At 46.4% G+C, this 258,300-nt stretch overlaps 1 protein-coding gene across 1 annotated transcript; it reads left to right on the top strand.

The window, feature by feature from the left end:
• Positions 1–59,538: 59,538 nt before the first annotated feature.
• CIMIP7 (ciliary microtubule inner protein 7) lies at positions 59,539–254,854 on the top strand. Its single transcript, XM_078659320.1, has 4 exons — positions 59,539–59,670; positions 147,154–147,267; positions 231,645–231,722; positions 253,960–254,854. The coding sequence occupies exons 1-4, from the start codon at positions 59,644–59,646 to the stop codon at positions 254,704–254,706; spliced, it is 966 nt and encodes a 321-aa protein (XP_078515446.1). The 5' UTR covers positions 59,539–59,643; the 3' UTR covers positions 254,707–254,854.
• Positions 254,855–258,300: the final 3,446 nt, after the last annotated feature.

The raw sequence follows: 258,300 nt of genomic DNA, 5'->3' as shown, positions 1-258,300 counted from the left end.
TTACCTACTAATATTTTAAATCTTTACCTTTTAAAACTGGGTATTTTTGACAGACTGTGCTGCCTGTTTTACACTGTGGCAGTCAGGCTACACAGGTTAGGCCTGTAACCATGTTTGCATGCCTACAGTAGTGGATAGCACAATAGGGACTGCAGTGTACAAATGGCATTTAACTTCCAGGCGATGGGTGCACTTTATACACCACATACCAGGGACTTACAAGTAAGTTAAAGGGGCCAGTCGAGAATATGCCAATGTAACCATGTTTGAAGAGGGGGCACAGGCCCTTTACTCCAGGGTAGTAGGGGTAAAATACACAGAGTTGTAAAGCCAGCACAAATAGTGCCCAGAAAAAGGTGAAAAATATGGCGTGACCGTGCAGAAGATGCAGATTTCTACAGTGCGGAATAACCACGTCCAGCACCAATCACTCATAATATGGGCCGGAGTGTTTTTGTTGACAAGTTTCTGAAAATTCGACAGGTAGTTCAGTGCAAATTCCAAAAGTATTCCTGGAATTTTGCGGAATTTTTCCACAAAAATCCTTAGAAATATTTCCATAGAAAAGAGAAACATTGGCAAACTGCTGTGTGGTAGTAAATACTCTCTATGACTAGTTTGTTCCTCACTGTAAGATGTGGAGAAATCAGCTCCAGGCTGACCAATGCGACCATTTGTGACAACTGTTTGATAAAGGTCTTCCAATGTTTCTTTAAGACAATAATAAAAGAGTTAAAATAGCTGAACGTTGAAATATCAAAAATTAAATTTGCAAACACGTCGAAATATCTTCAATTAATGTTGCAAAAATATGGTCTAGCCTAAATGCTCTTCTCTGATGCGGATTTTATTTAATTTATAACCAAGCGCGCGCATGCCTACCTCATTTGATATTGAAATTAAGAATGCACACTGATCATTTTGACGTTCTGTAAATATTCAAGTGGCTAATTGCAGTCACAACCCATGGCTCAGTTTGTCTGCTCATCACCATTCTTCATAATCGAAGCTCTTAAGGTTAATTGTTATGTCTGGCGTTTCAGATTACCCTAAAATCAATTAATGCAGCTGCCTTCTCGTGTCAAGGAGAGGCATGCTCAAATGTACTTGGCGTGGGATTAATTACACCGTTTGTGTTATCATGATAGCGGTGGATATCTCTCGCGCCTCTAAATGAAAACCCTTGCACAAATCTTATTCGAAGGAAGATAAATGACCTTGCTGTGATGCTTAGACGGGCCGTTTCCAAGCAAGATAAATAAAATATTCCCTTTTAAACTGTTTTTATGTGTGTTTTTTAGGTGACAGAGTATGGAAAGAGTTGTAAAGCACAACTTAGAAAGGTCATACACTTGAAATTTCTCTTTTAGATATGGCAGAATCCCCCCGTTTACACTTGAAGAGGGATGCACGTTTTTACCACGCGATGTATTCCATCGCGGTACTTTACAACGCGTCTTTTACAACCACGACTTGCGCTGTAGGAGTGCTGGACTTAGGAATAGTTAAATTTACTATTCCAACACCAGCCTACGTACAGTAGGGAAGGTGTTGGAATAGTAAATCTACTATTCCTTAGCCTAGAGCGCCCTCCAGCGCAAGTCGTGGTTACGACTTGCGTTGTAAAAGACGCGTCGTAACTGCACTGCGGGGTAACATCCGCGTTATAAAGGATGTTCCCCTTGAAGAGTTGCCCGTTACATATTATTAAGGATGCTTTACAAACATTTCACACCATGGAGAAGTTGAGGCTGGAGGAGGGGAGCTCGCCTGGCTCGTAGATGTTTTATGCAGCTGATTGGTTTGGGCACATAAAAAAGAAGAATATAAAGTCAGGTTCTGTATGATTTCGGGGTCTCTAAATGATTCATTTAACGATTGATTCCGTTACTTTCTTCAGTTTCTTTCCGGGAAAATCAATACCACACAATACACTTTTTACCCAGGACGTAATTTCTAGGCGTGCTCGGGTGGAAATATCTCGCGAACACGCATTTGAGAACGCGAACAAGCAAAAAATTGCACGAAGTCGCGGATCGCAGAATTTTGGGCAATTTCGCGATCTCCGCGGAACACGAAATTACCCAAATTCCTGAGTTTTCTTGCTCGGAATGAGACATATAACCGGTGGAGTTAGTACTGAATACCACAGGTTTTCTTTCTTTCCGGCTGCTTTTCCCGGTGTGAATGACAGTTATCGTGTTTTTCGAAGCCAAAATCTGCACAAGGTACATTTTCAGAAACGCATGATTTTAGGACATCATGACATGTTTATTCAGTGCATAACCATTTTTGCTCACCCCTCGGAATGTGATCATGCAGTAGCCTCATGTGGGAATGTAAGAAGGTCAAGGGAATGCCTGTCCAGCACACGCCTTGTGGTTTTTGAGAGCATGGAGTGTGCACTTGCCCACTAGCTTCATGCAGAAGGGGAAGAGGTGGACCTTGGCAGCCCATCCCCAGGAAGCAATGCCATGTGCGGAAGCATGCATTATATCATTAAGGAAATTTTTCTTTAAATTCATTAAATCATTCATTTATTAGACGTTTATGCTAGGTCAAAAAATAGCCCATATCTAAGTAGTTATGATGGAATACAATCAATCAATCAATCAATCATAGCATTTGTAAGCGCACTACACACCCGTGAGGGTCTCAAGGCGCTGGTGGTGGGGGAAAGGAGGAGGGAATGCTGCTACTGTTCGAAAAGCCAGGTCTTGAGGAGTCTTCTGAAGGTCAGTAGGTCTTGGGTCTGCCGTAGGTGGATGGGGAGGTGTTCCATGTCTTGGTGGCGAGGTAGGAGAATGATCTGCCGCCGGCGGTCATTCTTCGGATGCGGGAGACAGTGGTGAGTGCGTGGTCTGTGGAGCAGAGCTGGCGGGTGGGGGTGTAGAAGCTGCGACGGCTGAGACGAAGGAATTGAGGTTTTCTAGAAAGAAGCTGTTAGATTCAGAGACAACAAAACATCAACAAAGACACCCCAACAGTATGATAATGTTATACAATACAGCATCATGTTAGATCTATTTAGACGTTTGGGGCGGTGTGCGTCATTAATTGTTGTAGTGTACTAGTCTCATAAGATGCCGTAGCAAGGTCATTTTTAACTCATTGAAATTTGAAAATGAGGAATAATTGAATCTCAGAGCACAGAGTCCAAAGATAGGACCTACAAAGGTGGGAACATCGGTCTCTGGATGCAGCAAAGGTGGTTTGGCTGCCAGCAGCAAGTTCTGGTTGTTCTGTGAATTACTGGCGGATGTGTACAAGGTCAGTTTGTTGCACGATAGTCAATGATCCACTTTGTTAATCATTGTCAGCAGTTTGTAGAAGACCCTCTTTTTGCCGTGAGACAACCAGCTATTTGGCAGAATGGGCTGGCGTGGCTTTGCCTGGGCAGGTAAAATATGGTTGTGGTGGAAATTTGAGGACCTTGTCCAAAGGCGAGATGGGAATTTAGAGGAGGTGATATGCCTTTCCTGTACTCAAGGCCACAGTCTCACACTGCTCCTCCCCCGCGTAGAGGAAGTTTGAGCTGTTTGCTGGCCTACTTAAGGTGTAGAAATGAGCGAACCGACTAACTAACAGGGAGAGCCGAGCCGATCCAAATGTCTGACTTGGCTCAAAGAGTCCATGCACAAGAGGAGCCCTTAAAATAGATCAACAAATGCTAAGTCAAAATGTGATTTGGGGCCATATGTATCAAGGAACCATTTTGCGATTCTGTAATAGCGATTTTTAAGGAATCGCTATTTCAGAATAGCAAAATGGTATGTATCAAGAAAAATGCAACTTATTAGCGATTTCTTGATATTCCTTAATTGCGAATTCGCAAATTGCGAATTTGCAATTAAGGAATACTTTCCCATTCATTTCTATTGGCCTCCTGGCCCATAGGAAGGAATGGGAATTCATTCACAATTTGCGATTCGCAATTTGCTAATCGCAAATTGAGAATAATTTCAAGGGTGCAGGGGTGTCCAAAGGACACCCTGTTGCACCCCTGAAATAAGTATGGGTGCACATGTGGTGCACATACATGCCCTAAAGGCATGTATGTGCGTCACATGGCACTTTGAAAAATGCTGAAATGTGCTTTTTTCAAGGAAATCGCAACTTACCACCAACTAGAAGTTGGTGGTAATTTGCGATTCCTTAAGGGCATTTTGGAATTTTTTTTGCTTAATACATTGCATTTAAGGAATCACAAAATTTGCGATTTCCTAAATGCAATTGCAAAATAAGGAATGGCAAATTTTGCGATTCCTTATTTTGCACCCAAATTCTTTCATACATACCATTTTGCGAAAATGAGTTCGCAAACGCCGAAATTCTGCGAATTTCGGCGTTTGCGAACCCATTTGGCCTTGATACATATGGCCCTAAGTCTCTTTAAAATGTAAAAAGTGTATTTTTTTAACACGGGGAATTGTTTCACGTTAGTACCTCAGATCATATCACTGCATTGAAATATGAACTTAGACACGTTCCTGTCCCACACCTGGCCCCGGTGACATTGACATTAGTGAACGAAGAGAAACTGGGCTATCTTCTGCACCATATTTAGGACATGGATTCTGATTGTACATAGAGCAGCATTAAACTCTTTTAAATCAAACACAAGACCTGTTTGTACAGCCCACATCCCTAACTCACATATTTGAAGGAGCTCTAACATGTGACAACAAAAAAAGGAATCTTTTATTTGCCTTCGGTCACACAATTTGGTCAAGCAGGTCCCTTGTTTTCTGGTTTCACATTATAGAATCCTGCCAATAGATGGCTATTCCTTTCTATCCTTTTTAAGATCAAAGGGGCAGATTTGCAAGCCCAGTGCGCCGCCGGTGCATCACGTTGCGTGACGCACCGGTGGTTCAGCCTACTAAGGGATATTTACAAGCACAGGTAAAGTCACCCTGTGTGACTTAACCTGTGCGTGTAAATATCGCCGCCGTTCACGCAGTACTTTGCCTGTTAGGGGCGGGACATGGGTGTTGCTGTGGTTGTTGCCACGCAACACCCATGTCCACTGATGCATTTCCAGATTTACGAGAAATCGTAAACCTGGGAATGCGTTAGTTTGCTGCGCCACCACAGGGGTGGCGTAGCCAAGCGAAACGAGGAGAAATGTTTTCATTTCTCCTCGTTTTTTCCTCTTTCAATGCGTGCTGCATTCTACAGCACGCATTGAAAGAGGAAAATGCCTGCAGTGATTGCTTTTGTGCAGGATGGTGCCCCTTCCTGCACAGAAGCAATCTCCCCATGGCGCAGGATTCCTTGCACCATGGTGCAAGGGTGCCTGCGCCGGCGCATGGAAGCTGTTTCTGCGCCAGCGCTGGGGAGAGCACAGGAATGCGACATATCATTGTAAATATGTCACATTCCTGTGCTCTGAAAGTGCCGCAGCGTGGCGCAGCCAAAGGGCTTGCGGTGCCGCGCTGCAGCACTTTCTTGTAGATCAGCCCCAACGTTTTTTGCTTTGTTTGAACTCTTGGCACATGAGGTTAGAACATTATGGGAGGCGAACTCCACATGAAAGCACAGCCGCTTTTGAACTTGGGTGTCCAAGAGGATCTCAAGCTGAGCCCGAGCCAGGCATCTGACTCGAGACTGGCTTGAGCCCACGGTGCATCGCGTACGTCTGTTAAATTGACTGTGGTCTTTCTTTATGAGATGATGCCATCTGGTCCTGGTGAACCAGATGTGGAATGATCCTTAGGAAGCAGTCTGCTAATGCTTTACTATAGCCTTATAGCCCGCCGTAGAAGGCTATACCGGCTATTAAAGGCCCTCTCCAGAGTTAAAGGCCCCGAGCCGAAGGCGAGGACCTTTAACAAGGGAGAGGGACTTTAATAGCGGTATAGCCCATCTACGAAGGGCTATAAGGCTATTAGAACATTCTGTCACTAGAGGACAGAATGTTCTAACAAAAAGAACAAAGCCTTTTGGAAGCGTGAGGGGATTGGAATCCCCTCAGGCTCCCTGAAGCCTTTGTTCACAGCTAGAGCTGTGAACAAAGAAACATTGGAATGTTGGATCTCCAGGCTTATACCAGCCATTATAAGCCCGGAGCACTCCATTGCTTTCAATGGAGCTCCCAACATTCCAATGTTCTAATGAGTGTTTTTTCATCCATAGTTAGCACTGAGCGAGGGTAATATGAAGCACATCCTATGGGGTCCTTTTAGAGTTTTGGGAATACTTACTACCTGTAACACATCTCTCATTTACTCTAAGCCAGAGGTCTTCAAACTTTTGTAGGTTGAGCCCCCCCCAGCTGATTTTTTTAAGTGTTGGGCCCCCCACCACCTGACGGAAATTTCTGGAATTTGGTACCCTACTCAATTGCCGGCCACCTGCATATCCCGGGACATATCCGGCAAAGAATTTTCAAAGCAATAGAGTTTAGTTAACTGTAGGTTTGTGAGTGGGTGTGGTTAAATGACAGAGGCTTATTGCACAGCTCAAAACAAAATTTTTCAAGATAAAATGTGTGCAATTACTAGGATGCTTTGTTTTACACATGACAGATTGATAATTACACCACCAACATTAATGTGACAGGTGACTGCAGGGTGAGTGAGGTGACTGTATGAATTTCGGTGCGGATGTAAGTGCAGAGTGGGACAATTTAATGTATGGTTAGTGATCGGCTTGTTGGAGCGATATTGCAGAGTGAGCAGTGAGGGGGACAGGTGAGTGAAGTGTCACATGAGTACAGGGTGAACAGCGCAAGTGCATTGTGAGTGCAGAGTGATCACTGTGAGTGCAGGGTGAGCGGGTGAATGGTGTGAGCGCATGGGGAACAGTGTGAGGGCATTGTGATAGCTCTGAGTGCAGGGTGAGCATGAAAGTGAAGGGCAAAAATGAGTTTGTTGTCTGAATGTAGGGTGCATTCCCAGACACTTGAAGTATGTCAGCATGTTATTGTTATGTTATGTTATCGGGAGTTTTATTGAGCGCCCAGCTACTCAGACAAGAGTGTCCCGGCGCTATCAGACCTAACACAGCATAACCCCAGCGGCAGAGGAGGAGTGAGAGACAGAAAAGCCACATTTTAAGCTCTTTCCTGAAAGAGCCTAAATTCTCGCTCTTTCTCATTGACTGCGCGTAGGATTTCAGACATAAGTTAAACTATTGCTGTTATGGTATTAACCAGGGATTGAGGGTGGAGGAAATAAATAATGTGCTGATCCTGCAAAAAACTTCCAGTTTTATGATTAGGGTTGCCAGCTCCTTATTTTGATGTCCCAGGTGGTACAAAAATAAGCAGTCACCTAGAGCTGTATTTTCAGCACTTATCTGGGCATACTTCAAACAGCAAATATAAATAGAAAGCACTTTAGATTGTGTTCTAGGGCTGCCTGAAAGATCCATGACTAAAAGGGAACAGAGACAGAAAAGTCACTTTACAAATTAATACATTCTTCTTTATTTATAACCCATATTTAGTGCCAAGACAAGCAATGTACAGGGTGTTTATACAACACATGGCTGGTATTTTTCTTTTGGCAACTTGAAGCCCTTTTAGCCCTTGTGGGTGTTGCTGCTCGCCTGTATAATTCTGAAAGAAACTACGTATTTTCCAGCTTGGCTGCTGTGCTCTTCTAAATGTAGCCCAAGTGGAACATTCCAGACAATTGCCTGGGAGGCCTATGTAATTGTTGAACTCCAGTACGGAAATATTTTAGAGAAAGTTAAACATTCCCCAAATATTTACAAACAGGTTTTAAATGGTATAATTCAGCTACTCTATGCAGACCCAGGGGCTGCTGCCCTAAAGGTACCTCTGAAGACATCCCCCTGGGATGGTGGCGCCCCCCCCCGATTGAAGAACTCTCCCTTAACCCCTCCCATGCTGGTGACGGAACCGCTCCATCACCAGCCACGGACGCGCTGTGCTGATGACGGAGCGGTTCCGTCACGGCCCGCTTGGCGCGCCTGCGCACCGCGGATTCCGCGCCGGCACTGGACGTTCTGTTGAGCGGGCGGGGCCGTGACGTAACCGCTCCGTCATCAGCACAGCGCACCCGAGGCTCGTGACGGAGCGTTTCCGTCACGAGCATGGGAGCGCCGCTCGGCCCCCTAGCGCTGCGGCGGAATTACCGCCGCAGCGAAGGTGTTAAGTGTATCCTAACACCTCATTCCACATTGTAAACGTCACACCATTGCCCTCAAATCTCTTGGTATTTCCATGTGTGGAACTCTTAAAGTTCCCACTTTTCACTAATTCTCATGGTTATTCTGTATCTAGTTAGCATTTCCACTGTGAGACTAACATTAATTTACTATTAAAATGAAACTCTCAATCAGCTCTGGTTTTCAGGAAGCATTGGATTTACGGGATTTTCTTTAAAGTTTTATCCCATACTTGCCATGTTAAAATTGAAATTACGAGTCCAAGAATGCAAAACTGGCTTGATTAAAATGGCAGGAATGGTCAATATAGCTATTCAAAAAAAACATTTTCACCTCTGCTCAAATGGGCATGTAAAACTGCTTTGAAAATTGTGTGCAACAGCTGATAATCCCCAATGGTTGCTAATAGAAAGCCAAAACCAACATCATTGCCAGCTCCACACCATCCCTTTGCAAACCGTGCAATAGTGATTGATATACGACTGGAACAGTGCAGCCCAGCAATGAAATCCGACAGCCCAGAAGGGTTCCAGAGTGGGTGAATAATCACCACGTTGCAGGACGGCCCTGTAGAATCCAGGACATAAGTACGAGCCCCCGTCCTTCTCCACCTGCCCTGCGGAGCCACGTCTTGAGGCACTTACATTTTGAGGGCGAACTATTCCCCGATCCGTCTTGCCATGTAAATATCCTCCATAACTTCCCAATTTTCTCTACCACGCAGTCCATTCTTCCGTGAGCGAGCACTCGGTCCAGTTCTTACTCGTCGTTCTCGTGCTTGTTCGGAAAGAGAAAGTGAAACTTCTCATGGCAATGCAACAGGAAGCGCCACTAATGAAGGCCACGCCAGCCAGAATAAAAGCATGTGGAAAACCTTACACAGGTCCGTAAGCGGGTGGATTTTTTGCATTTGGTGTGATTGCCATATGTATTGTGTGGTATAAATACCAACGAGGTCACCTGCAGACAGGCTAGATTGCTTACCGGCAGTGCAGCAATGCGCAGAGAAAGCCCTCTTACCTGTGAAGATTTAAGCAGTCCTTCACAGCGAGTCGGCGGGAGACGTAGGCAAGCCTTCACAGGAAACCAGGAAGAAAAGGTAGCAAAAGTGGAATGCAGGAGCTTTCTTCCCGCAAATTTTGCAGCACTTCCTGCAATCTCAGCTGCTGTCCCCCTCATTGGTGGAACTTCACTGGTGGCGTTCCTGTGTGCTGATTGGAGAAAGCGGGAGCAGCAGCCAATCAAAAATCGTCCTTTGAAATGGGCGATAACTTGCAAAGTGGGACAGAGGAAAAACAAGACAACAATGGTAGATTTTTTGGTGGAGTGCGCGCCCCCCTGGGATGGTTGCCCCACAGATTGAAGAACACTGCTCTAAGCGCTTCTTTTTTCATATGCTTGTTTGCATACTACATGCAGTTTTTAATTAATGTGACTGATACTATTTTGAATAGTTCTACAGGATCTCCACCATGCCCTGGTGTTTTTACCCTTGGCATCATCCCTTTTGGGGCATCTATTATATGTAAGTTTTCTAGTGGGACCACAAGTTCTTCTCTCATCTCTGGAGTAAGTGTGGTAAAGGTTTTTATTTTCTAAGTAATTTCTGGGTGGTTGTCTCTATGAGTAAAGTTCTTTTACGTTGGGAATACCATACTGATTCCTGCTTGCATCTGCTTTGTACGCTCGTAGTCATCTTATCTATAGTCTTACGTCTTGTTCTCTTTCTCGCTTTATTAAACATGTGAATAGGTTCGCTGATTTGTCCCTTTCTCTGAGAAGGATTTATGGGAGTACTTACCACTTGCAATTTTTGGATTTTCTTTTGATATAAACATGTAGGTCCCGATTCACAAAAGAAAACTGATATGAAAGTCTAACTTTACAACTTTTAGTATTCACAAAGGCCATTTACTACTTGTAAATGCCCTTTGTGACTACTAAAAGTTGAACTTTACAGGCCCGATTCACAAAGGTAAACTGAGATGAAAGTCTAACTTTACAATTTTGGGTATTCACAAAGGGCATTTATGAGTAGTATTACACTTTTGGCATTTTTCAAAGAAGTAGTCCATTATTCCTATTTTGTATGCACTCAACATACTTCCCGTTTGTGGTGGAAACCAGTGTGAAACCCATGTGTGATCCAGAAAAGCTATACATTTCTGAAAAGTAGACGAAATTCCAAATTCAGCAAGGGGTCATATGTGTAGATCTCTCAAGGTTTTCCCACATAAACAAATTGTTGAAATAAAGAAACACTGAAAATGAGTATGAAACAAGCATTTGCAATGCAATAGGTCTCGCAGTTACGCAAGTTTGAGCTATTGGCATTGTAAATGGCTATGCCTTTTATTTTGTTTTTGTTTTTTAAAACATAAATAAAAGATATTGTACTTTACAATGGCAATAGCTTAAACTTGAGTAAATGCGAGACCTATTGCATTGCAAATGCTTGTTTCATTTTATTTAATGAAAGTAGGTGTCTTGCAAGTCCAAGCCATGGCGGACAGAGTCTGGACATATCCAAATTGTGGTTCAATAGGAAGGCATTCAGAAGGGGGCTGGTCACGACTTCTTTGAACGGCAATAAGGGCTCAGAAGATGCATGTGCAAGCTGTATAACTTTTGTTAGGAAGTTAGTTTTAACTTCCTTCATGGATAGCTGTAAATCCAGTACCTCAGCATCACATTTCATGACCACAGCAGGAGAAGTACTCTCTTTCATTGATGGTCGAGGGGGGAGAACTCAATGCCATAACATGGGAAATATGCATCTCGTAAATCCACAAATAGACTGTCATCATCACAGAGAGGGAGGCAAACCATCACCCTTATCTCCGTTTGATCAGTGATGTAGCATTTAGAATGTGCTGATGTAAACTGGTCATCCCTAGAATCCCTTGACCACCTACATCAGCACATTCTAAATGCTACATCATTGATCAAGGGATGGACAAAGGAACCACGAGACACCACAACTGCATTTCCATAATATATGTCTAACTGATATTTGAATGACAACTCTCGCTAAATTAGAGACATTTTTCGCACGAAAAACAGAGACGACAGCAACGAGACACGCAAAGACGGAAAACAAACACGGAGACGACATGAGATGGGGTAGACGTACAAAGTGAAAAGAAAATTATAACAAAATGCTGCTTACCTGATCGCAAATAGAAAGTACTTCCAGGCAACTTAATTCTCGCAGCCCACTCCTGCAAAAGACACTTTCAAAAAGACCGAAACATGCCGAAAAAAAACCGAAAAAAAAACCAACCGCCCACTGCCGCATGACGTTCTAAAAGGGGCGGAGCTAGGAAAAATCATCGGAACGCCCACGAATCTGCTCCAACATTTACTGTCGCATCTCTCTTCCAATGGCTAGCCTCCATTTATGGAGCTAGCCAATGGAAGACAGAGGCGGGTTAAAGCCCCGTACTAAAGTTGTATCTACGGCTTTGGGGGTGCCTTCTTGAGTGGCTGTGGTCACCCCACAATGCAAGAGGCAGTCTTGGCAACAAGGCACAGAATATTGTCCAAGTTCACTTACATTCTGCATGCCATTGGGCAGGCTCCGTGCAAAAAGTGTTCAAAATGATTCAAAGGGAGAAATCGAACAAAAAATCCGCTGACGGCCGTAGAATGGCTGCTAACGACCAACACACAGCGAGCAGTCTCTTCTTTCGTTTTGAGGGTTCTCAAGAATAAACAGCAGCTTAAAATACAGACAGTTTTTCTTTCCTTTTTACAAACCTGAAAAACTGCACTTTTTTTAAAGGAGCATGTGCCTTGAGAACTCAAAACTGGGGAGTGAGATTTCAGAACCTCTTTGAGAACTAGTCCTATTTTTTTATCGCCGGGCACTCAACTGTGTCCAAGAGAGATCAAATATGTCAATGAATACAATAAACAAAGTGATATCAGAGGTGACTTAATCCACAATTTACAGAGAAGACCTTTCACACTGAAATATGAGGGACAGGCAGCAGGCCAAAGACCTCTTCTCCACTACCAGGAAATTTATTGTGGAGACAGAGGAAATCAGCTGATACCTGTGATTGGCAGAGTATATGATGATAGCAAATCAGCTACAATTCAAACTCCGACCCTGAAACATATAGGTAGTCAATAGGTTTAGAGTTAGCACTTCAGTTTACATATGCAGGCTCCCATAATTAACACTGGGTGAAGTACTCATATGAGCAACATTGATTAGATTTGACAGTTGGAAAAACTGAATCTCTGGGAAGTTTATTAACAGGACAACATTCAAAATACAAACAATAAGTCTATTCATTAAAATATATATATTTGCTTCACAAAGCCTCTATCGTTGTATTTTGCAAAAACAGACACATACACACACCAATTTACATCTAAGACATACCTCTGTCTATTACCAGGATTTACAGCCCAACAGTAACTCCACTGTAAACTGCTTCACTAGCACATACATCCCAAACACCCTTCTAGCCTACTCCGCGTACCTCACTTATCACTTTAATTGTGCTTTTGCATTTTTACCTATGGCTTACACTCCCACCCACATTTGTAACATTTTGAGCTTTTACATTAACATGCACTTAGTAATTCCTTTTTCATTTCTACCTCAAAAAAATAAGACAGAACGATTGTATGTTGTGAAAGATGCCCATTCCATGTTTTTTATTCAGTCTTAGGAGTAATGCACCCTCATAAACGGCCTCAGACTTTAGAGATGTATTATTGACATGTATGTATTTGATAGGTTGATGTTGGTATTGAGTGTCAGATGAGTGCAAAGGGTGTAAAATGTATGTAAAAGGCAGGAGACACATACCAAACCCTTAACAACTATCAACCAGAGGACAAAGGCATGGGGATGCAAAGACTGGAGCTATTTATACAGTGCTTCACGGGTGTGACTCGAGGGACATGCTCTGCACAGAACACTGTATGTGTATGTCCATGGAAGTTGAGTCCTTAATTTCGGCAGCGGACATTTTCAGGCAGTATTCAGAAGCTTGCTTAAGTGCTTTCAGAATGCTGACAAGTTATGCAAAATGTATCTCTCTAGTATCATCATATTACAGATTTAAAAATTACTTCAAATTCACCCGATTTACCCATTTAAAAAAAATATTAGTATTGTGCACTCTACAACTTCACTTAGCACCTATATTGTGCTTACCTATTCCATTACTCCCTGGTGTTCATCGGGGTGATCAGGACATTTTGGGTGTCTGACCAAGAATGCTTTACGCATGTTTTTGATAGAGATAAAGGCTCTGGAGAAATCTTATTTGAGTGATTGGGCAACGCGGGTGTTATGTGGAGAAGCACATGTCCCAGGCTCATACTTTCGCATGGTGTGGTGAGCTTTTCGGTCTGGCAACCTGGAGTGATTTGATGCGGTGAAGAGGTGAACTCTTTTCAATAGGTAGGCCATGCTAAAGCTGCCTAGGAATCCAAAGGTGAAACAAAGGCTCTGATTCTCAGTCACGCAGTTAAGTGCTCACTTGATGATTTTTTTCTGGAGAGAGTCACCCCAATCAACCCCTACAGTTTTTGATGGAGCAAGATTATGAATGACCTAATGTCGCAGCATAACTGGTGGTGACAGATTTAGAAAACAAGAGCACACCGCGTCAAGAGCAAGGGCTGGAGGCGCTGGGATTCGCGTGCATGATAGGGAGACATCCATCGCTCCGGGGTCCTGAGTAAAGGGAGGGGCGGTGCACAGGGCTGTGGCAGAGGGCAACGAGCCCGGACCACCCCACGGGCCCGCCGTCCACCAGACAACAGGATCACCGGCCTGTCTGAGACCACGCAGTGCGCCAAGAGGCGCAGACGAGGCGCTATACACAACCCATGTAACAAAATGAACGAAACCCCCTGGCGATGGCCATCAGTGTACACCAGTCCTTGCAGAGGAAGAGGAGCACAGACACCCCTTCCTTCTCACCACCAGACCACCCCTGTACCCCCCCCAAAAAACAGCTGCGCCCCAGTAGTGACGCGCAGTGGGTGGGATGTATTCACGACCTCTGAAGGCGCGGCCGCGGCCTCTGGGTATGAAAGACTTTCTTCCCAGCGCTGCTAGTATGTCCGTATGTCTGTCGACTTGTCCATCTACATAGGTGTCTGCCAATCTGTTTATTTATGTCTCTGTCTCTTTGACTATAGGCATGTCTAGCCATCTGTCTGCCTCTCCCTTTATATGTCTATTTCTCTGTGTCTGTCTCTCTAGCTATATGTCTGCCTAGCTGTATGTCTGTCTGTCCGTCCATCTGTCTGCCTATCCATGTCTGTCAACCCCTGTCTCGTGGTACCATGAGAATACTGAACTTCCGGGGTCTCCGCACCCCTGTTCTTCGTTTTCATCCTCTGTCTCTGCCCCTCCACCTGGGCGGGCTATGATGGCCGATGGCGGGGGTGGTCCTCACGTCTGCGGCGCGGGGTTACCCTGGCAACGTTTATGGGGCCCCCGCAGGGTCGAGAGGGGGCATTAATCCGCTGTGTTTGCTCACTTGTACCAAAGCCCCCCGCTCGCGCCCTCCTTGTAACCCCTTCAGAAAAGGGGGTGGTGATGAACAGAGTGTCTGAATTAAGCAGACCACTCTTACCCAGTCCAAAGATCAGGGCTTGATCCATCACCGTTATTTATCTCACTGCCCCATCCCAGCTCAGAACCTGGCTATATGCAAATTAGTCTGTCCCTGGCCCAGTGCATCATGGGAACAGGGCAGACCAAACTACCAAGCCAATTCTTCACCAGAAAGGAGACAAGCTACCGGGGACCGGTTTCTGGCATTTCAGCCTCTTCGGCCCGGCTTGCTTGAATCCTGATGGAGCAGTGAGAAAGGGACTCATGTCTGAGTATACCCTGCCACACCTATAGTGGCCAAAAACGATTCAGAAAAGGGGGTGGTGATGAACAGAGTGTCTGAATTAAGCAGACCACTCTTACCCAGTCCAAAGATCAGGGCTTGATCCATCACCGTTATTTATCTCACTGCCCCATCCCAGCTCAGAACCTGGCTATATGCAAATTAGTCTGTCCCTGGCCCAGTGCATCATGGGAACAGGGCAGACCAAACTACCAAGCCAATTCTTCACCAGAAAGGAGACAAGCTACCGGGGACCGGTTTCTGGCATTTCAGCCTCTTCGGCCCGGCTTGCTTGAATCCTGATGGAGCAGTGAGAAAGGGACTCATGTCTGAGTATACCCTGCCACACCTATAGTGGCCAAAAACGATTCAGAAAAGGGGGTGGTGATGAACAGAGTGTCTGAATTAAGCAGACCACTCTTACCCAGTCCAAAGATCAGGGCTTGATCCATCACCGTTATTTATCTCACTGCCCCATCCCAGCTCAGAACCTGGCTATATGCAAATTAGTCTGTCCCTGGCCCAGTGCATCATGGGAACAGGGCAGACCAAACTACCAAGCCAATTCTTCACCAGAAAGGAGACAAGCTACCGGGGACCGGTTTCTGGCATTTCAGCCTCTTCGGCCCGGCTTGCTTGAATCCTGATGGAGCAGTGAGAAAGGGACTCATGTCTGAGTATACCCTGCCACACCTATAGTGGCCAAAAACCATTCAGAAAAGGGGGTGGTGATGAACAGAGTGTCAGAATTAAGCAGACCACTCTTACCCAGTCCAAAGATCAGGGCTTGATCCATCACCCTTATTTATCTCACTGCCCCATCCCAGCTCAGAACCTGGCTATATGCAAATTAGTCTGTCCCTGGCCCAGTGCATCATGGGAACAGGGCAGACCAAACTACCAAGCCAATTCTTCACCAGAAAGGAGACAAGCTACCGGGGACCGGTTTCTGGCATTTCAGCCTCTTCGGCCCGGCTTGCTTGAATCCTGATGGAGCAGTGAGAAAGGGACTCATGTCTGAGTATACCCTGCCACACCTATAGTGGCCAAAAACGATTCAGAAAAGGGGGTGGTGATGAACAGAGTGTCTGAATTAAGCAGACCACTCTTACCCAGTCCAAAGACCAGGGCTTGATCCATCACCGTTATTTATCTCACTGCCCCATCCCAGCTCAGAACCTGGCTATATGCAAATTAGTCTGTCCCTGGCCCAGTGCATCATGGGAACAGGGCAGACCAAACTACCAAGCCAATTCTTCACCAGAAAGGAGACAAGCTACCGGGGACCGGTTTCTGGCATTTCAGCCTCTTCGGCCCGGCTTGCTTGAATCCTGATGGAGCAGTGAGAAAGGGACTCATGTCTGAGTATACCCTGCCACACCTATAGTGGCCAAAAACGATTCAGAAAAGGGGGTGGTGATGAACAGAGTGTCTGAATTAAGCAGACCACTCTTACCCAGTCCAAAGATCAGGGCTTGATCCATCACCGTTATTTATCTCACTGCCCCATCCCAGCTCAGAACCTGGCTATATGCAAATTAGTCTGTCCCTGGCCCAGTGCATCATGGGAACAGGGCAGACTAAACTACCAAGCCAATTCTTCACCAGAAAGGAGACAAGCTACCGGGGACCGGTTTCTGGCATTTCAGCCTCTTCGGCCCGGCTTGCTTGAATCCTGATGGAGCAGTGAGAAAGGGACTCATGTCTGAGTATACCCTGCCACACCTATAGTGGCCAAAAACGATTCAGAAAAGGGGGTGGTGATGAACAGAGTGTCTGAATTAAGCAGACCACTCTTACCCAGTCCAAAGATCAGGGCTTGATCCATCACCGTTATTTATCTCACTGCCCCATCCCAGCTCAGAACCTGGCTATATGCAAATTAGTCTGTCCCTGGCCCAGTGCATCATGGGAACAGGGCAGACCAAATTACCAAGCCAATTCTTCACCAGAAAGGAGACAAGCTACCGGGGACCGGTTTCTGGCATTTCAGCCTCTACGGCCCGGCTTGCTTGAATCCTGATGGAGCAGTGAGAAAGGGACTCATGTCTGAGTATACCCTGCCACACCTATAGTGGCCAAAAACGATTCAGAAAAGGGGGTGGTGATGAACAGAGTGTCTGAATTAAGCAGACCACTCTTACCCAGTCCAAAGATCAGGGCTTGATCCATCACCGTTATTTATCTCACTGCCCCATCCCAGCTCAGAACCTGGCTATATGCAAATTAGTCTGTCCCTGGCCCAGTGCATCATGGGAACAGGGCAGACCAAACTACCAAGCCAATTCTTCACCAGAAAGGAGACAAGCTACCGGGGACCGGTTTCTGGCATTTCAGCCTCTTTGGCCTGGCTTGCTTGAATCCTGATGGAGCAGTGAGAAAGGGACTCATGTCTGAGTATACCCTGCCACACCTATAGTGGCCAAAAACAATTCAGAAAAGGGGGTGGTGATGAACAGAGTGTCTGAATTAAGCAGACCACTCTTACCCAGTCCAAAGATCAGGGCTTGATCCATCACCGTTATTTATCTCACTGCCCCATCCCAGCTCAGAACCTGGCTATATGCAAATTAGTCTGTCCCTGGCCCAGTGCATCATGGGTACAGGGCAGACCAAACTACCAAGCCAATTCTTCACCAGAAAGGAGACAAGCTACCGGGGACCGGTTTCTGGCATTTCAACCTCTTCGGCCCGGCTTGCTTGAATCCTGATGGAGCAGTGAGAAAGGGACTCATGTCTGAGTATACCCTGCCACACCTATAGTGGCCAAAAACGATTCAGAAAAGGGGGTGGTGATGAACAGAGTGTCTGAATTAAGCAGACCACTCTTACCCAGTCCAAAGATCAGGGCTTGATCCATCACCGTTATTTATCTCACTGCCCCATCCCAGCTCAGAACCTGGCTATATGCAAATTAGTCTGTCCCTGGCCCAGTGCATCATGGGAACAGGGCAGACCAAACTACCAAGCCAATTCTTCACCAGAAAGGAGACAAGCTACCGGGGACCGGTTTCTGGCATTTCAGCCTCTTCGGCCGGGCTTGCTTGAATCCTGATGGAGCAGTGAGAAAGGGACTCATGTCTGAGTATACCCTGCCACACCTATAGTGGCCAAAAACGATTCAGAAAAGGGGGTGGTGATGAACAGAGTGTCTGAATTAAGCAGACCACTCTTACCCAGTCCAAAGATCAGGGCTTGATCCATCACCGTTATTTATCTCACTGCCCCATCCCAGCTCAGAACCTGGCTATATGCAAATTAGTCTGTCCCTGGCCCAGTGCATCATGGGAACAGGGCAGACCAAACTACCAAGCCAATTCTTCACCAGAAAGGAGACAAGCTACCGGGGACCGGTTTCTGGCATTTCAGCCTCTTCGGCCCGGCTTGCTTGAATCCTGATGGAGCAGTGAGAAAGGGACTCATGTCTGAGTATACCCTGCCACACCTATAGTGGCCAAAAACCATTCAGAAAAGGGGGTGGTGATGAACAGAGTGTCAGAATTAAGCAGACCACTCTTACCCAGTCCAAAGATCAGGGCTTGATCCATCACCGTTATTTATCTCACTGCCCCATCCCAGAACCTGGCTATATGCAAATTAGTCTGTCCCTGGCCCAGTGCATCATGGGAACAGGGCAGACCAAACTACCAAGCCAATTCTTCACCAGAAAGCAGACAAGCTACCAGGGACCGGTTTCTGGCATTTCAGCCTCTTCGGCCCGGCTTGCTTGAATCTTGATGGATCAGTGAGAAAGGGACTCATGTCTGAGTATACCCTGTCACACCTATAGTGGCCAAAAACGATTCAGAAAAGGGGGTGGTGATGAACAGAGTGTCTGAATTAAGCAGACCACTCTTACCCAGTCCAAAGACCAGGGCTTGATCCATCACCGTTATTTATCTCACTGCCCCATCCCAGCTCAGAACCTGGCTATATGCAAATTAGTCTGTCCCTGGCCCAGTGCATCATGGGAACAGGGCAGACCAAACTACCAAGCCAATTCTTCAGCAGAAAGGAGACAAGCTACCGGGGACCGGTTTCTGGCATTTCAGCCTCTTCGGCCCGGCTTGCTTGAATCCTGATGGAGCAGTGAGAAAGGGACTCATGTCTGAGTATACCCTGCCACACCTATAGTGGCCAAAAACGATTCAGAAAAGGGGGTGGTGATGAACAGAGTGTCTGAATTAAGCAGACCACTCTTACCCAGTCCAAAGATCAGGGCTTGATCCATCACCGTTATTTATCTCACTGCCCCATCCCAGCTCAGAACCTGGCTATATGCAAATTAGTCTGTCCCTGGCCCAGTGCATCATGGGAACAGGGCAGACTAAACTACCAAGCCAATTCTTCACCAGAAAGGAGACAAGCTACCGGGGACCGGTTTCTGGCATTTCAGCCTCTTCGGCCCGGCTTGCTTGAATCCTGATGGAGCAGTGAGAAAGGGACTCATGTCTGAGTATACCCTGCCACACCTATAGTGGCCAAAAACGATTCAGAAAAGGGGGTGGTGATGAACAGAGTGTCTGAATTAAGCAGACCACTCTTACCCAGTCCAAAGATCAGGGCTTGATCCATCACCGTTATTTATCTCATTGCCCCATCCCAGCTCAGAACCTGGCTATATGCAAATTAGTCTGTCCCTGGCCCAGTGCATCATGGGAACAGGGCAGACCAAATTACCAAGCCAATTCTTCACCAGAAAGGAGACAAGCTACCGGGGACCGGTTTCTGGCATTTCAGCCTCTACGGCCCGGCTTGCTTGAATCCTGATGGAGCAGTGAGAAAGGGACTCATGTCTGAGTATACCCTGCCACACCTATAGTGGCCAAAAACGATTCAGAAAAGGGGGTGGTGATGAACAGAGTGTCTGAATTAAGCAGACCACTCTTACCCAGTCCAAAGATCAGGGCTTGATCCATCACCGTTATTTATCTCACTGCCCCATCCCAGCTCAGAACCTGGCTATATGCAAATTAGTCTGTCCCTGGCCCAGTGCATCATGGGAACAGGGCAGACCAAACTACCAAGCCAATTCTTCACCAGAAAGGAGACAAGCTACCGGGGACCGGTTTCTGTCATTTCAGCCTCCTCGGCCTGGCTTGCTTGAATCCTGATGGAGCAGTGAGAAAGGGACTCATGTCTGAGTATACCCTGCCACACCTATAGTGGCCAAAAACGATTCAGAAAAGGGGGTGGTGATGAACAGAGTGTCTGAATTAAGCAGACCACTCTTACCCAGTCCAAAGATCAGGGCTTGATCCATCACCGTTATTTATCTCACTGCCCCATCCCAGCTCAGAACCTGGCTATATGCAAATTAGTCTGTCCCTGGCCCAGTGCATCATGGGTACAGGGCAGACCAAACTACCAAGCCAATTCTTCACCAGAAAGGAGACAAGCTACCGGGGACCGGTTTCTGGCATTTCAGCCTCTTCGGCCCGGCTTGCTTGAATCCTGATGGAGCAGTGAGAAAGGGACTCATGTCTGAGTATACCCTGCCACACCTATAGTGGCCAAAAACGATTCAGAAAAGGGGGTGGTGATGAACAGAGTGTCTGAATTAAGCAGACCACTCTTACCCAGTCCAAAGATCAGGGCTTGATCCATCACCGTTATTTATCTCACTGCCCCATCCCAGCTCAGAACCTGGCTATATGCAAATTAGTCTGTCCCTGGCCCAGTGCATCATGGGAACAGGGCAGACCAAACTACCAAGCCAATTCTTCACCAGAAAGGAGACAAGCTACCGGGGACCGGTTTCTGGCATTTCAGCCTCTTCGGCCGGGCTTGCTTGAATCCTGATGGAGCAGTGAGAAAGGGACTCATGTCTGAGTATACCCTGCCACACCTATAGTGGCCAAAAACGATTCAGAAAAGGGGGTGGTGATGAACAGAGTGTCTGAATTAAGCAGACCACTCTTACCCAGTCCAAAGATGAGGGCTTGATCCATCACCGTTATTTATCTCACTGCCCCATCCCAGCTCAGAACCTGGCTATATGCAAATTAGTCTGTCCCTGGCCCAGTGCATCATGGGAACAGGGCAGACCAAACTACCAAGCCAATTCTTCACCAGAAAGGAGACAAGCTACCGGGGACCGGTTTCTGGCATTTCAGCCTCTTCGGCCCGCTTGCTTGAATCCTGATGGAGCAGTGAGAAAGGGACTCATGTCTGAGTATACCCTGCCACACCTATAGTGGCCAAAAACGATTCAGAAAAGGGGGTGGTGATGAACAGAGTGTCTGAATTAAGCAGACCACTCTTACCCAGTCCAAAGATCAGGGCTTGATCCATCACCGTTATTTATCTCACTGCCCCATCCCAGCTCAGAACCTGGCTATATGCAAATTAGTCTGTCCCTGGCCCAGTGCATCATGGGTACAGGGCAGACCAAACTACCAAGCCAATTCTTCACCAGAAAGGAGACAAGCTACCGGGGACCGGTTTCTGGCATTTCAGCCTCTTCGGCCGGGCTTGCTTGAATCCTGATGGAGCAGTGAGAAAGGGACTCATGTCTGAGTATACCCTGCCACACCTATAGTGGCCAAAAACGATTCAGAAAAGGGGGTGGTGATGAACAGAGTGTCTGAATTAAGCAGACCACTCTTACCCAGTCCAAAGATCAGGGCTTGATCCATCACCGTTATTTATCTCACTGCCCCATCCCAGCTCAGAACCTGGCTATATGCAAATTAGTCTGTCCCTGGCCCAGTGCATCATGGGTACAGGGCAGACCAAACTACCAAGCCAATTCTTCACCAGAAAGGAGACAAGCTACCGGGGACCGGTTTCTGGCATTTCAACCTCTTCGGCCCGGCTTGCTTGAATCCTGATGGAGCAGTGAGAAAGGGACTCATGTCTGAGTATACCCTGCCACACCTATAGTGGCCAAAAACGATTCAGAAAAGGGGGTGGTGATGAACAGAGTGTCTGAATTAAGCAGACCACTCTTACCCAGTCCAAAGATCAGGGCTTGATCCATCACCGTTATTTATCTCACTGCCCCATCCCAGCTCAGAACCTGGCTATATGCAAATTAGTCTGTCCCTGGCCCAGTGCATCATGGGAACAGGGCAGACCAAACTACCAAGCCAATTCTTCACCAGAAAGGAGACAAGCTACCGGGGACCGGTTTCTGGCATTTCAGCCTCTTCGGCCGGGCTTGCTTGAATCCTGATGGAGCAGTGAGAAAGGGACTCATGTCTGAGTATACCCTGCCACACCTATAGTGGCCAAAAACGATTCAGAAAAGGGGGTGGTGATGAACAGAGTGTCTGAATTAAGCAGACCACTCTTACCCAGTCCAAAGATCAGGGCTTGATCCATCACCGTTATTTATCTCACTGCCCCATCCCAGCTCAGAACCTGGCTATATGCAAATTAGTCTGTCCCTGGCCCAGTGCATCATGGGAACAGGGCAGACCAAACTACCAAGCCAATTCTTCACCAGAAAGGAGACAAGCTACCGGGGACCGGTTTCTGGCATTTCAGCCTCTTCGGCCCGGCTTGCTTGAATCCTGATGGAGCAGTGAGAAAGGGACTCATGTCTGAGTATACCCTGCCACACCTATAGTGGCCAAAAACCATTCAGAAAAGGGGGTGGTGATGAACAGAGTGTCAGAATTAAGCAGACCACTCTTACCCAGTCCAAAGATCAGGGCTTGATCCATCACCGTTATTTATCTCACTGCCCCATCCCAGCTCAGAACCTGGCTATATGCAAATTAGTCTGTCCCTGGCCCAGTGCATCATGGGAACAGGGCAGACCAAACTACCAAGCCAATTCTTCACCAGAAAGCAGACAAGCTACCGGGGACCGGTTTCTGGCATTTCAGCCTCTTCGGCCCGGCTTGCTTGAATCCTGATGGATCAGTGAGAAAGGGACTCATGTCTGAGTATACCCTGTCACACCTATAGTGGCCAAAAACGATTCAGAAAAGGGGGTGGTGATGAACAGAGTGTCTGAATTAAGCAGACCACTCTTACCCAGTCCAAAGACCAGGGCTTGATCCATCACCGTTATTTATCTCACTGCCCCATCCCAGCTCAGAACCTGGCTATATGCAAATTAGTCTGTCCCTGGCCCAGTGCATCATGGGAACAGGGCAGACCAAACTACCAAGCCAATTCTTCAGCAGAAAGGAGACAAGCTACCGGGGACCGGTTTCTGGCATTTCAGCCTCTTCGGCCCGGCTTGCTTGAATCCTGATGGAGCAGTGAGAAAGGGACTCATGTCTGAGTATACCCTGCCACACCTATAGTGGCCAAAAACGATTCAGAAAAGGGGGTGGTGATGAACAGAGTGTCTGAATTAAGCAGACCACTCTTACCCAGTCCAAAGATCAGGGCTTGATCCATCACCGTTATTTATCTCACTGCCCCATCCCAGCTCAGAACCTGGCTATATGCAAATTAGTCTGTCCCTGGCCCAGTGCATCATGGGAACAGGGCAGACTAAACTACCAAGCCAATTCTTCACCAGAAAGGAGACAAGCTACCGGGGACCGGTTTCTGGCATTTCAGCCTCTTCGGCCCGGCTTGCTTGAATCCTGATGGAGCAGTGAGAAAGGGACTCATGTCTGAGTATACCCTGCCACACCTATAGTGGCCAAAAACGATTCAGAAAAGGGGGTGGTGATGAACAGAGTGTCTGAATTAAGCAGACCACTCTTACCCAGTCCAAAGATCAGGGCTTGATCCATCACCGTTATTTATCTCATTGCCCCATCCCAGCTCAGAACCTGGCTATATGCAAATTAGTCTGTCCCTGGCCCAGTGCATCATGGGAACAGGGCAGACCAAATTACCAAGCCAATTCTTCACCAGAAAGGAGACAAGCTACCGGGGACCGGTTTCTGGCATTTCAGCCTCTACGGCCCGGCTTGCTTGAATCCTGATGGAGCAGTGAGAAAGGGACTCATGTCTGAGTATACCCTGCCACACCTATAGTGGCCAAAAACGATTCAGAAAAGGGGGTGGTGATGAACAGAGTGTCTGAATTAAGCAGACCACTCTTACCCAGTCCAAAGATCAGGGCTTGATCCATCACCGTTATTTATCTCACTGCCCCATCCCAGCTCAGAACCTGGCTATATGCAAATTAGTCTGTCCCTGGCCCAGTGCATCATGGGAACAGGGCAGACCAAACTACCAAGCCAATTCTTCACCAGAAAGGAGACAAGCTACCGGGGACCGGTTTCTGGCATTTCAGCCTCTTCGGCCCGGCTTGCTTGAATCCTGATGGAGCAGTGAGAAAGGGACTCATGTCTGAGTATACCCTGCCACACCTATAGTGGCCAAAAACGATTCAGAAAAGGGGGTGGTGATGAACAGAGTGTCTGAATTAAGCAGACCACTCTTACCCAGTCCAAAGATCAGGGCTTGATCCATCACCGTTATTTATCTCACTGCCCCATCCCAGCTCAGAACCTGGCTATATGCAAATTAGTCTGTCCCTGGCCCAGTGCATCATGGGAACAGGGCAGACCAAACTACCAAGCCAATTCTTCACCAGAAAGGAGACAAGCTACCGGGGACCGGTTTCTGGCATTTCAGCCTCTTCGGCCTGGCTTGCTTGAATCCTGATGGAGCAGTGAGAAAGGGACTCATGTCTGAGTATACCCTGCCACACCTATAGTGGCCAAAAACGATTCAGAAAAGGGGGTGGTGATGAACAGAGTGTCTGAATTAAGCAGACCACTCTTACCCAGTCCAAAGATGAGGGCTTGATCCATCACCGTTATTTATCTCACTGCCCCATCCCAGCTCAGAACCTGGCTATATGCAAATTAGTCTGTCCCTGGCCCAGTGCATCATGGGTACAGGGCAGACCAAACTACCAAGCCAATTCTTCACCAGAAAGGAGACAAGCTACCGGGGACCGGTTTCTGGCATTTCAGCCTCTTCGGCCGGGCTTGCTTGAATCCTGATGGAGCAGTGAGAAAGGGACTCATGTCTGAGTATACCCTGCCACACCTATAGTGGCCAAAAACGATTCAGAAAAGGGGGTGGTGATGAACAGAGTGTCTGAATTAAGCAGACCACTCTTACCCAGTCCAAAGATCAGGGCTTGATCCATCACCGTTATTTATCTCACTACCCCATCCCAGCTCAGAACCTGGCTATATGCAAATTAGTCTGTCCCTGGCCCAGTGCATCATGGGAACAGGGCAGACCAAACTACCAAGCCAATTCTTCACCAGAAAGGAGACAAGCTACCGGGGACCGGTTTCTGGCATTTCAGCCTCTTCAGCCCGGCTTGCTTGAATCCTGATGGAGCAGTGAGAAAGGGACTCATGTCTGAGTATACCCTGCCACACCTATAGTGGCCAAAAACGATTCAGAAAAGGGGGTGGTGATGAACAGAGTGTCTGAATTAAGCAGACCACTCTTACCCAGTCCAAAGATCAGGGCTTGATCCATCACCGTTATTTATCTCACTGCCGCATCCCAGCTCAGAACCTGGCTATATGCAAATTAGTCTGTCCCTGGCCCAGTGCATCATGGGTACAGGGCAGACCAAACTACCAAGCCAATTCTTCACCAGAAAGGAGACAAGCTACCGGGGACCGGTTTCTGGCATTTCAGCCTCTTCGGCCCGGCTTGCTTGAATCCTGATGGAGCAGTGAGAAAGGGACTCATGTCTGAGTATACCCTGCCACACCTATAGTGGCCAAAAACGATTCAGAAAAGGGGGTGGTGATGAACAGAGTGTCTGAATTAAGCAGACCACTCTTACCCAGTCCAAAGATCAGGGCTTGATCCATCACCGTTATTTATCTCACTGCCCCATCCCAGCTCAGAACCTGGCTATATGCAAATTAGTCTGTCCCTGGCCCAGTGCATCATGGGAACAGGGCAGACCAAACTACCAAGCCAATTCTTCACCAGAAAGGAGACAAGCTACCGGGGACCGGTTTCTGGCATTTCAGCCTCTTCGGCCGGGCTTGCTTGAATCCTGATGGAGCAGTGAGAAAGGCACTCATGTCTGAGTATACCCTGCCACACCTATAGTGGCCAAAAACGATTCAGAAAAGGGGGTGGTGATGAACAGAGTGTCTGAATTAAGCAGACCACTCTTACCCAGTCCAAAGATCAGGGCTTGATCCATCACCGTTATTTATCTCACTGCCCCATCCCAGCTCAGAACCTGGCTATATGCAAATTAGTCTGTCCCTGGCCCAGTGCATCATGGGAACAGGGCAGACCAAACTACCAAGCCAATTCTTCACCAGAAAGGAGACAAGCTACCGTGGACCGGTTTCTGGCATTTCAGCCTCTTCGGCCCGGCTTGCTTGAATCCTGATGGAGCAGTGAGAAAGGAACTCATGTCTGAGTATACCCTGCCACACCTATAGTGGCCAAAAACGATTCAGAAAAGGGGGTGGTGATGAACAGAGTGTCTGAATTAAGCAGACCACTCTTACCCAGTCCAAAGATCAGGGCTTGATCCATCACCGTTATTTATCTCACTGCCCCATCCCAGCTCAGAACCTGGCTATATGCAAATTAGTCTGTCCCTGGCCCAGTGCATCATGGGAACAGGGCAGACCAAACTACCAAGCCAATTCTTCACCAGAAAGGAGACAAGCTACCGGGGACCGGTTTCTGGCATTTCAGCCTCTTCGGCCCGGCTTGCTTGAATCCTGATGGAGCAGTGAGAAAGGGACTCATGTCTGAGTATACCCTGCCACACCTATAGTGGCCAAAAACGATTCAGAAAAGGGGGTGGTGATGAACAGAGTGTCTGAATTAAGCAGACCACTCTTACCCAGTCCAAAGATCAGGGCTTGATCCATCACCGTTATTTATCTCACTGCCCCATCCCAGCTCAGAACCTGGCTATATGCAAATTAGTCTGTCCCTGGCCCAGTGCATCATGGGAACAGGGCAGACCAAACTACCAAGCCAATTCTTCACCAGAAAGGAGACAAGCTACCGTGGACCGGTTTCTGGCATTTCAGCCTCTTCGGCCCGGCTTGCTTGAATCCTGATGGAGCAGTGAGAAAGGGACTCATGTCTGAGTATACCCTGCCACACCTATAGTGGCCAAAAACGATTCAGAAAAGGGGGTGGTGATGAACAGAGTGTCTGAATTAAGCAGACCACTCTTACCCAGTCCAAAGATCAGGGCTTGATCCATCACCGTTATTTATCTCACTGCCCCATCCCAGCTCAGAACCTGGCTATATGCAAATTAGTCTGTCCCTGGCCCAGTGCATCATGGGAACAGGGCAGACCAAACTACCAAGCCAATTCTTCACCAGAAAGGAGACAAGCTACCGGGGACCGGTTTCTGGCATTTCAGCCTCTTCGGCCCGGCTTGCTTGAATCCTGATGGAGCAGTGAGAAAGGGACTCATGTCTGAGTATACCCTGCCACACCTATAGTGGCCAAAAACGATTCAGAAAAGGGGGTGGTGATGAACAGAGTGTCTGAATTAAGCAGACCACTCTTACCCAGTCCAAAGATCAGGGCTTGATCCATCACCGTTATTTATCTCACTGCCCCATCCCAGCTCAGAACCTGGCTATATGCAAATTAGTCTGTCCCTGGCCCAGTGCATCATGGGAACAGGGCAGACCAAACTACCAAGCCAATTCTTCACCAGAAAGGAGACAAGCTACCGGGGACCGGTTTCTGGCATTTCAGCCTCTTCGGCCCGGCTTGCTTGAATCCTGATGGAGCAGTGAGAAAGGGACTCATGTCTGAGTATACCCTGCCACACCTATAGTGGCCAAAAACGATTCAGAAAAGGGGGTGGTGATGAACAGAGTGTCTGAATTAAGCAGACCACTCTTACCCAGTCCAAAGATCAGGGCTTGATCCATCACCGTTATTTATCTCACTGCCCCATCCCAGCTCAGAACCTGGCTATATGCAAATTAGTCTGTCCCTGGCCCAGTGCATCATGGGAACAGGGCAGACCAAACTACCAAGCCAATTCTTCACCAGAAAGGAGACAAGCTACCGGGGACCGGTTTCTGGCATTTCAGCCTCTTCGGCCCGGCTTGCTTGAATCCTGATGGAGCAGTGAGAAAGGGACTCATGTCTGAGTATACCCTGCCACACCTATAGTGGCCAAAAACGATTCAGAAAAGGGGGTGGTGATGAACAGAGTGTCTGAATTAAGCAGATCACTCTTACCCAGTCCAAAGATCAGGGCTTGATCCATCACCGTTATTTATCTCACTGCCCCATCCCAGCTCAGAACCTGGCTATATGCAAATTAGTCTGTCCCTGGCCCAGTGCATCATGGGAACAGGGCAGACCAAACTACCAAGCCAATTCTTCACCAGAAAGGAGACAAGCTACCGGGGACCGGTTTCTGGCATGTCAGCCTCTTCGGCCCGGCTTGCTTGAATCCTGATGGAGCAGTGAGAAAGGGACTCATGTCTGAGTATACCCTGCCACACCTATAGTGGCCAAAAACGATTCAGAAAAGGGGGTGGTGATGAACAGAGTGTCTGAATTAAGCAGACCACTCTTACCCAGTCCACAGATCAGGGCTTGATCCATCACCGTTATTTATCTCACTGCCCCATCCCAGCTCAGAACCTGGCTATATGCAAATTAGTCTGTCCCTGGCCCAGTGCATCATGGGAACAGGGCAGACCAAACTACCAAGCCAATTCTTCACCAGAAAGGAGACAAGCTACCGGGGACCGGTTTCTGGCATTTCAGCCTCTATGGCCCGGCTTGCTTGAATCCTGATGGAGCAGTGAGAAAGGGACTCATGTCTGAGTATACCCTGCCACACCTATAGTGGCCAAAAACGATTCAGAAAAGGGGGTGGTGATAAACAGAGTGTCTGAATTAAGCAGACCACTCTTACCCAGTCCAAAGATCAGGGCTTGATCCATCACCGTTATTTATCTCACTGCCCCATCCCAGCTCAGAACCTGGCTATATGCAAATTAGTCTGTCCCTGGCCCAGTGCATCATGGGAACAGGGCAGACCAAACTACCAAGCCAATTCTTCACCAGAAAGGAGACAAGCTACCGGGGACCGGTTTCTGGCATTTCAGCCTCTTCGGCCCGGCTTGCTTGAATCCTGATGGAGCAGTGAGAAAGGGACTCATGTCTGAGTATACCCTGCCACACCTATAGTGGCCAAAAACGATTCAGAAAAGGGGGTGGTGATGAACAGAGTGTCTGAATTAAGCAGACCACTCTTACCCAGTCCAAAGATCAGGGCTTGATCCATCACCGTTATTTATCTCACTGCCCCATCCCAGCTCAGAACCTGGCTATATGCAAATTAGTCTGTCCCTGGCCCAGTGCATCATGGGAACAGGGCAGACCAAACTACCAAGCCAATTCTTCACCAGAAAGGAGACAAGCTACCGGGACCGGTTTCTGGCATTTCAGCCTCTTCGGCCCGGCTTGCTTGAATCCTGATGGAGCAGTGAGAAAGGGACTCATGTCTGAGTATACCCTGCCACACCTATAGTGGCCAAAAACGATTCAGAAAAGGGGGTGGTGATGAACAGAGTGTCTGAATTAAGCAGACCACTCTTACCCAGTCCAAAGATCAGGGCTTGATCCATCACCGTTATTTATCTCACTGCCCCATCCCAGCTCAGAACCTGGCTATATGCAAATTAGTCTGTCCCTGGCCCAGTGCATCATGGGAACAGGGCAGACCAAACTACCAAGCCAATTCTTCACCAGAAAGGAGACAAGCTACCGGGGACCGGTTTCTGGCATTTCAGCCTCTTCGGCCCGGCTTGCTTGAATCCTGATGGAGCAGTGAGAAAGGGACTCATGTCTGAGTATACCCTGCCACACCTATAGTGGCCAAAAACGATTCAGAAAAGGGGGTGGTGATGAACAGAGTGTCTGAATTAAGCAGACCACTCTTACCCAGTCCACAGATCAGGGCTTGATCCATCACCGTTTTTTATCTCACTGCCCCATCCCAGCTCAGAACCTGGCTATATGCAAATTAGTCTGTCCCTGGCCCAGTGCATCATGGGAACAGGGCAGACCAAACTACCAAGCCAATTCTTCACCAGAAAGGAGACAAGCTACCGGGGACCGGTTTCTGGCAGTTCAGCCTCTTCGGCCCGGCTTGCTTGAATCCTGATGGAGCAGTGAGAAAGGGACTCATGTTTGAGTATACCCTGCCACACCTATAGTGTCCAAAAACGATTCAGAAAAGGGGGTGGTGATGAACAGAGTGTCTGAATTAAGCAGACCACTCTTACCCAGTCCAAAGATCAGGGCTTGATCCATCACCGTTATTTATCTCACTGCCCCATCCCAGCTCAGAACCTGGCTATATGCAAATTAGTCTGTCCCTGGCCCAGTGCATCATGGGAATAGGGCAGACCAAACTACCAAGCCAATTCTTCACCAGAAAGGAGACAAGCTACCGGGGACCGGTTTCTGGCATTTCAGCCTCTTCGGCCCGGCTTGCTTGAATCCTGATGGAGCAGTGAGAAAGGGACTCATGTCTGAGTATACCCTGCCACACCTATAGTGGCCAAAAACGATTCAGAAAAGGGGGTGGTGATGAACAGAGTGTCTGAATTAAGCAGACCACTCTTACCCAGTCCAAAGATCAGGGCTTGATCCATCACCGTTATTTATCTCACTGCCCCATCCCAGCTCAGAACCTGGCTATATGCAAATTAGTCTGTCCCTGGCCCAGTGCATCATGGGAACAGGGCAGACCAAACTACCAAGCCAATTCTTCACCAGAAAGGAGACAAGCTACCGGGGACCGGTTTCTGGCATTTCAGCCTCTTCGGCCCGGCTTGCTTGAATCCTGATGGAGCAGTGAGAAAGGGACTCATGTCTGAGTATACCCTGCCACACCTATAGTGGCCAAAAACGATTCAGAAAAGGGGGTGGTGATGAACAGAGTGTCTGAATTAAGCAGACCACTCTTACCCAGTCCAAAGATCAGGGCTTGATCCATCACCGTTATTTATCTCACTGCCCCATCCCAGCTCAGAACCTGGCTATATGCAAATTAGTCTGTCCCTGGCCCAGTGCATCATGGGAACAGGGCAGACCAAACTACCAAGCCAATTCTTCACCAGAAAGGAGACAAGCTACCGGGGACCGGTTTCTGGCATTTCAGCCTCTTCGGCCCAGCTTGCTTGAATCCTGATGGAGCAGTGAGAAAGGGACTCATGTCTGAGTATACCCTGCCACACCTATAGTGGCCAAAAACGATTCAGAAAAGGGGGTGGTGATGAACAGAGTGTCTGAATTAAGCAGACCACTCTTACCCAGTCCAAAGATCAGGGCTTGATCCATCACCGTTATTTATCTCACTGCCCCATCCCAGCTCAGAACCTGGCTCTATGCAAATTAGTCTGTCCCTGGCCCAGTGCATCATGGGAACAGGGCAGACCAAACTACCAAGCCAATTCTTCACCAGAAAGGAGACAAGCTACCGGGGGACCGGTTTCTGGCATTTCAGCCTCTTCGGCCCGGCTTGCTTGAATCCTGATGGAGCAGTGAGAAAGGGACTCATGTCTGAGTATACCCTGCCACACCTATAGTGGCCAAAAACGATTCAGAAAAGGGGGTGGTGATGAACAGAGTGTCTGAATTAAGCAGACCACTCTTACCCAGTCCAAAGATCAGGGATTGATCCATCACCGTTATTTATCTCACTGCCCCATCCCAGCTCAGAACCTGGCTATATGCAAATTAGTCTGTCCCTGGCCCAGTGCATCATGGGAACAGGGCAGACCAAACTACCAAGCCAATTCTTCACCAGAAAGGAGACAAGCTACCGGGGACCGGTTTCTGGCATTTCAGCCTCTTCGGCCCGGCTTGCTTGAATCCTGATGGAGCAGTGAGAAAGGGACTCATGTCTGAGTATACCCTGCCACACCTATAGTGGCCAAAAACGATTCAGAAAAGGGGGTGGTGATGAACAGAGTGTTGGATCTAGCCCTGATCTCTTGACTGGGTGAGAGTACTCTGCTTAATTCAGAGACTCTGTCCATCACCACCCCTTGTTGTAAATAATTGTGTCCACCCTAAGCGTGGAAGGGTATACTCAGATGTGAGTCCCTTGCTCATTGCACCATCAGGATTCAAGCAAGCCGGGCCGAAGACGCCTGAAATGGCAGAAACCGGTCCCCGGAAGCTTGTTTCCTTCCCAGTGTAAGAATTGGCTTTTGTAGTCTGGTCTGCCCTGTTCCCATGACGCACTGGGCCAGGGACAGACTAATTTGCATACAGCCAGGTTCTGAAACTGGGATGGTGCAATGAGCTAAAAAACGGTGTTGGATCTAGCCCTGATCTCTTGACTGGGTGAGAGTACTCTGCTTAATTCAGAGACTCTGTCCATCACCACCCCTTGTTGTAAATAATTTTGTCCACCCTAAGCGTGGAAGGGTATACTCAGATGTGAGTCCCTTGCTCATTGCACCATCAGGATTCAAGCAAGCCGGGCCGAAGACGCCTGAAATGGCAGAAACCGGTCCCCGGAAGCTTGTTTCCTTCCCAGTGTAAGAATTGGCTTTTGTAGTCTGGTCTGCCCTGTTCCCATGATGCACTGGGCCAGGGACAGACTAATTTGCATACAGCCAGGTTCTGAAACTGGGATGGTGCAATGAGCTAAAAAACGGTGTTGGATCTAGCCCTGATCTCTTGACTGGGTGAGAGTACTCTGCTTAATTCAGAGACTCTGTCCATCACCACCCCTTGTTGTAAATAATTTTGTCCACCCTAAGCGTGGAAGGGTATACTCAGATGTGAGTCCCTTGCTCATTGCACTATCAGGATTCAAGCAAGCCGGGCCGAAGACGCCTGAAATGGCAGAAACCGGTCCCCGGAAGCTTGTTTCCTTCCCAGTGTAAGAATTGGCTTTTGTAGTCTGGTCTGCCCTGTTCCCATGATGCACTGGGCCAGCTACAGACTAATTTGCATACAGCCAGGTTCTGAAACTGGGATGGTGCAATGAGCCAAAAAACGGTGTTGGATCTAGCCCTGATCTCTTGACTGGGTGAGAGTACTCTGCTTAATTCAGAGACTCTGTCCATCACCACCCCTTGTTGTAAATAATTTTGTCCACCCTAAGCGTGGAAGGGTATACTCAGATGTGAGTCCCTTGCTCATTGCACCATCAGGATTCAAGCAAGCCGGGCCGAAGACGCCTGAAATGGCAGAAACCGGTCCCCGGAAGCTTGTTTCCTTCCCAGTGTAAGAATTGGCTTTTGTAGTCTGGTCTGCCCTGTTCCCATGATGCACTGGGCCAGGGACAGACTAATTTGCATACAGCCAGGTTCTGAAACTGGGATGGTGCAATGAGCCAAAAAACGGTGTTGGATCTAGCCCTGATCTCTTGACTGGGTGAGAGTACTCTGCTTAATTCAGAGACTCTGTCCATCACCACCCCTTGTTGTAAATAATTTTGTCCACCCTAAGCGTGGAAGGGTATACTCAGATGTGAGTCCCTTGCTCATTGCACCATCAGGATTCAAGCAAGCCGGGCCGAAGACGCCTGAAATGGCAGAAACCGGTCCCCGGAAGCTTGTTTCCTTCCCAGTGTAAGAATTGGCTTTTGTAGTCTGGTCTGCCCTGTTCCCATGATGCACTGGGCCAGGGACAGACTAATTTGCATACAGCCAGGTTCTGAAACTGGGATGGTGCAATGAGCTAAAAAACGGTGTTGGATCTAGCCCTGATCTCTTGACTGGGTGAGAGTACTCTGCTTAATTCAGAGACTCTGTCCATCACCACCCCTTGTTGTAAATAATTTTGTCCACCCTAAGCGTGGAAGGGTATACTCAGATGTGAGTCCCTTGCTCATTGCACCATCAGGATTCAAGCAAGCCGGGCCGAAGACGCCTGAAATGGCAGAAACCGGTCCCCGGAAGCTTGTTTCCTTCCCAGTGTAAGAATTGGCTTTTGTAGTCTGGTCTGCCCTGTTCCCATGATGCACTGGGCCAGGGACAGACTAATTTGCATACAGCCAGGTTCTGAAACTGGGATGGTGCAATGAGCTAAAAAACGGTGTTGGATCTAGCCCTGATCTCTTGACTGGGTGAGAGTACTCTGCTTAATTCAGAGACTCTGTCCATCACCACCCCTTGTTGTAAATAATTTTGTCCACCCTAAGCGTGGAAGGGTATACTCAGATGTGAGTCCCTTGCTCATTGCACCATCAGGATTCAAGCAAGCCGGGCCGAAGACGCCTGAAATGGCAGAAACCGGTCCCCGGAAGCTTGTTTCCTTCCCAGTGTAAGAATTGGCTTTTGTAGTCTGGTCTGCCCTGTTCCCATGATGCACTGGGCCAGGGACAGACTAATTTGCATACAGCCAGGTTCTGAAACTGGGATGGTGCAATGAGCTAAAAAACGGTGTTGGATCTAGCCCTGATCTCTTGACTGGGTGAGAGTACTCTGCTTAATTCAGAGACTCTGTCCATCACCACCCCTTGTTGTAAATAATTTTGTCCACCCTAAGCGTGGAAGGGTATACTCAGATGTGAGTCCCTTGCTCATTGCACCATCAGGATTCAAGCAAGCCGGGCCGAAGACGCCTGAAATGGCAGAAACCGGTCCCCGGAAGCTTGTTTCCTTCCCAGTGTAAGAATTGGCTTTTGTAGTCTGGTCTGCCCTGTTCCCATGATGCACTGGACCAGGGACAGACTAATTTGCATACAGCCAGGTTCTGAAACTGGGATGGTGCAATGAGCTAAAAAACGGTGTTGGATCTAGCCCTGATCTCTTGACTGGGTGAGAGTACTCTGCTTAATTCAGAGACTCTGTCCATCACCACCCCTTGTAAATAATTTTGTCCACCCTAAGCGTGGAAGGGTATACTCAGATGTGAGTCCCTTGCTCATTGCACCATCAGGATTCAAGCAAGCCGGGCCGAAGATGCCTGAAATGGCAGAAACCGGTCCCCGGAAGCTTGTTTCCTTCCCAGTGTAAGAATTGGCTTTTGTAGTCTGGTCTGCCCTGTTCCCATGATGCACTGGGCCAGGGACAGACTAATTTGCATACAGCCAGGTTCTGAAACTGGGATGGTGCAATGAGCTAAAAAACGGTGTTGGATCTAGCCCTGATCTCTTGACTGGGTGAGAGTACTCTGCTTAATTCAGAGACTCTGTCCATCACCACCCCTTGTTGTAAATAATTTTGTCCACCCTAAGCGTGGAAGGGTATACTCAGATGTGAGTCCCTTGCTCATTGCACCATCAGGATTCAAGCAAGCCGGGCCGAAGACGCCTGAAATGGCAGAAACCGGTCCCCGGAAGCTTGTTTCCTTCCCAGTGTAAGAATTGGCTTTTGTAGTCTGGTCTGCCCTGTTCCCATGATGCACTGGGCCAGGGACAGACTAATTTGCATACAGCCAGGTTCTGAAACTGGGTTGGTGCAATGAGCTAAAAAACGGTGTTGGATCTAGCCCTGATCTCTTGACTGGGTGAGAGTACTCTGCTTAATTCAGAGACTCTGTCCATCACCACCCCTTGTTGTAAATAATATTGTCCACCCTAAGCGTGGAAGGGTATACTCAGATGTGAGTCCCTTGCTCATTGCACCATCAGGATTCAAGCAAGCTGGGCCGAAGACGCCTGAAATGGCAGAAACCGGTCCCCGGAAGCTTGTTTCCTTCCCAGTGTAAGAATTGGCTTTTGTAGTCTGGTCTGCCCTGTTCCCATGATGCACTGGGCCAGGGACAGACTAATTTGCATACAGCCAGGTTCTGAAACTGGGATGGTGCAATGAGCTAAAAAACGGTGTTGGATCTAGCCCTGATCTCTTGACTGGGTGAGAGTACTCTGCTTAATTCAGAGACTCTGTTCATCACCACCCCTTGTTGTAAATAATCTCCTTGTAACCCCCCCGGGCGCCCTGCCCTCTTGTCACGCGTTAATGGGATCGCATGTTTTTAAAGAACAAGTTATGAGCACGAGGGGCAAATATGAGTGTATCCAGACCATTTAATCATTGGCCTCTCTTTAGAAACACTACCCCCCCCCTTCTTTGGGCAGGCAAGTCGCGCCATTTCCACGGAATTCCAAGGTTAGGAGACAGAGACGACCGTGTCAGCCCCTACACCTCACCTCTTTTTACCTCACTTGATTGTGCCCGCATAAGCCTTATCTGTTTGTCAGTTGCTGGGCCTCAACTTTCCACACTACCCGATGTCCCTCACTGCCCCCCATGCCTACATGTTGGTTGTCCCTGGCCCTTCAGATTGTGGAAAGCCCTCTGCCCACACTCCTACCTACTCTCACGTGACCACCACTCCAGTACCCCGTTTGTCCGCCCAGATTTCTAGTCGCGTAACAAGGCTGTCACAACTATAGCTTAAGTTAAGAGCAATGGTGCCCAACTCACTAGACAGCAACATTTTGAGGAGTTTTATATAGCGCGAACCGACCCGAAGGTATCAGAGCGCTTTACCAACTGTGTTACAGACGGACACACTCATTTTGTTATTTGCCCAGAATCACAGGATGTTGAGCATCCCTCCCGAGGCTTGAAGCCTGTTACTCAGCTTCGAAGTCGACTGCTGTAGTCGTTAGGCCACATCCTTGAATCCATGCATGGTAGGGGCATGAAACCAGTGATACCTATGCCTCATTTGTATCAAGTTTTTGCCCCATACCATACTTGAACCCTCAGCAGAGAGCACTGTGGTGCCCGCAATTCCGACCTGCCCCCGGGTACACCCCCTGATTGGACACTGGCAGGCTGATGAAGAGAGCGGACTTGCATGTATATGATCCTGTGCGAGCTGATCTCCGTTTGTCCCTTACTTTTCCGCATTGCAATGGTGTGTGCCCATTAAAAAGGAAAACCTACCGTAGGACAAAATGCCGTAAAAAGCTAGCAGTGTCCAGTCAGTGTAATAACATCGCGGGACGGCGAAAAGCTCCGCAGTATCCAAGAGCACCAAAATAGTACAAAAAACATACAACTGTGTGTGTGCTTCTTAAAAAACATACTGATAAACAAAGCGCTGTGAAATGCTCCACAGTGCCCAGCGACACGTAAACAGTATAAAAAGCATATGCTCGCGTGTGTGCGCATCTTTAAAAACCTACGAAAAACAAAGCACTGTGAAAAGATGAGCAGTGTAAAAAACATATGCTTGTGATAGCGCATTTAAAAGGGTAAACCTACTGGAAAAGAAAGCGCGGTCGCTGGAGACGCCTGTACGAGCCGGACGAGCCAGTTCCTTTGGGCGGGACTTCCGTCTTCGGAAGTCCCGCGCACGCGCCCACGGAGTGCCTGAGAGCGGGGCTCCCATGCCTGAGGGAGAGCCCCGGCTACAGAAGTCCCGAATGGCGGTAAGTGGGGCTTAATTCTAGGGGGGAGGCGCTTGTGTGTGTGTGTGTATGTGTGCAATGGCGGCGGCGGCGGCGGGGGGAGGGGGGTCTTTGTATGTGTGCGTGCGTGTGTGTAGGTGCGCTGGTGTGTGTGTAGGGGGGTCTCTGTGTGTGCGTGTAGGTGCGCTAGTGTGTGTGTAGGTGCGGCGGCGACGGGGGGTGTGTGTGTGTGCCTGTGTATGCGTGTGGCTGTGTATGCATGTGGCTGTGTATATGCGCATGCGTGAGTGTGGGTGCGCGTGCACGCAGTCAAATCCAGCTCCAGAGAAGCGTGTGGCACCCTCTTGTCCCTCATTCCCCCGAGACCGGCAGCTATAAGTCTCCAGCCTGGACGCATCCTTCGGATGCTAATTCCAGGCGAGACCTAAAAATGGCCAATTGTGACAACATTTTCATCTGTACGTTTTTGTCTCAATGGTAGAGTTACAAAGGCAATACACCAGTACGCAGGGTGAAATATGTATAGTGAAAAATGGGTGTCAAGGAAACCTATGTATTTCTGAAATGGGCACAAGATGTGGAGTTTAGGAGCAGTGGTTATTTGTACATCTCTGAATTTGTCGGTACCCGTACTAGATTACGAATTAGAGGTTATTTTTCAAAACGTCTTCTTTCTTACACACAGGCTTACATTTGAAAGACACAATTGCATTTGGTAATTGCAATTTTTCCACTATTCTATGCTCCCACATGTTTTCCAATAAAAGTGGTACCTCACTGGCGTGGGTAGGCTTGGTGCCCGTGATAAGAAACAGTCCAAAAAGCAAAATAATAATAATAATACAGAATTTTGTAGAGCGCATTCAGTTACCTCAACCAGAGGCGTCCAGGCGCTGAGTGAGCAGCGGAAAGGCAGCGAAAATTTCGATATGTTGTCACAGAGGGATACTGAGAGGACAACCTCCTTCTCAATGCATTTAGGTTTAAAAAATGACTGTACTATCTTAAAAACTTCTTTACTTGAGTGATCTGCTTGCTGAATGGAGGCGGCAAAAAAAAGTTTCTTAGCCTGTTTCAGTGATTTGTGAAACTTGCGGATGGCAGTTCGATAATGGGCTCTTGCTAAGTCCTCATAATTCGCCCTCCACAGACGCTCTAGCTTTTTGCAGACTGATTTTCCTGCTCGCAGATCGTCCGAAAACCAGGGGGCCGAGGGGGATTCCCTCTGAGACCTAGTTCGTTTGACCGGGGCGATGGCCGCCACCATGTCACTTATCCAATGATTCAGAGCCTTGGCGTCCACGTTGGTATTGGAAGTTAGGGCTAAGGGATTCAGAGCTAGGGCTGGACCGATGACTTCTGGTCGCAGATTTTCCACTGTCTCTGAAGGACGGAACGTTTGTCCCCCTCTCTCCCCACCCCCAATAATGTAACAGAAAAAGCGATTAGGGCATGGTCTGTCCACAGTAGCGGCCGTGGTGGACCTGATGTTGGAGAATATCAGGTCAAGCAAGTGACCCACTATGTGCGTGGGCCCAGTGGAGAACAATGACAAATTCGCAGCATTTAGAGTAGAAATCAGCTGCGCCACTAGAGGGCAATCAGCACTGTCAGCGTGCACATTAAAGTCTCCCAAAACTATAAAGTGCGGATGAAGTAGAGAGCATTGGACAATAATGTCCATGAGTGCCGTTGAATTAACCCCTGAACAATCCGGGGGTCGGTAGATAACTAAGCCCGCCAGAGATTGTTGAGGGTTAATTTGGAGGCAAAAGTGCAATCCTTCCACCCCTGCGATCGCCATCTGCGTCGAGGACGTGAGCATGTACCACTCCCCCCCCTCTTCTATCGACATCTCCATTGGAAAAACACATTTTGAAGCCTTGTGGTACTGCTAGGGCAATGGTAGTCATGTTATGATCATTTAGCCATGTTTCAGTCAGAAACAGGGCATCCCAACCGCACTTTCCAGCAATAGCCAGATGTCCTCAGCATGCTTGGCCAGAGATCTACAGTTCAGCAGGCCCGCTCTAAAGCTGCAGCTCCGGGAGTCTATAGAGGTTAGGGGCTTAGGTAAACCAAAGGACTTCCCACACTGCAAACAAACCCGTGGTAAAGAAACATTCAGTAGATCAGCTCTAGCTGCTGTGCAAGGCAGCGCTGGGTTCAGTGCAAGTAGGTCCTCCCTAGTCCAGGTGAACCTTCTATTGTCCCCCCTCAGTCAGACAGCGTTGCTGGCCGGGGTCGCGGTCCGGTCGCGGACGGGCGCAGACAGGCTTGCCTTTGGCGAGCCTTCGGCGCGCCGCCGTCGCGCCCGCTGCGCCCGTCCACTGCGCGGCTGAATGCCCATCTCCCTTTATGGTAGGGGTCCCGGAGGTGAAGCAACACGATGGGGGAGGAGTCGCATCCCTCCGTTCAAGCGGCACAACTGCCGTGACGGAACGGGGACCGACTAGGTAGGTGCAGGAGGGGCCAATGTGCAACTACCACTGTGTATGAGTTCTGGCAATCGACTTCACACACGCAATTTTAAAACATAAGAGGCTCCGAGTGAGACCCAACAAATTAACAAAATGTTAAAAGGTAGCGGTTTTTAAGTCAACCCGACTGTTGTCGGCTCACAAAAATGAATCACCTCTCACTCCCAGCGCCAAGCTCGCGCTACTCACCAGTTAATCAGTTTTTTCCACTCAAAACTGACCATTTTTTCGCAATGTGCCGAGCTGTGGATTTTGGGCCCTAGGTAATTTTACACAGAATTACTTACAAACCTCAACCTTTGACTAAAATAAAAAAAATCCTCAAATTTCTCAGATGGAATGTTTCGAATCTGTGGGGACTACATATTTCCTACCACTGTGAGTTCCCCATTGTCCCACATTAAGAACTGTACCCCACTTGTGTTGGAGGTGGGCACAAGACTATGACACAAAAAGACCCTAAAGCACTACAATGAAAGATAAGTAATCGGGGTAGCTGCGGTATTTGTGGCCATGAAGTGATGCCACCAGTGCAAGCATACGAACTACAGACATTTTTGAAAACTTGAGGATTCCACGGTGATGTGATTTGTATGGTCATGGCCTTGCCCATGAAGGGCAGTCCCAACCGCTATGTATATATATTTTTAATTAATCCCTGTGGTCCAGGGGGCTTTCGCCCCCCCCCCTGCCCCTGAGGGGAAGATTGGAGACTATCACCTCCAATAATCCCCCGGGGAGAAGCAAGACCCAGCATATTTTATGGGGGTTGGGGCATGGCCATACTCATAGTGGGCAGCCCACAGCCCCTATATATATTTTTATATGTCCTTGGTGTCTAGTGGGCTTTCTGCCCTTCCCTGTGGGGCAGATTTGGGGTAATCACCCCCATCTGCCACCGAAGGAGAGGTGGGCAGAAAGACTGCCAGCATAGTTTTTTTGGGAGGTGGTGGTATGGCCGTGCCCGTGATGGGCAGCCCCCACTCCCCTATGGTTCATTGTGATGTTGTAGATTCATTGTGAGTCCTGTGCCAGATTTAATAAACTTGACGGACAAAAGCAGCATAAATGCGGAAGGATCCTGGTGGTATACCATAATTCTCCATCAAATCCTCACAGGGACAAAGCATCGTATCAGTGATGAGATTCCCCCATGTATAGAGGCTCGCATCCACCTATTTGCCCACATTTTACGCTGAGCGAAGAGTTGCACAACAAGGTAATGCACGGTTAGAATTCAGGCGTGTAGAGGACCTGTCTGTTGCTTAAGATTGCGTTGGTACCCCAGAATGCCTTAGGAACCCTCATGAGAATCTTTCCTTCTCCCTTTCGTAACCCCGTGCTGGACCCCAGCAGCCGCCCCAGAAAATCTGTCGGAGGGGATCCCGCAAACCAGTGACCTAATTCCAGCATACCTTCCCCGCTTAACCATTGCTCCCAAGCCTCCCTCCATGAGTGGCACGTAAAATGTATTGATTACCACTCTGCATATCCCGAACTCCCATATCAGTGCTGTCAGTAATGTGTGAAGCCCTTTGAAAAGCTCTTTAGATAGTATGACTGGAATGGTAGAAAGGAAGTATAGTAGCTGTGGAAGTATGAGCATCTAAGAGAAAGCCCCATAAGTGAGAGTGGCAGGCCCGTCCAAAATGAGAGAGAAGTTAAGATCTTTTTCAATGTGATACACACGGGCCCCTGAATATTTGATGGTGTCATAACTCCAAGGAAGGGGAGTGTGGAACAGAGACGACCTGTGCATGCTGGACAACGCTGTCAAAGGGTATAAGCAGGACTTATTCTAATTCACTCTAAGGCCTGAGGCCCTAGAAATTGTTGGAGGATTTCCATCAAACATTGTATATTACTTTCCCCCTCTCTGAAGTACATCAAGGTGTTGGCGTTGGCGGTGAAGAGGGAGGTTATATGTCATCAGACCATCTACAAGTATCCACAATCTGGGCCCTTAGCGTGCAGGCCGCAAGCCAGATGTTCCATGGTGAGGGCAAACATTATTGGTGATAAGGGGCAACCCTCCCTCATGACTGTTTCTATTTGTATCGGGTCAGATATGGTCCAGCCCGTTTACACCCTGGCGGTTGGACTATTATATAATAGTGATATAAAGGAGAGGAGCCTTGGTCCGATCCCCAGGCTGCTGAGGACTTCCTTGAGGTACGCCCTCCCCAAGGTGCCAAAGGCTTTTTCTATATCCAATGACACCACCCAGAGTTAGTGACAGATGTCCATGCCCCGTCCATTTCCATGAGCAAGCGGCGCAGATTAACAGAAGGTCTTTCTCTCAGGAATTAGGCCATTCTGATCCAGGTCAATTAGCCGTTGCACGATTGGTACCAGTCAATTAGCCAAGACCTTCCAGAGAATCTTCTTTTCAGTATTTAGCTACGATAGTGGGTAATATGAACCTATCAGTAGAGGATCCCTGTCAGTACGGCCTCTCTCATGAATTGGGGGAGTATCCCTTGGGTGTGGGCAAGCTCATAGATTTGCAGTAGTCATGAGATTAACTATGGGGCATATGTTGCATTAAATTCCACTGGCCAACAATCCGTTCCAGGGGTTTTGCCTCACGCCATTTGTTGAAGGGCCAGGGATATCTCATCCTAGGTTAGCGGGGCCTCTAGTTCATCACGGTGGGCTGTTTGTATTCTTTGAAGGTATAAATTGTCCAGAAATGCCTGTATTGCACAAGTATCTGTGGCTCCCTGAACGACATACGCCACACCATTTTAGGACCTGAACGTGTGGTTGATAGCCTCATGAATGTTAACCATGTCTTCACTTGGGGTGCGTATTGCTGAGATGAGGTTACTGGGAAAGTCCGTCTGAATAAACCAGGTGAGGAGTCGCTCCACCTGGACAATTCATATCACTCCTTCTACTGTCCTGGGGTGAGTTCTGCCCCCCCACCCCCAGCAAAATGTCTGCTAATGTGAGGTCAGTATCTGAGAGGCCCCACTCCCTGCCCTCTGACTCACCAGGAGAGGGGAGTGAGCATTATGCTGCTCCACTTCAGCAACCACATGCACCCTTTTCTTGGTAACCTGCTTCTTCGTTGGACGTGTCCTCCTATTCTTGCTGCGGGGGTGCCCTCTTTTGCTCACTGGAAACCTGCCTGTATTACTTTGGTACCGGCAGGTGGATTTAAATACTTTGCCCTCTAGTCAGGCCCAGACCTCCTCAGGAGAAGTGCAGTAGATGGCTTTACCATTGAGCATGATTTTAAGTGTAGCTGGGTAATGCTGGGCGTATTTCAACTCCGGGCCCCCCAAATGTCTTAACTTCCGAAAAGGAGGCCTTCTTTTTCAGCACTTCAGCATTGTTGTCAAGAAGCCCAGGACACTTAGGCAGCGTTATGGTCCCTGTCACAGTGATTAAGGAGGTGGGCAACCACCCGTCTAGGGAGGGCGTTTGGCAGAGGGTTCCTTGGCTTGTGGAGAACTGTAACACTCAACTGAGAAGAAAGTTGAGTCTACGCCAACACAGCATTAGACAGCCATTCCCCCATATATAGCTCCATGCTGGGGCCTTCAATACACTCTGGGAGACCCACAATACTAATATTGTTACAGCCTGAACGGCCCTCTGCATCGTCCAGGTAATGTAACTGGAGAAGCCTGATACAGGAGTTAACTTCCACAATTAAGGGTTTAAGGGCAGCCACTGTAGATTCCGCTCTGTCCACACGGTCCCTCAGCTTTCTATGATCATCGTCAAGCAGTCCCATGTCAATCCCCAGGGCATTTGTCTTGAAGTCTAGTGCAGATTTGATGTCCATTATAGCCTTCAGGATTTTGTCAAATTTCCTGGGGTGTTCTGATAGTTTGTGTTCCAGCCCTGTGTCAAGGTGCCGAGAGAGCCGCCTATCCGCTCTACCAGCCCTCGGTTCGGCCACCTTGACTGTGGACCAGTCATGCCTGGGGTGCACCATGGGGAAGAGTATGTACTAATAGAGTACCACCTTAGAGAATCATTTGGCGACCACCAGATAGCGGAGGTCCCATGTTAGATTTATCGTTCAATACACTTGCCCCCGCTGTTCAAAGGGTACCTCACCATCACAGAACGTTACGGGCAGTAAGCTGATTCCAGGCAATCCCTCGTGGTGCCTCCCTGCAAGCAGCAGGCCCAGATTACAAGCTCATGGGGGCACAACTCCTCCACCCCGCAGAAGCTGCTGCAGACACAACACCACACTCCGGACAGGGAGAGGTCAATGAGGGGTTGCCCCACGTGTGGAAAAGTAAATTTTGCCATGTTATATGTGCCTACGTGTTCCCCATGTTACGTTATATGTGCATGATCGATATGCATGTATTCCCTTCTGATCGATTAAAGACGCAATTACAGTTGTGTCCATCTCTAGTATGCCAGTTTCCAGTTATCGTGAATACAACGAATATCAGGCCTATGTAAAGCTACGTTGCCACGTTTTTCAGTGTGCACGTTAATTCATTGAATTGTCCTCGTTTCTAGGCCTCAAAAGGGCCCGGACTCAGATTCAGCTCCTGTCTCCTGAACCCTCTCCGAGGAGCGATACAGCCCCCACCTGTATCCCTGACCCTTCACTTACTTCATGCCTCGCAGTGCCCGGCTCGGCCTGGCTCTGCCTCCCAGTCTGCCAAGAGTATGTTATGATTCTAGTTATCAGTCCAGCCCTCCTTCTCTGCATTCCTAAAGCTACTGAATCACATCAATAGTTTCCGTCATGGTCTAGCCTTTATGTCTCCATGTAAGAGAAATACTGTATTAATATTCATAGAATATTCCTCGCACACACACTACATGTAGAATAATGCATGCCCCAGTCTTAGTGTCTGTTAGCCTTTACCCTGATAACTTTTGGATTCTATCAACATGTTCTCTAAACACGAGATACTAGATAGGCTTTAGGTACATGTCGCTCTGACACTCCAGACTTTCGTCTCCTCTTCTAGCACAGAAGTCATAGCCCCCAGTTCTCCCTAGTAACACGTCATTGTCAGTTTGCGCGCACCACTAGGTTAGAGGTCCCAGCTGCTCAGGTAGCCCCCTCCATGTTTCCGCCCCTTTTATGACATATTCTGTTACGTTTGCATCACATGTCTATGTATACGCCCTGTACACGCCTTCTTGTTACATCATTTCTGCCCTTATCTTTCGCGACTGCTACAAACTCCGCCTACTGCTACGCCTACTGTATTGAATACAATGTATTTGTTTAACTATAAATATTGTGCACTGTTATTAAAGTTTGCTAGCCATTCCCAGATCCTGCCCCGGCAGCTGCCGGGCCCTGCCATCCTATTCCCATGCAGGCTGTCCCGTTCCAGTCCTTTTATGCCTGATTAAAGCCTGTACACTCTAGCTACCTCGTATCTTGACTCTTATTTATTGAGCTAACCGTTTATTGATTATAGTCAAAAATAGATCAGGTAATTAATTATTTATTTACCACATAATGGCGCCCGAATAGGGACTTGCCCTTTCCCCACGCGCCGGAGAAGCCACGCAGGCCCCCTGATCCTCTGCAGCCGTGACGGAACCATACCGGCCACGTGCAGATATTTCTGCTTCAAGTATCCCTCAGGCCCACGGAGGAGACGGAGGTTGCGGTCCAGCGTCCAGACGAGGCGGTGGAGGAACGCGGCGAGTCCCGACCAGAGCCCAAGCCGAGAGTCCAAGGTCCGAGGTATCCGGAGGCCCACCTGTAACTGAAGTCCGAAGTTCGTCTGTCCGTCGTCGTAGCAGTCCAGTCCAGTCCGAGGCCTTCCGTTCTTGCTGCCCGGTGAGTACCGTTGCTGGGGTAGTATCTAGACAGGGTCAATTAATTTGTCTCTGGTCCGTGGGTTTGGGTACACAGATCCAACACGAAGTGTCCACCTAGGTGGATGCGGGTCCTGACGTGTCTCTTTATGAGACCGGTAAGTTTCGTACTGTTTTAGCAGTACATCTAGCCATTCTAGTAAGTTCTGTTCTCGAGAAATTCATGTGTTCTGTTTTCAGTATTTCAGGTAGTATTCTGTTCGAACTGTTATTTTAAATGTTATTCCATGTGTTTTCAATGTCGTGGTATGAATGATTCGTTTTTCAGTTATTATTGTGTTTTATCGTGTATTGTATTTGTGTCCAGACTCCAGCCTTAGTTATGCCTCTGTTCACGAAGTTACGTCAGTTAAGAACTAGAAAAGGTCTGCTCGAGGAAGCAGTTCCTGTCCCGCCTAGGGACAGTCCAGGTCATTTTATGTATCACAAGCATGGCATAAGTGCCATATTATATCTAGACTTATGGGTAGAGTACACCAAGGAATTAGAAGAGAAATATAGATGGCCTGTATCAGGCACATGGGATGCCGAGTGCATCATGCGAGTAGAAGAAGCATTGTGGAAAAAGAAAGCCAGACAGTCACAGAAAGATGCCATCGAGTTATGGCGCAAAGAATCTCATAAAAGAACCGAAAAAGAAATCAGAAAGTCAGAATTAAGTAGAGAATCCTCAGAAAGAGCCCAAGAAAGGGAATTAATCGAAGTAGGTGAACGAGTTAAAGCCGAACAGTCAGACAGACAGAGAAATGCCCTTATTAAGGGTATGTATCCTCTTCTTGCCGAGGGCTTGCTAAAAGCAACCCCGGAAGCACCATGTAATTTTCCGCCGACATTGGTTCCGATTAAGCTACGTCACAAACCGACCGCAGCTGATATTTTTCTCTCGTCCTATTTGGATGACACAGTCCCAGAATATGCAAATCCTGTTCCGCCAGCTCCTGTAAATAATGTAATTCCTATTCTTCCAGCCACCGGGGCACCTGTTACAGCACCTGTTACGGTACCCCCGGTCCAGCCCATAGTACAAATTCCCGCTACATCGGTCGCTCTGCCAGCACGAAGAGTATCAGTCGACGATTCTAGTTTAGGGGCCGCGGGGGGAGGTCCTCCTGGTACCCCGCCGCCACACAAACGTGTAACATTAGTCGAGTTACATGAACGTGCGTTACAGCGTACGCCCAAATATCAGTCCGTTGCAGATATCAGACGAGCTCTTACCGAATGCCGTTATGATCCAGTCCCAGGCGATGATAATATGGTTATATATTCATTGCGTGTAAGGCGGGTGACCGAGTATTTGGACACCCTACCGAATATGAAAGAAGATCTAGACAGAATATATCGTTTCATCCGTACAGGAGAAGACCCAGAAAGTATTGGCGAAATCATGTCTCTAAGGAAAGCTGAGACCCAGCTCATGCTATTAAAATTTTTAATTAATTGTTTAGTAAGGGAACAAGATTGTCCGATTAAAGATCCGACCGAAATGAAAGTCCTGACAAGGTGGAGTGATAATATAGCCGAGGGTAGACACAAGACACTCAGTAGTATAGAGAGTATGTACAAGAAAATTCGTAAGGAAATAATAAGGTTACACGAGAAACGCAAAGCAGCACAAGTAAGCGAGAAAGAAAACGACTCTTCTACTGAAGAGGTAGACGACGAGAATACCGCCAGAATAGCGTATGCAGGTAAATCTAGACTTCTAGACCGACATTCACGCCTAGAACACAAGAAAGTTTTTCACCTTCCAGCACTAGAACAAGAGAATCTTGAACAAGTATTTCAAGCTACCGATCACATTCTGAAATCACGAATCGGTTATAGTGAACTTAGTACCATGCATGAACAAGAACTAGCCCGATCAGCAGTTCGATGGACTACTGATTCTACCACTTTTCCAGATGAAATAGTGGCACAGATGTTTCTGAAACTGCCCCCAGCCGAACAGCGACTGGTGGGTATGTATATGATCCAGCACCTCATTACACTGTATGAGGGACAACATTCTGATCCAGGTCCGTTACATGATGTTCTGAACGAGTTACTCCAGTATAGATGGAAAGGTTTAGGTACCGATTTAATTAGTATCATTCTAGAACAGCGCCACAAATATAGAACGTTTCTGAACCCGCATTTTGTTCACGTCTCACCTCCAGAAAGTAAACCATTCTACATAGATAGACAGCATCCGTTACGAGAAGTACACCCAGTTAGGACACCGGATGGTGAAATGCAACGAGTATTTGTTTACACCCCTATCACAAAGATGGAACTCTTAGAGATGAAGAAGTTAATTCCCTGTCACGACAAAGATCCAGCAGGGTTCCATCGAGAATTAAAAGACATGCTCCGTATGGGAGAATACACGTATCCAGATATCATTAAAATGTTAAAGGTCCTGTTGCCCGCAGGGGTATATGAGAAACTCAAGGAAAAAGAATGGGAGGTGGGAGAGAAAAAGATTGATTGGACAGCTCTAGAAGCTGAAGATAAAAAACGTTATCAGAATAAAGATAAAGATAAAATACGAGTACCAGGTACCGGTCTTGGGGACAAATGTAAAGAATTGCCCGAGTTATTGATTCAGGTTTTGCCAAGATTATTAGCCACGAAAAAGGAAGATTGGGATGCAATCTCAGCATGCAAACAGAAACAGGATGAAGATACTAGTGATTTTTATTCTAGATTCGAAAAATGTTTCATTATCAACAGTGGTTTAAAGACAGGTAGCGAGTCATACCCTCATCTTTTTGTTACTAAACTAGTCGAGAATTGAAGTCCACAAGTTAAAAATCGAGTTTTGAAAGTCGAAAGTACCTGGCAAGCTAGTACCCCGTCACAAATGCTTCAGATGCTCCAGTATCACCAGAATAGAATCAGGGAAGAACAAGAACATGAAAGGAGACGTATGAAAGACACGAAAATGAAGGTACTAGTTCCACAATCTGTTCCACAAGACAGTCAGAAGAGGGGTCCGAATCAAGCCAGTCATCCTGCAGCTCCCGTTAAAGGGACATGCAATTATTGTAAACAGCCAGGTCATTTTATAAACGAGTGTGCAGTTCTGAAACACAACATAGCTACTGGTAAAACTAAAGAAAGACCACGTCCGCCTAGACAAGAGCAAGTTTCACCGACTTCTCAGCCACTACAGAATGCACAACAGACAGTTCCAGCACCGCAGCCTATTGCTGCAACACAGCATGTTACACAGCAGATGTACCAGTATGCCCAGACAGAGTATCCAGAGTATCAACAGTATTCATGAAACAGCCTAGAGAGGGAGGTAGGCTTGCCTCTCATCGAGATACCTGTAGATCAAGAGGGTCCCTATGTACACAGTCAAGTATTAGGGAAAGACAGAAAGTTTTTGATTGATACAGGGGCAAGTAGGACTACTATCAGTCATGACGAGGTTCCAGGGGCTCCGCTCTCAGGCTCTAGAAATGTTTCCCTTGGATTTTCAGGAAAGCCTATTGTAAACGAGATTTCAAAGCCAGTTACTCTAGAAGTTGGTCCATTGTCCCGAACTACTGATTTATTACTTACGAAATCATGTCCAGAAAATTTGTTAGGCATTAAAACATTGAAAAAATTAGGTGCAGTAATTTGCTGTTCCCCAGAAGGAATCCGATTGTTCTTAAGGGACTTTAAAGGTCACTATGTATTACGCGATTTTGATCCAAGATTATCAAATGTACCACAGCATTTATGGGCGCAAGGTCCAACTGATGTAGGTTTTATGCAAATCACACCCCATCGTGTGACTCTCAAGCAAGGTATAGTCCTGCCACGGATCAGACAGTACAGATTGCCACCTGAGGCTGTAGCAGCCTTATCCAAAATTATTGACGAACTCATTGCTCAAGGAGTGGTTGTAGAAACTGACTCCAATGTATGTAATTCTCCTATCATTCCAGTCATGAAACGTACTGATCCAAATGCACCTCCAGTATATCGATTAGTGATTGACCTTCGAGAACTTAATAAATGTATCATACCCCAGTATCCAGTAGTCCCAGATATTTCATCCTTATTAACAGCTATTGATTCCGAAGCTACATTTTTTACTGTAATAGACCTCAAGAATGCATTTTTCAGTGTTCCCATTCATCCAGACAGCCAGTACCTTTTCGGTTTTTGTTTAAATGGAAGGAGCTATAAATTCACACGAGCTCCTCAAGGTTTCACAGAAAGTCCTAGTATTTACAGTCAAGCACTTAAAAGACAACTAGACAATATTCACATGCCAGCTGACACTGCCCTGCTCCAGTATGTCGATGATCTACTGATCACAGCCCGTTCTGAACGTGACTGCGAGCGAGCGTCACTTACAGTTCTGTATTTCCTAGCCGAGATGGGGCACAAGGTGTCCCCTTCGAAGCTCCAGTTCTGTGTCCAGCAAGTGATCTACTTAGGCCACTTACTGTCCAAGTGGGGTAGGCAGTTGACACCAGACCGTATCCAGTTAATAGCGAGTCTTCCACAGCCCAAGACACAGAAGGAGGTACGTGCTTTTATTGGCCTTACTTCTTATTGCAGACAATGGATTCCTCAGTATGCATTTCTAGCAAAGCCACTGATACAGTTAACGACACAGGAGGCAGCCGTATCGACTGTTCTCCCTTGGACATCTGAACATACACTTAGTTTTAATGAATTAAAGAAAGCCTTATGCCAAGCACCTGTTCTAGCTACACCGAACTACAGTAAGCCTTTTACACTTTTTGTCACAGAACGTAATGGTACTGCATTATCTGTTCTCACACAAGATCAAGCAGGACAATACAAGCCTTGTGCTTATTTTTCGAGCACATTAGATCCAGTAGCCCAGGCTCTGCCTGCGTGCCTCAAGTCAGTTGCAGCCACAGCTCTAGCAATCAGACAAAGTGATTCCATAGTGTTAGGACACTCCCTGACAGTACAAGTTCCACATTCCGTGGAAGTTCTTTTAAACCGAACACAGACTCAGCACTTGACCATTGCACGTTTAACAGGTTATGAACTGACACTGTTCCAGCCACACATAGAAATCAGACGCTGCAACGTTTTAAATCCTGCTACACTGTTACCGTCTGTTACTTTAAATCCTGCCACACATGACTGTGTGGAAGTTGTTAACACTATGACCAAGCCAAGACAAGACCTGACAGACATTGCATTACCTAATCCCGACCTGACACTTTATGTGGACGGTTCATGTATGAGAACTAGTACAGGAGAACTAGTAGCCGCGTATGCAGTGACTACTGATACAGAAGTTATTGAAACACACCGTATTGACACCCTGTCTGCTCAAGCAGCAGAGCTAGTTGCTCTGACCCAAGCCTGCATACGTGCCAAGAACCTGAAAGTGAACATATATACAGATTCACGTTACGCATTCGGAGTTGTACACGACTTCGGAGTACTCTGGCAGGAGAGAGGTTTCATGACTTCTCATGGAACCAAGATTCAGCATGGTCTCCTCATTCAAGCTCTGTTAGATGCAATACATTTACCGACAGCTATCGCTATCATGAAGTGCAAGGCACATACGAAAGTTACTGACATCATTTCCCAAGGTAATGATCTAGCAGATCGAACAGCCAAGCTTACAGCTCAGACTCCAGACATTCCAGTTAACACGACACAGACACTCACTCTAGATCCGACTACTTGTATGACAGTTAAGGACCCTACACAAGATATCATAGACATACAGTTACATGCTACTCATGAAGAAATCAAGAAATGGTCCGAACAAGGAGGGGTCCAGACAGATCAAGGATGGTTGACGAAGGGAAAAGCCACATGGTTTCTCCCCGACTCTATGGTTCAAGTCATTATCAATACCGCACATAGTCCAGCACATCTAGGAGAAAAAGCCATGTTAGACAGTATACAGAACCTTTGGTTCAACAAGCACTTACGAGCTGCAGCCAAGCAGAAAGTCCGTACCTGTATGATATGTTGCCAGTTCAATCCAGGTAAAAGTGTCCCGGTGGAACAAGGTGGATTCCAACCTCCTGACCACCCTTTTGAAGTCCTCCAGATGGATTATATTCAGATGGAGCGATGTCGAGGTTTCAAGTATGTCCTTGTAGTTGTATGCGCTTTGTCCAGGTGGACAGAAGCATATCCAGTTCCAGATTACACAGCCGCGACCACTGCCAAGCAGTTGGTTCGTGAATTCTTCCCCCGTTATGGACTCCCTAGGGTCGTGTATTCTGATAACGGCCAGCCATTCTCATCTTAGTTAATGAAGCATGTTTCCCTTTTGTTAGGGTACCAGTGGAAGTTCCATTGTGTGCGCCATCCAGAAGCAGCCGGTCTCGTAGAGAGACATAATCAAACCTTGAAAATCCGTATTGCTAAGACATGTAAAGAGAAAGGTGTAGACTGGCTAGTTGCCCTGCCAGTTGCTTTATTCTTCATGCGGATGGTTGCACATTCCAGATCAGGTCTGTCCCCTTATGAGGTCGTATTCGGCCGCCCCCCAAATATGTGGGGTACACCTAGACCCCGCAGTATTACAGATGTATCCAGTAATATGTTGACAGATTACCTAGCTTCCTTGATGTCTGCCCTACACTCTTGTCGTTCACAGGTTGCCGCCGCATTTCCAGACAATACTGAAGTGAAACCGCATGAGGTCATTCCAGGTGACCTAGTACTGGTCAGGAACTTTGATCGTTCAAGTCCGCTGGAGCCTCGCTGGAAGGAGCCGAGACTAGTCCTTCTGACCACCCGCACGGCCGTGAAGTTGGAAGGCCGCAAGGGATGGGTCCATCTGTCCCATATCAAGAAATTTCATGGAGTCCGATCAAAGACATTTTTAAAGGACATTTCTAAAGACTGTTCCATTTTTAAAGACTGCCTGAAACCAGACTCTAAACCAGACATTAATCTAAATCCCGAACTGAAAGTTCCTCTGTTAGAGAAAACTCCGCAGCAGGAGTATAAGTTAAAACTCCGGTCTAGTAAAATAAGTCAGCCAATTTAATTGTCTAAGTCCCTCTCGGGTGAAACGGTTAGACAGGTATCTGACATGTATGAGATAGACCCCCATAGTGAGAGAGTTAGTCAAAACTCTATAAGATGTATCATTTTTCTAAGTTTTCTATTGTTTCTAAGTTTGATGGTTACCTGCACAAGTTATGCATTGCATTTATGTTTTCCAATTTCTCATGTAAATAAGTTTTCTAATGCTACAGTAGAGCACACGTTTAGTGATCTGCCTCCTCACGAGCTATCCTATCGTCTTGCTATGAGAAATAATACATTTATAAGAATGTTACACTATTCACACCAGACCAGCAATGCCACTAATTGTTGGGTGTGTGGTCGACTCCCCCCTTTCCAGACACCGAAGGGAGTTCTGCCACTCTTTCCTTATCCGTTTTCACATAATGGTTCGTGTGGAGCATGGTCCATGTTAACGTCATCTTCAAATGATATGTCCCTTCTGAATAGAACATGTTTCCCAGACAAGCAAGGTCTCTCCCATAGAACAGGGTTAAATCTAGAAAATGAGGTTTATAATTTAGGTAATTATTCTTCGAATTTTATGGTCCTGAATGTTCAGTCTGATACTACTCCAGACTTACCTGCTATTTCAGTACTACCAGTCAAAGGCGAATTATGTGTCAGAAAGAATGGTTCCGCACATGTAGGACATAGTGATTGTACTACTACTGTCGAGTATAGTGACAGTGGGAAATCTATTTTCAAAGCCTCACGTCATTCTTATTTTGTTTGTGGTCAGACCGCATATGTTCGTCTGCCCCTCGATTGGGATGGAACATGTTACATTGCCTTCCTACTGCCACCAGTTTTTCTAGCCCCATCTGATTATCACAGAAACACACATCTAGTACACGTCAGACCTAGAAGGGAGGTCGAGTCCCCAATTGTCGATCAAACTGAAACTGCTCTAGAACAATATACAGATTTCAATAAAGGTTTCTTCTTCTTTATAGGACCTGTCCAGAATAGTAAGTTAATACGTAGGTTAACCAGAACCCTTGAAGCAGTAGTGAATGAGACTACTTCTGCTCTAGGTAACTTAACCGAAGAGCAATCTGCTATGAGATTTGTTGTGCTCCAAAATCGTCTCGTTCTTGACGTCATACTGGCCGATAGAGGAGGAGCATGTAGAGTCATCGGATCTAGTTGCTGCATTTTCATTCCTAATAACGCGCCGTCTGTTTATTCAGCTATAACCAGACTTCATAAAATTGCCCATCAGTTACACCAGAATCCAGGCACCTGGACATGGTCCGGTTGGCTCTGGAGTATTATATCTGCCTGGGGACGGAAAGTATTGTCATTCCTAGGTATTGCAGTAATGATCATTTTCAGTTGCTGCCTCTGTATACAATGTGGCCCTGCGATTTGCTGCATTTGTGCTACCTCTTGTATTCCCAGTCCTAAAACCCGTTCCAAGACAATTCGAGACGAGCAAATGATGCTATATGAAATGATAGATGGTATCATGAATATTGATGTTTCCTGATGGAAACGTAGGGCACAAGGAGGGAATGTGGAAAAGTAAATTTTGCCATGTTATATGTGCCTACGTGTTCCCCATGTTACGTTATATGTGCATGATCGATATGCATGTATTCCCTTCTGATCGATTAAAGACGCAATTACAGTTGTGTCCATCTCTAGTATGCCAGTTTCCAGTTATCGTGAATACAACGAATATCAGGCCTATGTAAAGCTACGTTGCCACGTTTTTCAGTGTGCACGTTAATTCATTGAATTGTCCCCGTTTCTAGGCCTCAAAAGGGCCCGGACTCAGATTCAGCTCCTGTCTCCTGAACCCTCTCCGAGGAGCGATACAGCCCCCACCTGTATCCCTGACCCTTCACTTACTTCATGCCTCGCAGTGCCCGGCTCGGCCTGGCTCTGCCTCCCAGTCTGCCAAGAGTATGTTATGATTCTAGTTATCAGTCCAGCCCTCCTTCTCTGCATTCCTAAAGCTACTGAATCACATCAATAGTTTCCGTCATGGTCTAGCCTTTATGTCTCCATGTAAGATAAATACTGTATTAATATTCATAGAATATTCCTCGCACACACACTACATGTAGAATAATGCATGCCCCAGTCTTAGTGTCTGTTAGCCTTTACCCTGATAACTTTTGGATTCTATCAACATGTTCTCTAAACACGAGATACTAGATAGGCTTTAGGTACATGTCGCTCTGACACTCCAGACTTTCGTCTCCTCTTCTAGCACAGAAGTCATAGCCCCCAGTTCTCCCTAGTAACACGTCATTGTCAGTTTGCGCGCACCACTAGGTTAGAGGTCCCAGCTGCTCAGGTAGCCCCCTCCATGTTTCCGCCCCTTTCTGTTACGTTTGCATCACATGTCTATGTATACGCCCTGTACGCGCCTTCTTGTTACATCATTTCTGCCCTTATCTTTCGCGACTGCTACAAACTCCGCCTACTGCTACGCCTACTGTATTGAATACAATGTATTTGTTTAACTATAAATATTGTGCACTGTTATTAAAGTTTGCTAGACATTCCCAGATCCTGCCCCGGCAGCTGCCGGGCCCTGCCATCCTATTCCCATGCAGGCTGTCCCGTTCCAGTCCTTTCATGCCTGATTAAAGCCTGTACACTCTAGCTACCTCGTATCTTGACTCTTATTTATTGAGCTAACCGTTTATTGATTATAGTCAAAAATAGATCAGGTAATTAATTATTTATTTACCACACACGGGGTAGTCAGCAAACAAGGCCGTGGCTCAGCCATCCACACTAGGCCTTGATGCAGCACAGCAAAAAAAAATTCCCCTCACATCCAGGCACTCCTCCGACTCCTGGCGCTGCTGTGCCCCAGACATCCCCAAGGAGAGGGGGGAGGACCACTCCACTGAAGATGCCGCGTCGCACACACCACCTGAGGCAGTGAAGGCCATGGCTCGGCCAACCTCACCAGGTTGCGCCGCTGATTGGGGCCCGAGCGAGCAGCAGGTGCCCCCAGAGCCCTAATCTATTAGGCTACAGCCAGTAGGCAAGGGCACCGCACTTGTGATGCTGCAGCAATTTATAAAAGTCTGGTCAGGATGTTGTAGAGGATGTTGTACGCTATGCTGTGATAGTGGAGCTCAGTTCAATGTAACCATCCTGGTTGCCATCTTGGCTATGTCCCTCCTGCGCAACCCACTTTCACAGTAGCATGTTGATGGATCCCAGAAGCTATTTTGCTGAGTGGTAGTAAGGAAAACTCTCCACCAATAGGTGGAGTAGCGCTGGCACAAGGAGTCCGTGAAATGACAGAAAGAAAGTTTTGTTCTAAATACGAGCGCAGTATAGAAGTACAGGAACAACTGGACAAGCTGCGGTGGCAGACACAGCTAAGCGTGGTGGGGCGTGGCAGGGCGCGGCGGGGGTATGTCAACAGATGACAGAATAGGTATTATTCATTCATTTAATTATTCTTATTCTGTCGTCTGTCGATTTCGCCAACCCCTCCCACCTCACAAACCCCCCCCTAACAACCCACTGCGTTTACCTGTGCCGTCCGCCGCTGTCAAGGCTTCTGGAACCAACTAGCAAAATTCTAAAATTGGTGCATGTGAATAGGGCTAAGGACGGTGCACAGACATAATATCGACTCCACAATATCGAATGGACAAAATATCGAGTTTTAAATATCGTTTGGAGAAAATATCGACAGGACAGAATATCGACAGCCAAAATATCGTTTTTAAGGTAAGTGAAGTAATATCGACTGTAAATAATATCGAAAGTAAAAAATATCTTTTTTTATATAATATGTAATTATTTATAGTGTTTTTATGTTATAATATGTGTGAAAAGTGTCATTTTATGTTATAATTATTTTTAATTAATGATTTTTTTAAAATTATTGTGTAATTTTATTCTGTAGCGGGTTGTGGGTTTATAGGGGAATAGGGTGGGAAGTAATTTATTATAATTAATTAAATATGTAAATTTATTAATTGGTAGTAATAATTAATTAATTGGTAATTAAATATTATATGTTAATTATTTAAAATTTAATTGGTAATTAATTTATTTAATTGATTAATTGCTAATTATGTAAATTAAAATAATGTATTTCCTGTAGCGGGTTGTGGGTTTATAGGGGAATAGGGTGGGAAGTAATTTAATTATTATTTATTAAATATGTAAATGTATTAATTGGTAGTAATATTTAATTAATTGGTAATTAAATAATAGTTGTTAATTAATTACAATGTAATTGGTAATTAATTTAATTTAATTGATTAATTGCTAATTATGTTAAATTAAAGGGGTATTTTTAGGGTTCAGGGTCAGTTTTTAGTTTTTGGGTAAAGGGGTATTTTTAGGGTTCAGGGTCAGTTTTTAGTTTTTGGGTAAAGGGGTATTTTTAGGGTTCAGGGTCAGTTTTTAGTTTTTGGGTAAAGGGGTATTTTAAGGGTTCAGGGTCAGTTTTTAGTTTTTGGGTAAAGGGGTATTTTTAGGGTTCAGGGTCAGTTTTTAGTTTTTGGGTAAAGGGGTATTTTAAGGGTTCAGGGTCAGTTTTTAGTTTTTGGGTAAAGGGGTATTTTTAGGGTTCAGGGTCAGTTTTTAGTTTTTGGGTAAAGGGGTATTTTTAGGGTTCAGGGTCAGTTTTTAGTTTTTGGGTAAAGGGGTATTTTAAGGGTTCAGGGTCAGTTTTTAGTTTTTGGGTAAAGGGTTATTTTTAGGGTTCAGGGTCAGTTTTTAGTTTTGGGTAAAGGGTATTTTTAGGGTTCAGGGTCAGTTTTGGGTTTTTGGGTAAAGGGTTTTTTTAGGGTTCAGGGTCAGTTTTGGGTTTTTGGGTAAAGGGTTTTTTTAGGGTTCAGGGTCAGTTTTGGGGTACAGGGGTACAGGGGTACAGTGTAAAAATAAAGTAAAATTAAATTTACATTAATTTAATTTTATGAAATTAAATTAAATTATATTTAAATAATTTTAAATAATTTAAATTAAAAAAAATTATTATATACTTACCAATACTTACGTTGTAATGGTAGTGCGTTGTAAAAGTTGCGTTGTAACGTCATATATCCACTGTTGCACTCTTTGCAGTGGGAATAGTAATTTTTACTCTTTTGTATTTGTACGTTAATAATATTGGCTATTATTTAATTAAATTTTGTTACTATATATATATGTTTTAAGAAATATGATTAACAAAATATTATTTTTTTACTTTCATAAATTATTTAATTATTAAAAGTTATTTTAAGTATTGTTAATTATATTTTAGTAATTAATTTTTTATATTAATGTAATTAAACATTGTTTTTATTAAAGTCGATATTTTTTACAACTATATTTTTGTACACGATATTTTGTACTCGATATTTTTGTACTTACCTGTTTGTACATACAAACTCGATATTTTGGTTGTAGATATTTTCTCGTCGATATTTTGGGTAGTCGATATTTTGGTAGTCGATATTATTTCAGTGATCCGCTAAGGACATAATGAATATAATAGTAAAAAGCACAAAGGTCACAAATACCACAGTCAGGAAGTCATTTAGCTTCATGTGCTAAATTGAATGGTAAAACACTGATGCTAGTTTTTTTTAGCGTAGGGTGTTACCTTGACATTCTCAGTTTTGCAATGGAAAATGACCAATAATGGGTCTCTCCTGTGACATGGTTATATTTAGGGGTGGGCAATAAATTTCTCTCCTCTGGCGGAGTTTTGCCCACTCTGTATTACACTTGTAATACAGAGTTCTGGCAAAACTCCACCCCTGCCGCATGGGAGGGTTTTTTCTTGTGCGCTGCTTGCCAGTGTTAAGTTGGCAAGTGAGAATTGGCATTCCCTAGAGCGATTTTCAGGTGCTAGGATGGCACCCAGTGAGATTTTCTCAATGCAGGTGGTTGTGGGTCGCTCGAGTAGAAAATCTACTCGAGTGGCAGCAAAGAAGCAGCGCCGTATGGTGAAGTTTGCGCTAATTTTGCATCGGCGAACAAGCTCCAGATGCTAAAAAATCAATGTGACGTGTCGATTCCACCTGCCGCGGAACGCCACGGAATCTCGCTAAATTCTTTTGTAACTCTGCAGAATTCCACATAGTGAACCTCCACGAGTTCTGCCCACCCCTAGTCTTTTTGCCTCGTCACAGTAAACAGTGAGCAGTTTGACCTCGGAACTCAAAATCTATGCATACATTAAAATGTGTGAAAAAGAAGTTTCGGTATATATTTTAGGGGTCAAGCCAGATGATTTTGTCAATTTCATGAAGTGCAAATCTGGTAAAAAATAGACAAATTACAAAAAAGAAAAAAAGAAAAGGGGGCATGCAAAACTACAGGAATGCTCGTGCTCTGGGATGTGAGCACCCTGCTCTGCCGCCGATTTCCATCTCAAAGACCCCATGAATGCCATTCCCAGAGGTTAGAAATCTCTGAGTAGGACGGCCACAGGAAAGGCGTTTCCTCGGTGCTAAGATCAGCCCTGCCTTACAAAGGGAGTAACAATTCCCAACAGCCTAAAGTCTTGGCCGTCCTGAAAGATTTGTCTGGTTGAGGGAACACGGGTCTGGCGAGGCTCTTTCTTTCTCCCCTTGAAGTTGGGAAACTGTTCTTAACAAAAAGTGAAGTTGTGTAATTTCTCGCACGTTCCACCAATAATTCTTTAGTATTTTGCACAAAGGTGCACATGAGCCCCCAAGCAGAGCAGAGCAGCACAGCGGCAGGTACATGGGCCAGCTGGAACAGTCATATCGACACCAAGAATCAATATATCCAGGTAATCTTTGCTTGGCATGCAGTTACACAATGCTATTGATTAGGGTGTTTTTTAACAAACACAAAAAGCTCTTCCAGCCGCTGCCAGCCTGCCAAGTAACAAGTCAAAAGCAAATGGAGGAAACAGGACGAAAAATGTCACTCTGTACTTATTGAGGTATGTAAGCAAACAATGTATACAAACAGGCCTGTGTTCTGTTACTTAGCAACGTGAAGGCAGCACTGTGACAACAATGCACCGGTGGAACTCGGCTCCCTTCGCAGAGTTCTGGTCAGTCGCGAGACAGGGGCCTGAAGAGACATCCCCCTCTGGGGTTTCAAGTCCATGGAGAGCTCCATCGCTGGATCCTGGGTAAGAAAGGCCTCTCCAGAACCTCTGCTCACAGCTGGGCCCATTGCTGTGTCCACCTGGTGACTCTCTTTGAATGTGTCTGTTGGTTACAGTGAGGTCTTTGACAACTATCTGTCTTTGAAACTCCTGAGAGTGCACCTCAACAACTAACCAGTAGTTCTATAATGCACCAGTTTGTCTCAATTTTTTTTCGGGGGAAAGCTAGAGTGGCAGGGACTATCAGACAGATTTGTTTCTCCACCAGCAGGATAGGAAAATCATAAAATACCCATAGGATTACCCTCTTTGAGAAAACATATCAGCCCTTGCAGCAGCCAAACATGAGAGGGTCCGACTCACAGAACTAATCTGAGATAAAATCCTAAACTTACTACTTTTGGTATTCACAGAAGGCATTTAGTAGTAGCAAAGTTAGGACCCCAAACTTTACTACTACTAAATGCCTTTTGTGAATGCCGAAAGTCATAAAGTTAGGATTTTGTCTCAGTTTAGTAGTAATAAAGTTGGGAGTCCTAACTTTACTACTCCTAAATGCCTTCTGTGAATACCGAAAGTCGTAAAGTTAGGTTATTGTCTCAGTTTAGTAGTAGTAAAGTTAGGAGTCCTAACTTTACTACTACTAAATGCCTTCTGTGAATACCAAAAGTAGTAGGTTTAGGATTTTATCTCAGATTAGTTCTGTGAATCGGCCCCATAGTGAATAATTTATGGGGTATTAAAGGATAATGTAATACCTCGTTTCCTGATCCATTAACGCACTTTTACTCTTTTGCCTACAATTGAACACACAGGCACGAGGTTTGACATGCAGTGTGAAGTGCAATCATGTCCTACTTTTTAAAAAGTTTAATCCTAGCGCCTAACACTCTGTGTGCCTTGTCACATCCATAATGAGACAGCGGAGCCCACATACACACTCTGAAACCCTGTTTGCTGGGGTGTTGGAAAACATCGACCCTACTTTAGAACTGGATTGTTACCTAATGGGTTCAGATGATGAATGAGGATGACTTCGAGTGTCATCAGGAAATCACCTTTACAGTTCTGGCCTTTTTTTCTACTACAGTTAATTGTATTGTAATTGCATTTGTATAGCGCTTACTACCCCTGACGAGGCGTTGAAACTCTTTTCTGGCGGGTAGCACGCTACTCCGGAAGCCATAAAGGATTAGTGTTGAATTAGTGTAGTGAAATATTAAAGTAATTTGAGTGGTGGATATTAGTCAGTTATTAGGATTGAGAAGAATAGTGGAGGGATAGAAGAGGTTAAAAGGTTTGCATTTATATAGCGCTTATAGCCATTATACCCTAATGGGGTGTTCACGCTCTTTTTTGGCGAGTAGCACGCTACTCCGGAACCCATAAAGGTTTTGTGGTGAATTACCATAGTGAAATATGAAAGTAATTTGAGTGGTGGATATGTTATCACTTATTTGGATAGGGAAGGGTAGAGGAGGAATAGAAGAGGGAAACAGATTTTAATGCTATCAAATGTATTGGTTCAACGTAAACAAACTAATTCTAGAACTCCCAGAACACATTACATTATGAAATTAAAGCAGAGAGTACTATGTACTGTGACAACGTTTAGTGAGCTGCTAACCCTAGACTAAGGGGCTGATTAGGGTGGCGGTCGTAGGCACATCTGCAGCACTGGGAGTGGCAGAAAATGTCCTTTTCCGCACTCATTCGGCGGTCCTTGCGTCCGCCATATTATGAGGCGCAAAGATAGCCCATTTCCCATCCGCTGTGGAGTTTCGGGATCAGCCAGAAATTTCCTTCCGCAACGGTTGCGGATGGAGCCAATGGAGAGGGACCGCTTGCGGAATGCGGTAACGACTGCCGGACAAATCACGATGCCTCAAACAGCCCATCACACCCCAGAGGAGAATCCAGCCATTCGGGGACGGCGGAAGCACTACTGTGGATAGTAAAAATCAAATCCCAGACACCTCCACGCGTTCCTGACCGCTGGGCAAACAGCGTTTTTGGGTCTTTCCGCAGCAATTCTAACCGCCGCGGACGGATGTTCAGCTTTTCCAGACAATCTCGGCAGTGTTTCGTAGAATCCGACTGCTGTGGTAGAATGTTTCACGCAGTGCATCCTAATCTGACCGCCGGTTTTGTCTCAGTACCTGCAGACGGTAATTTTCCGCTACCTCTGCAGTCGGAATGCTTTTCCGACTGACATCGTAACCGACCCCTAAGTTTCAGAGATATTAGCAAGTGAGTGCTATGAACTTATCAACCTTGTGTAATTGAGTTTCTAGCTCATTGGGTGTGAGGTGAGAGAAGAGGCAAACCACATAATTGAAAATATGAAACTATATTTCTGTGTGGATGGGGTATTTTATATCACTCTATCCAATTAGATTTAATTAATAACACAATGGTCCTATATGGATCGTAAGGAGGGGAAAATTTTAAAAAGGATAATGAAAGTCTCTGACTCTACACCAGTCCAAGCATTACGTATAGAATTTTCGATCACGAGCTCCTATGCCACGGCGGTAGCAAATGTAATTAGGTGGAGCTACAATCTTCTCCATGCACAAGAGGGCACATTAAGATATCTGCTGAGTCAAGAAATGTTTGAGGGTGCATTTAAAAATCAAACGTTTTTAAAAAATATGAAAAATATTTTTCAAATGGCAGAGATCACCCTGGAAATGCTAAAAGGCTGGACATATGCCCAAATGAAACTTTTCTTAAAATGCTTCACTCCGAAGCTAAGCTACGAACTAGACTACCAACATTGTAAAAAATTGTCAACATACAAATCTTTTGTAGACTCCCTGGAATATAAACAAAAACAACCATATATTGGGTTTTCATTGACACATGGTCCAAGGAGGACAATTACCTTGCTAAGACTGGGCACCTTACCCATACTAACTTACACAGTAAAATGGCAGCCAGGGGGATCCTCGATTTGTCCCCTGTGTGAGGGGGGAGACCAAACCTTAGAGCACCTGTTGTACGTGTGCCCCAATTTGAGGGTAACTACTGCACGGAAAAGATTCCTCGCTCCGATTTATCGATCTTGTAGAATTACCCGAGTGAACAAACTAATGGATTTATGTAAACAGCCTCCAAATGAATTTGTTTGCTATAATTTTTATAAATTTCTTAAATCTTTTTTAACATTGTATTGATTAAAATGTGCAATTACTTCTTAAAATTGTTCTTTTTTCCTTTTGTTGTAAATGTAAATTTGTGGTCCTCTGTTGAGTACCTATACAAATAAAAACTTTTTGACTTTGACTTTGAATATAATAATGTGTGGTATAGGTAGCTCTCACTCCTGAGTGCTACACAGAGCAAAATCATTCATCCTCAACACACAGAAAAACAAATGCGATAATACTGCACACAATAGCCTGGTCAACATTATTAAAATTTACAGAGAAGGCTTAATGAATGAGATGGGATTCTCGGAAAGCTCAAAAGATGTTCAGGGAAGGTGTGATGGTAAGAATTAGGGTCCAAGGAGAGAAGAGGATTAAAATCTGGAAGGGCATGAAAAGGAAGTGAGAGACCAGACAAAACTGGTAAATGGAATGCAGACAATATGAGGGAATGTAAAACTGCAGGAGGGATGAGAGATGCAAGAAAGGCAAGTTGTGAACAGCATTTAAAGACTGTACATAAGTATTGAAATTAGAAGCAGAAAGAAAATGAAAGCCAATGGAGAGAAAAGACCTAATCGAGGAAACAAAGTGGTGGAGTTTGGAAAGAAGGCAGAGAGCAGAGCTGAAAATAGATTTGATGAGACAAGTCCGTAGTCTGGCAGAGCAATGAGTAAAATACTTATTTTGAAATGGAATAGAATGCACCTCACTTCTTTCAGCTGCACCCCTTTCATTATAGACTCAGCCAAATCTCTCGGAATCACCCTGGACAAGCACCTCAACATGAAGAATCATATCAGCAACGTGTGCAAGGGAACTAATCACTTGATGAGGACACTTAGAAATATCAAACCATTCCTTCCACAAACTGATTTCAAGCAGGTGGTCCAAGCACTTGTTTTACTGAGGCTAGACTAAGGCAGCGCTACGCTCTGTGGCCTTCCCAAATACACCCTGGCTCCACTAAGGGCATCACTGAGCATGGCAGCTAGACTGGTTACAGGTACCAAACGAAATGCGCACATCTCTTAAATGGTTGCCCTACGAAGCTCGAATTCAGTTAAAGATTGCCGTTCTGGCGCACAAAGCCCTCCATTTCAAAACTCCCAGGTACCTAGCGCAAAAGCTTGAACTATCCTGTGGCGGTAGAGCCTCAAGAGGCGCTAACACTTTCCTCTTGAAACCTCTCATCCGTAGCAAAAAAGAGAACTTGACCCGAGCCTTCTCTGGTGCTGCCCCGAAGATATGGAACTCTCTTCCACCGGAAGTACGCAGAATCTCCTCAACGATTGCTTTCAATCTCGAAGCCAAAAGATTCCCAATGAACAAATTCTTACCTTAATTGGGCTAGGTTCATCTGCTCGAAGTCATTGATCCTACAACCATCGGACCATCAGTGGATGCTGCTCTTCATTACCTCATAGTGGGCCCCCCTCGTAGCCCGCCAAGTACCTGTTTATTGAATTACTCTCCTTTGACCCATCTGTCTTGTAATTATGTGATTATTCTTGGTTTTTATTCTTACTTTTGATGTCGATATTGCATTTATTACCTCACTTCCATCCCTCTGTAAAGCGCTCTGATATCCTTCGGGATCTCGTTCGCGCTATATAAAACTTTATAAATAAAAAAATAAAAATAAATAAAAGGAGGAGCATTTTGCTTTCCTGGAATGTCACAAGTGGGTTTATCCTATGAAATTTATGGATTTGAAAATGGCAAGAGGTGGTGAAGGTGTTCTGAGCTGAAGGAAGGAGAGAAAGATGGGTGGGAAGTGAAGGGTGGACTTTATTGAATTAGCGACCTATTTCAAATCCAGTTCCTCAAGGCTGAAATATGCAAGAGACCAGCCTTTTTTATACTCACATGTAGACAGGGTGAACTTGTTTGCTTAAAGATAATGGGGCATATGTATAAAAAAAGAGTATTGCGATTCTCAAATTGCGATTTTTAGAGAATCGCAATTAGAGAATCGCAAAATGCAATGTATGTAGGATTTTCTAAAAAGTTTGCGAACCCTACATATATTCCTTATTTGCGAATCGCAAATGGAGTTTTGCAAATAAGGAATACCTTCCCATTCATTCCTGGGGCTAGGAGGCCCATAGGAATGAATGGGAAGACTTTCTCAATTTGCGATTACCAATTAGAGAATCGCAAATTGAGAATGCAATTTCAAGGGTGTCATAAGGACACCCTGTTGCACCCCTGAAATGAACATGTGTGCACATACATGCGGTGCACATACATGCTCAAAGGGCATGTATATGCGCCACATGGCACTTTGAAAAAAGCCAAAAAGTGAATTTTTCTAAGAAATCGCAAATTACCACCAACTTGAAGTTGGTGGTAATTAGTGATTTCATAAGGAGAAATCGCACAACTTGGGTGCTTTCTACATCACATTTAAGGAATCGCAATTTGCAATTACGTAAATGCATTTGAAAAATAGGGAATTGCAAATTTTGCGATTCCCTATTTTGCGAGGGCCTTTTGGGATAATACATCCCAAAAGGCTTTTTCCCGTTCACAAACGGGAAATGGGCTTCATGCATATGCCCCTTTCTTTCTTGTAGGAAGAAGTGACCGCAGATACCTGTCTTGTTTTTGTTTTGATAGATGTCTTGTTTTTTTCTCCTTTTACTGTGTTATGTTATGGTGAAGTAGTTCTCCTTACCTAAAGCGCCGGGATACTCTTTTTGAGTCACCGTTGCGCTATACAAAAGAATAAATAACATAACATAACATAACATAACATAACCTCTCTCTGGAGCAATTTCTGGATAAGTGAGGATTGTGGAAAAATACTAATGCTTATAGTTGCAAGGGGATGCAAGAGGACTGGTAAAAGTGGCAAAATCAGTTGAGCATGCAGAGTTTCTAGTAGATTGTTTAAAGGGCTGAACAACTGGTTTTAGATTCTCTTTAACATTTGAAGATTCCCCCCTGGGCTGCTTGAATTCAGGCATCTTAAGCTTTTCTATAGCCTCCAGTACCTGATTGTTTTCGTTTCTGAGAACAGCTACTCCACACAGACTGTTTAATTGTATTCACATATTTAATTGTCTGGATAGTCTCCAAATTGCCTGACTTACTTTTCTCTTGCTAAACCTAAAATCGATAGGCTTTTCTCAGCTGGCCCAAGCCGCAGCTGCGAGGGAAATCAATTATTAATTGGGTCTTTTCTACGAATCTTTCCATCTCTATGGTCCTCCCACCAGCCTTAATATTGAAAAGCATGAATAGACCTCAAGGCAGTTCTGTAAACATTTATACTCATTGTTTCACTGTTCCAGTCAAAGATTGTTTTCTGAGCAACACTTTGACAAATCTGCTGGGAGCTGGGGATGAGTGAAGGGCACTCTTTGTTCAACTTTCCCCTTTATCTTCAATCGCACCTTGAACTAAGGACAACAATACATTCTTTGAACGAATAGTTACACTGAGTTCTTGTAAAAATCACACAAGTGAAATCTTTCAACGTATATTGAAAGATGAACTCCCTTAACGTATATTGAAAGACTACCAAGTGAAATGGATCACCCATTCATTAGCCACTTTTTAAAAACAAACTTGAACTCAGTAGCCACAGTTCAAGAAATTTTGTTGACATTAGGATAAACTCAGAGATCTGGTGTGGCACGCGTTGGATGCGGTGTTGCTGCAGTGTGAGGCTTAAGAGGTGTGAACAGGTTATTTTTCACTCCAATTCACCTCAATAGGATACATAACACAAATCCTAACACATGTTGGACATGTTCCCAAAGTGAAGCTGACCTTAAACACATGCTATTCACATGCACACATGTCTTTAAATTCTGGGAACAGGTCTGGCACCAAATTAACACTATCTTTCATACCACCGCGCCCTTATCCCTTACCACTATTTTCCTAGGTAGCTTAGCACCGGAATGGGGGAAAAGTCATTCTCAGCTAAGACTCATTAATCTGTTACTGGCTGTAGCGTTTCAACAGATTTCAAAACATTGGAAAGACTCTTCCAAATTGTCCTATCTAGCATGGTGGTATGCGGTATGCCATAATCACCGCTTAGATACAGCTCTAGTCCACCCTATCTCTCTAGCTACGAAAAGACTACACCTCTGGTCCCCCCTCACACACTTTTTAAATACAGCAGCAAAAAATGCTTCCTCCCCAGAGCCCTCTATACAAGAAGTTACCAAGCCTCCCTGACTTCCTACTGTTTACTTGTATATAATTCTGATTATTTTGTCAAACCCTATTGCACTCCTTTAATGATGTATTGTGGACATGTACTGCTATTTGCAATATTTATGAACCTATGAAGCTTTTCATCTCATCTTCTACGTTACACTTTTATTGCCTTGATGGTTTTTTGTATATTAATAGCATTCTTAAGTATTCTTTCATGCCTTTATGCATTGTTAAATAACTGTTTGTACGAAGTATTGTTTTCACAACAATTTTAATTCTTCAATAAACCTTCACTTGAACTTAAAAGGTGTGAACATAGAGAAAGGTCTAATGACCAAAGGTGGCCATGTTGCGAGGAGTATACGTTGACTACACAGTGCCAGAGAATTGGAAAATAGTATGTAGGTGTAGCCAGAGGCGTGTTCAGGCATGGGCAAAGTGGGCTCTGGCCCAGGGCCCCAGTTTTTTACGTGCCCATCTCCCCCACTAGAGTCTTTGAAACTATTCGCCTGAGATAGCAGTCTTATTTTAACAGTGATAACCTGGAATGCTGCTTATGCACAAATCTAAATTTCTTTTAATTTATGTTTGTGGAAAGGGGAGACTGGGTGATGTGGGAGTTTGTTACATAAATGTAACAGAGAAATGTTTTTCTCTGGAAACAACCTGTACAACGCAAACATTACATCGCACCACACTTACAACGCAGTCATTACATCGCAACATCCTTTTCAAAGCATGTCACTACAACGCAGGCATTACAACGCATACCATTACAATGCATGACACTACATCACATGTCACTACAATGCAGGCATTACAACGCATACCATTACAACGCATACCATTACAATGCATAGTACCCCTACACTATCCAACACTTACCCTACTGTTGCACCCCCTGGAGTTAAAATGGTCATTTTTTACCCCTACACTATCCAACACTTACCCTACTGTTGCACCCCCTGGAGTTAGAATAGGAATTTTACCCCTAAACTATCCAATACTTACCTGAAATGCAATGTAATGGTATGTGTTGTAATGGTATGTGATGTAATGGTATGCGTTGTAAAGGTATAATGTGATGTTTTGGAATGCCTTGTAAAGGTAGTTTCTAAAAATGCGATATAGTGTCATGTGATGCAATGGAATGCGTTGTAAGTGATGTTGCGATGTAAAAACTGTATTGTAAAGGCATGAGTTGTAAATGTATGCTTTGTGACGTCATACATTAGTTTCTCGCCCCATGTAACATCCATGAAAAGTTGTATTCAGAGCTAAACAATGTCCAGCTCACGAGAAATGGGAGGGGACCACAGATACTATTTTTAATAGCACTAGAAAGAGGCTGTTGTACCACAATATTGAAATCTCAAATGGTGCTGTTTAGAGCGATGGTGCATGTATTCAAGCATCAGGGCTCAGATTTACTAACATTTAGCACTTGTTTGGCCTTACTTTCATAACGCAAACACAGAGCGAAGCGTTATGGTGATATTAACTTTCAACTCAAGTCAAGCTTTACATTGGAAAGTTGGAGCCAAAGTAATGCAAAGTAGTGCTATGAGCTACTTAGCTCTACTTTGTGTCAAGGGGGCATACTACCATGGGTGGTGCATTGGCGTTCCCATGCAGCCACCCAGGGGTTTTGGTGGAAATCTTTATCTGCTAACAATTGTTGGCAGTGATATGCGCTAAAACCTTCCACCTCCTCAAGGCAGGAGTAATGTTGGGGATTTTTTTAAATTTCTTCATACTTTTCAAACGTTGTATATCTGCTGCTTTGTACAGTACTCATAAAGATGGAAAACTATATTAAAACATTGTTTTTGTACTTGGAGGGCTCCCTACCAGTACAAAACATATGCTTGACAAAATGCACACATGCTTGCTCTATGGTGCAAGGGTGTGTGATTTGGTGCTTGACAGCCTAAAATGCCAGCACTGAGGTTGTGAAAAACAACACCATATATTCGTCGATATGAATAGTGCTCTTTTTCACTCTCCTTTTGGTGCAGTGCAGCAACCCTGGTTGCTTTTCTGCATTGCATCACACTTTAATACATTTGCCCATAAATGTAAACACATTTGAAACATGGAGTGCTGTTTGGCACATATTGGTATTTGTTTGCTACTTCTCATATACTTCATGTTTCAACACAATTATAAAGGCGTGTGATGACCTCCATCACCAGAGCTTCTTGAGAAAAAGTCACTTCTGAGACCAGATTTTCCACAAGGAAAGTATAACACATCCAGTCCTAGATAATAAGATCGACGGCCTCAGTACTCGAACGGCGGTACTTGAAGAGACAGTTGCTGGCCTCTCACTGCACTTAGAACAGGCCAGGGGGGATATTATTAAGCTTAAGAGTGAAGACCTCATGTTGTCCGAGAGGATGGAGGCATTGGAAAATAATGCAAGGCATAGCAACATTCGCATCCTAAACGTCCCAGAGGGAAGCGAGGGGACAGACATTAAACAATATATGATTACTCTATTGAGGGAATCATTGACTTTGGTGGAGTCCCCTGAGGAATTGGCCAAGGTTATTCAACGTATTCATAGGGACCCTTTCAGGAAAAATCCTCAGAGATCAAAGCCCAGAAAGATCCTTGTAAACTTTCACACCTATACACTCAAGGAGTCCATTCTTAATTCTGCCTTGAAGCAGAAATCACTGGCCGGGAAAGGGTTCAATTACCAAATTAGATCTGATCTATTAAGGGTCACCCTCGAGAAGCAGTGGGAGCTTGGGAGACGTTTAGAGGCATTTAGAAGTTTGGGTGCAACAGCACAACTTAAGTTCCCTGCCGCATTGAAGATAATGTATAACAATAAGATGTTTAATATAAGGTCAGTGCAGGCAGCAGATGAGCTATTGCTCGCCTTGGGGAGTAATAAGGGCCCCTCTGGCTAAATACAAAGATTGCACCACGTTTCTTCTTTAGTACTCTTTAGCACTGTAGTATTTGCTTTTTATACTTTCGCCTATGATAGATGGCGGGGTAGGAGCAGGGGTAGTATGGGTGAAAGATAAGGAAAAGGGAAAAAGAGAAAAAGGGGTGGAAAAAAATTAATAACATAATAAACGTTTATCCTTTTCCTTGATTTTGCAATGAGAAAGAGGATTAATTATAAAGTCTTATCACCTGTCGGGCACAGACATCACAATTAGAGTCATGCATAAGCTTATCAACTTAGCTTTGCATAAGTCTATTTAGCTTTTGTCATTTTTATTTTTTTCTCTCTTTAAAATAGCACAGTGTGAGTATTGGGTGTGGGGTACTATCTTCTGGACTTGTTCCGGATAGATAGGGCAAGGGTTTCCTGGGGGGGTTGGGGGTGTAGTTTAGGGCACAGGGGGAAAGGGGGGTTGGGGTGGAGGTCAGGGATACAATTCAAAAAATTCCTCATTTTTTGCTTTACGCATAATTATGCTTGGGTTAAGGTCTATGTTAGCAATAAAGTAATATCACTATCATGGCAGGGCATTGTTAATTTGGTTTTTAAGAGAGGTTTGGGGGGGGGGGGGTTGATTTGGGTTCCTATAAGTAATCTGAAAATTCTCTCCTGGAATGTGAATGGTCTCCGCACCAGACCCAGGGTGGATAAAATTATGCAGTATTTGAAAGATTCTGATGCGCAGGTTATCATTCTCCAGGAGACGCACTTAATTGAGAATGAAATACTCTCTTTAGTTAAGAAAAATAGGTGGATCGACTTTTCCATATCAACCTCGCAACTCACTAATATTAGAGGTGTGACAATCTTTAAAAAAAAAAAAACACTTAAAGCTAGGTTAGTCTCAAAATTGGTAGACCCAGGGGGCAGATGGGTCATCGCCACGGTAGTAATAGCCGGCGCACAAGCTACGATATTGGGTTATTATGGACCCAACGTAGATGATCCATCGGTACTGCAATCCATATTTTCGCATTTACTCTCTTTTCCGGAACCGACTATCCTGGCGGGGGACTTTAACATAGTATTGGACCCTGTCCTTGATAAAACCCCTAATAGTCGGCCCTAAGTTCTGTCTCGGACTAGGGTCTTCTTGCTAAGTTGTATGAAGCAATATGGGTATACGGACATATGGAGGGATAGGTCAGGCCAGAAGCATGGTGTTTCTTTTCATAACCACAAATACCAACAGTCGAGAATTGATTTCATGTTAATCAGGCATAGATTGACGGATTTGGTTAAAAATATTAGCTACCTTCCATCTCACCTATCTGACCACTCGGCTGTATTTATGGAATTAACTGGGTTCCCCAAAGCCTCCCTTAGATCCTGGACTTTCGATCGTTCATTGTTAGCAGTAGCAGATGATATTTCTTTTCTTATATCTGATGCCCAGTATTTTATGCAAAATAATCTGGGTTCGACCACTTCAGGGATTGTGTGGGACTCGTTTAAGGCCTTTTTAAGAGGTCTTATTACCAGTAAGGTCGCATACCGGAGGAAACAATATAAGGAAGAAGTAGCCTCCATAGAAGCTGAGATGCTGGAAACTCAAGCTCAGATCGATATCGCTAGAGCTTCAACCGGTATTGGCACACACGCGCTTTGTAATAAGCTAATTTCCTTAAAAGGTCAACTGAGCTCCGTTTTAAATCTGCGACTTCTTGAGAAGTGGGAAGCTAGTAAAATAGCCCATTTTCAATTTGGTGAAGGAGCGGGGAAACTCTTGGCCTGGAAGGCTAAAACCGACCAGGTCCGTAATAACATCGAGTCCATAACATCTAACAACGTGTCTTTTACCTCAGATGGCGACATCAGAAGAATTTTTAGAGAATTTTTTCAAATCATTTATCAGGAAGATTAAAAACTGGATCAGGATCATATTGATAATTGGTTGGGAAAGGTGCCTCTCCCTTCTCTATCCTTGGAGCAATGCCTCTCCCTGGATAGTATCATCACGGAAGAGGAGGTCAGGGCCGCTATCCACAATAGTAAGAAAGGGAAGGCTGCCGGACCAGAGGCCTCCCGGCTGAGAACTATAGGGCCCTGGAACATGCAATTGTACCTTTCCTAACTATGTTATTTAACCAAATATTGCAAGAAGGTCTATCTCCTCCTGTTTCCTGGGATAGTTCTTCAATTATCTTAATTTTAAAACCAGGGAAGTCAGTGTCGTGCTGTGGGTCATATAGGCCTATCTCCATACTGAATGTGGACTATAAGATCTTTTCCACAGTTTTGGCAAAAAGGCTGAGTATGGTTGCGCCGGAAATTCTACACCAGGATCAGAAGGGGTTTGTAAAGGGCCGCCAATTATTTGAATTGACCTATGACCTGATAGTGGCCATTAATATGGCAACAGCTGACTCCCTCCCATTGGCAGTACTGACGTTGGATGCTACCAAGGCCTTCGACAGGGTGAATTGGGCATACCTGTCGGGGGTCTTGGCTAAGTTCAATATCGGCGATAGTTTTCGCCGAGCTGTCAGACTTTTAACTCGAACCCATCAGATAGTGTACTGGTGAATTGTGAATTATCTGATCCTTTTCCCATCACAAGGGGAACGCTGCAGGGCTGCCCCCTTTCCCCTTTACTATTCGATTTATACATAGAACCCTTCGCCCAGCTTTTGCGAGGAGGAGGAGTCTATTAAGTCATTTGTATATCGGGGTTGGGAAAGGAAGGTGGCTCTGTACGCCGATGACATTTTGATATTTTCCTCGGACATATGTACAGCTTGCCCAGCAGCTATTAAGTTGGCTCTAGAGTTTGGGGAAATATCTGGTTACGAGGTAAATGCCTCAAAGATCGAGGTCATGGTTTGGAATGATGGAGGGGGCGATACAGAGATACAGCCTGCTTCAAGCTTGCGTTATTTGGGAATTACTATTGTGAAAGATATTAATAAAATAGCTATAACCAATTTTGCTGCTGTCGCAAAGGATTGCCGCAGACTTATGCAATCATGGTCGCAACTCCCTTTATCTTTGTTAGGGAGAGTTAATTTAGTTAAGATGACTATTTTGCCTAAAGTCTCGTTTCTATTCAATACCATCCCTCTTTTTTTTTTACCCGTTAGCCATATCTAAGTTGCAGGGTGATATCACTTCTTTCATCTGTAATAAACATATTCCAAGGATTGCTTGGAAGAAACTCAGGTGTTGCAGGGAGAAGGGTGGGCTGGCAGCTCCAGATTTGCAAATCTACGCGTCGGCATTCCGACTCTCCCATGTTTGCATGTTGCTAAAGATGCCCACAGATTTTGGGGTTGGAAGCATGTTCTCAGCTCTGCTTAAAGGTGAAGGAGTAGCCCAGTCAGGCTTTTTGTTTAAATTCGGGGACCAGAAGTTTAAAAAAAAATGTAAACTAAAGGTTTTACAGGGGATGACAAAAACATGGGTTAAGGTGAGGAGTTCAATAAAGCTTGGATATCTCTCTAGTAGAGCCCCGTTGTGGGGATCCCCTGGGAATCCTGGTTGGTTGGAAGACAGTAAGCATGGGCGTAAAATCCGTTCCGCTCGTGGATTTTGCGGATTTTCGGTAAATTCGCAATCCGCGAACTCTCGCGAATTTGACGAAAATCCGTCAATTCGCACGCAGCGGATTTTTTTGCTTGGTGATACAATATTGCGGCGCGCGGCGTGGCGCACGGCGTTCACTTTCCGTCATTCAGCGTTTGCCGAATTGTTTTTCTCGATATTTTGCGAGTGCTGCGCCATTTTGGATCTTGCTGCGAGATCCCGTGGGAGTTGGCGCCCGCGAATACGTAATCGCGGCTTGCCACCTTACCTTGCACAGCACGCATCGCGAGAGTTCGCAATTGCGAACACGTAGGTGCGGCGGGCAGGAACAATCTCGCACTCGCGAAATAGCGATTTTGCAATTCTGCACAAGAAATCCACCAGCAAACAGCGTAAACCTTCAGAAAATGATGATTTTTATCAGAATCACTCCTCAGGTTGACATTTGCATGCACTTTTTTTTGCAAGGAGTACATTTTTTTGGGGGGGGTTGGAGACTGCACAGTCTCCAACTTCCTGTTCCTGTCCAGCAGGCTCCTCCCAGTGCTTTCTTCATGTGCTGGTCACTTTCATTTGGACCTTGACCTGGAAGGATTACTTTTTGTGGGTGCTGCTGGATATTTGGATTTGAGGCCTTTTTGACTTTCTTTGGATCACTTTTGGATTAGAAATCAACTTTCACAAGTAAGTTTGTTTGGGGCATTACAGTTGCTGCAACTACAATTTTGGAACTTTTTCAGAAAATTAAATAAAATATATTGTGGGTAGCCACAGTATCCAGTAGGACCAGGGTTGGATATGGGTGCATGATACAACTGTTTTGTTGAATTTAAACATCATTGAGGCCATGGATGGGCTGGGATTGTGCTGAATTTTGTGTTTTTTGTCGATTTTTTGGGGCTGCTGTTGGGGCCTTTTGCCCAGGGGTAGTGAGTGGTGCATGGACTGAGTCTGCCTGTGGGGTCTTTTTAATGTAAACATCCTGGATGGCATTGGATTGTGGTGATTTTTGTGTGTTTTTCATTTATTTTCTTTGGGGTGTACTGTTGATTTGGACTGGCCATGTGGGTGGTGGTGGCCATCTTGAGTGCTGGTACAGGCAAAATGTGCTTGGGGTGCAAGGGGCCATTTTGAAGAGAAGCAGTGTCTGAGGCCTGCACTTATTTTGCCTAGCTTTCATCCATTATGCCCAGGGGTAGTGAGTGGTGCATGGGCCTAGTGTTTCTGTGGGGTGTCTTCTTGAATTTAAACACCATTGAGGCCATGGATGGGCTGGGATTGTGCTGAATTTTGTGTTTTTGGTCGTTTTTTTGGGGCTGCTGGTGGGGCCCTTTGCCCAGGGGTGGTGAGTGTTGCATGGGCCTAGTCTTTGTGTGGGGTGTCTTTTTGAATTTAAACACCATTCAGGCCATGGATGGGCTGGGATTGTGCTGAATTTTGTGTTTTTTGTCGTTTTTTTGGGGCTGCTGGTGGGGCCTTTTGCCCAGGGGTAGTGAGTGGTGCATGGGCCTAGTCTTTCTGTGGGGTGTCTTCTTGGATTTAAACACCATTGAGGCCATGGATGGGCTGGGATTGTGCTGAATTTTGTGGTTTTTGTCGATTTTTTTGGGGCTGCTGTTGGGGCCTTTTGCCCAGGGGTAGTGAGTGGTGCATGGACTGAGTCTGCCTGTGGGGTCTCACTCTCTTTAATGTAAACATCCTGGATGGCATTGGATTGTGGTGATTTTTGTGTGTTTTTCGTTTTTTTTGGGGTGTACTGTTGATTTGGACTGGCCATGTGGGTGGTGGTGGTGGCCATCTTGAGTGCTGGTACAGGCAACATGTGCTTGGGGTGCAAGGGGCCATTTTGAAGAGAGGCAGTGTCTGAGGCCTGCACTTATTTTGCCTACTTTTCATCCATTATGCCCAGGGGTAGTGAGTGTTGCATGGGCCTAGTCTTTCTGTGGGGTGTCTTCTTGAATTTAAACACCATTCAGGCCATGGATGGTCTGGGATTGTGCTGAATTTTGTGTTTTTTGTCGTTTTGTTGGGGCTGCTGGTGGGGCCCCTTGCCCAGGGGTGGTGGCGCATGGACTGAGTCTGCTTGTGGGGTCTCACTCTCTTTAATGTAAACATCCTAGATGGCATTGGATTGTGGTGATTTTTGTGTGCTTTTCGTTTTTTTTGGGGTGTACTGTTGATTTGGACTGGCCATGTGGGTGGTGGTGGCCATCTTGAGTGCTGGTACAGGTAACATGTGCTTGGGGTGCAATAAATAGCTACTACTACTCACCAAGCCCGGGGATCTCTACGCCAAGCACGTCCAGCAAGTCGCGTTCCTGGTCCATGACATCCGTCCAGTGGTGGGTGGCCTGGTTTTAAGTGCGCCGGACCCCGGAGAGTTTAAACATGGCCCGGCACACCTTCTCCCACCGCTTCCGGCGCTCCCGGATGCCGTAGCCGGTTGCGATCTTGCCGCCTCCCATGATGGTCTTGGGGAGGCGGCGCTGGACGTGAAATATTAGTGCGGCCACCTCCTCCGCACTAAAAATCTCCCGAGCTGTCACTGTCTCCCCCCTCAAACGCCCGCACGGGAGCCGGGCACGGGGTGCGGGACCCTTCCCCTTTGCGGGCTTCTTCCCGGCTCCCTTTACCATGGTCTGGGCAGAAAGGAAGCAAAATAAGAAAGAAGAAATAGAACAGGGAAGAAGAAAATAAAAGCGTTTAAAAAAGTAGTTCAAAATTAACAAAAAGTAGCAGAAAACACAAAAATATAGAGCTAGAAAAATAGAGGGATAGATAATAAGTAAAATAGATTTAAAAAAAACTTCAAAAAAGCAAAGGATGGCAGAGATTAAGAAAGGATACAGAGAGCATGCCCAGAACCATAGCAATGAATGAGAAACAAGATGGCCGACCGCGTGGGTAAGTTCGCGCAAGATTTTCCTCGCGATCACGCGCAAAATTGTACTAGCGAGCTGCACACTTTGCGAGATTACACATAGCGGCCGGAAACGGAATTACGTCACGCAAACAAGATGGCCGCGCCCATGTACGACCGCTAGGGTAACTTCGCAAACGTAGCGCTACAAGCGCCTTGCGAACACGCACAAACTCACGCGAACATACACGCCGCAAAAAAAACAAATCGTGTATTCGCATGAATTCGCGGCTTCCGAAATCGATCTCGCACGGATTCGCGCCCCGCAAATCGCGCGAAATTGCAGAAAAACGATTTTTGCAGAACTGAAAGCAATCAGCAGGTGCAAAAGTTCAATCTTAACATTAGTAACCATTCACTCTAGTGCTTTCTGAGGGGCCCCTCCAGAGTTCAGTTGCCTATTTGCAACTATTCTATGACCCTGCTCTGACCCAAACAGCAGGCTCATAGAATAGCTACAAGTAGGCCATAAAGGTCCTGTGAAAAAAAAATTGCACTGCAACAGAAAGCAAATTACAGATAAGGAAGGAAGCAGGTGCCAGCCAGACTGGAAGTTTCAAAATCACTGACACATTAATCAACCCCAAATTAATTCATGGCAGTTGAAGCAGGGCAGGTGTGCTTGCTTTTTTTCACCCCCATAATTTACCGTGATAAAACCAACCAGAGGGTGGCAGTGAGGGTGTACCAGAGGGTGGCATGGGTGTACCAGAGGGTGGCATGGGTGTACCAGAGGGTGGCAGTGGTGAAACAGAGGGTGCTGTGAACCTGTGATGATGAACCAGACATAGAAACAACATAGTCGCGGCCGTTGCGAGCCGACAAGTAAGTTCGCAATTGAGAACTGGTACACAAATCCTCGCGAACCCTTGCGAACACAAAAAACAAAAAAATCCGCAAATTCGCGAGAGTTCGTGGATCTTGCGGATTGCGAATCCGTAAATACGCAAGTTCGCATACGCCAGATTCGCTAAATCCGCCCATGCTTAGAAGACAGTCTGGCAGCTCCCTTTCGGGATGCAGGGCTGGAGGTATGGGGTGACTTATTTGTGGAGGGGTGCTTGTTGCCAAGGAAAGTTCTAAAAGAAAAGATAGGACCAAACTTTTCTAAATTTAAATATATCCAGATTACTAGTTGGGCACACTCTTATGTTTCACAAGCCTCATCTCGGAATAAAGCTCCAGTAGGGGGTGGCAACCAGCTGGAGTCTCTCCTTCTAGATAAACCACCTGGCAAAAAAGAGATATCTATATGGTATAACTTGATGCAAGACGAATCTGAAGGAGAATTTCATCAACCGGATCTGTTGTGGGGTCCTTCCCTTGCTTGTCATAACCTTCAGGATCTGTGGTTTACATCATTTAAGGTTTTGTGGGATATTGTAAAACCCGCATGGTTGCGAAGGAACCATCTTTTTACTCTCCATACAGCATATTATTCCCCACAGAGATTGGCAAAATTGTCCAGGAATCCATGGTAGCGTGTGCCAGGTGTGGGTTAATAGCTGCCTCTGATGCCCACATATTCTTTGAATGTCCTCTTGTAACAGCCTTTTGGGACTCAATCGGTAACCTACTTACGTCATCTTTGGGTCTTCAAATTTCGATCGATCTCCCTCTTGTAATCTTTGGTGTAATGGGCGGAGCTCGGAGCCCGGCTAAAAACCTTCTCTTTTACTCCATCTTATTGGCTAGAAGGGAGATCTGTAAAAGATGGAAGGACCAACTACCACCTTCATTTATTGACTATCGAGCTTCGGTTTTACAAGTGTCAAAGCTCGACCTTGCACGGTCTGGGTACCGAAACAAAAGATCTTTCTGGCACTTGTTGAAATGGAACTAATAGACTGGTTTTTTTATTTTTTATTATGCTGCTGTGGTTTAATTTTCCCTGTTTCGCCTATACTTCGGCTCGATTCCTTAGTATGATGGCAGTTCTATTCACTTTCTATTTGGTTTCTATGTGTGGGCCTCGGAAGAATGCGTTTTCTTGCTGATGGGAGACGGATCAGTAAAACCTATAACCCCTGCCAGTTATATACTGAATCGATGGTGGAAAATGAGGACCAAAAAAAACCAAAAAACACATCCAGTCCTATTTCGCATGAAACGGTGGTACATGACTGGTCTTTACAAAACTCGAATTACAATTTTTGAGGGAGATTTGTGACCAAATGCCGATTTGCCTTTTGGAAGGGGCAAGTTTAAAGACATCCATTCTAAATAGGAGGAGGAGTTTGAGGTGGGGCTAGGTTTCATAAGCGGCTGCAGGGCGGAAAGCGGGCAATTGTTTGTATGTTGCCACGCGTTTGACTGCTAGCTCTGTTCTTAAAATATTTTCACTCAATCTGAGCTGTTTTAAAAATCTGTGTATAGAATTCTGATTTTTGAGAAAACTTCACAAAATACTCACCGCTTAGTCGGCACTCCCCTTGCACTCCCCTTGCCTGCTTTCCTCTCCCGAGGCCTCAGCCTATCGGCTGCAAGGAGGAGGAGTTTGAGGCGGGGCTAGGTTTCATAAGCGGCTGCAGGGCGGGAAGCGGGCAATTGTTTGTATGTTGCCGCGCGTTTGACTGCTAGCGCTGTTCTTAAAATATTGTCACTCAATCTGAGCTGTTTTAAAAATCTGTGTATAGAATTCTGATTTTTGAGAAAACTTCACAAAATACTCACCGCTTAGTCGGCACTCCCCTTGCACTCCCCTTGCCTGATCTCCTCTCCCGAGGCTTCAGCCTATCGGCCGCAAGGAGGAGGAGTTTGAGGCGGGGCTAGGTTTCATAAGCGGCTGCAGGACGGGAAGCTTGAGAAAACTTCGCAAAATACTCACAGCTTAGTCGGCACTCCCCTTGCACTCCCCTTGCCTGCTCTCCTCTCCCGAGGCCTCAGCCTTTCGGCCGCAAGGAGGAGAAGTTTGAGGTGGGGCTAGGTTTCATAAGCGGCTGCAGGGTGGTAAGCGGGCAATTGTTTGTATGTTGCCGCGCGTTTGACTGCTAGCGCTGTTCTTAAAATATTGTCACTCAATCTGAGCTGTTTTAAAAATCTGTGTATAGAATTCTGATTTTTGAGAAAACTTCGCAAAATACTCACCGCTTAGTCAGCACTCCCCTTGCCTGCTCTCCTCTCCCAAGGCCTCAGCCTATCGGCCGCAAGGAGGAGGAGTTTGAGGCGGGGCTAGGTTTACTATGCCGGGTTTATCGCAGGAGCGCAGCGGACGCGCGGAGCAGGCGTGCCAAAGGCAAGCCCGTCTGCGCCCGTCCACGCCCGTCCGCGCCCGCCTGGGCCCAGGGGCCATGCACTATAGCCAATTTGCCAACTCCAAAAATGGATTTGCAATTGAATATGGATGTTTGTAAGGGGTGTGTTTTGGGCATCCCTTCCAAATACCACAAGTTGTATCCTTCTGTGTCAATGGTTTGCGACTGTAATTCCAGTTACAAACCATTGAAAAGTTACCAAACCATACGATGGAGAATAGTTTTTTTAATATATAAATATTTTTTAAGCAGCCAGGTTGCTTTTATGGGAATAGGGCTGCTTTATCAAAAAAGTTCTTTGTTTAAATCCAACCACAGACATAGTGGTCTGCTGAACCTTACAGGCCACCGGCCATCCCTCCATCCCTGTGCTTGTATCCAATCAAAGTGAGCCGCAATTCATGACCCACTATGACTCTGAATTTTATGAACTGATGCAATAGTAAGCTGCAGCCAGTTCTTGCAACAAGTATAGTAATAGAGGAAAAAGGAACATTCAATGTCTTACATCCCATACTACATGCACCAGTTCACACATGCGGAGAATAGGGTCACGCGGCACACTACAAGAACATTTTGTTAGGTAGGTGTTCACCTACAGCTTTAATCTAAACAAAGGAAAAGGGGTTTGCACACTATTGACCCATACAATTCCATAGGCCGTCTATGTACTTCCAGAAAACAACCAGAGAGAGTGTGGGAGAGTCATCCTTTTTGCCTGGTAAACTCTCGGTGCCCGCTACGGCCAGTCCGGCCCTGAGTATATTGGAGAATTCACTGACACTGAATGATGGTTGCACTGGCAGTGAATAGGAAATGCACAGAGGGTGCACAAGAAATACCCGGAGAGTGGGTCAGGACATATACTGAAGCTGGACTGGTTGTACACTAATGATGGACAGCAGGACATTCACACAGGGATGCAGGGAACCTACACTGGGACAGAAAACCTGAGAGGACAGGGGATGCTTTCTATCTATTTTTTCCTTTGGCCAGGGAAAAGTATATTAGGAGAGGGAGACGGGTAGTTTTTATTTTTTGATTCATGAAGTCTTATATAGCGCTAACAAGACCATTTCTGGTGTCAGAGCACTTTACAATGAAAAATAGCAGAGAATGGACACAGGGCAATACAAGGAATCATAGGATGATAGCAAAACGCTGTACAATGGGAAATAGCATGGAATGTACACAAACTAACACATAGAGCCATAGGGTGATATCAAGAAGCACGGTTATCACACGCAGCAGGGCTTTGTAATGCATTTACCCATGAGTTGTGGTGAGCGGGAGAACGGCAGTAACACAATTGACACTCACATTGGACGCTCTCTGAATCATTGCAATTGGAGGAAAGGCATACAGCAACACTTCCTGCCAAGCAAAGGACATCGCATCCACCTTCCAAACCCTGCTCGAAGGACTCAGAGAGCAAAACCTGTCCCTTGAAGCGTTCCCTGGTGAAGCGAACAGGTCCACTTCGGGCATTCCAGATTTCCTCATGGGGACCCCAAACACCCCCCTGGGCAACTCATCTTGGAAAGGGAAGGAAACATCCTGCTCAACAGATGAGCCTCTGTGCTCAACAGCCCAGGAAGATGAGCTGCCCTCAGCGACAACAAATTCAGTTCTGCCCACCGGCAAATCTGATGAGCTAACGTATTCAGAAAAGCCACTTGCACACTCCCCTAGTGGTTCACATAGCACACAACTACTGTGTTGTCTGTCCTCAACAGAAAATCCTGAAGTACCAGCAAAGGCAGAAAATGAATCAGGTCTAGCCGGACAGCCCTCAACTCCCTTCAGCTGACATCTGAGCTTCCGGGACTGACCAGATCCCCTGAACCGAATCCTGAGAAAGCACCACTCCCCACCCCAGTTCGCTGGCATCCGTCATCAAAACCACACTGTCCTAGTGCACAAATGGAGAACGATTCATGAGATTCTCCACATCCAACCACCAAGCCAATTCCTGTGATATGCCGGGACCCCCCGGAATCAACTGCTTGTAATCCTGTGACCCCGGACACCAGAGGCGAAGGATGTGATTCACCAAGGGGTGCAAATGCAACCGGGCCCAAGGAATAATCATGACAGTCGCATACATCAATCTCTGCTCCCTTAACCACTGCCTCGTCGTGAAAGCGGGAGAGTCAAGATCGCCCTCACTTACTTCACAAGAGTGCTCCTGCGGGGTTTGGAGAGGAATACCTTCCCACTCTCTTGTTGAAGACCCCTCCAATGAACAACAGTTCCTGCAAGGGATACAAATGTGACTTCACCAGGTTCAGTAACCATCGAACCTCTGTAGAATACTGCACCATCCCGAATCTAGGACTGAGCCTTAGGGAAAGAAGAAGAAAACATCAACCAGTCATCCAAATATGGGAACACCTGGATCCCCTGCGCATGCAACAACCTCACCAAAGTAGCCAACACCTTAGTAAACATCCTAGGTGTAGCGGATAGACCAGACGGCAATACCTGAAACTGGAAATGCTCGCCATCCACACAGAACCTCAGAAACCTCTGCGAGGCCTGGTGTACCGGCACATGAACATAAGCATCCTTCAGATCCAGGGATGTTAGAAAATCCCCCACTGACAGGAAGGGAAGAATCAATTGCAGAGTCGTCATCTTGAATGACCTGTGAGGAATGTTTAAATTCACAGCCTTTAAATCTAACAATGGCTAGTAATCGCCATTCGCTTTCCTGATCAGAAAAAAGGATAGAGTAAGGCCAGTTACCCTGTTGCTCCACCAGGACCGTTACAATGGCCCCCTTGTCCAACTGATCCTGAACCCCTTTCAATAGGGGCGGACGTTTCACAGGCGATCCCAGAACAGGGGTAGAATGGAAATCTTCCATGAAAAGGCACACACTCTATAAATTCCCCTGTCTAATAACTTGCAGGACCCACTGATCCCCGACAAACTCCTCCAGACAGGCAAAATATTCCTGAGGCGACCACCCACTGCTCCCGTCCCCCCTCCAAGAAACAAAGGATAGTCATGATTTTGCCTGACTGGCGGCATCGGAGGCTGCCTGCTGGCCCCGGGACTTATGAAAGGAAGAGACTCCCCGGCCACATCCCCTACCACGAAAGGGCTGACTGTCCATTTTGGTTTGAAAAGCCTGCCCAAAAGTGCTTTTATGACCAGCAAAGTTCCCCTTCATTGGTGGATGGACAGGGTCCAGCCGCTTCTTGTCCTCCACAGTTTTCTTGACCATAGCCTCAAAGGGATAGCCAAACAGTTTGGAGCCCATTAAGGGGTTCTTAATGAGAGCACTCCTCTGTGCCGCCTCTGCCTTCCAAGTCTTGAGCCACAACTGTCGCCTAGCCGCCACAGAGGCCCCTGCAGCCGAAGCACCAAGGGAATCAAAGGATCAAATCAAGACCCCCTTTAGTATATTGAACGTGATATGCTTAGACGGTGGTGGCTCCACAGAGTCCTCTATCAGTTTGGGAGATTAAGGCTTAATATAATGAAGAATCAAAGTCTAAGGGGTATTATGATTCCTCAAACAGGATGTAAGTATCAGAGGCCAGGGCTGGAGAACAGAGTAAGGGTCAGACGGCTTAAACATATTCTAAAAGGGATGCTCGATTCTTGCTGGTCACCATTATAGTTTGGGTTTCTAGAAGATTTAAGACGATTGAGTAAAGCAAAGATTGGAAAGTGGACAGTGGTCTTTGAGAGTGAGTTGAGCCATGGTGTAGATGCACCGCGGAGTTTTGTCAATGTTGGGTGATAATGGAGTAAGTGAGGGTGGGATTGGAAATCAGTGTACATGATCTGAAAATAAGGGGACTTTCTGTGATGCACAAAATCCGGTGAATAATTCTAGTTCAAAACATCATTTGTTGGCTCTGGAGCAGTCATCATCTTGTCAGAGTTTAGATCCCAAAATTGAGTCAAGAATTGAGACCCCAGATTGCAGCCAGTTGGTCCAAACTAATTTGGATTCCAAAACACATGGATGATTACATTTTGTACAAGTAGAAGTTATTTACTGCAAGGAAGGATGAACGTTGTGGCCCAGTTGAGTTACTGCAGGTATTAATGTAATACTGTCATTAAGAGTGATGCCAGGGAACATTTAGCCTTTGCGCTTTCTCAGTACTTGAATAGTGCCTGGAAGCAAAGGAAGAAAGCCTTAGACTAGTGCAAATTATGATAGCCAAACTCTCAGAGAAAACTTCAGCAGGCTATTTGACGTCCCCTTTTTATCTTTTCATTTTTATTTTTTGGTCATTGATTGAAACAAATGATTTTTAATTGTTTTTATACATATTTATATGAATCTTTTTAGATTGCTATTGCATATGTCTTTTTGTGTAATTGCATGAATTTTTCTTAGATTGCTATTTGCACTAGAGGACATATGCCCTTTATATGCATGATCGCGCTAGGACTTAGCAGCTACTAAACAGCAGTTTGGCTAATAAGGAAAGTAGTTGGTATTTTACTTTAGGATGTTATAGTAAATTACTAAATAGTACCTTAACTGACTGCCACGCTTGGCCGAAAATTCTATGTATATATTTTAACGTTTCAAGATCTTCCTTTTATTATGTTTTATATTGAGGTAATCTGAACAATTTATAAATGCATTCATGAGTCTTTTTGTTATTTTATCCCTTGATGTGTTGTATGGGCCGTGCCCGGAATAAACAGTTAAACATTTCATACTGCTGTGTTGCTATTTCTGCATGTCTTATTTATATGATGCCTTGTGAAGTTCTGATTCAGAGCTTCCCGCCTGATGGACAGATGTTTCGGGCGAGTGCCAGATGCCAGTGGTAGCTCTGAAGGTGTGGTTGTGAGAAGCCTCTTTTTGTATCTGCTTCTATTTTTTCCAATAAGCCACTTTCTTGAAAGGTTCCAATGTGCACTTGCTTCATTCTGTGGTCCCTTCCATATGCCTCATTTTATGCGCAGGTATTTACCAAACACAAATTGAGCCAAAAAGCCGTACAACAGTGGAATAGAACAGCACGCGCAATTACAGTATTGCATTACTGACGGGCTTGACTTACACAGGACTGACTGTCACAGGCTCATTCAGCACTCAAAGGAACCTTTGTGTAAGGAAATCTTATTTACTTGTAGGGCTGGTTTCTGATTACTCAAAGCTTCCACTAGGTATATTTATATTTGTATTCTTTTTATAAAATACTGTTAACTGCTGGTGAGGTTCCATGCTGCACTATTTTCAGTAATACAGCTTATAGAGTGCATGATACATGTAGCTCACACTGTGAAATTGTAGGTTTATTTATTTAATTTGTTATTTGTAAAGCATGGTTGGTATCAACACGTCGCTTCATGTCACTAATGTTTCAGTAATCCTAATTCAGGACACTGCAGTCTAATATTCTCCATGTTACTGCAAACTATGGGGCATATTATCAATGCTTCTAATTGTGAAGGAGAAACCCTTTGTGAAAAGGGAAGGGGTTAAAGAATTAGACAAACAAAATACAAATTCCCTTTTCATGTAGTCTAGAGAAAGAGACTTTTGTCTCTGGGGAGTTTTAGAAAGGTGCTTCAGGTGAGCCAACCACTGTAGCAAGGTTATAGAGGGATCAACAAATTTACAACCACATCAATATGCATCAGTCCACAGCTTTTTTGTCAATATAGAGTTAAAAAGTTTATAAACACTCTAATGTGAATTGTGTAAAAAGTTTTTTATTATTTTTATATTCAACTCTGTTCGAACCCACAGCTACATACAGTTTATTCATAAAAAATATGTTAAAAACAATTGATATAACATTTTACAACGTCAAAATACAGTTTAAAAAATTATTTTGCAAACAACAAAATTTATCACACAAACAAATTGTCGACACGGCGTTTCGGTGATTTTTATGTCGTCACCTTCTTCAGGACAGTGTGTAAGTTAAAATCACTATAAAATTAAAAAACACAGAAAAATCATATGTTAACATTTCATGTATTGACTTAGTGGCAGAACAGAGTTAGACTATGACCTTCCTAAATTCGGGCGCTGTATATTCTTCGTCCTAGGTTTCTTTCATAAGATCTAAACAGTCCAATCATTAACACCTTGTATCTTATCGATATTTAAACAAAATCTTTACAAAACTCTTTTTTAAAAAAACTCTATGATTGTATAGTTACTTCTATTTGGAAAACACGCCTATACAGTATTTGTGAATCCCTCAACCTTCGTTTGGTCTCACCCTTACACTTGCAACCTTTCAAGCTTGTTATTATGAAGCAAATGTTTTGGGGATACCTGTCTAACTTAAGGTATCTCCTAGTAGCATCTTCATATGGATGTTACAGCTCTTGCTTTAATTTATAGTAGGTTGACTTAATCCATACCTCCAATTGGGTAGTTACTGGGTCTGACGCTTTTTTAGGACATTGGCGATCTGTGACCTTTTCTGGATTCTCTCAGTTTCTGTGAAATGATTAATGAATATAGGCCGGGTCATTAGATCCCCGCAAGGTACTATATCTGGTTAATCTCTATATCCCTTCTTAGTTATTTCTTTACCTTTTTGTAATGAGATTGTTCATGAGTGGAGTGGATCAGTAGTGGTATTCTTCCGCCCCTCCGTTGATGTATGAAGTCTGGGTGCCTGTCAAGGACACCAGGTATCAATCATTATGCTTGCCTTTAAATGGGCCCTGGCTCACCATCCTCCCTTTGGCGCTTTTCCCATTCCTTTCCTTGCATTATTGGGTATAAAGAGTAAATACCTGTAATTCTTTGCAGCCAGGTCTTATGTAGAGGACGGTCTTTCTTATCTACGCCCGGTAGTTCCAAAGGGATTTTGATTTCCGGTCTTTAGAACAAAACCAAGAAACAAAGTTGGAAAGTTTTACTCTAACTGTTATGCGGGGCTTTTTACCTATTGATTCCCTGTTCAGAGGTCAATTGGTCTTACCTGAAGTTGTATCTTTTTAAAGCCAAGGAAACTCGCTCTTGTTCTGTGGCGAAGTTTCTCTTTGGGGCGCAGGAGAGATTCTTTTTTCTATGAAAAAAACGGAGGGAAAGCGATTTTGGTAGTTTCTGCGGGTCAGTTAGGTTTGTTCCCTAACGGAACACTGTTTGGGGCTTAGTGATTCTCTCGGGGGTTCGTGGCAGCCGCTTACTTACTTGAATTAGTTTTCCTCCGCGCTTTCCGGGCGTCCACCGTGACCGTCTTGCCGAAAGTGTTGGTTCTGCACTGGCCGGTCTCGTACTTATATACGCTTCTCACTGGGTCAATTTAGATCAAACTAGTGAGAAATGGAACTCGCACAGCCCAAACAATAATCCTCGATATAGTGTGAGTTCAATTCTGTTGCGTGCTTCAGAGAACAACGCTGCCTGGCCTGACAGCGTGAATTCACAAGAACTAATACGATGCCCGCCCCCTGGCTCGGGGGGAGCGTCTCCGAGCACAACGTCTGTAGACCAAAGGGTCTAATTCACTAAGTCAGTTTAATCCACACATTTGTATGATTCTTTAAAGCTTATTTATTCCTTAAACGCATTCAATTTTCATGGTTTCGTGAATCAACATAAAGTCTCTGTTTAAAGAAATTGATGGCATAGTTATAACCAATCCCAATGCATTTCGGGCTCCGCCCTTCTTCAGGGGATGGCTCTACAAACGGAAAATGAAAGCATCATGGTGTCGGTATATGTACAGAATGGCAATGTAAATTGACAAATGCTCGTTGATATACATGATAATAAAAAAACATTAAACGTGTGATGAAATGGTGAATATGTACACAAACGACATCCCAGTAACAAAAGAAGAAAGTGTGCTTAAACTCATTCTTGCCCAACTGCAACGTCAGAAAAAGACTGCGGATATTTCACAAGCATTACCGCAAACTTGTGCGCGGGTGAGAGATCAAAGTGACAGTGCGCCTGAAAAGCCACAAGCGGGTCCTATCGACCAATCGTAAACACCGGGATTGTGCCCATAACTTATAACGGTGTCAGAGTCAACATCATGCCGGCAGGGTACTCACGTTCAGACAACTATGCAGTGTCTCCGAGGAGTTCCAAAGCGTAAGGGTGAAACACACGCCGGGAGTGTTCACGGGCTCATTATGGAGTGTAAAAGTGAACATAGAAAAGGGTGTGGGAGACTAGCAAGATTAATGTTTTTTTATTATCATGTATATCAACCAGCATTTGTCAATTTACATTGCCATTCTGTACATATATATATTAATCATTTCACAGAAACTGAGAGAATCCAGAAAAGGTCACAGATCGCCAATGTCCTAAAAAAGCGTCAGACCCAGTAACTACCCAATTGGAGGTATGGATTAAGTCAACCTACTATAAATTAAAGCAAGAGCTGTAACATCCATATGAAGATGCTACTAGGAGATACCTTAAGTTAGACAGGTATCCCCAAAACATTTGCTTCATAATAACAAGCTTGAAAGGTTGCAAGTGTAAGGGTGAGACCAAACGAAGGTTGAGGGATTCACAAATACTGTATAGGCGTGTTTTCCAAATAGAAGTAACTATACAATCATAGAGTTTTTTTAAAAAAGAGTTTTGTAAAGATTTTGTTTAAATATCGATAAGATACAAGGTGTTAATGATTGGACTGTTTAGATCTTATGAAAGAAACCTAGGACGAAGAATATACAGCGCCCGAATTTAGGAAGGTCATAGTCTAACTCTGTTCTGCCACTAAGTCAATACATGAAATGTTAACATATGATTTTTCTGTGTTTTTTAATTTTATAGTGATTTTAACTTACACACTGTCCTGAAGAAGGTGACGACATAAAAATCACCGAAACGCCGCGTCGACAATTTGTTTGTGTGATAAATTTTGTTGTTTGCAAAATAATTTTTTAAACTGTATTTTGACGTTGTAAAATGTTATATCAATTGTTTTTAACATATTTTTTATGAATAAACTGTATGTAGCTGTGGGTTCGAACAGAGTTGAATATAAAAATAATAAAAAACTTTTTACACAATTCACATTAGAGTGTTTATAAACTTTTTAACTCTATATTGACAAAAAAGCTGTGGACTGATGCATATTGATGTGGTTGTAAATTTGTTGATCCCTCTATAACCTTGCTACAGTGGTTGGCTCACCCGAAGCATATTATCAATGGCCAGCGATAATTATCGCTGGCCGTGCTTAGCGATAATATTATCGCAGGCTTTCTCTCGAATTTATCGCGTTATTAACTACATGTTTCTCCAGGGCGAAAAAAATTCCAGAGATAGCGAGTTTATCGCCCTTTTGCAGGGAACAGCGCTGGTTTTCCAGCGATGTTCCCTGCAAAACGATGATAACCTTGCTGATATGACCCACAGGGTCGTATCAGCATAATCCACCCCCTATGTCAAGCATAGGTAAGTCAGGATTTTAGCAGACGTTAGATTTGGGCGAAAAAGTCAGGTTTCGCCCAAATCTAACATCTGTTAAAATCATGTGGGCTGCCTTGTAAATATTGCAATGTAAACATCAGCGATATTTGCAAGGTAGTCCATCCGGGGTACGCCCAGTAACGCCCACTTTGCATCTCATTGGAGATGCAAAGGGAGGTGTTGGGGAAAAGGGCGCTAACATGTGATTATGCATGTTAGCACCCTCTTGTAAATAGGGCGCTGGTTTTAGCCCTTGTAAATGTGCCCCTATGTCCCTGTCTTGTGTGCTCACCAAGCATGCGCAGTTGGATGGAAAAGCTCCTAAAACTGACTGACAAGGAAAAAGTGAAGGAAGGCATGTCTCTCATCCTGCGGCAGCTGTTCCTAATGCCCACGTACTAACAGACTATCCATGAAAGACTCAGAATGCCAGTCTCACATGAGATTTGGTGCAGCCTGTGGGACTTGGCCCCTAACTCGCAATACTCAGCACATGTTCCCTATTGTAAATTAATTAAACGAAACCCAGAGGTTCCTGATGGGGATGGGTCGCTGGAAACAAACCCTAAGGTGAATCTGCCTTTCCTGGTATTTGCTTCTGCTTGTGCTTAGTGAAGAAAGCAGGCACTGCGCTGACGGTGGCAGTCCGTGCCACATCCGCTCTCATTAGCTGCCGCGTCAGGGCTGCATTTCAGCCTATTGTTTTGCACCCACTACACCACTCCCGCCATACGAAACTCAGCCCTTTTTACTTCAGTAGGAACAGTCAAGCCTGAACTGCAAGGACTTGACCCTTCTGAATAGTAGCAGATGCAACCACACACCTGTTTCAGCCTCTCCATACCTCCTCGGTGAGGTGCAGATTGAGTCCAGTGACCCAATGGGCTCAGAATTCATACGCATCTGGGTGTGCCTGTTGCACTTTGGTCACCGCTCTAAGGAAAACACAACAATGATGGGTGGAATGCTTACAAAAGTCTAAACCACCGACAATCACTCAGGGTCGCATTCTAGTTCATCGTTTTTCCTCACTATGCCTCTTCAGAGGAAGAGCAGCCATGTTGCTATTGGCATGGGTCCTGCCCCAAAGAGAACAGTCTAGTTGAATTTCCAAGCCTGGTCTCCTCTTAGAAGGAACCCATTGAACCTTTGATAATTTGGGGATACTCAGGTCTTATCAGCGAGGTATACCTTCATTCGTATGTGCAGCAAGCACAATATGCACATCTGGGTTTATCTGTGGCACTAGGCATTGCATTGAGAAAAGCAAAATGGTGGTGTGTGGAAAGCGTGCACAAATGACAGCTACTGGCAATGCCTTGAAGTCACATTCCTCTCCATTGTTTTTCACCCACTATGTCACTTCAGAAAGAGACCATCCATGTGCAGATCAGCCTTAATTCTGCTCCAATAGGAGCAGTCCACCCTGTACTGCCCAGGGCAGGTCACCCCTGAACGGGAACACAAGCAACCACAGGTTGTTTTTGGCACATTTCGGCCTCATCAGTGAGGTATAGCTTGAGTTTTTGGCACGTTGAGCATGGATGTGTTTTGCATGTAAGGCACCTTACTGAAAAAAATGCAAAGGCAAGGAAAAGTCTCATCCACTGGCAATTGCTGGGGCTGTGCGGTAAATTCGGTTCCACTCGTGGAATTTGGGTAATTTACCGTTCTGCGGAGAACGCGAAATTGTCCAAAATTCTGTGTTCCGCAACTTCGCGAAATGTTTGCTTGTTCGCGTTCTCAGAATGCGTGTTCGCGAGATATTTTCCCCTAAGCGCGCAAACAGCGATTGCGAACAGTAAAAAAGCATCACGAACAAGAAATTCTGCATGTTTGCGGAATTTCTGCGTGTTCGCTGAGATTTGTTACTGTTTCGCGGAGATTTGCGGAACGCGATTACGCAAATTCCGCCCACCCCTAGTATTCAGTCCTCAAGACGTTTGTCAAATGGAAAATTGGAACCGCAGAAACCCATTGCCTGGTTCCTGCACCTAATGGAGAGCTTGATGGCTAAGACTGCAGTGTTCATTGGGTCCCTGCAGGTGAATTGTTGAGCTGGGGCTGGTGGTAGTTTGACCTGGGGGGGGAACGTTGTGTCCAATGGTGGAGTCAGGAAAGAATCAGAGCATTGCACAGCCATGGAATGACTCTAGTGTGGAAAGATGGATGCAGCTGCTCTACTCAGCTACTTACCATGTTTATGGTTATTAGAAGAGTGTGTTGTTGGTCGCGTCTGTATAGTCAGGAGGTCACTGCCGCCCATGGTTGTCCTAAACAACACATGCATCTTCCAAATAATTCCAGATTCACCCAGTTGTGCTGTGGACTTATGGAAGAATTCCCAGTAGTGTTTTGTGCTGAGTGACAAAGGCCTGGCAGTCCCACCTCCTCTGGCTGAATCGCTAGTTCTTTGGAGTCTGTCATTTGGATCTATTTGTGTCAGGAACCTGAGGTGTTATATGTTCTTGGAGAAAATTTTTGGGGGAACTGACAAGATGTTGTTGTTTTTCTGAATTGTATGTGGTTGCTGATTGTCCTAATTTTATAACGGAATTGGTAGCGAGAGGAAGCCATCACTAATTCTTCTGAAAACAGGTGATTACTATTGGTGGTCGTCTATTCATTTAGCATATGTATTTGCTTTCAGCAGTGATTTTCTGGTGCTAGCCGGCCGGGTATTTAACCACAGATTTCTATTCTTGCGCTGAGTCCCTTACAAGCACGAAAGAGCTCGCCACCTCTGCTCTGCCTTGCCTAGCTCTCTCTGCTGCCTTGCACTTCCTCCCATCACCGGTGGGGGCAGGCTTGGCCAGCTTGTGGCTGGGAGGATGCTGAGACACAATCAGCTGTACAGCGGTAATCACCGGTTCCAGCCTTCACGCCGCTTTGTGACACTTGAGCGAGTTGTTTGAACGATGCAGGTATCAGTAGGGCTGCCTCTATTTAGAGTCAGGTGACAGACAGTGCATTTAAAATAGACAGAGGAGCGTAGAAGCATAAAAGGCACAAGGGTGATATATCAAGCTTTGCAGAAAAGACTGAGCCAGGGGAATGCAAAGAGACACTAGTTCCTGGCGGGGTTCGGAAAGAGGTGGGAAGGTAGATGAGTTAATTGTCCGTTTTGTCAGAACACAACAGGCCTGATTCACAGAACTAACTTAAGACAAAATCCTAAACTTACTCATTTTGGTATTCACAGAAGACACTTACTGATCAACGAGTAAGTGCCTTCTGTGAATACCAAAATGAGTAAGTGCCTTCTGTGAATACCAAAATGGTAGTAAGTTTAGGATTTTGTCTTAAGTTAGTTCTGTGAATCAGGCCCGACATGAGGACTGGTGGGACGAGGAAAGATTGAAGGAAGCTTTATGATGGGGAGACCGAATCTACAATCCCCTGAACCAAAAGTCAGAAAATCACTGCCACGATTGGAGCAATTCGCAACTTTCATGGGGTTCACGAATGTTCACCAGGGTATGCAGGTACATCGATGACATCCTTGAGCACCTAAGTGCAGCTGAGATGGGCAAAAGGGAGCGGGTGTGGCGTTACGGCCACATCTGCCGACTGTGTCATTCGGGAACCAGGTTCGAGTCTCAGCGTCGGCTCAAAATCTTGTGATTCTGGGTAGCTTCGTGGAGTTCTGAGTTGTGACTAAAAAACTCTGTAGCTCTACGCGGAGTTCTGCAAGTGGCAGAGTGCATTAGGTAATGCCGTTTGCGCTGATTTTTAGCATCGTTTTCTTGCATGAATGGCTGCTTCTTTCTGCTGCTGGAGTAAAACTTCTACTCGAGCGGCAGCAACCTCAACGCAAACGGAAGGTTTCTCAACGCGAGTGGTAGCGGCCATCCGCAACCACCTGCATTGAGAGATCTTGTGCGGAGGTGGTCTGGAGTAAGATTTTCCTCACTCAGCAACTTAACTTTGGCGAGCGCAAGCAAGGAAAAAACTCTGCTACGCGGAGCAGAGGTTTCTGAAACACTGCTGCGCTATGTGGAATTTTTCAGAACTCTGTAAAAGCCACGAGCGGAGCAGAATTTCACACCCAGGCCTAATTCTGGGCAAGTCACTTAATCTCCCTGTGCCTAAAAATACATGACTATAACTGGTGCTCATGTAAAGTGCTATGGGTCGAGTCTGCGCTATATAAAACTGCATAATATTAATAAAAATGATTTGTGACTTACGTTCCAGAATTAGGAATTAAGGAGCAAAAGGTCACGAAAAACCCAATGTAGGTGTGCAAAATACTTTTTGAAGCAGGCCTTTCCCTGAAGTAATCTGTTTATTGTGTGCAGGCCTTCACCCATCCCTTTCACCTCTCCTGAATATTCCAGGCCCCTCCTTCACGGATTCTGATTGTGAATACCTCTGTGTGCACGGAGAAGTGTATTCTCAGTTGTATCACTTAGAATATATACCTTTACATTGTGGATTTTACATCGCAATACATTCAGAAGCGGTCGTTACAACGAACGCCTTGTTACAACGCAGTGCCATTACAACGCAAGTCGTTACAACGACTTGCGCTAGATGGCGCACTGGACTTAGGAATAGTATGATTTACTATTCCAACTCCAGTGTGTGCAACACTAGGGAAGGTGCTGGAATAGTAAATCAAACTATTCCTTAGTCTAGAGCGCCATTTAGCGCAAGTCGTTGTAATGGCACTGCGTTGTAACAATGCGGTTGTTATAAGGACCGCGTTGTGAATATATCGCAATGTAAAATCCACAATGTAAAGGTTGTAAGCCATCACTTATGTCCTTTATGTACGTGAGTGTGATTTTCCAAAATAGTTTTCGCACAGGGGCCCATCCGGTCCATGAACGCAGTGCCAAGATAGAATACTCTAGCTATGTTTTCAGTCCACACCAGACTTTTTCTTTCCTCGTCTCTTCGTGTGGGGCACACATACTGGCAACTCTTGTTATTGTGGGGGACTGCACAGGGACCCCTCCAAGCCCTTGAGTTCAAGATGCTGCAGATCTCCTGTTCCCTCCATGCTTTCTCAACTGTATAATGATGTCGCTAGAAGAATTCTGGGGCATATTGTCGTGTATTTCTATAGGTTCTGAATCGATCCCCCTATTCCTGACCCTATTCTGGTTAAACTACCTAGCTAGTTAACTAACAGTCAGCCCATGAGGCAAGAAATTCCCCATGATGCAGATACCGTTATCTGACGCAGTCACACTACGGCACAGGAACGTGTTATCTGATTAGGTCATAACGCTTGAGATCTAATTAGACAAGCGATATTCCTCCAGCCCCTGATAAGGCATACGACGTTCTCATAACAAATCAAACCTATGACAACCTGGATAATCCGTGCGGCCATTGTTTTGATTTCACAGAGAACTTTAGTAAAGAATGTGCTAACGAGCAAGTCGTATGACATCTTTATTGACGTACCTATGTCCATCCTTACGTCAATCCCGGCACCTTTAAGGTATAAATATTGCCGATCTTGCCCTATGCAAAACACACGCGTGGTGACAAGACGGAGCAGCCACACTTGCCGAAGCCGAGAGCAGAAGCAGACCCCGCTGGCAGCAGCCCCGCCTTCCTGACGCGCTGAGAGACGCGCTGCTATCTCAAGCCGAGAGACCCAGCACCGGCGCTTCCGGGTAGCCCTCGCAGGCAGCCTGGAATATCGAGAGCAGAGAAAGAGATACCATTCCTCATTCATCCTAAATTCCAGGTACAGAACTGAATAACCCCTCCTAGAGAATTCTTTAGTTATTCACTTGGCAAAAACAAACTTAACTTAAACTGTAACTTTCTATTCCCGCCCACGCATTAGACTTAGGTCAGGTACACGGGGTAGGCGTATTTAGAAACACCAGTTGAGTACGTTTAGTCAAATGTATATGTGTATGTAAATATATTTTAATCATTTTAAACATCATATGGCTCAGAAACCATATCAATGTTTTTACAGTATTATTTTATACTATTGCTTCTAATGTATGCACTTTACTTAACTATAAGTATCGCAATAATATCGATCCATTTCTCTTGTACGAGAAAAGAGACTGATCAATAAATAACATCTTTTTATTGAACACGCCCGTCTCTTCCTTTTCTCTACATTCTGATGAGACTAAGAATGCACGTACTGACTGAGTAAAATAATTGCCTTGTGCTCACACGACTCTTGAGATTGACTCTTGATTAGGGGAGAGCAAAGTTGTCATGTTCTATGGTTGTCAGAAACTAAATCCCTTCTTGTCTAATCAGGGGAGTTAATCCTTCCTTGAACATTCGAGAAAGTTTCTAGCGAACTCTGAGCTTAGCTGGCAAACCCAAAAATTAAGTCTAGTATCGACAGTAGTGGACCTAGTTAACGTCTGGCCTAGGCCTTTACTGCTGTAGGTACTATTCCAATGCGCAGAGCCTATTGGGAAAATAGGAACTACACTACATGGCGCCCAACGCGTTTGGAAAGGGCGATAAAACTAACGTAAGACATTTAGAGTAACTCAGTCGTGCTTTCTCACTCAGACCCCTTTTCCCAAATACTCCAAAGACGTCTGGAGTGGGTGAAAGGTTATAATATCCTCCAAAACCTCGCAGGAGGGAACTCCTATGTATGGTTCTTGGTATAGTCAACGTTGAAGGATAAAACAGTTCCAAAATATTGTGCACCTAATCTCTGTTTCCATAAAGAAACCAGATCTGCAAATAAACATAATACCATCCTGTCTGTAAAATGGGAGACAGTGATGGAGAAAGAGAAGCAGTTAGATTAGCGGCTGAAATAGCAGCAGCTGATAATGCTGCACTAGATGCAGACGCGGATATAATACTCATTCCGGTCGCCAAAAGGAGATCTATAACCTTAAAACTTATAGAAAATGGACTGACACCTAGAGGTGGCACAGTCATATTCGTAATCGAGGCACACGAATATCGGCAGACAGAGGTATACTATACATGGATACATTTTCCAGCAGCAAATGCTGTAACAAAGTACTTCCACTATTACAAAATAGAGGTTCCTCCAGAAAAGTACACTCCTTTCGAGGAGGTGGAAGTACCACTCAAATTCCAAGAGCATTTGCTCTTATTTGATGGCGCCCTAAAACATAATAATCACATTACAAGGCTCGGTCCTTTAGGAAGACCAGGAGCAACGTGGCCGGTCTTAGCCGGATACACACCACATCCAGACATCGACGAGATGCCTGCACCAGAGCTATTAATACAGCTAAAACAACTACTAAAAATTCACAGACAATTAGTTCAGTATGTAATGCGGACTTCTACAATTCAGCCAGCGATTAAACTACCACAGCTGACCTCTCACCAGGGGAACACAAATAAAATTACACCACAGAACATCCAATCCTGCCTAGGTAAGGTTCCAGCTAAACGGGAACAGATACCATTCTGGTTGGCACAGAAAATCACCCAAATAGAGGCGGTGTTTCCTGACACCACCCCGCTAGAAAAACACAGGATTCTGACTATATGTCTCCCAATGGGAATCGCACCACACATTGAGGACTGTGACACTTGGGGTACAGTCTTTGCTTCCATCTACACAAAAACGCACGGTGTCCCATCCATTTCGGTGATACCAGATGTGCTAAAACAAATTCAAGATGAATACGGTCCAGAACCTGCTTTAACTCTTGGTATGAAATTACTGAAAGACTTCAAGCAGGTCTCGGCTATATTACTAGCCAACATAAAAGGTGAAGCAGCAAACGTGGCGATCCGCCAGAGGTTAAAAGAGACAGATATAGCAGACCAACCAGCTGAAATTGCCAGAATCATAGAAAAATCCTATGAAGAACTAGGCAGAGATAGTCTAGGTGGAATACCGGTAAAACCGCAACTGACTACAAGTCCAGAAAAAATATTTTTTAATAATAATAATTCACCAAAAAAGAACTGGGATGGAAACAAACAATCCAATCCAAAAGAAAAGAAATTCCAGTCCAGAGGAAGGTCTCCTAGGCGAAGAGAGAAATCTCCAAACCCGAGACAAAGGTCACCTCAGAGTGAACCCTCTGGGAATAGATATAACCTTAGAAATAGGGATAATATTAAAAAACCTGATAGATATCAAGACATTGATACACGTCCCTCTCAATCTTTTCAGAATTCCTCGCAGAAATCGGAAAGAAGAGGACGATCAGAAGAGCACGCCAAGTCCAAAGACAAGGAACCTGCTCAACTGAAAAAGAAATCACAATTCCCAAAAAAGAAGGTAGCCAGTATCAAGGTAGTTAACAATGCCGAGAATACTGAGGACACAATTGAAAAACGGAGAGTGGGCTCAGACAATGCTAGACAGCGCAGCAGAGGTGAACATAGCTCGCAAAGTCCTTATGAATCATCTGGAGACAGTGGACACGAATGAATACCTTCAAGTGGAAACTGCAGATACCAGAGTTAGCAAGCCCCACAAAATATACGAGATAACATTACGTATAGAGGGAGATAAGACTAGGAAAATAAGGGGACTATTTTGGGATAACCTATCCAAAGGCTATGACATCCTTCTAGCTGAAAAAGACTGGCCACCGGAGTTTGTCAGGGAGTGCCCTCATGGCGAAGAAGTAATTATGCCTGCCTTCTCGAATCAAATACCGATTCATAAAAAATACACACTTGCTAGAAAGTGGGCAGTGGCCTTAGCACCTGCTTTATATAAAAATCATGTAGGATGGGATGAGGATTCTCCTCCTCACAAAGTCCAGTTAAAATCACAACCAACTGCACAAAGGCAGTACCCAATTAAGCAAGAAGCTAAAAAACAAGTAAATGAAATACTAGATCAGCTAGAATACCAAGGGGTGATTGAAACTTGCACCTCACAAATGAACAATCCTTTGTTTCCGGTCTCCAAACCAGACAATTCGTACCGTCTAGTTTTGGATTACCGACACCTTAACACATGTTGCAAAACTTTTGCAGTGCAAAACTCACACAGTGCTGCACTAATGAATAACATAGTGCGCAAAAAATACAAAACAACCTTGGACATCTCCAACGGATTCTTTTGTCAAAACATAGCACCAGAGAGCAGATATTTAACTGCATTCTCAGTAAATGGCACTCAAAAACAATTCTGTCGGTTAGCCCAGGGGTACAAGAATAGCCCGGGGGTATTCTCAGCGAGAGTAACAGAATTACTACAACAATATGATGATGAAGCATTATCTTATGTCGATGACATTTACTTAACAGATGATGACTTGGAAACTCACTTGAAAAGAGTGAACACCATAATACTTGGTTTCGCTGCAGAGGGTTACAAATTCAACTTCAAAAAGTCCAGAATTGCCCATCTGACGGTCCTATTCTTAGGATATGAGTTATCAAGTGAAGGCAAAAGCCTGGCAGACAATTTCCTAGAGAAATGTGCCGTAATCCAAGCTCCTAAAACACTAAAAAACCTACAGTCAATTCTAGGCTTCCTAAATTTCGGAAGAACTTACATTGCTAATTACGCAGAAAGGGTCAAGCCCCTTTACGATCTAATTAAACCAGACTTTAAAAGATCCAGTTGGACTCAAACACACACAGAAATTTTGAGATCCTTACAAACAGACATGCTAATTAAAACAAAATTAGAAACCCGTGATAATACACGCAACCTTGTGATCCGAGTCATCCCAGGGAAATGCGGATACACATACCTGACCTCTAATGAGGGAGAAAAGGTACCAATTGCATTCAAATCACATTTGTACACAAAAGCTGAACAGAGATTCAGCAACAAAGGAAAAATGGTTCAAGCAGTTCAAACCGCAATAGCTAGAGAAAAAGACATAGCTGATGGTAGACATATCACAGTCAGAACAGCTGAATCAGCCTTCGAGGCATTAACAACACCGTGTAATTTACCAACAACAACATTGGATCCAGATTGGTTGCAATGGGTAAATTCAATCACAACGGACAAAGTATACTACTTCTTTGATCCAGAACTAGAAGAATTAAAAAATCTAAAATATGAAAAAACGTATCCTCTGCCAATCGACATTCTGCCTCTAAGACATTACGCCTGTGTAATCTATACAGACGGACATGCTCAACCCTCCGTTTGGGGAGAACATGCATACAATCCCACATGTGAGATTACAAAAGAAGTGTGGCACGGAGGTAAACTAAGACCTCTATTAACAAAATCACACTCAGTAGAAACTAATTCAGAACTACAAACTGAAATATTAGCTTTGAAAATGGCGCTAGATAATGCGGATCGCGAATTCCCGACACTTATAGTGTCAGATTCATATTTCTGCGTCAAAGCATATAACAAGGATTTGCAGACATGGATTCAGAACGGTTACAAAGATGACACAGGTGCACCAATAAAGCAGAGACTTCTCTGGGAACAAGTAGCTCTTTTGAAGAAAGAACTACCAAAGACTCACGTGACTCACTCACTGAGTCATCAACGTGATGGCGTTCACGTTGTGGGGAATTCATTGGCTGAGACAGCCGCAGCGGCAGCCACTAAATCGGCTCCCGTAGATCGAAAAAAGCGTACATTAAAATACATTGACGGCGAAACATTGCTGGCGGTGAAAACGTCATCAAAAGGCGACTGCTCAGCGTTACCGATCAACTATCCACTCAATTATACATACATAATCGATGCAAACTCCGTCCCTTTTGCTCGAATCCCTGGAGTGGGGGATAGAGTGATTCCAAACATGGACAGGAGAAACTTGTTAATCGCAGACGCACACATGGGCGAGGGTCACAGACACCTTAAATTAAAAGATTCTCTGGAAGAATTACAATCACGGTACTGGTGGCCAGGCATGAGCCTGCACTACACCATGTTTGTAAAAAAACTGCCCAAACTGTAACAGAGATCGCAGTGGGGAGAGAAGCAGTTTAATACCTCGTCGTATCAAGGCAGATAATACTACCAACAAAAAGAATGGCTTGCGATTAACATACACAGGCTAGTTCCACTTATAATGTAGATCCACAGCACTCGGCTGACGTCCGGACTGTTATACAAGATTTGCGAGTCTAAATGGCATATACGCTAAGAGCATGCTACGTTCGACCAATTTTTCTTTTTCTCAGGCAATCCAGCCTGGGGGGGGAAGGAATGGCCAAATGAGCACAGCCCAGCGGGAATCTTCTCACTTCCTTCCTGAGGGTATGGGATGGTGTAAAGAAAAAACCAAGACAGAAAGCAATCTATAATAGAAAGGATATTAGGTTCGGGAGCTGGGTGGGTCAAACATCTAATAAGTGTCCAACGTAGTCTAAATAACTTGCCAAGAAATTCTCTGAAGGGATTCAGTCCGTACGAATTATTATTCGGAACTAGGATGTTGATCTCTGACCTTGATAGTCAGACTTCAGTGGTAACAGAAAAAACCTTTGATGTCAAAGACCGTTTGGCTATTTTGCAGGACTTAAACAAAACAAGAAAAGACCTGAGCAACATACAGTTGAAACAACAGCCAACAACCACTGAAGATTCACCACCTGTCCCAGCAAGACCTGTCTGGATTCCAAAAGTCGGGGATCTAGTCAGGGAAAAGATCGCGGTAAAGAAGGAATTTGGGCCTTCTTACAGAAAAGCAGTTCCTGTCTTGTCTGTCAACGGGACAAGATCAGTTGTACTACCGCCACTTGCTGGAAAAAAGGAGAACCGAGTTGTATCCATCGACCTGGTAAAACCACAGCATGTGGCCGATAACAAACAGTAGGCCAAGTGGACTCCCAATAAGTAGCAGAACACCAAGGTTTGCTACCAGTACAGAGGTCCTAACAAAGAGGCTCATCACATTCGAAACGCCTACAGAAGAACAACAAGGACTATGCAACAATGCAATAGAACATAGACCTCTGAAAACCCAAATAAAGACATTTAGTAGAGACACACCAATCTATACAGAAGTACCAAGTGAAAATGCAAGAAACAAAAATCCTGAACCAATTGGAACAATTGACAGAACTGCATCCGGTTACTTCATCAACTTCGATGATTCCTCTGAAGGCTTCAGCGAACAAAAGACACAGCCATCATCAAAATCCTTTAAAGACAAAGCAAAGGAGCTTTTGAAACAACTAAAAGAAACATATCTGATTTCTCCATGGATTGAATTTTGGGTGGGTTTTGGTGCATTTATCCTCATACTTTGGCTCATCATGGTATTTACCTTGGGACGCTTCATTGAGGGAAAATATGCTAAAATGGACACAGCAAGTCAGAACATCAACTTGGTCCTCAAACCACACACATCTTCACACGTCGAGAAACGAGAACTTTCTTCAGAACTTTCTTCAGCCAACTTCACAGCAATTCCAATACCTGGTGGGGTAGCCTGGGACAACACTGACTATGAAATTTATGGTCCGGTCGAGATCCTGAAATATCCACACCAAATCAAGATCTCCTTGAGTGACTTTGCAAAACCAAACTCATTTGCTGATGATTGGGACTTTGAAAGTATAAACAATATGATGTCTGACTTAGTAATGTCTGCTAAATTTACAAAACATGATTATTTGCAAGGTTCTACAAATTATGATAGTATGTATTGCTATAACCACTATGGTAACCATTTCTTGCATAAATCTGCACAACCTAGAAATGTTTTAAGTTATAATCAATGGGAACATTGTGCTACACCTCCAAAAGGGAGCTCTAGAACCGTATATGACAAATATTCATATTTTTCAGGTTTTAACATAACTAATGCTGAAACATTTTATTACAAATTGTCAAACAAGACAGGGATGAAAACCATGATAACCAACACAAAATTGATATATTCAGATTCTTTCTTTGAAAAAATGAATACTTTTGGATTTGATTATTGGGACAAACATGTTGATTTGAAAAGTGTTTGGGGTACAAAAGAATGGCAAGTACAGGGTTTAGAAGCTTTGTTTAGAGCCTGCATGATCCCAGAACAAATGATATTTTTAAATGACACCGTCCAACAAACCACCTGTCTTGGCCTAGCAAAAATCAAAGATTTAAATAACCTGTCTATTCCAAAGCCAACAATGTTTAGCAATAACTCTGATACAGATGAAGAAATAGACATAAACCATATACTTAACCAAAACAGAACACATCCTGATTGGAAACAATGGTTGATCTGGCCCACAGATACAAATAACTGTCAAGATAGATTCCTGAATAAAACACAGGGTTTCAAAATGAACAGGCCAGACCCTAGATATCCTCAAAGACATCACCCAGGGATAATAACAACCTACAGTGTGGGCAAATTATGCCTCCAATGGCTACAGTATTCCACACTGCCTGAAATTAAGCAACACCTAACTTTACTTACTGATGGTGCTGACTTGCGTGATTTCATACTGGGACCACGCAAACAGCGTCATAAGCGTTTCATAGCAGCCTCTGTATATGCAGCATACAATGAGGCCTGGAAGGTTACTCAAATTGAGACAGCAGAAAGAATACGGGAAATTGACCGTATTAATTTGGAAAAATCACTTTCTGTAGTGGACAATGGGTTAATGACTCTGTCCTCCAGAATTTTTTCATTGGACAGCATTGTGTCTTCAGCAATCGATATATTATCGCAAGACTTACTATTATTACAACATGGTCAGTCACAATTGCGTTCTATTGTACAGCTTGGTTGGACGTTACAAAATCTGCGTTCAGGCTATGTGCCTTGGCGTTTAATCAACACAACGTCACTATTCCAAATCTTTAACCTTACTGATAGACAAATCGGTATGGCGCAGAAGGGTGCTGATTATACAATCTTGAGCATTGAAAAACTAGAAAGATTACCAATGACAATGTCAGAACGACCTGTCAGTGAATGGATAATACACGGAATCATAAATATTCCGATCTCAACCTTCAGGTTTCAATACTGCCAAAAATATATACAGGCTGGCATGTACGAGAAATTGGGAAAAGGGTACCTTAAAACAACTTGGAACCTACCCTATTCACATGCATGTGTCAGTAACAAAGGACAGAAAGTGTTTCTTAGTGGCAACAATTGTGCTATGTCACTGAGCGGCACGCTTCTGTGTAACGGTATTAGTTTGCACGGAGCCTGTGAAGGGAATTCATACAACCTTTCATGTCACCAGCAAGGCGCACCTGCAACTGAAATAGAACCATTCTTTCAAAGACTCTATAATGGGAGTTACATTCTTATTGTAGACCGCAGATGCTGTAGTCTTATGCCCGGGACTCCTTATCTCGTCACAACGACGGCGAAGGTCAAGTGCTGTGGACGTTCTTTGTTCCCCAGCTCCTTTCCAGACAGGGAGGCAAGGGCATGGCCCGGTCTGAAAATTACTTCTATTCGAATAGACACTTTAAGCAGAATGAAAACAGTGCTTCTACAGACGCCTACAAGGCTCACGTCATCTAAAGAAACGTATGATCTACAAGTCGCAAGGACGACTGCAGAGATACATACATTATTATCAACTAATTCCCCCGTACATTTCGCGGAAATCCTGAGCGAAATCTTAAATATTTCTGATACCACTGGGGTCTCAAAGGTATTTAAGACAGTATTTTCGATGGCATTAACACCATTCAAAGCCATACTGGGTATTTTTCCAGACTTCGTCCATTCGATTTTTGGCGGACTTCCCCTGATCCTAGGACAAGTTGCAGGAATCCTATTCCTGGTCCTTATTTTTCGTTATGGCAACCCATGTCACAGAACAAAATCTCACGACAATGGAAGATACGATCCTAGCCATTGGATACCGGGACCGGATATCAAAAATCCTGGGACTCTCCCGGCTTAGAGACCTAAACATGACTTGGTTTCTATCATTTCGACCAATGTGGCAAAGGTGTGTTTTACCTGTACTAAGGTGTCTGCTATGCGGAGAAGAATGCGTGTTAGACACCTGTCTGACGCTACAATCGGATGCGCCAGTGGATGCAGATACACTGTTGGTTCCTACCAAGGTTCACGCACTGTGCTGCCCTCAAAGGCTGCCAATTCTGATGACGGCATTCCTGGAATCTTCACCACTGCGATTGAAGAGTAGTGAAGTTCAAGATGAAAGCAGCATCGAACAGGTACGACCTTCTGTCAGCAATGCAAATCAGAATGTCAATGGAGACAATCATGCGCATGAATGCATGGTTACCCCTATTTCCGACTTAGTGGAACTTTCCCATGAAGCTGTTGACAGTTTTTTCGAAAGCCTGAATGATATGATGTTCTCTCCGGAACAGAAATAGAGACTTTTGAGTAAACTCGCACGCGGCGTTCCCTGAATTCGGCCTTCAACTTTAATAATAAAGTCACATGAACAATTACAATCCAGTTCACGGACAGCAACTTTTTTCAGCAAGCCCCTAAAATATTTTTCTATATATTTTTTCCCGGGACACTGATCTTCTGCTTAAAGTAAGAAACTATTCCTAGAGAACTAAGATTTCTATTTTTTTAGATTCTTTATAGACTTTATATAGACTTTAGCTGCCCACTGGTATGTTCACAATATATTTTATGTGATGAAATGGTTTCGACTTTTTTTCTGTATAGCCATATTAAGAGCCATTTCATGTGTATTTCTCATATACCAACAAACAATAATGCATAACAATGCGTGTTTACTTTTGCATTTGATTCATAGCTTAAGTGCATACGATATATATGACTGCAATTTTTCAGTATATTTGAAAATTTCAAAATGCATTTATGTATTTTGGGGTGGTAAGGTATACACTATACTCTATAGTATGTTGTACTATGTTATACTATGCATAGATTAGTAGATATGACCATAGTTAGCGTGGAGTGGGTGTCGTGTATTTCTATAGGTTCTGAATCGATCCCCCTATTCCTGACCCTATTCTGGTTAAACTACCTAGCTAGTTAACTAACAGTCAGCCCATGAGGCAAGAAATTCCCCATGATGCAGATACCGTTATCTGACGCAGTCACACTACGGCACAGGAACGTGTTATCTGATTAGGTCATAACGCTTGAGATCTAATTAGACAAGCGATATTCCTCCAGCCCCTGATAAGGCATACGACGTTCTCATAACAAATCAAACCTATGACAACCTGGATAATCCGTGCGGCCATTGTTTTGATTTCACAGAGAACTTTAGTAAAGAATGTGCTAACGAGCAAGTCGTATGACATCTTTATTGACGTACCTATGTCCATCCTTACGTCAATCCCGGCACCTTTAAGGTATAAATATTGCCGATCTTGCCCTATGCAAAACACACGCGTGGTGACAAGACGGAGCAGCCACACTTGCCGAAGCCGAGAGCAGAAGCAGACCCCGCTGGCAGCAGCCCCGCCTTCCTGACGCGCTGAGAGACGCGCTGCTATCTCAAGCCGAGAGACCCAGCACCGGCGCTTCCGGGTAGCCCTCGCAGGCAGCCTGGAATATCGAGAGCAGAGAAAGAGATACCATTCCTCATTCATCCTAAATTCCAGGTACAGAACTGAATAACCCCTCCTAGAGAATTCTTTAGTTATTCACTTGGCAAAAACAAACTTAACTTAAACTGTAACTTTCTATTCCCGCCCACGCATTAGACTTAGGTCAGGTACACGGGGTAGGCGTATTTAGAAACACCAGTTGAGTACGTTTAGTCAAATGTATATGTGTATGTAAATATATTTTAATCATTTTAAACATCATATGGCTCAGAAACCATATCAATGTTTTTACAGTATTATTTTATACTATTGCTTCTAATGTATGCACTTTACTTAACTATAAGTATCGCAATAATATCGATCCATTTCTCTTGTACGAGAAAAGAGACTGATCAATAAATAACATCTTTTTATTGAACACGCCCGTCTCTTCCTTTTCTCTACATTCTGATGAGACTAAGAATGCACGTACTGACTGAGTAAAATAATTGCCTTGTGCTCACACGACTCTTGAGATTGACTCTTGATTAGGGGAGAGCAAAGTTGTCATGTTCTATGGTTGTCAGAAACTAAATCCCTTCTTGTCTAATCAGGGGAGTTAATCCTTCCTTGAACATTCGAGAAAGTTTCTAGCGAACTCTGAGCTTAGCTGGCAAACCCAAAAATTAAGTCTAGTATCGACAGTAGTGGACCTAGTTAACGTCTGGCCTAGGCCTTTACTGCTGTAGGTACTATTCCAATGCGCAGAGCCTATTGGGAAAATAGGAACTACACTACAATATCATCAACAACCGGCGATAAGTATCGCTAACCGCACTTAGAGCTAGGATAATTATCGCCGGCTATTGCTTGTTTTTATTGCCGAGATAGCGCGCTATCAGCGAAGCTTATCTCCAGAGCGATAAAAATACCCGAGTTAGCTGCCAAATGGGCAATTATATCTGGGATTCCAGCGATAATCGCACAATGTTTGGCGCTACGTTGTTGATAGGGCACGGCATACTTAACCATGATATCCACCTTTTTTTTTTAAACTTTATTTTTGGATTTTGCATCGACAACCTTCATCAAGGAGTGCATCACAGTTACACATTTAGGCATAATACAATATATATAAAAAATATAGGACACCGGAGTACGTAGCACAGCACAGGCAAACAATAGTAGAGACAAGTAGTACAATAATGCAATAATCAAGGCATACAATCCTCCAAAGGGCAATCTAGTCAATCATTCCCCACAAAAGTGCTTCCGCATTGTCATTAACATTTCACAACAGAGAGCGTCTCCAGCAACAAAAATCAAGGAGTAGGCCTCCTGGCGAGAGGGTGTATTAGTTACACATAATATCCTCATTTCCCCTCCCAGGGGCTGTTCATTGCTACTTATCAAAAATCACGGGCAGTATCTTACCATCTAATATCTGTTCATATGGCGGGGGAGTATCTAGAGGAAACGCAGGGGTGGGGGGGGAGGGGGGGGAATGAGCCCAGGGTATTCTCTACATTGTCAGCCTGTACTTGGGAAAGGTAACAGCTCAAAGGGGCCCATACATCACTGGGCCGTGAAGCGGTAGGTAATAAGTCAGCATATGTGTTTAGTTCCTGGCAATATGTTAAGTCATGTAGCCATTCCTTGAATTTTGGGGCCCTGCCTCTGCCCCATCGACAGGCGACCCTCCTTTTCGCCACTAGGAGAGCCAAGGCTACAAATTTGCGGTGTGCCGCCTGTAGGGGCTCCACGTACCCCAACAGTGTCAGTACAGGGGATGGGGTGATCACAGTGTTAATCATTTTGGACAGTGCCGCGAGCACTTGGGCCCAATAGAGTTGGACCGGTTCGCATGCCCAGGCAAGATGTAGGAAGTCATCTCCGGGAGCCCGGCACCTGTCACAATTGTCAGTAGTGCGGAGTTGTAGCCGACACATACTGGCAGGGGTGTAATACATCCTATGTAGGAATTTATAGTGTATGATTCTATGCCGGCTGCTCGCCGATATGCGTTCAGTCTGCTGAAGGCAGAACGTCCACTGTTTGTCTGTGAGGGGACTTTCGAGTTCCAGGTCCCATTTCCGTCGTGCTACCAAAGGCTGATAGTCTATTTGTGTATGCACCGTCCTGTAAATAGTCGACACTAGTTTGCAAGGATTGTCAGTTTGGAGTATAAGCTGCAGAGGAGCTAAGGCATCAGGTTCGGTAGGAAAGTCAGGCGTTAACGCTTTAAGCCCTTGACGGAGCCTAGTGTAGAAGTTGTGGGAGGATCACCATTTTAATCAAGGATGTTCTACCTGCCATAGAAAGGGGCAGGGTAATCCAACGTGCAACGTTGTCTGTGATGCGATTAAAAGTAGTGCCGTAGTTGGCACGAAGTAGTTCATCCCTGTCTTTCTCAATGTGGATGCCTAAGTATTTGAAATCCCTGTCACTCCAGGAAACGGGATAGTCTAAGTCAAATCGTGTTGTGGAGGTTGTGAGCGGGAAAATGCAAGATTTACCCCAGTTAATCTGGACGCCGGAAAGCCTTCCAAACTGTATGAATTCTCGAAGAACGGGGTTTAAATTTTCTATTGGATCTCGTATATACAAAGTGATGTCATCCGCATACATTGATATCAAGATTTGCCGTTGAAATCATCGCAGCGCCATGTCATTATGATGTTGGCGCAATTTGGCAGCTAGGGGTTCCGTGACAATCGCGAATAAAAGAGGTGAGAGGGGGCATCCTTGCCTGGTTCCCCGGGTGATGGGGAATTCTTCAGACAATCTGCCGTTGATGAGTACTCTGGCAACGGGCCGTTCGTAAAGAAGCCGGATCCAGGAGATAAAGATCAACGGAAAACCCATTCTCTCCAACACCCGAAAAACATAATCCCATTCCAGGGAGTCAAACGCCTTAGTGGCGTCAAGGAAGACCGCCGCCATTGGGAGATCTTCATGCACTGAGTTAAGAACCGAGAAAAAGGTTCGCAGATTATGTGAGGTTGCCCTACCAGGCACAAATCCGGATTGGTCAGGCAGTATAAGGGTGGGAAGGAGAAGACTGATGCGGTTAGCAATAAGCTTTGCAAGCACCTTAACATCGCAATTAAGTAATGAGAGTGGGCGATAGGAGTCACATTTAGTCGCAGGTTTGCCGGGTTTGAGTAGCGAAGTGATGAGCGCAACTCTCATAGACGGCGGTAGATGGCCCACCTCTAGGGCGTCCTCATAAACCTCACGTAACACTGGGGCCATAAAGTCAATATAAGTTTTATAGAACTCTATCGGTATACCGTCCAACCCGGTGGCCTTCCCTGACCTCATGCCCATAATTGCCTCACGAACCTCGTCCAGTTCAAATGGCGCACTAAGGAAGGCCCTCTGGGCATCACTCAACCATCCAAGGGAGACGTCAGATAGATAGTCCTGCAACCGAAGTGCTCCCACTCTCGAGGACTCATACAGTGTACTGTAATGTGACACGAAGGAATTGAGGATTTGTGTAGTGTCTCGAACCACCAGCCCATCCGGGTTTTCGAATTCAAGTATGATATTAGGTGTGCGAGCTAGCCTAATCGTGGAGGCCAAGGCCTTCCCAGGTCTCTCGCCCTCGCCATAACGGCGTGCGGTCCAGTATTTTCCTCTAAAGTTCGATTCCCGTGCAGCCTCAGTAGTGTACTCAGAAATCTTATCCCGCACTTGTAAGAGTGTAGCCTCAGTGGGAGCAGTAGCCAGTGTAGTCTCCAATAATTTAAGGTCCTTCTCCAGTGCTCTTATCCGGACAATAATAGCCTTCAAGACCCCGGCTCCCTTGGCGATGCATATCCCTCTGAGCGTCACCTTGAATGCATCCCAAATAGTTTCCACATCTCTAACTGAATCTTTATTCCTCCTGAAAAAATCCAAACATTTCTCTCTAAGCTCTTCCTGAAAAGTGATGTCCAATAACATCATAGGCTGCATCCGCCAAGCTGTCGTGGGGGGGCCTAGGTCCCTTGAGCGCAGTGTAATCTTCACAGGGGAGTGATCGGAATAAGTCCTAGGGAGGTGTTGTGCATTGGTAAGTGAGGTGTAGATTAATGATGTTAGGAAAATATAGTCAAGTCTGGCCCACGAGCGCGCCTGGGCAGTGAAGTGTGTGCCTTCACGTGTATCAACGTGTAGGTGCCTCCAGGCGTCAATCAGGCTATGATCAGTAAGTGTAGCACGTAATTCCGTACGCGCCTTAGTGTAGTGCTGAGGGGCTGGGTGTGATCTATCCAAGGTGGGTTCCAATGTGGTATTAAAGTCTCCTCCCCAAATAATGTGATGTGGCCCCGTTCCCATAATTGCCGCCCACAACTCAGTGAAGAAATTCGGGTCATCAGTGTTAGGACCATAGCAACATATCAATGTGACTGCCATATGCCCCAGCCTGCCCCACATCATGCAATATCGCCCCTGAGAGTCCATCTTGGTCCCAGCAATAGCAAAGGGTACGCCCTTTTTCACCAAGATTGCTGTACCTCTAGCGTATGTTGAAAAAGACGAGAATACAGTGTGGGCTGCCCAACGGCTGGCAAAGGTGTGTGTAGTTTGCTTCCTGAAGTGGGTTTCTTGTAGGAAGGTTATGTGGATTGAGTGGCGGTCTAGATATGCCAGTACCTGTCTACGCTTCCTCGGATCCCCCAGCCTCGTACATTCCACGTTAAGATATTCAGGTCAGTATCACCCATCAGTGGCATATGGTCTCATTTCGTGGGGGAGCACGTGCCAAGGGCCGCGATCCATCACTCCGTGCTGTGGTGAAGCCTGCACTCCGGTGCCTAATAAAAGCCTAATGCTCGTGTGTGCAACTTGCATTGTGAGACCACCGTCTCGTTTACTATTACAAAGTCCTGACGTGTCAAGATTTAGCAACTCTCTGGTAGGTTTCGTGCCAAACAGTGTTACATAGTTAAGAAACAAAACGACCCTCCCTCCCCCATTGATTAACAACTTCAACAGTCGCAACCTAGAAGCCTGCACAGAAGCAAATGCAATCGACTCCACAGGTCGCGTCAAAACATGCGCAGGATACCACCATCTAAACTCCCCATATGGCAAGGTCCCAGTAATGTGTAGCGCAGAAAAATCAGTATATCGTTGTGCCAGGCAAAACCTTCTTCCCTCCCAGCACCGCCACATAACATAATATGCACTGGCCCTCGCTCTATCGCAGGATCGGTACCCGTGTGTGATAGAAGCATCACTTGCAACAAGTGCCATGCAACGAAAGTGCTGAAACATGCATCGCAAGCATAAAATAGCATGCAGTACCAACAGCAATGTAAGATAGGCACAAAAAAAGGCACCGAAGTACCACGTCGCTCTAAGAAGCGCACGTCCACCCTCCACCCACTGAAGCAGCCCCAACTTGCCAGTAACCCTAATCCTCCCCCCACCCTTAACATATCCAAAACAACTCAACATTTGGATCAAAGTCAACAAGTGCAATGGGGTATTCCCTTCGGGGTGCAGTCTAGTTGCGCGCAAATCCACCCCCCACACCTCGCCCCTCGTCCTGTGCGGCCACATTGGGGCTCAATCGGGTAGTGGGGGGGGGAGTGCCTGGAATACTTTATCACCAGAAGTCCAGTGTCCATCCCATGACCTCCAAGCGGCTATCGAGGCTCGATCTGCGGCAGGCCTTCCAGTAGATCTGAGAGGAAAGTAGTGAAATGAAACATCGCCCCAACAGGAAGTGATCAATGTCACTCATCTTCGTTTGCCGAATGGAAGTCATCTTGCTTGTCATCACGATTGCGCCTGTCACCAGCGTGGTCACGTTTCAAAGTTTTCACTAAGTCTTCCACCTGTTGTGGGTTTGTAAAGAAGTGCTGCTTGGCCTGATGTGTCACTCTCAGTTTGGCGGGATATAATAGTGCATAATCCACCTGTAGTGCTCGGAGTTTTTTTTTACGTCCAGGAATTTTCGGCGCTGTTCTTGCACCACAGGGGTGAAGTCAGGATAGATAGAGAAGGAGACCCCATCACAGGTAAGCGTGCGGTTGGCGCGCGCTGCCTTCAGTGCAGCGTCTCGGTCTCGATAGTTAAGGAGACGCGCGATGATGGGCCGTGGTGGCGCTCCAGACTTAGGCCGCGGCCCCAGCGATCGATGTGCTCTTTCGACAATAAACTGTTTGGAGAATGCGTCCGGACCAATCGCCGCAGTGAGTATTTTCTCCACATAGTCCTCCATACGACCTGTGTTGGTAGACTCCGGCACACCTATGACGCGTATTTTATTCTGGCGACTGCGGGCTTCCAACTCCTCGTTTTTAGCCGCAATGACTCGCAGAGCATTGTCCATTCTCGAGAGCTGCGTCGTATGAGAGGCCGTGGTATCATCGTTGTCAGAGATGCGCCGTTCAGTTGCAGTGATGCGTTCCTCATGCACATCTACTTTTTGGACCATGGCGTCCATTCTGGAGGACATCCTGTCCACTTTGTCCACTATAGTGGCGAAGCCTTGCCTCATCTCCTGCATCATCTGCTGCAAGTCGGCTGTGACCGAGGTGGCGCCATGTTCGGCCGTTGAATTGGCCTGGGAGGTTCCCGCATCCTGCGTGCTTCGGAGCCCTTTCTTGGTCGTGAGCGGGTCAAACGATAGCTTGGGTTGCGGATGATCTGGTTTGCCCATCGTAGGCCTCTTGTAGGGGCTTGACGCAGTCGGCGAAAGACGCTGCCCACGGGTGCCACGGAGTGGGCTGGTGTCCGAGTTCATAAATGGCTGCCCTCTGTTTTGTCACACTTCTCGTGAATACCGCAATGCCCTCGGGGGGGGGGGGACCGTGCAGCAGTGGTGAGCACACAGTCAGTTTACCAGTGTGGTAGAATGGCCCCAACACAGGTAGGGTATGCAGGGCAGCAAGCCGCTTTCCGGAGGTCAATGGACCAGAGTTCAGAGAGAAATGGGGGCTGGGCTATCCCAAAGCACATACAGCACGTACAGATCCCCTTCCTCACCAGCTGTGTGTTTCTAAGCACGGAGAGGAGGCAGTGCGCCGCCCCAAGGCCCCAAGTTGCAGTCCTGATGTGGGGGGGGGGCACGCAGCAATCGATCGGGAGCAAGCAGCTGTCGTCCCGACCAACCAGGCCCCCACAACACCCCCAATACCTCTGAGTCTCGAAGCCGCCGTGTTCTGCGAAGGCCAGAGGAGATGGCCGCTATTATCTGTGTCCGGTCGTCCCACGCTGCTCACAGCGTCACCATGAAATAACGTCGTTCCCGACCGGGGGCTATAAGTATGCGCTTCCCAGTGGCTGCCTCGATAGTAAGCCTCTCCGGCGTGGACAGTGCGGCCCGGATGGGATCAAGGTGTTCAGGAAATTACCACGGCGTAATAAGCACTGCAGGGCCTTGACTCCTCGTGGTGCGCCGCGGGTTCCCGCAGGTCGCCGATCCCGCCGGCCTCAGCAGCCAGGTCCGAGCCCAGCTCCGGTCCAAGATTCCGGGCGCCGTATCTTAAAAACGGCAAAGTAGATTACCCTGAAGAGCTTCACCGAGGCCGCCAGACAGCCGCCTCTCCGTCCGAGAGGGGTCCTCGAAGTGGTCTGGAAGTCACCACGACATAGCAATTACTTCAGGGCCGTAACTCTTCGTGATGCGCCGCGGTGTCCAGTAGGTCGCCGATCCCGCCGGCCTCAGCAGCCAGCTCCAATCCCAGCTCCGGTCCAAAACTCCGGGCGCTGTAGCTTCAGAACGGCATATCGGATTTTCATGAAAACTTCACCGAGGCCGCCAGACAGCCGCCTCTCCGTCCGAGAGGGGTCAGGAAGGGCAAAGGTGGCGGAATAGAGAGGATAAATGTCTGATAATCTTCCAGGCAGCAGGAGCCTCACGTGAATGCGGCCATATTGCTTGCGCGCTCACTAGCGCCCCTCATGATATCCACCTTCCATTGGATATCATGGCTAAGTCAAACTAAAAGCAGCCGTACTTTTCTTATCACTATGCTTGTTAGCGTGCCGATTGATTATTGGAGAAATGTCGGTTAGTGACATTTCTCCTTTTATTTTACTCTGGAACGCTTATTTTTGGAAGGAACGCCCACTTTGCATCTCACTAGAGATGCAAAGGGAGGCGTAGCGAAAAAGGGTGCTAACATGCGATTTTGCATGTTAGCACCCTGTTGTTGATAGGGCGATAGTTTTATCTCCGCTTTTTTGAATTTTAAAGCCAAAAAAGCGGAGATAAAGCCCTTGCTGATATGCCCCACTATTCGTAGGCATCCCCTTCACGGAAGGAACCCTTACTTTCAGAGATGTCAAAGTACAAGCTGTTCTCATCTGTGCCTTTGGCGCCAAAAAAAAGAACACAGGAATCCCTAAAGGGAGGAAAGTTAAATATAGTTCATATTAAATTGGCAAATAAATCAAAAAGCTGTTTCTAATCTTTGAAAATATATAGGCCTTATACTTTCCTGACCACAACAGTTAGGCATTCAAATTTACCTTCTACAACCCCCCCTCTTCCAAAGAAAATGTAACAGTTTTTCCCAGAAAGTGACTTCAGAACTGCTGTTCACTCTCTTGTGCTCTTGCATCTGGATATATGTAAAGTCCTGCTCCTTGGCCTCCCAAACTCCACCCTGCACCCTGTAGAGGCCTCCAACACTCCATAGTACATCTCATCCAGGGCTGAAAGAATATGATCACATCACCCCAACCCAATGGACCTCCACTGACTCCCCCTACTGGCTCACACCATCTTCAAAACAAGCCCCACATTTACAAACTCCCAGAAAGTGTGCTTATTTTGTAGTCAAGCTCCCCATCTCTGGTGGCTCTCGGCATACTGGCAGCCAGGCCACTGCCAGTCTCAAGACCAAGAAGTGTAAAAAAAAAAAAACAAGTAGCGGGCTTTTTTTCATCTATTTATCCAGGATCTGAAATAGCATCCCCAAATTCATAAGAACTGCTGCAGCATTGCTGCAATTTAGGAAAGAGTTGAAGACAAACCTCTTTAAAAATAGTGCATCACAATGTAGTACCAATCCAACGAGCAGCTACCTACCCTTTCATTCGTTGCCTGGTTGACTCTGCTTACCTCTGGCCCTTTATAGCGCTCAGCTACAAGCCAGGCCCTGTGCTAAGCCCCCCCCCCTGAATTGCGTGCAATAAAAGGCTGTGAGCAGCGTCGAGTTGGCTGCCTACGGGTGGGTTGGCCACAGGCTTGGCCGTAGGCCAGTCCCTGTGACCAGCCCATGCTGTGCATGACCAAAAGCCACGCATAGTGTGGGGTTGGCTGCCTGTGAGGGGTATGCTGCTGCAAACAAGCCCCCGCTGTGCACTGTCAAGAGCTGTATGTGGCGGGACCCAGTCCTTCATTCTCCCTATTACATTTCTGAATAGCCAACTTACCAGCCCACACTAGATAAAATTCAATAAATTATCATGTTTTTTAAACAAAGTGCGTAGACGCTCACACATCGAATTTTTCAGCATATATAGGCATTGAGGGAGGAACACTGTCTTGGCCACCGCCACCCATCCTATTATGGACAAAGTAAGTGTGTTCCAAAACTGCACCGATGAACGAGCTCCTTGAACAATCGACCCATACTATATTGATATTGTTTTTCCTTTGTGTGCTCTATCTGCACACCAAGGAAGCAAAATCTGTCCATCTCCCAATGTAGTCCCATGTCAGGAAGCTCCATGCTTAGAATCCTTGCAAACCTGTCCAAAGGGAAGAGTATGCTTTTATCTGCACTGATTTGCAGTCTCCATATACGGCCAAACAATTCAATAGTGTGCCACAGAATGAGCACCAACTCTGACACCCCAATCCCGTTACATTTCCCTCAGCCACTTTGTAAACTCTTTTGAAGCACAAAAGTGTTGGCCGTCTCTTGATCAGCCATAGATTCAGTGGCGGCTCCTCTGCTATGGTGGAGGACTGTCGCCCCACTGCTTTTAAGCAGTGTGAGATGAGAAGTAGGAACATAAAATGATAACTTAGAGTTATTATCATTTTATGCTTCGTGTCCTGCTGCTTTGCGGGAAAGCGGGTGGGCGGAGCTGCTCTGCTCAAGGAGTAGGGTAGGAGCGGAGTGGTTTGCCCACTCCTACGTGTGCAATGACTGTTTGGTCAGCTCTCTCGGGCCGCCCAAACCAGTCATGCACACTTTCCCCGTTCTCCATGCAGGCTGCATTACAGTCTGCATGGAGAACAGGCCTATCCCTCTAGCCCCTGGCTGAGCTCCATGTTATGGCGCTGAGAGCAATCACAACGCTGCATTGCAGTGTTGTGATTGGATTAGGGGATGGAGCCTAAGCCAAGCCTAAGCCTGCTTCCTGTTGCTGGAGTCGGAACTAGGAGAGAAGGAGCAGAGACGCTGGACCCGGCCACAAGGTAATTTTTTTTATTCCTCCCCACACAAATACACCCCTGCGACCCTCCCGTGCCCACCCCCCACCCACGAGCCATGCCGGCCACCACTGCATAGGTTCCAATGTGGAACAATAACTACTCACCAACAACATTCTCTGTGTCTAAGTTTTTCCTTTCAGAGACACCTCCACGCATAAACATGCCTCGCTACACACTTCCCTGTCAGTCAGTTAGTGAGTCGTTTCACACCTGAATGATGACGAAACTAGAAATAGTGGGTATGCGGATTTCCTCCAGCAGGTGACCATTTTGTAGCTTCTGTTGATTCCACACACATCCTGTAAAATATTCCCATTGCCAGTCGCTGAAGAGCTGAAGCAGTAATCTTGTTCTTCGAAGGATGCAGCACCAGGCCGGTAGCGAGACTCCTGCCGCCAGTTCTTGTTCTCACTCATGAACATCAATCAGTGATTGCCAGGTGTAGTGTCCTCCCCAGCCTGGGTACCCGCGAATGACTATGCCACGTACGGAACTTAGTATGTCTTTATTCTTCTGCGTGTAACTGCAAACTCAACATTCTAAACCTGCATTCACTTCACTACGCTCCAACTCTTCCGTCACAGTGCTACGGAGTCCATCTGGAGCCAGAAGGGTTCCGTCATTGCTACCTCACACAACACTACACCAGGGTTGCAGCAACTCCCGTTGCTTGACCTCTTTAGTACTCACGGAGGTGCTGGTGCTGATGACTTTCCAGCTGGCGGCATAACCATGGAAAACAATGAAGGATTCTCGCCATGAGTTCCATGTTGCAAGCCATATATAAGCTGGAAAATAATGAATGTGTGTATATGTATGTTTGGTATGTGTTGACTGTATGCGAGGTTAGTTTACATGTGATAATGGTAAAGGGGCATGCTCAAACATGTTATTTTGTATGTATAAATTGCACAATTATGCTTTATTTGCACATGTAAGAAAAATGGTATCAAAGTTGAACTATTTATTATCTGCACTGTATATATAAACAGACAAATTATGGTTTTAATACCTTAAAAAATAAAAATAAAAATATGGTCTTTACATTTTGCAACATATCTACAAAGGAAGACTAAAAATAAAAATATGAATTAATGCATCTTTGTTGTACCTAGTGATACTTATACCAAAGGGACGGCCCGTTAGAGCTCAAAAGAGCCATTGTACAATATATATTGGTCGAGTGGGAGGTTGTGTGCATATATATATTTTTTTCTCCCCTTTTCTCCCAGACCACACACATTAACTACTAATGGGTACCTCTGGTTTTGTAAGATGCTCTGTATAGTCCCAGTGGCCATGCAGAGAGGGGCAGGAACAGGAATCAACCTGGGTTGAAGAGCCCATTTGCTGCTGTCTCTAGACTTCATGCCATATTCTGTATTGTTTTGTAGAATCTATCTAGCACTTCAGACCTCTCATAAGGTTGCAAAGCGCTCCCACTGCCTTGCTCCAGAGAGGCCCTTTTCGAGTGCCTCGTGGAGAGGGTGTGAGGTTGTTGTTTGTATGTTAAGGGTTGGGTGTGGTGTGTGAGGATCAGAGGTACTTCTTATAATTATGCAGCAAAGATGTAGTTGCATTTACGCATAATGTGAACCAGTACTGACCAGAGTAACTACTATCCTGTCACCCTTCTTTTGAAACAAAAGCAGCAATAAGTAGGCTGTGGAAGGGCTAATAATGGGGCAAGAAGGTGGCCCTTTAATTTTAACCGAGGTCAAAGGTCGTGTCACTTTCACTACGGGAAGCATCTTGGTGAGTTGGCTCCCACGCCCTCACTGCTGGCATTGCACAGCTCATGATACAAATAGATACAGCAGGATTATGCACAACCCAACCTACTAGTCTCAGGGTATTTGGGGAAGAAGGACAGGACTGCAGATCATTCCAGACCGAATTACAACTTTCAACTATCAAGTCTCAGAACAAAAATCTTTGGATTTTATCGAATTAAGATCACTAATCCGATTAAGGTTAGACCACTGCAAGGTTATCTAGACAGGTCTGGAAAAACCTCAAATAAAGAAAGTGTAGGATCCAGAATCGAGCTGCAAGAATTTGTCTGGGCCTCAGGAAATTTGAACTCACCTCACCTGCCTTGAAACATCTTCCCCGGCTCCCTTTGTAACAAAGGATGCACTTCAAAGCACTATATACTATGCGCAAAGCATCACATAAAACCGGACCGAGCTCCCTTCAAAGCATGACCCCGCGGATTCTAAAGATCAGCCGGTGCACCAGAGCTCATTTATTACAAGTCAAAGAGACTAAAGCATGGAAGGTGCTTGGACCCTTGTTTCAGGAGCAACTTTTGCCCAGGGAAACCAGGTAAACTACCTATAGGGCTAACAAGACAGTAGAGCCCTCCCTCACAGAGACGCGTGAAGTATCGATCCTATTCTGAAAAGTAGGGGCAGATTTACAATCACTGGCGCATCCCTGCATATTAGCAGGGATGCACCAGTTAATTTGCGTGACCCAAAAAAACCCTTGCGCCGCATTTACAATGCGGCGCACCATGGCGCAAGGATAGACAGATGCGTGACGCATCTGTCGGCGTAAGGGTGACGCAGTGCCGGAGTTGTGTCTCAGGCGCAACGCAACTCCAGCACTGCTCAGGAGTGCCCTATGCCTAATATGCTGCGTCACTCCTTATGCCTACTTCAAGCAAGCGTAAGGATTTGAAGCAGCGGGGATGTAAAGGTGACTCAGTGAAATATTGTAGATGTCACTGCGTCACTTTTACGGGGATTCTTTGCGACGGAACGCCCATCCTCCATACATTATACCTGACGCAGGTATAATATAGCGCAGGGCTTTGCAACGCGACGCATCTAACTAGATGTGTCACATTGTAAATATGTTGCATAGTGGCGCATTGTTGACGCAGCCGCTGCATCACAAAAGTGATGCAACGGTGTCGTAAAGATGACGCAAGGGGCTTGTACATCTGCCCCTATGTCTTTAGCTCTTCCAGGGGCCCGTTCAACTTGTCTGTATACTCCAATCCATCCCACTGCTTTCCTTCCTCCCCCGAAACTTCTACGCTGTTCAGCTTGTTTGTTCCACAGTGCTGCGAAGCCGAAGTGGCTGCACCGCGATGTAAGCACTACATCAAACACCTAAATGAATGAACAAATCGGTGATTCTGACAGTTTAGTGGGAAGTAGTGAGAGTAGTGAAGCAACAGTTCAGTCTCAGATCTCAGGAGCACAGCTCTGTGCTGCTGTAAACTAGACGCACCCTTTGATCTGTGACAGGTGTTGGGGAGGTTTCGGGAGGGGGGGGGGTGCTCCCTCATCTCTGTTTTGCGCAATGGCGCCTAATGCTTCAGCTTTCACCTGAGTGATGAGCTCCGTGGTTGATTCGAATATGTCATCTTTTTTTAGTTGTCTGATTGGCAGTTGAAGCCGCTTTCAATTTCTTTTGAAGCCCACACTGATTTTCCGTGTATTTTGAACACGGGGCTCTGATTAGATGAAGCCCCGTCTCCGCATCGAGCGAGGGCGTCTGCGGACGCAGATCATCGGTTGTCAATGACAACCTGCAGATGCACGACGAGGAGATGCTTTCCTTGCGCCCTGCATAGATTGGTACAAACATACCAGGCAACTGCAGTCAATAGCAGATAATAAGCAGAACCCAAAGGCCGGACAGGCTCAGCAGCCTGCCCACCTGGCCGTCCCCAGATTTAATCTGAAATATTTAACAACTGAGGTGGAAAACAGGGAAGAAAAGGGTTCAAGGTAAAGAATGGAGAGAGCAGAGCTATCCACAGTGTGTCAACTTTGACCCCAGCAGGTGCACGAGCAGTCCCATCCATGTCACTGACTTCCCATGTTTCTTTTCCCAGGTCTGTGGCAGGCGTGGGTGGATTTTGAGTTGCCTCTTTACTTCAGCATGAAGTGCTGCCACATGGGTTCACCCTTCTGCCTCCACCCGCCATTCTCTGAGAGCTCTTTTCCTTACTGGCTCACGGCCAGTAAACCCCCATTGTCTCCCCACCCCCCAGTATGCCAGACTCCTCCCCTATTCTCACCTCAGCTCTAGTCCTGTGTGGTAAATAAATAAATAATACCCTATTTTTGACTAGACATATATCATAACAGATAGCTCAATAAATAAGAGTCAAGATTCGAGGTAGTAGGAGTTTCTGCAGGTTTAATACAGCATAAGGACAGGAACAGGACAACCTGCATAGGAACAGGGGCCCGGCAGCTGCTGGGGCTGGGTCTGGGATGAGCGCGCTAACTTTTAATAACAATACATGAGCTTATATACAAAACGCAAACGCATAGCATTACATTGCAGTAGGCGTAGCAGTGGGTGGAGCAGAAGGCGTGACACGTAGCAGTCGCGAAAGATAAGAGTAAAAGTAGGTGTAACTGGGCGTATACATAGACATGTGGTGCAGACGTAACAGAATATGTCATGAATGGGGCGGAAACATTGGAGGGGGCTACCTAAGGAGCCGGGACCTCTAACCTGGTGGTGCGCGCAAACTGGCAATGACGTGTTACTAGGAGAAGCTGGGGGCTATGAACTCTGTGCTAGGAGCAGAGACTAAAGTCTGGAGGGTCGGAGCGACATGTACCTAAACTCTATCTAGTATCTGATGTTTAGGGAACATGTTGATATAAACTAAGAATCAGGAGGGGAGAGGCTAACGGACTCTAAGACTGGAGCATGCATTATTCTACATGTAGTGCGTGATGAAGAATATTAAATGACCATTAAATACAGTATTTCTCTTAACATGGAGACGTGAAGGCTAGACAATGACGGAAACTATTGATGCAGTTCAGTAGTTTAGGAATGCAGAGAAGGAGGACTGAACTGATAACTGGAATTATAACATACTTTTGGCAGACTCAGAGGCAGAGCCAAGCTGCACCCGGGCACTGCGAGGCAGGAAGTAAGTGAAGGGTCGAGGATACAGGTGGGGGCTGTATCGCTCCTCAGCGAGGACTTCAGGAGACAGGAGCTGAATCTGATGTCCAGGCCCTTTTGAGGCCTAGAAACGGGGACTTTATAATGGAATAACGTGCACACTGGGAAACGTGGCAACGTAACTTTACATAGGCCTGATATTCGTAGTCTTCACGAGGCCTGGAAACTGGCATACTAGAGGTGGACACAACTGTAATTGCGTCATTAATCAGACATGGGGAATACATATGCATATTGATCATGCACACATAACATATGATGGATGATACGTAGGGGCACAGAACATGGCAAAATTTACTTTTCCACATTCCCTCCTTGTCACTACGTTTCCATCAGGAAACATCAATATTCATGATACCATCTATCATTTCATACAGTATCATTTGCTCGTCTCGAATTATCCTGGAACGGGATTTAGAACGGGGCTTAGGACTAGGAATACAAGAGGTAGCACAAATGCCGCAAATCGCAGGGCCACATTGTATACAGAGACAGCAGCTAAATATGATCGCTACTGCAATACCTAGAAAGGACAGGACTTTCCATCCCCATGCGGAAATTATATTCCAGAACCAACCGGACCATGTCCAGGTGCCTGGATCTTGGTGTAACAGATGGGCAATTTTATGGAGTCTGGTTATAGCTGAATAAACAGACGGCGCGTTATTTGGAATGAAAATGCAGCAACTAGATCCGATGACTCTACAGGCCCCGCCCCTATCGGCCAGTATGACGTCAAGGACGAGACGATTCTGGAGCACAACAATTCTCATAAAGGATTGCTCTTCGGTTAAGTTACCTAGAGCCGAGGCAGTCTCATCTACTACAGCTTCAAGGGTTCTTGTTAACCTACGGATTAGCTTACTATTTACAACTGTACCTAAATAAGGGAAAACACCTTTATCAATATCAATGAATTGTTCTGCAGCAGTTTCAGTATAATCGACAATCGGGAGGTTTCTCTTGTGTCTAGTATGTACTAGATGTGTATTTCTATGATAATCAGGTGGGGCTAGAAAAACAGGTGGCAGTAGGAAAGCAATATAACAGGTTCCCTCCCAATCGAGGGGCAGACGAACATATGCGGTCTGACCACAAACAAAATAAGAATGACGTGAAGCTTTAAAAATAGATTTCCCACTGTCACTATACTTGACAATAGTAGTACATTCACTATGTCCTACATGTACGGAACCCTTATTTCGGACACATAATTCGCCTTTGACTGGTAGTACTGAAATAGCGGGTGAGTCTGAGGTAGTATCAGACTGAACATTCAGGACCATAAAATTCGACGAATAATTACCTAAATTATACACTTAATTTTCTAGATCTAACCCGGTTCTGTGGGGGAAACCTTGCTTGTCTGGGAAACATGTGCTGTTAAGAAAAGACATATCTGTTGAGGATGACGTTAACGTGGACCATGCTCCACACGAACCATTATGTGAAAAAGGATAAGGAAAAAGTGGCAGAACTCCCTTCGAGGTCTGGAAAGGGGGGAGTCGACCACACACCCAACAATTAGTGGCATTGCTGGTCTGGTGTGAGTAATGTAACATACGGATAAATGAGTTATTACGCATAGCGAGGCGGTATGAATATTCGTGAGGAGGCAGATCACTAAACGTGTGCTCTACTGTAACATTAGGAGGCTTATTTACATGAAGAACTGGGAAATATAGGAAAAAGGCATAACTGGTGCAGGAAATCATAATGTTGATGAATAATATGAAACTTAGAAAAACGATACATCTGATTGAGTTTTTACTAACTCTCTCACTATGGGGGTCTATTTTATACATGTCAGAAACAGTCTAACCGTTTCACCTAGGGGAGGACTTATACAATCAAACTGACTGACTTATTTTACTAGACCGTAGTTTATGCTTATACTCCTGCTGCGGAGTTTTCTCTACCAAGGGAGGGGTTATATCAATGTCATTTGCGGGACAGTCCTTAGGAACAATGTTCTGGCAAGTCTTGATATCCTGGGAAATGTTTTTAAAGACCGGTTTCAGTCCTTTAAAAAGTTTAACGTGAGAAAGGTGTATCCATCCTTTTCGGCCTTCCAACTTCACGGCTGTACGGGTGGTGAGGAGGACCTGCCGGGGCTCTTTCCATCGAGGCTCCAGCGGACTTGATCTGTCAAAGTTTCGGACCATCACCATGGAACCTGGAACGATTTCATGCGGTGCCACCTCGGTATTGTCTGGAAATGCGGCAGCAACCTGTGAACGACATGAGTTGAGGGCAGACATCAAGGAAGCTAGGTAATCTGTCAGCATATTACATGAAACATCAGTAATACTTCGGGGTCTAGGAGTACCCCACATGTTAGGGGGGCGGCCGAATACGACCTCATACGGGGACAGACCTGATCTGGAATGTGCGACCATGCGCATATAAAACAAAGCGACTGGCAGAGCTACTAGCCAGTCCACACCCTTATCTTTACATACTTTGGCGATGCGGATTTTCAGAGTCTGATTATGTCTCTCGACTAGACCGGCTGCTTCAGGATGGCGTACACAATGAAACTTCCACTGGTACCCTAACAACAGGGAAACATGCTTCATTAACTCTGAGGAGAATGGCTGACCGTTATCAGAATATACGACTCTAGGGAGTCCATATCGAGGGAAAAATTCACGAACCAACTGCTTGGCAGTGGTCGCGGCTGTGTAATCTGGGACTGGATATGCTTCTGTCCATCTGGACAAAGCGCATACAACTACAAGGACATACTTGAAACCTCGACATCGCTCCATCTGAATATAATCCATCTGGAGGACTTCAAAAGGGTGGTCAGGAGGCTGGAAACCACCTTGTTCCACCGGGACACTTTTACCTGGATTAAACTGACAACATATCATACAGGTACGGACTTTCTGCTTGGCTGCAGCTCGTAAATGCTTGTTGAACCAAATGTTCTGGATACTGTCTAACATAGCTTTTTCTCCTAAATGTGCTGGACTATGTGCGGTATTAATGATGACTTGAACCATAGAGTCGGGGAGAAACCATGTGGCTCTACCCTTCGTTAACCATCCTTGATCTGTCTGGACCCCTCCTTGTTCAGACCATTTCTTGATTTCTTCAGGAGTAGCATGTAACTGGATATTTATGACATCTTGTGTAGGGTCCTTAACTGTCATACATGTAGCCGGATCTGGAGTATGTGTCAGGTTAACTGGAATGTCTGGAGTCTGTGCTGTAAGCTTGGCTGTGCGATCTGCTAGATCGTTACCTTGAGAAATAATGTCAGTAACTTTCGTATGTGCTTTGCATTTCATGATAGCAATGGATGTCGGTAAATGTATGGCATCTAACAGAGCCTGAATGAGGAGACCATGCTGAATCTTGGTTCCATGAGAAGTCATGAAACCTCTCTCCTGCCAGAGCACTCCGAAGTCGTGTACAACTCCAAATGCGTAACGTGAATCTGTGTAAACATTAACTTTCAGGTTCTTGGCGTGTATGCAGGCTTGTGTCAGAGCAACTAGCTCTGCTGCTTGAGCGGACAGGGTATCAATACGGTGTGTTTCAATAACTTCGGTGTCAGTAGTCACTGCATACGCGGCGACTAGTTCTCCTGTACTAGTTCTCATACATGAACCATCCACGTAAAGTGTCAGGTCAGGATCTGGCAACGGAATATCTGTCAGATCTTGTCTTGGCTTTGTCGTAATGTTAACTACTTCCACACAGTCATGTGGGTCAGGATTTGAATTAACTGATGGTAACAGTGTAGCAGGATTCAGGACGTTGCAGCGTCTAATTTCTATGTGTGGCTGGAACAATGTCAATTCATAACCTGTTAAACGTGCAATTGTCAAGTGCTGAGTTTGTGTTCGGTTTAAAAGGACTTCCACGGAGTGTGGGACTTGTACTGTCAGGGAGTGTCCTAAGACTATGGAATCACTTTGTCTGATAGCTAGTGCTGTGGCTGCAACTGACTTGAGGCACGCAGGCAATGCCTGGGCGACTGGATCTAATGTGCTAGAAAAATAAGCACAGGGCTTGTATTGTCCTGCTTGATCTTGTGTAAGAACAGACAATGCTGTACCTTCGCGTTCAGTAACGAAAAGTGTAAAAGGCTTATTGTAGTTCGGTGTAGCTAGAACTGGGGCTTGGCATAGGGCTTTCTTTAACTCGTTGAAACTAAGTGTATGTTCAGATGTCCAAGGGAGGACAGTCGATACGGCTGCCTCCTGTGTCGTTAACTGTATCAGTGGCTTGGCTAGAAATGCATACTGGGGAATCCATTGTCTACAATAAGAAGTAAGGCCGATAAAGGCACGTACCTCCTTCTGGGTTCTGGGCTGGGGAAGACTCGCTATTAACTGGATACGGTCTGGTGTCAACTGCCTACCCCTCTTGGACAGCAAGTGTCCTAAGTATACCACTTGCTGGACACAGAATTGAAGCTTCGAAGGGGACACCTTGTGCCCCATCTCGGCTAGGAAATACAGAACCGTCAGTGACGCTCGCTCGCAATCACGTTCAGAACGGGCTGTGATCAGTAGATCATCGACATACTGGAGCAGGGCAGTGTCAGTTGGCATGTGAATGTTATCTAGTTGTCTCTTAAGTGCTTGACTGTAAATACTAGGGCTTTCTGTGAAACCTTGAGGAGCGCGTGTAAACATATAGCTCCTTCCATTTAAACAAAATCCGAAAAGAAACTGGCTGTCTGGATGAATTGGAACACTAAAAAATGCATTCTTGAGGTCGATTACTGTAAAGAACATGGCTTCGGAATCAATGGCTGTCAATAGGGAAGAGATGTCTGGGACAACTGGGTACTGCGGAATAATACATTTATTAAGCTCTCGTAAATCAATCACTAATCGATATACTGGGGGTGCATTTGGATCAGTACGTTTCATGACTGGAATGATCGGAGAATTACATACGTTGGAGTCAGTTTCTACAACCACTCCTTGAGCGATGAGCTCGTCAATAATTTTGGATAAGGCTGCTACAGCCTCGGGTGGCAATCTGTACTGTCTGATTCGGGGTAACACTACACCTGGTTTGAGAGTCACACGATAGGGTGTGATTTGCATGTAACCTACATCAGTTGGACCTTGCGCCCATAAATGCTGCGGAACATTAGACAGTCTTGAATCAAAATCTCGTAATACATAGTGACCCTTAAAGTCACGTAGGAACAGACGTATTCCCTCTGGGGAACAGCAAATGACTGCACCTAACTCTTTCAGTGTCTTAATGCCTAATAGGTTTTCTGGACATGACTTAGTAAGTAACAGATCAGTAGTACGGGACAATGGACCTACTTCTAGAGTAACTGGCTTTGAAATCTCATTAACGATAGGCTTTCCTGAAAATCCAAGGGAAACATTTCTTGAGCCTGAGAGCGGAGCCCCTGGAACTTCGGCGTGACTAATTGTGGTCCTACTTGCCCCTGTATCAATCAAAAACTTTCTGTCTTTCCCTAATACCTGACTGTGAACATAGGGACCTTCTTGATCTACAGGTATCTCGATGAGAGGCAAGCCTACCTCCCTCTCTAGGCTGTTTCATGAATATGGCTGGTACTCTGGATACTCAGACTGTGCATACTGGTACATCTGCGATGTAACATGCTGTGTTGCAGCGATAGGCTGCGGTACTGTAACTGTCTGTGGTGCATTCTGTGACTGAGGAGTCTGTGAAACTTGTTCTTGTCTAGGCGGACGTGGTCTTTCTTTAGTCTTACCAGTAGCTATGTTGTGTTTCAGAACTGCACAATCATTTATAAAATGACCTGGCTGTTTACAATAATTGCAATTCCCTTTAACGGGAGCTGCAGGCTGACTGACTTGATTCGGACCCCTCTTCTGACTGTCTTGAGGAACAGATTGTGCAACTAGCACTTTCATTTTCGTGTCTTTCATATGTTTTCTCTCGTGTTCTTGCTCTTCCCTGATTCTATTCTGGTGGTACTGGAGCATCTGGAGCATCTGGGACGGAGTATTAGCTTGCCAGGTGCTTTCGACTTTCAAAACTCGATTTTTAATTGATGGACTTGAATTCTCGACTAATTTAGTAACGAAAAGGTGAGGGTATGACTCACTACTTGTCTTGAGACCACTGTTGATACTGAAACATTTTTCAAATCTAGAATAAAAATCACTAATATCTTCATCTTGCTTCTGTTTACAGGCTGAGATTGCATCCCAGTCTTCTTTTCTGGTTGTCAATAATCTGGGTAAAACTTGAATCAATAATTCTGGTAATTCTTTACATTTATCTCCAAGTCCGGTACCTGGTACTCGTGCCTTGTCTTCAGCTTCTAGAACTGTCCAATCGATCTTTTTCTCTCCCACCTCCCATTCTTTTTCCTTTAGCTTTTCATACACCCCTGCGGGCAACAGGACCTTTAACATTTTAATGATATCTGGGTAAGTGTATTCTCCCATACGGAGCATGTCTTTTAATTCTCTATGGAACCCTGCTGGATCTTTGTCATGACAGGGAATTAATTTCTTCATTTCAAGGAGTTCCATCTTTGTGATTGGAGTGTATACAAACACTCGTTGCATTTCGCCACCCGTTCCTCTGACTGGGTGGACTTCTCGTAGCGGATTCTGTCTGTCTATGTAGAATGATTTACTTTCTGGGGGTGAGACATGAACAAAATGCGGGTTCAAAAACGTTCTATATTTGTGACGTTGTTCTAGAATGACACTAATTAAATCGGTACCTAGACCTCTCCATCTGGACTGGAGTAACTCGTTCAGGACATCATGTAACGGACCTGGATCAGAGTGCTGACCCTCATACAGAGTAATGAGGTGCTGAATCATATACATACCCACCAGTCGCTGCTCGGCTGGGGGCATTTTCAGAAACATTTGTGCCACTATTTCGTCTGGAAAAGTGGTAGAATCAGTAATCCATCGGACTGCTGATCGGGCTAGTTCCTGTTCATGCATGGTACTTAACTCACTGTAACCGATTCGTGACTTCAGAATGTGATCGGTAGCTTGGAATACTTGTTCTAGGGAACCTTGTTCTGGTGCTGGATGATGGAAAATAGACTTGTGTTCTAGACGCAAATGGCGATCTGGAAATCTAGATTTTCCTACATACGCTATTCTGGCAGTATTCTCGTCGTCTTCCTCTTCAGGATCAGAGGTACTTTCTTTCTCGCTTACTTGTGCTGCTTTACGCTGTTCGTGTATCTTTATTATCTCTCTACGGATTTTCTTGTACATACTTTCCATGGCACTAATGGTATTGTGCTTTCCTTCGGCTATATTATCACTCCACTTTGTCAGAGTTTTCATTTCGGCTGGATCTTTAGACGGGTAATCTTGTTCTCTTATTAGACAATTAATTAAGAACTTTAATATCATACGCTGAATCTCGGCTTTCCTTTGAGACATGGCATCACTAATACTTTCTGGATCATCCCCTGTACAGATGAAACGATATATTCTGTCTAGATCTTCTTTCATATTCGGCAAGGTGACTAGATACTCGGTCACCCTCCTTACGCGTACTGAATATAAAACCATATTAAATTCGCCTGGAACTGGGTCATAGACACATTCGCCAAGGGTTTGCCTGATTTCTGCAACAGACTTATTACTTTTAGGAGTACGCTGTGATGCTTGAGCATGTAATTCGAGTGCTGATAAACGCTTGTATGGCGGCGGGGTTTGAGGAAGACCTCCTCCTGCGGCCCCTAAACTGGAATCATCAACTGATGCTTTTCGTCCTGGCAGGGTCGGTAATTGTAACGTGGGCTGGACTTGTATGGCGGGCTGACCCGGGGGAGCTGTTAAGGGCACCCCGGTGTCTGGAGGAGCAGGAATTACCTGATTTACAGGGACTGGCGGAGCGCGAACAGGATTTGCATATTCGGGGACTGTGTCGTCCAGATAGGACGAAATAAAAATATCAGCTGCGGTCTGTTTGTGACGTAGCTTGGTCGGAACTAATGGTGGCGGGAAATTACTGGATGCCTCTGGGGTCGCTTTTGGCAAGCCCTCAGCAAGAAGAGGATACATACCCTTAATAAGGGCATGCCTCTGTCTGTCTGACTGTTCAGTTCTAACTCGTTCACCTATCTCGATTAATTCTCTTTCTTGGACTCGTTCTTGGGATTCTCTACTTAACTCTGACTTTCTGATTTCTTTTTCGGTTCTTTTATGAGCTTCTTTGCGCCATAACTCGATGGCATCTTTCTGTGACTGTCTGGCTTTCTTTTTCCATAATGCTTCTTCTACTCGCATGATGCATTCGGCATCCCATGTACCCGATACGGGCCATCTATACTTTTCTTCTAACTGTTTGGTATACTCTACCCATAAATCTAGATATAATATGGCGCTTATGCCATGTTTCTGATACATAAAATGACCTGGACTGTCCCTGGGCGGAACGGGAACTGCTGCTTCCAGCAGACCCTTTCTAGTTTTTAGCTGACGTAATTTTGAGAAGAGCGACATTGTAAACTTGAATCGGAACACAATACAATAAACGAGAAACAATAACAATTGGGAGAACAATTCAGGCATACCACGACATTGGAAATACATTGAACAACATCATAACATTACAGTTCGGACAGAAATATTACCTGGAATACTGAGAACAGAAACACAAGAATTTCTCGAGAACGGAACAGACTAGAGTTACTGGATGCACTGCTGAAACAGTACGGAACATACCGGTCCCATAAAGGGACGCATCAAGACCCGTATCCACCTAGGTGAACACTTTGTTTGTGGGCCTGGGTACCACCTACCCACGGACCAGAGTCAATTTAGATTGACCCTGTCTAGATACTACCCCAGCAATGGTACTCACCGGGCAGCAAGAACGGAAGGCCTTGGACTGGACTGGACTGCTACGACGACGGACGACGAACTTCGGACTTCAGTTACGGGTGGGCCTCCGGATACCTCGGACCTTGGACTCTTGGCTTGGGCTCTGGTCGGGACTCGCCGCGTTCCTCCACCGTCTCGTTTGGATGCTGGACCGCCTCCTCCGTCTCCTCCGTGGGCCTGAGGGATACTTGAGCAGAAATATCTGCCACTGCGCAGAAGAGTTCCGTCACGACTGCAGAGGGTCAGGGGGTCGGCGTGGCTTCACCGACGCGTGGGGAAAGGGCAAGTCCCTATTCGGGCGCCATTATGTGGTAAATAAATAAATAATACCCTATTTTTGACTAGACATATATCATAACAGATAGCTCAATAAATAAGAGTCAAGATTCGAGGTAGTAGGAGTTTCTGCAGGTTTAATACAGCATAAGGACAGGAACAGGACAACCTGCATAGGAACAGGGGCCCGGCAGCTGCTGGGGCTGGGTCTGGGATGAGCGCGCTAACTTTTAATAACAATACATGAGCTTATATACAAAACGCAAACACATAGCATTACATTGCAGTAGGCGTAGCAGTGGGTGGAGCAGAAGGCGTGACACGTAGCAGTCGCGAAAGATAAGAGTAAAAGTAGGTGTAACTGGGCGTATACATAGACATGTGGTGCAGACGTAACAGAATATGTCATGAATGGGGCGGAAACATTGGAGGGGGCTACCTAAGGAGCCGGGACCTCTAACCTGGTGGTGCGCGCAAACTGGCAATGACGTGTTACTAGGAGAAGCTGGGGGCTATGAACTCTGTGCTAGGAGCAGAGACTAAAGTCTGGAGGGTCGGAGCGACATGTACCTAAACTCTATCTAGTATCTGATGTTTAGGGAACATGTTGATATAAACTAAGAATCAGGAGGGGAGAGGCTAACGGACTCTAAGACTGGAGCATGCATTATTCTACATGTAGTGCGTGATGAAGAATATTAAATGACCATTAAATACAGTATTTCTCTTAACATGGAGACGTGAAGGCTAGACAATGACGGAAACTATTGATGCAGTTCAGTAGTTTAGGAATGCAGAGAAGGAGGACTGAACTGATAACTGGAATTATAACATACTTTTGGCAGACTCAGAGGCAGAGCCAAGCTGCACCCGGGCACTGCGAGGCAGGAAGTAAGTGAAGGGTCGAGGATACAGGTGGGGGCTGTATCGCTCCTCAGCGAGGACTTCAGGAGACAGGAGCTGAATCTGATGTCCAGGCCCTTTTGAGGCCTAGAAACGGGGACTTTATAATGGAATAACGTGCACACTGGGAAACGTGGCAACGTAACTTTACATAGGCCTGATATTCGTAGTCTTCACGAGGCCTGGAAACTGGCATACTAGAGGTGGACACAACTGTAATTGCGTCATTAATCAGACATGGGGAATACATATGCATATTGATCATGCACACATAACATATGATGGATGATACGTAGGGGCACAGAACATGGCAAAATTTACTTTTCCACACCTGGCTGGCTCATCCGGCAGCCTCGTGGAGGTGGGCGGAATTTGCGTAGTCGCGCCATGCAAAGCTCTGCGAAACGATAAAAATCTCTGCGAGCATACAGAAATTCCGTGAACACGCGGAATTGCTTGTTCCGCCCTTTCGCAATGCTTTTTTCCTGTTTGCGAACGCTGTTTCCGTGCTCAGGGGGAAATGTTTCACGAACACGCATTTTGAAAGCACAAACAAGCAAAAAATTCCACGGAGCCACGGATCGCAGAATTTTTGGCAATTCTTCGTTCTCCACGGAAATCGACATTACCCAAATTCCGCAAACAGAACGGAATTTACCGCCCAGGCCTAGCAAAAGCCCGACACGTGGCTGGATTCCTCTTCCCTGGGAGGTGTTTGGATTGCCCTTGGTGAGCTTGACAGTCATGCTGGTGTTCTGAGGGGCCTTCTTTCTCATTGATGTGAGACATCAGCAAAGAGAGAAGGGGTCCTCTGATACTGAAGGGATGCCCCAAGTGTGATCCTCTTCTTGAGAGTGACTACTGCCTCCACCAACCTGGCTGAAATAGATGGCAGCAGTATCAATATTCAGGGGTACAGATAAGCCGACTCACTCTCTGGGTGGCAGGGTGATCCCCATGACACCCCTTAAGACCAGCCACCTTCCTTACCTCTGCATGTAAACTTTATGCTATCTTCTCCAAATGGGATCCTTTGTCTCCAACATACCTGGTACATGTATGGAAGGTACTTACATGTGTGTGTTTGTGTGTGTGTGTGTGTGTATGTGTGTGCGCGTGTGTGTGTGGACATGGTTGCATGTGTGTGGTACCTCGTGGACCCGGCAAGGTGAATGGTGGAGTCCACAAGACTCCATGTTAGTATGCACCAATGGCTGTTAGCTTTGTGCATGGCTGCCCCCGGTCCACCTAAGACCTGAGGGCTGGCAGGCAGGCAATCTCCTCTCGCCATCCACGAAACCTTGTGTCTCTGCAGGTCAAGAAGGGCCCACCAGCCTTTGAACCCTCTGCACTTCCCTCGACCAGAGAGAAACGTCTCTGGCCCTCCTTCTTAAAGAACCAGGCCTCTTGCCTGAGGCCAGCTGACAGGTCACCTGGCCTGTCTCAAACTGACACAAGGAAGCCTTCAGTCATTCATGGTCCTAGCACAAGAGCACTCCAGCCCCCTGCACTCCTCCCCTTGCAGTATTTCAAAAGCACCCCAGCGTCTGGATGCTGCATTGAGCTGGACTGGAGCAGAAGGACCAATACTAGGTTCTCTACACATTACTTTATTCAGTATTTACTTGTCGACCAAGGGGGACTGCACACAATGCAGATGAGAAAGCGAGATCCAGTAATGAACCCTGTGCATAGGAGTCCACCCTGATTCTAAAAGACTGGAACTTGTTACTAGCAGAAGCAGTTTCAGAGGTATTGCTTCTTGAGTGCCTTGTCGGAACATGCTGCCATCTTATTCTACAGCTTTGTCTGCGCACAATTAGAATATTGTAATGTTGGGAGCTCCATTGAAGACATTGGAGTGCTTTGGCTTCTAATGTCGGTAAAAGCCCGCAGCATCAACATTCCAATTTTTGTTCACAGGTGGTGCTGTGAACAAAGGTCTCACGGAGCCCAGGGGGAGTTCAACCCCCTCGGGCTCCCTGAGGCTTTGGTTTACTAATTCGAACATTCTGCCCTCCAGTGGCAGAATGTTCTAATAGCCTTAGGGCCGTCCATAGTGGGGCCCACTCTTTTGTTAAAGGCTGGAGCGGGCCCTTTAAGGGACGGTATGGCACGCAACAGTGGGCTAAATGGCCATTTTGGTGTCCAAAGTCAACGCCCTCAGACCTGTGGATGTGCTCAACACTAGAAAATCTTGGTCAGAACTGGAGGGATATGAGACAATGGCCTCAAAATAATTTCCCCTGTAAAGGAATGCTTAGGGTGAACACGTACCGCGAACAGCCATCGCCACCAGTGGGTATCCAGTACCTACTAGTGTTTTAAACTTTAGTTGACCCACACCAGGCAGAGACTACCAGAGGCCGTCATCCTCATCAGACGTTACCAAAGTCACCAATGAGATCATTTAGGTCCCAAGTCTTGGTCCATCCTTCTGTAGGAAGCGGCCAGACGGATAGTCCACATAGTCAGTTTGGAGGAGCTTTTATCTCTAAACATCCTAAACTTCCAGCACTGGCACCTGAAACCAAATCACTGTGGGAGCAAATAAAGAAAAACGCTATTTGCTTTTAAAGAATAGCACTACAACGTCTGACTAAAAAAAAGTACATCTTTGCAGGATTGTGATTGGAGCTACTGCATTTCGATACCTGATCCTTTCACAAGGATTATGCTAGTTTTGGTTCCATTGCACCACCGAATCCTGCAGAGTCATTAAAACCACCTTGCTTTGAATTACATTGACCATGTGTGTAGGAACAGTGGGCCCGATTCACAGAATGAATTTAAGGCTCAATCCTAAACTTACTACTATTTTGGTATTCACAGAATGCACTTACTACTTTTGGTATTCACAGAATGAACTTACTACTTTTGGTATTCACAGAAGTTAGGATTTTGTCTTAAGTTTGTCTTAAGACAAACTTAAGACAGACTTAAGACAGACTTAAGACAGACTTAAGTTAGGATTTGTCTTAAATCTGTCTTAAATCTGTCTTAAGTCTGTCTAAAGTCTGTCTAAAGTCTGTCTTAAGTCTGTCTTAAGTTTGTCTTAAGTCTATCTTAAGTCTGTCTTAAGTCTGTCTTAAGTTTGTCTTAAGACAAACTTAAGACAAAATCCTAATTTCTGTAAATACCAAAAGTAGTAAATTCATTCTGTGAATGCCAAAAGTAGTAAGTGCATTCTGTGAAAACCAAAATAGTAGTAAGTTTAGTATTGAGTCTTAAGTTCATTCTGTGAATCGGGCCCAGTGATATTATTTTGAGTCCTATCTCTGGCAAAGAAGATGTGAGAGACCTCTTGTTTTCAATGCCTATTCCAATACTGTATGTAGTGTTTTATTCCTTGAAATATTAGAGTCCTTTCCTTATCTAATGAAAATAACTTACTTGAAATTGATTTATTGACTGTCATTGTGTTTATCTTATTATGAGTAATGTGCGATACCTCCTTCAGTAAACTTTGACTGCGCTACCTCGTTTCTAGGTGGGAGTCTGGTGCTAAAGGGGAGTATTTGGTTATCAAAACTGTCTTGGAGCCCATAAAAGGGTATCACACTAGTATCTAAATTATTGATATCCCTGTGCCCTAGGCCTACATTCAGCATCAGTCCCCATGCTGTTTTATCACCCATGGGTACAGGCAGGATATAGAGGCAAGGCACATCTTTCTACGTTCTACTTTCTATCTTCAGTTGGGTCTGATGGGTGGTGGTCCATAAGAGCATAATTGCCTGTTGTCAGACAATGTGTGTAGAGGGAGTCCATGAATCTGTGCAGGACCAGACTGGAAACCCAAATCAGTCTTGGGAAGAACGTTAAAAACAGACCAATATGGTATGGTATCTATATTTTTACTACAAAATATTGTTTGCCCATAATACTGAGGCAAAATGCTGTGACTGCAAAAGTATTTTTGGACACAATATCAAAGGTAAGTATATTGCTTTTTTAAAGGTAATATTGATGTTAAAATATACTAACATGTTGTGCTATGTAATGTTGTAGTCATTATTAATGTGACATTTGTGATATTAGATATCAATGTATGTTTTATAATTATGATTTTTGTGGATTGGGGTTGTTTTGGAGAGTGTGATATTGTTTTAGATCCATATATTTTAAATCAATCAATTTCGAATTTTTTTTTTCTTTTATCAGTATGTTATTAATAAATTATTGCATGTGTCAATTGCATGCATTTTTTATTTTGAAAATTAAGTTTTTAGTTTTATTTAAGTGATTGTAGATGTAATTGGTGGAATGGGATGAATGTTATTTGAATGAATGTAATGTTAATATTTTTAAATTGCATTTAATCAATTTTAATTTCATTTATTCAGTTTCATTAAATAAAACTAAGTATATAGTTTTTAAATGTAATATTGAGGTTTTTATTTGTTTTTGTTAAGGTGATTTTTAAAATGCAAGGGCTATAGGAGTTTTGGTTTTTATGATGTATTTGCTTAGAAAATAATATAGACTATTTTAATGTAAGATTTTACATTTACTATTAAAAATTGTTTCCAAAAAATTATTATTGGATTGGAGTAAGTATAGTAAATCTGATCCGCTGCAATATGCAATTTCCTCAATATTAGTGAGCAGCCGCGGCCCGTGGAGGGAGTTATGGTGGGGCAGGGAGGCGGGGAGGGGGAGGGGCAGGGTGGAGGGTGCTAAAAACTGGCATATGGATAATTGCAGGTAAGTACACAATTTAATTAATAAAACGAAATTTGTAGCGCGCACAGCATCGCATTTTGCGATGCAGTGCGCTCCGAAATTCGTAAAGGGAGCGGACATCGCCTGTGTGCAGTGGAGGCAGTGCCTGACTGAAGCACTGAGCCCGATGGAGAGTTCAGGGCAGAGTGGAAGGGGCAGGCAAGGTCTGACTACTAAGGACGGGGCAGTGTGCAGAGGAGATAAAGCTGGACTCAAGTGCTGGCCTACTATGAGTAGGCCTAGGTGGTGAACAGGCCTAGGTGGTCTGTTCGCGGAGTTTGCAGGGTTTTCTGCACTTCGCACTCCGCGGAGCTCGCTGAGTGCAGAAAACTCTGCGCAGCGGAGTTTTTTCCCCGCTCGCAAATGGTAAGTTTGCAATCGCGAACGGTAAGTTCACGAGCGCAAATTGCCACTCGGGAAGAATTTCTACCCGAGCGGCAGGAATACCAGCACAAACTGCAGTTCACACTGCACTCCGCCACTCACTGAACTTTGGGGAGTTTTTTTGTAACTTCACGGAGTTCCTCGTAGCAAAACTCTGCGAACTATGCCCAGGCCTGACTATGAGCTTCTTTGCTGGACTAGAAGCTACAATGCTGTCTGCCAATGTCCATGCGTCACAGTCGGTGATGCGGACGAGAGCATGCTGTCGATACCACAATTCCTAATTTAAAATCATATTTTTCTAATTAAAACGTGCGGCAACATTTGGAAATTCTGGTTTCCCTTTAAAGCCACACCCACCAGTACCTTTCTCGCCAGACCCTCATATTCCTGGTCCCAAAGACACAAAACAGCAAGTTGTGTGTCTGAAGTGGAGCGTGGGCTCTCTCTTGCCGCTGTGCGCTGCTGATTCACCACGAGCTAACCACCCTGCGAGAAGTTATCTTCAGTTTCGGCAACACTAACAGACCCACTCAGACACTCACTCAGACACTTGTTCACCCTCTCAGACACCCACTTCCAGTTTCCGCATCAATGTAGTACATTGATCAGCTCATTTCAAATCAGCATGATTGCTGCTAAAATTGCAGCTACACAGCCACTCGTGTTCGCTTCTCTGCTGGTGAGAGCTGTAAGCAGTGCCTTTGTATGTATTGTAAGTGATCCCAAGGCCCTGCTTGAGTGGCTCTCTCATGTTGATTCCTACCCAGTATGTGATTAGTCCTTTTATTCGCTTGGGAGAGAGGAAGGGCTGAGTTTGCCATGTCAGGATTTCAACCTCGAGCCCGTAGGTTGCACACAGATCTAGCTGGGCGCTGCAGCAGGCATTGAAGTCAGTGAGCTATGTACTTACCCCCTGCATCCTTTTTTGAAAGGGGGGGGTCTACTGACCTACTGCTCACCAAGAGCAATGTACATGGGAATTTCAATTATGGAACCCACTATAAATGTGCTGCTACATAACAGCATGACAGCATGGATGGCTTAAAGCCAAACTGGGAAATCCTGTAAAGTCTACATGAGGAAGGATGAAGGAGGCTTATGGTGAAACGTGTGGTCCCTTGTTGCGCCCAAAGGCATTCTGAAGCGCACGCCTGATCACCCCACTACTTTAAAAAGGGATCGGCCGCCACTGTTCCTCGCACTTCCTTCAGCATATTCTAAGCAGCTCGGTCCTATCACTGGTGGAGGCCCACAGGGATCGTGTACAGCTTCAGCAGTGGCTGCTGGAGAGGTGGTCCGTATCTCATGTCTTCGCGGAGTTGGTTGTCCGCATCTCATATCTTCACGGAGTTGGTTGTCCACATGTCATGTCTTCGCGGAGTTGGTTGTCCGCATCTCATATCTTCGTGGAGTTGGTTGTCCGCATCTCATGTCTTCGCGGAATTGGTTGCCCGCATCTCATATATCAATCAATCACGGCATTTATAGAGCGCGCTACTCACCCGTGAGGGTCTCAAGGCACTGAGGGGGGAGGGGGGGCTGCTACTGCTCGAATAGCCAGGTCTTGAGGTGTTTCCTGAAGGTGAGGTGGTCCTAGGTCAGTCGTAGGTGTGCTGGGAGGGAGTTCCATGTTTTAGCTGCCAGGTAGGAGAACGATCTTCCTCCGGTGGTGGTTCTGCGAATCCGTGGGACGTTGGCGAGGGCGAGGCTGGCGGAGCAGAGCTGGCGGGTGGGAGTGTAGAACGAGAGGCGGTTGTTGAGGTATTCGGGGCCCATGTCGTGGAGCGCTTTGAGTGCGTGGGTGAGGAGCCTGAACGTGATCCTCTTGCTGACAGGGAGCCAGTGCAGGTTTCTCAGGTGGGCGGATATGTGGCTGTGGCGAGGGACCGAGGATGAGTCGTGCGGAGGCGTTCTGTATGCGTTGTAGTCGTTTCTGGAGTTTGGCGGTGGTTCCTGCTTATAGGGCGTTTCAGTGGGCCAGTCGGCTGGTGACGAGGGCCTGAGTGACCGTGTTTCTGGTTTCGGTGGGGATCCACTTGAAGATTTTTCGGAGCATGCGCAGGGTGTTAAAGCAAGAGGACGAGACGGCGTTGACTTGCTTGGTCATTGAGAGTGAGGAGTCCAAGATGAATCTCAGGTTGCGAGCGTGGTCCGAGGGTGTCAGCGCGGAGCCCAGCGCCGTGGGCCACCAGGAGTCGTCCCAGGCGGGTGGGGATTGTCCGAGGATGAGGACTTCCGTTTTGTCTGAGTGCAGCTTCAGGCGGCTGAGCTTCATCCATTCTGCTACGTCTTTCATTCCTTCCTGGAGGATGTTTTTGGCGGTGGCTGGGTCTTTGGTGAGTGAGAGTATCAGTTGGGTGTCGTCGGCGTAGGAGATGATGTTGATGTTGTGTTTGCGTGCGATGGCGGCGAGGGGGGTCATGTAGATATTGAAGAGGGTTGGGCTGAGCGAGGAGCCTTGGGGGACGCCGCAGATGATCTCGGTGGCCGCTGAGCAGGCGGGAGGGAGGCCGACTCTCTGGGTTCTGCCGGATAGGAACGAGGTGATCCAGTCCAGGGCCTTTCCTTGGATCCCAGTGTTGAAGAGGCAGGTTATTAGGGTGCGGTGGCATACAGTATCAACGGCTGCCGAGAGGTCCAGGAGGATGAGAGCGGTTGTTTCTCCGTTGTCCATCATGGTCCTGATGTCGTCGGTGGCTACGATGAGGGCGGTCTCGGTGCTGTGGTTTGCTCGAAATCCGGACTGGGACGGGTTGAGCAAGTTGTTTGCCTCGAGGAATGCAGTCAGCTGTTTATTGACGGTCTTCTCGATGACTTTCGCCGGGAAGGGAAGAAGAGAAATGGGGTGCAAGTTTTTGAGGTCTTTGGGGTCTGCCGTGGGTTTCTTCAGAAGGGGGTTGATTTTTGCGTGCTTCCAGCTCTCAGGGAAGGTGGCTGACGTGAAGGAGTTGTTAATGACGTGAAGGAGGTGGGGTGCGATAATGATGTCAGCTTTGTTGAAGATATGATGGGGGCATGGGTCCGAGGGGGAGCCGGAGTTGATGGTGTTCATGATGTGGGTGGTGTCTTCAGTGCTGATGGGGGTCCAGGTGCTGAGGGTGGTGGTGGGGGTCGTTGGTTCGGTGACTGGAGGCGGAGTCTGGGGTCCGAAGCTGTCGTGTATATCTGTGATCTTGTGGTGGAAGAATGTGGCGAGGGCGTTGCAGAGGTCTTGTGATGGTGTGATGTCGCTGTTGCTGGCGCTGGGGTTGGAGAGCTCTTTGACGATGCTGAAGAGTTCCTTGCTGTTGTGGGTGTTGTTGTCTAGCCGCTCTTTGAACGATGCCCTTTTGGTGGTGCGGATCAGTTGGTGGTGTTCGCGAGTGGCGTTCTTGAGGGCTGTCAGGTTTTCTGTTGTCCGTTCGTGGCGCCAGGTTTTTTCGAGGGTTCGGCGGGATTTCCTCGATTCTTTGAGGCCGTCTGTGAACCATGATGTTTTCCTGTTGCCGGTCTTGCTTGGGGGGTTCTTCAGTGGGGCGAGGTCGTCGGCGCAGTAGGTGATCCACTGTGCGAGGTTGTGGGCTGCTTCGTTGGTGTTCGCGGTGTCGGCTGGCGGGTTCTGGTTTAGTGATGAGAGGAGCTGGTCTGTGGTGATTTTGCTCCAGCATCTGCGGGGGATTTGTCGTGCGCAGTGGTGCGATGTATTCTATTATATTCACGCAGGTGGTTGTCCGCATGTCATGTCTTCGCGGAGTTGGTTGTCCGCATCTCATATCTTCGCGGAGTTGGTTGTCCACATCTAATGTCTTCGTGGAGTTGGTTGTCCGTAAGCATGAGCGCAAAATCCGCTCCGATCGCGGATTTTACGGATTTTCGGTAAATCCGCGATCCGCGAACTCTCGCGAATTTACCGAGAATCCGCAATCCGCGATCGGAGCGGATTTTGCGGTCAAAAGTTCAAGCCTACATCATTTACGATGGCGCCGGCAAGCTGCCAGCGCCATCCTCAAATGGTTACTTAATTAGCTTCGACAGGAAGCTCTAACAGATAAGATAAAGCAGAGGCTCGAGCGCCTGCTTTATTTTATCAGTTGGAGCTTCCTGTTGAAGCTAATTAAGTAACTTTTGCAGGATGGCGCTGGCAGCTTGCCGGCGCCATCGTAAATTATTCAAACGGTGGTGTCTTCTTGAATAAATATGAAGGGCAGGGTTCATTCGGGCACGACGGTCCTGGCACAAAAAATAAACCTCAGCAGGAAACACTGCAATCGTGAGCGTTGTGGGGGCTGGGCAGGTGTGCCTTCTTCCCAAATATACCATCGAAAATCCGCTGTGATGCTCGCCAGAGGCGTTTGCATCTTTGACTTTGACGAGCGGAATCCCCGTGCTGTTCCTGTGACCAGGGGCTTCTGTCTCTTAATCTGCTGCTCTGATCGGTCTCTGACCTTTTATACACACAAGCGGCATGCACCGTCTTCCCGCCATTTACCCACTATGATGGACATTTCACTCAAGGGACCCCTGCTCACTTCGGCGCGATTGCATAGTAACACACACTTGGTCGCTGGAACTAGTTGAAGCGCAAATGCAGTGACTCATTCATCAGCCCTAAAAACAATCGTGAGCTTTGGGAGGCTGGGCAGATGTGCCTTCTTCCCAAATATACCAGGGGCTTCTGTCTCTTACTCTGCTCTGATCGGTCTCTGACCTTTTATACACACAAGCGGCATGTGCGCTCGCATGGAAGCCCCGTCCGTTTGGCCCCGCCCACACACTCGAGGAAGCCCCGCCCCCAAATCCGCCGATCCGCATAATCCGCGGATTTTGCGGATCCACGATCCGTGAATCCGCAAATTCGTGAATCGTGGATCCGCAAAATCCGCCCATGCTTAGTTGTCCGCATCTCATATCTTCGTGGAGTTGATTGTCTGCATCTCATGTCTTCGCGGAGTTGGATGTCTGCATCTCAAGTCTTCGCGGAGTTGGTTGTCCGCATCTCATGTCTTCGTGGAGTGGGTTGTCCGCCTCTCATATCTTCGCGGAGTTGGTTGTCCGCATCTCATATCTTCGTGGAGTTGGTTGTCCGCATGTCATGTCTTCGTGGAGTTGGTTGTCCGCATCTCATATCTTCGCGGAGTTGGTTGTCCACATCTCATGTCTTCGCGGAGTTGGATGTCCGCGCATCTCATGTCTTCGCAGAGTTGGTTGTCCGCATCTCATGTCTTCGTGGAGTGGGTTGTCCGCATCTCATATCTTCGCGGAGTTGGTTGTCCGCATCTCATGCCTTTGCGAAATCGGATGTCCGCATCTCAGGTCTTTGCGGAGTTTGTTGTCCGCATCTCATGTTTTCGTAGAGTTGGTTGTCCGCATCTCATGTCTTCACGGAGTTGGTTGTCTGCATCTCATGTCTTCGTGGAGTGGGTTGTCCACATCTCATATCTTCGCGGAGTTGGGTGTCCGCATCTCATGTCTTCGCGGAGTTGGATGTCCGCATCTCATGTTTTCGTAGAGTTGGTTGTCCGCATCTCATGTCTTCGCAGAGTTGGTTGTCTGCATCTCATGTCTTCGTGGAGTGGGTTGTCCGCATCTCATATCTTCGCGGAGTTGGTTGTCCGCATGTCATGTCTTCGCGGAGTTGGTTGTCCGCATCTCATATCTTCGCGGAGTTGGTTGTCCACATCTCATGTCTTCCCGGAGTTGGTTGTCTGCGCATCTCTCATCTTCGCGGAGTTGGTTGTCTCCATCTCATGTCTTCGCGGAGTTGGTTGTCCGCATCTCATGTCTTCGTGGAGTGGGTTGTCCGCATCTCATATCTTCGCAGAGTTGGTTGTCTGCATCTCATATCTTCGCGGAGTTGGTTGTCCGCATGTCATGTCTTCGCGGAGTTGGTTGTCCTCATCTCATATCTTCGTGGAGTTGGTTGTCCGCATCTCATGTCTTCGCGGACTTGGTTGTCCGCGCATCTCATATCTTCGCGGAGTTGGTTGTACACATCTCATGTCTTCGCGGAGTTAGTTGTCCGCATCTCATGTCTTCGTTGAGTGGGTTGTCCGCATCTCATATCTTCGCAGAGTTGGTTGTCCGCATCTCATGTCTTCGCGGAGTTGGATGTCCGCATCTCATGTCTTTGCGGAGTTGGTTGTCCGCATCTCATGTTTTCGTAGAGTTGGTTGTCCGCATCTCATGTCTTCACGGAGTTGGTTGTCTGCATCTCATGTCTTCGTGGAGTGGGTTGTCCGCATCTCATATCTTCGCGGAGTTGGTTGTTCGCATCTCATGTCTTCGCGGAGTTAGATGTCCGCATCTCATGTTTTCGTAGAGTTGGTTGTCCGCATCTCATGTCTTTGCGGAGTTGGTTGTCTGCATCTCATGTCTTCGTGGAGTGGGTTGTCCGCATCTCATATCTGCGCGGAGTTGGTTGTCCGCATCTCATGTCTTCGCGGAGTTGGATGTCCGCATCTCATGTCTTCCCGGAGTTGGTTGTCCGCATTTCATGTCTTTGCGGAGTTGGATGTCCGCATCTCATGTCTTTGCGGTGTTGGTTGTCCGAATCTCATGTCTTTGCGGAGTTGGATGTCTGCATCTCATGTCTTTGCAGAGTTAGTTGTCCGCATCTCATGTCTTTGCGGAGTTGGTTGTCCGCATCTCATGTCTTCGAGGAGTTTGACTGCCCTGGTCTGTATAATGCTGCCGCGTGGGCCCTGGTTCTGCTGCCTGGCCTAACCTAGCCAATGCAGATGCTTGCCAGGTAGATACAGCCCTACCCTGGCCCATGCTCATATTGAGACAGTTGCACCCTGATCTGCGCCCAAATGAGTACCCGCAGGAGCTAGCCCCTAGCCACAAGGATACAGGTCCTAACTCCCAAGGGACAGAGTAGAAGGGGAAAAGCAACACAGATCCAGAGATTTCAATTGGGTGTGAACTAGGGCAATGTGGAGAAGTCCAATGAAAGCTGTTGCCAAGACTTGAATACTATCTTCATTTCCCTTTTTGACTGGTTCTTCCTGTTCTGTCCTTGAAGTGCTAACCCTGCTCCTTTATTTAACCCTTATCACCTGATGAATCAAGGTTTTCCAGCTGCAGATAGTCTGTCTGCACCCATTTCCCAGTCTGCTGTAGTTTACATTTCTAGGAATGTTTACCCCATTGCTGTGTGTTCCTGCAGATATTTCATAATTGTCTTTTGAAGAAGTGCACACCCTTACTGTTACCCTGCTTGACGTGAGAGTGTTCAACAATGCTGGTTGGCTGAGGCAGTGAAGTGTAAGACTGACTCCAGGGCGTGCTAAAAACTGAGAACTTAGCAACGCACAACAACAACACTCAATTAGGCAATGTCCAGCTAATGTTTTCACTTTAATAAACACATTGCTAAATACTACATATTAGGTCACTGACATATATAAAAGTACAGTTGGAGCAACAATTTGTATTTTCTTGTAAGAGGCCTTACAAAAATAACCAGGATGAAAACCAGCTATGCCAATGATTTTTCAGAGGCGATAACTATCACCGTAAACCTTCTTTGTTTCCATTTTGTGCAAGATTCCATGCTCCAATGTATGCCTCCACAAACCATATCCAGATAAACTATCAATGCCTCCCTAAAGGATTGTAGTGCCTTAACATCAAGTGTTCTCCATCAAAAATAATAACTTACAGGCGTTTCTATGCCTTTCACAAGCAATAATAATAGCCAACTACCTTTGACAACAATTCCCACAGTCAGTACAACAAAACACAGACCTTAACATTGACATGACAGTTTATACTTGAGAGGTCTTACATGTTTCAGCTGGATATATGTCATTACTACGCATGCTTTTACAATGCATGCCTTTACCACGCAAGTTTTACAAAGCAAGTCGTTACAACGACTTGCGTTGGGGGGCGCTGGGTAGTGAATAGTTTAATTTACTATTCCAACTCCAGTCCCCGTGGATAGTAGGGAAGGAGTTGGATAGTAAATTAAACTATTCCCTATCCTAGAGCGCCCCCCAGCGCAAGTCGTTGTAACGCTTGCGTTGTAAAAGTTGCGTGGTAAAGGTACAGCGTGGTAAAAGTTGCGTTGTAAACGCTGTTCCCCGTTTCAGCTAGACCCTAAAATATAGTTAGAAGTCTCCCTCTGGTAGACATTAATATTGAATCTGGTTAAAAAATGTATAATGTGAGCATTAGGTCTCTCCCTAAAGACACCTCTTAAACATCAACTAAATGCCATTATTTAATATCTCAGCTGTCAGGCTCCTGCTTGGAACCTTGTTGTTTACAACGCGCATAGCTACCTTTTTATGTAACATATAATTAGTTTCCTCTTTCTCTTTTCTGCTGTTGTAAAAGTTGCAGCAAGCTCAGTAACTTTCCATTTCCCACTGTTGCACCTTCCTTGGGCACCTGTCACTCTCCTCTCAGTCCAGGCCCACTTTCGGGGCAAAGGGCAAGATGTATCAAAGGGTTTTACCCATTCTGTGTCTATAGGAAAATGTGTTCATACATATGGCCCATAGTAATTCGCTCCACTCAGCCAGGCTGCTCACAATCCAAATTTAATGTGTGTCTGATCCAAATATTTTAAAAGAATCATGGTATGGTGAAAATAACATTTGGATTTGACATCTAGGGAAGCATATGAAAGTTAGCAGCTTTGGTCCTTATACCATTTGCCTATCCTAAGTTACACTTTTACCACAGTATAAACGAGTGAACAATTTGAAAACACTGTATCATACAGTTTACCCAAAAGGAATGACACAGCTCCGAACTGGATTATAACAATTTAGTATGAGCTTATATGTTTACATGTGTGTCAACACATGCCTAGCTTCACCTCCTCAAGCACCCTATTCACAGCTGTCAACAGTATTTGCTCCTATTGTAAAAGTTGGGAGCTGATGTATCCAGAGGTCGAAGTGGGCGGGATTTATGGAGCATAACACGCCCATACTTTTATAATTTAATATAAAACAGTTCCTCTACTTTTTTTGTTAAAAGGCAGCAGTCCCCGGACAGTAAATTCCAGATTTTCAGATGACTCTTCTGAAAAGGAGGGAGGGAATCTCCTGTGCTGTGAAGCAGAGGGAGAGACAGATAGCTGAACAAACAATTGGCGTTTTTGTAAATGTGTGCACTTGGGTAATCTGCGAATGTAAAGGCTGCTTGGAAGCCTGTATCATTTTTAATTTATGGAGTCACTTTAAGCTTCATGATGACAAATATTTATTCTTTTTGAGAGATGTTGTAAATGTGTTACCAGCTGAGCTGTTGAGTGTGTACTTGTAGTGCTCCTTTATGGGCACTTATAAAAATGGTTGCACTAGGTGCACAGGTATCTGGGTATTACTAATTTTTTTATATTTTGAATGCATTTGTTATCTGCAACCTGAATCTTTTTCCCCTTTTCGTGGCAGCTCATCTTATATTTATAGACACATTTAAAAAAATGATTTGTATATTGGGAGTACTTTCTGTTACAGGCTCATGGCACCCATAATATGCAAGTCGCTATTCCCTCCCACCACACCCGCAAGGATTTAGGGGTACATGCATCAAGATAAGGAATTGCGATTCCTAAATAGCGATTTTTAAGGAATGGCTATTTAGGAGTCGCAATTCCTTATATATGTCGGAATCGCAAAAAAATTGCGATTCCTACACATTCCCCAACAGCGGATCGCAAATTGCGTTTCGCTATTAGGAAATACATCCCCATTCATTCCTATGGGCCTAGATGCCCATAGGAATGAATGGGAAAGCATTCGCAATTTGTGATTACCAAATATGTAATCGCAAATTGTGAATGTAATTTCAAGGGTGCTAGGGGGCCCAAGGCCCCCCTGATGTACAGCCAAAACAGGTAAGTGTGCACCCCCAAAACAGGTAAGTGTGCACATCCCTAAGGGCATGTGTGTTCGCCACAGGGCACTTTGAAAAATGCTATTTTGTGCATTTTTCCAAGGATTTGCATGTTACCATCAACTTGGAGTTGATGGTAATTTGCTAATCCTTAGTGCAAAGTCGCATTTTTCAAATACTTCATGCATTGCATTTAGGGAATTGCAAATTGCGATTCTCTAAATGCATTCGCAAATAGGTCATTGCAAAAATTGCAATTACCTATTTTGCCAATGCATTTTGGTTTGATGTATCGGAAATGCTTTTTTACCAGTTGCAAATGGGCTAATTCTGCGAATCAGCCCATTTGCGACCGGTACAAAGCTTGACACATGTGCGCCTTAGTTCTGTAGCTCTATGGTCGCACGCTTAGACATCGGCAATGATCACGTTATACTCTAAAATAGTGAATTTCCCACTGATTAGTTTAAATTGCATTTATTTTTCATGTAATGTGTGTTATTTTATATTCAGTTACCTGAAGGTGAAAGACAAACAAAATAGGTGCAGAATATTTCGTTTTTTTCCACCATGCCTTTGATCCCGCCCCCACGCTAACTGACTCCGCCCCCCTGCACTCAAGATCCCAGTTCCTATAGTTTTTTAACGGACTTTGACCACTGGATGTATCTCATAACTAATTTATATTGTAGCATTACAGTGAATGAAACTCCACTGGGAGCCTCATCACAGCAGAGATTCAAAATAGTAGGTCCAAAAGGAAATAAAATGTTTTTTTTCATAGGCAGAACCGACATCACCTACACCCTTGCTATTTTCCTCTCTTTCCTGTCACTAGAGGCTTAGCAAAAGAAGAGTGTGTTTCTGACATTTTTCTAAAAATAATCAAATTAGGCTTTCATCCTTCCGATGTCAATACATGGAGTACCATATAACACCTTCGCCGCCGCGGCTATTCTGCCGCAGCGCTAAGGTGGCGGGGATTGGGGCTGCGCGGCGCTCACACGCTGGTGACGGAACCGCTCCGTCACCAGCCTCGGGTGAGCTGTGCTGATGACGGAGCGGTTCCGTCATGGCCCCGCCCGCTCAATAGAACACACCGCGCAGGCGCGAAATCAGCGCCGCGCAGGCACGAAATCAGCGCCGCGCAGGCGCGTCGGGCAGGCCATGACGGAACCGCTCCGTCATCAGCACAGCGCCACCGCGACTGATGATGGAGCGGTTCCGTCATCAGCGTCAAAGGAGTTAATTAGATAATAGTAAAACCTGCAATTTACAGTGCTTAGAGAGGCCACCAGCTGTTGTATTAAGCACTGCGTAAAACACGCTATTGTTGTTAAATATTTGAATAGACGTTTTATTAACAAAGCACACACCTCTTCTGCTTGAGGGAATTGATTTCAGTTTTGCATATTGTAAGTTGGTGCCGCTGTGTTTACATCTGTGCTCTCCCTCTTTGCAGTTCGCCAGTGGCTTCCACGGAAACTTCCGGAGCAAGGCCAGAGATGACATCCTGCAGGCGTACCGGCACGAGGCGCAGCCGCAGCCCCCGCCTATATTCCTGCAGCGACTGAAGGTGGGTCCTCACAAGATACAACTGCAACAGGGATAGGAATTTCTAAAGATCGAGGGGCAGATTTACAAGCCCCTTGCGACACATTTACGCCACCGTTGAGTCACTTCTGTGACCCAGAAGCGGCGTAAACCATGCGCCATGTCGCGCCGTATTTACAAAGTGATGTATCTAGGGAGATGCGTCACGTTGTAAAGCCCTGCACCACATTAAACCTGCGTCAGGGTTAATGTATGCAGGGTGGGCGTTCCGTCAGAAAAAGCCTCGGAAAAGTGACGCAGTGAAATCTACAACATTTATCTGAATCACTTTTCCGACGCCTCTACGTCAAAACTCTGCGCCTGCTTGAAGCAGGCGTAAGGCGTGATGCAGCATGTTAGGTATGGGCAGCCCCTGAGCATTGCTGGAGTTGCGTCGCGCTTGCAACACGACTACAGCAATGTGCCGCCCTTACGCCATCAGATGCATCACGCATCTGTTTATCCTTGCGCCACGATGAGCTGCATTGTAAATGCAGCGCATCTGTGGTGGAGCAAGAGTAAACTTGAGTGACGCATCTTACCTGGCGCATCCCTGCTGATACGCAGGGATGCGCCAGTCATTGTAAATCTGCCGCCTAGTCTTAAAGAGTTGTTTTGTAAGTGTATACAAGTGCTCCCTTGGGACTAAGCATGCATGTACGTGGCTTGTCACTCCAATCCTTAACTCGACACTACATCTGCTTTACGTTACCTTTTGTTACATTTCTTTACAAACTCATTACCGCTCATTATATTACAAATGTACTGCTTCACATTGCAATGTGTTGTGCATTAATTGCTTTATGTTACATATGTATTGTTTTACATTGCATTACATTACAAAGTGGAGTCGGCCATGGGTCGGGCGCAGATCTCCGCCCAGCTTCGACGGGATCTGTAGGGGTTCAGCCTGGGATGTTAAAACAGGAGTGAGGTGAGGGCAGGTGTGTGCAGAGCTGTGATCCATCTAAACAATCCACAATAAAGTGACTTCACCGTGTGGTTTATCTCTCATGGGACAGGGTCCCGCATACCCACGGGTACTGGATCAGTGTGCCAGTCAGGGGCCCACTTACTGTTCTCCCACGGTCCTTGGCACCTGTTGATGTTCGGGTCCAGTCCATTGCATCCTCACAACTCACAATGAGGTCACACTACTCAATAATCTGCCAGCAGCTAATTCTGGCCCTGTTTATGAGGGGAAACAACCTTTACAATGCAGTCATTACATCGCACTACCTTTACATCGCATGTCATTACAACGCAGCCATTACATTGCATGTCACTACAATGCATGTAATTACAATGCATGTCACTACAACGCAGGCATTACATCGCAAGTCATTACAACGCATACCATTACAACGCATAGTACCCTTACACTATCCGACACTTACCCTACTGTTGCACTCACTGGAGTTAGAATAGTGATTTTTACCTCTACACTATCCATCACTTACCCTACTCTTGCACTCACTGGAGTTAGAATAGTAAACAATACGTCTATACTATCCAACACTTACCTTAAATGCAATGTAATGGCATGCGTTGTAATGGTATGCGTTGCAAAGGTAGTTTCTGTAAATGCGATGAAATAGCCTGCTATGTAAAAGAATGCCTTGTAAAGGATGTTTCGATGTAAAAACAGTGATCTAAAGGCATGCATTGTAAATGTATGCCTTGTAACATCATACATTTGTTTATGAGCATGTTAAAATACACCCCTGCCACCCCCCGTGAACTTCCACAGACTTCCCCAAGTTCAGGGGATTGTTGTTGCTGCTCCCTGAAGTCTGCACCTTCCTCGTTAAATACCCCCAACCTTGCCAAAGTGTAGGAGGAGGTTCTAATTCTAATCACCCTCCCTGAATTTAAGGAGCTCCATGCCCGTATTCATCGGCTGGAGTGGAGAAGTGTTACTGCCCTAATGAGAAGCCTTCTGAACATGGCATGTGGGAGGAAACAATTGACAACATCGGAGGAGGGTCGTCTGACAGAGGGTTCTGAGGGTCCCCTTTGAGATCCCTGGGGGTGCAGAGCACAAGGCAATGAAGAGCATGTTGGTGATCACAGGGGGCCATATGTAGGTAGCTTAATACCGGTCGGTAATAGCCGAAAATCGGTTAATTTGAGGTTACCGACCGGGTTTTAGCTTTTTCTAATGTAGGTGGCTGGATTTAAGGATTCGGTAATTTACCGAATCGGTAATTTAAGGAATCGATAAATTACAGAATTTTTAAAATACCAAATCGGTAAATTACCGAATCCTCAAATTCTATGTAGGTAGAACTCAAGTGAGTGCATTTTTGATTTAAGGATTCGTTATTTACCACCAACTACAAGTTGGTGGTAAATACCGAATACCTTTAAAAAAGCAATTTTGTGCTTTTTTAAAAGTGCCATGTGGCAGACATACAGGCCCTCAGGGCATGTTTGCGCGCCACATGTGCACAAATGCACGATTCAGGGGTGCAACAGGGTGTCAATGTGACACCCTGCCACCCTTGAATATGCTGCACCTATTACCAATTCGGTATTTACCGAATCAGTAATAGTGAATGGCTTCCCATTCATTCCTATGGGCCTACAGGCCCATAGGAATGAATGGGAATTACCGAATCAGTAAATACCGAATCGGTAATACCGAATATTACCGATTCGGTAAAATTTACCAATTTTTTACCTACATACTATTTACAGATTCATAACTACCGAATCGGTAAAATTCGGTTTTTAAGAATCGGTAAATAGAGATTACCTACATATGGCCCAGGATGTCTGGTGCTTCTGTGTTATGCCTAGACATGGCGGAGTTGCTTCAGGAGGGCATGGTGGCATGGTGTACTGTGCACATCACATAAAGGTGACATGTCCCGGGTCTAGAGATCGGGGTAACAACAAGTATCTACTTGCACCTACATAGGTGAACCACTTACGAACTTTCAGTATCTCTTCGAACTTCAGGCACTACACATACCAGAGTGCTTAGGGGCGACCCGGAGGAGGGGCTAGCGGTGTGCGGTCCATTGCTGTTTTTTCTACATAAGGGCTCCCTTGAGCCTCCCAAGCTGACGAGCTTCTGGACGACGCACCTGTGTGCTGTGCAACGAGGCCCGTGACGGTTACGAGGCGGCCTTCTCTTCCACCCCTATTGACTTTCTCTACTGATGAGGGAATATATCCCGAAACCCGGGCCATGTCCCGGGTCTAGAGATCGGGGTAACAACAAGTATCTACTTGCACCTACATAGGTGAACCACTTACGAACTTTCAGTATCTCTTCGAACTTCAGGCACTACACATACCAGAGTGCTCAGGGGCGACCTGTAGGAGGGGCTAGCGGTGTGCGGTCCATTGCTGTTTTTTCTACATAAGGGCTCCCTTGAGCCTTCCAAGCTGACGAGCTTCTGGACGACGCACCTGCGTGCTGGGCAACGAGGCCCGTGACGGTTACGAGGCGGCCTTCTCTTCCACCTCTATTGACTTTCTCTACTGATGAAGGAAGATATCCCGAAACCCGGGCCATGTCCCGGGTCTAGAAGTCGGGGTAACAACAAGTATCTACTTGCACCTACATAGGTGAACCACTTACGAACTTTCAGTATCTCTTCGAACTTCAGGCACTACACATACCAGAGTGCTTACGGGCGACCCGGAGGAGGGGCTAGCGGTGTGCGGTCCATTGCTGTTTTTTCTACATAAGGGCTCCCTTGAGCCTCCCAAGCTGACGAGCTTCTGGACGACGCACCTGCGTGCTGGGCAACGAGGCCCGTGACGGTTACGAGGCGGCCTTCTCTTCCACCCCTATTGACTTTCTCTACTGATGAGGGAAGATATCCCGAAACCCGGGCCATGTCCCGGGTCTAGAGATCGGGGTAACAACAAGTATCTACTTGCACCTACATAGGTGAACCACTTACGAACTTTCAGTATCTCTTCGAACTTCAGGCACTACACATACCAGAGTGCTTAGGGGAGACCCGGAGGAGGGGCTAGCGGTGTGCGGTCCATTGCTGTTTTTTCTACATAAGGGCTCCCTTGAGCCTCCCAAGCTGACGAGCTTCTGGACGACGCACCTGCGTGCTGGGCAACGAGGCCCGTGACGGTTACGAGGCGGCCTTCTCTTCCACCCCTATTGACTTTCTCTACTGATGAGGGAAGATATCCTGAAACCCGGGCCATGTCCCGGGTCTAGAGATCGGGGTAACAACAAGTATCTACTTGCACCTACATAGGTGAACCACTTACGAACTTACAGTATCTCTTCGAACTTCAGGCACTACACATACCAGAGTGCTTAGGGGTGACCCGGAGGAGGGGCTAGCGGTGTGCGGTCCATTGCTGTTTTTTCTACATAAGGGCTCCCTTGAGCCTCACAAGCTGACGAGCTTCTGGACGACGCACCTGCGTGCTGGGCAACGAGGCCCATGACGGTTACGAGGCGGCCTTCTCTTGCACCCCTATTGACTTTCCCTACTGATGAGGGAAGATATCCCGAAACCCGGGCCATGTCCCGGGTCTAGAGATCGGGGTAACAACAAGTATCTACTTGCACCTACATAGGTGAACCACTTACGAACTTTCAGTATCTCTTCGAACTTCAGGCACTACACATACCAGAGTGCTTAGGGGCGACCCGGAGGAGGGGCTAGCGATGTGCGGTCCATTGCTGTTTTTTCTACATAAGGGCTCCCTTGAGCCTCCCAAACTGACGAGCTTCTGGACGACGCACCTGGGTGCTGGGCAACGAGGCCCGTGACGGTTACGAGGCGGCCTTCTCTTCCACCCCTATTGACTTTCTCTACTGATGAGGAAAGATATCCCGAAACCCGGGCCATGTCCCGTGTCTAGAGACCGGGGTAACAACAAGTATCTACTTGCACCTACATAGGTGAACCACTTACGAACTTTCAGTATCTCTTCGAACTTCAGGCACTACACATACCAGAGTGCTTAGGGGCGACCTGGAGGAGAGGCTAGCGGTGTGTGGTCCATTGCTGTTTTTGCTTCAGGAGGGCATGGTGGCATGGTGTACTGTGCACATCACATCAAGGTGGGATACCCAGCAAATTAACAGGGAGAGCCGAGCCAGAGCCGAGCCACAAGTTTCACTCGTCTCTTAGAGCCCTTCACCGAGCTGAGCCCTGAAAATGTTAGTATGTAAATTATACAACAGAAATCATGTAAATATGATAAAGTCTTCTCAAAATTCAAAAAAGTGTATTTCTATTGCATGTGGAAGCTCTGACATTAATGCATCGCATTAGAGCACTGCACTAAGAAGTACTTATTAAAAGTGACAGTTTTTAAACATGATCCATTAGAGGCAAGACAGATGTCATGTAAACCCTGTATGAGGCCCAGAATATTATAGAGCAACATTATAGTCTAATAAATCAAACACAATAGGTATTTGTGCAACTAATATTCTGGTCACATATTTGAAAGTGCTTTCATACGCGATAATAATGAACAAGAAGTATCAGTGAAATAAAATATTTGCCTAATATCACCCATTTTAAGTGTGGAAGCCGTGATTTATCCAGGTTTCCTGATTCCCTTTTGTATTATTCAGCCACTACATGGGTATCTATTTGTCTTTCCTTCGTTTATGTGAATGCTTTTTTTGTTTTTTTTACCTATGTTCATTTTTCAGAAGTTTTTATGTGGTGCAATCTTGACCCAAAGGTAATGGAGCGCTTTACATGAGCACCAGTTACATACATTTTTTAGGCATGGGGAGATTAGGGGCCAGATGTACAAAGCAGTTCTCTGGTCGCAAATGGCCCTATTCACTGAATCGGGCCATTTGAGACCAGGAAAATGTTTTTTCAAATATACAAAATCCTAAAAGCAATTCAGTAACTTGTTACCGAATCACAATTTGCATTTGCGATTCAGTATTTGGAAGGGCATGTTTTGGGTGCATTACTGCTTTGCAACAGAATTCTGGTTGCAAAACATTAAGGCTTTACCACTATTTTGAAAGTGGTGGTTATCCATTCGCATTGCTAATGTTGAAAAATAATTTTTTACTAGCAGGCACTGGTTCAAAAATAACTTATTTTAATAAGTAAAAAAAAATATTTTTAAATGCATTCCGTTTTCCTTTCCGGAAAGAAAAGATAGCATTATTACAAAGCAATTACAGACAGTAGTCTGCTGACTTAAGCAGGCCACCATCCCTGTGTTGGATGAGTTTCCTAATGAGTTGCAAATTGTGACCTACCTCATTAACATTCATGAGGTAGGTCAATTTGCGATGTACTAGGAATCACTATTTAGGGGGAAAAAAATCATACATTAGTAATACCTATTTCCTAATTGTGATTTGGAGATAATTGCAATAGGAAATCGGTATTTCCAATGTTTGTACATCTGACCCTAGGTGATTTATAATTCTATGGCCAGCTGCTCTGGCCGTTATGCCACATACTGGGTAGAGGGATTGTGGCAGGCACAAACCTTATGAAAAGTTGACTTGTTTTGGGCTCGAGGCTCCAACAGGACCCCAAGCTGAGCAAGACCCTGGCTTCAGGCTCAACCCTTGCTTGAACGTTCCACCTCCAAAATCAGAGATGCCTCGAGCCTGGCTTGAGCGTCCACCTCTAACATCAGAGATACTTCTTGGGAACAATCCAAACAGAAGATTTTTGTTGTGAGGTACACTTGTACTGCTTTTCCCTATTTTTCACCTGGACTTACTGTCCAGTTCATTTTCTTGGCCATTGAAAAGAGTCAAACTTTGGAGATATTAAGAAGCCATTTCGGTACACTCCAAATCTCAGAGTGGAGAATCAGAACAGAAGATCCATTTTCAATGAAGTGGAGGCAGCTAAAAATCTTACTTGAATCTATTTTGTAATGGGCATTTGAGACTGAGCAGGCCACATATTCAATACGTTATGGAAAGTGCACCACGTGACTGGCACTGGGCGCCATTAGTCGATCCGAGGAGGCCAGTTATATTTCGCTTATGTATTGCGGACAGTATCCCTTCTGCTCCTTTGTTGATTTTCCCGCCTTTCCAAAAAGCACAGCTCCCAGTGAAGTGGTCTACCTGGGTGACATCAGTTAATGGGAGGAGGCAATGGGCTGATAAACCTCAGGTGAGCAGCTGTTGCCTTCTTTTGTCCTCACCACTGATGGAGCACTGGGTCTTTCTTACCATTTCACCTGTGATGGACCTTTGATGGTGGCCTGAGCGATAAAGGGGAGTTAACATCAATCGTACAATTCAATTCACACAATAACCTATTTAGCCACACATTAAGGCCTCAGAATCACTAAGTAAATTTAAGAAATTTAAATTTAAGAAATGTATTACAAATTAAGAGCCAAACTAACATGTATAATTCTCAAAAACATGGTATAAAGATACACAATCCACACAGGTATGCCAAAACATCGAATAAAATTAAGCCTTAGTAAGAAAAAGCATAATCAATCAATCAATCAAAGCATTTATATAGCGCACTACTCACCCGGAGGGTCTCAAGGCGCTGGGGGAGGGGGGGTCCGCTACTGCTCGAACAGCCAGGTCTTGAGTTGCTTCCTGAAGGCGAGGTGGTCCTGGGTCAGGCGGAGGTGGGTCGGGAGGGAGTTCCATGTCTTGGCGGCGAGGTAGGAGAAGGACCGTCCCCCTGTGGTGGCTCTTCGGATGCGGGGGACGGCGGCAAGGGCGTGGCCGGTCGATCGAAGCTGGCGTTTGGGAGCGTAGAAGTTGAGGCGGCTGTTGAGGTATCCTGGGCCTTGGTTGTGTAGGGCTTTGTGTGCGTGGGTGAGGAGTCGGAAGGTGATTCTCTTGTTGACCGGGAGCCAGTGCAGGTCTCTCAGGTGTCCGGAGATGTGGCTGCGACGGGGGGTGTCCAGGATGAGACGTGCTGAGGCGTTCTGGATCCGCTGGAGTTTCTTCTGGAGCTTGGCGGTGGTTCCGGCGTAGAGGGAGTTGCCGTAGTCCAGCCGGCTGGTGACGAGGGCCTGGGTGACCGTCTTCCTGGTCTCGGTGGGGATCCACCGGAAGATCTTACGTAGCATGCGCAGGATGTTGAAGCACGACGAGGAGACGGCGTTGGCTTGTCTGGTCATGGAGAGGGAGGAGTCCAGGATGAAGCCTAGGTTGCGTGCATGGTCTGTTGGTTTGGGTGCGCTGCCTAGGGCGGGGGGCCACCAGGAGTCGTCCCAGGCGGAGGGTGAGGATCCCAGGATGAGTACTTCCGTCTTGTCCGAGTTCAGTTTCAGGCGGCTGTTCTTCATCCATTCGGATACCTCTTTCATCCCTTCGTGATGGTTGGCTCTGGCGGTGGCGGGGTCGTTGGTGAGGGAGAGAATCAGCTGGGTGTCGTCGGCGTAGGAGATGATGTTGAGGTTGTGCTGGCGTGCGATGTCTGCGAGGGGGCTCATGTAGACGTTGAAGAGGGTTGGACTGAGCGAGGAGCCTTGAGGAACGCCGCAGATGACTTCGCTGGCTTCAGATCTGAACGGGGGAGGCGGACTCTCTGTGTCCTTCCGGCGAGGAAGGAGATGATCCACTCCAGTGCCTTCTCCTGGATTCCGACGTTGCTGAGTCGCTGCACTAGTGTACGGTGGCAGACAGTGTCGAAGGCCGCGGAGAGGTCTAGGAGGATGAGGGCTGCTGTTTCTCCGCTGTCAAGCAGTGCTCGGATTCATCGGTGGCTGCGATCAGGGCGGTCTCGGTGCTGTGGTTGGCCCGGAAGCCGGACTGCGAGGGGTCGAGGGATCCGTTCGTCTCGAGGAAGGCGGCCAGCTGCTTGTTGACAGTCTTCTCGGCGACTTTAGCAGGGAACGGGAGCAGCGAGATGGGGCGGTAGTTCTTGAGGTCGGTGGGGTCGGCTGATGGTTTCTTTAGTAGAGCGCTGAGTTCGGCGTGCTTCCAGCTCTCCGGGAAGGTAGCGGTGTCGAAGGAGGTGTTGATGATGTCCCGCAGGTGGGGTGCGATGACAGCGTCGGCCTTGTTGAAGATGTGGTGAGGGCAGGGGTCGGTAGGAGATCCGGAGTGGATGGAGTTCATCGTGCGGACGGTGTCTTCGGTGCTAATCGGGGTCCAGGCGCAGAGGGTGGTGGTGGGGGGCGGTGGTTCAGTCGTGGCGTGCGTCGGTTGAGTGCTGAAGCTGTTGTGTATGTCCGCGATCTTGTTGTGGAAGTAGGAGGCGAGGGAGTTGCAGAGGTCTTGCGAAGGGGTGATGTCGTTGTTTCTGGCGTTGGGGTTGGAGAGCTCTTTAACGATGTTGAAGAGTTCCTTGCTGTTGTGTGCGTTGTTGTCCAGTCGTTCCCTGAATGCGGTTTTCTTGGTGGCGTGGATGAGTTCGTGGTGTTTTCGGGTGGCGAGCTTGAGGGCAGTCATGTTGTCCGGTGTAGGGTCTCTGCGCCATGTTCTCTCGAGGGCTCGGCAGTTCTTCTTGGAGCTCTTGAGTTCGTCGGTGAACCATGGGGCTTTCTTGCTACCGGGTCTGCTAGGCAGGGTCTTCAGAGGGGCGAGGTCGTCTGCGCAGTTGCTGATCTACTTCGCGAGGTTGGTGGCCGCCTGGCTTGGGTTCGTTGCGCTGGTGGGTGGGTTCTTGCTCAGGGAAGTCGCGAGCTGGTCGGCTGTGATCTTGTTCCAGCTTCTGCGTGCAGCCTGTTGCTGGTGGTGGTGGATCATGGTCCTTCTGAAGCTGAAGTGGACGCAGCTGTGATCCGTCCAGTTGAGTCCGGTGGCGTGGCTGAAGGCGATGTCCTTGCAGGATGAGAAGACGGGGTCGAGTGTGTGTCTGGCGTAGTGGGTGGGGGTGTTAACCAGTTGCTTGAGTCCGAGGTTGGCGAGGTTGTCCAGCAGGGTGGTGGTGTTGCGGTCGTTGTTGTTCTCCAGGTGGAAGTTGAGGTCCCCGAGGGGGATGTAGTCGGCGGAGAGGAGGGCGTGCGGGCTGATGAAGTCGGCGATGTCTTCGCTGAATTGTGTGCGTGGTCCCGGGGGTCTGTAGATGAGGGTGCCTCTGAGGGTGGTCTTGGGGTTGATGTGGACCTGGAAGTGCAGGTGCTCGGCGGGTGCAAGGGCATCGTCGGTGTTGGTCGTGATGCGGATGGTGTTCCTGTGGATGATGGCGATGCCTCCTCCGGTTTGGTTGATGCGGTCCCTTCGGATGATCTTGTAGCCGTCTGGGATGGCGATGGCGATGTCGGGTGCTGAAGAGGCGTTCATCCAGGTTTCCGTGAGGAAGGCGACGTCTGGTGAGGTTGTGTCGAGCAGGTTCCAGAGCTCGATGGCGTGTCTGTGGATGGAGCGGGTGTTGAGCAGGATGCATTTCAGGTGGCTGCTGCTGTTGCTCGTCTTGGTCTTGGTTGGTGCAGGGGTATTGCTGGTCCGGATGCAGGTGAACTTGCAGATGTTGCAGCAGAAGGGTCCGTGGGTGCGTCTCGGGGTGGCTCGGTAGCATCCTGGGATTCGTCCGGCGTTGAGTGCATTGAGGGTGGCGACGTCGTACGTCCGGCGGGTGGGCTGGGGTCTGCGGGGGCCAGGGGTCCTGGCGCTGGGCGCGGTCCAGGCGCGGACGGGCGTAGACGGGCTTACCTTTGGCGCACCTTCGGCGCTCAATCGGTGCTCCCGCTGCGCGCGTCCGCTGCGCGGTCGCTCTGGGGGCGTCATAAGAAGGGGGACGAGAGGGTGGGTCTGCTGGGTGGCGGGAGCGGCTCGGCCAATGGGCCGGTGGTGAGCGGGGCCTGTGGCGAGCTGCGGTGGGAAACTGGCGAGCGGGCGGCTCTGCTGAGGCTGGGCCGCTCAGGGGGACAGGGGGGCGTCTGCGGCGAAAAAAGGCGGCAAGGCTGGCGAGGCTGGCAGGCAGGAGCAGGCAGGAGCAGGAGGCGGCAGGAGAAGCAAGGGGGTGACCAGGCCTGGTGAGAGGCGCAGTGGTCCCAGCATACCAGTAATTCAAATCAAATCAAAACAGCTTTATTCGGTGTCAACAAGGCAAGCACCATAAAAGCATACTAACACACATATATCAAATAGAAAATACATTCTCAACATATTTCACGAGGGGGAAATGATTATTATAAGATATGTACAAATTTAAAATACATGGAAATAATGACACAATAAAATGACAAGGCCATTTTTCAAAAATCCTAAAAATACAATCTACCAATAATCCGTACCATAAAGTGCAAGTGCGTTCAGTGCGAAAGAATGGTATTACTCATCATCTTTTTCATACAACAGAACGTCCAAAAAAAAGCATAATCTTTTCTTTTCCTGATTGCTTTTTGGATGTAACAGATTACAGAGTTTATACCAGTAATTCAGTGACAGCAATACAGGAGATAAGAAATAGAATTTGATGATTGACGCACAGATTCCAATCCTCTCGTCTATACATGAATAAACGTAAAGTCGCCTAAACTAATTCAAAGCTAAAGTTGAAGTCTAGGGAGACTTTGTGAAATCAGGGAAGTTGGATGGTGTCAGCATAGTGGAGACATCAGTAAAAGTTCTCCAAACAAGGCAAAGTGTAGCATAAAGTCACACAATGGAAATATGAGCAGAGAGGTCTAAACCTCTCACAGACTAAAGGGTATCTAACTTAACCACTTGAATGCTATGGGAATTCCCCTGCTGTGCTGGGATTCCGGGATCCTCATGCTTTCATGACGAGCTGGGCTCGTCATCAGCGTAGCAGCAGGCTACTTCATGATGAGCCCAGCTCGTCATGAGCGTGGAAGGGGTTAAGACTAAAGTGTGAACACCAATTAAACCCTAAGAAACATTCAAGAATTCCACGCCATTGACTCCAGTATATTTCCACCTTCTCACAGTAGACATTGGAAACTTTACTCACCTTTCCGATCCTAGGGTTTGGCCTTCAGGTCGTCGTTGGATGTCTCCCGGCTCCTAATACGATGTGAATAGGAGTCCTTTCTCAGTTCATTAGCGCCGCTCATATTTGCCAAGAATTCTACTCCCGTACTTCACTATCTCTAATACACAATATGCCTTTCACTGACGATAATATCAAGTGAACACATCTGCAAAAGAAAGAACATTGCAGTAGAAGCAAAATGTTCTCAGTTGAAGGTTAAACATTGAAGACCAAATGCTTAAGGCCTCTGGTTAAATTAAATTAATAAAACAGTCAGTATACACAGTAAATACATGATTATATATGCACCTATGATTATAGAATAAATGTAACATTAATATATGAATACATGAGTACATACAATGAAATTTCAGTAAAGGCAGCATAACTCGAAATACCCAAGTGTAAATGTTATGAGAACTACAATTTGTGGCATTATAATGAAGATATTAGAACACACAGTTATGTGAGTAGTTATTTTCTACATTGAATACAGCCCAGCAATATGTTTAATGCTTCATTCTACTTTTCTAGGATGAAGGCACACAAAATATATGGTGCTAAGTATACTTAAATATCACACTTTTGTGTCATGTTAGGGTGGAGCTAAAATTACGCTGCTCCACCATTACTGGAGGCAGGCCGCAAATGCAGTACCTTTTTCAAGAGTGGGGGTTGGTCCCATATTGCCACATGATTTTCTGCTTCCCAGGTATCTCATTTATCGGGAATAATTCTCCCCATTATTTTTACAGTTACATCCAAGAGCGATATCGGGCGGTAAAACTAGCCGCCCCCCCTGTCCACTTTTTAAAAATAGGAACTATTATAGAATCTATCCATGTTGATGGGGAAAATCATTGTGCCACACCATTGAATACCTGCTCCAAGATTGGTGTCCAATGAGGAATGCAAGATCTGAAAGAATCCCCTGGCACCCCGTCGGGCTGGGGGCTTTCTTTGAGGAGGACTTCTCAATGGCATTCACCACTTCTTTTAGACTACCTGCTTGAAGTGGGTATGACCTCTGTCGTGTTCAGTGGTAGTGAGTTGTTTAATCTGTGGATTAAATATCTTTTCAAAATGGCTTATCCAATCCGATGGAGAGACTAGTGCCTCTACTCTTGAGTCCAAACTATTTTTTAAGGAAAGGAGTTTATTATTTCCCAAAAAAGAGTACTATCTTTAGTTCCTGCTGCCTGTTCTGAACTGGCCCACGCCTTTTCTTGCAGTTCTTTCATCCTCTGGCTTATTGCCTGTTTATTATTAAGCCTGAGTGTTTAGCTTCCTCTTTGTCCCTCGGGATTCGCTGTAGCGCCTTTTTAGGTCTCAGCCTGCGTAGGCTGAGCTTGCGCAGTCTCGCCGGCGAGATCTTATGTTTTACAGAGTGGGGCTTGAACCCGCCCCTCTTTTTCATTGGCTGGCTTCCTAAACGCAGGCCAGCCATTGGAGAAGATGGGCGTCTTTCGATTTAAGCCCCGTCTTTTTGGGATTGAGGGGTGTGTTTTTAGTTTCTTTTTCTCCTCTTCCCATTGGCTGAAATTTTACATTCCAGCCAATGGGAAGAGGAGAGAAAGAAAAACACGCCCCCCAGTCCGAAAATGATAGGGCGTTTCTCCGAGGCATTTCTGCTTGACCTCGTAGAAACATGGTGGGAAATGAAGGGGGCTCTCGTGGCCCCACGATCCGCATTGTGCCCAAAGGCCTGGCCCAGCGTGGCACTGTGCACAAGATACCTGCATGCACAAGGCTTCTGAAGGTAAGGGGGTGGTGGGCCCTGTAGCGTGGCTGGCGGGCTCCTTACGAGTTCCCGATGCTCTCTGCAGGCTCACTAGCACGGCTGGCGGGCTCCTTACGAGTCCCCGATGCTCTCTGCAGGCTCACTACACACAGGCAACTGGAAGAAGCAAGCGCTTCAATACCTGGGGGTTTAAGCGCTATATAAATAGCACCTACTTATCTCCCACTCGTCGTTGTTCATCTTCTTCCCACACCCCACAGCTACCTAGAGAGCGCGGCACCCACCGCCGGAGCGCCGCTGTGCATCCCTGGAGGTGGAGGCTCAAGTTTCCTGCCGGGACCCTCCGGACGGGTCCGGCGGTACGAGGACTCGGACCGGCCATGCAGGGCGAGACACCACGAGCGGGCTGAGGTGTGGAGGAAGCGGCACGCCTGCTGGTTGAGCGGAATCTTTGAATTTACCGGTCAGAGGAGGCGCAAGCCATTTGCGGATCCAAGATGGCGGCCGCCGCTTTTACGTCTGACACCGTGAGAATGAACAGCGCAGAGTGAACCGACCTAAAACCAGCTGCAACCGGGAGCCAGTGCGACCCACAAGTGAGGCGCGGCGACATTAGTAGGCTGTATCCCGTTTTTGGCAAGTTAGTGGGATTTGAAAATCCGATTAGAAAATCCATCATAGCTGTTCATTGGTTGATGGTTTTAGAGACTGTTGTGCCACTGGTCAGGAATTTGCCTGTAGCACTTCCCAGTCTTCCATAGGAGCAAACGAAAGCTCTGCACCGACGCTGCCTCTTCGTCACCAGACCTCGAGTCCGCCCTGAATCGAGTTTGTAGTATCATCCGTTTCCGACAACAACTAGAGTGCATCGAAGGCTTCATCGATTTATTTCTTCCCCTCCACCCTGCGTACTGAGGCTCAGCACACGGACTGCACCCTTTCCAGAAGGTGTGACTGATGTACAGGACTTCACCTACCGGCCTTCGGTAGTGATTGAAAGCTTTTGATGATTTAAGCCCGTTCTGATCAGGCCAGTTTGTATGCCCCCCAATGTTCTTTCCTGCCAGATATAACTTCCCGTTAGAAATGCTCTCTGTGTGTGGCTCTCTGTATGTGGCTCTCTGTGTGTGGCTCTCTGTGTGCGGCTCTGTGTGTGTGTGTGTGGCTCTGTGTGTGTGTGTATGGCTCTGTGTGTGTGTGGCTCTGTGTGTTTGTGTGGCTCTCTGTGTGTCTGTGTCTCTGTGTGTGTGTCTTTGTCTCCTTGTGTGTGTGTGTGTCTCTGTGTGTGTGTGTCTGTGTGTGTAGGTTGTTGAAAGTTGGGCTGAAACCGTCAACATTATCGGCGCCCTCTTGCTCTCCTTAAACCTTTTGTGCGCGTAAAACAGCCGCCATTTTGAGCACCATGGCTTCCCTGCTCTCGCCGAGAGCCAGCGCGCCTCTCTCCCCCTCCTAGCTTCGCTGACAACCCCCCTGCCTGCACCTGCCGCGAATCGTAAAACCCCTCTTCGGCGCTGCTCTGCCCCAGGCCCTCGTCCTGTTCCCAGCGCAACACCTCCCTTCTTCCCATTTATGATCCCCGGCCCTTTGATGCAAACCCCTTTTCCCCGTGTGCCCGTTCGTCTTCCTCGTTCCCAGGCCGACACCCAGCTCTGCCGATACTGTTCCTTGCCCCTCCCCGTACAATAGAAAGTTTCCCCCCAGCAAGGGATCCCCGGGTTGATCAAAGCCCCCCGCCCTACGAGATCCGATCGAACCCCACACACTCCGTGAATCGGCGGAATATCCAGCTGCGCGATGATCATCACCTGTTGTGAACGGGGCGGGGACTTCCACTGTAACCTTGCGTGGGAACGGGCTGGGAAGGGGGGATTCTGAGGATGTCTTTCCGTACATCAAAGTATCGACGAGAATGTGTTACATGCAATAAAAAGATAAACTTGTGTATAAGAGGCCAGGCCTCAGGGATGCAGTTAGAGCACCTCAGAACGATACCTTCTGTCCGTTTCGTTGTGTTCTCCTCCGGAGAGAATAAAAACCTTGTTTCCTGCCTTCCAGTCTCCAGCGCCTGCCTCTTCAATAGTTTAACTTCTTTGTGGGTTCAAGAGGCGACACCGCCGGGCAATACTTAAGGATCTTATATTCTGGTTGGTAGTGTCACCCTTATTTTCAACAATTGGCGTCCCAAGCGTGGGGCCCATCAGCGACCCATGGATCCAGTGGGAGAGGTCCTGACGACAAAGTGAACGACTGCAACGATCGGGAACGCGTCTGTCCGATAGACCCTCGTCTGACAGCCGATCATCCGAACTTCACTGGTTCCGAACAGACCTCTCTCGAGTGATCTACGGTCCTGACTGGGAACCATAAGGAGTGCCGCGAGGATAACGGAGAAGAGAGGACGATCGGGCGCTGGATTCGGAAGACAAGAAACTGTCCATGCGGTCCGGGTAAGGTCGTGTAATCACGACAAGTTGCGAAATGATTGCTTGATTGCTTGATTGTTTAAAAAATACTAGTATTGCTCTTTTTATTTATTTGGAGATTCACTGTCTGCAAACGGAGAAACAACGGGCTCTCTCTTTGCAAGCAGTGGAGGATAGGTAGGGCAGCAGCCGTGCTTATTTTTTCTCCCCCACTCAATAATCACTTGAAACTGAACTGTTGTTCGCAAAACTATTGTTTCCTGGAGATTCCCTGTCTGCAAACAGGGAAGAGACCACCCTTTTTGCAGATAGTGAAAAGGGTAGGTAACGCAGATCTTTGCGGACCTACTCATTCTCCCCATTGTTATTTATTGGTCTTTTGTTATTTTGATCCATGAGGTATTCACTGCCTGCAAACAACGTAGAATAGGAATATTCTGTCTAGTCTTTGCACCTAGTGATAAGATAGGCAGTGCTGACTTTTTAGTCCCTCGTTACGAGCCGTCATGTCTGTCTTCTCCCCACTGATTAGTAGCCTGTTTAGCCCGGACCGCTTATTAGAGATGGACCATCCAGCCCCACTGGAAGGCACCCCTAATAAGGACATGTTCATGAAGCATGGATTGACCGCTATAGCCTATAGTAAACTATGGCATAAATATACGAAAAAGGGTCAAGAAAGTCAGTGGCCACTGATAGGATCCTTCGATGATGATAAAATAAAAACGCTAGAAACTGCCCTGGGTAAAAACAAGACAACACCCACTATGCTTGACAGTTTCGGCATGTGGCGAAAAGAAACTGAACAACGTAAAAAGAAAACTGAGAGTAGGCTGGAAAAAGAGCTGCGAAAAGCAGCCCACCTAGCTGCCCAGAACTTAGAAAAAGAGATAAAGGAAAGAGAGAAAGCTAAACAGAAACTAGAAATGGAAACGCCAAGCCAGTGTCCGGTTAGAACTCCCTCCATGCTCTACCCTGATTTACCCTCGAAACAACGAGCCAATGAGGACCTGCTGTTAGGTCCTCCTATCATCTACATGCCCCCTCCATATGCCCCTTCTCAACCCTTAGCGCAGCACGCGCCACCCCCAGGTACAAACGAAGGTACCGCCACAGCGTCGGCCCCAATGGCCTCTGTGCCAGCCGAACCCCTTGTATTAAAACCCGCATCAACAACAACGTTAGACGACCATGAGACTCGAGGGGCTGGCCCTGCAAGAACAAACAGACTAGACAAAGATGAGCGAGCGGGGATCGACAAAATAACAAGGACACTGGTAGAAAGGAAGGATGATGAAGAGTACATCACAGATATGTTCAGCTCGTATACAGGGAGTCACAGACGACATTTTACCGTACGACTGTGTTATCATGTCTTGAATGCATACGAGGACCGATATCGAGACAAAGGTCCCGAGAGCCTAAGGACTCTGTACCGGAAGGTCGATATCGGGGATGAGGGCGAGTGTGATGTGTCGGACCTCCTTACGCGTACGCTTGAGGTTTTCCGCCACCTCACTGAACGAAAGCCGGGAGCTAAATCCGCAGCCTCCGTAGTGACCGAACCACCAACCGAGCAATCTAACACCATGATGCCGATACGAGAGGCTGCCCCTTACTGGGTTCCTCCTCGGGGTACAGGGACTCACGATGATGCAAACAACCAAGATGCGAAGGGAAGGGTAGTGTACAACTGGGTCTACCAGCCATGGGACCGGCAAGAGATACTGACATTCCGGAAATCTCTACCCGACCTACGTAAAAACCCCACTGCCTTCTATACTGAATTGGGTACAGCCCTGGGCTCAACGATTATGACCCTGGCTGACATCGACTTGTTCTTCGGGTTATGTCTACCAGCTGATGTGTGGAAGCAAATCCGGAAAGTCGACCACCTTGAGCTGTTTGGACATACCTGGTCACAACTCGATGATCTGGATAAACAACGGGGACCAGGACAAAAGCCTTTGAAATCCATTCTAGACCTCCCAGATAAAATCGTAGAGAAATTAAAAACCCTAATCCCAGAAAAGAAAGTGGACTGGTCGATAGTAACAGCCTGTCGCCAAAAACCCCAGGAGGATGTATCGGAATACTTCTCCCGGTTTGAAACGGTGTTCTCCGATTACAGCGGCCAGGACATGACCACTGCAACCGGACACCATCTGTTTGTCCAGAATTATGTTAAGGGCCTATCATCGGAAATCTCCCAGAAACTACAGGCCAGCGAGAGTAGTTGGGCAGCCTCCAAACCTACAGCGATTCTCCAAATGGCCCAATATTATGAGCATCAGAAAAATGAAAACGATAGGGCGACAGAGAAAAAGAAGAAGGACTTAAAAGAGAGGGTGATGATTGCCAAACTGCAAGGGGTGACTATAGGACGAGACCAATACCGGGGAAACTACCAGACAAACGTCCCTAAGACTACGTTTCCCCAGGACCGCACTCTGACTTCCTACAGTGGACGCACAGACCTTAGAGAAAACCAGTGCGCTTTCTGCAAAGGGACTGGCCATTGGAAATCCCAGTGCCCAGTTCTTCTGGAAATGATCAGAAACAAAGACCCCAGGGACGTAGCAAACGGACCGAGACCTAAGGGACAACAACGAGGGCCCCCAAATGACGCGACTAACGACAGATCAAGCAGACCAAATACGTTCGACCGACCCAGGCAGAACCAATATCAACAATCTGACTATGACGATACTCACACCTTCGCATAGGACAGCCAAGGGCGAGGGAGGGATCCAGTCGAGCTCTATGTTGACCAGCAGGGCCCTTATGTCACTGCTAAGGTCCTGGGTACCAAGTCTCCATTTCTGGTAGACACTGGCGCAACACGTAGTGCGTTATCTAAACGACTGATTCCAAGGGCACCCTTGTCTGGCTCACTCATAACATCGACAGGTTTCGATGGAACGCCCTCCACCAACCCTTTGTCTGCCCCGATTCTCTTTGACGTAGAAAACAACACCACCGACACCACGTTCTTGCTTTCCTCCAATAGCCCTGACTCCATTATGGGACTTGACTTACTGAAACACTTCCGAGCGACGATCAGGTGTTCTCAAGATGGAGTTCGAGTGTTTCTTTACGACAACCCCGTTCTGCTTAGACATTGCTCCCCCCGACACATGTTTTCCATCACCGACGTTGACGCGTCCCTGCTTGACACTCTACCTCCGTATCTGTGGGCCAAAGCGGATTCGGACGTAGGGCGTATGTTAATTGACCCAGTGCACATTACTGTCCGACCAGACGCAACACTCCCAAAACTCCCACAATATCGGATATCGCCAGAGGGCGAGAAGGCATTGGTAATGATTATCCAGTCACTGATAGACGCAGGAGTGGTAGAGGAAGTGGTTAGCAACGTTTGCAACAGCCCTATCTTGCCCATTATCAAGAAGCAGGGAGAGGGAGATGAGAAAGCATACCGTTTCATCATCGACCTCCGAGAGATCAACAAAGTGGTGGTACCCCAGTACCCTGTGGTCTCAGACATCACCACCATCCTGACCTTGATTCCATCCACTGCCACCACCTTTTCCGTCATCGACCTCAAGAACGCATTCTTCTCCATCCCCATCCACCCAGACAGCCGATATCTCTTCGGCTTTACCCTAAAAGCCCGCTCATATAGGTTTTGCCGAGCGCCTCAAGGCTACACGGAAAGCCCTAGCATCTACAGCCAGGCCCTCAAAAGACAACTGGACCAAGTCCAGTTACCCGACGGAGTGGTGTTGGTACAATATGTCGATGACATCCTTTTGGCAGCCGACACCACCCCTCTAGCGGTTACCGCCACCATTCAACTCTTGCACTTCCTTGCGGAAAATGGCCACAAGGTCTCCAAGAAGAAGTTGCAATTCTGCCTACCCCAGGTCACTTACCTAGGCCACCTTTTGTCCAAAGATGGAAGAAAACTCACCCCTGATCGAATCCAAACCATTCTAGATACCCCTGTCCCTAAGACCCAGAAGCAGGTTCGCTCCCTATTAGGCCTCACCTCCTTCTGCCGACAATGGTTACCAAACTTCAGCCTCGTTGTAAAACCACTGCTTTCTCTGCTAAACAAAGACGTCCCTTTCCCACTCCCTTGGACCCCTGAGTGTCAAACTTCCTTCACAGAACTGCGAGATGCCCTTTGCTCAGCCCCTGTCCTGGGTACCCCTGATTACAAAAAGCCCTTCTCCCTTTACACTCACGAAAGGGAGGGGTGCGCTTTATCTGTCCTGACCCAGGCCATCGGCCCTAAGCAACGACCGTGCGCTTACTTCTCTGCCACTCTTGACCCTGTCGCCAGAGCCTTGCCTGCCTGCCTTCGAGCTGTAGCTGCTGCTGCAATCTCTATCCGACAGAGTGAGGGGATTGTACTCTCGAATTCCCTCACGGTACTGGTACCCCATGCAGTCGACACCCTCCTGAACCAAACCAAGACGCAACATCTGACGAGTGCACGACTGACTGGATACGAACTGACCTTGCTTGCCCCCCATATCACCCTGAAAAGATGCACCACACTGAACCCAGCAACTCTGTTACCCTTGCCAGAGAACGATCCCAATGTGCACCCCGTACATGACTGCGTGACTCTTACGGACGAACAGACCAGGAGTAGGGTCGATCTCAGAGACACGGCTTTCCCTGACCCCGACGGGGAGCTGTGGGTGGACGGTTCTTGCATCAAACTCTCCGATGGTACCACTTCCGCTGCCTATGCAGTCACCACGGCTCGAACTGTAATAGAAACAGCCCGCATCACCCAGCGATCTGCCCAGGCAGCGGAACTGATTGCTTTGACGCGAGCCTGCATCCTGGCAACAGGAACCACAGCGAACATTTACACCGACAGCCAGTATGCCTTCGGGGTGGTTCACCATTTTGGGCTCCTCTGGAGGGAGAGAGGATTCTTGACCTCACACGGCACACCCATTTTGCACGGGGATTTAGTCTCCGCCTTAATCGAAGCTGTCCTCCTCCCCAACAAACTTGCCGTTATCAAGTGCCAGGCACACAAGAAAGTGACAGACATTATTGGACAGGGAAATGCACTAGCCGACATCACCGCCCGAACGACAGCTGAAAATAGGACGACAACACATATGTACGTGACCAGGTCACAAGCAGAAAACTGGACTGACGCCAAGGACACAATTAGAGACATACAAACGGCTAGCACACAACACGAATTGACTGAATGGACACGGGTGGGATTGAAAGACGATGAAGGCTGCTGGCGGACAAAAGACACGAACAGATGGTTGCTACCTGATTCATACTTGATTCCCATATTAACCATGGCACACTCCCCTGCCCACATAGGATCAGCCCCCATGATCGAACTTGTCTCCAGGGTTTGGCACAATGACAAGATCCCAGATTCCGCCAAACGCCTGGTCCAACAATGCTTAATATGCCTGCAACACAACCCCGGGAAAGGAACTGTAGTACCCCGGGGGGGATTTGGGGTCCCAAACCACCCATTTGAAGTCCTGCAGATGGACTACATCCAGCTAGACAGATGCCAAGGCTTAAAATATGTGCTCGTCGTGGTGTGCGCATTTAGCAAGTGGGTGGAAGCATATCCAACCCGTGACAACACCGCTATGGCCACTGCAAAGGTTCTGTTAAAGGAGTTTTTCCCCCGTTATGGCCTCTGTCGTGTTTTATGGAGTGATAATGGCCCCCACTTCGTAGCCAAAGTTATCCAGCTCATCCTAAATGGGCTGGGTATTAAACAGAAATTCCACGCAGTCTTCCACCCTCAATCTGCTGGGCTTGTCGAACGACACAATGCCACACTAAAGCTTAAACTGGCCAAAATAGTGGCTACCACGGGCCTGAAATGGCCAGACGCCCTCCCATTGGCATTGCTATCGATGCGCTCTACCCCCACCCGACATCACTTAACCCCTTATGAAGTTGTCTTCGGTCGACCCATGAGCGTCTGGTCTGCCCCGAAACCAACTTCCATTCATGACGTTCCGGACGTCCTAATGTCTGATTATCTGTACAAATTGACTGAAACTTTGTCTGTCCTTCATCAGCAGGTGCAGCAGGCCATCCCCGATGCTTCCAGGGGTCCGGGTCACGCCATCCAGCCGGGGGACTTCGTGCTGATCCGGAATTTTCAGCGATCAAAGAGTTTGGAACCCCGGTGGACGGGCCCCTGGCAAGTGCTGATCACCACCCGGACCGCACTTCGAGTGGAGGGGAAGAAACACTGGCTGCACGCTCATCACTGCAAAAAGGTCTCTCCAGCCCTGGCCACGACAGACACCGTCAACACCCAAGAAGAGCTCCTGAACCAGGACCGACCATCGTTGAACTGCTATCCTGATACTGAGACACTTGAACTCTCAAAACATCCTGACCCCACTGTGCCATCTCGAGAAGGGTATTTCCTGCGTCGAAAGGAGGGAGCTTCGGCTAAGTAGGCCACGGACTAGGTTAAAGGATCTCAGAACGGTGACCCAAACTACCAAGGGTTACCTGGAGAGAAGCTAAAACTAAGTCTGTGGTCCTGCCCACTACCGAGCACCTTGAAGACGAAGATGATGGAAGCGCCAGATAAGAAGATGATGGAAGCGCCAAATAAGAAGCCGACGGAGACAGCAGGAAATACCCACTACAGAAATCCGAGAACAGACAGACTCCATAGCTCAAAGACAATTGCACTCTTCATCGTAATCCTCCTCTGTTTTCTCCTCATGACTACGCTCTGGATTATGGAAGAACACGCACCTGCTCACGAAACATTCCTAACCACTGCTCAGCCTACCACCATGAAGGAACATTATCTAATTTTGCTCTCTCCTCAACTAAGAGAGAGGCGAAAGGAGTTTTGGAACAACTCTTTCGTGCAGCTACTTCACCAGCACAATCTTGCCACCAACACCACCAACTGCTGGATCTGTGGGTTGCTACCCCATGCCACTGGACATTCAATACCATTCATCCCTTCACCCTTCTCTGTCCACGGCTCCTGCCTTGCCTGGCTGATCCTCCTGCAAGAGAGCTATACGGGCAATGCCACCTCCAGCAGAACTGCAGCACATTCTTCTCACGGGGCCGGGCGAAACAAGACAAAGACACACTTCTGCCCGCTGACCCCCAGCGACTCGATCCAAATGGACATCCCGGCTAAAGAACGAATCGAAATGCAGGTGTTCAACAATCCAACCAGACCCACCTTCTCCTATCTGCGGAAACGAACGGCTGCCACTCTGACTGTGGCCCTGTCGGTCATCAACGTCACAGGCCACATGTGTGTAGAAGGACTTGGGACACAGCTGGTGGGTCGCAGCGCTTGCCGCTTTACCAGCACTCTGGATTCCACGGATCCACCTTCCTTTGTGTCATCCCCAAACATGTATTTCATCTGCGGCACGAAGGCCTACACCTGGCTCCCCAAAGGCTGGGGGGGCACTTGCTACATCTCCTTCATCCTTCCTCCAACTTATGTGGCCCCAGCGAATCACCACAGGCAAAAACGAGCCAAAGACGTTGAGCAAGCCGACTCAACAGGGGCGCAGTTCCTCGATGCTATGAAAGGACTCGTCCCCCTCTGGGGCCCGATGGCAAACAGCCGTGCCATCCGACATTTGACTCAGGCAGTCGAGACAACCATGAACATTACAGCGGGCATCTTTGCCAACAACACTGCCGAGCTCCAAGCGGTCCGTTTGGTGGCTCTTCAGAACCGCCTCGTTCTAGATGTGGTTCTGGCGGACCGTGGAGGAGCATGCCGCATTATTGGGTCCAGCTGTTGTACATACATACCGAACAACTCACCCTCAGTGTACAAAGCCATCGAACATCTTCACAGACTCTCTTCGGAAGTTCACCAAGAGCAAGAAGAATGGTCGCTTGGTGGTTGGTTCTGGGACACCGTCAAAAGCTGGGGCTGGAGACTGCTCACCATTATCCTGATTCCCGTAGTTGTAATATGTGGCCTATGCTTAGGAATTCAATGTCTGCCACCTATGTGTTCTTTATGTGCGAGTTGTATTTTTCCCAAAACTGTGGACATTGGAAGCGAACATATGAGAGCATTGTATGATACCGAAGTTAGGAATTTGATGAAAATTGACATTGAGTAAAGCAAGGTGGCTAGATATGTTGAAAAGGGGGGACTGTTGAAAGTTGGGCTGAAACCGTCAACATTATCGGCGCCCTCTTGCTCTCCTTAAACCTTTTGTGCGCGTAAAACAGCCGCCATTTTGAGCACCATGGCTTCCCTGCTCTCGCCGAGAGCCAGCGCGCCTCTCTCCCCCTCCTAGCTTCGCTGACAACCCCCCTGCCTGCACCTGCCGCGAATCGTAAAACCCCTCTTCTGCGCTGCTCTGCCCCAGGCCCTCGTCCTGTTCCCAGCGCAACACCTCCCTTCTTCCCATTTATGATCCCCGGCCCTTTGATGCAAACCCCTTTTCCCCGTGTGCCCGTTCGTCTTCCTCGTTCCCAGGCCGACACCCAGCTCTGCCGATACTGTTCCTTGCCCCTCCCCGTACAATAGAAAGTTTCCCCCCAGCAAGGGATCCCCGGGTTGATCAAAGCCCCCCGCCCTACGAGATCCGATCGAACCCCACACACTCCGTGAATCGGCGGAATATCCAGCTGCGCGATGATCATCACCTGTTGTGAACGGGGCGGGGACTTCCACTGTAACCTTGCGTGGGAACGGGCTGGGAAGGGGGGATTCTGAGGATGTCTTTCCGTACATCAAAGTATCGACGAGAATGTGTTACATGCAATAAAAAGATAAACTTGTGTATAAGAGGCCAGGCCTCAGGGATGCAGTTAGAGCACCTCAGAACGATACCTTCTGTCCGTTTCGTTGTGTTCTCCTCCGGAGAGAATAAAAACCTTGTTTCCTGCCTTCCAGTCTCCAGCGCCTGCCTCTTCAATAGTTTAACTTCTTTGTGGGTTCAAGAGGCGACACCGCCGGGCAATACTTAAGGATCTTATATTCTGGTTGGTAGTGTCACCCTTATTTTCAACAGGTGTGTCTGTGTGTGTGTGTGTATGTGTGTGTGTGTGTGTGTCTGTGTGTGTGTCTCTGTGTGTGTGGCTCTGTGTGTGTGGCTCTGTGTGTGTGGCTCTGTGTGTGTGTGGGAGGCTCTGTGTGGGGGGATCTGTGCGTGTGTGGGGCTCTGTGTGTGTGCGGCTCTGTGTGTGTGTGTGGCTCTGTGAGTGTGTGTGGCTCTGTGTGTGTTTGTGGCTCTATGTGTGTGTGTCTCTGTGTGTGTCTGTGTCTCTCTGTTTGTCTGTGTCTCCTTGTGTGTATGTGTGTCTCTGTGTGTGTGTGCGTGTCTGTGTGTGTGTGTGTGTGTGTGTGTGGCTCTGTGTGTGTGTGTGTCTGTGTGTGTGTGTCTGTGTGTGTGTGGCTCTGTGTGTGTGTGGCTCTGTGCGTTTGTGTGGCTCTGTTTGTGTGTGGGGGCTCTATGTATGTGTGTGTGTGTGTGAGGCTGTGTGTGTATGGGGCTGTGTGTGTGTGGGGCTGTGTGTGTGGAGCTCTGTGTGTGTGTGGGGCTCTGTGTGTGTGGGGCTCTGTGTGTGTGGGCTCTGTGTGTGTGTTTGGGGGCGGTGCTCTGTGTGTGTGTGGGGCTGTGTGTGTGTGTGGGGGGGGTGCTCTGTGTGTGTGTGGGGCTCTGTGTGTGTGTGTGGGGCTCTGTGTGTGTGGCTCTGTGTGTGTGTGGCTCTGTGTGTGTGTGGGGCTCTGTGTTTGTGGGGCTCTGTGTGGGTGTGTGGGGCTCTGTGTGGGTGTGTGGGGCTCTGTGTGTGTGGGGCTCTGTGTGTGTGTGGGGGGGGCTCTGTGTGTGTGGGGGGTCTGTGTGTTTGTGTGTGGCATTTGAGATAGATTAAGCTATTGGCATTGTAAATGACAATGCCATTTATTTATCTGTTTTCAAAACCAACACATCAATAAAAAATGTGTCATTTTCTATGCCAATAGCTCTAACTTTTGCAAAGGCGAGACCGTTGCATTGTAAATGCTTGTTTAATATTGAATTTGCTTGTGTACAGTGGTGGTCAAAGGTTCTCTCGCTTTATCTCCTTGTTGGTATTTTTTAAATTATCTGCAATGGCAGAGGTGATCTTTCTGAAAATGAACACTATATTATCTGGAGGGGCATCAGGTTCAGAACAGACTATAAAGTCCTCCTTTTTGCTTTTTACCAATGTTCCAAAGAGATCTGTTTCATTAACCCCCGCCCACTTCAGGCTAATCCTGTTTTTCTTTGCAATGTCAATATGTGCAGCTATCTGGAGAGCTGCAAAGGACTTGATTTGTAAGATCAAGTTTAGTGTAAGTGGGAAATGGTCACTAAAACTAGCAGTTTCTACAACTAGTGAGCCAAAAAGATTTAAACTATTCATTGAAAGCATTATATGGTCAATATTTGAGCCACTCCTGTTCCCTTGGAAGGTTGGTAGAGGTGCTTTCCCTCTAACATCACTTTGTATCAACAGTTCTAGGTTATACTTAAATAGTCATTCAGTTATGCAATCACCATAGCTGTTGTGAGGAGAACGAGCCTGGTTATTACCTATAGCATCACTGAATCCACATGTATCTAATAAGCAATACAAAGAAGGACTAATATTAAAATCTCCCACCCAAATGTAAACACACGCTGGTTCGAATCTCTTTGTAAATGTTTCAAATACTTGATCGAGTTCCTCCACAGCCTCATGTACTGGTACAAATGCTATTATAAAAGTTTATCAGTGTAAAAGATAATCTTGTGTTAGTTAGACTGTAGTAGAACCAGCTGGAAAAGGGTGATTTAGTTTAGGACTTTTTAAGAGTCACCGTGCTAGGGTTGAAACCGAAGTGGCCAGACCTCCTTTTCCCTGCCCATGTACTGATGGTGTGGCAGGGGTTATAACTGCAACAAAACCATCAACCATAACATTTTCTGTATGCCATGTCTCCTTTAGACACCCACCCCCAGTCATTAATCTGGGTTGAATCCATCATCGTTCTTTAGCTCACTTCGCCACCTCAGTTCAGTCCAGGTATATGCAAATCAGTCTTGACCCTGTGCCTCATGGGAACAATCCAGCCCGAGCTGCCAAGGCAGGTCTTTCCTGGAGCGGAAACAAGCATCCTGGGACTGGTTTCAGGATAACACCCCTCATCAGTCAGGCTAGCTTGAATCCAGTGGCAAAGTGAGCAAGGGACCCACATCTGGGCATACCCTGCAAACTTAGGGCGAACAAAGCAAACACAAGGAGGTGATGGATGGAGCGATGAAACCTTTCAGACACTCACCCCCAGTCACGGATCTGGGTTGAATCCATCATTGTTCTTTAACTCACTCCGCCACCCCAGTTCAGACCCAACTATATACAAATCAGTCTTGACCCTGTGCCTCATGGGAACAGTCCAGCCCGAACTGCCAAGCCAGGTCTTCCCTGGACCGGAAACAGGCATCCTGGGACTGGTTTGCCTGTCTTTGTCATCTGGCTTATTTTTCACCCCTGCAGTATTCCAGGATTTGATGGTTAAAGTACGGCTCAGGTATGGCAAACTTTGTTGTGTTCTCCTGGTCCGCATTCACAGTTTGAACTTTTCCCCCCAATCTAGCTTTGTCCATTCCTTCATTAGTCTCCTGTCAGCCTTGTTCCTCGAGGCTTGTGTGGGGGCATGGTGTGTCCTTAAGGCAGGGCCAGTTCTAGGATTTTTGGGGCCCTGGGCCAAAAGGAATTGTGTGAGGCCCCTCTAATTTGCATACGTGACATATTCAGGGCTACAAAGCTGCTTTGTTAAGACTGCTCCTGGGCCACAGCACCTCCTCTCAGCCACCCTCAAGCACCTATTTTGCAGCCCATTTTGGGCTGAAGGTGTGAGAATTGCTTGGGGCTGAGAGTTAAACCTGTGGGTCACTAAAGTGCTGACAATGGGTGTCCCACAGAGTCTCTGAACGGGCAGCCGGGCAGGAGGCCTAATTGCAGGACAAACCGTCAAAATGCATCTCCTTGCAACTGGGACACCATCCCTAAGAGGCCCAGTGAGGGCCCTCTCATGGGTCCAATTGCAAATAGATGCCTTTTCTTCAATTGAATCGGCAGGAGTACAAGAGGGCTGGTGGTGTGTTGACCTGGTGCGGGCCCCATGCTGGTGGGCTGATTGTGAGGCCCTGGGCAGCTGCCCACAAAGCCCATGCCTAGCACCGCCCCTGCCTTATGGTGTGTTATTGTGTATATCCCAGTGTTCCATTCATGGGCTTTCTAGTCATGGCTTAACCCTTGCACTCTGTGTTAAGCAGGAAGAAGGGTGGAGGGCCCACGGGCCTTGGACACGCACCCTCTATTCCGAGTGTTGCACGGAGCACGTGATGTTTCCTGTGTGGGCCTCCTCTCTTGAGGTAATACCAACCCTGTTGTTCGTGTGATGTGTGGTTATGTGGGAGCATTAGTTCTTACTTTTATTTGCTGTTTTCAAGTCTTGGATGGGCTCTGTGCATCTGCTTTCGGATGTGGTCCGTCGGCATAAACGCCCGACGCTGGTGCTGGAAACCAGGGTTCGAGCCTCAGGGTCGCGTCCACATCCTGTGATTCTGGGCAAATCACTTAGGGCCAGATGTAGGTAGAAATGATTTACCGATTCTTAATTACCGAATTTTACCGATTTTGGTAATTAAGAATCGGTAAATCAGAGGGGTGGAGATGTAGGTATTCCAGATGTGCTGGAATACCGAATCGGAACAATTCGGTATTTACCGATTCGGTAAATACCGAATCGGTAATGCCCATTCATTCCTATGGGCTTCGAAGCCCATAGGAATGAATGGGCATTACCGATTCGGTATTTACCGAATCCGTAAATACCGATTTTCACAAGGGTGCAGGGGTGTCACTTTGACACCCTCTGGGCCCCCAAAACAGGCTCGGGTGCCATGTGGCAGGCATACATGCCCTAAGGGCAGGTCTGCCTGTCATATGGCATAGGTGTGCATGCACCGGAATCGGTATTTTACCATCAAATTGGATTTGATGGTAAAATACCGATTCGGTAAGGCTTGTGGGACTCAGTAGAGTCCCACCTACATCTCAGATTTACCGAATCGGTAAAAATACCGATTCTGTAAAAAAGTGCCCCTACATACCAAATCATGAATACCGCTCGGTAACGGCCGAAAATACAGATTTTCGGCCGTTACCGACCGACCTACATCTGGCCCTTAATCTCCCCGTGCCTGAATGTGTAATGTAAATACGGTGCTCATGTAAAGCACTCCAATACCTTCGGGTCGAGTGCGCGCTATATAAAATATGCAAAAAAAAACAAGAAGAGTACTGCAATGCATGAGGCCCGCAGAGAATGGACGCCTGAGAGCGCACGTGCAACCTCACGTGGCCAGAGGATTAAACCACACGTCACGGCGCACCGCTTCCCTACTGTCGCCGGCTGAGAAGACCATTTATCAAATAACCTCACAATACAGGCTGTACCTCAGATGAAACAAAGTTGGCAAAGGTAATAAGTCTGATGTTAGCCCCGAATTTTTTGGCTTTGGGAAATTCTTGTATTGTTCTGTCAGAGATTTTGCAAAACTTTATTGTTAGGGAAGCTACAGGGACCTCATCAATCTGGAACAAAACATTGGCTAAAGGCAAAATGATTTTTTGGTCTCAAAAAGCACATATTGCCATGGTAGTACCTGGGCATGAAGAGAAGTACCTTTTTGTAGATGAGATTCTTGTGCACGAGCAGCATGCCGTAACTCACAGTCATGTCTGTCAGTGGCTGAAGGGTACTGCCCCATGATGCATGCTGAAGAAAAGATGAATTACACAACAGCAGATTCATGGATGAAGTTTGGCTGAAAAGCTCCCTAAGTATCTGCGTTATACACATAATGGTAGCAAAATCAAATGTTTTGGCTAACACCAGACATGAAAGCCAATTGGTTGCCAGCTTATTGCCTCTGCTAATGCTTTTTTGTAATGCTTTTTTAAATCTATTACAAATAGGTTTGAAAGATAGATACATAGGGAGGCATAAAAAGACAGAGATGGTTCTGTAGATGAATAGAGTTGGAAGCCATCAAGTTAGATAGACTGGTATACATAGGCAGCTAGACATAGATAGAGATAGATGCGTTGATAGAGAGGGTTGCCTTGATAGATAGATAAAAAGATAGAGTTGCGACAATAGATAGATAGATAGATAGATAGATAGATAGATAGATAGATAGCTAGATAGATAGATAGATAGATAGATAGATAGATAGATAGATAGATAGATAGATAGATAGATAGATAGATCAGAAAGGAATTGGCATAAACAGCACAGCTGCAATTAATAATGTAATAGTTAAACGTCTACATAAGCACAACTACAAGAACATTGAAAGCAAAATAGAAAACCATACAAGCAGGATATACGGACTAAACTGCTTTACAAGTACAACTGGGCTCTATTAAAATACACACCCGCATGCCCTGCAGGAGTACAGTTATACATTTACTTAATTATGTGCATGCTAAAAAGTATATAACTTCATAAAGAACAGTTTCAAATAGACACAATCTGGTATGCTGTGAAATAGGAGCAGTCAGATAAACAAAGACCACTCCTAGCTGGAATTTGCCCTGTGCTCACATCAAAAGCACACACAGCTGGGAGAAAGTGTTCTGCTATCACATGAGGCTCTAAACACAAAGGCAACACTAAAGTGATCATAAAGTAAAAACCAAAAGCACTGGCACTGGCACTGAAGGGACCTACCTTGTGTGTGAATGTGCTCTCTGTGATAGGACAAAATGCGGTCACTCAAAGTGAAGCTATTTCTTTTTTTGTAAATTGTTTTTATTAGCATTTAATTGTATAATACAGTACATACGAAGCAGTGATCTCATAAAGAAAGAACATGCTACTTGTACACCATGGCGTTCATTATATCCTACTCATATCATATAACCATCCATCCTTTCATTAGGTAACCTCGTTGGTGTCAGAAGGTACATGAGTATAGAGTATATGTCCATGAGAGATAGTCTGTAGCCTGTACTGAAGCCTGGGCGTAGGCTCTTAAACCTAGCCCAGTAGGTGACTTGATGCTATGTTTGAAAATAACGATCTGAACTCTTCTAAACTGGGAGGCAGAACAGGGGTTCAAGGGGCCCGATTCACAGAACTAACTTAAGACAAAATCCTAAACTTACTACTTTTGGTATTCACAGAAGTTAGGATTTTGTCTTAAGTTTGTCTTAAGACAGACTTAAGACAGACTAAAGTCAGGATTTTGTTTTAAGTCTGTCTTAAGTCTGTCTTAAGTCTGTCTTAAGTTTGTCTTAAGACAAGCTTAAGACAGAATCCTAACTTCTGTGAATACCAAAAGTAGTAAGTTTAGGATTTTGTCTTAAGTTAGTTCTGTGAATCGGCCCCTACGTGTCTATATCGGCGTCACATAATATGAGTCAGCAGGTTAAGACATCCAAAGTGAGGATCTGGTTGTGTGGCGCTGAGAAGTGGCAGGCAAGGGCATCAAAACAGAAGCATTATAATGGTCGTATGCCCCGGGCTGCCACCCCTAGACCAGTAGGTGCCCAATCCACTCAAAGTGAAGTTAGCCTGAGGCTAAAGTAGGCTGACCCAATGCCCCAGTCTGCGTGCTGTAGTGAGTAGTGGGGGGAAGCAAAATGTAACACAATGACAGATCAATGGATGAAGAATGCTCCTTGAAGTAAGTACATTATACACATCATTTTAGTAAAATCAATAAGTCTTGGCTAACGCCAGACAAAAAAAACCTTTGGTTTGGAGACAGGATGAACCTAGTGGCACTCCAGGCCGCACCGGAAGGAGACCCCACTGGAAACAACCAACCTGGACCAACTGAGTTCGACCAGAGTGGAAGGATTAAAAACATGCCTTACAAGGGCCTCTCTCCCGACTGGGAGTATCCGCCGCACACTTGGCGGTTGCACTCATGCACGGCGCTCATGGAGTATTTATGAGATGATGTTGTGCATGCAGGCCCCCTTACTGTGCGCAGTATATTTCGTTCAATATCACCAGCGAGAAGTAATGTGACAAAATGATTTATAGATCCATTTTGATAATATAGCCGTAAAATCAAGTACATTAAATTAGGTCACAGTAACACTATGTTTTACAGAGCGTATAAATCAATCAATCAAGTATTTATAGAGTGCGGCAAATCACCCTTGAGGGTCTCAAGGCGCTATGGTTGCTAGCTGCTGCAAGGGGATATGTTTATTCGAACATCCAGGTCTTGAGCTCTTTCCTGAACTGCTGGAGTGAGGGGGCGGCCCTGAGGTGCAGGGGCGCTCCTGCTGGAGCGAGGGGGCAGCCCTAGGTGCAGGAGCCCTCCTGCTCGAGCGAAGGGGCGGCCCTGGGGCGAAGGGGGCCCTCCTGCTGGAGCGAGGGGGCGGCTCTGAGGTGCAGGGGGCCCTCCTGCTGGAACGAGGGGGCAGCCCTGAGGTGCAGGGGGCCCTCCTGTTGGAACGAGGGGGCGGCCCTGAGGTGCAGGGGGCCCTCCTGCTGGAGCGAGGGGGCGGCCCGAGGTGCAGGGGGCCCTCCTGCTGCAGGGAGGGGGCGGCCCTGAGGTGAAGGGGGTCCTCCTGCTGGAGCGAGGGGGCGGCCCTGAGGTGCAGGGGGCCCTCCTGTTGGAACGAGGGGGCGGCCCTGAGGTGCAGGGGGCCCTCCTGCTGGAGCGAGGGGGAGGCCCGAGGTGCAGGGGGCCCTCCTGCTGCAGGGAGGGGGCGGCCCTGAGGTGAAGGGGGCCCTCCTGCTGGAGCGAGGGGGCGGCCCTGAGGTGCAGGGGGCCCTCCTGCTGGAGCGAGGGGGCGGCCCGAGGTGCAGGGGGCCCTCCTGCTGCAGGGAGGGGGCGGCCCTGAGGTGAAGGGGGCCCTCCTGCTGGAGCGAGGGGGCGGCTCTGAGGTGCAGGGGGCCCTCCTGCTGGAACGAGGGGGCAGCCCTGAGGTGCAGGGGGCCCTCCTGTTGGAACGAGGGGGCGGCCCTGAGGTGCAGGGGGCCCTTCTGCTGGACGAGGGGGCGGCCCTGGGGTGCAGGGGCCCTCCTGCTGGAGCGAGGTGCCGGCCCTGGGGTGCAGGGGCCCTCCTGCTGGAGCGAGGGGACTTCCCTGGGGTGCAGGGGCCCTCCTGCTGGAGCGAGGGGGCAGCCCTGGGGTGCAGGGGCCCTCCTGCTGGAGCGACGGGGTGGCCCTGAGGTGCAGGGGCCCTCCTGCTGGAGCGAGGGGCGGCCCTGGGGTGCAGGGGGCCCTCCTGCTGCAGGGAGGGGGCGGCCCTGAGGTGAAGGGGGCCCTCCTGCTGGAGCGAGGGGGCGGCTCTGAGGTGCAGGGGGCCTCCTGCTGGAGCGAGCGGGCTGCCCTGAGGTGCAGGGGCCCTCCCGCTGGAGTGAGGGGGCGGCCCTGAGGTGCGGGGGCCCTCCTGCTGGAGCAAGGGGGCGGCCCTGAGGTGCGAGGGCCCTCCTGCTGGAGTGAGCGGGCTGCCCTGAGGTGCAGTGGCCCTCCTGCTGGAGCGAGGGGGTGGCCCTGGGGGGAAGGGGGCCCTCTTGCTGGAGCGAGGGGGAGGCCCTGAGGTGCAGGGGGCCCTCCTGCTGGAGCGAGGGGGCGGCCCTGAGGTGCAGGGGGCCCTCCTGCTGGAGCGAGGGGGCGGCTCTGAGGTGCAGGGGGCCCTCCTGCTGGAGCGAGGGGGTGGCTCTGAGGTGCAGGGGGCCCTCCTGCTGGAGCGAGCAGGTGGCTCTGAGGTGCGGGGGCCCTCCTGCTGGAACGAGGAGGCAGCCCTGAGGTGCAGGGGGCCCTCCTGTTGGAACGAGGGGGCGGCCCTGAGGTGCAGGGGCCCTCCTGCTGGAGCGAGGGGGCGGTCCTGGGGTGCAGGGGGCCCTCCTGCTGTAGTGAGGGGGTGGCCCTGAGGTGCGGGGGAGGTTGTTCCATGCCACTGCCTGGTAACAGGAATATAGAATTAAGGCCTGCACGAAAGTTTGGCATAATGATTATTTGTATTAGTACTCTCGTCATCAGCGGTAACCTTTTGATATCCTTGTTGTTATAATTATTATATTTTCTTTGTTATTTTTGTTTAGCACCGACCTTTTATTAATGGTTTTATTATTGTTAGTTTTACTATCATATTCATTATGCGGGGTTGAGTGAGGGGAAGCAATCAGCGCCGCTTTGTTGTTCGCTTGTTTCCCGCGTCGGTTTCAATCCCGCGGTAATGAGGGAGCGGAAGCGAGCACAGAGAGCAAGGTCCTTTCATTGCAAACACAACAGAGGACGCGCTGGTTCGTTAAAGCGACAAGCTCTCTGGGACGGGCTGCATTCATGCGTTTCAGACGCAGCCTCGGGATCTAATCAGCGCCTCTCTGCACAGACCAGGGATGTGGGAGCCTGGAAGGAGCTTCTATACCCCTGAAACCGCGCGCTCTCTACCAGACTCTCTCTCTAGTATTTAACTTTTCCTTCTGTAGATAATGTATTCATTTAAAGTTGAGTGATGAAACTCAAATGTAGAAAATTTGCTTTGGTGCACGAATTGGTAAATTGGGCGAGAAGGAAGGCAGTAAGAGATGAAACAAGCATTTGCAATGCAATCGGTCTCGCCTTTGGGACCTTATATGTATTTAGCTATGCAGCACATTAGCCTGGGTGCTGAAACATCTACTGATCTTAACGTGGAGGGAAAGTAAGCACCAAACTGCGTTACACGCCAGGTATGGGAACACTTGGAGAGAAATATTGCCGTTCAGCGGGAAATGGTATAGTCCAAAGCTCTGTTTCTAATATAAAATCAGGGCCTTCGGTAGTCATATCACTGAAAATACAAGATTTGAAAAAAATATTGTCTACGGGCGCTCATGGAAGACAATTTCTATGGACTGGAATCTAGAATGCTAAAGTGATTCTGGTATTTTACTGACCTCTGCTGGTCGTTTTCTATCAAAAAAGTTAAATAGAGGCAGTAGCCAGACTTTTTTTTGGCAAGAAAGTCCCTCAGCAGAAAGCAATTCTGGTATTTTACTGACCTCTACTGGTCGTTTTCTAGCAAGACAGTAAACAGAGGCAGTCGAGCAGAAAAAAAAGTCCCTAAGCGGAAGCAGACAAGTCCTAGGGCATATCTCCAGAGTCCCCAAAGTACATAAACATATAAGTATAACTAACTTATATAAGTATATACTAAAGTATATACAAGAGGTCTTGAATGCTCGACCTAAAAAGGATAACGAAGAAGCGAAGAAGAAAGGAAAAGTTGAGATGGTGAATCATAGTCAGGGCCACTGGAATTATGTGGCAGTGGAGGGCCAAATAATGCAGCAGGGTTTAGTAAATAATGCAGCAAAAAGGAAAATTATACGGCATTATGTGGCACATTTTGTGATAGTATTACTTTATTATTTTGTCAATTTTAAACTTGTTAACACTGTCTGGGCATTAGTTGTACCTCTTTAGTACCAGTTTAACACCCAAGTATAAGCAGTAAGCGGCAGAATGGGTGGCCATTCCACCTTTGCAAAGGGCCTTTGTAAGAAATGGGGTTACCCAAATCTCCAAGGGGGTAGCATGGAACCAAGCGGGCAGGCCAAACTTCGAGGACATGTGAAGCACTCGCGCAGTACCCACAGACGACACACCAGGCACACCACAAAAGAGGCAGGACACCAGTTTGAGTTGGAAAATTAAGAAGTTTAGTATCTCCAACCTGCAAAGCAAAAATGCATAACAGTGGTATGATCACATGGCGCCAACTGGCACCAGAGCCAAGTGTATCAAGGGGGGGATTATTTACCTGGGAAGTAAGGGCTGAGTCTGTAAGTCCATACCTGGAAATAAAAATGTGACTAAATTAACATTGAACCTGGGGCCAATATGGCGGAGCCAACTCAGGCTCTCATCCTTAGTGATAGGCTGTAATGCAAAATACCATCAGCATGAGTACACACCGTGCACTATAATTCCAGCCCGACCCCTGTAAAGGAAACTTCAGGGCATCACAGTAAATCCCAACATACAGGAACACCTGCAATAAATCAGCATAGGGATATCAAACATCATGCAGGAAGCATTAATATGCATTGGCATCAGTAACATCAACAACAGGGAGTACCCTTAAACATTTCCTTCCCCGTAATAACTGGGGGACCTCAGGGCAACCCCTACAACAGAAATCTATATCTTCCAAGGGGGGGGGGGGAATGATACTCTCCACCCCAATAGTATTCAATGAGGGCAATCCCAAGTGTATCTGGTGGGGCAGTTAAGTGCAGGAGAGTCAGGATAGTACAATCCTTCTGGAGCCCAAGTTGTAGGTGCCCTCTGCCAGACGGGACACCTGATAAGGTAACACAGTCCCAGGGGGCGGGCACCGGCAATGTACCCCGTTGCCCCCCCTCCACCAACTTAAGACAGGCCCCACTCACCGGCTGCACTTGGTTCTCCCTGTGGGGCTCAGCTCTTCAATCCTGTGCAGGCCACTCGGGGCCCGCAAGGCCTCATTCAGGCCTCTGCTGCACAACCAGGGCTCCCTCTTCACTATGGGGGCCCCGGGGAACGCCTCCAGCTGGATTCGGCCCTCCACCGGGCTCCTCTCCTTCCTTAGGGCCCCGGGACTCTCCCTCATAGGACGCAGGATTCCTTTCCAGGGGAGGGGGCAGGCACCGGCAATGTGCCTCAAGGCCCCCGCTTTTCTCGGTGTCACCCGGGCCTCTCTTCCTCACGGGGGCCCGGGGGGGGAATCAATGCGGCCTCCGGGCGGCACAGTCGGGGCTCCCTCGTACTCACGGGAGCCCTGCAGGCACTCTGCTCTGCTGGCCGGCTTCGTTGGGGGAGGCGGGGCTGGCACCGACAATGTGCCCCGGCCCCGCCTTTCTCACTGGCCCCTCACTCCGGGGCACAGACCGGCGGGGTGGCCTCCCGCTCCGGTCGTTAGTGATTGGGGCTCCCCCTCAGTCACGGGGGCCCCGCACCGACCCTTCACCTGGGTCCCCCTCCTTCACTGGGACCCAGGGCTTCGTGTCAGCTCCTCTCTCCAGCGCGGGGGCACTCACCGGCGGGGTGGGCACCCGCTCCAGTCTTCCCGGCCGACAGCCAATCCCTGCGCGGCCTTCAAGGGTCACGGGCGCGCGGGCCAATCCGTGCGCGGCGTTGGCGGGGGCGGGCCGATGACGCGGCCTGGCCCCCGTCACGTGATGGGGGACCTGACGGCTTCAGGGCCTAGCGCGGCCCTTCCTTCACTTCGGCTGCCCTCTCCTGGCACCGGGGGCCGCCGCGACGATGCCCACAGCAGTGGGGGACCCCTCGGCAGCGCCGGGCCGCGGCGGTGATTTCGCCTACTTACAACCAGCGCAAGGCAGCGCCAACACTCGCCGGGCTGCGGCGGTGATATCGGCGGCAATAAGGGGTAGGCTCCCTTTTTAATTAATTAATTATATGGCGGACAGCGCGCAGAAACGAGGGTAGGCTCCTACAGCACGATTCTCCTCAGCAGGATGGCACTATTCACAGCGCACTGCTCCTCCCTCTGCCCACAACCTCAGCTCCTTCCTCAGGCCACGCAGAGGGGGCAGGAAATTAACTCTTCCTCAGCGCTTCGCAAGTATAGCGCTTGACAGGCAGGCTTTACAACACTAGGGGGCCACAACAGTCCCAGGGCCCAACGCTTTCACAGGGCCTCACAGCACCTAAGCCAGCAACAGTTCTTTTGGGGGCACAATCTTCCCCATGGTGCTTCGAAGGGGGCCACAGCTTCTCAAGGGGGGTAGACAGTCCCACTCCTCACCTCCTGGGCGCTTCTTCCTCGCAGCACTGGCGTAATTCCCGGTCCCCACAGTGTCAGGGACCTGGGTAGGGACCCTCCCTTGTCAGGGGCCCAGGGGACAGTAGAGTAGGGGGTTTTAGGGGTGCAGGGCCCAGCGCACAGGCCCATGTGGCGGTAGCTCCTCGCAGCAGGTCTCCTCTCTTTCTTGTCCCAGCGCTGACTGACTCTCTGGTGGCACATCCCCCTTACTTATACCCTCCTTCCAGGCAGTGCCAGAACCTTCTAGAATGTTGGCAAAGCTGGCCTAAACTGGCTCAAGAGGAGTGGGTGAGCACCCTGGGTGCCAGGCTTTCCCTCCAAAAGCTAGGGGTAGCTGGGTAATAATAACTAGACCACTGACCTATGGCAGTCCAGTGGCAAAACCCATGGCCATGGCATCCATTTTAAACGCAGTACATTTTAGTCAGGTGCATTTCTAAAATGGGGGAAAGTGCTCACACCATTACATGACTTTACATATTTAAAACACAGGGCAACTCCTACCACACATGGCCTATACAGGTTTATTACCATGGGGGAGACATCCTAAATTAGGGGGGCAAAAGCGAAAAATTTGGGGGGAAAAGGCCAAGTCCAACAGCCTTCCACTCCACGGCCACACGTGTCCCTGCATTTTTACTAACTTTTCAACCACTTCAGCTAGAAACAACAATCTTTTTTTGTTAAAACCTTCAGATTATGCAGCAGATGATGGATTGTGTAGTAAATGCAGAAAATCTATAATTATGCAAAAATCGCCACACAATCACATAATTCCAGTGGCCCTGATTATAGTTGTTCATTCACCAAAGTATGAGGATAAGAGGGAGAAGGACTCTGTACCTTTCACCCACCTCTACCCTGTTTACATCCCATGAATGACCTACACTGTCTCTCTTTGCCCCTCAATGCCCCCTTTTAGTTTCTGAGTTTCTGAAGGAGGGAAAAGGCATGAATACTATAGAAAGTAATCAGAGCTGCAGGAGCCCTGATGACTTTCTCATGCTGTCACTGCCATAATGACCCCTGACCCCAAAGGTACAAAGAGCAGTGCCAGGGGTCCCAAATATATACCAACTGCTACCCATGGTTACTCCTCCTAATTAACGCCCATGGTGGAGCCCAAGAGTTGTTGAGTAAGGAGATGTAAAAGTTCAGAAGATGAGATCAAACCACTGGAAGACAGTCTCATCCCCCTGAGACCTGAGTGCGGAAAGAGTTTGGGCATACTGGGGGCTTGGACAGCAAATCTTGGACCTCGTAGGTATTGTTTGGAGGGTAAGTCAGAAAGTAGAGGGTGTTTGCGGCCTGTGTTGCCCGGTCAGATATGTCCGGTAATTTCATTGTGAAGATTTCCTGGCTTGATCTTGTTGAGCTTGGTAAATAGGAACATGGTTTTGAAAAAAACATCAGAAGTGAGCCAGGGAGCCTTTTCAGAGCATGTTTAGAATTGTGAACAGAGTGGTTTCAGAAACAAACCTAGACTCTTTAGGGCTCGTTTCACAGACTGCATGTTTAAGTTCTTTAGTAGGCCTATAATAGTCCTACTAAAATACTACAAAACACTATTCACAAACCTGCAAGTGTAAATCTCCACCTTCACAGCGACTGTCTTTTCTATGAGGAGATCCTCATACGTATATGTTTACCACTCAGCAGTAAATGTGGGAAGGACTGGCTGAGTGTGGGGAGGGGTTGAGGGGATAATCAAAAAGGGTTTAGAGAGGGTTAGGGAGAGGTTTAGGAGAGACATGCAACCCCCACAAAACCGTGAACCCATGCTACACATGGCCAACCACTGGTACTGCAACACCAATATTCAATAGTTTAACAACCTTTTGGAATCTACACATTAAAATACATTTTAATAAAATATAATGAAATTAGTTTTGAGTCTCTACATCACTTTTAATAATTAATAACACACAATACAATATTTTTTTTAACTTTAGAATGGAATTCATTTTTTAATTCAAACTTCAAAATGTAATTTTTATTTAATTTAAGATGTTTGTTTAATATGTCCTGGTGGTGATCACCCTATGGTAAAATATAGGCAACATTTAAATAGTTTATTGAACTGTATAATAAGTTAGTAAAATATTTTTATATTGAACATTAATGTTAATTAATGGAGTTTATTTATTGTAAGTGTAGAACGAAAGAAAAAAGCTACAGCACTATTAACTACATTTTAAATTAAATCTTTAATTCATTTAAATATTTTACATTAGGTAGAAACTATTTTTCTAAAGTTTAAATTAAAAATTATATGTCCACCTAACGTATTTTTTATTAGTCATTTATAATTACTAAAAGCGATGTAAAGAATTAATAAAAAAATAGTTTAATTATTTTTAATATAAAATAATGTTACATTAATTTGTAAATGCAAAAACTTAAATATTGAATAATATAATCTTAAATGGTTTTATTTTTACAAATGTTAAAGGATAAATTGTAATCATTTATACTTTTAACTATTTTATATCATTGTTTTTTTTTTCAAACAAGCCTTACTGGGTTTTTGCCAACAAAAATACTAAGACGATCCATTTGCATACACAGGACTCGGAAGGATGAGACCCCACAAACATGTAAAACATGAGCATATGCACAGAATCCCCCAGTCACCCCCTCCAACCACAAAACCGTGCCCAAAATCCTAAACAATTGCAGTTCCAGATCTCACGTATTCCCTTGTATATCTTGGCCATTTTGTCTGATTTCAGCATCCATGTGTAGCTCGGCAGTGCGAACAGGCAACTGGAACAAGCCCCTATAATCTGCCCACCTCTGCCAAATCTTTTGATGTTTCTGAGGGCATCCCTGAGCCTGGAATACTGCTATTTCCATCCCCATACAGAAGTCCATCCCTCACTTTCAGGGACGGTGAGGTGACATCTCTTTTCACTAATGTGAGCCCAAGAAATAATACATGGCGTTTATAGCGGTTCCCACATATTCCCTCTGTTCTGTGGAGGAGGAGCAGTTTTAGGACAATTAGAACGACCATGCAAGAACCTCACCAAGGCAAGACACCCCACGCACCACCAGAAGCGCGTCAATGCATTACAGCTTCATACGGTATGTATGAACCTGCCTTCCTCTGCCTCGCAACAGAGACATGTGGCAAATCTTATGAGACCCATATGCCACAGTCGGCTTCTCGTGTAATATGCCCTATGTAAATATTTTAATTGGGTCAATGGAAGGCGGGAAGATATCACTGCTCCACAAGGGGCCTCAAGGGCTTCATTTATTTTATTTTATTTATTTTTAGAGTTTTATATAGTGCAAACTAGACCCAAGACATCGGGTATCAGAGCTCTTTACATTGCACCAGTTTCGTTACAGAAGGACACATTCATTTTTGTTAGACATGGGGAGATTAGGTGATTTGCCCAGAATCACAGGATGTTGAGCGTTGTTGCAGAGACTCGAACCCGGTACCCCAGCTTCGAGTGAGACCGCTCTAGCCGTAAGGCTACATCCTCTCCTTCAGTCCAAACATCCTCCTCTATGTGGTTGATAACGGCTTGCCACGCCCCTTGGAGAGCAGGCAGCATAGTGGAGCTGGGAACCAAAGATTTTATGACTTTTTAAATTCCTATTAATAACTTGCCTTCTTATGGGCTAAATTCCTGGAGGTCCGGGAGGTTCCGCAGATACGGGGAGATAGCGTGGCACTGTTGCAAATATTTATAGAATTGGCTGTGGTGTATCATGAATTTAGTTTGAAGCTTCTTAAACAATTTGAGTATGATGCCATGCATGACGTTGCCCAGTGTAGAGATGCCAATATGATCCCACCCTTGAAAACCCTTCAGCTGAGTTACCTGTGAGAGGAGGGTACCCCGCTACAGCGGCGTCTCTTGCATCAGTCGCCCCCACCAGCCCATTCTATGAAGAGATCGTCTCCACATCTGCACCACCACTCCAGTTGCCGGAGGAGGGAAACCATATCAGTCTTGCTATAAAGCTGGTCGAGCACAGAGGTATTACCCATCACCCATATCTCTTTTTGGTAAGCCGAGTCATCCTGCCACCATGCTACCACCAGTCAGTGATGATCTGCAGGTGAGAGGCAGTATAGAATGACTGAACATGAGCAGCGGTGATGCCGCCGTGAAAGGTAACAAGTTCGAAGGGCAGTGCGGGAGGCACCTCTGCCCCACAAGAATTGACCTAGGAGTGCTTGTCTGAACCATCTCGGCCTTTGGCAATGGCCATGGCTAAATTTTTAGGGTGGGCTTGGGTATTGAGGGCTCGCATGATATCTTAGAGCGTGATTAAATATCAAAACGCTCGGAATTAATCGGCTTATTGATGAGAAGGGTGGGTCTTGATAGCAAGTACTAACGCCTATACCCCATAAAATACCAAATGTAAGAAGGTCGTGTGAATTGCTTTTTGTATTTTTGCCAGGCTTGCTTGAATGCAGTGGCACCCCCTTTTGTACCGCTTTGTTCACCATAAGTTGGCAGGGTATGCTCCGACGTGAGTCCCTTGCTCACACTGCCACTGGATTCAAGCAAGCCTGGCTGAAGACGGCTGAAATGCCAGAAACTGGTCCTAGGAAGCGTGTTTCCAGTCCAGGGAAGGCATGGCTTGGCAGTTCGGGCTGGACTGTTCCCATGAGGCACAGGGTCACACTGATTTGCATATGGCCATGTCTGAACTGGGGTGGCAGAGTGGGCTAAAGAACGGTGATGGATTAAACCCAGATCTGTTGACTGGGTGTGAGTGCTTGATTGGTTCAGATGCTCCGTCCATCACCACCCCCTTTTGTACCGCTTTGTTCGCCATAAGTTGGCAGGGTATGCTCAGACGTGAGTCCCTTGCTCCCTTTGCCACTGGATTCAAGCAAGCCTGGCTGAAGAAGGCTGAAATGCCAGAAGCCGGTCCTAGTAAGCTTGTTTCCGGTCCAGGGAAGGCATGGCTTGGCAGTTCGGGCTGGACTGTTCCCATGAGGCACAGGGTCAGACTGATTTGCATATGGCCATGTCAGAACTGGGGTGGCAGAGTGGGCTAAAGAACCGTGACGGATTAAACCCAGATCTGTTGACTGGGTGTGAGTGTTTGATTGGTTCAGATGCTCCGTCCATCACCACCCCCTTTTGTACCGCTTTGTTCGCCATAAGTTGGCAGGGTATGCTCAGACGTGAGTCCCTTGCTCACTTTGTCACTGGATTCAAGCAAGCCTGGCTGAAGACGGCTGAAATGCCAGAAACCGGTCCTAGGAAGCTTGTTTCCAGTCCAGGGAAGGCATGGCTTGGCAGTTCGGGCTGGACTGTTCCCATGAGGCACAGGGTCAGACTGATTTGCATATGGCCATGTCTGAACTGGGGTGGCAGAGTGGGCTAAAGAACGGTGATGGATTAAACCCAGATCTGTTGACCGGGTGTGAGTGTTTGATTGGTTCAGATGCTCCGTCCATCACCACCCCCTTTTGTACCACTTTGTTCGCCATAAGTTCGCAGGGTATGCTCAGACGTGAGTCCCTTGCTCACTTTGCCACTGGATTCAAGCAAGCCTGGCTGAAGACGGCTGAAATGGCAGAAACCGGTCCTAGGAAGTTTGTTTCCGGTCCAGGGAAGGCATGGCTTGGCAGTTCGGGCTGGACTGTTCCCATGAGGCACAGGGTCAGACTGATTTGCATATGGCCATGGCTGAACTGGTGTGGCAGAGTGGGCTAAAGAACGGTGATGGATTAAAACCACATCTGTTGACTGGGTGTAAGTGTTTGATTGGTTCAGATGCTGCGTCCATCACCACCCCCTTTTGTACCGCTTTGTTCGCCATAAGTTGGCAGGGTATGCTCAGACGTGAGCCCCTTGCTCACTTTGCCACTGGATTCAAGCAAGCCTGGCTGAAGACGGCTGAAATGCCATAAACCGGTCCTAGGAAGCTTGTTTCCGGTCCAGGGAAGGCATGGCTTGGCAGTTCGGGCTCGACTGTTCCCATGAGGCACAGGGTCAGACTGATTTGCATATGGCCATGTCTGAACTGGGGTGGCAGAGTGGGCTAAAGAACGGTGATGGATTAAACCCAGATCTGTTGACTGGGTGTGAGTGTTTGATTGGTTCAGATGCTCCGTCCATCACCCCCCCCCCTTTTGTACCGCTTTGTTCTGCCAGAATGAGCAGGATTAGTTCCGAAGCTTCCTGTGTGCTTAGCATGCTGCAAGTGTCTGGCACTCAAGGACAAATTGGAGTCAAGTTGTGGCAGGATGCGGGGTTTCACAGACACAGTCTGATCCGTCCATGCAAAGATCTCATCATGTATTTTTGGGTCTAGCAGGTGCTTCTTCTCAGCGAAAACGTTGAACCGTTTTGGTATAGTTTGGAAATATCATGATGTGGTGGGATTCGAAAATAAGCTTGTATTGACTCCGTGCAAATTTCAATATAGCGTCTCTATCAAGAAAATTAAGGATTTTGTCAATTAATTTTCAAGGCTGATCACCTGGGGTGGCTTTTTCACTAGCGCTCTATGTATTATAAAGAAAAGGAGGAAAGGGACTCTAGAAGTAGAAGTGCTTGGATCCATTGCGGGAGGAATTTGTTAATTTTATCAACCTCACAGCCCTCAGGAAATTCCAGGAACTTTAGGTTGTTGCGGAAACGCAGCCTTTCACATCTTCAACCTGCGCCGTCAGCTCCTTGGTCACGGCCGTGAGAGTGGTGACCTTCTGCTGAAGGGATGTCATAACATCTTCGACACTGGATAACCAGTTCTCAGCCTCCATAATCTTCTCAACGGCTTTTTGTAGGTCTTGACACAGCAGGTTCACATCCAAGCTAACTGCGCCAGTTTTTTATGCGTCTATTATGACTCTCGACTGGGTGAGGACCGCCAGGAGCGCCACATTATCAAGGCCGGCCCCGGGGGCTCAACTCGAATTGCTTGTCGCTGCTCTGGTGAATTTATCCATTGTACTCTGTTTAGTTGTGAAATTTGGTAGCTTATCTTTCATCATGGTGAGGTTGCTTCGGACGCCAAATCCAGATACACAAACTTTCCGAGGTTGCAAGCACCGCTGACCCACTAGACCACCCAGATCTCTCAAGAGGGCGGCACAAGCAGTCAAGAAAGAAAAGTGGCCTGTAGAGTATGTAAGTGAATGGTCAAATGAAGAAACCAATACATTCATGCCAGGGAACTCCAGCGATGTGGAATCACAATATTGGGACATCCCCTGACCACAAGCCACACCAGGGCCTAGCTCCGCCGCCTCTGTGACCAGGTGACCAACCACAGCGCAGCCTCCTAATGAGAGGACTCATCGGATCACCTCTAGGTTGATGTGATGTCCAGGTCACAGCCAAACCCCCACAGAATAGTTAAGGTATATGCAGCCCTGCAACTGCACCAGCCACTGCCTGTTTCCAGTAATAGGGCACCCCCTTGCTGAACAGTTGAAATCTAACTGCGCCCTCGGCCTGGTCGCCCCCACGCTCCTCACCTCTCCTGCCTCCTGAGCCCTCCTGAGCCTCCTGCTGCCTGTTACCAACGCCGCACTGCGCCAACGCCGATTTCAGCGCCCCAGCCGCTGCAGGGCCGCCCGCCTAGCCTGCCTGCACCCGCTTTCCCGCCGCTGCCTGCCTGCGGCCCCGCCCCAACGCCAGCCGATTGGACAGCAAGCTCCCGCCTCCCAGCGGACCCTCCCTCCCGGCTCCCTTCTTAAGGGGACCTAGTCTACCACTCGGGAGCGACCACTGCGCCCTCGGCCTGGTCGCCCCCACGCTCCTCACCTCTCCTGCCTCCTGAGCCCTCCTGAGCCTCCTGCTGCCTGTTACCAACGCTGCACTGCGCCGACGACGATTTCAGTGCCCCAGCCGCCGCAGGGCCGCCCGCCTAGCCTGCCTGCACCCGCTTTCCCGCCGCTGCCTGCCTGCGGCCCCGCCCCCACGCCAGCCGATTGGACAGCAAGCTCCCGTATCCCAGCGGACCCTCCCTCCCGGCTCCCTTCTTATGATGCCCCCAGAGCGACCGCGCAGCGGACGCGCGCAGCGGGAGCACCGATTGAGTGCTGAAGGTGCGCCAAAGGTAAGCCCGTCTGCGCCCGTCCGCGCCAGGACCCCTGGCCCCCGCAGAAACCAGCCCACCCGCCGGACCTACGACGCCACCGAACTCTACGCACTCAACGCCGGTAGATTCCCGGGCTGCTACCGAGCCACCCCGAGACGCACCCACGGACCCTTCTGCTGCCACTCCTGCAAGTTCACCTGCATCCGGACCTGCACCTCTCCAGCACCGACCAAGACCAAGACGAGCAACAGCAGCAGTCACCTGAAATGCATCCTGCTCAACACCCGCTCCGTCCACAGACACGCCGTCGAGCTCTGGAACCTGCTCGACACAACTTCACCAGACGTCGCCTTCCTCACGGAAGCCTGGATGAACGCCTCTTCAGCGCCCGACATCGCCATCGCCATCCCAGACGGCTACAAGATCATCCGTAGGGACCGTATCAACCAGACAAGAGGAGGCATCGCCATCATCCAGAAGAACACGATCCGCATCACGACCAACACCGACTACTCCCTCGCACCCGCCGAACACCTGCACTTCCAGGTCCACATCAACCCCAAGACCACCCTCAGAGGCACCCTCATCTACAGACCCCCGGGACCACGCACACAATTCAGCGAAGACATCGCCGACTTCATCAGCCCGCACGCCCTCCCCTCCGCTGACTACATCCTCCTCGGGGACCTCAACTTCCACCTGGAGAACAACAACGACCGCAACACCACCACCCTGCTGGACAACCTCGCTAACCTCGGACTCAAGCAACTGGTGACCACCCCCACCCACTACGCCAGACACACACTCGACCCCGTCTTCTCATCCAGCAAGGACATCGCCTTCAGCCACGCCTCCGGACTACACTGGACGGACCACAGCTGCGTCCACTTCAGCTTCAAAAGGACCACGATCCAGCACCAACAACAACAGGTCCCACGCAGAAGCTGGAACAAGATCACAGCCGACCAGCTCACGTCCTCCCTGAGCAAGAACCCACCCACCAGCGCAACGAACCCCAGCCAAGCGGCCACCAACCTCACCAAGTGGATCAGCGACTGCGCAGACGACCTCGCCCCCCTGAGGACCCCGCCCAGCAGACCCGGCAGCAAGAAAGCCCCATGGTTCAACGACGAACACAAGAGCTCCAAGAAGAACTGCCGAGACCTCGAGTGAACCTGGCGCAGAGACCCAACACCGGACAACATGACTGCCCTCAAGCTCGCCACCCGAAAACACCACCAACTCATCCGTGCCACCAAGAAAACTGCTTTCAAGGAATGACTGGACTACAATGCACACAACAGCAAGGAACTCTTCAACATCGTTAAAGAGCTCTCCAACCCCAACGCCGGAAACAACAACATCACCCCTTCGCAAGACCTCTGCAACTCCCTCGCCACCTACTTCCACAACAAGATCGCGGACATACACAACAGCTTCAGCACTCAACCAATGCACGCCATGACCGGACCACCGCCCCCCACCACCACCCTCCGCGCCTGGACCCCGATCAGCACCGAAGACACCGTCCGCACGATGAACTCCATCCACTCCGGATCTCCGACCGACCCCTGCCCCCACCACGTCTTCAACAAGGCCGACACTGTCATCGCACCCCACCTGCGGGACATCATCAACACCTCCTTCGACACCGCTACCTTCCCAGAGAGCTGGAAGCACGCCGAACTCAGCGCTCTTCTCAAGAAGCCATCAGCCGACCCCACCGACCTCAAGAACTATCGCCCCATCTCGCTGCTCCCGTTCCCTGCAAAAGTCATCGAGAAGACCGTCAACAAGCAGCTGGCCGCCTTCCTCGAGACGAACGGATCCCTCCACCTCTCGCAGTCTGGCTTCCGGGCCAACCACAGCACCGAGACCGCCCTGATCGCAGCCACCGATGACATCCGAGGACTGCTCGACATCGGAGAAACAGCAGCCCTCATCCTCCTAGACCTCTCCGCGGCCTTCGACACTGTCTGCCACCGTACACTAGTACAGCGTCTCAGCAACGTCGGAATCCAGGAGAAGGCACTGGAGTGGATCACCTCCTTCCTCGCCGGAAGGACACAGAGAGTCCGCCTCCCACCGTTCAGATCTGAAGCCACCGAAGTCATCTGCGGCGTTCCCCAAGGCTCCTCGCTCAGCCCTACCCTCTTCAACGTCTACATGAGCCCCCTCGCAGCCATCGCACGCCAGCACAACCTCAACATCATCTCCTACGCCGATGACACCCAGCTGATCCTCTCCCTCACCAACGACCCCGCAACCGCCAGAGCTAACCTTCACGAAGGGATGAAAGAGGTAGCCGAATGGATGAAGAAGAGCCGCCTGAAACTGAACTCGGATAAGACGGAAGTCCTCATCCTGGGATCCTCACCCTCCACTTGGGACGACTCCTGGTGGCCCCCCGCCCTAGGCAGCGCACCCAAACCAACAGACCACGCACGCAACCTGGGATTCATCCTGGACTCCTCCCTCTCCATGACCAGACAAGTCAACGCCGTCGCCTCGTCGTGCTTCAACATCCTGCGCATGCTACGTAAGATCTTCCGGTGGATCCCCACCGAGACCAGGAAGACGGTCACCCAGGCCGTCGTCACCAGCCGCCTGGACTACGGCAACTCCCTCTACGCCGGAACCACCGCCAAACTACAGAAGAGACTCCAGCGGATCCAGAACGCCTCAGCACGACTCATCCTGGACATCCCACGTCGCAGCCACATCTCCAGACACCTGAGAGACCTGCACTGGCTCCCGGTCAACAAGAGAATCACCTTCCGTCTCCTCACCCATGCACACAAAGCCCTACACAACCAAGGCCCAGGGTACCTCAACAGTCGCCTCAACTTCTACGCTCCCAAACGCCAGCTCCGATCGACCGGCCACCCCCTTGCTGCCGTCCCCCGCATCCGAAGAGCCACCACAGGGGGACGGTCCTTCTCCTACCTCGCCGCCAAGACATGGAACTCCCTCCCGACCCACCTCCGCCTGACCGAGGACCACCTCGCCTTCAGGAAGCAACTCAAGACCTGGCTGTTCGAGCAGTAGCGGACCCCCCTTCCCTAGGGCCTTGAGACCCTCTGGGTGAGTAGTGCGCTATATAAATGCATTGATTGATTGATTGATTGAACAAGTCAATTCAGCATACTTCGTGGCGTGGTGGATATTAATAAGCCATGTGAAAATTGCAGGGTCTATCGGGACCAGCTGCAACCTCCATTGCCCCCCTATCCACCCACGGCACTGACATCCGTGAGCACCCGCAGCCAGGAACTTGGCCGCAGCACTACGTGGTGCGGCCAATAGAGCCGCAGCTCCAGCCCCAGGCAGGTCGAGGCAGGCACGAAACCATCACAGTACACCGCCTTGGAGACAGCCCCAGCACTACCACTCACCACAATTTTATCTTGGTCCTCACAGTTTGGCCTAGGTGCCATCTGCCGGCGCCAAATCTGAGGATCGAGGAGTGGCACCATCCCGTCCACCTCTGTCACCGCTGCCCAACAAAGCTAATGAGTCCAGTGCCGCTGACCAGCTCCAGGGAAGGGTTGAATAACCAGCGTCTGACTCTCTAGGCCCACGGACGCAGCCCCGGGGCCTCCCTCATACATCTGGCGCTTCCCACTTAATGGGTTCCGCATCACTCCACCACGTCTGGACCTTCCCTCCTTGCGCCGTGGCTCACACAGCACGGATGGGGGGAATTCAACAGCGATATGGGCGTAATGATGAAGGATGTTGAGTCGGCTGCAGAGCTCTCGCCTAACGTGTATCCACCATAATGGGCTGCTAGGCCTCGCCCTTATATAAATGAATTTAATTTAACAATATTTCCTGTGGAGTTTTATTTTAAGTCTGTGTCTCCATTATTTTCAATGGAAATGTTTTGGAGCTATTTCTTTAAGGCAGCAGTAACTTAAGTTGTAAATTTGGCTCCATGCCCTCTTTCAGGGGGTTGAGAGGCTGAAAGTCTGCACTTTTGATTAGTTTTACCCTCAGATTTTGTCAATAGCCAAAAGTAGTAAAATAACTCGAAAATGTAGGACTAAATACACACAAACCCGAATTGCCGAATCGTAATTAGGTTTGCTAAATGTAAAAATCATTTTTTGCATATGCAGACCGGCCGATTCTGTGAAATGGCACATTTGCGAACTCAAAAAGGCTTGATACATCTGCCCCTAGGTCTCCTCCCGCCCGCATCTGCAATGTCAGCAATATATTTCTACTGTCTGAGAAAACAACTCTGCCATGGCCAGTCCCAAGCCCAGCTGCGAAAGAAGGAGGGTTACGTGTAGGGCTAGCTACCCCACCATGTAAAAATATCCTAGTTACAGAAACATAAACTAAAAGATGAAAAGTCGACCTGGCCTTAAGGAAAGAGGAATCTCCTTCACGTAGAGCTATGACACCTTGTGGTGAAAGACAGATATCCCGGAAGCCACTAAACCGGCTCATCTGCTTTTGACCAAGACCATCATCACCGTGGCGCGGAAAGTGAGGACCATGTACGAGGCAGGCAAGACAGCCCAAGTGGCAGTGGAGATGAAAAAATACAACCTTGCCCTGGCTTGGCGTCAGCATGACCAGAATGACAGAGTCCAGACAGAAAAGACTGGCTCCAGGGGAAATGCTGCTGTATTTTGGACATAAGGAAGATAATGCCCTACATATTCAGAGAGCAGCACGGATGCTAAATCCAGCAGCCAATAGAGCTTTGACTAAATGGGAAACACATGGTCCCAGAATCATCAGAGTGACCTTACACAGAAAGAATAAGAGGAACAGCGTGAATGTTATCAACAAACGACAGGAAAGTAGAGGAAAATGTAAAGTTTTACAACAGACTCCAGTCCCTCCTGGAGAAATGCCTTGATGGAGACATCACCAAACTGAGGGGGGACCTCAATGCCAGGACTGGAAGCAACAGCACTGGGTACGAAGAAGTCATGGGCATCCGCGACCTTGGTAACATGAACGAGAATGCTAAAAGACCTGCAAATCTATGTGCCTTGAATAGTCTGGTAATAGGCTGTAGTGTATTTCCACAAAAAAAGAGATTTAGATCGACCATGTCTGCATTGCCAAGACATTTTGGAGCTCCTTGCAGGATGTGAGAGTGTTGAGAGGAGTGGCCGTGGTGTCAGGCCATCACCTTGCCGTGACCAGGCTAAAGCTAAGCTGAAGAAAGCATGGATGGAATCGACAAACCAACGCCAATGATAGAGATATAATGTTTTAAAAGTCTTCTCAGCCTCTATTAGGATTCCCCCTATTCTTGAACTCTGGCCATTGCAGCGCCTCGAGGCATCTTGTGGATGCAGGTGCCTTTTTGAAAGACCCTTACACATAAACCCCATAATTGCTCATATAAATCTCAAAGGCATAAAATATCGGCATTCGGATAGTCACGCACCAGAGTGCTGCATTCCACAGGGTCTAGTGCTACAGATTCAGCAATGAATTTCCAAAGTCTAACCATTTGAATCACCTCTTCCTGCTTAAAGAGCCCACTCTGTCCTCTCATAGTTCATTTTCAGAGATTTTTGGACCAAGGTAAAGCATACCTTCGTATCCAAGCAATGAACTAACAATCAGATGGTTAAGGCTTTAGGTACATATGATATAACTCAAAATACACATGTGTAAATGTGCATGAGAACTACAATCCTTAGTGTGTAAATGAAACATGAGTATCTAGGGCCTCATTTATGAGACTCCTTGCGCCTCCGGAATGTCACTTTTTGTGGCGTTCCGTGGCGTAGAAGCCTGCGTGATATTTATCAACAGCACTAAGCCACTTTTCTTGACTTAATGCAGCCTTTATCGTGAATACACTTCAATCATATATTTAGTGCTTCACTTTAGGTTAATAAGATTAAGACACACAGTTAATATATTATGCTAATGCACTTAAATATTGAACTTCTGTGACATATAGGGGTGGAGCTTAGATTGCGCGTCTCCACATGGCATGACGTAAAAAGAAATATGTCAGTGTGCAGTGTTTCCCTGGTGAATAGGCTGTATCTTTCCTAAGCCCTCACGTCACCTCACGCGATAAGTCATCAGGCTATTTCTGTCTCATCAGTGCGACAGGTCGCCTCCTTATTTAGCTCCCAGTTTCTTACAGTGATGTCAGTTGTTCTGCGTAAGGATTCGGTCTATTTTTATACACTGCACAGTGAGGATTTTTAACATATTCCAGCTCTGTCCATTCATATGTTTGGTTCAGTGAACTAGTACTCCTAAAATGGTTCAAACCATTGTGCTATGGTAGTCACAGTGTTTTTTTTGGTGCTAAAGATAGTCACTCACTCATCCTCTCCTGTGACAGCATCATACGTTTTGATCAATTTTGTGGGTGCGATTGGCAGTGTGTGTTCTGTTCATGAGGAATCCCTGCTATTACCAACATTCAGGCAAATGCCATTAAGTGGTCCACCTCCACTCACTCTGGCATCTCAGAAGCAGTGGGATGTTTCTACAGCTCTCCAAAAAGAGGCACGGAGGAGCTTGTTTAAAGAGGTCCAGCATACATGCCCAAAGTATAAAGCAAAAAGGGGGAAGGAAGTTCCTCTAAGGCAAAGTGAACAGGAAGAGCGAGATACAAATGATTGGATCAGGTGAGTAACATTGTCTCACGGTTTTGTAATATGGGGGTATTTCTCCCTTCGGAACTAGGGCCGTCACACATGGCAGGAACAAAAGATCCCCGTTAAAGAGCTCCATATTGGGTGCCCGTCGGGTATTGCAGCGCCGACCTGATGAGGGGCAGGCCCATATGATGAAGCAAGACACCTAGCTCGCTTAGTGTGTGAGGGCATATTACAGAACTGTGAGACAATGTTACTCACCTGATCCTACCATTTGTATCTCGCGCTTCCTCTTCACTTTGCCTTAGAGAAACTTCATAACCCCTTTTTGCTTTATGTTTCTACAGCTGCAACTTTCCCTGTCAGTGCAGCCCCAATCATACCAGACACCCCTAACCTGCGAAACCTTTGGATGTGCCTCAATGGTCTGTCGGCGAGAGAGTGGCTTTGAAATTCATATCTACAGTTTGAACCGAGTTTGTCACGGCTTATCGATAAACAGATAATAGCAACCAGATCCTTAAATAAGTGATATGTAGTTTCAAATGAAGTATGATGTAGCAGGGTTACAAAGCTGCATAAATAAACCTTGGTACCTATTAATGTTCTGGTGCAAAAACACACTTTGGTGACCCTGAATATTCTTAGCCCTGACACACCAAGATTGAACCAACAAGCGATACAAGGGTGGACTGGCAAGCTAGTATGAACACATACACACGTAGAGGCATTGACATGTGTTGGGCACAAGGCATCTAGGGCCTGATGTAGGTGGCTAAATACCGGTCAGTAACTGTGAAATTCGGTAAATTTCACTGTTACCGACTGGTATTTCGCCATGTGTGATGTAGGTAAGGAATCGGTAAATAAGGAATCGGTAAATACCGATTCCTTAATACCGATTCCTTATTGCACTTGCATTTAAGGAATCGGTAATACCGGGTCTTTAAATGCAATGTAGGAAGCACTTTAAAGAGTGCTTTTGGGCCTTTAGAATTCGGTAACTTCAAGTTGGTGGTAATTACCGATTTCCTTTAAAAAAGCTAATTTTTGCTTTTTTAAAAGTGCCATGTGTCACATATCCATGCCCTTAGGGCATGTATGTGCGCCACATGTGCACACATGCACATTTCAGGGGTGCCAGGGTGTCATTTGGACACCCTGGCACCCTTAAAATACCTCCCGGTATTACCGATTCGGTAATACTGAATCTGTAATACTGAATGACTTCACATGCATTCCTATGGGCCTCCAAGCCCATACGAATGAATGGGTAGGTATTCCTTATTATCAAATCTCAATTACCGATTCGGTATTTTTTACTGAATATTTACCTACATCACAAATACGATTTCTTAATACCTAATCAGTAAAATTCGGTATTATGAAATTGGCATTTCAGTTACCTACATCGGGCCGTAAATCCCTCTAGGCCACCAGTTCTTCAGGGAGATCTTTCCTGAATTGATTATTCTCAACCCTTAGCAGGACTCTAAGCAAGATTATTTGATGTGGAGGTACTTGGAACCAAAGCAGTGGTCTCAAGCTTGGCATTCCATAGGGAACTCCTGCTTCTGGATAAATAAGGATTTCAAGCCCCAGCACCCTTGTCTGGCCATAAGGAACTCTCATTGGAGCTGACGAGTCGCCTGCCTAACGTCATGCCTCTTATCCAGTGACCCCGTGATAGGTCCATGTATTCCCTCTGCTCTGAAGCTGCACTGTTTGCGTCAAAACATGTATGATAATAATGCAACTAAGGACAGAGGTTTCACTGCAGCCCGGCTAACACTGCCCTTGCCAGCAGGAAGGTGGAGTGTGGCCACCACAACACATCCTGCTCAGTTGACTCATAGCAGGAGTCTCATGATGCCCTACTGCCTACTCAAGGTCTGCATGTGTTCTGCCCTCTCCTGCATTTCTGCTCATGTGTCATACTCTGGGGCTGATAATGGAGGGTGGAAGCCGGCATGTGCTGCGCGTCTGGCTGCTAGGCTCAGAGGATCTTCGAGAGCTCAGGACAGGCGCAGTAGTCGAGTAGAGGCTAAGTTCGACTTGTGTCAGTCACAATCAGGTATTGATTTTCATCCCGGTCACTTCCCTGAGGAGGGAGATATGAGCTAGTCATCCTTCTAGTCCTGCCCCTTTGGTCAGAGCGAGCAACTTCATTTGATCTGGTGTGGTGGCTACAGTGGCGGCTCCTCCGATAAGGCGGAGGAGTGTGGTGCACTTTTTTTTTGCAGTGAAATAAAGCGAAAATAAAACGATAATAAATTATGTAATTATCATTTTATTTTCTCCTACTTTCGCAGCTTTGCATGTGGGGACGGGACAGGGGAGGAGTGGTAGCACCCTCGTAAGTGCTCATTGAGCGCTTGGCCGGCCCTCTCCTGCCGCCCAAAACAGTCATGCGCACTTCGCATGTTCTCCATACTGGCTGCAGAACAGCCTACATGGAAAACATGCCCAGGCTCCCAGTCCGCGCCTGAGCACCGAAACACGGCTCTCAGATCAATCACAACGCGGTGTGATCGCCTGACTGTGAGCCCGGCGTGCTTCCTTTATATATATATCCACTTCCCCTACACCTCCCCTCCTAATCCCGCCACCCTTCCTCCGATCCGTGCCGGCCGCCCCAGGGTGGCTACCCATAAATTAAACAAGCCCTCATCCTTGGCTACTCAGTCACAGACAATACACTGTTTACCAGACAGAATTGTGGAATTATTGCTGAGCCTCAGATCAACCAGAGTCCTGGGCTACAACTGTTCGACTATGACAAAGCAGGTCGGTTATGTTACATTTTGTATGTGAAATGCGCTTTGTGATAATTGATCCCCTGTGTTTCAGGTAAACATAAATCTGCATTGTATCAGGGTCTGTTGGAAACTTATTTGTACTTGTAGAAAGCCTTCAGATGAAGCCATGAACAGTGTTTAATTAATCATTATTACAAATTAATATTAAAGGGGCTTTACCAAGAAGTCAGGCCTTCGAGGGACACAATTAAAGTCCTGCTATTTGGTTTGCATTTCAGAGAATCTACTCATTTGCAAGTCTGTGATTTCTCTAAGAGCATGTTGAAATCCATGCAGCAGCTGATATCCTAGGATGCTCCATAACATCACGCTTGTTGAGTCTCAAGACCCTTCATCCTTTGAATACCTTTGTGCAGATCTCTGTATTCACGACTCCCCCACCACTCGGCTGCACACCATCTACCATCCCCCTGGAAATTGTATCTCTTTTACTGAAGAGATGTCTGACCTCATTATCCAATCCTCTCTATCACACTCTAAGAATATCTTCCTTGGTGACTACAACGTCCACTGGAATAAAATTGATGACCCTGCTATTATCACTTTTAAGAATACCATGGAAATCACCAACATGACCCAACTCTGCCATTCTCCCACTCATAATAAAGGTTCCACCCTAGATGCTATCATAACTAGCAATGATCTAGCCTCCCTCTCTAGTATACTTCCTATCGACTGGTCTGACCATTACCTCATCCTCTTCTACGTGAAGAGACCCACGAATCACCCCGCCCCCATCAGCACCCTACCGATGAAATCTACACGCAACCTTCACCTTATCCCTCTTGATGAACTGGAATCCACAATTAAAACCTGCTTACTTCGCCTCCCTCTCTCTGACAGTACTAATGACCTAACCAACCATTATAATAACTCTATTCTCCAAGCCCTTGACGAAATTGCCCCAATTAAACTCAAACAACAAAAAAACAACCCTCCCAAATCCTGGTTCAACTCTGAACTCAATAATGAAAGACGATCCCTAAGACAATCTGAACGTGTTTGGAGAAATCATCCCACCGATGACAATCTTACCCTCCTCAGAACTGCCAGAGTCCAATACAAAAAACACATCTACAATAAAAAAGCCTCCTTTCTCCGGTCACAACTTGACCAAGCTAAAAACCGACCTAAAGAACTCTTTAGCATTGTTAAAAAACAAACCTCCACTGGCCCTCCTAAAATATCTGCCTCTATTGACAAATGTGAAGAAATCGACAGATTTTTTAGCAACAAAGTCAATAAGATAGAACTATCCTTCTCCTCCCTCCCCCCTCTTTCCAACCCTCCCACACTCTACACACCCTCCCCAACACCCCTTTATCTCTTTCGTCAACTCTTCCCACTCTCCTCGACCCATCTCTTACCCTTCCTGCTCGCGCGCATTCAGACCTCTCTACTAATAGACTCATAACTAAAAATAATGCTTCTTGGAGTGAATTTAGTCCAGTTTCAGTGTCATCGATCACTAACATCATGACTAAACTCAAACCTTCCTCCCATTCCAAAGATCCTCTTCCCGCCCATTTGGTCCAAGACCTCAAATCTACCATTGCCCCTATTTGGACCAATATCATCAACTCCTCCCTTGCCACTGGTTGCGTCCCAGCCTCCCTTCAGCTTGGTCAAATCTCTCCCATCCTGAAAAACACCTCTGCCGACCCAAATGACCTTAACAACTTAAGCCCTATCTCTAACCTTCCTTTTCTCTCTAAAGCCCTAGAAAAATGTGTCCTATCATAACTTGAGAACCATATCCTCGACTTCAATCTCCTTGATGTTTTTCAATCCGGTTTCAGAAAAGGCTGTAGTACAGAAACTGCAATGTTAAATATCACAGATGACATTCATCGCTCCCTTGACAATGGTGAATCCTCTCTACTGATCCTCCTTGACCTCTCGGCGGCATTTGATACTGTCCATCATCCCACCCTTCTAAACACCCTCAAAGATCGATTTGGCTTGGAAGGCACTGTACACAAATGGTTCTGCTCATTCCTTCAAAACAGATCACAGCAAATCAAACTTAGCCACTTCCTCTCTAATCCTCAACCTGTCTCACTCGGGGTCCCTCAAGGATCCATCCTCTCCCCAACCCTTTTCAACCTTTTCATGGAACCACTCACCCTCATTCTCAAAGAAGCTAAAATTAGTTACCACCTCTACGCCGACGATACACAATTATACTACAAGATCAAATCCCACAACGACATCCTTCACCTCAACGACACCCTAACTAAAGTACAAGCCTGGTTCCATCTAAACCATCTCAAACTGAACCCCAAAAAAACAGAATTCATTCTTTTCACCCCCAAAAACAATACCCGTCCCATCCAAATCTGGATCAATGATATCAAAGCTCTCAATTGCTCCCTCTCCACCTCTAACTCTGTTAAATCACTTGGCATCAGCATCGACCAGAATCTCAACCTCATTCCCCACATCAATAATGCCGCCAAAAGTGCTCTTTTCACCCTTCTCCACCTCAAGAAACTCAAACCTTTCATTCCAGCTGATGATTTCAAAATCGTTGTCCAATCGCTAGTCCTCTCCAGGATTGACTATGCTAACGCCACCCTTGCCGGCACCCCTAAAACCCATCTTGCACCAATTAAATCTGTCCTCAATCTAGCTGCCCGACTCATCTCTGACTGTAAAAGATTTGACCACATATCGCCCGTCCTCAAAAATCTTAATTGGCTCCCAATTGAAGGAAGATCCTCTTACAAGATTACCTGTATCACCCACAAAGCTCTTCATCAAAACACCCCCGCCTACCTTGCAACTAAACTAAAAAAAGCAGGCTGCACCAGGTCCCTGAGAAGCACCGACTCCCTTCTCCTGATCCCACCTAGACTTAATTGTCAAAAAACTCAATCCCGTGCATTCTCTGGTAATGCTCCTACCATTTGGAACTCACTCCCCAAAAACCTTCGCTGCAACCCCTCTTACTCTCTTTTCAAAAAAGAACTCAAACTACTTCTCCACAACTTATATTGGGGTACCTAACATGTCCACTCTCTCTACTCTTATACCCTCCCCCCACCTTGTCTGAATTCAACATCTTCTCCCCTGTTAACTGTTTCGCCTATTTTTAATTTGTACCTGTCTCTTACTCCCCCACCTTATCATATACTTTTTGCAAACTGTATCCCGTTGCTAATTCCGCATATATTTCTATTCTATCCTATTGTGTCTAACTCTGTTGTAAAGCGCTCTGATACTCCAGGGTCCAGCAGCGCTATATAAAACCCTTGAAATAAATAAATAAATAAATGCATATCTGAAAGGGATAATTGCAGACTAGAATATGGAGGAATCATTTAAATATTGGCAGACTTTCCTCACTTTAAGTCAAAGTTAAGCAAATTGAGGAAATTTACTTCTAAATGAGAATCCATCAGAGCACAGCATAGTGCTAGCACAAAAGAGGCAGCAAGTAATGAAATGCATTTTACTTAGAGTTTTAAATAGAATCCAGTGATATGGGATGAATACATGAGGAGTGTCAAAAAATGGAAAGTTACTCCATTGTCACTGGTTTGAACTCTCTCTGTTCTGAAAAAAATGAAACCTGTTCTCTCAGGAGAAGACTGCAGAAGGGCATCTCAGCACCCTGCCTGGTAGCATCCCAGAGGACACTCAGATTCCCTTGAAAGGCATCCTTCACACAGAAGAATGACCCATCAAGACGATGAAGAAATCCGACCACATCACCCTTGCGATAAAGAATCTACACTCGCTCCCCTGCAAGCCCAGATCATCTTCAAGATCAGCTGCATCACTAACAAAGCCATTTACCCAAAGACCCCTATCTATCTAGCTAAAAGCAGGGGGCATATAATCAATGCGGCGATAAAAAATTATTGCCGCTTTTGCATCCGTTTTCGGACAAAAAGCGGCGATAATTTTATCGCCTAATCAGCAAGGTCACACTATTGCGTGGAACCTTGCATTAGCACCTGTTTTCTGAACGCCCAGCTTTGCAGCTCTAATGAGATGCAAAGTGGGCGTTCCTGCCCTGACATAACTGGAGAAATGTCGCTAAGCGGCATTTCTCCAATTATCAATGGGCACGCTAACCTGCAGAGCGACGAGCAAAGTAGCGATAACCTCTGTTATCGCTACTTTCCTTACGCCTGCTTCAAGACTAACTTAGCCATGATATCCTATGTAAGGTGGATATCATGGCTAAGTATGCCTCGCCCTATCATCAAGCTATCGCCAAACTTTGTGAGATTATCGCTGGATTTCCAGCGATAATCTCACATTTGGCATCTTGATTGATGTCTCAGTCTGTGCAGGCTGAGTCCCCCGGATGTTGGTGAGAGGCAGGGGTGGGACACGCACAAGGCAGTGTGTCCTATGCACTGGCACCAAGCAGGACCCTGCCAATGCTGCCTCAGCCAGGACCACCGCAACTGCTGGAGAAGTAGAGGCTGCTGTCTGCTGGATCCAAATACAGACTGGAGAATAGCTGCTCGGGAAACCTTCTTCAGGCCAAGGCAAAACATTACCTAAAACAAGAGTAGAGCCCACACCCCATTGTCATAGGTGATCCAACGAAAGCTTGAGCCACCCACGCTCACGGTGACTGATACATTGAGTAGAAAAGCTCCCAAGGCGTTTTGTTCTTTTTTGTGGTGCAGTTGCAGCGTTCTGAGCACCAGACTTTCAAATACACTACATCTGTCTTACATGCATGCTGCAGCTTGCGATTGTGGTCCTCCTATTCACTTACCTGTCTCAGGTACTCACGTTTCACGAGCATACATAAGGGGCACCAGAGTCTATAGGACTTAACATAAGATAGTCCTGTTCTTTCCTAGGCAGAGTCCTCCCTGTTGAAGTGCACCTCCAGTATCCCGTCTTAGCAGTCGGCCAGTCATTCCCTCAAATCAGGCTCTCCTGATAAGCCGCAGAACCAGGTTCCTGCTATCGAACATGTTGGAATGGAGTTGGCAGTCAGTGAATCTCGCCCTGGAGCACAGAAGAGTTTCTTGGTCTCCACTCAGTTTCCTTTGGGTTACATGTGAGCTACTATCCCTTTGGTGGAGGCAATATTGGTGGAGTGAGAACACTATCCCGGGCACACGTAATAAGTATAAAACAATGGTTGAAGTGTCTTGTATTGTACCAATATCTGTGGTAGACACCAGTGTGTTATTCAAATGTATTTAATGATGCAACAACGAAAAACAACCAGGCAACACGTGTTTTGTCACATGAGGGAACTATCCCGTGACTTCTTCAGGGCTATGTGGTGCTGTAGAATATCATGTCGGTGTCAAAAGGCCGGCAAGAGAATCCAAACCGGTCTGGGGGTCGGCGAGGACCAATATGTCAAAGTAGCAGAACTTGCTATGAGGGGATCCCAAAGTAGTGAGATCCCTGCGGCACAGGGCTGTTAGAAGAGCGGTGTAGCCACTAAATTGAGGCGGAACTCTAAATAGAGTATGAAATGTCTGGAATTGATGTGTGGGTGGCTGGAGTGAAGTATGGCGATATGTGTGTAGCCGTGAGGAATATTATAAGGATCCGTCCAGTGTCTCATGAAGGAAAGAGGGCGGGTACGCCGTACTATTGGAGCTGATCTCGAGTATCTGTGCTGTGGGGGAGAAGACACTGGTTCTGGGCTGATTTCCGGATGCCGAAAAGGTCCTGCTATCGAACATGTTGAAACGGAGTTGGCAGTCAGAGAATCTTGCCCTGGAGCACAGAAGAGTTTCTTGGTCTCCACTCAGTTTCCTTTGTGTTACCTGTGAGCTACTATCCCTTTGGTGGAGGCAATATTGGTGGAGTGTTTTCCGCCCAGCAGAAGATCCTTCGATGGGAAAATGTACTATTTCAACCAGAAATTCGAGGATTTTCCTTTACCAGCACTTTTAATTCAAACAAACATATGTCTTTGAAGTTTTGAGACATCCATCAAGGACCTTTGACAACAGTCAGAATTGTGTACATACTATCATTTTCTGACCACATCCCTGTTCCTGAAGCATGTACAAATCCACATTAATGTTATCATCTCGAACTCCTTAAAAGTTAATTCCATTCCTGCAATGGATGTTCCATACATTCTCTTCCACCGCATTGATTGTTGAGTAGCTGGACCTTGCAAATGGTCTTTGGCTTTGGATCCCTACATAGTCGTGCTCCAACCCAACAGAGGACCTGGTTTATAACTTGGCAGATGGAGTTACCTCTATCAGGGTAAGCGAGTATATTACTTAGTTTGGCTGACGAAGTCCGCAACTGCCACATTTAGAAAGGACCGCCAAGTGGATGCCCATTTCTACACCCCTGTGACTGTGGTTGTGGTCAATGCTTTGTTAATTTAAGGCATAGCTTCATCAGCAGCCGTCGATCAAACTTATTTTTTCCCATGGCAGGGGGGCATTTCTATTTATTTACTGCCTCTTACCACCAGGGATTGCCTGGCAGCGACAGGCAATAAAAAACAACTATATGTCTGTCCATCTAAACTAGGTGAGCTAACATATAGCCAATTCTCCAACAGCCCCATGCTCCCTACAGCCTTCAGAGAAGTTTGATCATGGCGGCAACTGAGTAGTCTTTGCTGTGGCCAAACTATTGTCGACCCACTTTTAAACCATGCGTGCGGGACATCATGTTGGCATAAGAGTATCCTTACCGCTAAGCTATAAATCAAACCCAGCATAAGAAAGTGAACTTTTATCAAAGGTTTAATGGAGACATATTAGTGAAGGTTTGAGAAGCCTGCACCATTTCTAGTCTAGAAAAGGTTTGAATTCATGACACTTTCTACAGTCTTGAAATCAATGCCCAGACCTGGTGTACCAACCTACAACAGGGGATGCTTGAAGTAGCACCAATGGCACTCATCGAAGGTGGAGTCCTTTTGAAGCAGACAACTTATCTGTGGATTGTGCTGCCTTCACCATCTACTTAAGCCAGTAATATCAGATTTAAATGGAATCTAAACTATTACTGAAATAACACAGCTAAGATAGACATTCAACTAAACAGAATGAGATTTGAGACAGTGCCAAGATGCCACCTACAGCTAATTTATATTTAGAAATGTAATGTAACATGACACCTTCCATGATTGAAGGTGACATGGCTTGTAGGTGGCAAGGTTTATCAGACATCATGCCCTAATTCTTCGAGTGTATTTCAGACTACTTTTCACCGGAAACGTTGAGGTTTATATAATGAGATGGTCATGGCCTAATGCTGTATCCCACCCACAGTGAAGAAAAATGCACATGCTGTGGAACACTCACTTAACTCCATTTCTTTCACAGCAAGGTATTCCCAGGGGTAGGCACAGTTCATCGTTGTTTGTGGTATTGAGTCAGGCATAATTGTATGAAGAGGACCATTAGCAATATTTTCACACATACAGCTATTAGGATATCTAGGTCAGCCTCAAATTTAAATATTCTTTCTATGAAGTTAGGCGCCCTGGGTATGTGCACATAGAAAAACACATGTCAAATTAATATCTCTTCTGCTTCTTCAGTTAAACTTTTTTTGTGAAAGTAGAACAAATAATGTTAAAAAATCCTAATTTAAGACAAAATCGTAATTTAAGACAAAATCGTAACTTAAGACAAAATCATAACTTAAGACAAAGTCCTAACTTAAGACTACTAAATGCCTTCTGTGAATACCAAAAGTAGTAAGTTTGTGATTTTGTCTAAAGTTAGTTCTGTGAATCACCCCCTCACTGTGACCTGGTTATCTTGAAGGAACATAATCCCCCATTGGAGACACCCACCATCCTCAGGGAACCCCTAATGTTGCAACAAGCAACCATGGTCCTGGACATCAAAGCAGGGCCTCAGTGGCATAACATTAGCCCCCATGGCACATGGGGGGGCAGGGCTCCTGGGGGCCCCCTCCAGCACTGTGCGTGGGCCCCTGGCCTGAGAGCTCATGACTGGGTCTAGAGCATGGGGGCCTCCTGCATGTACGTTGCATGGCCCCCCTCAAGGTTCGTTTCGCTGCTGAATGGCCTGCTAGGTCATTCTTGTTCTAAGGGTCGGTCACAAGACCAAGACCAGATCATTAAAGTGGGCAGCGTCAACCATTGGGATTACTTTCTGGCTGGTCTCGAGCAAAGAAGGAGCATCTCAGGCACTAGAAATACAGACTGGGCTATTCTGTAAGCTCGCTGCCATGTATTCGTCTGTTTGCCAGAGCTTCTGGTTAGTGGAGAAGTGTGGCTTAGGGGTTAGAGGCAGCAGACCCGGAAGCTGAGATCGGTCCTGGACCAGGGTTCAATTCCCCGCCTCGGCGGGGTCTTGGGCTAAAAATTCCACGGACTCGATAATTCTCGCCCCGGTGCCTCCTCGACTCACGGGTTCACACTCTGCGACTCTGGGCAATAGCTTGCTTATTCTCCACAACGGCCCCTCGCGGCGGGATGCCTGACTTTCACCTTGTGGATACCCTGCTATCTCACAGGGGAATACCAGGAAGGGTTCCCTAAGCAAGCGCCGGGAGACCCACTGCGGGTAGCTGTGCGCTATATAAGCTCAACTACATTTACATTTACAGTTACTGCTATGAAAGTGGTGTATAGGTGTCATACCAAGGTGTCTGCTGATCCACATTCTTGGAAGCGGTTATGGAGATGAAAAGAGTAAAGTGTGCAACAGGGGAGGCAGCATAATGTAGAATAGCATAATATAAAAAATAAAAGCATAAAAGGAGTGATCTGGAACTTTATTGAATGCTAACAACCTTTATGCAGAGTCAGATAACCCTGGACGGAGCTGGAAGAGTTGCTGTACGCAAAGCTCCACGGAGTTGGGCAAAAACTCTGTGGAACTCCGCTCCGCTCTCTGCCTCCCCCCCCTAATTAAATATATATTTTTTTACAATAAATAAGCTATGCATAAATACACATGCCTTATACCCAGCGTCTACGGGCTGCCCTCCTCCTGCTCGCCATGGTCTCTGCAAACCCCTATGTCATACGTACATCGAGGTAGGAGTGTTCACGGGAGCTAAAGGTGGGGACCCAGGACTCAGAACTCCGCTCCACAGTGGAGTAGGAGTTTGCCTACATTCTGCGTTCTTCACGGAACGCAGAGTAGACAAATATCCGCTGGCTGAGCCAGCGGAGCGGAGTTCTCCGCCCACCCTTAGAGTCAGGCAGTTCAGGTAATGGAGATTACTAAAGGTTTGAAAGAGATGTAATAATAATGGCAAACTTAATGACGCCATACAGCTATGTTATGTGTTAAATGTTATAAAGTGCAACAGATACCCCAAAGTGTGTCTGCCACTTGAGAGTTCGCTACTAAAGAAACATACTTTAATGAAACATAGTGGAGGGATAGGAGCCGGAAGGGTCTGGAAAGTGGTTATTTGGCGATCATAGCAGCAGGTACAGGTTTGGGATGAGTAGTGGGAAAGCTTTAGAAATGCTTGTTTGGGAGGTATGAATAGTAAAAGAGGTTTGAGATAATACAAGGAGGGGTAGAGGAAGGAAGAGTCTAGAAAGGGAGTTATTTTGGGGGACATAGTAGTAGAATGGAGTTTGGGATGAGCCAGAGAGTGGAGGTAGAGGATATATTGAGAGACATATAGGGACAGGTGTACGACCGAATGTTGCGCTTGCAAAGGGGATTTTGGTCCCTTTGCGACCGCAAAATAGTTATGCCAAATATACTAAACCTATTTTGCGAGTCGCTTATCAATTAGCGACTTACAAAATAGGTTTAGAGACTCGCTATTAGGAAGGGGCGTTCCAAGGGCATCCCTTCCTAATAGCGACTCCTAGAGCAATGCACACATTTTTTGCAAAAGCAATTGTGGTCGCAAAACACTCACAATTTGCCACCTACTTCAAGTAGGTGGTAATGCATTCGCAAACGGGAAAGGGTCCCCAAGGGACCCCTTACTCTTTGTGAACGGGTACAAAAAAACGTTTAAAGGGCAGGCAGTGGTGGGACCACAGCCTGCCCTTAAAAATTGAAACTTCAATTTTTTTTTTTAATGCATCCGGTTTTCCTTTAAGGAAAACAGGCTGCATTTTAAAAAAAACTGCTTTATTTAAAAGTAGCCCCAGACAGGGTGGTCTGCTGACCTCAGCAGGCCACCATCCCTGGGAGGACCAGCCATTCCCCATGGAGTCGCAAATTGCGACTGCCTCATTAATATGCATGAGGCATGCAATTTGCGACCCCATTGGGAATTGCAAACAGTGTCTGAGACACTGTTGTACATTGGCTTTTAAGACTCGCAATTTGTCGCAATTTGTCGCAATTTGCGAGTCGCAAAAGTCAATGGTCGTACATCTGGCCCATAGGGTGAGAAATAGGGTAGTGCATGGGAGATGCTGAATTAGGAGTAAAGTAACTAATATAAAGATACGTAATTGCATGGAAGATATATATGTATAATGAAGGTAATATATCTAGATGTAAGTTGTATTTAATGAACTCAGACTTTCATGTGTTGCTGTACTTTAAGCTTATTCATTTGCATCTATAGGTTTTTTTATTCAATAGTGAAGCAATTGTAGGTGAATAGTTTTGATAAAAATGTACTTTTTTATGCAGTGACCTATATACATGTTAAACATAGAATAATATAACCATAAGTAATCAGCAGTTTCGGCGGAGGAGTGTCTCCCCACTGGCTCAAAGCCAGCAGCTGAAAAATAAAACAATATAATCATTTTATCTTTCAGCAGCTGGCTCAGCCTGTGTGTGTAGGGAGGCACAGGGCTGGGCCATGATAGGGAGGAGGAATTAAGTGCTATATGCACTTCTTAGTGCGCATGTCTGTTTAGCTTGCTGTCTTAGGTCGGCCAAACAGACATGCACAGTTAGGTTTCTCCAACCCAGTTGTATTGCACAGCCGTGTTGAAGAAACAGCACAGACTCCCTGTGCCTGAACAAAGATTAAACCCGCTCAAGGCCAATCCCTTCGCTGCTCTCATAGCATGAGAGCAATGCGAGGATTGCACAGGGAGTCTCCAATGTGCCCCAGTGTTTGCTGGGACCAGGAAGAAGAGGAAATCCAAGGCACAAGGCGGCAGAAGAAGCTTCAGGTAAGTTTTTTATTTTTATTATTAACTCCACGCTCCGCATTGCCTTCCACCTTCCGCGCTCCTCCCCTCGCGCCCCCTTCTTCCGCCTCACCACTTTTAATTTGTGTTGGCCGCTACTGTAAGTAATATGTACATTTGTTAAGCAGAACTAACGAATATATATATCGTTAAAAACATGAGTAAAACATTTTTTACAAAGGAATTCACCTATCTAGGCTCACATATACAATCCAAATAACTGCTTATATTCACAGGGATATGCTGTATATTTATATTTGATTATGGTGGTTATGTGGGGAAGAGCCAACTCTTGAGTAGTCTTCTGAAGATAAGGTAGTTATCTGTGGATCTTATGTTTGGGAGTAAAGAGGTCCATAGTTTGGATGCTTGAACAGAGAAGGATGTGCCACCTATGGTTTTTTTCTTGTATGGTGGGATTCTGAGGCGAGGTGCCAATCTAGAGTGGAGGTTCCTTTGTTGAATGTATTTGGTGATTTTATTCCTAATGAAGAGTGGCCCTGTTCCCTGTATCGCTTTGTGGGTGATACAAAGCAGCTTGAATGTGGATCTTCTGGCAATCAGTAACCAATGTAGGGCCTTCAATGCAGGGGAGATGTGGGCTTGTGACTTTATATGTAAGTGTAGTCTGGTAGCAGAGTTCTGAATCCATTGCAGTCTTTTCATAGTTGTTAAAGATGAACCGTGGTAGAGGCTATTGGCGTAGTCAAGTTTAGACAGAACAAGAGAGATGGTAGCCTGGACCTTGCGTGTGGAAAATGTGTTGCTGAGTTTTTATAGTAATGAAGCTGGATATTGCTAGTGCATTCATTGATAGCTTGGAGTCGATGGTAATTCCGAGATTTCTTACGTCCTTATATACTTTAGGAAGTGTTCCGAGATCGTAGTTTTCCCTCGCAAGTCAAATGCAAAAGCATTACAATTATTACATCAAGCTGCAGTTCCACTGGTTGTTACTAGGTGTACCTCACGAGTCAATTGCAAAAGCATTGAAACCCTTTCATGAAGCTGCAGTTCCACTAGTCGTTACTAGGTGTCCCTCATGAGTCAAATGCAAAACCATTTGACTTGAGGGATACCTAGCAACGACTAGTAGAACTGCAGCTTGATGTAATAATTTCAATGCTTTTGCATTTGACTCGTCAGGGACACCTATTAACGACTAGTTGAACTGCAGCTCTTTGTAGAATTATTTTGATATTGGATACTATAATATTTACTGCCCACTGCTAATCTCGTCCCATACTGCTTTGCAGGGCCTTTGGTTGGGATTGTATTTTTGCCTATAACTGTGCTAGGGGTGGTCCTAAGAGGATGGGACCACCACTGAATCGTTCAGCATGATATGCTCTTTGTGTTCAAGGCATCTACTTGGTCCTCCCCCTAGGTTAGGGGGACCCCAAAATCATCACCTCCCTCATTGACTGATATTTTTCATTTTCAAGGTTCACTTTTGTGAATTGGCTATATGCTTTTTAGCATGTAAAGTTGCTTTATCAAAGCATTTGTGGGTGCAGTTTAGTAGCTGACTCCGCTACGAGGAACAGAGTTTTTGCCTGAATTCCGTGTTTTTAATGGAATGTGTAGTTAACAAATCTCCCCAAACTCCGCTAGCGGAGTGGAGTTCATTGCTCAGGCCAAGTTATTTGCGAGAAATCCGCGTGCGCGCCTGCGCAGTTTTCTTAAGCTATATATGAATGCGGAGGAAGAGAGCAGCCTGGGGATCCCCCGCGGTTAAGGTAATTGGTTTTTAATTGTTTTAATGTACTCTTAAGGTATATCTTAATAGGGGGTTGGAAGCGGGCAGCATAGCGGAGCTAGGCGGAGTTCCATGGAGTTTTTTTGCCACCTCCCTGGCAATCCGCGTGGCCCCGCTACGCACACCACACCCAAGGTTAGTGGAGAAGACAGAAGGTGTCGTGTAGTTCTCCACTTTCCTGTAGGAACTGCATGTTTGTTGGGCAACATAAACATAGGGATGTTGCCAGACTGATTCCATGCACCACTCGCAATATATATTGTCTGAAACACCAGCTAGCTCACAGTGCCACCGGATGCACCACTAAACCTAGACTGGTAGCAAATGGTTTTGGCAACCACCAGTCGTGGAGATATAACGGAAACTGAGAAGGTAACCTTAGAGATTAGGACCGAAAGAACAGGGAGGTCTTCCAATCCGGCTAATGAAGAGCATAGCCTGACCCACAAGGAAGAACCGATGCAAGTAACCAACAGAGAACTTGAGAGCTTTGAGCTAACTCTCCAAAACTTAGAGGATGACTCAGAAGGACCAAACCTTCAACAAAACGCGACACTACCAGATATCACACGTGATAACATCGACTCCAACACTAGAGACACCAATCTATTAGATGGCCAGAACAACCAAACCGATAACACTGAAGATTTAACCGTAAATGCGATGGCAACACCAGAGACTGAGAGAGAAAGGATAACGATGGCCACCAACCTTGGAAACAAAGTGAAGAATAAGGTCCCAAGGATAGAGCCGGTGCCGCTAACGCACAACTCCACTGCGCTAGAAGAATGTATCCCAGCTCCAAGCGAATCCCTCTATGAAGCCAACGAAATGAACAAAGTAGATGATATCGACCCCTCCTTTCCTTCCGCGAATACAAGACTGGAATCCCACAGATCCATATCCACAAAAACACCCCTTACCAAGAAAAGATCTGTGGGAATGAGATCAGATCAGTTGCAGAGAAGAGCAAACTACAATGCTCATCCAGCCAGGTCTACCTCACACGAGAACTCATCCCGAACACAGAAAGAAATCAAGGAGCTCCAAAAACTTGTAGGTAATCTAGCACAAAACTCGATGAAAGTCTCACAGACAATTGGAAAAATCTGGGAGATGACGATAAGCACGCATACCAAGGTTTCACACATCCAGAATCTGGTACTTAGACACAACAGACCTAACAGGACAAAGCCCTTGTCGATTGAAGAAACTCGAGCCTTACTCAGGTCCTATGAGCAACCTGCCCGCAGTATGGAGGAGAATATCAAAACAGTACCTATTGACTCTAATAGAACGACTAGAAAGAATGACAGGAAAGCAATCCACCAAAATCTTCAACATATTCAGCTTATTGCATCTGAAACGGATAATGGAAAACTCGTTAAATCACAGAAACCCTTGAACTGTCTTCTACTTAATTGTCGTTCGGCAACTAAACATGCAGCAGACATAGCCGCCCTCATCATCAATAAGGAAATTGACCTGGCCATCCTCACGGAAACATGGCTCAATGAATCATCATCTCCTATCATGGATCTCTTAGTACCACCACAATATAACATCGTCAGGCTAGACAGACCAAGGAATGTGGGAGGAGGCATAGCTTGCATTCACCGGTCGGAGATCGAAGTCTGTCATTTCCAATCTGACCCCTTAGAATCCTGTGAATACCTTGGTATTAATGTGAGAACACCAAAGAATCAAAGCTGCAAACTGCATACATTCTACCACCCACCAGGAGAGAACGCTAAGTTCACAGAACAACTGATGGAGATCATAACGACCAACTCTAACTCGGACGCCAATAACATATTCCTAGGTGACTTTAACCTCCATTGGAATGACGGCGGTGATAAACTGGTCAACGCGCTTAAAGACTTCCTCAATGAGCTAAAACTTGTACAAGCCTGCAACCAACCCACTCACTCACAAGGAGCGACCTTAGACTGGATTATCTCAAAAAAGGATGAGACCTCTATCCTTGCTATAGACCCATGTGACTGGTCTGACCATCACATCATAACATTCACGATACCTACATTGACAAAGGGCAGGACCGTGCAACCACGCAAGCTCGAGAAACTGATCCGAGACACGAAGGAGGCTAACACTGAACTACTGGTTAAAAGATGTGAGAGAGACTTGAAGCCACCCAACAATAAGCAAAATGTCATTGAGCTGACCGATCATTACATAACCTCAATTGGTAATATCGTCAATGACACCATGCCCCTAAAAACGAAAAAAGTATCAGAGAAACCAAGAAATCCTTGGTTTAATGAATCATTGAATGAGGACCGGCGCAAACTGAGAATGGCCGAAAGGAGGTGGAGACAACATCCCTCCTCCCCGGAGCTGAAAGCGCTCAGGAAAACAAGAAAAGAATACAACAAAAAAATAATCAACTCCAAAAAAGAATTTTTCAGAGATGAATTGGACAGTGCCATAAACAGACCACGAAAACTCTTTGAGATTTTAAAACAACAGTCAAATAAACTAGCCAAAACGGTCTTAGAGAATACAGAAACTCCCATAAGCTGCGAGGAATTCTCCTCATTTTTCACCGAAAAATCTATATTGCTTGAAGATGACCTCACAATTGCAGCAACTAACCTTAAGGCACTACCTCAATCCAGTAACGAGTCCAATTTCTCACCAGAGGGCCTCCAAACTAAAAATAAGGCAAATTGGGACACATTTGAACTATACGACCAGGAAAAAATCGCCAGAACGCTGGCGGCACTTAGACCGAACAACCACTTTCAAGACCCATTACCAGGAAAATGTGTAAGAGAAATCAGCCACACGCTAGTTCCGATCTGGACTGAGATAATAAACGCCTCACTTGCACAAGGAACCCTCCCTGACTGTCTAAAAACAGGGCAGGTGATGCCCATCCTTAAAAAACCGACAGCTGTTGCTACAGACCCGAACAACTATCGACCAGTGACCAACATCCCTCTACTGGCTAAACTCATTGAGAAATGCGTGCAGGGCCAACTAAGTCAACACATCGCTAAATTCTCGCTACTGGATGATTGCCAATCAGGTTTCAGAACAGGGCACAGTACCGAAACTGCGATCCTGCACATTGTCGATGACGCCCTACAAGCCCTAGACCGAAATCAATCTTGCCTATTGATCCTCCTAGACCTATCATCAGCTTTTGATACGGTAAAACACGAAGTGCTTATGACCAGACTACAAAACAGGATGGGTTTGTCTGGAAACGTGCTGAAATGGTTTAATTCTTTCCTACAGAACAGGACTCAGCGATTCCTGGTTAACCAAGCAATCTCTTCCCCGAGCCCCAACGCAATAGGGGTCCCACAAGGCTCTACGCTATCCCCAGATCTATTCAACTTATATGTAGAACCTCTCACGGAGATCCTTCTAAAATCACAGGTATCCTATCACATGTATGCGGACGACACGCAATTATACATAAAGATCGCCTCCCTCGAGGACATTGACCTAATGAACAAGACACTAAAGAGTGCTTTGCGATGGCTAACAATGAATCATCTGAAACTAAACGCCCAGAAAACCGAATTCCTGCTAATCTCACCGACAAGGAGCCAATCTGAAGTTATAGAGTGGACTAAACTGGTGACTGCGCTAAACTGCACCCCGACCCTAGTTAACTCAGCCAAATCACTAGGAATTACACTAGATAAGAACCTCGACATGAAAAACCATATTAACGCAATGGCCAAGAGCGCCCGCTTCCACCTGAATTATTTAAGAAAACTGAAACCCTTTATCACTGAGACAGATCTAAAACTGGCTATACAATCACTAGTCATCTCGAGGATCGAATATGGCTGCACCACATTGGCGGGCCTGCCAAAAACATCCACAGCACCACTAAAAGCCTGCCTCAACGCAGCGGCGAGACTCATTTCGGGAACGAAGAAATTCGATCACATATCTCCTCACCTGAAAGCACTACACTGGCTACCTTATGAAGCCAGAATTCAAATGAAGATGGCCTGTATCACGCACAAAGCGGTTCACTACAACACACCTAGATACCTAGCCAAGAAACTTAAGATCTCAGGAGGTAACAGAACAACGAGAAGCGCAAAAGATTTGCTACTACGACCAGCCTTTTTCCACAAGAAAAAGACCTACAACAGAGCATTCTCCGGAGCTGCCCCCAGAATCTGGAACTCACTCCCTCCAAACATCAGGAAGATTCAAAATACAGTAACATTCAAACGAGAATTGAAGAGCCACTTGATGAGTAAATACCCTACTTAGAGTAACCTAAGTATCACCGGGATGATCAATTTCGCTAACTGAGTGCTGCCCTCTCCATGGAAAACTGGGAGATCATCATCGAACAATGAACTGATACCGTGCGCAAGCCGAGGCTTGACACATCACTGCTACCTCGTATACATGTGTGAACTTGAACTACATCTCACCGTCATACTATATAACTTCTATCTCACTTGATTTATTTATCCATATTTGCGGAACTTTAACTATATGTCACAACCACTATATATAACCTCTTCCGCACTTGATTTATTTATACTTACTATCCTTGATATGCACTGAATCGCCTTATAACCCTACCTCAACGAGCATGGTTACCATGACACAAGCCTAGCCTTGCTCTCTATATAATGACAATTGCACAATCATTATGAATATATATATTTAATCGCGTCCTTACAGTATTGCCTTCTACCTCACTATTCTCTTGTTGTTAGTATTGCTTTTATTATCTTTATATGTAATTCCTTCCTGTTAAGCGCTCTGATACCCACGGGTCTTGTCCGCGCTATATAAAACACTATAAATAAATAAAATAAATAAATAAACCACAGAAGCTGACAACCCTGAACTACCCCAGGGATCATGGTAACAGATCTAGAACCCTTTTGCTAAGTCACTTGTGCACTCTTTCTCTCAGAAATATACAAGGAATACACAGAGGGACATTTTTCAAGCGCTATATAAATGCAAACCCTTCCCTCTTCTATCCCTTCACTATCCTTTTACAATCCAAATAACAGACTCACATGTCCACGGCTCAAATTAATTTCATATTTCTCTATACTAATTAACCACTAATCCCTTTGGGTTCCGGGGTAGTGTGCTACTCACCGAAAAGTGCTTTGACGCCTCATCAGAAGTAGTAAGCGCTATATAAATGCAATTAGCTGCTGTTTGCTGAACCTGATTCTTATGGAAATTTGTGGGCAGTCCAGTTTTTTGGCTGCTTGATATGAGAAAGAATGCCCACCAGGTCAACAGCATCTAATACGGGGCATATAGATAAAAATGTTGGTTCATTTCAGTGCCCAAGACCTCCTCATCATCCCGGGCGTGACTCCGCCACCGTGGTTCATTCTCTATGCCCCAGCATGGATCTTAGGCAATTGTATTCAGGTATGCTAATGTAAATGTCCTGATGATGATCCTAATACGCTTAGAAGGGATCGAAACCCAGTTGACTAAATGTACACCATATACACTTTCCTATTAAGTATTGTTTATGTGTAATGGTGTCCTACCACATTTTTGTGTACAAACAAATCACTCTGCCTGAGCCATTTCTGCTACTCGTTGTTTGTTTTATATGTTAACGTTATGGGGTATTTATAAAGCGCACGGCTACTCCGTGGAGTGTCCCGGCACTAACAGGTCCCCCTTGTAAGAAAACAGTGTACAACCTCATCCTACAAAGTCCCCATTACTGATGGAACAACCAGGTCTTAAGTTGGCGCCTGAAACTAAGAAGCTCTTGTTAAGTAGGATGCAGGCTTGTGTCCCACTTCATTGTCTTTGTTCGGATTTCTTTTTTTTAAATTGGATATTAAAAATTTCTGTCCGGCAGGACAGCTTCAAATATAGCACCGATTGAGTCTATATTCATCTTCTTTTTTGTATATAACCATCGTTTAGGGACCACTAGTCTTAGACATCTGTCACACTCCTAGGTAGGCGTTCCTCCAAATATTTACAAAGCACTATTTGCCCGACAACTAGACCTGGCAGAATGGAGATTTTGCCCATTGTGTCCTGCAGAATTTCCTGGTCTGCACCATTCCTCAAGCCCACCACCTGTGGAGGTACTGCTTTGGTATCTATTCACAAGGTGAGGAATCGAGTAGTGGGAAAGCTTTAGAAATGCTTGTTTGGGAGGTATGAATAGTAAAAGAGGTTTGAGATAATACAAGGAGGGGTAGAGGAAGGAAGAGTCTAGAAAGGGAGTTATTTTGGGGGACATAGTAGTAGAATGGAGTTTGGGATGAGCCAGAGAGTGGAGGTAGAGGATATATTGAGAGACATATAGGGACAGGTGTACGACCGAATGTTGCGCTTGCAAAGGGGATTTTGGTCCCTTTGCGACCGCAAAATAGTTATGCCAAATATACTAAACCTATTTTGCGAGTCGCTTATCAATTAGCGACTTACAAAATAGGTTTAGAGACTCGCTATTAGGAAGGGGCGTTCCAAGGGCATCCCTTCCTAATAGCGACTCCTAGAGCAATGCACACATTTTTTGCAAAAGCAATTGTGGTCGCAAAACACTCACAATTTGCCACCTACTTCAAGTAGGTGGTAATGCATTCGCAAACGGGAAAGGGTCCCCAAGGGACCCCTTACTCTTTGTGAACGGGTACAAAAAAACGTTTAAAGGGCAGGCAGTGGTGGGACCACAGCCTGCCCTTAAAAATTGAAACTTCAATTTTTTTTTTTAATGCATCCGGTTTTCCTTTAAGGAAAACAGGCTGCATTTTAAAAAAAACTGCTTTATTTAAAAGTAGCCCCAGACAGGGTGGTCTGCTGACCTCAGCAGGCCACCATCCCTGGGAGGACCAGCCATTCCCCATGGAGTCGCAAATTGCGACTGCCTCATTAATATGCATGAGGCATGCAATTTGCGACCCCATTGGGAATTGCAAACAGTGTCTGAGACACTGTTGTACATTGGCTTTTAAGACTCGCAATTTGTCGCAATTTGTCGCAATTTGCGAGTCGCAAAAGTCAATGGTCGTACATCTGGCCCATAGGGTGAGAAATAGGGTAGTGCATGGGAGATGCTGAATTAGGAGTAAAGTAACTAATATAAAGATACGTAATTGCATGGAAGATATATATGTATAATGAAGGTAATATATCTAGATGTAAGTTGTATTTAATGAACTCAGACTTTCATGTGTTGCTGTACTTTAAGCTTATTCATTTGCATCTATAGGTTTTTTTATTCAATAGTGAAGCAATTGTAGGTGAATAGTTTTGATAAAAATGTACTTTTTTATGCAGTGACCTATATACATGTTAAACATAGAATAATATAACCATAAGTAATCAGCAGTTTCGGCGGAGGAGTGTCTCCCCACTGGCTCAAAGCCAGCAGCTGAAAAATAAAACAATATAATCATTTTATCTTTCAGCAGCTGGCTCAGCCTGTGTGTGTAGGGAGGCACAGGGCTGGGCCATGATAGGGAGGAGGAATTAAGTGCTATATGCACTTCTTAGTGCGCATGTCTGTTTAGCTTGCTGTCTTAGGTCGGCCAAACAGACATGCACAGTTAGGTTTCTCCAACCCAGTTGTATTGCACAGCCGTGTTGAAGAAACAGCACAGACTCCCTGTGCCTGAACAAAGATTAAACCCGCTCAAGGCCAATCCCTTCGCTGCTCTCATAGCATGAGAGCAATGCGAGGATTGCACAGGGAGTCTCCAATGTGCCCCAGTGTTTGCTGGGACCAGGAAGAAGAGGAAATCCAAGGCACAAGGCGGCAGAAGAAGCTTCAGGTAAGTTTTTTATTTTTATTATTAACTCCACGCTCCGCATTGCCTTCCACCTTCCGCGCTCCTCCCCTCGCGCCCCCTTCTTCCGCCTCACCACTTTTAATTTGTGTTGGCCGCTACTGTAAGTAATATGTACATTTGTTAAGCAGAACTAACGAATATATATATCGTTAAAAACATGAGTAAAACATTTTTTACAAAGGAATTCACCTATCTAGGCTCACATATACAATCCAAATAACTGCTTATATTCACAGGGATATGCTGTATATTTATATTTGATTATGGTGGTTATGTGGGGAAGAGCCAACTCTTGAGTAGTCTTCTGAAGATAAGGTAGTTATCTGTGGATCTTATGTTTGGGAGTAAAGAGGTCCATAGTTTGGATGCTTGAACAGAGAAGGATGTGCCACCTATGGTTTTTTTCTTGTATGGTGGGATTCTGAGGCGAGGTGCCAATCTAGAGTGGAGGTTCCTTTGTTGAATGTATTTGGTGATTTTATTCCTAATGAAGAGTGGCCCTGTTCCCTGTATCGCTTTGTGGGTGATACAAAGCAGCTTGAATGTGGATCTTCTGGCAATCAGTAACCAATGTAGGGCCTTCAATGCAGGGGAGATGTGGGCTTGTGACTTTATATGTAAGTGTAGTCTGGTAGCAGAGTTCTGAATCCATTGCAGTCTTTTCATAGTTGTTAAAGATGAACCGTGGTAGAGGCTATTGGCGTAGTCAAGTTTAGACAGAACAAGAGAGATGGTAGCCTGGACCTTGCGTGTGGAAAATGTGTTGCTGAGTTTTTATAGTAATGAAGCTGGATATTGCTAGTGCATTCATTGATAGCTTGGAGTCGATGGTAATTCCGAGATTTCTTACGTCCTTATATACTTTAGGAAGTGTTCCGAGATCGTAGTTTTCCCTCGCAAGTCAAATGCAAAAGCATTACAATTATTACATCAAGCTGCAGTTCCACTGGTTGTTACTAGGTGTACCTCACGAGTCAATTGCAAAAGCATTGAAACCCTTTCATGAAGCTGCAGTTCCACTAGTCGTTACTAGGTGTCCCTCATGAGTCAAATGCAAAACCATTTGACTTGAGGGATACCTAGCAACGACTAGTAGAACTGCAGCTTGATGTAATAATTTCAATGCTTTTGCATTTGACTCGTCAGGGACACCTATTAACGACTAGTTGAACTGCAGCTCTTTGTAGAATTATTTTGATATTGGATACTATAATATTTACTGCCCACTGCTAATCTCGTCCCATACTGCTTTGCAGGGCCTTTGGTTGGGATTGTATTTTTGCCTATAACTGTGCTAGGGGTGGTCCTAAGAGGATGGGACCACCACTGAATCGTTCAGCATGATATGCTCTTTGTGTTCAAGGCATCTACTTGGTCCTCCCCCTAGGTTAGGGGGACCCCAAAATCATCACCTCCCTCATTGACTGATATTTTTCATTTTCAAGGTTCACTTTTGTGAATTGGCTATATGCTTTTTAGCATGTAAAGTTGCTTTATCAAAGCATTTGTGGGTGCAGTTTAGTAGCTGACTCCGCTACGAGGAACAGAGTTTTTGCCTGAATTCCGTGTTTTTAATGGAATGTGTAGTTAACAAATCTCCCCAAACTCCGCTAGCGGAGTGGAGTTCATTGCTCAGGCCAAGTTATTTGCGAGAAATCCGCGTGCGCGCCTGCGCAGTTTTCTTAAGCTATATATGAATGCGGAGGAAGAGAGCAGCCTGGGGATCCCCCGCGGTTAAGGTAATTGGTTTTTAATTGTTTTAATGTACTCTTAAGGTATATCTTAATAGGGGGTTGGAAGCGGGCAGCATAGCGGAGCTAGGCGGAGTTCCATGGAGTTTTTTTGCCACCTCCCTGGCAATCCGCGTGGCCCCGCTACGCACACCACACCCAAGGTTAGTGGAGAAGACAGAAGGTGTCGTGTAGTTCTCCACTTTCCTGTAGGAACTGCATGTTTGTTGGGCAACATAAACATAGGGATGTTGCCAGACTGATTCCATGCACCACTCGCAATATATATTGTCTGAAACACCAGCTAGCTCACAGTGCCACCGGATGCACCACTAAACCTAGACTGGTAGCAAATGGTTTTGGCAACCACCAGTCGTGGAGATATAACGGAAACTGAGAAGGTAACCTTAGAGATTAGGACCGAAAGAACAGGGAGGTCTTCCAATCCGGCTAATGAAGAGCATAGCCTGACCCACAAGGAAGAACCGATGCAAGTAACCAACAGAGAACTTGAGAGCTTTGAGCTAACTCTCCAAAACTTAGAGGATGACTCAGAAGGACCAAACCTTCAACAAAACGCGACACTACCAGATATCACACGTGATAACATCGACTCCAACACTAGAGACACCAATCTATTAGATGGCCAGAACAACCAAACCGATAACACTGAAGATTTAACCGTAAATGCGATGGCAACACCAGAGACTGAGAGAGAAAGGATAACGATGGCCACCAACCTTGGAAACAAAGTGAAGAATAAGGTCCCAAGGATAGAGCCGGTGCCGCTAACGCACAACTCCACTGCGCTAGAAGAATGTATCCCAGCTCCAAGCGAATCCCTCTATGAAGCCAACGAAATGAACAAAGTAGATGATATCGACCCCTCCTTTCCTTCCGCGAATACAAGACTGGAATCCCACAGATCCATATCCACAAAAACACCCCTTACCAAGAAAAGATCTGTGGGAATGAGATCAGATCAGTTGCAGAGAAGAGCAAACTACAATGCTCATCCAGCCAGGTCTACCTCACACGAGAACTCATCCCGAACACAGAAAGAAATCAAGGAGCTCCAAAAACTTGTAGGTAATCTAGCACAAAACTCGATGAAAGTCTCACAGACAATTGGAAAAATCTGGGAGATGACGATAAGCACGCATACCAAGGTTTCACACATCCAGAATCTGGTACTTAGACACAACAGACCTAACAGGACAAAGCCCTTGTCGATTGAAGAAACTCGAGCCTTACTCAGGTCCTATGAGCAACCTGCCCGCAGTATGGAGGAGAATATCAAAACAGTACCTATTGACTCTAATAGAACGACTAGAAAGAATGACAGGAAAGCAATCCACCAAAATCTTCAACATATTCAGCTTATTGCATCTGAAACGGATAATGGAAAACTAGTTAAATCACAGAAACCCTTGAACTGTCTTCTACTTAATTGTCGTTCGGCAACTAAACATGCAGCAGACATAGCCGCCCTCATCATCAATAAGGAAATTGACCTGGCCATCCTCACGGAAACATGGCTCAATGAATCATCATCTCCTATCATGGATCTCTTAGTACCACCACAATATAACATCGTCAGGCTAGACAGACCAAGGAATGTGGGAGGAGGCATAGCTTGCATTCACCGGTCGGAGATCGAAGTCTGTCATTTCCAATCTGACCCCTTAGAATCCTGTGAATACCTTGGTATTAATGTGAGAACACCAAAGAATCAAAGCTGCAAACTGCATACATTCTACCACCCACCAGGAGAGAACGCTAAGTTCACAGAACAACTGATGGAGATCATAACGACCAACTCTAACTCGGACGCCAATAACATATTCCTAGGTGACTTTAACCTCCATTGGAATGACGGCGGTGATAAACTGGTCAACGCGCTTAAAGACTTCCTCAATGAGCTAAAACTTGTACAAGCCTGCAACCAACCCACTCACTCACAAGGAGCGACCTTAGACTGGATTATCTCAAAAAAGGATGAGACCTCTATCCTTGCTATAGACCCATGTGACTGGTCTGACCATCACATCATAACATTCACGATACCTACATTGACAAAGGGCAGGACCGTGCAACCACGCAAGCTCGAGAAACTGATCCGAGACACGAAGGAGGCTAACACTGAACTACTGGTTAAAAGATGTGAGAGAGACTTGAAGCCACCCAACAATAAGCAAAATGTCATTGAGCTGACCGATCATTACATAACCTCAATTGGTAATATCGTCAATGACACCATGCCCCTAAAAACGAAAAAAGTATCAGAGAAACCAAGAAATCCTTGGTTTAATGAATCATTGAATGAGGACCGGCGCAAACTGAGAATGGCCGAAAGGAGGTGGAGACAACATCCCTCCTCCCCGGAGCTGAAAGCGCTCAGGAAAACAAGAAAAGAATACAACAAAAAAATAATCAACTCCAAAAAAGAATTTTTCAGAGATGAATTGGACAGTGCCATAAACAGACCACGAAAACTCTTTGAGATTTTAAAACAACAGTCAAATAAACTAGCCAAAACGGTCTTAGAGAATACAGAAACTCCCATAAGCTGCGAGGAATTCTCCTCATTTTTCACCGAAAAATCTATATTGCTTGAAGATGACCTCACAATTGCAGCAACTAACCTTAAGGCACTACCTCAATCCAGTAACGAGTCCAATTTCTCACCAGAGGGCCTCCAAACTAAAAATAAGGCAAATTGGGACACATTTGAACTATACGACCAGGAAAAAATCGCCAGAACGCTGGCGGCACTTAGACCGAACAACCACTTTCAAGACCCATTACCAGGAAAATGTGTAAGAGAAATCAGCCACACGCTAGTTCCGATCTGGACTGAGATAATAAACGCCTCACTTGCACAAGGAACCCTCCCTGACTGTCTAAAAACAGGGCAGGTGATGCCCATCCTTAAAAAACCGACAGCTGTTGCTACAGACCCGAACAACTATCGACCAGTGACCAACATCCCTCTACTGGCTAAACTCATTGAGAAATGCGTGCAGGGCCAACTAAGTCAACACATCGCTAAATTCTCGCTACTGGATGATTGCCAATCAGGTTTCAGAACAGGGCACAGTACCGAAACTGCGATCCTGCACATTGTCGATGACGCCCTACAAGCCCTAGACCGAAATCAATCTTGCCTATTGATCCTCCTAGACCTATCATCAGCTTTTGATACGGTAAAACACGAAGTGCTTATGACCAGACTACAAAACAGGATGGGTTTGTCTGGAAACGTGCTGAAATGGTTTAATTCTTTCCTACAGAACAGGACTCAGCGATTCCTGGTTAACCAAGCAATCTCTTCCCCGAGCCCCAACGCAATAGGGGTCCCACAAGGCTCTACGCTATCCCCAGATCTATTCAACTTATATGTAGAACCTCTCACGGAGATCCTTCTAAAATCACAGGTATCCTATCACATGTATGCGGACGACACGCAATTATACATAAAGATCGCCTCCCTCGAGGACATTGACCTAATGAACAAGACACTAAAGAGTGCTTTGCGATGGCTAACAATGAATCATCTGAAACTAAACGCCCAGAAAACCGAATTCCTGCTAATCTCACCGACAAGGAGCCAATCTGAAGTTATAGAGTGGACTAAACTGGTGACTGCGCTAAACTGCACCCCGACCCTAGTTAACTCAGCCAAATCACTAGGAATTACACTAGATAAGAACCTCGACATGAAAAACCATATTAACGCAATGGCCAAGAGCGCCCGCTTCCACCTGAATTATTTAAGAAAACTGAAACCCTTTATCACTGAGACAGATCTAAAACTGGCTATACAATCACTAGTCATCTCGAGGATCGAATATGGCTGCACCACATTGGCGGGCCTGCCAAAAACATCCACAGCACCACTAAAAGCCTGCCTCAACGCAGCGGCGAGACTCATTTCGGGAACGAAGAAATTCGATCACATATCTCCTCACCTGAAAGCACTACACTGGCTACCTTATGAAGCCAGAATTCAAATGAAGATGGCCTGTATCACGCACAAAGCGGTTCACTACAACACACCTAGATACCTAGCCAAGAAACTTAAGATCTCAGGAGGTAACAGAACAACGAGAAGCGCAAAAGATTTGCTACTACGACCAGCCTTTTTCCACAAGAAAAAGACCTACAACAGAGCATTCTCCGGAGCTGCCCCCAGAATCTGGAACTCACTCCCTCCAAACATCAGGAAGATTCAAAATACAGTAACATTCAAACGAGAATTGAAGAGCCACTTGATGAGTAAATACCCTACTTAGAGTAACCTAAGTATCACCGGGATGATCAATTTCGCTAACTGAGTGCTGCCCTCTCCATGGAAAACTGGGAGATCATCATCGAACAATGAACTGATACCGTGCGCAAGCCGAGGCTTGACACATCACTGCTACCTCGTATACATGTGTGAACTTGAACTACATCTCACCGTCATACTATATAACTTCTATCTCACTTGATTTATTTATCCATATTTGCGGAACTTTAACTATATGTCACAACCACTATATATAACCTCTTCCGCACTTGATTTATTTATACTTACTATCCTTGATATGCACTGAATCGCCTTATAACCCTACCTCAACGAGCATGGTTACCATGACACAAGCCTAGCCTTGCTCTCTATATAATGACAATTGCACAATCATTATGAATATATATATTTAATCGCGTCCTTACAGTATTGCCTTCTACCTCACTATTCTCTTGTTGTTAGTATTGCTTTTATTATCTTTATATGTAATTCCTTCCTGTTAAGCGCTCTGATACCCACGGGTCTTGTCCGCGCTATATAAAACACTATAAATAAATAAAATAAATAAATAAACCACAGAAGCTGACAACCCTGAACTACCCCAGGGATCATGGTAACAGATCTAGAACCCTTTTGCTAAGTCACTTGTGCACTCTTTCTCTCAGAAATATACAAGGAATACACAGAGGGACATTTTTCAAGCGCTATATAAATGCAAACCCTTCCCTCTTCTATCCCTTCACTATCCTTTTACAATCCAAATAACAGACTCACATGTCCACGGCTCAAATTAATTTCATATTTCTCTATACTAATTAACCACTAATCCCTTTGGGTTCCGGGGTAGTGTGCTACTCACCGAAAAGTGCTTTGACGCCTCATCAGAAGTAGTAAGCGCTATATAAATGCAATTAGCTGCTGTTTGCTGAACCTGATTCTTATGGAAATTTGTGGGCAGTCCAGTTTTTTGGCTGCTTGATATGAGAAAGAATGCCCACCAGGTCAACAGCATCTAATACGGGGCATATAGATAAAAATGTTGGTTCATTTCAGTGCCCAAGACCTCCTCATCATCCCGGGCGTGACTCCGCCACCGTGGTTCATTCTCTATGCCCCAGCATGGATCTTAGGCAATTGTATTCAGGTATGCTAATGTAAATGTCCTGATGATGATCCTAATACGCTTAGAAGGGATCGAAACCCAGTTGACTAAATGTACACCATATACACTTTCCTATTAAGTATTGTTTATGTGTAATGGTGTCCTACCACATTTTTGTGTACAAACAAATCACTCTGCCTGAGCCATTTCTGCTACTCGTTGTTTGTTTTATATGTTAACGTTATGGGGTATTTATAAAGCGCACGGCTACTCCGTGGAGTGTCCCGGCACTAACAGGTCCCCCTTGTAAGAAAACAGTGTACAACCTCATCCTACAAAGTCCCCATTACTGATGGAACAACCAGGTCTTAAGTTGGCGCCTGAAACTAAGAAGCTCTTGTTAAGTAGGATGCAGGCTTGTGTCCCACTTCATTGTCTTTGTTCAGATTTCTTTTTTTTAAATTGGATATTAAAAATTTCTGTCCGGCAGGACAGCTTCAAATATAGCACCGATTGAGTCTATATTCATCTTCTTTTTTGTATATAACCATCGTTTAGGGACCACTAGTCTTAGACATCTGTCACACTCCTAGGTAGGCGTTCCTCCAAATATTTACAAAGCACTATTTGCCCGACAACTAGACCTGGCAGAATGGAGATTTTGCCCATTGTGTCCTGCAGAATTTCCTGGTCTGCACCATTCCTCAAGCCCACCACCTGTGGAGGTACTGCTTTGGTATCTATTCACAAGGTGAGGAATCGGGGGTTAAAAGTTTCCATCAGATTAAGTTACTTACCTTCGAAAATGCCTTTTCTGGTAGAGACTATCTAACCGCAGATTCCTCACCGACCCATCCGCATCCTCCCCGTTCTGTGGAAAAGACTTTCCATTCTGGAACAAACCCAATAAAAAATAAACTAAGGAAACTTCAGGACTTGAAACACCTTGTTTTTCAGGCACTGAATAACCAGCCACTTCTAAAGCCTTGATTACAAGTTCAGGCTAAATTCAGATCCCTGTATGAACAGATGTGTGTGCTGTTGTGTGATAATTATCCCCTCTGCTCTCTTCCGGGGTAGAATTAAGCTGGTCAAACTACCAACATTTATTTGCGGGGGATCCTGGAAAAAAGGCAAACTATGTTAAATGTAGTGTTTTAAATAACAATCCTGCATGTTATGTCTCATTTCTGAGTTGATAGCACTGAATAGAAAGTGTATGCCACACCCACTAGGTACCACCTCTCTTGTGTAAAGTGACATTTCAAAACTATTCTTTGGTGTACGTTTGGAAACTGAAGATGGCCCTCATTTCCTCCTTGTTTCTCTCCGTTATTTTCAGGAGGATCCCAAGAAACATCTGTTCACCAAGCATGAGAACGAGCAGGCGGTTCCCAGAACCATCAGAAATATTAACGATGTAAGTTTGCTTCTGCAGGGGATTTTTCAGGTTGAAGCTTATGCTGTACTTGCTCAAGAAAACATAGGGCCTGATTCACAGAACTAACTTAAGACAAAATCCTAAACTTACTACCATTTTGGTATTCACAGAAGGCACTTACTCATTATAGTATTCACAGAAGTTAGGAGTCCCAACTTTAGGACTCCTAAATGCCTTCTGTGAAGACCGAAAGTCTTAAAGTTGGGATTTTTCTCCGTTTAGGAGCCCTAAAGTTAGGAGTCCTAACTTCTGTGAATACCAAAATGTGTAAGTGCCTTCTGTGAATCCCAAAATGGTAGCCTGTTTCTTAAAGGCCTGCTTGAAAATTCGCTCTCTATCTGCTGTCTCTGCATCGTAAAATATTTTTTTTTGACTGTGTGTATAAACTCTTATAGGGATCCCAGAGGTTCCAAATATACAGATGACGTTTGGAAATGCTAATTTTATATCTTTGTATATAGCAATTAACAGTGTTTCTTCTTTTTTCTTTTAATTGTTGGAAAATTTTATTACAATGAACTTTTATGATTGTAAATTCAATCGAAATAAAGTTTGTTTTGACTTGAATCCCAAAATGGTAGTAAGTTTAAGATTTTGTCTTAAATTAGTTCTGTGAATCGGGCCCATAATGTTGTTTTATACCAGCTTCTGTTTTAAAACACTTGCTAGGTAGGTGTTTTTAAACAAAAATGAGGAGAAGTCTAGGCCCAAAGACAAACTTCTAATGCGGATGCCTCTGTGGAAGGCATAACCATCTCCAACAGAAAGAAAAAAGAACAACGGGGAAGAGGTTTCCCAGATTACCCCAGCACATGGCTCTTTTCGTGAAGTCATCATTTTAATTGCTGTTTAAATGGGATTAGACAATGCTTTTTCTGCTCTGCGGGGTTGTTTCATTCACACAGAGAATGGATTTGATTACACCTTGGAGCCCACCAGATGTTTAATTAACTTACATTTCTTCTCGCTGACACAATATAAAGGGAATATTTCATTTGATTGTCTTGGCATGCAGGTCTACTGAGGTATGTGTGTCTGATGGTGACGGTGCCATGGGTCTTCTGTGAACTGGGGAGTGCGGGGAGGCTGTAATGTTTAATTAGGGCTGGATTGAATGATTTAGGTGAGAGTTTCAACAATGATTGTTAGTGATGTACTCGGTGAGTTACAATGATATATCTGTGGACGTGGGGGTGTGGCGGACCGGAATACCAAGCGCGGAGGCCGTATGTAGTGGGCAATGTTTGTTTTATTTTATGTCCTTGAGAAACAGGGTAGGTGACAGTCTTGTAACCACAACAAAAAGCAGCTCCTCGGGTAGAAGGATGTGTCCGGTCCGGGACGCGTGGAAAGCTGGGTCTTCCGGAGTACCGGTCTGGGTCGTCCTCGGAGGTTCCGGGAGGGGAAACAAAGAAACAAAACAAAGGAGCCGTTAGTCTCACCGGACTTCGTAGGTCGGACCCTTGTACCAACACCGGGGTATCCGTGAGGGGAAGAAACCGACAGTGAGGAGGGGACGGTAGGGTCGGGGTAGGTATGGGACACAAGACGGGTATTGAGAGCTGGTAGACGTGCTGAGTGGAGGGACGTGAAGGGGACAAAGGGGATTTATCTACAAAGGGGTATGGTGCTTTACAAAATATATACAGTGCTACGGGTGACGGCGTGATCCTACGGACAGGTCTAGACACAAGGGAGTTATTTACACTGCACCTAATGTGCTACAGGGGTGATTCCGATTCACTCACCCGCTCCGCCGCAACTCTCCAAGTTGAGTTGCGGCCGCTCCCCAGCAACCTCCTGCGGACACCACCAATCTTCGGACCACTCTTCCTCCTCTTCGGTCGCCTTCTCCTTCGCCACTCCGGTCGGGGTCTCCTGCCACAAGCTCAATCCGACGCCTGACTGCTTCCTGTTTCCTGCTTTACCAGCGTCCGGGCCTCGCGAAGGGGAGGTACTTCCGGGGTCAGGAGGGTGTGTTTCCGGGCGTCCGCCGTTCCGGATTGGTTCCTGGAACAGAGGACAGAGGGTTGGACGTTTGGTGGGCCGGGTTGTTGCCATGGACGCTCGGGATGCGGTCTCTGCTTTGTACGAGGGTCTGAAGGGACGCGGAGCAAGGACGGTATGGGAGGGCACCGCATCACATCCCCCTCCCCTAGCTGTCCTTCTTGTACGGGTTTGGGGCATGGGGTATCGGGAGAGGTAATCGGCGTTGCCTTGTTCTGTTCCCTTTCGGTGTATTGTCCGAAACCTGTAAGGTTGTAGGGCTAGGAACCAGCGGAGGACCCGGTCGTTATGTCCTTTGTTCCGGGCCATCCACTCCAGAGGGGCATGGTCAGTGTAGATGAGAAACTCTCTCCCTTCCAGGTAATACCGTAGGCTCTCAACAGCCCATTTAATGGCTAGTGCTTCCTTCTCCACGACTGCATAACTGGTTTCTCGGGGATATAGTTTACGGCTCAAGTACAATATGGGGTTCTCGTTCCCTCTTCCGTCTGTCTGTGACAGCACTGCCCCTAGACCCTGTTCCGAGGCGTCTGTCTGTAGAAGAAAGGGCCGTGAATAATCCGGGCTTACCAACACAGGTTTGGATGTTAAGGCAGTCTTGAGTCGAGAGAAGGCCAGTTGCATATTGGGAGTGGGATGTTTTAAGATGGCTTCTGTTTTGGCCGATTTCTGTAACAAGTCAGTGAGGGGAGCTGCAGTTTGGGAGAAGTTGGGAATGAACCTACGGTAATAGCCTAGCAGACCAAGGAATGCCCGGAGGTCCTTTCGGGACTGGGGAAATGGGATGGATTGAATGGCCTCGACTTTCTTTTCCTGTGGACGAATCAGTCCTTCATTTTACCGATTGTGCTGCCAGAGTGGTTTTTGCGGGATTTATGGTGAAACCGAAGGCGCCTAATGATGTGACAACTTTGCCTAGATGATCAAGGTGTTCCTCCCAGCTGTTGCTATGGACCACGATATCATCGAGGTAGGCCCCGGCATACCCGGAATGAGGTCTTAACACATGGTTCATAGCCCTTTGGAAGGTGGCTGGTGCACCGTGAAGCCCAAACGGTAACACAGTGAACTGGAATAAGCCGTCCGGGGTGGAAAAGGCAGTTTTCTTTCGGTCTTGTTCTCTTAATGGGATCTGCCAGTAACCTTTGCAGAGGTCTAAGGTGGATATATATCGGGCTTTCCCTATACGCTCGACCATCTCATCGACACGCGGAAGGGGGTATGTGTCGAAGGATGATATTTTGTTTACCTCACGAAAATCAATGCAAAAGCTGACGGACCCGTCAGGTTTTGGCACTAACACTATGGGGGAGTTCCACTCACTGACAGAAGGCTCAATAATCCCCATACCCAGCATCTGTTCGGTTTCCTGCCGTATCACGTTCCTACGGGCTTCGGGGACCCTGTAGGGTCGTAGCCGTACTATCTTTCCTGGTTCTGTCTGTATGACGTGTTCAGTAATCGTCGCGTGACCAGGTGAGGAGGAAAACACTCTCTGTAAGGGCTGTAGCGCCTCCCGTAGGCTCTGTCTCTGCCCCCTGGTCATTTCAGGATCAAAACATGGGTCAAAGGAAAAAGAGGGTTGTAGGACAGTGGTGGATAAGACAGGTCGGGGCCCTTCCCATTTTTTCAGGTGATTGATATGATACACCTGGGTAGTTCCCCGAGCGGGGTCAAGCTCCAGTTCATATGTAACGGGGGTTACTTGGCGAAGAATCGTATAGGGTCCTTGCCACTGCCCCAGTAATTTATGGTCAGATGTCGGTCTCATTAGGAGGACTAAGTCCCCATCGCTAAATGCACGAGATCTGGTGCCTTTATCGTATTGCCGTTTCTGTTTGGCTTGGGCGTCTTCCATATTCTGTCGGACTATGTCGCGTATTTGCGAGAGATGGGTTTTGAGGTTCTCAACGTATTCTGGTAGGGGTCGGGTTCGGTCGGGTTCGGCCTCCCACGCTTCTTGGGCCATGTCAAGAAGAGTGCGGGGAGGTCGGCCATAAAGTAATTCGTAGGGGGAATATCCTGTGCTGCTTTGGGTTTTGCAGCGTATGGCAAACAAGGCCAACGGCAGCATTTCCTCCCACCTCCTTGCTTCTAGGGCCAACATTTTCTTAAGTGTCGTCTTGAGGGTAGCATTGTAACGCTCTACCAGGCCATCCGTCTGGGGGTGGTAGGCAGAGGTGCGAATCTGTTTTATCCCCAAGTTTGAGCACACTTGTTTCATTAAGGCAGAAACGAATGGGGTGCCCTGATCCGTAAGGATCTCCCTGGGGAACCCCACTCTGGAGAATATGGCAATGAGGGCTTTGGCTATGGTCTGTGTCGTGGGTTGGCGTAAGGGCACAGCTTCAGGGAAGCGGGTGGCGTAGTCCACAAGAACCAGTGCATACCGACAGCCACTGCGGGAGGGGAGTAAGGGGCCTATTATGTCCATCCCTACCCGGGTGAAGGGGATGTCAATGAGTGGTAGGGGTTGTAAGGGAGCTCTGGGGGGACGGTATCTGCTGTTTCTCTGACACACAGGGCATTCTCTACAATATTGCTTGACCTGTTGATGTATTCCTGGCCAGTAGAACTTTTCCAGGATGGATAGGCTGGTTTTTTCATCACTGAAGTGACCCCCTAGGAGATGGCTGTGTGCAAGGAAGAGTACCTTATCCCGGAAGGGTCCGGGAATCAGTAATTGGGACGGTTGGCTAGGGCCCCCTTTTCTATATAGTAGTCCGTTCTTTTTGTGAAAATAGGGACCTACTTGAAGAGGATCTTCTTGTTCCAGGGCCTTTCCCCAGGCCTCTTGGAGGACTGGATGTTCCTGTTGTGAGGCCCTGAATTCCCTGTCCGTTTGCCAAGGATGGTCATCAGGGACCACGGGATAGGCGGAGATGAGGTTTCGTTTCTCTTTTCTTTTCTGATTGCGGGACTTCCGCGTTCTGAGAGTTTCTTCGGCGTCAGGCTGCTCCCTGGAAAAAGGAGCTTCTTCCCACCATTGGTTCAGAGAGTCAGTAGTGTCTTGCAACAGTTTAGGAAGGCCTGCATAGTCGCTCCCTAAGATCACTTGCTCAGGAAGACCCGGTATCAGTCCCACTGTGAGATCGGTTCCGGGATCAGCCGGATGTTGTACCCGTATCTGGGTGGTTGGGTATCTCTTGGTGTCCCCGTGTACGCATTGTATGGCTACCGTGCCGGTGGGTGGTCCCGGGGCTGTTGGCATGTCCTGGGGACGTAGAACACTCTGGCGACAGCCCGTGTCAGCCAAAGCCAGGACTGGATGACCGTCCACATATACCGGACAACGGAATGGAGGGGGCGTCTTTCCAGGTGTTGCACAAACAAAGTTCTGTACCAGGCCTACCTCCATGGGCTCGTCCTTATGTGGACAGACACGAGCTATGTGGCCATATCCTCCGCAGTTGTAACACTGTGGACCCGGGTTTGGAGGTCTATACAAGAGGGGTGCTGGCAGTAGAGGAGGAGGATCCGCTCTCCGGGGAACAGGAGGTCGGTGGGGTCGGACAGCGTTGATATTCGGTCTGTGGGGGTGTTCATCCCTGCCTCTTGGTGTTTCTTGTGCACGACTATATGCACTCGCGATCTCCACCGCGGTGTCCAGGGTGAGGTGTGCGTGTTGCCGTACCCAACGTTGGGTGGCCGGATGTAGGGAGGCCAGGAATTGTTCCAAATAGACTTTAGCTAGGATGTCTTCTTTTGTGGAGGTATCCGGGCGTAGCCAACGATTCGCGAGGTCCTTAATGCGGAAGGACAGGGCCCTGGGGGTTTCCTGTGGCCCTTCCTTGGCTTGGCGTAGTTTCACCCTGTAGGTCTCATCGTCTATGCCCAGCCTCTCTAGTATACATCTCTTGATATCTGCGTATGGCGTGTTGCCCTGTATATTGGCTTGCTGATACGCAGCCTGGAGGTCTCCGGTCAGTAGCGGACCCAAATATTGACCCCATCGGTCCACTGTCCATGAGGCGGCCTGAGCTAACCTTTCAAAGTTCGTAAAAAAGTAGTCCGGATCGTCCCCCGGAACATACTTTTGTAGCACCACTGATGGGAGGGAGGTTATGGGTCGTTGTTGCTGTTGTCCAATGACGTCCGTCAGTTTACCCATGGCCTGGTCATGGGCATCCCCTTGGCCCTTTAGGACGTCGTGAAGTTGTCCCCTATCTTCCTCGGCGGTTTTCAAGAAGCGCTCCATTAGCTTGCCCAACATCTCCTGGGACTCCGCCATTTTCTGTACGATGGCCTCCATGCTTCCGGATCCCACTTCTGACACCAGATATGGACGTGGGGGTGTGGCGGACCGGAATACCAAGCGCGGAGGCCGTATGTAGTGGGCAATGTTTGTTTTATTTTATGTCCTTGAGAAACAGGGTAGGTGACAGTCTTGTAACCACAACAAAAAGCAGCTCCTCGGGTAGAAGGATGTGTCCGGTCCGGGACGCGTGGAAAGCTGGGTCTTCCGGAGTACCGGTCTGGGTCGTCCTCGGAGGTTCCGGGAGGGGAAACAAAGAAACAAAACAAAGGAGCCGTTAGTCTCACCGGACTTCGTAGGTCGGACCCTTGTACCAACACCGGGGTATCCGTGAGGGGAAGAAACCGACAGTGAGGAGGGGACGGTAGGGTCGGGGTAGGTATGGGACACAAGACGGGTATTGAGAGCTGGTAGACGTGCTGAGTGGAGGGACGTGAAGGGGACAAAGGGGATTTATCTACAAAGGGGTATGGTGCTTTACAAAATATATACAGTGCTACGGGTGACGGCGTGATCCTACGGACAGGTCTAGACACAAGGGAGTTATTTACACTGCACCTAATGTGCTACAGGGGTGATTCCGATTCACTCACCCGCTCCGCCGCAACTCTCCAAGTTGAGTTGCGGCCACTCCCCAGCAACCTCCTGCGGACACCACCAATCTTCGGACCACTCTTCCTCCTCTTCGGTCGCCTTCTCCTTCGCCACTCCGGTCGGGGTCTCCTGCCACAAGCTCAATCCGACGCCTGACTGCTTCCTGTTTCCTGCTTTACCAGCGTCCGGGCCTCGCGAAGGGGAGGTACTTCCGGGGTCAGGAGGGTGTGTTTCCGGGCGTCCGCCGTTCCGGATTGGTTCCTGGAACAGAGGACAGAGGGTTGGACGTTTGGTGGGCCGGGTTGTTGCCATGGACGCTCGGGATGCGGTCTCTGCTTTGTACGAGGGTCTGAAGGGACGCGGAGCAAGGACGGTATGGGAGGGCGCCGCATCACAATATCTCTCTGCATTTCAGCAAGAAAAAAACCCCACAGGAGTGCAGAATCTTTGTAGACAGGTCTGCATAAGTTATTACCGTAGGGCCCAATTCACAGAACTAACTTAAGACAAAATCCTAAACTTACTACTTTTGGTATTCACAGAAGGCATTTAGCAGTAGTAAAGTTAGGATTTTGTCTTAAGTTTGACTTAAGACAAACTTAAGACAGACTTAAGACAGACTTAAGACAGACTTAAGACAAACTTAAGACAGACTTAAGACAAAAGACAGGCTTAAGACAAATTTAAGACAAATTTAAGACAAATTTAAGACAAACTTAAGACGGACTTAAGACAGACTTAAGTTAGACTTTTGTCTTAAGTCCATCTTAAGTTTGTCTTAAGTCAAACTTTAGACACAATACTAACTTTACTACTACTAAATGCCTTCTGTGAATACCAAAAGTAGTAAGTTTATGATTTTGTCCTAAGTTAGTTCTGTGAATCTGCCCTGTAGATGATCTACAAAGCTTCTTTTCCAGGACTTGGCATGGCTGACACCTGGAAATTTAGAAGTATGGCACACCTACTCCTAGAAGAACTTTAGTAAATTGGGATAGCGTGACCTCACATAACTGAGGTCTTGCACCATGTGATGAGGCTTTACAGAATGTTGCCTACTGGAATTTTCTGCAGTGTGAATCTCTATATCAGAAGGGCATGCCAAGGCCTGGGCTTTGCTCTTTCTGAGCCAAAACTCAGCTGCGCCCCCTGATCCATCTCAACAAGACCAGCCAGTCTGGGGTAGATTGTGTTCTTGCTTGGAGCTGGCAGCTCTGGCTGAACTCTTCCTGTTGGACCAAGTCTTATTGTTGACCTCATGGTCACAGGTTCATATCCCGGCAGGCAGGTTCACTCAGCCTTTCATTCTTCTGAGGTCGATAACATGAGTACCTTTGAGTGGGGTAACAATAAACATCTGTTATTCAGCACCAAGATACCCTTCTGTGTGAACCTGAGCTTTACAAAAACTCGTTATGTTATGATTGCTTAAGGCTGGTCACTGGTTATAGAGTCACAGTGAGCACAGAAAGTTATGTAGTGGTATATGTTTTTATTGGCATTTCAGGATGACAATGTTATCACAGAACAGTATAACGTTCAAAAATAAATGCAAGAACAATCCCCCCCACCCGCCCCATCCTGCTTCACCTGGACAGGTAGCAAGGACACAAATAGCTTCAAGGAATAGCTCAACGCAAGGACGAGTCGAGGTTATGGGCCCACGTAACCGTTAACAGAGGCGAGATACAGTAGGCACAGACCCGTAATCAAACAGCACACAAAATGATGGACTGGTATGCAGCCCAAAGTAAATACCAAGCAGATGTTGTTTGAAACATTCCGCCATCACTTTCTTTGTTTTCGAAGTGTGATTCTCTAGGTGTTACAGGTATGACCAAACGTGGGTCCGGTGCTCATTGTGCAATAAGATTGAAGTTGCTCAACGCTGATGAGGCTCACCAAGGCCGAAACGTGTCTGAGTTTGCTTGCTTTCTCATTTATATTCAAGGTGGCCTGTCAGTTCAGGCTAGACTGACTCAGCCGGATGTGAATAGGATTAGTCTCTATCAGGCACATGCATCAAAGCTTTTTGCGATCGCAAACGGTGCAATTCGCAAAAATTGGCCGTTTGCAATCGCAAAATTAGCTTTTGCAATGCATCAAGGGTCAAGGTCCTCGCAATTTGAGAATTCCAATTAATTGCGAGTTCTCAAATTGCGATTGCATTTAAGGAATCGCAAATTGAGATTCCTTAAATGCAATGCAGTAAAGTAAAATAAATTGCGATTTCGTTAATAGGGGGTTAAAATTACCATGCAGTTGAACTTCATGGTAATTTGCAAAAACTTTGAAAAATGCACTAAAGTGGCATGTGTGTGTGGAAGATGTACTCATATGCAGATTTCAGGGGTGCAGCAGGGTGTCCTTTTGACACCCTGGCACCCTTGAAATTGCATTCTCAATTTGTGATTCTCTAATTGAGAATCGTAAATTGAGAATGGGGGAACATCTTTTACAACACAACTTTTACCACGCAGTGCCTTTACGATGCAACTTTTACAACGCAAACCATTACAACGCATTGCGCTGGGGGGCGCTCTAGGATAGGGAATAGGTTTAATGTACTATCCAACACCTTCCCTACTATCCACGGGGACTGGAGTTTGAATAGTAAATTAAACAATTCACTATCCAGCGCCCCAAAGCACTATGCGCTGTAAAGGCATGCGTTGTAAAAACCGCGTTGTAAAGGCATGCGATGTAAAAGCATGCGTTGTAATGTCATATATCCTTGAGAATGTCTTCCCATTCATTCCTATGGGCCTCTAGACCCATAGGAATGAATGGGGAGGTATTCCTTAATTGCGACTCACAATTAAGGAATGTTTAGAAATCTCTATTTTTTAAGCGATTTCTACATGCATAGACTTTTGCGATTCCTTAATTGCGATTCCTTAAAAATCGCAATTAAGGAATAGCAAAAGCCAACATTGATGCATGTGCCTGTAAGTGAGGTGGCATAATGACTAAAAGGGATGATGAATTGGAATGCAGTCTAGAGTGATTGCCAGTGGTTGCGATTATTTCCACTCATCACGTTTTGTTTTTGTCTTCTGAGTTGCGGCTTTCTTCCGAGACCTCTCCATGGTGCTGAAATTATTGGTCGTAGAGGTCTTTACATGCTGCACTTTCAGGGATGGGAACCAATGTCCTGCCTGGATGGATGAAAGTGGCCTTCAGCTGTTGGACATTTGGATGACGTGGATAGCAGGTTGAATGGCTAGCCTGAGTCTTGAGGTCTGGAGTTGTTGGCAGGTGTCTTGCACACTCATGTGTGTGCACACATTCACACACACACACAGACACACACACACACACACACACTCATTTGCACATGCACACACACACAGACACACACATGCACACACACCGACACATGCACACACACACACACACACACACATTCACACGTCCAGACACACACACACACACACACATTCACACGTCCAGACACACACACACACACTCATTTGCACATGCACACACACACATGCACACACACCGACACATACACACACACACACACATTCACATGTCCAGACACATGCACACAGACACACACACATGCACACACAGACATTCACACGTCCAGACACATGCACACAGACACACACACACACACACACACACACACACTTTCACACGCCCAGACACATGCACACACACACACATGCACACACAGACATTCACACGTCCAGACACATGCACACAGACACACACACACACATGCACACACAGACATTCAATCTGTCTTTGTTTTCAGCAAAAGTGCTGTGCAATAGTAAGGTGTATTTGCTGGGCTCCCTCCCTCTGTGCTATGGCTGGAAACAGATGTGATCATGAAAGCGGGGTCCCTGCTTAATGTGTAGAGTCATTAAAAAGTAGGCTTTTAGCATAAGGAAGGAATACATACACCAATATCCACCACTCTTGGTCTTATTTCACCTGATTCCACCACATGGACACTGATGAGTTCCAGAGCCTAGCCCACTGTATTAAAAAGCGTTGAATGTACCAATGTGTCCATGTACCCGTGATCAGCCACTGGCTTCAAACAAGTTCTTTCCTCCTTCACCGATTCATCAAATGTGATTAATTCTGCTTTGCAATCTATAGTTGTTAAAGATCTTCTTAAACATGCTTTCACATCCTCTGAGGACATCCAGAAGCAAGACGGGGAGAGGAGTTGGCCTAACGGCTAGGGCGGTCAACCTCGAATCGGGGGAACTTGGGGCCATATTATCGAGAAAGGGCGATACATTATTGCAGCTTTTATCGGCAGGAAACTGCCACTAAGGCGGCGATAATGGGCTTGATAATTTGTCCTTGTGAATTCCCATAGAAGCCCAGGTTAACACCAGAACCTGGGCTGCTGTGGGAATTCACAAGGCCATATTATCAAGCCCATTATCGCAGTTTTAGCGGCAGTTTCCTGCCGATAAAAGCGGCGATAATGTATCCCCCTTTCTTGATAATATGGCCCTGGGTTCGAGTCTTGGTATTGACGCTGAACATCCTGTGATTCTGGGCAAATCACTTAATCTCCCCGTGCCTAACAAAAATTAATGTGTCCTCTTGTTACGCAACTGGTGCTAAGTAAAGCGATCTGATACCAGATTCGGGTCAAGTTCGCGCTATATAAAACTCTGCAAAATAAGAAGACAACTGATCCATCTCTTCAACCGGAACTTATATAAAATGTGGCTCTGCCTTGTTCCCTATCTGATTAAATGTCCATCATAACTCTCTAACTAAGCTTACCCAATGTTTATGGCTTCTTTAACATTGGATGCAATGCAATTGATTATATCCGGTGCTTAATTTGAGCCAGCGGTTGTGGGTGGGACCCATCAATACTCACTTTTGGTCACCAGGACTTATTTTTCTACCATCAAACTTTGACCCAGAACAAGAAAGAGAAAGGCTGAAAAAGTGGAAGAGATGATACAGAAAATGACACAAATGGTGGCAGAGAGAGAAGGTAGGAATGAAAGAAAACCCAGAAAATATTATTTTTAGAAATTACGCACTGCTTACACCTCTATGATGACAAAGCTGAAATCATGCATTTCAATAAGTGAACCCATCCTTTTTATTCCCTGCATGGCCAAACAAAGTCGGCTCTCACCCTTCTCCAGTGTCCCAAGCATGAAACCCTGGTGTGAAGTTTGGCTACGAGCTCCCATTCTCGTCACAAATCAGCTCAATTATCAAAACAGCTTTTTTTCACCGACGACAACTGAAAGGGAATCTCTTCCTCCAGAAATTCGCCTTGGTACCTGCAGTTATTCAGTCCCACCATGACACTGTAACAGGCTGCATACAAGGCTCCATAAACATATCCCTCACAAAATATCAACAAGTACAAAAGTTGGCTGTTTGATTGTAGGGCTGAAACTCTACAGTTATAGACAAGACGGGCCCGATTAACAGAACTAACTTAAGACAAAATCCTAAACTTACTACCATGTTGGTATTCACAGAAGGCACTTACTCATTTTGGTATTCACAGAAGGCACTTACTCATTTCAGTATTCACAGAAGTTAGGAGCCCTAACTTTAGGACTCCTAAAAGCCTTCTGTGAATACCGAAAGTCTTAAAATTAGGATTTTTCTCAGTTTTTTCTCAGTTTTACTACTCCTAAACTGAGAAAAATCCTAACTTTAAGACTTTCGGTATTCACAGAAGGCATTGAGGAGTCCTAAAGTTAGGACTCCTAACTTCTGTGAATACCGAAATGAGTAAGTGCCTTCTGTGAATACCAAAATGGTAGTAAGTTTAGGATTCTGTCTTACGTTAGTTCTGTGAATCGGGCCCGACGCCCTTCAAAACCATCTGCAGTTTCCACAAAGCTCTACACGACCGCTTTCCTAAATACATCTCAAACTTTTTTGCTTCATATCTACTGTTACAAAACCTCAAATCCACCAACTGAGGTCTGCTGACTTCCCAGCGAGTCAAATAGAAAAGGTTCGGACGGCGATCCCTTCAGCACCAGAAATCATGGTGGATCTATCTACCCACCGCCTGACCCATCCCCCCCTTAAGACTTGAAAGTTACTACATCAAATTCAGGAAATCCCTGGCGATACACATTGGCATTTGGTTAGCCTCGCCGTCAGAGTCTAATTGTCCAGCTGTCTATTATTCCTACTGGTCAGATGCCTGAGGCCGGTTTGCCCTTCTCACTGGGCTGAAATTACATCATATCTAAGGCGTTGCCATCAATATTGCATTATGAGCTCATTAGATTTCATTTTTCTTGACCATTCATGTTCACTCTCTCTCGTGCTCTGAAATCACAAGTAGCACGTAATAAGAACTATAAATAAAGTAAAATAAATCTCTGCCGTCCTTACTATGCTCATAGAAAGGGAGGTGACATCAGCTCCAAGAATATGCAGGAGTTCAACCACCTTCTCCACAACCCCCAGTCAGGATTCAGACCTCAAGGTTGACTACATCAACCTTGGAGGATGATAAAAATCACTCCATTCCCAGTTTGTGACAGCGTTGATGAAACCATTGTACTGAAAAGGCTGGAGGTATGAGTAGATATAACTGAACCCTCTCTTTCATGGATACAGCTGTTAGCAAGTGCAGTCAAGAGAAGAGCACAGAGTAGGTTAAATCATCTACACACCCTGCGGCTTGTGACGTATGTAACGATCACCCCTCTCACGTCATGTCCGTATCTACATACACTAGGATACCAGATACTCGCGCTATGAATATCGTCTTCAAAAATGTGTCCTAATTGTTGTTCACAAAAATGTTGCACCCACCATGTTGTTAATAAAAGAAAATCTACACCCAATAAAGCAATATTTTTCTAGACAAAATTTTGGCCACATTGATTGTCACAATATTTTTGTTATTGATCTTCTGACATATAAACCCTATGGGGCCCGATTCACAGAACTAACTTAAGACAAAATCCTAAACTACTACTTTTGGTATTCACAGAAGGTAGGATTTTGTCTTAAGTTTGTCTTAAGCCATACTTAAGACAGACTTACGTTAGGATTTTGTCTTAAGTCTGTCTTAAGTCTGTCCTAAGTGTGTCTTAAGACAAACTTAAGACAAAATCCTAACTTCTGTGAATACCAAAAGTAGTAAGTGTAGGATTTTGTCTTAAGTTAGTTCTGTGAATCGGCCCCTGTATATGTACTTTGCCACATCTACTAGACCAACCCCAAATGTGCTTCCAAGTGTAGGCTGGCAGTGCACAAGATCACTTCCAGCTACAAACACATGTGACAACTCACCTAACTTTATATTTTATGCAAACCATGTTCCTTTCTAGTTGAAGGAAAACTTTCTGTGCATGAACGGAGCCAAAACTGAGATCCTGGTTATGGGAGGAACTGAGTTTGTCATTATGGTGCTACAATGGTTTTCATCTTTCCTACATCACAGATTACGCAGAGTCAAGTCAAACCACTCTCTCTCCCAGCACTCTCCTGTGCTCATGGGGGTCCCCCAAGGGTCTGCATTATCTCCCATCCTCTTTCACCTTTTCTTGGAACCTCTTGCAAACTATCTAAATTCCATAGACATTATCTTCCACATGTATGCCACATGTATGCGGACGACACACAACTATATCTGAAAATCTCATCCCCGGAAAACATCACCTCACTCAATACTACCCTAATGTTTACTCAAAACTGGTTAACAGAGAACTATTTCCTTCTCAACACTTCCATACCGGAATTCCTGCTCATCTCCCCTCCAAACCACATCCCCAAGCTAGACCGCTGGCTGAGTCACCTCGCTGCTTTCAACTGCACTCCTCTCATCGTAGCCAAGTCTCTCGGACACATCATGGACAAGCATCTGAACATGGAAAATCATACAAGCAATTTATGCAAATGAGCAAACCACTTGTTGAGGTCTCTCAGAAATATCAAACCTTTCCTTCCTCTAAATGATTTCAAGCAGGTGGTCCAAGCGCTTGTCTTGCCGAGGCTAGACTGTGGCAGTGCTACCCTCTGTGGCCTTCCCAAATACGCCCTGGCTCCACTAAGGGCCTCACTGAACGCTGTGGCTAGACTAGTTACAGACACCAAACGCAACAGACATATGTCCCCAGTCCTGAAATCCTGCAAATGGATGCCCTGCGAAGCACACATTCACTTAAAGATTGCTGTTCTTATGCATAAAGCCCTTCACTTCAACACACCTACGTACCTGTCGCAAAAACTTAAACTATCCTGTGGTGGTAGAGCCTCAAGAAGCTCCTCTACCTTCCTCCTGAAACCAATCATCCTTAACAAAAAAGAGAAGTTGTCACCGAGCCTTCTCCGGCGCTGCCCCTAAGATATGGAACTCTCTTCCACCGGAAGTACGCAGAATCTCCTCATAAACGTCATTCAAAGTGGAACCTAAAAGATTCCTAATTAACAAATTCTTACCCTAACAGGGATAGACTCATGTGCCCCATGACATTGTTCCTATTACCATTGCACTTCCATCTGACATGGCTCCCCTTACTGCATACTTTGACTCCCCCTTGTTGCCCGCCTACACCTGTTTATTGCATTACCCTCCTGGGTGCAATTGTACTGTATTATGTGACCATTCCTGGTATATTTCGTCTCCCTCCTACTTGATATGGATATTGCCTTTTGTCCTTCCTCTCATGATATTGTAAAGTGCTCTGATATCCCTCGGGATTTTGTTCGTGCTCTATAAAACTTTATCAATAAATAAATAAATTATCATTCAACTGCGCCCTCAGGCCGTGGAACTCTGCCTCTAGCACCCTGAAATACAGAATTAAAGAGATTTTTATTAAACTCAGATCTTTGCTTCAATCCTCAGATCAATGCACACATTGCTCCAACCAAACAATCTTTCCAAAAAGGGGATTGGCAATACACATCCCATAGATCATGTAACTGGAACGGTTCCCACTACTGGGGCCACAGGGTGTAGGCAAGTGCAAACAGAGGGGCAGCTTTCTGATGATAAAATCACAGTGCATTTCCAGGCCCAGGAGCATTTTGGTTAGCATGTCTGGCGTCTTTTGGTTCCCATGTCCGCCTTCAGAGCGATATGTGGCCCAGGCAGGCAGTTTGTGACACTTGACAGCAATGTTTGGGACAAGCAAGACTTGATACAGTCCTTTCCACCTGGGTTGGAGTGCTGATACCCACTGGTGGATCTTGATATGGACTCAGTCACTGGACTGTCGATCATGGCAGGCATCAATCAGGGTCGTGGTCAATGCAGAATGAACCTAAGAGCGGGAGTTGTTGAACCTGGATCAGTTTTCCTCATTCACATAATCAGATAAACGCAAATCAAGCCCAGTGGAGACACAATAGGTGAAGCTGGAAGAGCCACTGATCTGCCGAATAAAATTTCATGCAGACTCGACCTACTCTAGGGTTAGCTCAAAGTGACCATAAGCTGAGGTAAGGCTTTGGGGCACTTGAGCTCAGGCTCTTCACATATTGTAATTCAGTTATACCTATCAACGTTCCTTGAGGATTCAAGGTAGCATGTACTATGAAAATGTTGAAGCCCAAAAGCTTTGCAGAGTTCATGAGCTACAGTAGACACAAAGTGAATTTCTTTGTCACTTCTGATTTTGAGTGGCATGCCAAATGTAGAAAACTCTTGTAGTAGTCTCTTCGCTACAGTAAATAGGTAAGCATTGATCCTTCCAGAAAACACACACAATAATACGAGTGCATATATGCGCCCCAGATCTCCATTGTTCTGCTTTTCTCCGGAAAGTGATTCGATGACTGCCTGTCTCTCCATGGCTATTGTAGTGGGATCAGGTTTCGCTCTACTCTCTGGCACGCGGAGAGTCGTCTGCCATCGATTTCTCCCTTGAGAAGCTCCTAGGTATCTTTGCTCCACATTCTCTTCTAGGGTGCGCTCGATTCCAAGGATCCAACATGTCTCTTGCAGTGATCGGAGTTGGTGCAGTTTCCCTCCCCAATGGAAGATCAATAAAAATGGGTGGCACCATGATTATGCTATTCCCCGATTCCTCAGGTATGAAGTGGCTGGTCTAAAATCTCTCCTTTTCTGCATCGTGATCATTGCTAGGTCTTGATACAGAGACGGAGTATGACCTCGGAATGTAAGGGGTTGCTTGTCTCTCACTTTCTGTAGAATCTGTTCTTTCAACTTGACGTCCAAGAGATAGGGCAGAATATACAGGGTGGAGCAGTGGAGCATCGCTGGAGGCCTACCCTATGTGCCCGCTATGTCTTTATTCCTGCACAAGGTGTAGTCTCCAAAATGTCACTGAAAAGGTCTTTTAGATAGAGGTAGATGTCCAAGCCTTCCGCTTGTGAGGGTACACCCTTTATTTGGATGTTGTTCCTCCTAGAGAGATTTTCGAGGTCTTCAGTGTGTGCTTGAAGATCTATTTGTTGCTCCCGCAATGGGATCACCTCCTGTTGCAGCTATTCCACCTCCTCTCCTCTCTACCGCCATCTAGGGTATGCTCCTGATCCTCGATGCTCGCTACTCTTTCCCCTAATGTATCTGTATCATGTCTAATTTCTTTATTATCTCCCCTCTGATGCTCAGCAGGTCATCTGGAAGCGTAGAGAACAAGGCCTCCATGAATGAGCGTGTGACTGATTCTTCTGTTGTTTCTGTATCTTGCCCCGGCAGGTTGCCAGTCAAACTTTGGTCTTCTCCTCCTGTTGCGCCGGGTATCTTGGTCAGCATTTCTTTCAGGGTTCTCTATTTCTTCCCCTAGCCAAAGCCATACCCACAGCTACTGATCGCCAGGTCTTTACCACTGGGTTATCTTGTATTTGGTCCCCCTACCGTTGTCTATGAGGTGGGGGAGTATTGAGGTTGTGTTTGGGCTAAAGTGTGTCAGTTCCAGCTGAGTGTGCCCTAAGAGTTTTGTTTTCCAGGGTAGCAGTCAAGGTCCAAGTGATCTAGAAAACAGTGTTTTGCTCTTCCCCAGGTTATTGGCCTCAAAGTGTTGGATCGACTTGTTTCTTGCTGTGGCGGGATGCCCTTGGAATGACACGGATCCCGCCCCGCCAACATGTGTGACCGTGGTCTGGCTAACTTTTATCAGTTAAAGAGCGGACCATGTAGTATAGATGATCTTGAGGTTGGGGCTATGTATGCCCTGCTCACCACTCCAGACCTACAATTCCCTACAGAGCTCATCAAGAGATAGCTCAGGGGGTTATTGTCTCTCGCTCTCCAGCAATGTCTCTCAACCCTTTTGTGGGGGATGTACGTTGTTACAACGCATGCTTTTACTACGCATGCCTTTACAACGCAGGATTTACAACGCAAGTCGTTACAACGACTTGCGTTGGGGGGGTGCTGGATAGTGAATAGTTTAATTTACTATTTCAACTCCAGTCCCCGTGGATAGTAGGGAAGGTGTTGGATAGTAAATTAAACTATTACCTATCCTAGAGTGCCCGCCAGCGCAATTCGTTGTAATGACTTGTGTTGTAAATCCTGCATTGTAAAGGCACTGCGTAGTAAAAGTTGCATCGTAAAGGATATTTCCCTTTTGTGGGTGTCGTGGTTGTGAGGTGGAAACACCCTTCGCTCACTTCCTTCTGTTGACTCTGCTGCCCACTATTGGACTGCGTTCCCTTTGCCTCACCCGCTTTGGGTTGGTTCTAGTGACTCGCGCTCCTCTCCCTGGTAGCCGCACAATGGGAGAGGAGTCTGTCTTAAGTCTGTCTTAAGTCTGTCTTAAGTCTGTCTTAAGTTTGTCTTAAGTTTGTCTTAAGTTTGTCTTAAGTTTCTCTTAAGTCAAACTTAAGACAAAATCCTAACTTTACTACTACTAACTGCCTCTGTGAATACCAAAAGTAGTACGTTTAGGATTTTGTCTTAAGTTAGTTCTGTGAATCGGCTCTCTGTGCAGCCAATGAGCCTTCAAGATGTTTGTCATCAGCTTGAGATATGGGAGACTATCTTTTTCCCTTTGCAATGGAAGTTCAGACTGCATTCGCCATCTTACCATTGAGGGAAGGGACAGCCCAACCACTGTGATCTGTGGATATTGATTTTGAAACCAGAAGCCTCTCCGAAGCGTTGCAGCTTTTTTCACGCCACTGGTACGGACGTCTTGAGCTAGGATAGAATTGGCATACATGCACAGTTGTGTCCCCTTTGTCCAGTTGTCACTTCACTAATGACTACACTAGGCCTCATGGCTATGGCATGGGGCTCTGTAAAAAGCATAAAGAGGGGGGGAGTGGTCAGCAGGCATCCCTGCCTCGTCCTCCTCCCTAGTCATAATTGAAGTTGTCAGTGAGCTGGATACATACCTCTGATCCTGGGCTGGGGATTGCAGAATCTGCTGAAAACCCACCCATAGCTACCAACTCACACATATTGACCCCCATAACAAGGTCTGCCAGTGAGAAGCCTATATCACACGGTGACAGTGAAAACTAGCTGAAAACTGCTGTAGATAATGGTTTTGCAACTCTTTTTCTGAGGCTTTGAGCTGCCGATGTCCATTAAGATGTGAAAACACCCCAGGACATCAGCACCACTATGTAAAAGTACTTCATTAATCGGCAGTTTAGTTCAGGTTCCTCTGGATTGAAACACAGCATCACAGCTTGCCTGCAGCTTCTTATTCCCTTTTCGTTCCATTTTAATCATAATAAGGCACGCCTTATGTCCAACAGGTTTGGGCAAATGCAGATTATGTGTTTTAGTCCTCTTTACCTATCCCGCAGAGGCGGCAGGACTATTCTCCATCTCTCCTTCTCCAGGGTGTAGGTTTTGTGTGCTGCAGAGTAGTGTGTATAATCTCGCTCATCTGGGTGCAATGTGCGCCGAAATATAAATACCAAAGGATATAATGGGATTTACATTTTGGCAATGGGATATCCCTCACTGTTGTGACAGAGCAATCCATCCGACAAGATCTGAATCAGGCCATTAATTAGATTTCCTTCACTAAAAGTGAACAGAGGCCCACAGAAGAGATATGAGTTCGGGTGTATGATGTTACAACGCATACTTTTACAACGCCTACCTTTACAACGCGGTTTTTACAACGCATACCATTACAACGCATAATGCTTTTAGGCGCTGGATAGTGAATAGTTTAATTTACTATTCCAACTCCAGTCCCCGTGGATAGTAGGGAAGGTTATTGGATAGTAAATTAACCTATTCCCTATCCTAGAGCGCCCCCCAGAGCAATGCGTTGTAATAGTTTGCGTTGTAAAAGTTGCGTTGTAATGGTAGTTCGTTGTAAAAGTTTCGTTGTAAAGGTTGTTTACCTATGAGTTCATACTGGAGTGAGCTGAGAGGATAGCAGGAAAGAGAAATAATTACGAATAAGCAGCGTAAAGGAGCGAACTGGTATCTTGATGGTCCCCCAAGAGACAACCACCAGGAGTTCCCAGTAGTTAAAGACATTGGTTCTACATGTTAACTTCAACTCCAACGTGAGGATGGTGATTCATAGTAAGTCCTCATGCTCAAAGTTGTTGATATCACACACTGTTGTTTACCTCTCGCTGCTCATTAGTGGAAGGGCATTCAATAAGTAAATATAGCTCAAAATCCGATGACTTTGAAAGGCGAGGAAAGCCTCAAGGTTGATTTTGGTTCCATTGCGGCATCTGTTGCTAAATATGAATCAGACAAGAGGCTCACGGAAAGAGGATTTCTGCGGACGCCTTGGGTAGAAGACGGCGGGCCGATTCACAGAACTAACTTAAGACAAAATCCTAAACTTACTACTTTTGGTATTCACAGAAGGCATTTAATAGTAGTAAAGTTTGGATTTTTCTTAAGTTTGACTTAAGACAAACTTGAGACAAACTTAAGACAGACTTAAGACAGACTTAAGTGAGGATTTTGTCTTAAGTTTGTCTTAAGTCTGTCAAGTCTGTCTTAAGTTTGTCTTAAGTTTGTCTTAAGTCAAACTTAAGAAAAAATCCTAACTTTACTACTACTAAATACTTTCTGTGAATACCAAAAGTAGTACGTTTAGGATTTTGTCTTAAGTCTGTCTTAAGTCTGTCTTAAGTTTGTCTTAAGTTTGTCTTAAGTCAAACTTAAGAAATAATCCTAACTTTACTACTACTAAATGCTTTCTGTGAATACCAAAAGTAGTATGTTTAGGATTTTGTCTTAAGTTAGTTCTGTGAATCGGCCCTGATGGGTTTAACTTTAGCTGGTGTGACTGCCTTATGATGAGAAAGTGAATCGATGGCCCTTGGTAAGACTTTGTCTGCAAAAACCCAAAAAACAGGACTTTTTGTGGTTGCTTTAACATAACGTGTATTTGCAAAGCACACGTTTACCCAGAAGGGTATTTTAGTGCTGAATAACAGATGTTTATTGTTACCCCACTCAACGGTATTCATTTTATCGACCTCAGAAGGATGGAAGGCTGAGTAGACCCACCGGGATTTGAACCTGTGACCATGAGGTCAAACACAGGCTCCTCCAGTGGACCTATTAGTCCATTAACACCCCAGACCTGGCTTTTTAAACTAACAAAAATCTGTGCAATAGCCGTACCTTGTCCTGTTGTGTTACACAGGTTGTGCTGTTCACCAGTCCATGTGTGTAGCCTGTTTGTGAAATACCCTCATGGGTGGGGTTTGGGTCAGAGGAGTGTATGTGGAGGCAGCACACCAACGTAGCCGGATATCATGGGTTTTGCACATGAGCCTTCAAATGTATAACTGAAGTGCAATGTGGAGCCGAGATGACGTCATATCCGGAACTAAGCTTCTGATGGGTGAGCCATGTCTAAAGGCAGGGTGGAAGAAATAAAGAATGTTGCCAGAATAAAAAGGAACTTGTAATGTATGTGTCTGGATTGAAAATGCGTGAATTAGAAGATTTACAAGCCCCGTATGCCACATTTGCACCGCCGTTTTGTGACGCACGGGAGGCTCAAAGCCAGCGCCATGCTGCGGGGTATTTACAATGTGACACATGTGTAAAGCCCTGCGCCACATGTGGAATGCCCCTTCATCGCAAAGTGCTGCGTGTAAAGGGGCCATATTTACATGGAGAGAAAAAGTCACGCAGGGTGGCATTTCCTCTCCTTGTAAATATGGAGGAGCCACCTGTACGTCACAAAAAGGGGTGGCGCAGGGGGCTTGTAAATCTGCCCCTGAATATTTTACTCAACTGAGTAAATACAAAAGACATGGGTTGAAGGGAGGTCTGTGCCTCCCTTTCTAGGAATATACAGCACTACACATTGCAAACTCCATCATGATAATTCAGCAATTACTTTTGCAACATAGTCTTTAATAGAATTGAATTAGGACCCATTCTGGGTCAAGTGGAACAGTAGGTTGTCTGCATTTGCTATTTACATTTGTTAATATGTGTGTTTCTACTTTTTAAAGGGCACTATAACACCGAGCATCGCTCCAAAGCCCCGACACACTTTCAACTTCCTTGAGTGGGGTCCTCTGCAAGAAGAATTAAAGCGTCAGCGACCTCCTTTTAGCACATATCAGTACGATTTCTGGAAACTAGGCGATTACACAACTGACAAAAAGATACCGCAACTCTTAGTTCCTCGCCTTTCCATGGGCAAGCCCTTGAAGCGTACACCAAGCACGATTTACCAGCACTCGTACAAGAGACATCCCATCAGTCTCACGGACAATCTCAGCAGGGCTGGCCAAGTGACTCCTCTGAAAGACTTGGCCTGTGTGAAACAACGTCAGTCTCCTCTGAAAGACAACACTTGTGCAACTCAACAGTCTTCTGTGGAAGACTACACTTGCCCTCCCCAGCAAGAGTCTCCTGTGCAAGACTACAACTGTGCTACCCAACAGGAGCCTCATGTGGAGGACTACAGCTGTGCGGCTCAACGAGACCCTTCTTTGAAGGACTACAGCTGTTCTACCCCGCAAGAGTCTCCACCAAAAGACCTCTGCGCTACCCCACAAAAGTCGCCGGTGAAAGATTACGTCTGTGCTACCCAACGAGAGCCTCCTGTGAAAGACTACGGCTGTGCTCCTCATACCCTTCCACACAGAAACAAGAGGATCATGTCTGCACCGTTGTCTCGGATAACCGTATCCGACTGTCTTATTTGGCCTAATTTAGATGTGGGGAAAACAAGAGGCCTTCCACCAAAATAGTTCCACTTGCCACCAGGATGATTGCCTTAGACGCAACTTGCCATCGCCGTCTATGTCACTTAATTGTATAATTATTTGCACATAAAGCTCTCAAAATATGGTTCAAAAAATGTATTTCTAACAATAAATAAGTGTAGCAAATGAATAAGTCAATCAATGTTGATTAATGTGCCCCAGTTGGCTTTCTCACACAATATGACTGCCACTCTACTGTTCACAATACCCAATTTCCTTCCACTCTTAACAAGCATGACCGTAATTGGTCTCTTGGTTTGGGTTACCTTTGCTGTCATATTTATCTATTTATAACTTGTGCCTGTTTCTTTCTGGTACTAGTGCTTTCCTATGGTGTTACACATTCTGCTCCACTGGCCACATCTCTTGCTGTTTCTACCTTTAATTCCATTTTTTGTGTGACTTCTTGCCTCTCTCCATCATTTTTCCTATTTCACTCAGATGTCCTTTGACCACTTTAACCATTTTTACTTTCATCCTTCCCTTTGGCCCTTCCTCTGAGAAGTCTTTCTTCCAGCCCACCAGGAGCACCTCCTCCTGCCCTCCTCAATATTTCTTCAATTCCTCCAATTGATCCTTCTCCCACTCTACAGTCTGTTCTTTCATCCTTCCAGCAACCCCTTCAACTGTTCATCTTTACATTCCTTCCACCAGTGGGCCCTCTTCCTAATTCTCCACATCTTCCCTTACATTTATTGTGTTGGCATCTGTTGCTGCTCTCCCGTTTCTACTCAATCATCCTGTCTCTTCCTCATTCCCTCTTCATGATTACCTTTTACATGGCAGGACCAGAAACTGCTTAAGTGGTTGCTAATTCCTAGATTTGGGTACCTTTATTGCTTGCTCATCAGTGCTCCAAAAAACAAGGCACCCCTTTTTCTGCCTATGTGCAACCTTGCATATCCACCCATGTGTATTCAAACCTACATCTCATAGGATCCGGGAATAACTTACTAGAGACCTTGACCCAGATACCCTTAGCCTCTGGTTTTGTTGCTTGTTCCTTCCAGCCTTTTCTTCTGCACAGTTTGCCCCTCAAACCCTGACTTCAAGCCATGTGTGTCATGTCACTGACCATTTGCAGTAGCTAACCCACATAACCTCTGCATCCCATCAAAGGTGTTGGATTTCGTAATTAGGAGGAAGAGTGAGAAGGTGAGGTCTTAAGATCTGATGCACTGGGTATGATGCTGAAACCCTTTGTGCCGGTGAGGTAGCAAGGTGCATCCTCACGCGTTTTCTTGTTCTCATACGGAAGACACACTCACCGAACTAACACTAGTGGTGCAAGTACCTAAAGGATTGTTTAACCCTTTTGCTGCCATCCTTAACCCTGCGGTGGCAAGGCTTTTTTTTGGCTATTTGGTGTAGTTTGCGCTTAGGCCCCCATAACGTTTTGTCCACATAAGGTATCCACACCAAATTTGCATGCTTTTCCTCCTACATCCTGGTGATTCTAAAGGTGGCCAGGGTTTGTGGATTCTTCTGGAGGGGAACAAGAAATTTGGCAAAATACAGCTACATTTTTGTTTTTTGGGAGAAAAATGTGAAAAAAGTGCTGCAAAAGAAAGTGTCTGTTTTTCATTGCAAATGATATCAACAAAGGGTTTGTGCTGCCAAGATCACCATCTTCCCAAAAACCAAACGTTCTACACGGTTTTGGCATTCTACTGGGACATAGCCTATTTTTCCTATTTTTTGTGCTTTCCACCCCTTTCCAGTTAGTGGTAGAAATGGATGTGAGCCAAAACCGGATCCCGGAAAGCTATACATTTCTGGAAATTAGATAAAATTCAGAATTTAGCAAGGGGTCATTTGCGTAGATCCTTCAAGTTTTCAACATCTTCTTTCCATCCTGTGGCAAGATTACAATTCGTAGGGGCAATCCTGGACACTTAACTGGGGAAGGCTTACCCCTCTGAATAAAAAGTTTAAAAATGTCAATCCACAACCGGGGGCAGAGTCAGCACAAGGCGGAATTCTAAGCACACGCAGCTCTGGGCATAGCAGTTGCAATACACCCCGATGCAAGAAAGAGATTCTCCGGTGTAAGAAGCCGGAGGAGCAATTCTCCTGACATAAAAACAGGAATCAACTATGGTAATACTACACAAATGGTGTGAGTAAATAGTTCTTTGTTTATTTGTATGTGAGTCCTGACGAAAGCTCTATAGACCCCTAGGGCCCAGAGAGCTGAAACATGTTGATGCTGTATATATAACACTGCCAGATCCGGTAACTCGATCTATAAGTAGTACCCATTTATTTTATGCCGATCTGGAAATCACACCAATATTAAAATCTTTCAAGGGTGATTTGCCAGTCTTTTTAACAATTTTTTCCTTTTTTGGAGAATTTAATTTGCACACTTTTTTCCTCACTTCTCTGGACACTGCACAATAGACCAGAGGTGCCTCGGGTTGAGGCGGGCAATACCACTACTTTGGAGTACCCGATGATAACTGCCAACAACCCTAATGCGGGGCGGATGAAACAGATATACCGCATAATTACATCAGCATTGGGTTTTTTGAGGTTACTCTAATAACTTTCTATACCAATGGTCTAGAGGTGTAACAAGTGTCTGTTTCTCTTTTTGATTAATTACAATCCACAACAAAGACATTTTGCTCCAAGTAAACAGTGCCTGTCAGAATATGCTAATCTTTCCCTTACGGCTGCTGCTGTAATGCATCTGCCTTACTCCATTCTGCAGACTGCTGATGACGAATACTCAGCAAGTGCTAGATCTCCAATGGAAACAGGCGTCTGGCTCATGGAGTGGCAAAGTGAAAGTCACCAGATGGCTCAAGCAAGGCCTGCTATGGTGGAGACTCCCATCAAACCTCAAAGATAGTCTCCCATTCCAATCTTCAATGAGCAGGATCATCATGACAGTGGGTGTCAGCCAGTCAGTCAGTCAAATCAACTTTATTCGGCTTACTAGCAGCCATAAAAGAGAGCATCTAAAAACATTTTAAACAGATTAAAAGAGAAATACATACTATATCTTTTTAGACAATAGCAATTTCAATGTCAAAGTGTCAAGATTATAGTTAATTATATCTACAGATTAACATCATGAATTAATGGTGGGGTATAAATAAATTTGTGACAGTCCCCGATCCCAGTAAGAGTTGATCGTTATTAAAAACAGGTAAGAAAATCATTTTACAACAATATCATGTAATCGAACAGCCGTGGAAATATATCTATAAATCATCAGACAAGTAAATTCATCTTTTAAAAGCTGAAGATGATGTAATGCTGCCCTACACTTCCTGATATTTAAAAACTTTAAAAGGGGAATAATAAAGTCACGCCTTGGTTTAATATAGAGTTTACATAAAAACATAAAATGTAATCTGCACTGAACGAACTTAGGGGTCCATTAGGATGACAGGTGGACTTTTTCCACCCGCCATCCTGTCGTAGTAAGGAACCGCCCACCCTAAGGGCGGGGGTCCCGTGGGCAGCATTAGGATGCACCCGCCACAGTGGCAGGCGCATCCTACATTCATTCCATTGTGGCGGGCGGTGCATTCAGCACCGCCCGCCACAATGGCAGGAAGGCATGCT

Source organism: Lissotriton helveticus, chromosome 9, assembly GCF_964261635.1.
Source record: "Lissotriton helveticus chromosome 9, aLisHel1.1, whole genome shotgun sequence".
NCBI classification, from domain to species: Eukaryota; Metazoa; Chordata; class Amphibia; order Caudata; family Salamandridae; genus Lissotriton; species Lissotriton helveticus.
Note: the sequence above shows the minus strand (reverse complement) of the source record. Positions and strands in the feature narration are given on the sequence as shown.

Excerpts from the sequence above, each read along its gene's own strand:
- CIMIP7 (XM_078659320.1), top strand. The coding sequence starts at position 59,644 with ATGGAGAGCTCCATCGCTGGATCCTGG. Across the intron at positions 59,671-147,153 it reads GCTCCATCGCTGGATCCTGG|TTCGCCAGTGGCTTCCACGG; the intron begins GTAAGAAAGGCC and ends CCCTCTTTGCAG. Across the intron at positions 147,268-231,644 it reads TATTCCTGCAGCGACTGAAG|GAGGATCCCAAGAAACATCT; the intron begins GTGGGTCCTCAC and ends CGTTATTTTCAG.